Raw genomic sequence first — 245,032 nt, forward strand, 5'->3', positions numbered from 1 at the left:
TAAATGTACAGTGAATACGTCGTGTAATCAATGCTAGAGGTGGTCCAACAACATTGTGTGTGAGGCTTTTTTTTGGCTGAACAGTGTATAATCGGAACATTTCTGATCCATGTTTAATAACAAGAGTTTCACAGCTTTATTGATTTAAAAAAAAAACAAAAAAAAAACAAAGTCCACTGCAAAGGACATGCCGTAAAAATTTTAAAAAATGCATCTGAAAAAACTGTTCCATCGTGCTGTTTCCAATAAAGGCAATTATTTCATGAAAAAAAAAAAAAGAAAAAAGGCAAAACTTGTACTTTCCTGGGTCTCTGGAGGATATTATGTTTTAACTGCCGATGGTGATTTTGGATTGATCTTGAATGTAATTTGTTAATATTTTATCTGCCTCGACTAAAAGAACTGCCTTATTGTTGTTTACATGGTCAGATTTAGGCATTAAAGGCAGTTGGGTTTGTTTGGCAGAGATACTAGTGCTTGGTTTCATACAAAAAACATCCGAAAAGATGTGATAGAATGAATCGCAATGTGTTTATTCACCCTCACAGACCCAAACAGCCACTGCTGACCAAAAGCATCTACTGATCTAAAATGTTCAATAACTGTTGAGCCACTAATCCTATCAATACTTGTAAATAATTCAGGTAAAATGCAGTTTGTCCGTTTTTCAGCAGCATCAGATATGACCCATGTGGACGTTCAGAGGCTCCGTAGTGAACATGGAAACACCGTCATCTTCTACAACAGTGATTCACCAGTAAAACCCATGGAGTTGGATTAATGACAGTGGGTGTAAACATTCATTTTCATGTTCAGTTAATGAAATATTTTGCTGATAAAGTCACATTTTCCTCAGTTTTCTCTGTTCTGATGCAACTACCTTTGAATTTACTCTGAGTTTTTATCAACACCTACATCACACGAGTCAAACACACGGCCACCAAACCACAACCGGCCCACCAAAGGTTCCATTCTGGCCCAGTGGATGAATTTGTGAAAAGCAGAAATGACATTTAATGGTCAAGGGTGTTCAATTCATTTTAGTTCAGGGGTCACATTCAGTCCAATTTGATCTCAAACCAAAATCATTTACGGATATAAAAAGTTAAATAACTGTTGATCCACTAATCCACAGGTGTCAAACATGCGGCCCGGGGGCCAAATCCGGCCCGCCAAAGGGTCCCGTCCGGCCCTTGGGATGAATTTGTGAAATGCAAAAATTACACTAAGATATTAACAGTCCTTTCATTTCAGGTTCCAAATTCAGACCAATTCAATCCCAAGCGGGCAGGACCAGTAAAATACTATCATAATAACATAGAAATAATGACAACTCCAAATTTTTCTTTGTAAACATAAATATTTTCATGTATTTACACTAAAACAAAGTTTAATTTGGCAAAAAATGTGAAAAACCTGAACAAATATGAACAACCTGAAATGTCTTAAGACACAGGTGTCAAACATGCGGCCAAATCCGGCCCGCCAAAGGGTCCAATCCGGCCTGTGAGATGAATTTGTGAAATGCAAAAATTACACTGAAGATATTAACAGTCAGTCATTTTACTTCAGGGCCCATACTTAAAGCCCTACTTTACTTTGTTTTATCGTTCCTCTGTTGAGTCTGTTTTATCTTTTTGCCTGGTGGCGTGGTTCAGTCAGATCTCAGTTGCAGAGAGAAACTCACTAAATCAAATAGTGAGATGGTCCAGTCGCCTGATTGGTGAGTCCCAGTCTTGTCCCGCCTCCCTGTACACTAAACAGGTCCAGAGGATGGCTTCATCAGTGCTTAATAATGACTCCCATTCTTTACCAGGTGAATTCCAGCTCCTTTCCTCTGGACGGAGGTTCTTAGTCCCAAGGTGCAGGACACAGCGTTATAAAAATAGCTTTGTTCCTGTCGCCATCACTGAGCTCAATAAGAAATAGTGACATTGCACTTTACTAACTTATTTAGTTATTTATTCCATTTCTTTGCTCTATTTATTACCTCCGCCAAGGAGGTTATGTTTTTGCCAGGGTTTGTTTGTTTGTCTGTCCGTTAGTGTGCAACATAACTCAAAAAGTTATGGACAGATTTGGATGAAATTTTCAGGGTTTGTAGGAAATGGGATAAGGAAGAAATGGTTAAATTTTGGTGGTGATCGGGGGTGGGGGGGCCCACGGGGGGGCCATTGATCAGCCTTGGCGGTGGTCTGCGCTCTCCAAGTGCTTCTAGTTATTGACTTTCTGCGTCTTCTCAAAAAACGTTCCTCTTCTTCGTGGTATTTGTCCAGTATGGTTAATTAAGAGCAGCGCCCCCTGGTGGATTAGTTGAGAAACGCTCATTCCAACACATTAAATGTCAGTAGCAGCACTTTTTTCCAGTCAGACTAATGACAATGACAATAAAGCACATTTACAAAAGGAACTAAGAACTGTAATGGGATTATTAAGTACTCGTATCGGTACTTGGTATCGATAAGTACTTGTACGATAAGTACTTGTACCATTTGGATGTTCAGAGGCACCATAGTTACCGTGGAAACACTGTCATCTTCTACAGCATTGATTCACCAGTAAAACTCATGGAGTTGGATCAATGACAGTGGATGGACACACTGGGTTTATGTTCAGTAAATGACAGATTTTGTAGATAAAGTCACGTTTTCTTAATTTTTCTGTTTCTGATATCATGACAGTCAACTTTAATCTGAGCTTTTATGAACATCTACATGATCAGGAAATTACATATGAGAAAATACAGGATTTTCATCGAAAAAATGAAAGATACAGAGGATAATGGCGATAAATCACTTAAGAAAAGTTAAATATAGAGCAAAATTCATTTGGGAACTGACACATAAATAGAACTGGGTCTTTATGGGTTAAATATGGGAAAACATCTGCATTTCACTGAGAAAAAAAAACAATCAAAATATAGAAAATAGTGTTATAACAAAATAAATGGTGATAAAACACTAAAGCACAGACATATCTACACTGTAAAAAAAAAAAAAAAATCCTGTTTTTATGGAAAAAAACTGGCAGCTGTTGTTTCCAGAACAATACTGTAAAATACACATCCGACTGTAAACATATTTACAGAGTAACATGTAGATTTAACATTTTAAACACGTAGATTTGACAGTTTAAACATGTAGATTTAAGAGTTTAAACACGTAGATTTAACATTGGATTTAAATGGTAAATGGACTGCACTTATCTAGCACATTTTCTCCACCTTCATGGTGTCCAAAGCACTTTCCAAAACCACCAGGTCCAACTGGGAGCAGTTCAGGGTTCAGTGTCTTCCATGGACACTTCAACATATGGACAGTATGAGCCAGGATTCAAACCACCAACCCTTTGGTTATTGGACGAGCCTCTCTACCAACTCTACCAACCCATTAAATTTACATGTTTAAAATGTTAAATTGTTAAATGTTTACTTTTTTTAATTAGTTTTTTTATAAAAGAAAAAGCAAATAGGCCGTTATTTCAACATTATGGTCTTGCAGTTTAAACGGCACCACATTGTTTTTCAATTTCCAGTTTTACTTTCTAAAAACAATAGAAGTACATCATTTCTACACACAAATCTGGTTTTGTTCACATACTCTTCCTGTAAAAACTACAGCTATATTTGTTTTAATCGATAACACAAAAATCTTTTCAAATAAACAACTTTGCATTGTATTATCACTTACAGTTTTTTTATGTTGCAATTTTACAACTTTTTAGTGTTAATTCTACAGTCATTTTTTACAGTGTAATCCAAACCAGGACCTTTTCTTAAACACTCACCAGTTTTTTTTTTGGCTAAATATGAAATCCTATGAGTGTCACGATGCAAACTTGAGTCTCTGGTGAGAAATTCTTGGATTTTGTTAATCCACCACCCACTACCTCATGCTCATTGAGGAAAAGCAACAAAGATTATACTTATCTACGGGTTGCAAAAACTGTACAATGGCAACATTTTCTTCTGGCATCTGCTTTGGTATTTAGCGAACTCCAAGTATGTTGCTGAAGGTGGGGAAATATTAGAGCGTGGTTGAGATGACATTTGAGGGAAAAAAAAAACCAACAAAATAAAAGATATGATGTTATTTCAGATATTAATCATCTCATTTGGAAGTTTGTACATTAAGTTTCATTCCAGAGAAGTGTAAGAACAGTGTATGAGAGCCGAGAACACCCTTGAAAATCCAGCATAAGTCAAAACTTTATGCATATTCACAAAAGTAGTGGAGCATCACAACTCATCAGCATCATCCAGTTGTTTATGTAACATTGGGGCCACAGTAATTATGCGAGTACACCATTGTAATTTATGGGAAACGTGTCCTATTTTGATGTAGAAGGATTAAGAAGCCTCCGAGGCTTTTTGACACCAATTCACACAGGAATGAATGCAAAACACTCTCTGCATGTCACCGACAGCCAGATCTGCATCAACAACATTGTGTCGGGGAAAAGATTACACCGACGATGAGCGTGTTCGTGCAGCGTAGTCATCCGAGCAGTTTGTTACTTTTTTTTTTTTCTTTTTTTTTTTTTTTTTTTTTCCCTTGATGTAAAGCAATGAGTTGTCTGGCCTCATTTCTCCAAAACCATTCCCATTCCATCTGTCTGATCTGTTGTAGAAAATTGTGAAAAAAAAAAAAATAGAGAAAGAATCGGTAGTTTTAGAAACGAAAGTTAAGTGTTGGAAATGTGAGGACTGCTGGTTCTTTAAATGCGGTGATGCTCCTTCCACCTGTAAAGCACTCCTACGAGGTGTAATTTAGGCTTTTTTTAAAGATGAAAAGATGCTTTAACAACTTTACTCAACAGTCACACCACATTTAAATGAAATCGCTGTGTTTCAAAAGAAAGAGTTCATATCAAATAATTGCATAATAAATTGAAATGTCTAACATAAGAGTGGCATTAAATATTCAGCTCTTTAATTTGAAGATTCTCCGTCTAAAAAAATCCACCACTTCTAAATTAATATAAAACGATGCCAGGGGGTGGGCAACATTTATCTGGAATAAACAGACACTGCTCTTTGGGCAATGAGTCTCTACTGTCATCTTTTCACAAGGACTAAAACATTCTTCTGCTCCCACTTAAAACATCAACAACTCTATCCATGTGGGCAGGGTAAATAAAAAGGTTTTACAGGACGACAGTGCTTTTCTAGCCTGACCCTAACCACACACTGTTTGTTTTCAATTTCCTACCAACTTCTGCGTAGGATTGGCTTGTCAGCTCCCTCTTGTATGCGTGGGGCTTTTCCACAATTATCAAAACAAAGCAAACAAATTTGTTTGTGATATGCCGCTCAGCGCTCACACAGGCTCCCTTTTGGGAGGTTCACAAAAAACCCAATAGCTGGAGTGACACAATAATTACTAGCACCCCTGGTTTCAGTCATATCAGACCAAAAATAGTATACTGTTATTGTAAACATGCTGAGAAAATAAGAATATTTACCACTAGAAAAGGACCCCACTGAGCATGAGGACGACTGACAACCTTTAACTTCAGAGCAGTTTTGTTTTTAAGAATATAGTTATTAAATTTTCATTTTTCAAAACAACACAAAACAAAACTACGGTGGCCCAGAGGTGCAACAGCCCAAAAAATTATCCACTAGCCCAAAAAATTATCCACTATAAGAAATAAACAAGAGAACAGCCCAAAAAATTATCCACTATAAGAAATAAACAAGAGAAAAGCCCCCAAAAAAATTTCCACTACAAGAAAAAACAAGAGAACAGGCCAAAAAATTATCCACTATAAGAAAAAAAAAGAGAACAGCCCAAAAATATTTTCCACTATAAGAAAAAAAGAGAACAGCCCCAAAAATTATCCACTATTAGAAATAAAAGCAAACAGCCCAAGAAATTATCCACTATAAGAAAAAAAAAAGAGAACAGCCCAAAAAATTATCCACTATAAGAAAAAAAAAGCAAACAGCCCAAGAAATTATCCACTATAAGAAAAAAAAGAGAACAGCCCAAAAAATTATCCACTATAAAAAAAAAAGAGAGAGAACAGCCCAAACAATTATCCACTAGCCCAAAAAATTATCCACTATAAGAAATAAACAAGAGAAAAGCCCCCAAAAAAATTTCCACTACAAGAAAAAACAAGAGAACAGGCCAAAAAATTATCCACTATAAGAAAAAAAAAAAGAGAACAGCCCAAAAATATTTTCCACTTTAAGAAAAAAAAGAGAACAGCCCCAAAAATTATCCACTATTAGAAATAAAAGCAAACAGCCCAAGAAATTATCCACTATAAGAAAAAAAAGAGAACAGCCCAAAAAATTATCCACTATAAAAAAAAAAGAGAGAGAACAGCCCAAACAATTATCCACTAGCCCAAAAAATTATCCACAATAAGAAAAAAACCAAACAGCCCAAGAAATTATCCAGTATAAGAAAAAGAAGAGAACAGCCCATAAAATTATCCACTATGAGGGAAAAAAATTTTTGGGGCTGTACTTTTTTTTTTTTTTTTTTCTCATAGTGGATAATTTTTGGGCTGTTCTCTTTTTTTCTTACAGTGGATTTTTTGGGGGCTGTTTTCTTTTTTTCTTATAGTGGATAATTTTTTGGGCTGTTCTCTTGTTTTTCTTATAGTGGATAATTGTTATAGTGTCTAATTTTTGGGGCTACTCTCTTTTTTTCTTACAGTGGATAATTTTTATAGTGGGTAATTTTTGGGGCTGCTCTCTTTTTTTCTTGTAGCGGATAATTTTTTGGGCTGTTCTCTTATTTTTCTTATAGTAGATAATATTTATAGTGGCTAATTTTTGGGGCTGCTCTCATTTTTTTCTTATAGTGGCTAATTTTTGGGGCTGTTCTCTTTTTTTCTTACAGTGGATACTTTTTGGGGCTGCTCTTTTGTTTTCTTACAGTGGATAATTTTTGGGGCTGCTCTCTTTTTTTCTTATAGTGGCTAATTTTTGGGGCTGCTCTCTTTTTTTCTTACAGTGGCTAATTTTTGGGGCTGCTCTCTTTTTTTCTTATAGTGGCTAATTTTTGGGCTGCTCTCATTTTTCTTATAGTGGCTAATTTTTGGGGGCTGCTCTCTTTCTTTCTTACAGTGGCTACTTTTTGGGGCTGCTCTTTTTTTCTTACAGTGGCTAACTTTTGGGGCTGCTCTCTTTCTTTCTTATAGTGGCTACTTTTTGGGGCTGCTCTCTTTTTTTCTTATAGTGGATAATTTTTGGGGCTGCTCTCATTTTTTCTTATAGTGGCTAATTTTGGGGGCTGCTCTCTTTTTTTCTTACAGTGGCCAATTTTTGGGGCTGCTCTCTTTTTTTCTTATAGTGGATAATTTTTGGGGCTGCTCTCTTTTTTTCTTACAGTGGCCAATTTTGGGGCTGCTCTCTTTTTTTCTTACAGTGGCTAATTTTTGGGGCTGCTCTCTTTTTTTCTTATAGTGGCTAATTTTTGGGGCTGCTCTCTTTTTTTCTTATAGTGGATAATTTTTGGGGCTGCTCTCTTTTTTTCTTACAGTGGCTAATTTTTGGGGCTGCTCTCTTTTTTTCTTACAGTGGCCAATTTTGGGGGCTGCTCTCTTTCTTTCTTATAGTGGATCATTTTGGAGCTGCTCTCTTTCTTTCTTACAGTGGATAATTTTTGGGGCTGCTCTCTTTTTTTCTTACAGTGGCTAATTTTTGGGGCTGCTCTCTTTTTTTCTTACAGTGGCTAATTTTTGGGGCTGCTCTCTTTTTTTCTTACAGTGGCTAATTTTTGGGGCTGCTCTCATTTTTTCTTACAGTGGCTAATTTTTGGGGCTGCTCTCTTTTTTTCTTACAGTGGCTAATTTTGGGGGCTGCTCTCTTTTTTTCTTATAGTGGCTAATTTTTGGGGCTGCTCTCTTTTTTCTTATAGTGGATAATTTTTGGGGCTGCTCTCTTTTTTTCTTACAGTGGCTAATTTTTGGGGCTGCTCTCTTTTTTTCTTATAGTGGATAATTTTTGGGGCTGCTCTCTTTTTTTCTTACAGTGGCTAATTTTTGGGGCTGCTCTCTTTTTTTTCTTACAGTGGCCAATTTTGGGGGCTGCTCTCTTTCTTTCTTATAGTGGATCATTTTTGGAGCTGCTCTCTTTCTTTCTTACAGTGGCTAATTTTTGGGGCTGCTCTCTTTTTTTCTTACAGTGGCTAATTTTTGGGGCTGCTCTCTTTTTTTCTTACAGTGGCTAATTTTTGGGGCTGCTCTCTTTTTTTCTTACAGTGGCTAATTTTTGGGGCTGCTCTTTTGTTTTCTTACAGTGGATAATTTTTGGGGCTGCTCTCTTTTTTTCTTACAGTGGCTAATTTTTGGGGCTGCTCTCTTTTTTTCTTACAGTGGCTAATTTTGGGGGCTGCTCTCTTTTTTTCTTATAGTGGCTAATTTTTGGGGCTGCTCTCTTTTTTTCTTATAGTGGATAATTTTTGGGGCTGCTCTCTTTTTTTCTTACAGTGGCTAATTTTTGGGGCTGCTCTCTTTTTTTCTTATAGTGGATAATTTTTGGGGCTGCTCTCTTTTTTTCTTATAGTGGCTAATTTTTGGGGCTGCTCTCTTTTTTTCTTACAGTGGATAATTTTCGGGGCTGCTCTCTTTCTTTCTTATAGTGGATCATTTTTGGGGCTGCTCTCTTTCTTTCTTACAGTGGATAATTTTTGGGGCTGCTCTCTTTTTTTCTTACAGTGGCCAATTTTTGGGGCTGCTCTCTTTTTTTCTTATAGTGGATAATTTTTGGGGCTGCTCTCTTTTTTTCTTACAGTGGCCAATTTTTGGGGCTGCTCTCTTTTTTTCTTACAGTGGCTAATTTTTGGGGCTGCTCTCTTTTTTTCTTATAGTGGCTAATTTTTGGGGCTGCTCTCTTTTTTTCTTACAGTGGATAATTTTTGGGGCTGCTCTCTTTTTTCTTACAGTGGATAATTTTCGGGGCTGCTCTCTTTTTTTCTTACAGTGGCTAATTTTTGGGGCTGCTCTCTTTTTTTCTTACAGTGGCCAATTTTGGGGGCTGCTCTCTTTCTTTCTTATAGTGGATCATTTTTGGGGCTGCTCTCTTTCTTTCTTACAGTGGCTACTTTTTGGGGCTGCTCTTTTTTTCTTACAGTGGCTAATTTTTGGGGCTGCTCTCTTTCTTTCTTATAGTGGATAATTTTTGGGGCTGCTCTCTTTTTTTCTTACAGTGGCCAATTTTTGGGGCTGCTCTCTTTTTTTCTTACAGTGGCTAATTTTTGGGGCTGCTCTCTTTTTTTCTTATAGTGGCTAATTTTTGGGGCTGCTCTCTTTTTTTCTTATAGTGGCTAATTTTTGGGGCTGCTCTCTTTTTTTCTTACAGTGGATAATTTTCGGGGCTGCTCTCTTTTTTTCTTACAGTGGCTAATTTTTGGGGCTGCTCTCTTTTTTTCTTACAGTGGCCAGTTTTTGGGGCTGCTCTCTTTTTTTCTTATAGTGGATAATTTTTGGGGCTGCTCTCTTTTTTTCTTACAGTGGCTAATTTTTGGGGCTGCTCTCTTTTTTTCTTATAGTGGCTAATTTTTGGGACTGCTCTCTTTTTTTCTTACAGTGGATAATTTTCGGGGCTGCTCTCTTTTTTTCTTACAGTGGCTAATTTTCGGGGCTGCTCTCTTTTTTTCTTATAGTGGATAATTTTGGGGGCTGCTCTCTTTTTTTCTTACAGTGGATAATTTTCGGGGCTGCTCTCTTTTTTTCTTATAGTGGATAATTTTCGGGGCTGCTCTCTTTTTTTCTTATAGTGGATAATTTTGGGGGCTGTTGCACCTCTGGGCCACCACACAAAACAGCTCAGCACCACAGTCAAGACAAAGAGAGATTTACAGTCAGCATAGACACAGATCACACTCACATCTATAATATGATAAAAGTCCATTTCAGAGCAGATGAAAGCTCCAGACAGAAGTGAGGACACATTTCCTTCAGTCTTGTCCAAGAAGGGTTTTTCGAATGCGGTTGAATTTGTCGATCTAAGAATGTGCCAAACGTGTCAAACAGTCAAGCAGAATGTGCTCCAGTATTGGCTTCCTCCATCCAGAAATAGTTGGAGGTTTACTAGAAGTCCACTGTGGTAGTATAATCTTTTGGGCACAGAATATTAAAAACAATTTCCCATTATGTTTATTACTAGTACACTTATTTGGTAAGTTCAGAGCATTTTGTCGACTCCTCTGAAGTTTCCAGTCTTTGCGCGAGTTTTCACACGTCACTCTGAATTCCTACACAGATGAAAAAAATGATCACACATCACTGTTATTAACCCTTTAGGCGTCGGAGAAGTGGTCTGAGATAAAGTCATACTGTAAATGAGAAAAAATATTAGGTATCACTCAAAGTTTATGGTGGGAGCAAATATACTCGTTTAACCCTTTCATGCACGAATTATGAGAACCTTAATCAAAAATTTTTCCTGAGTGTTTTTATTCCTCTTTAGGCGTGAAAAAAACAATGCGATTGAAAATTTTCTTCCGAAAAATAATAAAAGAAAAAAAATAAAATAAAATAATTTTAAAAAATTTTAAAAATACATTTAAAAAAAATAATGAAAAAAAAATTCTTATGAACTTATTTTTCATGAATTTGCAAAAATATCCACTCAGCTGGACACCACACGTTAAATTTTTGACACACAGAAACATGTATTTACTGATAAATGGTGTGAAAACTATGGGGAGAGCTTGTGATTCTGGGGGTTTATGCTCAGGAGAGATCTACATAATGTTACCAATTCATTTCATAAAAGATATGTAGTGTCTTAAAACTTTAATAAAGATATGTGTAAAAAAAAAAAAAAAAAAAAAAAAAAAAACCAAAAAGAACAACAAAATCCATGAATATACAAGAGAACAGCTGTAGAATAGCTGTCCACTGTAGTGACCAGTATGCATGAAAGGGTTAATTTGCATATTGTGACATCACAGGGCGGCGGACATATTGGATTGTGTAACTTTTCATCAAACTGAACTTTGAACATATTTACATAAAAGTTTTCTTTGTGTTTTTTTTTTTTTTCATCTAATCCTTAAACTAAATTAACTTAAATATTAGTAGAAAGTAAAATGCAGTAAGTTTTTGTGTCTTTTTATCCAAGCAGCAGAGCAGTCAGATCTGTCCTTATCTATCCAAACTAAAACTAAACCAACTTTATTTACTCACTTATTAAACCATCAAGACCCAAAAAGCCACTGGTGATACAAACCGTCTACTGATCTAAACTGTTTAATAGCTTTTGATCCACTAATTCGATCAATCCATGTAAATAATTGGTGTAAAATATAGTTTGTCATCTTTTCATGGTCCTCAGATATGACCCATTTGGACGTTCAGAGGCTCCGTAGTGAACGTAAAAACACTGTCATCTTCTACAGCATTGATTCAGCAGTAAAACCCATGGAGGTGGATCAATGACAGTGGATGGACACACTGGGTTTATGTTCCATTAATAGGAGATTTTGGTGAAAAAGTCACTTTTTCTTCAGTTTTCTCTGTTTTGATTTAATAACCCTCAACTTCATTTCGAGCTTTTATGAACATCTACTGTATATGATCGGTGAATTAAAAACAGAAAAATACATGATTATCGCAAAAAAAAGCACAAAATACAGAGCATAATATTAGAATGAATGGTGGTAAATTACTTAAGAAAGGTTGAAATAAAGAGAAAAATTCATTTGGGAACTGGTGCAAAAATAGCACTGGGTCTGTATGGGTTAATCCACAGGTGTCAAACATGCGGCCCGGGGGCCAAATCAGGACCGCCAAAGGGTCCAGTCCGGACCTTGGGATGAATTTGTGAAATGCAAAAATTACACTAAGATATGAATAATCCTTTTAGTTCAGGTTCCACATTCAGACCAATTCAATCTCAAGTGGGCAGGACCAGTAAAATACTATTATAATAACATATAGATAATGACAACTCTAAACTTTTCTCTTTGTAAATGTAAATATTTTCATGTATTTACACCAGGGGTCTCAAACTCATCTTCTTTCAGGGGCCACATTCAGCCTGATTTGATCTCCAGTGGGCCAGACCAGTAAAATAATTGCACAATAACCTATAAATAATGACAACTCCATATTTTTGTCTTTGTTTTAGTGCAAAAAAACCTCCCATTAAATTATGAAAATACTTACGTTTATAAACTATCCAAAAAAAACTGTATGAATAACCTGAAAAAAATGAAAATTATTACGAAAAATAAGTGCAGTTTTAAAATATTATGCCTCAACTTATCATTTTTACATGTGCATTACGGATTGAATCTACAAAGACATTAATCGCATAGTAACAGGCAGAAAATTGTTAAAATTGGGCTTAATTTTCTTAAGACATTTCAGGGTGTTCATATTTGTTCAGGTTATTCATATTTTATTGTTGCAGGATAGTTTGTAAATGTAAATATTTTCATAATTTAATGTTTTTTTTTGTATTAAAACAAAGACAACAATTTGAAGTTGTCATTATTTATAGACATAATGTAATTATTTTTTTCACATCAAATGGAGTCATTATTTTTTGTAGGATATTTTACTTGAGATCATATTGGTCTGCATGTGGAACCTGAACTAAAATGAATCTGTGGAATTTTTGCACTTTGCAAATTCATCCCATGGGCCGGATTGGAAACTTTGGCGGGCCGCATTTGGCCCCCGGGCCGCATGTTTGAGACCCCTGATTTACACTAAAACAAAGTATAATTTGGCAAAATATGTGAATAACCTGAACAAATATGAGCAATCTGAAATGTCTCAAGTAGGAATGTCCGATAATGGCTTTTTTTGCCAAAAACTGATATGCCGACATTGTCCAACGCTTAATTTCCGATTTTGATATCTACCGATACCGCTGTCGATATATGTGGGATATGAAACTAATTTTAGGTAACATCACATATCTCCTGTCATGGAATTAACACATCATGCCTAATTTTATTGTGATGCCCCATTGGATGCATTCTCAAATGCAACAAGGCTTTCAAAATGTAAACACTGTCCGTGCAAAGAACACATACTTCATCTTAAATTGTGGAAAAAATGCCATATTTATTTATTTTCTCTCCCTCCCTCCATGAGTCTGTTACAGTGTGGCAACTCTACTGTACAATTTTGAAAACTGCACATTTCTTTCAGCTACAAACAATGCTTCATTTACGCGTTGGTAAATGCCGGCGAAATCAAGGCATTATTTTATCGGTTTTAATGATAGGCAAAAAAAACGATAACGATATTCACCGATATTACATTTTTATGCCAAGACATGCCTAGTCTTAAGAGAAGTAAGTACAATTTTAACAAGATTCTCCCTGTTATTAAATGTTTTGTGTGTTTGTAGATCCACAGCGATCTGTACGTTATAAAGTACATGTGTAAATGATAAACTGAGGCAGAATATTGTTAAAATTACACTTATTTTTTCAGTTTGTTCATGTTATTCACATTATTTGAAAGGATAGTTTGTAGATGTAAACCTTTTCATAATGTAAATTTACTTTTTTTTCACTCTAAAACATAGATAAAAGTTTGGAGTTGACATTATTGATATATTATTATATTATTATTTTACTGGTCCGGCCCAATTCAGATCAAATTTAGCTTAATGTGGAACTGAACTGAAATGAGTTTGACACACCTGGGTTGAACCTTCTCGGGACCACGCCTTTGAAACTGGATTTTCTTCTTCACTTTGAATAGAAACATGCCCTGAAATGGGCCACATGTCCGCCACCTAGTGGTGGGAGGTGGTAATAAGCTGTGGAAACTGTCTGCAGCTGTGGTCTGTTTTATTCAGTTATGTTGTCTGTTGTAATATTGCGAGTTTAGCGCCTAAAGCAGGGGTGTCAAACTCATTTTCTTTCAGGGGTCAAATTCAGCCCAATTTGATCTCCAGTGGGCCGAACCAGTAAAATAATAGCATAATAGCCTGTAAATAATGACAACTCCAAATTTTTTAGCTGCAAAAAATAACATTAAATGATGAAACTATTTCTATCCAAAACAAAAAAGATATGAATAACTAGAAAAAACTGAAGTTTTTGAAGAAAAAAGGCACAATTTTTATCAATATTATGCCTCAACTTATGATTTATACATGTGCAATACAGATTAGATCTACCAAGGCACAAAAAAGGCAGAATATTGTAAAAATTGCATTTATTTTTCTTTAGACACTTCAAGTTGTTCGTATTTGTTCAGGTTATTGACATTTTATTGTTAAAGGATATCAGAATTTAATGTTCTTTGCAATAAATCAAAGAGAAAAAATTGGTGTTGCCATTATTTATAGACATAATATCATATTATTTTTCTCACATTAAACCAAGAAGAAAATTTGGAGTCATTATTTCTAGGTTATTATGCTGTTATTTTTGAGTTTGATGCCCTTGACTGTTAATATCTTCAGGGTAATTTTTGCATTTTGAACTTTGTAAATTCATCTCGCGGGCCAAATTGGAACCTTTGGCGGGCCGGTTTTGGCCCCCGGGACACATGTTTGACACATGTTGTCTAAAGGGTTAATACAGAGCGCATGGATTCAGTGGGAACCATACATCACAACCAAAAGATACTGACGTGTGATGGGAGTCTCAATTTAAATTCATATTTACATGCTTGGGTATCAATCGTTTTATTTGCCTCTTCTTGGATTGCAGATTTTTTAAAAATTTTTTATTTAGTTTCGTTTTTTTCAGACACAAACATAATACAAAACATATGGAAAAAAATAAAACAAAACAAAAGTAAAAAAAAATATGATAATAGAAAAAAGTACAACTGTTGTGCTTGAAAGGGAGTAGGAAGAAGCCAGTGCTTATCCAGTTCTACCCCCGAGTCCAGTCCTCAGTCTGTTAGTGCCGAATCACATATTATACAACATAAGATTATGATCATCCATAAACACACCCCGACAAACCTGTACACCCATACACATACAGTCACATACACACATACATGCACACCAGTTTGTATCTACATCTGTACACCAACCCACGTCCACACCCCCATGTATATACCATGGTTATTATCGTTAACGAAAACTAACAAAATGACAAAAACTAGAATTGTAAAAACATTTTCGTTAACTGAAATAAATTAAAACTATAATTAAAAGAAAAAAAAACATAACTAACTGAAACTGTATTGTGTGATTACAAAACTAACTAAAACGCACAAAAATTCTGGATAAAATTCCCTTTGTTTTCGTCTTTGTCAATGTCGGACTGATATAAAAATCGATGTATTTCCCTCAACCAGTTTTAGCTGCTGGCACCATATGATATTTAACAGTCCGTCACTTCTTGTCACTTGTCGTTTTGTCGTCTTCTGGTCCCCACTCTACCTGGAAATATGTAGACTAAAGTTGGGAGAAAGCAGCAGAAAGAGTCCTGTCTGGGATTTATGTGAATACGACGGAGAAGAAGAGAAAAGATGTAAAGGAACTAAAACTAAACGAAAACTAAGCATTTAGAAAATAACAAAAACTAATAAAAACTAGCAAACCTGCTCTTAAAACTAATTCAAACTGAATTAGAGAACAAAAAAGTCCAAACTAAATAAAACTAAACTATAATGAAAAATCCCAAACTATTATAACCATGGTATATACACATACACACCATACAATACAACAGCCTGACAATCCAAATAGTGTTCACACCCTTCCTTCAGCCAGATATTGTGACAAACCTATTTCTTTGTACTTTTTTTTTTTTTTTTAATGTTTTGACACCGCCTGAGGTCTACCCTCAACCCATTCCAAAGCTTAACCACACACACTGATACACACAAACTTTTCCTGGTTGTCCAGACTGCTGGGACTTTAAAATTCCCACATCCCCTCAGGTTATAGCCCCCCTCTATATGGGCAAATAGTTTTTGTATGTTGGCTGGTTGTTGATTTTTATTGGCTTTATATAGTAGTTGAGTTGTGCAAAAATTTACCAAATCATAGAGTTTGAATAGTTTTGACTGCAGGAATAACAAATGAGTATGATCCAAACAGCCGACTTTATGGAAGACTCTGACTGCACGCTTTTGTAATATGAAGAGAGGGTGCAGTAGGTTAAGTATGGCAGGAGCAGACAGCAGTACAATATACAGAGTGACTTATAATCCACACTGTAAAAAAAAAAAAAAAACATAAAAAAAACCCCAGAAATATTCGGGCAGCAGGGGTGCAGAAAAAATATTGTAAAATAACAGAAAATAACCATCTCAAAAAAATGTGATAATTTTTCATACTGAAAATACAGTTTTTTACCCTAACTTTACATGAGATTGTGCTTTTTTTTTTTTTTTTTTTTTTTTTTTTTTACTTTTTAATGTTTAATAAAGAATATTTACATGTATTAAAACAATCAAATTACCTATAAATATATATATAAATAATTTTCAGTGAGACTAAGTTGTATTAGCCACTGACAAAACCTGTATTTTGACAGTTTATCAGTGCTTATACATGTTACATTCATAAAAATACATTTATTCAACATTTTTGTTGTGACAACACAAGAGATTTGTCAATTAACAAACAAGTCCTGGTAAACTTACAGAATAAATACGTCTTTTACAGTTAATTGTCAGTAATTTTATCTTGTTTTACAATTTTTTTTACAGAATTAAACTTTCAAATAACAGTTTAATCTCATAAATAGAAAAGAAATGTTTGTGACATTACAATTTGCAAATATATTATAACTGTATTTTTCTGTGAAAAAAGAAAAAATTTCCTTAAAAAATGGAAATTTTATTGTTATTCACAGTTACAGTTTTTTTGTGTGTGTTATTTTACATTTGACGTGTAAAAATCACAGTCTATTTTTTTCATTTCATTGATATTTTCCATTATCTTAAAAATACAGGAAAAATCTGTAAAATAAACAGTGAAAATTTTGTTAAATTACAGGTTGTTTTTTTTTTTTTTTACAGTGCAGGACATGTTTAGCTTTGTTAATGATGGAAATGCTTTTGGATACTTTAGCTTGTATGAACCTTATGTGTGATTTCCAGCTTAATTTACTGTCAATAATTATTCCTAAAAATGTGTATTCTCACGCTATTTCTATAGGAACGCCATCTATGTATATGAGTAATTCTGAAGTTTCTTTATAATTACCAAACAACAATGCCTTAGTGTTCTTTACATTTAGTGATAATTTATTCATGTCCATCCATAATTTTATTTTGCTTATTTTAATCTATTGGCTAAAATTTACTTAGGGGGTCGAATGAGTGGCCATTTTTGTCAAAAAAAAAAAAAAAAAAAATTGTAAGAAATGCATAGAACTGTGTTGAAATGATGCTAATACATTTGTGCACAGACTACTGATATTATTTGACAGTGGAAGTTATATATTCAGAAATATTGGATTTTGAATAGCACGTGGTGGACGGACGTGACATTACCCATGATGCTCTGGTCAGTACCAGTACTTTATTAGTAATAAACTTCTATACTTACTATTGCTAATTCTCCTCTTATTCATAAATGTTAGTATTGTGGATCTAAAACAATACCAGCTGACACAAAAACACTAAATGTGTCAGTGGACGGATGTGACATGGTTGTTCCAGATCCCATCATACTGATGCTCTGCAGCCATGTCACCGTTTCCACAAATGATCCCTGTGCAAAAACTAGGATCAGAATTATTTATTGTGTAGTTTATCATCATACTAAAGAGTAAATAACAATATAGAATTGTTATTTCTTTATAAAAAGGCTTTTATTAAACTGTTGTTAATGCTTTTGGCAGCGAGGAAAAAGACTATCACTAGAAAATGGTTAAAGCCTGAAGCACCCACAACAGAAGAATGGATCAACACCGTACAGGACATTTACATTCTGGAGAAGTTGACATTTTGTTTTAAGGGTTGAAAGGAATGTTTTTTCACTATTTGGTGAAAATGGACAAACTATGTTAAATTTGTAATGGATGTGGAATGAATACACTGGTGATGTGAATACTTGTACATGTGAAGCATTTCTGTTTAGACTGATGTAAACATACACACCTTGAAGTGTCTTGTCTTATTGATGAAGTAGTGGAGTTAAGCCCTCTTGTCCATCCCACTTTTCTTTCTTTCTTTCTTTATTTTATACGTTCTTTATATGACAAAAAATCATGGATAAGCATTTTTTCATTTGACGGGTAGAAATTGAACTGTGCCTGCAACAGAAGTTTTGTAACATGCTTTTCCAAATAAACAAAGAACTAAAAAAAAAAAAGAAAAACGCTTATTATTAGAAAACTGTTGATTTAAAAAGTGACGTGTGACATTCTTAATGTATGTATTGGCGTTACATAAGCAGGATGGATCAGCACCATACTCCATACTGCAACCTGTAAAATAATAATAATAATGATAATAATAATAATAATAATAATAATAATTTATTTGTAAAGCCCTTTCAATCAAAGTGCTGTACAGATATAAAATCAATCACAGTAAAACATAAAAACTAAAAACATTAACACAGTAAAAACAAATCAAGACATATGACACAGAGTAAACAAGTGGGTCTTGAGCTTTGCTTTAAAAACATCCACAGAACATGCCTGCCTTCTGTCCACAGGAAGACTGTTCCAAAGTGTTGGCGCACAGAAAGAAAAGGCTGGCTCACCAACAGTCTTTTTCCTGACTTTAGGCACAGTCAGGAGGCCAGATCCTTGTGAGCGAAGAGCACGAGAAGGTGCACACAGTCTAACCAGATCCGTTAAGTAAGAAGGTGCCGCTCCATTTAAAATTTTATAAGTCAATAAAAGCACCTTAAAATCAGCACAAACCTGACATGGACGCCAGCGAAGAGAGGCCAACACCGGGGTAATATGATCATATTTCCCAGCTCCAGTCATAACCCGAGTTGCAGCATTTTGCACCATCTGCAGGACTCGGAAAGTTTTTTTGGGTAATCCTGAGAGAAGAGCATTACAATAGTCCAAACGAGTTGTTACGAAAGCGTGAATGAGGACTTCAGCATCTTTGTCACTCAGGATTGGCCAGATCTTAGCGATCCTTCGAAGATGAAAAAATGATATTCGAGTCACCTCCTTGATATGCTTATCAAAAGCAAGTGTCTGGTCTAATATGACACCAAGGTTTGTCATCTTGTCTCTGCCAAGAACAGCACAGTCATCAAGAGACAAAGAAACATGATTGAATAAATTTTGCAACTTCTGGGGTCCAATGATCATCATTTCAGTCTTTGCAGAGTTAAGGAAAAGGATATTTTAAGAAAGCCAATTCCTGACAGCTGAAAGACAACCCTCGATTTTTGACAGGTTAAACCTTTTTTCACACGTTAAAGGCATGTATAATTGCAAATCATCTGCATAACAGTGAAAATCAATAAAACATGTGATATGTAGTATAGAATCTTGTAAGAAAAACTGGGGAATCTAAAAGAATAGAATATTTGTTTTTCAGGTAAATTCAGTTCAAATATAACTTGGCCATTTCTGACATGAAAATATAGCATTAATTGTGATGAAATTGGACATTTTTGAGCTGAAAACATAGTTCATATGAGCATCAACATGTGGTAACAGAACTGAAATCCTGTAAATTTGCATAACGTGTATTTACCAACATAAAGTTCCTTTGGGGATTCACTTATATTGATTTCTTATGCACAAAGACAGAAATAAGACCTCTGAGCAAATTTTAGCCGCTATACAGGGTGGGGAAGCAAAATTTACAATGAACATTTAGTTGTTTTTTCTCAGCAGGCACTACGTCAATTGTTTTGAAACCAAACATATATTGATGTCATAATCATATATATATATATATATATATATATATATATATATATATATATATATATATATATATATACTGTTTTTACTATAGGGACAGAGTTTATTTTTGTTTTCGATATGGGTATTCATACTGCTACAAAAGGGACAGAGTTTATTTTTGTTTTTGATATGGATATTATTAATACCACAAAAGGGACAGAGTTTATTTTTGTTTTCGAAATGGGTATTATTACTGCTACGAAAGGAACAGAATTTATTTTGTTTTTAAAATGGATATTACTTCTGCTACGAAAGGGACAGAGTTTATTTTCGTTTTTGATATGGGTATTATCAGTGCTACGAAAGGGAAATAGTTTAGTTTTGTTTTAAACAGCCTATTTCAGTTTACTTGTTATTTTCAATAAATTACTTTTTCAAAGTGCTTTTTGTCTCACTCCCCCTTCTTGCTTTTGTATATTGTAGCTCTACTTAAAACCTCATTAAGATCCAAATGTGCAAAAGGTAAATTCTAGCTATTTTTCAACTGGTCTTAAGATTTTGATCAGGTCTGTATAACACCACTGGACCATGCTGTGTGTGTTAGAGCTTCAGCCACAACTGACAGATTTTTTCTTTCAGTTTTATGTGACTTCAGGTGCTGTCATTTGGAAGTTTGTAATTTTTTTTTCATTCTGAAAGACACAATATATGATTTACAGATTTTCAAGCCGTACACATTTTTTACATTTGTACTGCTTTTATGTATTGCTCCGAAGTAAGCGGTACATTGATTAAGCGTCAGGCCCAGACCGCAGAGATTTTTTATATTAGCGACACCATAACACAACCTATAATTTATAGACTTACTTAAAATGGATTGTTGCTGTAATGGAGAAACAAAACATGCTCTTTTAAGGTTCAAAGCGCAGAGATAGACTGACTGAAAGTGTGTCACACAACATAATCCCGGTGATTGTGAGCTCTGCCCAGGATGGTGCCATTGTTTCATGGATCTGTTGATGGCTGTTTCCAGCACAATCTCTTTTGTCACATCTCCAGCTCATCATCTCTCTCTCTTTTTTTTTTTTTTTCCTGGAAGCAGCCCTCTTATCTAGCTTTGCCTCTTCCCTTTCTTCCATTGCTTTAATGCATCTTGTCAGATTGAGTGTCTCCTAGTCACAACTCTCTCATTTTTGGATTATAGAGCACTTGAGGGTTTGTTTTTTCTCCCTTGATCCCATCTATTTTTTTCTCCAAACCTGCTCTTCTTTTCCCCCATTGTGTTTTTTTTTTTTTTTTTCCCCTAGGGCTCCAAAGCTAGAATTGTCGACTGAGATTCTAACCATAAAACCACACCTCTACCTGTGTCTTTGCCGTCGTGATCGGACCTCTTATGTCACTCAACCGGTGGCGACAGTTGCACCGTCCAGACAGAGTCCAGTCAAGTAAACCCCGCTATTGCCACGGACAGTTGCCAGCAGTTAAAATTCATGCGGCGGTAGCAAGTGGAAGCACATCTATATCACAATCTCTCCTTCTGCTAAAAACCATCAGCTTCACCCCCAATGTGTGAGGCCAGAGCATGAAAATAAAGCAACAACACAGCAGGAGTGGCCTACTTAAGCCGCCAGTTTGAAGTGCTTCCGTTTGACTGATTTCACAAGTTCCAGGAAGACTTAGCTTTTAAACCCTGCTGAATGGTCTTAGGGGTCCAGACCTCACAAAAAGATCAAGCTGATGTCTTTCTATCCTTAATGTCTTTGGTTTCACCGTAACAATGCATTTAAAATATTCATAAAGGGACTGAGAGCAGCAGAGAGCGTCCACATCCCTGCGTCAGTAGACCATCGGAATCCCCATTTTTGTTTTTCATTGAGAATAATGAGATTGTGTTAATGCAGGTGTGTCAAACTTATGTTAGTTCAGGGGCCACATAAAGCCCGGATCATTAGAATAATAACATAATACATAAATAATATCAGTTTTTAAAATTTGTATGTCTAATTTTTTTGTTTTAGAGTGAAAAAAGTACGATTATATTATCAAAATTTTTATATCTACGAACTATCCTTTAAAAAAATTTAGAAAACTAGAAAAGCACTCTGAGAGCGCAGACCTCCGCCAAGGCAGATCAGTGCCCCCCCATCACCACCAAAATTTAATCATTTGTTCCTTGTCCCAGTATCAATATTTCCTGAAATTTTCATCCAAATCTGTCCATAACTTTTTGAAAGATCCGGATCAGTCTTTGCCATTTGATAGAACACCCCATTGTAAATCCCTGAGTCAAATTGCATGAGATTTGCACAATTCCCCCATATTGTGATTTCCACCATAAATATTAGTCCCATATTTATTTTAACCTATATTTTAAGATTCCTTGACCATGAAAACATACCATTAGCAACTGGATTCATAATTATATCCTTATTAGTTCAGTAGTTATTCACGAAAATCACATTTCTCGTAATGGCGGTTTTCTTCTGGATCTAGCTCCTTAAGTATTAAAGCTACATGAAATCCGGTGGCATACTCCCGATGCGGAACTGACTGAGCTACACGATGGCGCTTGTCAGACATTTCTACCTTTAATATTAAAGGCACAGTAGGCCAAAAAGTAAGGGCACCCCCATTTTTTATATAAATTGAGATAAAATCCGCCTTCTGGATCAGATCCGGATCAGCCTTTGAAATGTGATAGAGGACCCCATTGTCAATTCCTGAGTTAAATTTCATGAGTTTTGGTTAATAATTAAGCGAGATATTGGGAAACGAAAATTTTGGCCCCATTTACCCCAATGTTAACGAAAATTTCAAAGTGATCCAGAATCCAGGATTTCTTCCGGATCACCCCCAAAAGTTAATCATTTCTTCCTTATCCCATTTCCAACAAACCCTGAAAATTTCATCAAAATCTGTCCATAACTTTTTGAGTTATGTTGCACACTAACGGACAGACAAACAAACAGACAGACAAACAAACCCTGGCAAAAACATAACCTCCTTGGCGGAGGTAAACATGAACAAACCATGACCAAAATTAAATTTATTAAGAAAAATAGTGCAGTTTTAACAGTTTATGCCATTATTTGGCCTCATTATTTGGCCCCTACTTTTTTTTTTTTTTTTTTTTTTACACTTAAACAAAGAGAAAATTTTGTGGTTTCCGTTATTTATAATCTGTCAGTCTGTCCCAGGGCAGCTGTGGCTACAAATGTAGTTTACCACCACCAGAGTGTGAATGTGAGAGCGAATGAATAATGGGTCAATAATGTAAAGCGCTTTGGGTGTCTCGAAAGGCGCTATATAAATCCAGTCCATTATTATTATTATTTATTATAATTTATTATGATAGTATTTTACTGGTCTGACCCACTTTAGATGGAATTGAATTAAAATTATTTTGACATCCTTGATTGTTAATATCTTCAGTGTAATTTCTGTATTTCACTAATTCATCCCACAGGCCAGGATACAAACTATCCAAACAAAAAGGATGTGACTAACCTGAAAAAAATGAAATTTGTTAAGAAATTTTATCAATATTGTGCCTCAACTTAATCATTTATATATATGTGCATTACAGATCAGATCTACAAAGGCACAAAACATTTAGTAACAGGCAGAATATTGTTTAAATTGTGCTTAATTTTTTTTAGACATTTCAGGTTGCTCATATTTGTTCAGGATATTCACATTTTATTGTTAAAGGATAGTTTGTTAATGTAAACATTTTCATAATTTAATGTTTTTTGTGCTAAATCAAAGAGAAAAAATTGGTGTTGTCATTATTTAGAGGTTATTAACCCTTTCATGCATGAATTATGACAACCTTCATCAAGATTTTTTTCTTGAGTGTTTTTATTCCTCCTTAGGCATGAAAAAAACAACGTGATCAAGTTGTTTTTTTTTTCTTTTCATGGAGTTACATAATGTCCATGCATTTAATTTTTGAAGTAAAGAAACGTGTTTAAAACCCAATATCAGAAAGTGAGATGAAAACAATGAAATAAGAACATTTTAATGTCATACCTGCAGCCAGACGTTAGTCTGGTTTTGTCTGTCTTTTATGTTTTGTTTGTCACCTCCCTTTATTATTATGTTAAGTTTTCCCTCATGTGTCTTGTCTGTCGTCTTTACTTCCCTTTCCGTGATCGTGTTCACCTTTCCCCCTGATTACCTGTCTCCGCCCTAATTTGTGCCACCTGTGTCTAGTTGTCTTCCCTCCCTTTTGTGTATTTAAACCCTGTCTCTTCCCTCAGTCAGACGCCAGTTTGTAACTCTTGCAGTTCTAACCAGCGTTTTGACCTCGTCTGTTCGTTTGTCTTCCTGTTGTGACCTGTTTTTGGATTTCCCGGTTTTTTGCCTTCTGCCTGCTCCCTGTCGGTTTGTCTGCCTCGTCTGATACCCTGGTTCTGACCTTCTCGCCCTGACAATCGGTACGTGAGTTTTTGCCTTGTCCATATGTCCTGTCGCCTGATTACTAGCCTACCTGTGTATGACCTGTTTCCGTCCCTGACTTCCCTTTGCTTTTCCCTAGTCGGGAAAAAGACCCCAAAAGCCGCTCGGGGAGACGGGCTGTCGCCCTCGATCCGGAGGATGAATCTGAGGAGGAAGTTTCCAACCATTATCCTCAAGATTCTGTCATTATTATTATTATTATTATTATTATTATTATTATTATTATTATTATTATTATTATTATTATTATTATTATTATTATTATTATTACACCTGAGTGTAACTAATAAATCTTTTGAACTTTATTTTTTGTGTCCGAGTTCTGCATTTGGATTCAGTGCCTGTACTAACGTTATCACATTTAATGCTGCTAATCTGATGTTTTCTCACATTTTAACATATTCTAATGCTAGTTTTTACTCACTTCATGGATATAATATGCAAAAAAAACCTTTTTGCCAAACAAATAACAATTGATTTACACTCATATGTTAGTGCAGATCAGGTTTATCAAAAACAGCAAAGTTACAGTAATGGTATGAATGTCAGTGTATGGGATGATGCATAAGTGTCCACTGTGTCGGCTGATAAGGAACTAAAACAACAAAACCCACAAATACACAAGAGAACAGCTGTAGAATAGCTGTCCACTGTAGTGACCACTATGCATGAAAGGGTTAAATCATTTTTGAGTTTGATGCCCTAACTTGCACTTTGCAAATTCATCCCACGGGCCGGATTTGACCCTTTGGTGGGCCGTTTTTGGCCCCCGGGCTGCATGTTTGACACCTGTGTTAACCCTTTCATGCATACTGGTCACTCCAGTGGACAGCTATTCTACAGCTGTTCTCTTGTATATTCATGGATTTTGTTGTTCTTTCCGTTTTTTTCTTTTTTTACACATATCTTTATTACAGTTTTAAGACACTACATATCTTTTCTGACATGAATTGGTAACATTATGTAGATCTCTCCTGAGGATAAACCCCCAGAATCACAAGCCTTCCCCACAGTTTTCACATAATTTATCAGTAAATACATGTTTCTGTGTGTCAAAAATTAAACGTGTGTCCAGCTGAGTGGATATTTTTGCAACTTTATGAAAAATAGGTTCATAAGAATTTTTTTTGTCATTATTACTTTTTTAAATGTATTTAGACATTTTTTCTGGTACTCAATCTTCCAATCACTTTCAGCGATACCTGGCAAAACACTGCAGCCTGACCCTGTGATAGGCATCTTCGGTGTAGTAAGTGATGATCTAAACTTGTCCCATCTCCATAAAAATGCAATTGCCTTTGCGTCGTTACATGCCCGCCGTCTGACATTACTGAACTGGAAGGGGAAGAACCCTCCTGCCTTTGTTCATTGGATTAGAGAGGTGATGTTGGGATTGGACCTGGAAAAAAATTAGGTATACAGTCTGCGGGTTGGAGGATAAGTATGATAGAAGCTGGTCACAGTTTATAATTCATATCAAGAACTTGCCTTTTTCCTGATTCCTTGTTTTTACTTAATGCATTTTTCTTTCATCTTTACTCTTTTACTGCCATCTTAGTCTTCTCAGTGCCCACAGTCTGACTGCTGGGACTGTTTTTTTTTTTTTTTTCCTTATGCAAGAGGTCCAGAATTTTGGTGATATGACCAAAATGATCAACATAAATTGTTTTTTTTTTTTTGGTTTTTTTTTTTTTGGTGTTCTGTTTGTCTGTGTGTTTATATGGATGTACAGGGTGGGGAAGCAAAATTTACAATGAACATTTAGTTGTTTTTTCTCAGCAGGCACTACACCAATTGTTTTGAAACCAAACATATATTGATGTCATAATCATACCTAACACTATTATCCATACCTTTTCAGAAACTTTTGCCCATATGAGTAATCAGGAAAGCAAACGTCAAAGAGTGTGTGATTTGCTGAATGCACTCGTCACACCAAAGGAGATTTCAAAAATAGCTGGAGTGTCCATAAAGACTGTTTATAATGTAAAGAAGAGAATGACTATGAGCAAAACTATTACCAGAAAGTCTGGAAGATACTATTTAACTCTTTCCCCGCCAGAGCATTTTCCAGTGAGTTGGTAGCCAGCGCCAGCCGTTTTGGTCATTTTCACTAATCTTTGGAGGCTCACTGAAAATGTTGTGTTAGGAGTATGTGAACACTGAATACATCAAAAGAAAGAACAGAACTTCAACTTTTAAACACAAAAAACTATTTTATTCTATCTTTATTCGTTCGTGAGATATAAACATTTGAATATTGGTCATTTTCAGGAAAAAACTGAATTTTGAGCAAAAAGCTGAGAAAATTGCATTTTTTTCAAAGATATTGATTTTCAAGAGAAAACTGATTTCCTATTTACATTTTTGACTCTTTCTTATTCACCAACAGTAACACTGTCTTCAAAATCACAAAATAAAATAATAATAACAGCAATAATAGTAACAAACAGCTCTAAGATATCCCATCATTCCACAAAATGTTAGGGGAATCCACACCAAACTTTAGACCGAACATCTTGTAAAGCACCAGGTTCCTTCTAAACTTTGCACATTTACATACATCAGTTATAAGTCTAACACATAGTAGTTTAGCTTTTGGATATAAACACCTCAATATTCCTCATTTTCAAGAAAAAAAGAAACAAATGCACTAAATACTGTAGATTTCTGGCCTTTGGCTGCACCAGGTCCTCCTGTTGGACCAGCTGCTGTGTTTGATTTGTAAATAATTCTATGGACATCTAGTTATTTATCTCTGTATGAATATATGTATTTATTTATTTCATACAAAAGCCAAATCCAACAGTGTCTTCCCTGTGTGCTGCTGACATTCTACAGCTGAATATGTTCTGTGTCCTCAGTCTGAATCTGAACTCACTCTAACAGATGCAGACTAGCTTTCCTTTGTCTTGTCCCATGTCTGTATGTCTGTCTTCTCCTTGAATGTCCACTAGAAATGTCTCTTTTCTCTTCCTCCTGTCTGTCATTTTCTCCGTGTCGCTCTGTGCCCCCGCCCCCCCCATCCCATCTCCGTGTCGGACCTGAGCCGCTCCTTGTTTCCCGTGTTCCGTCTTCGTCTCCCTCACCTTCTGTTTCTCCGTTCCTGTCTCTAAATGGTTCTTCTGTAGCTCCATCATATATTGAATTGTCAGACTCTGTCTCCATAATCATCTTTAAGGCTTTTGAAACTGCGCGCGGTTCCTGCAGTCTTCATTTCCTCATTAAGTGACTGCCGCTGGATGCGTTGCCATGGGATACGGAGACTCCAGTGCAAAAACGTTAAACCCGGCCCGTCATTTTTCCGAAAAAGCTGCTTAATTGTTTGTTTTTGGACTAAGGAAAGTAATTCACATGATCCACAACACCTCCAACTACAGTATAACAGTGAAAACACGGATTGACGGAATATCTCGTCAATGGCGGGGAAAGAGTTAAGAAGAATGGGAGAAGTTGTCACCTGAATATTTGAGGAACACTTGCGCAAGTTTCAGGAAGCGTGTGAAGGCAGTTATTGAGAAAGAAGGAGGACACATAGAATAAAAACATTTTCTATTATGTACATTTTCTTGTGGCAAATAAATTCTCATGACTTTCAATAAACTAATTGGTCATACACTGTCTTTCAATCCCTGCCTCAAAATATTGTAAATTTTGCTTCCCCACCCTGTATTTGTGGGGATGCCACCTGGATGGGGGGGGGCAAGTTTAAGAATTGCATAAGATATGCCTTAAAGATGTAATTGTAATGGAAAAATTATAAATAAAGTTGTTTAAAAAAAATGTATTTATACATTTTTTTTTTTTAAATTTTATTTTATTTTTTAATTTTTTTTATTTATTTTTCAGAAGAAAATTTTCTATCATATTGTTTTTTTCATGCCTAAAGATGAATAAAAACACTCAGGAAAAAATTTTGATTAAGGTTCTCATAATTCGTGCACGAAAGCGTTAATGTCACCAAATCAGTTCTATTTTACTTGTAACGATGCTTCCTGATGAAGCTGCATTCATAGAGGGTGCCACCTTACAAGGATTCTTTGTGATTTCTTATCTTGGTGGTAGATGTTGCTTTTGGGAGTGAGTTCAATGAAGCGCCTTCATTTGTTAAGATTTTTACTTCAAGCCTTTTTCCTCTCCGCGGGAGGTTGTGTTTGTTAATTTCTCACATCTTTGCACAGGATGGAGAGAGTTGCCAGGATGAAAAAGCAGACCTTCTCTCCTCTCGTCTCGTCCCCGTTCTCCTCCTTTCACTCAGCTCAGCCCCCTACGGTGCTGCAGAGCTAAGCAGACGGCTGTCCAGACTCCCCAGATCATTACACAGGAATCATACTGGGAGAGGTGTGTGGGAAGTGGCTGTGACTCAGTGTGTGCACCAGCATATACTGACATTCATCTCCATATGTCAAGCCCTCAGCCAATCAGAAGCTGTAGAAATGTATTTTTCTTTTGGTTTTGGGGAATAGATGCATGCCTGCGGTAGCTGCGTGTTACACATTCTTTATCACATCAGATAAGATTGTATCTCCAGAGAAACAGTTCAATTACATTCTCTATCTGATAAGTTTACATTTTGCTCAAAAGGATGTTTTTTTGCACTATCCAACCAAACGCAGCATGAGAGGCAAAAAAATACTGTTTGGACGAAGCAACTCACACAGAAAAAAAATCTCAAGCCGCAAATGAACACGCTCAAATCTCAAATGAAAACGACCAGCTCTTGTACCGACTCCAATTACATTTTGGCATATCAGTATGAGAATACATACTCCAGAGCAAATTAAACCCGTTGCTTAACCAACCTCCCCCCAGCAATTCAATTCTATGCAGTGCTGAAATCACTTCCCTGCACTGCCAATCTCTCCATATGAGGGGAGAGATTCACTCCAGCCTATTTCTGAAAGTCTAATAAGATGAACCCTCACACTTGCCATGCTTAGATAAGGAGTCACTTGAGTGTGTTGAAGTGTTTACCATGGCTCAGACTTTCCTTCCATATACACAATATCCCCTATAAATGTCTGAAGCTTCATATTTCTTCACACAAGTGATTGTGTAACAAATTGGTGACAAAAGAACATTACAAATTCATGGCTTCTGTGCATTTCCCTGAATAAACTATTTCATTTAGGAGCTGCACTTAGACTGTACATAATGCATAATCCTTTCATTCCTGTCAAAACCAGTGTTTAGTTTGGTCATTTATAGAGATTCAGTATAGCAGTAACACCTCAGGGATAACCTAGAGGGAGATTGACCTCAGATAAAGAGCTAGAAGATAAAGTGGCTCTTGAATTGCTCGTCTTTGGACTCTTATTGTTAACCTTATTACTGTACCAGCCTTAAGGCATACACTTTCATGCTGTTTGTGTCTTTGTTCTATTGTGGAGTGCCCATAGGCCATGTTGCTATTTCATCACAGTGTGGTAAATTGCAGAGTTGAAAGACAGCCATCCCATTGGCTACAGCTCCGTGAATGTCTTTGTGTACGATGCAAAGCAGTAAAATATCATCCTCAGCGTGATTCTTGTATCCGTCGAGAGGCCAGTCCCACCTCCTATTTCAGACGCATCAACTTCTCCTGCCCTCGACTCCCACATGAGCACATAGCTTTCCTGCATTTAACCTCCTAAGACCCAGCTACAGGCTTTCTGTCCACGGATGTGAACAAGAGATTCACAGTTTTATACAAAAAAAAAACTGTCCACTGCAAAGGACATTCTAAAACTTTTTAAAAATGCATCTAAAAAAAAAAACTGTTGCATCATGATGTTTCCAATATAGGCAATTATTTAATTTAAAAAACCCAAAACTTGTTAAATAGAATAGAATAGAATAGAATAGAATAGAATAGAATAGAATAGAATAGAATAGAATAGAATAGAATAGGCTTTCAATCAATCAATCAATCAATAAAATTTTATTTATACAGCGCCAAATCATAACGAAAGTTATCTCATGACACTTTACATATCGAGTTGGTCAAAACCAGACTCTAACTGTATTGTTATTACATTAGTTGTGCAATGAAATTGCAGGTGGTCTCTGCCAGAGACAGTGTACTTACATCTAAGTAGCAACACAATAAGATACAGACATATCTTTAAATAAATAAATAAATATATTTATGTGTGTGTGTGTGTGTGTGTACAATCAAAAATATGTGAAAAATGGAGATATGCTGTCTGAAAGACTAAGATTTAAAACATTTTAAGTAGTATAAAATGTGCAAATGTAGTAGTAGTAGTGTAAACAATGTAAACATTTGTAACAGTGTTACAGTGTAAAGAGTGCAAATATAACAATGTACACTAGGGCTGCACGATATTGGAAAAACTGACATTGTGATTTTTCTAACCCTACAATATATATTGCGATATGAAATAACACTCAGGAGGATATAATAGCTGTGTGGTACCGACGTAAATGGTAAACAAATTAGTTATTTTACGTCTCATCGTGGGAACATTTTCAGTATCATCCTTCTTGTAGCTGAAATAATTCCAGATAACTGACGTTGCTTTTCTTTTTGGCACCAAGTCTTCATTTTCGGTGATTTTCTCTTGTTCGTTGCTCATTTTTCAATGTTGTTACAGCGACTCACTTTGTGTGTAGGGGCGTGGTCTGCTTCAGCAAACTGACTAAGAACGATTCTGATTGGTGGATCGCTGCGCAGTGTGTGTCAGGTACCCAGGGTGAAATTAGATGAAAACACGTTTAGTTCATTTACCTCCTACATCGCAGGACCTGCGATGTGACTATTGCGCATACGTACATTGTGACGACGATGCTCAAATGATATATTGTGCAGCTCTAAGGTACACAGTGTAGGATGGAAGCAGACATGTACCAGTGTAAGTGGTGCAAACAGTGTAAGCAATGTAACATACATGTACCAGTGTAAACAGTGCAAATGTTAAAGGTAAGCAGGTATATTCCTGGGCCTCAGGAGGTTAAAGGTGCTGGAGACTTTCGTGACCAATTTTTCATCAAATCTGTCAAACCTCAGTCACAGCCTAAGTATCACGAATCTGTAAGTCTTTCTGTGATCACTCACCTGAATCTCTTGCATTACAGTGAACAATTTCGAAGTGCCATCCACCATAAACAGTCCATGTGTTTACACATGAGCCATGAGGTAACTCGGGCATCTTCGGAATTTTGTCGTGACGTGCATTGTGGGAAGCGAAGGCGCGCACAGCCACCTTACAACGGCAGCTGGAACAGACACGATCTGTACGGCAGGAACTCCCTTCCTTCTATGCATATTCTTTCAGCCATTTCCATGTTCCCGCGTGTTTGTTTCATCCATATACAGTCTACTCTCGTTATACCGCCAACTTCCGTTCACGGCCAAATTGGCGGTATAGCGAAAATGGCGTTACAACGGGTTGCGTCCATAATGTGCATGTCTTTACTATATGATGTCTATGCTGCCTCCGTTAACCCGTTCTAATTGCGTTTCTAAATAAATCTTGATTCTGTTATGTTGTATGGGATCATTTAAAGTGGCGAAACATTTTAAGCATTATTATACCGTGTCGGGAAATGACACCCCATCATCTTGAGGCTTTGGCTTAATCCCACGTCCTCTTCCCGTCATCCTGACCTACTGAGTGTTCTGCGATAAATGAACTGTGGCCGTTCCGTAGACCTACTCGTAGCTTGTCGCGATCAGCGTCTGGCGCGTTTGTTTCAGTGCATTGTTAAAATTTATGTGTACTCGATGGCAATCACGCTGGCGGTATAACGGTCGGGAAATCAATGGTATAAGTGTTGTTTGTGCATGGAACTGGGCTGGCGGATGGCGATAGGCGGAAATGGCAGTATAACGGCGGGCGGTTTAACGAGAGTAGACTGTAATACCATTTGGTTGTGCTGCTGCTGTCAAGTGGCTGCGCGAACCTTCATTTTGCGACAAAATTCCGAAGATGCTCGAGTGACCCCCCTGGGTCGGATTGTAAACACACAGTTTGTTTATGGTGGATGGCACTGCAAAATTGTTCACCGTAATGCAAGAGATTCAGTTGAGTAATGACAGAGACTTACAGATTCGTGATACTTAGGGTTAGGGTTAAAACTGTTTGGAGGAGGCCAAGAAAATGCATTAAAAAACAGGACGTGTTAGTAAGTCAAACATTTAATTATTATTACCGTTATGGACAGATTTGGATAAAATTGAATGACATTTTCAGGAAGTTTTGAGGAAGAACTGATCTGCCTTGGCAAAGGTCTGCGCTCTCCAAGTGCTTTTCTAGTTTGTTTGTCTGTCTGTTAGCAACATAACTCAAAAAGTTCTGGACAGATTTGGATGAAATGTTTAGGAAATGTTGATACTGGCACAAGGAACAAATGATTAAATTTTGGTGGTGATGGGGGGGGGGGGGGCTGATCTGCCTTGGTGGAGGTCTGTGCTCTCTGAGTGCTTTTCTAATTTTTTTAAAGTGGGCAGGGAGAGGTTTGCAAACAGGCTTCAGTATGATCATTTTTCACACCCACTCAGATAAGCTCAAAGTCTAAAATCATCCCATTTCACTGCTTCAGAAAACTTCCTCAAAAACACACTTTTATTACAGTAATTTATATTTTATTTCATTTTCATTTGAAACTTAATACAGTTTTATCAACTCCTCTTCAAGTGACTTTTCCTAAAACATATATTTTCCACTGAATAACCCCTCTTTTCCATTTTTAGATGCTATTTCTTCATATTTTTAGAAATACATTCCACCAATGACCAGAGTCTATTTATAACCGCTGATTGCATGATCAGTGGGGCACAATCAGGCCGTGCCGACGCAGCAGCGCAGCACTGGTTGATTGTTCTCTTTGAGCAAATAGATCCCTTTGATTATCGCTCATGATTGCTACGCGGTGAGTACAGTCACACACACACGGCAGCACGCACCCACAACACACACCCACTCCATACAGACCTGAGGTGTGACTTGAACGACTCCAAACTAGACGAAGGAACGAGTTTAAGGAGAATAAAGAAGAGGAGACTGCTGTTTAATCTTCTTGGCTTGGAGTTTGTAATCCTCTTTCTTATTGCCTGACCTCGAAGGTTTAGAACACACGACTAAATACACCAGTCTTATTCAGATGATACAATAATCATCATCATCATCTTTCCTCCTTCTGTCCTTTGCCCCAGACTGCACCACATGCCAACCTGGATCTATGTAATTATCCCAGTGCTGCAGATGGCACAATTTGATTAAAATCTGAACTCAAATCACGCTTTGTGCCCATTTCTTTGGACAACAGAATGTACTAATAATACACCTGAACATTCAAAGTTGCAGAATAGCTGCGAGGGGCTGCTATGAAAATGGTTTATCAAAGTAATTGGTGCTTTTCACTTTGGCCCAGTATGTGAAGTGGAGGTAACAGATGTCTGTCTGAAGGAGATGTAGGTCAGCGAGTTTCCTGCACTCCCACTGATCCCATCAGATAAAGAGGAGTTTTCTTTTTTTTTTTCTTTTTTTTTTTTCTATAAGGCTTCTTCCCACCATGACACCGTATCAGATCTGTAGCCCCATCTTACTTCCTGTGTTTGAGGAAAATCCATGTCTTTTGAGACTGCAGGAGAGGCCATGTCACAGTAATTACCGCAACATGATATCATCTACCCCCACTTATCCTCTAATGGCAAAAGAAGCTAAATCCCAGTATTGTATCCTCCTTTTATCTGCTTTATCCTTAAATGCGATGGGATTTTATTTTTACAACCGGTTCAGTTTCATAAATAAATGTGAAATAACCAAGGTGATGAGGTGTAGTCTGGTACAAATGGGTTGTAAATACGCTTATTAGCCATTTTCCAGACCGTAACAAAATGCATCTCTCTAAGCATCTTTCGTGATGCTTAGGTCCGTTTCGTGCCACAGGGTTAACAAGGAGCTTAATAGTGTAATCCTCATCGGCTGCCAGTCTGGCGGACTGTCCTCTCAGTGACTTATCCTCTGAGCCGTGGGTCGAAGGGCAGGGCCCAGGAAATGCATGAGCTCCGACACAGCTCCATGAAAACCTGAGGCAGAGCCGGGCTGTTTCTTAAAATGCGTAATTGACAAAGGTGTGAAAACAAAAGCTCCTCCGGTTTGCTCATTTCAGCAGACAGATGTTTCCCTGCTAAAGCAACACAACCCTGAATAACCTCAAATGTGAAAATTTGACCCCCCCCACCACCACCACCACCACCACCCTACCCCCTTTCTTGCTAACCTTCCTCTGTTCCTGTCCACACAAACCCTCACCGTCCATGATGGATTATGGGTAGGCCTAGGGGCAGGCTGACTGGCTGGTTTCACTATCTGCTGGGTGTGACCCACATCCCTCTCTCTGGCTAATCCTTTTGTTTCTGTGATCTCTGAGTACCTTGCCACATCTAATCCTTTGTGCTGCTTTATTTCAGCATTAGATTTCATCTCAACCAAGTGTTTTCCTGATGATACCCCTCATTCCCCTGAACAATTGGCATTGGATGTGCACTGAATCTGTATTTTCCACTAGGTCAGAAAAAGGTTACAGATTTCATCCAAAGTACATCAGATTAGTTTACCAGAAATGATTCCACTGCCTCAATATTTACTGTTTATAGCCCATTGTTTATCAGTGATCAGTTTCAGACAGTAAATTGTTATATCTTCTCTATCAAATCCCCACTAGATTTGATACCTCATTAACTTCCCATGACTGACTGAGGATCTGTGCCTACTGGATTTAATAACAACTTGTATTTTTTTTTTTTCAATGTTGATCCCTACAAACTTCAGACATCATGTCCAAACTAATATGCTACGGTACAATAACCAGAGTCAACTGATTGATCAGTCCAATACAGGAGTTAATACAGTGTGATGCATCATTGTTGACATTTTTATTTCTCCTCATGAAAGGGCAACTTGGAGGATGAACTATGGAAATATTTTGGCTTCGTGTTTTGGCTACAGCAACCTGACTGGGTTTCATATCTCTGATGGAGATTCAAATCGTGGTGGCTTTCAGGTTTAATGTTTTTTTAATGTTTTTTTAATGATACTACAAAGAGAATAGGCCGTATTTATTCCCATCTCATGCTCGCACAGACACACACATTCATGCACACAACTTACACACACACACACACACATCTCCCAGATACACAAACAGAATTGAATTGGTTAAAGTCCCTAGAGCCATTTGGAAACCCACAACAACTAACCCAGTATCTGAATTAATAAATAAATAACGCTCTCGGCATGCATTATACATGCATATCTACTATGCGACCATATGGAAACAATAAAACCACATATTAGACAGTGCTGCTAATTTATGGCAATCATTTATATTGGCAAAAAAATCAGAATAGAACATATCAAACTGTAACACATGTGACTGTAAACACTAGAAGTAATGTGAATAATTACAGTACTCTTAGTTTGCTTTAAAAATGCAAAAATATCTTTCATTCCTGTGACCTAGAGATTAAATATTTGACACCACCAATACAGTAACTGATATTTGTCAACTTAAAACCAACCTACAACCTAATCCTCTTTACACCCACCTTCAGGGAATAATCTTCTGAAAATTATCCACCCTCCTACTGTATATCCTCCATCTCTATTTGTTCTGCTATCTGTGAATAAAAATAACCTCTCCTTCCCCACTCACCGGGTCTTTTTTTCTGTTTTTCATGACCTTTCGTTGCCAGTTGAACAGCAGCTGCTTCAACAGATTCTTACTCTCTGTGTATTAAATTCATATTATAATATACAGTACAGTAACCGTAAAGGCCCTTCCCTGTTATCCTGGTGAACTGTAAAGGAATGCGTTAGCGATGACATGTGACGTGTAATAACGTTAGCCATGCAGCAGGGGAGATCAAAACAGGTTTTAAAAATCTAATTTCATTTTTCCATAAGTCTGAATTCATTACGTTTTTTTTCTCTCTGTCCTATTTTTCGGCTCAAATGTTGGACCTTTTGCCGCAGGTGAGCGCAGAGATCATTAAATCTATCAAACTATGTGAAGGCGGATGGGATTTTTTTTTTCCTTTTAAGAGACCTACAGTATGTGTGAAGACTGAAAACCACGGCTATACTTGTAAAAGTGAATTCAAAGCTGCTCTGGGTTTAGTGTGTAGAATAGACCTAACAAAAACCATAATACTGCATGTAATCACACAACGCATTTACTATGGCCTCTGCAGAGTTACTATTCACCTCGTAGAATGTTACAGTTACCCGCATAACCTTTCACTACTCCCTTTTCAGCCAAGGAATCTTCAAATTGTTTGTATAGACCCAGTTTATATAAGATCTCAACATCAGTTTGTTCCTCTTTAATGCTTTTATTTTGTTTGACACGAGCTTTGCAAATATTAGATCAACTGAAATTCACATTCCATCCTTCAGTCTCAGAGATAAATACATGACAACTAACATTCGAGTGCAAAATAAACTCATATTATGGAGTTGAACAGGAGCTGCTATTAGATAAAAAGACTTCTTTAATTTCACAGATTTTTTTTTTAAAAGCCCAAAGGAAAGCGGGAGATGAATGTGTGGGCTGCCGGCAGAGAAAGACGGAGGTCATGTTTTGTCTCAACATGTGGACGCATCCACACACACACACACATACACACACATACACTCCATTCCTTTTTTAAGCACAGACACACACACACACACATATGCAGAAGGCAAAAACTTGGCAGTCAGTCACCATAACTACTCAACAAATTGCTGTCCAGTCTGCTGTAGGCCTGTGTGCATCATGTCTCAGCATTTGAACGACAGCTTTGGATTGCTTATTATGCAGTTTCTCCTGAGTGCGCTGCTTGCACATGCAAGCCACAATCTCTGTTCAGCAGCAGCTGACTAGGGAAACTGTGGAAATAATTGTCTGTCGTTCCTTGTTGGCTGCTTTGACGGCTGGTGAATCCCTTTGTGGTGCACTAACAGAGCTGTTTGAAGTCTCTGTCAGTGTGGTAGGCAGAGGCGCGGCGTGAGCGTGCGCTACATGCTAGTTCACATCTGCGGAGCGTTCCATGATCCGCACAGTGTCAGACCGGCTGGTGGGCAGATGAGAGGTTGGAGGGAAAACAGGCTGAGCATAAAAGCTGCAGGTCTGACCCTAACAGATGGAAAAGACAGCTTCTGAATGGAGAATTCTTTTTCTTCAAATATCATCTTGCACTTTCTTCCCTAGACGAGCCAAACACCCAGACAATGGCGTGCGTTGGTGCCTGGCCAAGCATTTGTTACCATTCACAGTTTGATCGTGACTACCTGAAATTGCTCAGAAGCTTTTGATCTGATATTAACCTGCAAACGGTTCCGATCACCAGTATATAGTAGTGTTTAAGACATTTTAGACATTTTTCTTTTTCTTTGACTCTATCATCCTTCACTTCTTTGTCCATTTGAGATAATGTATTTGGAGTATTGATCAAAAACTGAGGAGAGTTACTTGGTTAAATTGCCTCAGAGCTTATTATTGACCCCAAACATAGCTGCTAGTGGCTGGTGCTTATTCATGCTTTGTTTCTGGGCTGTTTACTCCTGTAGTGTTTCAATTCAAGGATGTAGAGAGCTGAAAATCTTTGAATAGCTGTAATCAACTTTTCATCCGTTTTGCACTTGTCAGAGGGGTACTATTGTTCATAAAACAAATGCACACTGTAGAAAAGCAAGGAAGGATACATGGTTTCCCATTGCTCCTTTTGACTTGGCTCAATTGGAAATACATAAATTCTACTTGACTGATGTTGCCTACAGGGTGGATACATGAGAAACAGATGGAAAGTGTCTGATAAGGAAAATCTGGTATAAATGCAAATCAATAACATGTATTTCTATGGAACTCGTATTTTGCAAGACGGACAAAATCCTGAGTGAAACTTTCCACCTTGTTATCAGTTATAACAGGATGTCAGTCACTGAGGCTGGACAGTCGTCAGGGTAAATGTTCTACTATTTTGTCCAGTGAAGTGTCACTAAGTGATGGATGCCTCCAGAGTGAACTGGGCTGCAGTTCTGCAGCTGCCTCCCGGGCAAATGTGAAAAGCACCGAGGATTTTAGCACTGCTTTTCACAGGCATAGTAGAGATGCCATTTGAGGTCACAGAGGAGTAAATATAGCGCCAAGTGTGTTAAGGACCGCTGTGTGGGTCCAGGTTCGTGTCACTTATTCTGTCCTTTCCATGCTCTGGAGAGCAAGGAAACTAAGCATATCATTAGGGTACACTCACTGTGGAGGACGGGTGAAGGGCAAGCAATGGGCTTAATGCTACTGGGACGGGGGATTTTCCATACGGTCTTTTGGTTAGAGATGTGTAATGTGTGGGTCTGGTAGGTAGGGGTGAGTTACATTTGATAAAAATAATCAGCAGAAAGGAGACAAATTAGCATGTGAAGTTGGAGCAGTCAAACTTTACTGGTCAAATTCATGTTACAGAACAGCTCAAAGGTAAACAACTACATAACCAATCAGAATGCAGGAAACCATACTGAGGCAAATGCATGTGACTCATTTTTCATTTTATTTATTTATTTAGACAGGGACAATGCACAATATACATTAACCTTAAAAAGGAGAGATGTAGTGTGCCAGGTTGTAGCACAGTGCTAATTTCCACCTGTAGTCCCTGAGCAGACTGATGTTATCATTAAAAAAAAAAAAAAAGACTTTTTAATTTTTTTTTATTCTTAGTTATTTATTTATTTATTTATTTTTAATGTTAATGTCACCTGTTCAATTATTTTATTCAGACTATGTCTTAGTGTTCTTTTCATTGTATTGTTTGTCAGGTTTCATTGTTCTTTGTTCCTAAAAAATATGCAAATCTAAACATAATGGTGTTTACAAGCATGGTTAATGTTGACATCAGTGTGCTCTGGTATTTGTATGTACCTTTAATTCTCTTGGAGACACTTCAATAAAAATATGAAACAGAAAAAAACAGACATAAACCCTCCAGCATCCCGTCCAGCAAGGCCCTTACTAAGCACCAAGTGTGCCTTTTTGGCACACCTGTGGAATAATGTCAAAAACAATTTTCATACAGTTTGTTTTTAATTCTTTTACACTTCTTTCTATTTCATCAACTTGAACCATAAATAAAAATACCAAATACTCAATAATTGTCACATTTTTTAACCCTTTAAATGTCGTGTTTGTAATGTAAACAAACCATTTTTTTTGGATGCAAAAAACACAAAAAAATTATTTTTTTTCAATATACTACATAAAAAGTGGATCACATATTATTTGATTTTTGCAGCCTGGCATATGTCAATGATTAACAGCAACATCGGTTAATTTGCATGATTATTTTTGGCGCTAGGTCAAATGTTCAAAAATACTAGCGTCTGTCACCAAGTGTGCCAAAAGGGCACACCTATAAATCTAACTATTAAATATTATATATTGATTTATTTTTCTGCTGTAATTTGATTTTATTTTTGTAAATCAAGGTCAGCCCTAATCGTAAATATCAAATGGAAGAAATAGTGCGTTTTAGGCACACTTGGGAGACAGATGTTAGTCTTGTAATTTTCTTTTGTTTACAATGTGCACATTTTAGTTGGTGGCCAGAATTTTAAAGATCATGCAAAAATGAACAACTTTTGAATTCTAACCTTATTTAAATTGTGAAAAATAATATGAAGTTTTTTAAAATGAAGTGCAAAGTGTGCCTAAAAGGTGCACCTGGATACCGGAGGGTTAATAAAAACTAAAACATTCACAAAACAGTAAAGAATGCATTTCTATAACTCCACCTATATAAGATATTCATTCACATCCAACTATTCACTCTCATTCGTCCCACTGCAGTCCGTCACACACACTCTAAGCATGTTTACATTACATTGTGTCTACAGGTTTGGTGTGAAAGTAGCTGTTTTTTCACCATGCAGGAGAATGTGTGATAGTTTGTAATTGTTAGTAGTTCTGTTGGTAATGTATTCCACTGTCGCTGAATTTGCAAATGCTGAATCCTGCGCTCGCCGCGTGCTGCTGATCAAGTAGCTCGAGATGTTTTTCCAGAACTCAAAGAGATAAACCTTTGTAAGGGAGGAGCAGCAGAATTATGGATAACCTTAAACAAGAGACACACATTTGTATATATGATTACATTTTTAAAGCTTAAGATCTTATATTTTTGACAAAATTGGGCAGTGATGGAATGGCACTTGTAATTAAAGGGATTCTAACGTCAACATTTCACCTGTAAATAAATAAATATAACTGCACATAGTTTAGAATGCTGATATTTTATGAATTAACTACACTAACCAAATATTAAATACATGAAGCGAATGAATGAACTGTTTTTACTATAGGGACAGAGTTTATTTTTGTTTTCGATATGGGTATTCATACTGCTACAAAAGGGACAGAGTTTATTTTTGTTTTTGATATGGATATTATTAATACCGCAAAAGGGACAGAGTTTATTTTTGTTTTCGAAATGGGTATTATTATTGCTATGAAAGGGAAAGAGTTTATTTTTGTTTTTGATATGGGTATTATCAGGGCTACGAAAGGGACAGAGTTTATTTTCGTTTTTGATATGGGTATTATCAGTGCTATGAAAGGGACAGAGTTTATTTTTGTTTTCAATATGGGTATTATCATTGCTACATAAGGGACAGAATTTATTTTTGTTTTCAATATGGGTATTATACTACTACGAAAGGGACAGAGTTTATTTTTGCTTTCGATATGGGTACAGGGTGGGGAAGCAAAATTTACAATGAACATTTAGTTGTTTTTTCTCAGCAGGCACTACGTCAATTGTTTTGAAACCAAACATATATTGATGTCATAATCATACCTAACACTATTATCCATACCTTTTCAGAAACTTTTGCCCATATGAGTAATCAGGAAAGCAAACGTCAAAGAGTGTGTGATTTGCTGAATGCACTCGTCACACCAAAGGAGATTTCAAAAATAGTTGGAGTGTCCATAAAGACTGTTTATAATGGAAAGAAGAGAATGACTATGAGCAAAACTATTACCAGAAAGTCTGGAAGATACTATTAAAGAAGAATGGGAGAAGTTGTCACCTGAATATTTGAGGAACACTTGCACAAGTTTCAGGAAGCGTGTGAAGGCAGTTATTGAGAAAGAAGGAGGACACATAGAATAAAAACATTTTCTATGATGTAACGTTTCTTGTGGCAAATAAATTCTCATGACTTTCAATAAACTAATTGGTCATACACTGTCTTTCAATCCCTGCCTCAAAATATTGTAAATTTTGCTTCCCCACCCTGTGTTATACTTCTACGAAGGGGACAGAGTTTATTTTTGGTTTTGATATGGGTATTATTACTGCTACAAAATAGACAGAGTTTATTTAGATGTGAAATGCTGTTGTAAAATGGACAGAGTCTATCCTTGACATGTATAGTATTTTTCTGTTGTGTGCTTCGTTGGAATCAGTGGCTGACTGCACATTTCACACCTAGGCCTTCAGTAGGACTCCGTCTGAATCAATCCATGCCTCAATAACTATTTTATGGTTATAAAAACCATCGTATTCTTCAGAAATGCAGTATAAAGAGCCGTTGCATTGCACATAGATAACTGTAGCCACAATAAATGCCTTTACTGAATAAACAAACCCAGGGTCCACAAGTCTCCTTCTACTGCAGCTCCAGAAAAAAGCATCAATAATAAACTCATACACTTATTTAGGAAAATAGCAACATTTTACTCACCAAAAATTGTGAGTATTTGTACACAAAATCCATCCCCCTTTCTTCCCTCAAAAAGAGTTCAACTCCTCTGTTGTACAGATTATCCGTGTGGGTACCGGGGGTACTGGTCATAGACAGTGGACTGAAAGTGACAGACAAATCCTTTTCCTGGTTGTGACCGGCTTGCTAGCTTCGGAATTGTCCGACCTTTCTTTACGATGTCCAGCTTTTCTTGAAAAGTCCGTCTTGAAAATGGCGTTGACAATAAATCTGCAACCAGATCCATTTCTTCTCCTCCTTCAGCCGTTGTGTTTTGATAAAACAGCTGTTAAACCAACACAGCTGTATTTCTGTTTGTGCAGCTCACTACAGATGCAGTTTGCTAGCTTTGGCTAGTTCGCTCTCTGACTATCCAAACACAGGGTGTGAATACGCTGATGTTACCGTACGCCTGCTAGAGGGCTTTGGTGTCGCCAACTCAAAATCTGATTGGTTGAAGCAACAGTTTCATCGACACTTATGCTTTGCTAGAGGGCCTGCAGAACTGACTGTGAAGGCCTCCAGGCAGACTTCTGTGACTCTGACCCTGCCCGGCAACAAATGATGGCTGAAATGTGATTGGTTAAGTAAGTAAGTAAAGTAAAGTAAATGGTTAAATGCTATAATATGAAAATACAGGTCTGGAAGCAGCACAACCAGGGAAAAGTTATGAAAGGAAGTGGACAGACCATTTGGAATTATTAAATAAGTATTCATGGACAAAATATAATGACCATCAGTCTGTGATTCAGATATTCTTTTTGGCCAGCAGAGAAGGCCTTGCTGGCCCTGATGGCCCACCAGTGGTCAGAATTTAGTCTGTTATGTGTAGGACTTTTGAGTAGCATATGGGATCTGACATAGGAATTTAGGGTAGGTAGAAGGATGGGGTATAGGGGTGGGAGATTATAAATTAACCCTTTCATGCATAGTGGTCACTACAATGGACAGAGCTGTTCAAAGGTATTCTCTTATATATTTATGGATTTTGTTGTTTTAGTTCCATAACGGCCAATACAGAGGACACTTACGCATCATCCCATACACTGTAGTTCATACCATTACTGTAAGTTTGCTGTTCTAGATAAACCTGATATGCAGTTACACTTTTGACTGTAAAAAAAAAAAAAAAAAAAATGCTAATTGTTATTAGACTGTAATTAACAGTTGTTTTTTGTTTTTTGTTTTTTTTTTACAAAACGGCTGTTAAAATGTGAGAAAACATCAGAAAAGCAGCATTAAACCTGTTTTTATTTCATAATTTCCACTCTGTATATCCGTAAATACGTGTTTCTTTGCTTCTAAAACTGAACGAATGGTGTCCAGCTGAGTGGGCATTTTTGTCATTCCATGAAAAATAGGTTCATGATTTTTTTTTTTCCTTTTTTTCATGTGTAAAAACTAATAAAAATACACATACTCAAAAAATCTTCATTAACCCTTTCATGCACAGTGGTCACTCCAGTGGACAGTTCTTCTACAGCTGTTCTCTTGTGTATTCATGGATTTTGTTGTTTTACTTGCATATCAACCAACACAGTGGACACTTATGCACCATCCCATAATACACTGCAATTCACACCGTTACTGTAACATTCCTGTTCTTGATAAACCTGATCTGCAGCAACATATTTGAGTGTACATCAATTGTTAGTTGTTATTAGACTGTAATTAACAGTTTGTTTGTTTGTTTGTTTTTTAAGTTGTTGTGTTTTGTTGTTTTTTGCATATTATTTGAGTGAGTAATAACTACTATTATAGTATGTTAAAATGTGAGAAAACATCAGATTAGCAACATTAAAAAAACATTTATTTCATAGTTTTCACACAGTCTGACAGTAAATACATGTTTCTTTGCTTCAAAAATTAAACGCATGGTGTCCAGCTGAGTGGATATTTTTGTAACTCCATGAAAAATAGGTTAATAAAAAAAAAAAAAAAATTCAATCACATTGTTTTTTTCATGCCTAAAGAGGAATAAAAACACTCAGGAAAAAAATCTTGATTAAGGTTCTCATAATTCGTGCATGAAAGGGTTAAACTTCATCCCGCTCCTTTTCGAATCTTTTCCTTTATTTTTATATAAATCTTTTTGTTGTTTGGTTTTAATGTTATATTCGAAATTAAAAAAAAAAAAAAAAACTTGACCTTTGAACCTTGTAGATATACAGTACTGTCCAAAGTCCCAGTCCAACATAGATTTGTTGGTTTAGTAAAGTTTTAATGACCACACATTTGCATTTTTCAGTCTCTGTGTTAAGATCCAATGTGATATATCTGATATAAAATTAATGTTTGAGGGAAAAAACAGCTTCTATAAACAGTGGTTGTATTTAGTGGGACCTCCCTTTGCATTTAACTTGTCTTTAACCCTTTTGTTCAAACAATATGACATTTATTGCGTTCATTTTCTGATATTTTATACCAGGTTTCACTCAACACGTGTCAGCTGTTTCTGTTTGTGCTGCTTCTTGTCATGGGGTCAGAGGTCACCTTAAATAGTGACTTTTTGACCTTCAGACCCCATATATGTCTTTCTATATATATTCTCTGTATATTTTTGTGTGTCTTTTACGGCTGCACACATATTCCTTCTATGTTATTATCGTACGTGGAAAAAAGAGAATGAGAAATAAACATGTAGAAGGTAGAGTAAGACTTTTGCATGGAACTGTATACATGTTCATAGTTCCTAATGTTACCACACAGAAGATGGCTGATATTATTAATCTATTAAAATCTCATTTAATGCCACAGTTGGATTTAGCTGTAACAATGAGAGTAAAGGTGACAGGCTATGACATGTATTCAAAGTAAAATAAAAGTAAAAACCAGCCCTTCGAGGAATAATTCTTTCAGTTGAAATTAAACCCACTAATGGTCAGTTCGGAGTTTTTTTTCCCCGATTATGATGATGATGATGATGGTTCACTACAGTCTTTTCATGTTTCAATATTTTATAGTAATGGAGAGTTTTAAACCCAATTTTTAGTATTTTCAGCAATCTCCTCAGGCAATAATTTGATCCTTCTGGCGATTTTTTTGGCCTGTGTACATGTTGAAAATAATGAACATTAAATTTGCTACGATGTGCAAATCTTTATTCAGTTTAAGCAACAGAACATGAAACATTATGACATCTGTTCCATCTATTTCTGTTTGTTTTTTGTTTTGTTTTGTTTTTTTCTTTTCTTGTGTTTGTTGTACAGCTAGTGATATCTGTCTGAAATTATTGTCTAATTATTTTCCGTCTTGATGTTCTGAACATATGCTAAAATGAAGAAAAAAAGCAATTACTATTTTCTCTTGAATATGGTATGACTAATTTAGCTGGTTTTGAACACGTAAGGAGTGGAAATTACATGTATTTGTGTTAAAATGGAGCCTGTCAGAACAATAAATACTCATGTACAGATACTTTTGTTGCTTCCCTCCTTCAAAAACAACACATGATATACAACAGCAGTGCAAATATAAGGACACAAGGGTACAAAATACAGGGGTTGGACAAAATCATGGAAACACCTTCACCTCAAGATGATAATGCCCCAATCCATACAGCTAGAATTGTTAAAGAATGGCATGAGGAACATTCTAATGAAGTTGAGCATCTCGTATGGCCGGCACAGTCCCCAGACCTCAACATTATTGAGCATTTATGGTCAGTTTTAGAGATTCAAGTAAGACGTCGATTTCCACCGCCATCGTCTCTAAAAGAGTTGGAGGGTATTCTAACTGAAGAATGGCTTAAAATTCCTTTGGAAACAATTCACAAGTTGTATGAATCAATACCTCGGAGAATTGAGGCTGTAATTGCCGCAAAAGGTGGACCTACACCATATTAAATTATATTTTGTTGATGTTTTAAGGTGTTTCCATTATTTTGTCCAACCCCTGTAGTTCCATGATGCAGTTGTGACATGCACTTTCCACCTCATGTGCAGGTAATAATCTGCTCATGTCTTTATTACTGTGTTTGTAGAGGTGTTCCTTCCAAACAGTGATAGAATGCTTGTATAATGGCGGTGTCAGTTTGGTACCGGTGGAGTTTTTCGACCGTGCCGTAGAGAGTCTCCGCTGGGCTTTTTGCATCGGTCTGCTGCTGTTATCAGTCCCATTTCAGGTTCTTGCTGAGGGAGGCTATTGTAATTGGCCGTTGATGAGGATAGGTGTTTTATTGATTGTTTTTTTCCTGAAATCAATGATGATTCCACCTGTCTTTTTTCATTCAGGTTCGGGTCATTTTGCCCTGCACCTGCTGACTGACTTCTCAACTTCCATCCTGTCTCCATTGATTGTTTTTACATGTGTATTGGTAGACTGATTCTATCCTAGTTTTGATAATAGAACACAGAGATGTTGCCTTTTCATGTTTCTATATCAGCTGAAATTTGCTTAGAGGTCTTATTTATGTCTTTGTGCATAAGAAATCAATATAAGTGAATCCCCAAAGGAACTTTGTGTTGGTAAATGCAAGTTATGCAAATTTACAGGATTTCAGTTCTGTTGCAACATGTTGATGGTCATATGAACTATGTTTTCAGGTCAAAAATGTCCAGTTTCATCACAGTTAATGCTATAGTTTCATGCCACAAATGGCCAAGTTATATTTTAACTGAATTTACCTGAAAAACAAATATTCTATTCTTTTAGATTCCCCAGGTTTTCATACAAGATTCTATCCTACATATCACGTTTTATTTTTACAGGTTCAATATGGAGTATGGTGCTGATCCATCCTGCTTATGTTACGCCAATACATACATTAAGAATGTCACACGTCACTTTTTAAATCAGCAGTTTTCTAATAATAAGCATTTTTATAAAGAAATAACAATTCTATATTGTTATTTCCTCTTTAGTATGATGATAAACTACACAATAAATAATTCTGATCCTAGTTTTTGCACAGGGATCATTTGTGGAAACAGTGACATGGCTGCCGAGCATCAGTATGATGCACAGGTGTCAAACCTGTGGCCCGGGGGCCAAATGCAGCCCGCCAAAGGGTCCAGTTCGGCCCTTGGGATGTTTTTGCCAAGTGCAAAAATTCCACAGTCTTGAATTGAATTAAGCCAAAAAAAAAAAAAAATCTTCAATTAAGTAAAAAAAAATCTTGAATTAAGCCAAAAAAAATCTTCAATTAAGTAAAAAAAATCTTAAATTAAGCCAAAAAACATCTCAAATTTAGCAAAAAAAAAAATCTTGAATTAAGACAAAAAAAAATCTAGAATTGACAACTTTTTTTTTTTCTTTGTTTTAGTGCAAAAAAAAAAAACATTAAATTATGAAAATATTAACATTTACAAACTATCCTGTAACACTAAAATGTGAATAACCTGAACAAATATGAACAACCTGAAATGTCTAAAGAAAATTAAGCACAATTTTGAAAAATTTTTCTTCCTCTTCCTCAGTGTTTAGTGTCTTTGTAGATCTGATCCATAATGCACATGGACAAATGAGAAGTTAAGGCAGAATATTGTTAAAATTGCACTAAATTTTCTTATGTTTTTTAATTTATATTTCAGTTTTTCGGGGTTTTTTTTTTTTTGTTTTTTTTTTTGATAGTTTATAAAAGTAAGTATTTTCATGATTTAATGTTTTTTTTACACTAAAACCAAGACAAAAATTTGGAGTTGTCATAATTTATAGGTTATTATGTTATTATTTTTCTGGTCTGGCCCACTGCAGATCAAATTTAGCTGAATATGGCCCCTGAACTAAAATGAGTTTGACACCCCTGGTATGATGGGATCTGTAACAACCATGTCACATCCGTCCACTGCCACATTTTGTGTTTTTGTGTCAGCTGTTATTGTTTTAGATTCACGATACTAACATTTATGAATAAGAGGAGAATTAGCAATAGTAAGTCTATAAGTTTATTACTAATAAAGTACTGGCACTGACCAGAGCATCATGGGTAATGTCACGCCCGTCCACCAGCAAAAGTTTTCACATACACGTGCTATTCAAAATCCAATATTTCTGAAAATAGAGCTTCCACTGTCAAATAATATCAGTAGTCTGTGCACAAATGGATTAGCATTATTTCAACACAGTTCTATGCATTTCTTACAACTTTTGTTTTTTTGGACAAAAATGGCCACTCATTTGACCCCCTAAGTAAATTTTAGCTGATATGCATAATAAACCGAGTGATTACCCCGTCCCCCAAAGGGGAGGCAAGGGGTTGTGTTTTTGGTTTGGTTTGTTTGTTTCTTTATTTCTTTGTTTGTTTGTTAAGCAGCAAAACAACTGGTTGAATTCATACTAATTTATTTATTTGGAATGTAATGATAATGATAATAATGATACTGCATAAAAATGAACAGGAGTAGAAGTATGCCACTGAGTTAGGGAATGTAGTGAAGTAAAAGTGAAAGTAAACTGAATAAAAAATACTCAGTAAAGTACAAATATTTCCAAAACATACTTGAGTACAGTAGTGAAGTTTTATCACTTACCGACTTTTCTCTCTTCTGTTTTACTGTGAAAAAAGTTAAATTATTGATGAAAATGTTTACATGTACAAACTCTCCTTTCACAAAAAATTTGAATAATCTTAACAACCCTGAATCTGAAATTTCTCAAGAAAAATAAATGAAATTTTAACACTATTCTGTCTGTTACAAAATGTGTAAGTCCTTGTAGATCCACTGTGATCAGTAAGTTGTCATGCACATACAAATATTAAACTGAGGCATAATATTGTTTACATTTTTGCACAAAAAACAAAGAGAAAAAAATTGGGGTGTTTTATTTATAGGTTATTACGCTATTATTATACAGGTCCGGCCTGGTTGAGATTAACCCTTTCATGCATAAATTATGAGAACCTTAATCAAGATTTTTTTTTTTTTCTGAGTGTTTTTATTCCTCTTTAGGCATGACAAAAACAATGTGATTGATTTTTTTTTTTTTTTTTTTTTTTTTTTATGAACCGATTTTTCATGAAGTTACAAAAATGTCCACTCAGCTGAACACCGTGCGTTTAATTTTTGAAGCAAAGAAACATGCATTTACTGACATACTGTGTGAAAACTATAAAATAAAAACATTTTTATCCTCCTGAGACCCAGCAATGCATTTTTGTCCTCTGTAGGGGACAAAAGTGTTACAGTTTTACTTAAAAAATGCTGTCCATTGCAAAGGACATTCCATTAAAAAATAAATAAATAAATAAAAATATATATTTTTTTAAATGTATCTGAAGAGAAAAAAAAAATCTGTTGCATTATGCAGTTTCCAATCAAGACAACTGTTAAATGGAAAAAGCTAAAATTTTCACTTTCCTGGGTCTCAGGAGGTTAATGCTGCTAATCTGATGTTTTCTCACTCAGATAATATGCAAAAAAAACAACTTTTTGTTTAACCCTTTCATGGACAGTGGTCACTATGGTGCACAGTTCTTCTACAGTTGTTCTCTTGTATATTCATGGGTTTGGTTGTTTTAGTTGCATATCAGCCAACACAGTGGACGATAATGCACCATGCCATACACAGTTCATACTATTACTGTAACTTTGCTGTGCTTGATAAACCTGATCTGCACTAACATGTTTAAGTATTTTTTATATATTTTTTGTATTATCTCCATGAAGTGAGTAATAGCTAGTATTAGAGTATGACCCCTAAGGGTTGAGATGAGAGAAAACATAAGATTAGCTGCAATAAAATTATTTTTATTTCATAGATTTCACACAGTATGTCAGTTTTTGATATTGCGTTTTTTAATACATGTTTCATTGCTTCCAAAATTAAACACATGGTGGACATTTTTGTAACTCTATGAACTCGAAGCACTCGGAGAGCGCAGACCTCCGCCAAGGCTGATCAGTGCCCCCCCCCCCCCCCCCCCCCGTGGGCCCCCCCACCCCTGATCACCACCAAAATTTAATCATTTCTTCCTTATCCCACTTCCAACAAACCCTGAAAATTTCATCCAAATCTGTCCATAACTTTTTGAGTTATGTTGCACACTAACGGGCAGACAAACAAACAAACAAACAAACAAACAAACAAACCCTGGCAAAAACATAACCTCCTTGGCGGAGGTAAAAATAGGTGCGTTAAAAAAAAAATTCAATCGCATTGTTTTTTTGTTCAGGCCTAAAGAGGAATAAAAACACTCAGGAAAAAAAATATGACTAAGGTTCTCATAATTCATGCAAGAAAGGGTTAAGTTAAACCCTGACCATATTTTCAGGGGAAAAACGCCTAAACAGACATACCCAAAGTAAATGAAGAATTCCTTCACAATAATAAGCTTCATATGGATGTTCTTGGTGTCTGTGGACATTTAGAGACCTCACAGAATCTATTCCCATTGTCTAAAATATTGTATCTATTACTCTGCCTGAGTAAATTGTAACAAACTAAAAGAGAAATTAGAATTTTTTATCCTCGCCTGTTTTTTTTCTGGCTGGATTGACGATGATATGCATAAATGAATTGTTCGTGTCGGAGATTTTTAATAGCGTATATTTCACCCCACAAAGATTAAAAATCATGTTTGAACATTAAAGTTTGCACTAAAATACACTTTTGATGTACTTTTATTAACATTAGGGTCTAAACTTTGAGCAAAAGTTGAAAAAAACATCCATTGTCCTGATTTATTATATTTTTATAGTAGATGAATATTTATATAATTTTTTAGGCCTGCTGGCGGGCTGATAGGGCTAAAGGGGTTTAAAAACAAACAAACAAACTGTTAATTACAGTCTAATAAAATTAGCAATTGATTTAGATAAAAGAACTGGAAAATTACAGTAATGTTATGAATGTCAGTGTTTGGGATGATGCATGAGTGTCCACTGTGTTGGTTGATATGGAACTAAAACAACAAAATCCATGAATATACAAGAGAACAGCTGCAGAATAACTGTCCACTGTAGAGACCACTATGCATAAAAGGGTTAAATTGAGCTGAATGTGGCCCCTGAACTAAAATGAATTTGACCCCTCCACCGCTCTGGGAGATGATTTTGCTCTCATATAAAATGTTTACATGAACATGCTGCTTTAAAACCTCTGAATACTCTAGTCTGTGTAAATACACCATTCGCTCTCAGAGATCATCCTCCCACTGTGGTGTCACTCGCATATTTCAGGGTCCTGGAGGAGTTTGAGGTTGATCTGAGGTGGTGTGATGGCGAGGGGGTGGGAAGTGTGATGTTCTTAAATTTTTTAACTTGGTTTTCCTACTCTTCCAAAAAAAAAAAAAAAAAAAAGTCAAGAGACACAGTGAGCTGTTAATGTTTCCTGAACAGCTTGAGAGGGTTGACAGTATTAAAAGCAGAACTGAAATTGATGAACAGAATTCTTGCATATAGGTATCTTTGGACTCCAGGTGTTGGAGATGAAGTGCGGTGCCAGGTTGACTGCATCATCTGGTTTGGATGATATGCAAATTGTAGTGGGTCCATTGGGGGGTTGGGGCTGATTTAATGCGCGCCAGGACTATGCACTGAAAAGCCTTCGTACCCACTGATGTTGGGGTCTGCAGTCACTGAGGCCAGGTTTTTTTTTTTTTTTTTTAAATTTTCAGGAATGGGGATGATGATGGAGTTTTTGCAGGAGCTCAACACAAAGGAGGTCAAGGTGCAGTAGAGACGAAACCATAACGGAGGATCTGAAACCTCAGATTGAGCAAATCAGTTAAAATGTATATAAAATGTATATATTGTATATATATATATATATATATATATATATATATATATATATATATATATATATATGTATATGTATATATACACATATATATATATATATATATATATATATATATATATATATATATATATATATTGTCCATTAATAGAAGTTGGCCACACTGATCGTAATGGGGGCAGTTTGTGCCGAGTCATGTGACTGACATAGTTTACAGTGTCACTGAGTCATGTGACGGTGCGGTACCTTGCAAGTTGTAAATATTCGTTAAAAGCAAGTTGCTGTTGTGTGTTCTGTAGTTCTGTGACTCATGTTCTGTCTGTAGGGGAGAGTATCTGAGTGAACTGGAGGAATATTTCAGTTTGACACAAAGACTGAACGGTCTGTGCTGCTGTCAGACACTCTATGCTGTTGTACACACATTTAGTTTAATGAAAGTAAATACCACTATCTTTTCTTAAGCATGTGGTGTATTGGGATTCAGCAAGTGTGACCACTGTGCACTCTTCCATGACTTTGTTCTACCAAAACATTGTAGTATTTAAAAATTACCTTGAAATGCCATTAGCTTTAGGTGCATTAGCATTTTTCAGTTTGAAGCAGCCAGAGTCGAAGTAAAACTCACAAAGAAGGAGAAAGTAAAATTCAATGACCACATTAATAATCATCAGTACATTACTTAAAGTTTGCTACTGAAATAAACATATATCCTCAAGTAAAGTTCATCCTTGTAGAATTTACTTACAATTCTAAGTGCAAATGCTTTCCTAAGTTTTCCTAAGCAAATTACACCCCCACTTTTTTCAGTGTAATGTTAAAAAGAAAGAAAAGAAATGTGCTTGTTTATGGGGTCTGTATATGTCTTAAAAAACACAGTTCTGTATGATTTAGATAGTTTGTTAGTTTAGTTTTATTTCGAGCACATAGAATCGTCAGATAAAGAATCCCACAACATGGTCAAACAAAATTTTTCAGCTCTCAAAAAGGAGTGGGAAGAAGTATAACTTATAAACTCCCACCCCTTTTGACAAACTAATAATTAAATTACTTCTGCTTCCTTTGCTTTGTTAACACACTTTTTTTCTGTATATTTTTACAATAACACAAACCATTCGCATACACTTTTTTAATAACCTCACATGCGAGCAGATTTACATAATAAACAATAATATTATAAAATATAATAATAATACAGGGTGGGGAAGCAAAATTTACAATATTTTGAGGTAGGGATTGAAAGACAGTGTATGACCAATTAGTTTATTGAAAGTCATGAGAATTTATTTGCCACAAGAAAATTTACATAATAGAAAATGTTTTTATTCTACAGGGGTTGGACAAAATAATGGAAACACCTTAAAACATCAACAAAATATAATTTAATATGGTGTAGGTCCGCCTTTTGCAGCAATTACAGCCTCAATTCTCCGAGGTATTGATTCATACAACTTGTGAATTGTTTCCAAAGGAATTTTAAGCCATTCTTCAGTTAGAATACCCTCCAACTCTTTTAGAGACGATGGCGGTGGAAATCGACGTCTTACTTGAATCTCTAAAACTGACCATAAATGCTCAATAATGTTGAGGTCTGGGGACTGTGCCGACCATACGAGATGCTCAACTTCATTAGAATGTTCCTCATGCCATTCTTTAACAATTCTAGCTGTATGGATTGGGGCATTATCATCTTGAGGTGAAGGTGTTTCCATTATTTTGTCCAACCCCTGTATGTGTCCTCCTTCTTTCTCAATAACTGCCTTCACACTTATTATGGATGGAGGCAGAAAAGCCAGGTGTAGATTACTGCACAAAGGGAGAATTTTATTTTCCTTGGTCAGGATATGTACAGTCAGTCCAGTTAGATTTACAAGGCTGACAATTAATACTGAAAAAAACAAGAACTCAAACTATGAATCATGAAAGAGCTGCAGCATCTGAAACTGACCACAATGAACATTTGACAGATAAACAGAACCACAGTGCTTCAGTTTCAGCTTCAGTTTGTCATATCTGTTATGAATTGTGATTGTCTCTCTCAACTCATCATATATTTTTTATCAGTATGTTTTTTTTTTTTGTTTTTTTTTTATCAATTACTAGAAATTTCCTGACCCCAAAGTTGAAAAACACTGTTGTAAGGTAAGGAATTACTTTTAAATAACTATAACACAGGGGTGTCAAACTCATTTTAGTTCAGGGGCCACATTCAGCCTAATAAGAAATAAAGTGGGCCGGACCAATAAAATAATATAAATAATGGGATAATACGAACTTTTGAGTGAAAAAAGTAAAATTCCATAATGAAAATGTTTACATCTACGAATTGTACTTGAACATAACATGAGCAAATATGAACAACCTGTAAATTCTTAAGAAAAATAAGTGCAATTTTAACAATATTACGCCTCAGTTTATCATTTATACATGTGAATCACAACTTACAGATCACAGTGGATCTACAAATACACAAAACATTTACTAACAGGCAGAATATTATTAAAATTCCACATACTTCTCTTAAGAGATTTCAGGTTATTCACTTTTGTTTTTTTTGTTTTTTTTTAAAGGCAAGTCTGTAAATATTCTTGTGTAATTTTCCTTTTTAGGATTTTAGGATTTAGGGGTAGGATTAAATAAGTTTATACTTCTTCCTACTCCTTTTCGACCATGCAAAATTCAGACTTGTATGTGCTTGAAGATAGATTCTGTCCATTTAAATGTTATTTTTTATGTCCTAATTTGCTTTGTTTTGTCTTATTTTCTTTGCATGTTCGAAATAAAATATATACAGGGTGGGGAAGCAAAATTTACAATATTTTGAGGCAGGGATTGAAAAACAGTGTATGACCAATTAGTTTATTGAAAGTCATGACAATTTATTTGCCACAAGAAAATGTACATAATAGAAAATGTTTTTATTCTATGTGTCCTCCTTCTTTCTCAATAACTGCCTTCACACGCTTCCTGAAACTTGCGCAAGTGTGCCTCAAATATTGGGGTGACAACTTCTCCCATTCTTCTTTAATAGTATCTTCCAGACTTTCTGGTAATAGTTTTGCTCATAGTCATTCTCTTCTTTCCATTATAAACAGTCTTTATGGACACTCCAACTATTTTTGAAATCTCCTTTGGTGTGACGAGTGCATTCAGCAAATCACACACTCTTTGACGTTTGCTTTCCTGATTACTCATATGGGCAAAAGTTTCTGAAAAGGTATGGATAATAGTGTTAGGTATGATTATGACATCAGTATATGTTTGGTTTCAAAACAACTGACGTAGTGCCTGCTGAGAAAAAACAACTAAATGTTCATTGTAAATTTTGCTTCCCCACCCTGTATAATATATGACTTTATTCTCATTAATTAACGACTTTATTCTTGTTAAATAATGACTTTATTCTCATTAATAAAACACTTTATTCTCATTAAATAATGGCTTTATTCTCATTAATTAACAAATTTATTTTTGTTAAATAATGACTTTTATAAAACTACGACTTTATTCTCGTTAAATAATGCCTTTATTCTTGTAGTGGAAAGTGTTTTTTTTCTTATGCGGCCCTAATACACCGTCATATTATACCCACTCTGCAGGAAGGAGTTTTCTTTTCACTGAAGGACTTCCACCTTAAAATACCACATTAACACAAACATTCATTAGTCTGGAATTCTGCTAACACTTCAGCTAATGCATCACCCACTTTGTGACAAACACATTCAGTGCATATACAGTATGTTCCCTTCTTTCTTGAGTCTGTTTACTCATTCAAAATGAAACCCGATTAATATACAGTCAGAGAAAAAATTCTCAGACCACCCTTGTTTTCTTCAGTTTCTTGTTCATTTTAATGCCTGGTACAACTATAGGTACATTTGTTTGGACAAATATAATGATAACAACAAAAATCGATCATAAGAGTAGCCATTTTCTTCTTGATAATAACCATTTCACTTCAGTTCTTACATCAATGGCTATGGCATTGTACTGACAAAAACAGTGCTTTTAGGCATTCCATGTTTTCTGTTCTGTCTGTTTTAGTCACATGATACACACAACAAGGTTCTAATAGTTTTGGATTTTTCATTCTAGTTTTGTTTTATTTAGTTTTGACTTTTTTTTTCTCTAATTCAGTTCGTTTTAATTCAGTTTTAGAGCAGGTTTGCCAGTTTTTATTAGTTTTCATTATTTTCTAAATGCTTAGTTTTAGTTTAGTTTTAGTATTAATTTTAGTTTCGTCATATCTTTTTTTTTCTTCTCCGTCGTATTCAAATAAATCCCAGACAGGACTCTGCTGCTTTCTCCCAACTTTAGTCTCCATGTTTCCAGGTAGAGTGGGGACCAGAAGATGACTGGAAACCATAAGTGACGGACCATCAAGTGTGGTATGGTGACAGCAGAGAAAATTACTCAAGCGAAATAAATCGATTTTGTATCGATCTGACATTGACAAAGACGAAAACGAAGGGAATTTTATCCATAATTTTTATCTGTTTTAGTTAGTTTTATAAACACACAATACAGTTTCAGTTAGTTATCTTTTTTTTTCTTTTAATTATAGTTTTTATTTATTTCAGTTAACGAAAATGTTTTTACAATTCTAGTTTTCGTCATTTCGTTAGTTTTCGTTAACGATGACAACCTTGACACACAGGAGTTGGTACTTGGTTGCATAAACCATTCTTTTTGATGACTTTTGATGGTCTAATAATTTTTTTCCGCAACTGTAGAATAAACATGAATGACATTTAATCATGATTCATTGAAATTAATCCACAGCAACCCTGTGATTAATCTGATGAAAAATTTGACAGGACTAGTTTTTATGCATGTACAAATTATTGAAGAAGGCTATTTTACTTGAACACCTTTTGTTGGTTATGTGAGGAGTGAGTGGCTGAGTATGTCCAGTGTTAGATGGTGTATTGGATTATTTATTGTACGTTTAGCTCAGGGGTGTCAAACTCATTTTAGTTCAGGGGCCACATTAAGCCAGATTTGATCAGCAGTGGGCCGGACCAGGGAAATAATAACATAATAATACATAAATAATGTCAACTCCAAACTGAACAAACAAAAAAGAAAATTATGTGATGAAAATGTTTACATTAACCAACTATCCTTTAAAACACAGGTGTCAAACATGTGGCCCGGGGGCCAAATCCGGCCCGCCGAACGGTCCAGTCCGGCCCTTGGGATGAATTTGTGAAATGCAAAAATTACACTAAAATATTAACAATCCTTTTAGTTCAGGTTCCACATTGAGACCAATTCAAACTCAAGTGGGTCAGACCAGTAAAATACTATCATAATAACAGATAAATAATGACAACTCCAAATTTTTCTCTTTGTAAATGTACATATTTTCATGTATTTACACTAAAACAAAGTATAATTTTGCCAAAAAATGAGAATAACCTGAAATGTCTTTAGAGAAGCAAGTATAACTTTACCAATATTCTGCCTGTTACTAAATGTTTTGTGTTTTGTAGATCCACTGTGATCTGTAAGTTATAATGTACATGTGTAAATGATAAACTGAGGCAGAATATTGTTAAAATCACACTTTTTTTTTTAGTTTGTTCATGTTATTTACATCTTTTGAAAGGATAGTTTGCAGATGTAAACCTTTTCCTAATGTAAATTACCTTTTTTCGCTCTACAGTAGAACATAGAGAAAAGTTTGGAGTTGACATTATTTCTATATTATTATGTTATTATTTTACTGGTTCGGCCCACTGCAGATCAAATTTATCTGAATGTGGCCCCTGAACTAAAATGAGTTTGACACCTCTGCTTTAAAACAATGTGAATAACATGAACAAACTGAAAATTCTTAAGAAAACTAAGTGCAATTTTAACAATATTATGTCTCAGTTTATCATTAACACATGTAAATTACAACGTACAGATCACAGTGGATCTAATTAAAATGTTGATATTTGTTGCGGTTATTTATGTTTTTGTGAAAGATTAGTTTGTTTTTGTGTAAATACAGTAAAATGACACGAAAATGTTTACATATACAAAGGGAAAAATTTAGAGTTGTGAGTATTTATATGTTATTACCTCCGCCAAGGAGGTTATGTTTACCTCCGCCAAGGAGGTTATGTTTTTGCCAGGGTTTGTTTGTTTGTCTGTCTGTTTGTTTGTTTGTCTGTCCGTTAGTGTGCAACATAACTCAAAAAGTTATGGACAGATTTGGATGAAATTTTCAGGGTTTGTTGGAAATGGGATAAGGAAGAAATGATTAAATTTTGGTGGTGATCGGGTGTGGGGGGGCCCACGGGGGGGGCACTGATCAGCCTTGGCGGAGGTCTGCGCTCTCCGAGTGCTTCTAGTTATGATAGTATTTTACTGATCCGACCCACTGGAGATTATATTGGTCTGAATGTGGAACCTGAACTGAAATGATTAATATCTTCAGTGAAATTTTTGCGTTTCACAAATTCATCCCAAGGGCCAGACTGGACCCTTTGGCGGGCCGGATTTGGCCCCCTGGCCGCATGTTTGACACCTGTGGTTTAGCATACGAAACAGCCTTCTCTGTGTGTGTTTCAGTTGTGAGTAGTGGCGGTAGGTAAAAAAGTAGTTCTTTAATTGTGCAAAAAATTAAAAAAAAAAAAAAAAAAAAAAAGATCTGGTAATTTGGTGTCTTGGTGTCTACATAACGATCTAATTATAATCTATAATTTATCCAGTCTAAGGTGCTGTGGGTGTGGAGTGGAGGGCTCCTTCCTTGCCAACATTCTGTTGATTGCCTCTGACACTGAAGTGTGAACAGTTACTGCAATCAGTGCAAATGTCACCTAATGTGATCTCCAACTTGTTAAACACTTATTAGCAACCCATATGGTAAGGGAAAAGGGTTGTTTTATTTGTTTTTTGTTTTTTTTTAATTGCATCACAGCTTCATTGCAAGGATCCTAAAAATACATTGCGATAAAGTGTTGATTTCAAGCAGATGTGCACTTCAGGTTTGGATTCATGGACTGAAGGTGTCGGACTGGCATTCTCTGCTGGCTACTGGAGATTGCCAGTACTTGTACTGATCTGTGTGCAGGGTGGGTAATATTTTGTCTTTAGTGAGGATGAATACAAGCCTGGATAAGTGAGTCTGCTGAATAAATGATGTTTATAATCATAATCAGAAGTCTGGTGAACTTGCCACACAGATGGATTGGACAGAGGGGTTTCGCTGAATACCCTCCATGTTCACCAGACCTCACACCACTAGACTTTGTTTTATGGGGATTTTGTTTTTACTGTTGTTTGCAACATTGTGGTTATTGTCTTTTATTTTTTATTATGTTTTTCCTGAGTTTTGACAGTGTAACTCAGTGGTTCCCAACCTTTTGTGGCACGCGACCCCAATTTAACCCTTTCATGCATAGGTCACTCCAGTGGACAGTTCTTCTCCAACTGTTCTCTTGTATATTAATGGGTTTTGTTGTTTTAGTTCCATATCAGCCAACACAGTGAACACTGATGCATCATCCCATACACTGTGATTCAGACCATTACTGTAACTTTGCTGTTCTTGATAAACCTGATCTGCAGGAACATGTTTGAGTGTAAATCAGTTGTTATTTGTTAGACAAGAAGGTTTTTTTTTTTCATATTATCTCCATGAAGTGAGTAATTACTAGCATTAGAATATATTAAAATGTGAGAAGACATCAGATTAGCAGCATTAAAAATGTTTTTATTTCATTGTTTTCATATCACTTTCTGGGTTTTAAACACGTTTCTTTTACTTCAAAAATTAAATGCATGGATATTTTTGTAACTCCATAGGAAAAAAAAACTCGATTGCATTGTTTTTTTCACGCCTAAGGAGGAATAAAACACTGAAGAAAAAAATCTTGACTAAGGTTCTCACAATTCGTGCATGAAAGGGTTAACATCACAAATTTCTGGCGACCCCAGACATTCAAAACTGAGACTTTTTTCTTTTTTTGCTAAAATTAATTTGACTTTGATCATGTAACAGTTTGCTATACTATGTGGCAAATAAACATTAATTTCAGACGACATTTAGTCTATATAATGTACATTATTATGGACGGAGGCAGAAAAGCCAGGTGTAGATTACTGCACAAAGTGAGAATTTGATTTTCCTTGGTCAGGATATGTACAGTCAGTCCAGCTTGGATTTACAAGGCTAACAATTAATACTGAACAAACAAGAACTGAAACTATGAATTATGAAAGAGCTGCAGCATCTGAAACCGACCACAATGAACATTTGAAAGAGAAACAGAACCACAGTGCTGCAGTTTCAGACTCACAGTTTGTCATGTCTTTTATGTTTTGGGATTGTCTCTTTCCACTCACCATATATTTTTTATTAGTAAGTTTTTATTTTTATCAATTACTAGAAATTCCAGGCGGCCCCATGTGGGGTCCCGACCCCAAGATTGAAAAACACTGGTGTAACTACTTTCTGGAGTCCAACCAGATGTCTACTGGGCATTATTTAGTAAAAACCTGTCAAACTTCAATTCCTCTCTTTGTCTTTTTCTGTTATTTCACCCTGTTTATACCTTAAAACACACAGTAAAGCAAAACCACTGAAGAAAAGGAACACGATCACATACTCACAGCAGCTTTTATGACACTGAAACAGACACAAATTCACAACAGCATGTTTACCTGGAATAATGTCTCAGGGGTTAAAGGGTTAACAAGATGAACGTAAAATACGAATGTAGAAGCCAATAATGTAATAACAGCAGATAACGTAGTAACGGCCGATAATGTAATAAATTTGCCCTTTTTAAAATGTAATAAGCCAATAACAAAATATCTGGCCAACAGCATAATAGAAGTCCTGAACTGATAACGGAATAACTTTTGGCCAATAACATTATAACTTATCAGTTGGTTATTACGTTATTGGCCTGGTATATAAAAAAAAAAAAATATTTGCAAATGTAATAACTGAGCCAATAAAGTAATAAGTTATAACATTATTGGCCAAAAGCTATTTCATTATTGGTTCAGGACTTTTATTACATTATTGGCCAGATATTACGTTTTTGGCCTATTATATTTTAAAAATGGCAAATTTATTACATTATTGGTTGTTATTACATTATTGGCTTCCACATACGTACCAAGATAAAAATGATGCAAAAGATGAAAACAGAACAAAAACAGTGTTAAACACTTATTAACAACCCATATGTTAAGGGAAAAGGTTTTTTTTTTTGTTTTGTTTTTCGTTTTTTTTTTTTTAATTGCGTCACAGCTTCATTGCAAGGATCCTAAAAATACATCGCAATAAAGTGTTGATTTCAAGCAGATGTGCACATCAGGTTTGGATTCATGGACTGAAGGTGTCGGATTGGCATTCTCTGCTAGCTACTGTAGATTGCCAGTACTTATACTGATCTGTGTGCAGGGTGGGTAATATTTTGTCTTTAGTGAGGATGAATACAAGCCTGGATAAGTGAGTCTGCTGAATAAATGATGTTTATAATCATAGCCCTGGGTGTCGGTTAATGTGCCTAGGGAGACGGGGGTGGGGAGTGGCGGGGTTTAGGAGATGAGGAGTTCCAATCATCTGTCCAAGCAAGGCCCTCCAAGGCAGATGATAATGTGGGTCTAAACTGCTGCACGGGTGGGTAATGGGATTGTGAGCATGCTGGTCTCCTGCCGGATAAGCTCTCCTGATAGCGCCGCTGACCTCTTCCCCGATAGCTGGGATGGAGAGGCGCTGCGACGCTTCATATGGCGCATGTGTGTTTGTAAAGCTGGCACCATGTGTGAGGCAAAGGGGCATCGTGGGGGCGCCGACGGGAAGGTGAAAAGGTAGGAGGTGTAAACATTAGCACAGCCAGGAAGCACTGAGGGGATGGAAGATAAAAAAAAATATATAGAAGAGGCTCAGGAGGACGTAAGAGTGAATTCAGCAGAGATGGAAAGTTAAGAACAAGTGGAGACTTCAGGAATCTGTCCTTCAATGTTTATTTTACTGATAACTTCTCACCTTTATTCCCTGTACTCCATCTGGCAGGCATTTGTTTTAGTGCATTTGAAGGTGAGGATTATTATTTATTTGATTCATGCTAACATTAAAAACGACTTAAATGAATAAATTGTTGGCAGCTGTTTTACTTACTTATTTATTTTAGTTTAATACAAATGAGGTTATGTGTGTCGGCTAAAATTTAGATAGGGGGTCAAATGAGTGGCTAATTTTGTCAAAAAAAAAAAAAAAAAAGTTGTAAGAAATGCATAGAACTGTGTTGAAATAATGCTAATCCATTTGTGCACAGACTACTGATATTATTTGACAGTAGAAGCTCTATTTTCAGAAATATTGGGTTTTGAATAGCACGTGTATGTGAAAACTTTTGCTGGTGGACGGACGTGACATTACCCATGATGCTCTGGTCAGTACCAGTACTTTATTAGTAATAAACTTCTATACTTACTATTGCTAATTCTCCTCTTATTCATAAATGTTAGTATTGTGGATCTAAAACAATAACAGCTGACACAAAAACACAAAATGTGGCAGTGGACGGATGTGACATGGTTGTTCCAGATCCCATCATACTGATGCTCTGCAGCCATGTCACCGTTTCCACAAATGATCCCTGTGCAAAAACTAGGATCAGAATTATTTATTGTATAGTTTATCTATTTGTATTGTATTTATTTATTTAGCACAATAAAAACAGTGCAGGGAGGAAACAAAGCCCAAAGGGCTTGTACAGAGTTCCACTCCCATCATCTACTATAAATAAAAAATAGAATGTACAAACATAAGGAAACAATAATTAAACAACAAATAACAATATGGAAAACACTGAAAAAGTCAGGACAGGAGATGTTTTTTCAGTGAGTTTTTGAAAGATGTAAATGACAATATAGACTTTAGAGACATGTCTAGATTGTTCCACAATTTAGGACCTCTAAATAAAATATTAAATTGATGACCAGATGTTCGACAGAAGGGTAAATGAAGATTGTCACTATGTCTGGTTGAGTATAAATGTAAATTGGATGAAAAACTAAAAAAATTATGAAAAGTGTCCGGAAGATCTTGCTTATTATTGATAAACTTGTGCACAAATAAACAGGAGTGATAAACACTGAGTTCATGAATGGGTAGTATTGAATATTTCCTAAAAATTGGTGCAGATGGTTCGTATCTACTAGACAGTGAGATTGTTCTCAGGAATCTCTTCTGGATTATCAAGAGTTTGCGAAGATAAGTTGGATAATTGTATAGTAGGACTATTGTATAGTTTATCATCATACTAAAGAGTAAATAACAATATAGAATTGTTATTTCTTTATAAAAATGCTTATTATTAGAAAACTGTTGATTTAAAAAGTGACGCGTGACATTCTTAATGTATGTATTGGCGTAACATAAGCAGGATGGATCAGCACCATACTCCAGATTGAACCTGTAAAAATAAAACATGTGATATGTAGGATAGAATCTTGTAAGAAAAACTGGGGAATCTAAAAGAATAGAATATTTGTTTTTCAGGTAAATTCAGTTAAAATATAACTTGGCCATTTGTGACATGAAAATATAGCATTAATTGTGATGAAATTGGACATTTTTGACCTGAAAACATAGTTCATATGAGCATCAACATGTTGCAACAGAACTGAAATCCTGTCAATTTGCATAACTTGCATTTACCAACACAAAGTTCCTTTGGGGATTCACTTACATTGATTTCTTATGCACAAAGACAGAAATAACACCTCTAAGTAAATTTTAGCCGGTGTGAATGTTTTCATTTTATTCTGTATTATTTTATTATTCTGTCTATATAAGTGTTTTTCAACCTTGGGGTCGCCTGATATTTCTAGTAATTGATAAAAAAAAAAAGAAAAAGAAAAAAATTACTAATAAAAAATACAGGGTGTTCCAAATAAATGTATACACACTTCAAATAATTGTAAAATAGGTGTTTATTAAAATTAATTTAATTTTCAAAATGTAATAGAATTTACAAACATCATTTTATTGTTTTGTCACCGCCTGTTCTCAAACTGACGTCCGGTCTGGTCCAGACTCTGCTGACAACACCAAGCAATGGAATCACACACATCAGGACTGGTATCTGCGTGCATTCACGTTCAATAGTTGCTCTAAATTCAGCGACTGTTGCTGGTCTCATAGCGTAGACTTTGTCTTTTAGGTATCCACATAAAAAACAGTCTAGTGGTGTGAGGTCTGGTGAACTTGCCAAACAGATGGACTGGACGGAGGGGTTTCATTGAATATCCTCCACGTTCACCAGACCTCACAGCACTAGACTTTTTTTAAATTTTTTTATGGGGATTTTGTTTTTACTGTTGTTTGCAACATTTTGATGATTTTCCTTTATGTTTTTTAACTGTGTTCTTCTTTAGTTTTCACACTGTAACAACTTTTTGGAGTCCAACCAGATGTCTACTGGGCATTATTTAGTAAAAACCTGTCAAACTTCAATTCCTCTCTTTGTCTTTGTCTGTAATTTCACCCTGTTTATACCTTAAAACACACAGTAAAGCAAAACCACTGAAGAAAAGGAACACGATCACATACTCACAGCAGCTTTTATGACACTGAAACCCACACAAATTCACAACAGCATGTTTATCTGGAATAATGTTTTAGGGGTTAAAGGGTTAACAAGATTAACATAAAATACGTACCAAGATAAAAAATGATGTAAAAGATGAAAACAGAACAAAAACAGTGTAAAATATGTAACTAGTTACAATGACATGAAAATCAAAACAAGATAAAAAGATGTAGCATGATGAACAAAATTTAAAGATGCAGAAAAATAAAAATAATGCAAAAGACAAAAACAAAACAATGTAAAAGATCCAACAAGACGCTGTATAACAAGGTGAAACTGATGTAGAAGATGTAGCAAGATGGAAACATAAAAAACATAACAGAATGTGAAAATTCCATAAAATATGAAAGACGAAAACAAAATGTAAAATTGAACACAGTGAAAACAAAATAAAAGATGACAACAAAACAAAGAAATATAAAAATATGCAAATAGAAAAGATTAAAAAAATGATACAAAAGACAAAAACAATATCAAAAAAGTAAAAAAAATACAATATCGAAAAAGTAAAAAAAAAAGATGAAACAAGATGATAGTAAAGTAAAAGAAGTAAAAGACGTAGCAAGATAAAAAAAAAATGTAAAAGATGAAAGCAATAAAACAGCAACATATAAGATGTAACAAAATGAAAATCATGTAAAAGACAAAAACAAAATGAAAACAAAAAAAAATTTTAAAAAGTAAAAAAAAAAGATTAAACAAGATGATAAAGTAAAAGAAGAAGTAAAAGATGAAGCAAGATAAAAAAAAATAATGTAAAAGATGAAAGCAAGAAAACAGCAACATATAAGATGTAACAAGATGAAAATCATGTAAAAGACAAAAACAAAATGAAAACGAAATAAAAAAATATATATATAAGAAAATGAAAATTATGTGAATGAAACCAGACAAAAACAACACAGAAGATGTAACAAAATGAAAACAGAATCAAAGATATAACAACAAAAATGACATAAAACAACAAAATGACTTTGACATCGGATAAAATGAGATGAAAACGACATAAAAGAAATAAAACATCGTTAAAAACATACACCTGTAGGCTCTGATTCTGTGACTCAATTTTGTTCATTTCAATTTAAACGCAAAAACAAACAAAACAGACAAAACCAACACACTTTTACTAAAACCTGTTCCTTCTCACTTTGACTTGAACTGAATCTGCTCTGTTTTATTTTTCTTAACACAAGTACTGAATGTACTTTGAGGGTTTTAAGGAGTCATCAATAATCAAAGCAAGAAAAAAAAAAAAGCAATAAATGGTGAAATTTTCCAACCACACAGTCTCTCTTTGTGTGCTGGTGAAACGGTGAGCTATAAATCAGTCATTTTTGTCAACTTCCTCTGTGTCTGTCATCGCTCTGCTGCTTTAGTTTCAGCTCATGACTGCTGTTTCTCCTCTCCGTAGGCCTGTGTTAATGATTTTCCAGACAGTTTCTCTTGACACATTGAACAGTTTTGCATTTTTTCCCCATTTGGCCACAGAAGACTTTGCCTCTTTGGAGCTCTGTTGGTCGCATTGTGTTCCGTTAAAAACCCACATTGAACTGTCGATTGCCAGACCTGTTCGACGTCTGACATACGTATTAACCCTTTCATGCATGAATAATGAGAACCTTAGTCAAGACTTTTTTTCTTGAGTGTTTTTATTCCTCCTTAGACATGAAAAAAAAAAAAAAAAAACGTGATCGATTTTTTTTTTTTTCATGGAGTTACAAAAATGTCCATGCATTTAATTTTTGAAGAAAAGAAACATGTGTTTAAAACCCAATATCAGAAAGTACAGAAGAGGATTAGGGCCACTGGAAAAAAAAAAACAAGAAAATTAACCCTTTCATGCAAAGTGGTCACTACAGTGGACAGTTACTCTACAGCAGGGGTGTCAAACTCATATTAGTTCAAGGGCCACATACAGCCCATAATGACCTGAAGTGGGGCAGATCATTAAAAATAATAACATAAGAATATATAAATAATATCAATTCCAAAATTTGCATGTCTAACTTGTATGTTTTAAAGTGGAAAAAAGTGAAATTATACTATCAAAATGTTTACATCTCCAATCTATCCTTTAAAAAAATGCAAAAAAACATGAACAACCATAAACAAAATTAAATTTATTACCAAAAAAAAAGGTCAATTTTAACAATTTATGCCATTATTTGGCCTCAGCTTCTCATTTTCACATGTTCATTATAACTTACAGATCACAGTGGATTTACAAATACACAAAATGTTTAATAACAGACAGAATATTAGTGTAATTACACTTAATTCTCTTAAGACATTTCAGATTGTTCGTATTTGTTCAGGTTGTTCGCATTTTTTGTAAAAGGCTAGTCTATAAATATAAAATTTTCTGTGTAATTTTACTTTATTTTTTTACAATAAAAAAGAGAAAAACTTGTGGTTTTCATTATTTATAGTTTGTCATGATAGTATTTTACTGGTCTGACCCACTTTAGATTGAATTGACCTATAATTATTTTTTAACTTCCTTGATTATGAATTTCTTTAGTGTAAGTTTTGTATTTCACTAATTCATCCTAGGGGCCGGATTGGACCCTTGGCCCCCGGGCCTTGTGTTTGACACGTGTGCTCTACAGCTTGACTCTTGTATATTCATGGGATTTGTTGTTTTAGTTCCATATCAGCCAACACAGTGGACACTTATGCATCATCTCATAAACTGCAATTCTTACCATTATTTTAACTTTGCTGTTCTTGGTTGGTTCTTGAGTGGAAATCAGTTGTTAATATTTATTTTTTGCATATTATCTCCATGAAGTGAGTAATAACTAGTATTAGAATATGTTAAAATGTGAGAAAACATCAGATTAGCTGCATTAAACATGGTTTCATTACACTGTTTTCATATCACTTTATGATACTGGGTTTTAAATACATGTTTCTTTGCTTCAAGAATAAAATTCATGGTGTAGCTGAGTGGACATTTTTGTAACTCCATGAAAAACAGGTTTATTTTTTTTAAAAAATTCAATCACAGTGGGGGTTTTTTCATGCCTAAAGAGGGATAAAAACACTCAGGAAAAAAAATCTTGATTAAGGTACTCATAATTCATGCATGAAAGGGTTAAAATAAGGTCCAATATATGTATACATATATTTTTTTATTATTATTATGAAAAAAAGTCAGAATTCTGAGATTAAAGTCAGAATTCTGACTTTTTTCTTCAGAATTCTGACTTTTTTTCTCAGAACTGTCAAATTCTCAAAGGCTATGAAAGTAATATGATTTCAAAGTGACTTAAGAAACCAAATGTAGAATAATTTGTGTTAATGTTTTATCTGCTGCAACTTCAGGTGTGGGGTTGGAGTAAGGATGGAGGAGAAGCAGAAATAAGCCTTTAGTTTCAGCTTCTTCCTTTTTCAGTTACCAATTGTGTTAATTTTATGTTTGTTTGTTCTTTTTTAATATGTATGTGTTTTGTACATAACTAAAATAAAAATATTCATTCATTCATTCATTCATTCAACTCTGACTTTAAATAACATTCAACCAAACCTGATGTACCTTTACAAATGTGATTCATTCAAGTCTTTTACAGCCTCTTTTAGTCACTTCTAAATTTAAAAGCAGAGCTGATCACATGCATGAAGCCCGGTTTGTATCACCATTATCACGTTCTAGCTAAAGCTGTGATATAACACCCAGATAATCCCCTCCCCCAGAATAAAGGGAGGATGTTAAAGAGGTGTAGCCCCGTCCTGAATGCCCTTGGCCTTTAGTGACAAAATTGTTTTCACACTCTGCTGCTTTTCCATAAACTCTTTTTTCTCAGAATCCTAACATTCAGCAGCGGGAGCTAAAAAAAAAAACACCTTCTGATGTCAGCTCGTACAGGACTAGAAGATCAAAAATAAACCTGATTAACTTGCTAAAAAAAATTCAAACAACCTGCTTATTCCCGTGATGTTTTCCTTCGCTACTCGTCAAACTCGCCATAGTTGTATTTCCGAGCGGCGAATAACTTCAGCGGTGGATTTTTGTGTCTGGCTGAAGTGTGTGTGACAGCTTTAAAAAGAGCCTCAGAACCAGTATGCTGATCTAAATGAGGCATAATAGATGTGAGAGTGACATAACCATGTTGAAGGGGTGTAAGCAGCCTGACAGGAACATCGCTTCTAGCAACTCCTGTGTTGCATTAGTGATGATTTTCCAGGAGGCTCTCACAATGTTTCTTCAAAGCGCTCTCCTGAGCCACAGCCAAACCCGGAAAAGCCCCCAAAACAACAGGCCTCGCGCACGACTCCGCACGTTCTTATTCATAACCCACCCTCAACACTGGCCAAATCTATCCCCCTACTACCACCACTATCAAAAAAAAAAGAAAAATATAGGTCATTCTGGTGCTAAAAATGGCTGCCTCTCCCTGGGGCTTGCTAGAGCATGAAATAGACTTTACATCACGTTAGCCGAGCAACAGCAACCGAGAAACTTTCCTTTTTGTCATTGCTCATTTTTCATCCCCTTTTGTTGCTGTAATCTAACATATGGTGGTTCTCTCACTCTACCCTTCTCTCTTTCAGTTTATGACCTGAATAAGATATCAGCAGTTTTCCAGGTTTGGAATATGACAGGCGAGGCTAAAGTCATGTAGAGATTTAGATAATATGGTTGCGGAAACACTTTACAATACCCCCCCTTCTCTCTCCATCCCCATCCCCATCCATCCCTCCCCATTGCTGATAAGCGAGAATTCAAGGGATGGATTTCAAAAACGCTTCGGATTCACAAAGTGCCGACTGATACGGCGAAGGAAGTCACATGACAAGCAGAACAATTCCTTTCCACCTGTTTGTAACGCTGCCGATTGCTTCAACAAACCTCTGGCGTGTGAATTACAACAGTATCTCGTTTTCCTTCGGGTTGTCGCTGAGAAACTGCAAAACACAATATGCAAAAATAAGCTGCTCTCGCCTCCATTGTGGCTTTGACAACTTTAGAGTCCAATTTACGGAGGGAAACTCTCTCGCAGCAAATTGGATAATGCGGCGAGGAAATTTCTAGGGTTCTATTTGCTGTAGTTTACACATTTCCAGATGCTCTCGCTCCACAGTTGTAGAGTCTCATTTAAGTTTTTTTTTTCTTTCTTCTTTTCTCCCACTCACATTTCCACCTCCTTGTCCGATGTATGAAATCCCTGGTGGCTGAGCCTTGAAATGGCCTCATGTTTATTTAAACTTAGAGGGCGGCAGCTAAAGCGCCCGGTGCCCCATTGGTTTTTTTTCTTTTTTTTTTTTTTTTTTTTTTTTTCCTGTGGTGTTTTCTTACAGCCAGCCAAGCCTGGAGCCATTCATCAGCAGGGCTAAGGGTAGCTACAGTGCAGAGGACTAAACAGCACTTCACCACAATGAGTGTGACATCAACCCTCCACACAAACCAGCGGGTGTGTCAAAAGAGAAGCACAATTACAGAGGAGAGGGAGAAGGGAAGAGGTGGGGAAATGACCATAGAGAAGAAGAAAAAAGAAAGGAAATAGAGACACAGAATGCTAGTCATCTTGCTTCTAATTTTGGTTCTGGCACCAGCAGTACCTTTGTTCCATCACAGGCTTTTTTATGCCATGAGCAAGAGCTGGTTTTAGACAGACAGAGGAGACACAGAATTAGCCAAGACCAGTGTTGTGCAAGCTACTTCCAAACTGTAATCCATTACAGATTACTTCTTATAGTACAGGTGTCAAACATGCGGCGCGGGGGGCCAAAACCGGACCGCCAAAGGGTCCAATCCGGCCCCTGGGATGAATTTGTGAAATGCAAAAATTACACTGAAGAAATTAACAATCAAGGATGTTCAAATCCTTTTAGGTCAATTCAATCTAAAGTGGGTCAGACCAGTAAAATACTATCATAATAACCTACAAATAATGAAAACTGTAATTTTTTTCTCTTTGTTTTAGTGTAAAAAAAATATATATATACAGGGTGGGGAAGCAAAATTTACAATGAACATTTAGTTGTTTTTTCTCAGCAGGCACTACGTCAATTGTTTTGAAACCAAACATATATTGATGTCATAATCATACCTAACACTATTATCCATACCTTTTCAGAAACTTTTGCCCATATGAGTAATCAGGAAAGCAAACGTCAAAGAGTGTGTGATTTGCTGAATGCACTCGTCACACCAAAGGAGATTTCAAAAATAGTTGGAGTGTCCATAAAGACTGTTTATAATGTAAAGAAGAGAATGACTATGAGCAAAACTATTACCAGAAAGTCTGGAAGATACTATTAAAGAAGAATGGGAGAAGTTGTCACCCGAATATTTGAGGAACACTTGCGCAAGTTTCAGGAAGCGTGTGAAGGCAGTTATTGAGAAAGAAGGAGGACACATAGAATAAAAACATTTTCTATTATGTACATTTTCTTGTGGCAAATAAATTCTCATGACTTTCAATAAACTAATTGGTCATACACTGTCTTTCAATTCCTGCCTCAAAATATTGTAAATTTTGCTTCCCCACCCTGTATATATTTTATTTCGAACATGCAAAGAAAATAAGACAAAACAAAGCAAATGAAGACATAAAAAAATAACATTTAAATGGACAGAATCTATCTTCAAGCACATACAAGTCTGAATTTTGCATGGTCGAAAAGGAGTAGGAAGAAGTATAAACTTATTTAATCCTACCCCTAAATCCTAAAATCCTAAAAAGGAAAATTACACAAGAATATTTACAGACTTGCCTTTAAAAAAAAACAAAAAAAACAAAAGTGAATAACCTGAAATCTCTTAAGAGAAGTATGTGGAATTTTAATAATATTCTGCCTGTTAGTAAATGTTTTGTGTATTTGTAGATCCACTGTGATCTGTAAGTTGTGATTCACATGTATAAATGATAAACTGAGGCGTAATATTGTTAAAATTGCACTTATTTTTCTTAAGAATTTACAGGTTGTTCATATTTGCTCATGTTATGTTCAAGTACAATTCGTAGATGTAAACATTTTCATTATGGAATTTTACTTTTTTCACTCAAAAGTTCGTATTATCCCATTATTTATATTATTTTATTGGTCCGGCCCACTTTATTTCTTATTAGGCTGAATGTGGCCCCTGAACTAAAATGAGTTTGACACCCCTGTGTTATAGTTATTTAAAAGTAATTCCTTACCTTACAACAGTGTTTTTCAACCTTGGGGTCGGGAAATTTCTAGTAATTGATAAAAAAAAAACAAAAAAAAAACATACTGATAAAAAATATATGATGAGTTGAGAGAGACAATCACAATTCATAACAGATATGACAAACTGAAGCTGAAACTGAAGCACTGTGGTTCTGTTTATCTGTCAAATGTTCATTGTGGTCGGTTTCAGATGCTGCAGCTCTTTCATGATTCATAGTTTGAGTTCTTGTTTGTTCAGTATTAATTGTCAGCCTTGTAAATCCCAGCTGGACTGACTGTACATATCCTGACCAAGGAAAATCAAATTCTACCTTTGTGCAGTAATCTACACCTGGCTTTTCTGCCTCTGTCCATAATAATATACATTATATAGACTAAATGCCGTCTAAAATTTACATTTATTTGCAACATTGTATAGCAAACTATTACATGATCAAAAACAAATTAATTTTAGCAAAAAAAAAAAAAAAAAAAAAAAAAAAGCATCTGTTTTGAATGTCTGGGGTCGCCAGAAATTTGTGATGTTAAAATGGGGTCACGAGCCTGAAAAGTTTGGGAACCACTGCCTTACAGTATTATCAGAATTGTAATGCACTGGGTCCGATTTGTAAAAAAAAAAAAAAAACAGAGTGGTATGTTTTGTTTTTTTTTAAATCATGAAAAACAAGCAATCAACTGGCCTAATTCATTTATAAGTTGACGGTCGGTCCAGTTACATGTCAAACAGCTGAACATTCATCTTTAATGCAAACTAAAAATACATTAAACATTTATTTTCTGCGACAGCCACACCTGCAGTGTGGCAGATGGCCTAGTGAAGTTTCAGGACCATGGATAAGGACCGATCACACCAACATGGCAGAGGATTTATGACAAACAGGAAACTCAGTCAGACTGTAAAACCTAACATAAAACCTAATCAATTAAGATTTCACTTCATGCCACAATAATTCAGCTAATTAGACTAAGTTAACAGTTTGTTGTGATGTCGGACTTCATGTGTTCAACGTGCAGACATATGTCCGTATAACCTGCTGTGAATACCTTACACGTAATGAAGGACATTTGACAGAGACAGAAACACAGACAGAAGTCGCTTTTCCATTAGACATCGGCGCAAAAACTTTACCGACATTTACTAAATGTTTAAAAAACAAGAGTGCGTAATGTCGGTTTTTCCGTTAAATAACAAATGTGATGATTTGTTTATTTATTATCGCGAGATGACACAAGAAGGCTTTCCATAAACATGGCAATGAATGTAAATATCACGTTGATTTACAGATATATTCATTATTGTTATATATTACCCCTCTATCCCGTACTAAATTAAAAAATAATTCAGTTTCCTGGTGTCCACATATAAAGCACCATGTTTCTTTTAAAGGTATGGGAGACTTTCGTGACCAATTTTTCATCAAATCTGTAAAACCTCAGTCATAGCCTAAGTATCACGAGTCTGTAAGTCTGTCTGTGATTACGCACCGCTGCAGGCAGCTGCACGAACCTCCGTTTCCCACAATGCACGTCGCGATAAAAATTTCCGAAGATGCCTGAGTTACCTCCTGCCTCTGAATGTAAACACATGGTTTTGTTTATGGTGGATGGCACTTCGAAATTTTTCACCGTGATGCAAGAGATTCAGGTGAGTGATCACAGAAAAACTTACAGATTCGTGATACTTCGGATATGACTGAGACTTTACAGATTCGATGAAAAATTGGTCACGAAAGTCTCCCGCACCTTTAAACTCTTCTTCTTTGCTTGTTGTAACATCCATCAACATCCTTTTTTTTTTTATTCACGTGACTCTAGTTGCGGAAAAAGGTCTTTCCATTGCAGTTTTGTGTGATATACCATTTGTGCTACGCCCGAAAAACCACCTCTTGCGTAAAAACTTTTAATCGAAAAACAAGAGTTTTGGCAAAAATTGTCATTTTTCCATTAGGTTCATTTTTATGAGCAAGTTATATTTGCGCAATTTGAGGGTCAATGAAAAAACAACTACTGATATGTACGGAGAGAGATTGGTGAATTTGCACCCCGAAGTCCATATGTACGAATAGCTTGGTAGGTAACACTATGGTCAACGATGTTCGAATCTCAGCAGGAACGCTTGCATTTTTTTCAACACTTTCCATGTTCAAACAGAGGGTGTGGCACCGAGGACACAGGTAGATAAATGCACAATCAATAAAGAATTCGAACTAGTCATGGAAACGTTAGCTTACCTTGTCATTGCTGATCACATGGATCATGCTAACTAGCTTCTGTAAGGCAGGGTTAGGGTTAGTAATGAGCATACGTCCATGTGGACAATGGCCGTCGTCACCCATTGGCTGAACACCAACAGGAAATAGAACTTTACAGATGCATTTTGGATTCCTTAAGGCACAGGTGTCAAACATGCGGCCAAAACCATCCACCAAAGGTTCCAATCCGGCCTGTGGGATGAATTTGCAAAGTGCAAGTTAGGGCATCAAACTCAAAAATAATATCATAATAACCTATAAATAATGACAACACCATTTTTTTTTCTCTTTTAGTGCAAAAAACATTAAATTATGAAAATATTTACATTAAGAAACTATCCTTTAACAATAAAAGGTTAATAACCCGAACAAATATGAACAACCAGAAATGTCTAAAGAAAATTAAGTGTAATTTTAACAATATTCTGCCTGTTACTAAAAGTCTTGCGCTTTTGTAGATCTCATATGTAATGCACATGTATAAATGATAAGTCGAGGCATAATATTGATTAAACTATACTTGTATTTTTTAACAAATTTCTTTTTTTTTCAGGTTATTCACATCTTTTTTGTTTGGATAGTTTGTAAATGTAAATATTGGCATAATTGAATGTTATTTTTTGCACTAAAAAAATTTGGAGTTGTCATTATTTATTGGTTATTATGCTATTATTTTCCGGTCCGGCCCACTTCAGATTAAATTGGACTGAATGTGGCCCCTGGAAGAAAATGAGTTTGACACCCCTGCCTTATGGTCTCACGGCCTTGCTTTTTTAGTTTTTCATTTGAGCAGTTAAATTGTGGATGAAATGTGTGTTGTAATGCAAGTGCTACTGAGTAAAATATTACTGAAAATTGATAAGTAATTCCTTACACTACTGCGTTACAGGAAAAAGTAATCCATTACTGTAATGCATTACTTTTGTAACACGTTACTCCCAACCACACATTCCAAGCTCACACCTAAAAATAATGGGTTAAAAAATAAAAACGCAAACAGCCAGAATTTTGTGCGTGAGTGAAGATATAATACTGTTTGTCTAGTGTTATTATAATTAAAGCTCCTCTAAATGTTTGGTTTTTAAAGTTTAATCTAATGTCCTTGTATAATTTACACACAATTCCACAGACAGCAAACTGTTTAAAAATGATCTCCCCAAATGCGGATGAAAGAGAGGGGACTCGTGCATCCAAGCCGAGTGGAGAGCACAACAAAGGGAACTCGGGCTGGGATCCAAATTAGAGCAGAGATGAAGATATGAAAGATCAAAACCGGGAAGGAGGAATGAGAAAAAAGGAAAAGGAATTGGCAAATGCTGACATCCAGCACTGCCACAGTGAATCCAATTTTAAAGGCAATATGTGCTCGAGCCAAAACGGCTGCAACTTACAAGGGAGATGATGAAAAGTGTAAGGCTACGTAGCAAATATCAATGGTTTTATGGCAACGACTGAAGTTCTTAGATACTACTGAATATCGGAAAACACTCGCAATTGTCAAATTCCAATAATGCTGATGTTCCTCATGGACTGTTATTGATGTTAAGTGAACAAAGAGCTTTACGTTGTAGCGAATAGTTTACTTTTTAGTGCTGTAAAACTGATCTGAGTGTAAAAATGAAAATTTTGTGTGAAAAAATATATTTGCAAACAATACCAAGCCCGTTTACACGACCATAAAAATCTGACGTAATCAGATAATTGTAATAATTGGATCTGATGAGTCTACATCCACTTGTGATAATCAAAAAACTTGGGTTCACGTTTCATTCCATTATCTGATTTCTTTTCGGATTCTGTATATAAGACACCTCTTCACTTCAGAAGTGTCTGCCAACTTTCTGCTGCTGGATGCCATGTTTGTTTGTTTTTTTCCGGTGATGGTTGTCTTATCTTCACGCTCTTCATGCTCACATGGAGACAATATCACTTCCTTTACTAGTTTTTTTAAACGTGAAAGTGAAATGAAATAAATCATATTAGGTACACATGGACGAACACATTGGAGTATTAGCGTTGTTTACATGATCACTTGAATTACTCCAGAAATCAGATAATGATCACATTTTTAGTGCGCATGTAAATGGGTTCATTGATGAAACTTACCGCAAAAATGTATTAAAAAAAAAAGGTCAAAAACAATGAAAAGAAAGGTAAGACAGACTCAAGAAGACACCACACACAGTGTAACTGTATATATCTATATATATATCTTCATTTATTTTTAAGATTTAAACCCACTAAAAGTTGTAAATACAACTCTTGAATGAAAGGCACAGGAAAAATCAGACAATGCTGATATAATACTCAAAAGAAAAATTACAGTACAAAAGTGGACAGTTAGTTACGCACATACAAATCCCTCCATGTGGAACATCCTCCAGTTTGTTTGTTTGGGGGAAAACAGATACAGTATATGTGATAAGACAAAAACCAGAAACCGTCAGCCAAACTTGTCTTTATTGCTTTTCCGGACAGACATGGGTCACCACAACCTCCTGGGTCAAGCAGAACATCCCAGGAAAAGCAGAGCTTCTCTCCCCAGTTTCCCCACAGATGGAGTGGCTCATGTTTACTTGATAATTGGCCTGTCTGTTGACTGTGCTACATAACACTTCACTGGGCGTTTAGACTCTGATCCCCGACGTCAAGGCAGCTGACATACACGGCACACAGAGCTGAAGAAGGGACGCGCTATTCAAGCTAACGTCTCTCATGTTCCATTACTAAATGAGCCCGGATTTTTTGTGATCATGCTTTAATTTGTTGGTCCGCTGAGTGTAAAATCAACCCAACCTCTAAGTGGTGCCGAGTGTTAAAATATTCAACGGAAATTTCTAGGCTGCAAAATTTGAAGTGCGGGTCAGAATCCAGTTTGTGGAGCAGTGAAGTCATTTACGATATCTCTGTTCCCTTTTCGAACATTCACTTGATAGAGCTCACTGCACTCTGATCTAAAGGTTTCATTTATCAGAATCTGGCACTGGAGGCCACAATTATGTGGTTTTATACTGTTTTCTTGTCCTGCCATGTATCAATTTATTCCTAACTTGCTTTTAGTCACCATTTTCAGTTTGGTTTCCTCCTAATTTGATGCTTGGCATGCAGACTGGTAGAAGACTGTGCACACATTAAGGATCCTTTGGACAGCTCTACTGGAGGGAAAGGTGCTGTCACTGTACTGCTTACACTTTTTAATATTACTCATAGCCTCTTTGGTATGGACACATCTGCATCAAGGGACTACCACCGTCCAATTATCCCCTTTCTAATCCTATGTGCAGCTGTCTCACTCTCTCTGGTTCCTATTAAAAGGAAAGAAAAAAATATATAAAAAAAAAAAAAAGATGATTGCCACAATCTTGGAACCTGGAAATCGAGTGATTGATTAGAGTAGCAGGAAATTAGACCTATACAGCTGCCAAGGGTTTTCTTTTCCTCCTGCATGAAAGCCCCCTGCCTCTGCTCTCTACCTGCCGGAGCTTGGCCTTCCCTGCTGCCTGACAGCAGGAGATTCATGCTACCTCCGCTTTCCCTGCAGCCATGCTACACAGAGAAAAAAAGCCATGGCAGAGCAAAATGTAAACGCACAGATCTACTTAAATTCAACCCTGAAAGGAAAAAAAAACAACAAAGAAATAAAACAACAGATCCTGGGGGTAAAATCAAACAGGTGTTAAGTTTCGGTGCTACAAAACACAACAGTTCTGATGGATTGAGGAGTGAACAGGAGGATGGATGTGGTCAGGGTTGTGCGATGTTGCTGCTGCTGCTGCTGTAGCTTGGACGCTCTGGTTTGCGTTAGCTCGGATCAGGTGAAGAATGCGTTTACCAGAGCCCTTTCTTCCCCCTCCCCCCAACAGAAGATGGCAGGCCCACCCGTGGAGTGCAGGGGGTTACTTTTATCCCCTTCTCTATCCTGGTTCTAAGCAGAATCTCTTGGCGCCACACTCCAGTTTCACACAGGAGCAAAGTCAAGTAAAAGCTAGAGCTTTTACAAATCTGCTTTCATGTTTGACTCTTACACTTCCTGATGCAAAACCTAGAATACCTTCCTACTCCAGTGCAAAGGGCAGCGAATGACATCATGTACAAGAACCAGGATCTCTGAGAGTTCGGGGATGGGGTCCAGTCTCTCAGTGCATTGGGCTGACGCCGACTCCATTCATTACCTAGCTGTAGAAGATGAGGAAGCCGCAGCTAGCTGTGTGAGGTACTCGCGCAGTTCCTTGGCCGCCTGGAAGCGGCCGTAGCGCTTTTTAGGTTTGGTGCATTCATCCAACAGGGCATCTAGTTGTCCATCTTTGGCTATGTGGGCGGGGGGATCGTGGAGGAGGCCTCCGGTAGTGCCCCGCCACGTAGCGTACCGAGACAACAGGTTCTGGCACACGGCATAGTAGTTGTGGTCCACGGTAACCCTGGAGCACAGGGAGTCCTTGGAGAAAGACAGGCAGGCCTCCCTGTCGCACTCCTCGAAGCGGCTCTCGTACCACACGTCGTAGCTTTCTGGCTTATCTGCGGGGAGACGGAGAGACAGTTAAACGCAACCATAAAAAAACACATTGGTCATAAAAAGATAGTCAGTAATATTAACAGAGTCATAGATGCACAACATTCATTTCAAATATATAAAAGCATTTACGGCGCCATAAGCTTCTTGCTTACAGCCTTTAGCAGGTGAAAATGTAATGGAGCCAGCATATGTGGGTCCTGCGTCAGTCGTCTGATGAAAGCCACATAGCCCGGATTTTATTAGAGCAGCATAAGCATTTATTTATGCTTTGTACATAGTCTGTTATTCAGGAGTGGATAGGATACGCTGCAGTTCCACACCCATAATGACGACTATTCTTGTGTTCATATGTGTATAGACGTCAGATGATATAATAGTCAGAGCAGCGATATGCTGAAAGCTGATGAGTCTGCCAACATCATTCCTTTAAAATTCTGTCGATGAAAAGGCACATCACTCACTATATATGAAGCTGGATGCTCAATACTGCATGAGCAATACTAACAAAAGAGGAGGAACATGGGTGTAATGCTGTCGAAGTGCATCAGAACTGCACTTTTTAACTCCAAGTGGGTAAAGAGAAAATATACAGTACACATACACCACTTGAAGATCCAATTATAACTAAAGCGTATGCTATGCAACAGAACCAGTAACAGAAAAAAACCTAAATAATGAAAGCAGTCATTAAAGTTTAAGGTGAGTTTATTGATTCATAACTCATGTATGGAGTAACATGCAAGAAAAGAATCTGATACCATCTCCCAGTTTATACAAGTGAAATTTATAGCTTAATCTGACATGACGTTTACATGACTACAGGGGATACTGGGGGTGGGAAATGTCCGGTCTATTCTCACATGCGCTCAGTGGGGACATTACATGGACTCTGAACTGTTGAGCTGGTGGGGTAAAGTCCGTTTAACGTCCGGGCTGACTGATTTGGACATTCTCACATACAGCTCCTCTGGGTAATACCTGGAGAATTTCAGCTGACAGTGCAAATGCGAAAGGTGCTTTAGAGATGTAAAATATTGTCCTTTTACCTTAAGGTACACAATCTTCCGTTTAGCTCCATCTCATCTTATAACTATTCTTCCAGCGGTTTGAGCAGGCTATTACCCAAGAAATCAAGCTGGCCAAAAGCTGACGAGGAGGAGGTGCCACTTTTGACATTGCAGGGGGACTAACAGGAAATTCTTTTCAAAGCACACAGCCAAACAACTCATCCAGTGTTTCATTTGACAGAAATGAACCACTTTCAAGATTTATTGAGCAAATAAAATTCTTTCTCCAGCACATTTCATGTTGCTTTTTCTCTTTAGAGGATTGAGCTGGGAATGGAGGGAGGCAAGAAAATAACCTGGAATGATGAGAGACCTATTGGTTTGTGCATTAAAAAGCAGATCAATAACATTGTGGAGGGGGGTGGGGGTGGAGTTTAGTGGAGGTGGTGGTGGTGGTGGGGGGACCCAGAGGATGCAAACACATAATCAGTGTATCAGGGTTGTAATGCACTTCTCCTCCAGCTCATCAGAACAACTCAATCAAACATCCAGCGATGCCCTGTTAGCGAGGGGCCCCCGTGGCCCCCCAAAGAGGAGGGGCACATCAACCTCAATCAGCGCCGGTGATGAAGATGGATCTGCCTGTGTATGCACGCAACGGCCGCACACATACATGGGGAAATGTACGTGCACCAAGGTGAGGTGAAAGCAATTAATGTTTCGCAGCCGGTCATGCATCAAACCTCAGCACTGATTGACAGATGGCATCAGGAGAGTGTCCTACTACCGTTCACTCACACACACACACACACACGCACGCACACACATATATATATATTTCTAGACACATAGTCAAAGGACCTAAAAGGAACAAGAATGGAGAGACAAGTTTTTCCTCAAGGACAAAGATGAGCGCAGCAAAAAAAGTACTTTGAAAGTCTGAGACAACTGAAGGCAAAAAGAGGTCGGTGGTCTGTTTACTTGCACCTCAATCGCCTCAGTTCCACCCCTCCTGCAGGCCGGAGTGCAACAAAGCTACAGCATTTTCACAGCAAATGAAATCATTTCCAATTCAAATGAGGCGGCAGAGGACCGGACGAGCTATTCTGGCTGGCCTCTCTCGTTCCCTGCGTATCCGGTACTTTCCATGTTAAGGAGCTCAGGTCAGACTTGTATACATTCTCCTCACTGCTGACTTCTCAGGGCTACACTGAGAAGGGACACTGGGCCTGAAATGCTTGTTAGCGTGGCCTTACTAGTGGCATTCAAGAGTACGAGCCGGTTTTAACAATGCATGCCTGTGTTGGAGTGCATTATTGAATATGAGAGAAAGAGAGCACAGGGGTGCGGGAGTGTTTCAAGTACTGTTGTATGTGTGTGTGTTTGTGTAAGCTGGCGAGCAATTGTGTCAGTGCGAGAGAGGAGAATGAGACTGAGTGAAGTGTGTGTTACATTATACAGCATGTGTTTCCAAAAACCACTGGGGGTGAAATCCTCCTCAAATGCTATAAACTCAATGATGGGGAATGGCTTCTTTCGCACCACTGGACTGTGCAAACACACAGCACATGGCACAACATGAACGCGGCGTGCGTTTTATCTCACCGAACCCGCATCATCAATATGGATGCTCCTAACAAGAGGGCGGAACAGCACGTGGCGTTCCCCGCGTTTGATTTGCAAATCAAATGGCCCCCACGTTTAGGTTGATGAGATTCTCGGCGCACACTTTAACACGCCTTCAATCTCGGAGCCTAATTGCGCCGATTGGATTCTCTGCTTGCGGAGCCGTGCGAGGTTGCCGTGCCTATTTCCCATTGCTGTCCGACAAAAGCCCGTGACCTCATAATGCTCATTACTGCCGTCATCCCTCGTCTTCCTGCTGTGCCCCGGCGCTTGGCATACGCACACACATACACAAACAGATCCAGGCGCACAAACATTCTTGAGGCTTAAACTCTGAATGGCCAGGGTAATCAGCTTGAGTTGTCAAGCTCTAAATACGCCGGCCAGAAAGAGAGACTCAACCTGGATTGTGCTTCGGGACTAGCACCGGGCTACTCTGACAGGATGGAAAACTGCAGCTCTTGGCAAGGAGAAAACTATATACACACACTTTTTAGCACCCCGAGCGCACACACAAACAAACACGCAGGAAAGAGAGTCAAAGGGGGAAAAGTGGTGGAGTATCTTGGCATGTTGCATTGTACTTGCAGTTTTCTGGTATTAGATCTCGCAGTTTGATATTTTTTCATGTTTATCTCAAGGGGAAAAAAACCTTAATAAAAACAGGCAGGTTTCTAAAATATTGACAACGTACAATTTTTCCGTGCAGTTCAATTTGCTCAAAATGAATCGTGTGTAAAAATGAGAATATTACTGTTGATTGGTTTCTAATTCACTTAAACACAGCTGTATAAAACTGTTAATGCTATAACGAACAGCAGCAGCACATCATAAACTCAAAAGATCAGGGAAAAACAACGCCCATACTACTGTACTATTTAGTATGCCAGAAAAAGATTTAGTATGTTCCAGTACATGGTATGTCAAATGCAATCTTCCAAAAATACTGGGATCCTGCATCTGGTAGCATTTTACAGTATGCAAGCACGCATGCTACCCACAATCCACGATACTTTATATGAATTTAACTACAGAACATGTACTTTTAGATAAGACAACTATTCCTTCTCTCAGAGAGGACTGTGACACGTGTGAGTACAAGAGTCAAAGTTCATTTTGCAATGTGATGACGAAGTGGGACGTCTCAATTGACTGAACACTGTGTGTAATGGTAGCACTTTGTAAGGGCAGTTGCAGCAGTTATTAAAAATAAAAAGTATGTGTTTTGGAATAAAGCCAATTGTTCTTGATGCCAAAAGCCATAAAACATAACAGATGATGAACAAACTTTCACAGTGTGAATTGTCGTTATTAATTTCTTTCCATTTTAGTTAAAATACAGACTGGCAAGAAGAAAAATAAGGCAGCTTGCTTGGAAATTTTGGAATTACCCAATAATAACTTGCCTTTGTGGTGCTGTAGAACACACAGTAGGCAGCAGCAGAATTTCAGCAGTTTTCTTATTTGGATCAGCGATATTCTTAATAGGAATAATGATTAATAAAAGCTAAATCAAGTACTTTATAGAATGTTATGTCTGGTGTTTCTGACAGTGACAAAGTGATACAAAGTGAAACTCATGGCAGAGTTCACACAGTTCACAAAACTTCCCCGTCGAACAAAGAGAAAGGGGAAAAAAACGCGCGCGCGCACACACACACAGACAATAGTTCATATCTGTCACAGGGCACAAACGTGGAACCTCAATACCTAGCGACACAACAGTTTATCACTTTAATAGGATTTCTGCAGACGGGACAAATCTATGAGCCTAACTGGGTGGTCCTGCTCCTCTCTGAAGTAGCCCCAGGAAGGGGGACTGAGGGGCAGTGCACTGCCACGCTGAGTATGTGATGTATGGCTCTCTCTGTCCTTGTTATGAGGTTTATTCTGAGAAAAAAAAAATCTAGGGCAGTGGAGATGGCTTGTTATCTGGATGATCTCTGCTTTGATGGGGACAGGCTTGTTGGAGGCAGAGAAGGGAAGCTGGAGGACTATGTCCTCAGAGAGAAGAAGGCGTCGAGCATAAGCAGCGGCCCTTCAGACCTTCCTCCAGACCTTAGTCCCTGCCTGAAAAGGTGCGTTTGGCAGCTAAAGTCGCCATAAAGCGTAGTGTTCTCTAGAGAAAAAGCCATGGTCTGTGTACAAATCACACTACAGTATTTGAGGAAGTCTCTTCGATAAACAGACACTGCATAAGCAGAAATGTTACGGGCAAAAAAAAGTGACGTTATGGGTTTCCACAAGTAAAATTCAAGACTTTATAAGATTATTATGAAGGCAATTTAAGGCCTGTTTTGTGTCCTGTCACACCTTGGTGATGGTGTGGATGTGAATACAGCACAATACTGAATGACAGCAGCCAATTTTCTGGTAGCTTTTCACACCAGCTTTATATTTTCCTGACTTCTTTTGTTTTAAGTATTACTGCTTTTATATTCCACATTCTTCATTTAAGCTTTTTCTTTCACAAGATCCAATGGCCTTGAAATGTTAGGCATTTATTTTCAACATATTTCAACAAACACAAATTCCAATAAAAGTTTAAGACCTGTAAAAAGTGATTTTTGAGACATTTTAAGGCCTATAATTAGAATATAGTTATTGGATTTTAGACTTTTTAAATAGACCTAAAAGCAAAGATTCTAAGGTATCAAACCTTCCCACAAAACAATCACTGATAGCCCCAAAATGCAACGTCAATTTTATTACTGTGTAAATATAAGCAGACCTCTTCAGTAGCTCCAGAGATGCTTTTATAAAAGGTGCGATATATGCATGTTCATGAATAAGGCAACTGGCTGGAAAGCTCTAATAGGTATTACCTTAGACACATGGACAGACATCCACGCACACAGCATACATGTGTTCAGGTAATAATGGACGTTGCCACTCACTCTGCTTGATCAGCCTCTTGTCTGCCACCAGGACATTCTCTGCATCGACAACGATGACCTTTCCGTCCCGCGGGCCGACTGCAAAGTTATCGAAGCTGACATCGAGCAGGTAGAGGGCAAACTCAAAGTCGTTGTTGGTTAACTGCTCGGCGATGTCCATCAGCTGCCGCGCCAAGTCTACTCTCTTCTCCCAGGGCGCATTGTAGAAGCTCCACAGCTCCTCGCCCACGTAGTTGACAGCTACCACGCGCCCACACGCTCCCAGGTACTTGGCGAATGGCCACCCCTCGTCTGAGGGAAAGCTCTGAAGAGAAACAGAAAACAAAGATTTGAAGACAGATCAAAAGATTTCAGGCTGTGTAGCGAGGAATTGGCCAAGAGGAAAACAAATGTCCCTTTGGCTTTAAAAGAAGGAGGCTAACACCTAAATTGAGAGAATCTTCACATTGACAGAAAACATTTATTTAAGTTGCAAAGAAGTCTGTGTCTTAATACAAAGAAAAAAACAATACTAGGTGGATATGTGCAGCCTTGGGTAATTCGTATACACCATCTGAGGGATAATAGTTGAAAATGTGCCAAAGGGTCACGTGAAACAAAGCCAGCAGTGGTATAACGGATTAAATTTAATAAAAGAAAAAGCCGGTTTGTGTTAAAGCCCTACAGCCATGAGCTGATGTGTGCTGCCCGTATTCAGTGCTTCCAGAGAACTGATAGGACGTGATTTGTGGTAACAGCAGTTAGCAGAAAAGCCTTATGTGTTGTGATGCAGCAACAGGGCGATTTAAACTGCTGCACGATGTCGGCTAACCGAGTTAATGCAGTTTGGGCAGGCTGACAAGAAATTCTTGTGTATTACAGGGTAAAACTGATTAATAATACGGTAATACCACAAGCAGGAAGTAGTATTGCTGTTGCTGCTGCTGCACAATGCCCCCTAAGCTGTCAGATTTACTCGATATCCTCGAGGTCAGACAAAAACAGGCACATATGAACCATCATCTGTGAACACTCAAAGTCAAGTGGTAACATCTGCAGTAGAAAACAAACATACACACAAATAAAATGAGTTGGATGTGAAGATGCTGTGTCTAAGGGTCTGTGTAGATTGCGTAGGTCTTGTTACTGCATCCCATCTCTTTCCATGAGCTTTGTGAATTACACTCTCCCTGCATCTCTGTTTTTTTCTGCTGGTCAATTTCATTGCCAAAGGCTATCTGGACAAGCAAATGGAATATATATATATATATATATATATATATATGTAGTAGAAAAAAAAAACACCTTTTCTACAGCCCACATGAGTTTAAAGCTCCCATCTTTTACAATAAACACCCTGCCGTATGCTAGCTTAATGATAGCCCACAGTTCCTATGTTACAAATCTGGCAGGCAGCCTCGGTGCAGACACAGACAGAGAGTCAGGAGCGCTTATATTTCACGGGAGCCTCGGTCACCCTCCCTCTCTGAAAGCCAATTGCATCGCAGAGATATTGCAGGGAGCACACCATGTCACTGCAGGTAAGGTGTGAACTACTATGACTGTTGCATCTCACTTTACACCAACGGTAATTCAATACTGTGCCCGGCTTTCAATTTGTGGTGAGAGACGGGATTTTAAATATGCATGGCCGCCCTAAGTCCCTTTAAAGTTTAATGAAATACAAATTATTTAAAAACATACATTTTAAACCCCCCCGCTGGCAACACAGCTGCTCTATCGCAAAGAAAACAGCTGGACACCTGCCACATAGACTGTGTGGCACCGAGGATGAGCATATGACAAGAAAACCACAGCTGGGTGACAGGATCTTTACAAAGCGATTAGCAGTTTCACTACTGCACCCACTGACCACATGAAAGATTTTTTTTTTTTTTTTAATCTTAGACACTTCTCAAACTATGTGGCTTTTAAGCATTTTTATGGCATGCTTTTGCTAGGTTATAATTTGCTAAGTGAAGGTCAGCGCATATGGCTCCCACCTGCACCCCCGTACATAATGCAACAAGCTGAATGCATTTCTGAGTGAAAGCTAAGGATGCTGAATGGACAAACAACCTTGGATAGATTTTTAAAAGATAAAAAATAGTGTGCATCTTCATGCAACAATTATGACTCACTGCTTTTTTTATAAATCTACACAGAAGCAGAGCGACCCACTATTATAGTCTATCACACTCTGTTTTAGTGGTGTAAATCTACTCCTTAGGCATATCGCTTGTTCCCATCAGTTTTAAGAAAGATCCACCACCAAGAGGGGAGGACAATGATAAGTTACACGCACTGCAGTATGTTGGAGCAGATTTCCCTGAGGTGACCCAATCAATTGTGGGCCAGACAAAAGTCTGTCCAGGAAGCAGAGCTGGCTTCCAGCAGCCTGTCTGTCTGTCTGTCTGTGCCTGTCATCTTTAGACTTGGCGATGACTCAGAGCAACTTCCCCAAAAAAGTCTAGGCTTAATAGCCTTCCTCTACATTTTCTGATACAGCAAACTTGACAGGAAGTGGAATCTGAGAAAGTAGACATGTCTCAAAAAGTGAAAAAAATCTAGCAGAAACTAAAAAACATAATAATGGTGGGCTGACTGTACTCCCAGATACTGAGCACTGGCGAGAAAGAAGACAATCCCAGACTAGTGAGATGCCGCTTGCCAACAGGCATATACGAGATTTTTGGATTAGAGACTTAAAAGGGTAAATATCTAAAGTGGCTTTCTAATTTCTGAAGTTGGTATAGAAAGATTAATTTGAAGCTGGATCAGTTGGTTGTACATCCCTATTAGGCCCATGTCCCTCTGACTCCGATTCAAACCTCAGATCGCTTTATGTAGCCGTGAATCTAAGCGGCTCTCTGTCTTGTTGACAAAACTTAGCCTGTCCAACATTATGGTTAAACCTGCTTTGTAAAACCCCATCCTCTCTTGCTCTCAGTGCTGCAGGGTGGATAGACGGGCATAGAGGAAAGGGGTGGTAGAGGTGGGGGGGGGGGGGGGGCAGAGAGCAAAAAATAAGAGAGCGCGAGAAAGAGCCTACGACAGAGACGGCAAACAGAAGAGACAAACAGAATGTCTTTCACGTCTCCGCTCCAGTGGACAGGAGGAATAAACCAGCAAAGACCTGCCTGCTAAACACATCTCTCTCTTTGTTGTCAGGTTGCAGCCTGAATGGGAGCAAAAGTAGAGCGACAGCAGATGGGGGGGTGGCTGATGGGAGGGAGGAGAAGGATGAATGCCCTAAGGCTACTTTCAGACACTGTCAACGGCTGTTATAAGAACGCCTTCATGTCTGCCTGGCCCTCGTCCACCGTTCTTAACATAGATGCCGCTCATTCACCGCGCTGACGGCCTCATTGCGCTGCGTCAATTACCCGCTCTTGACAACTCATACCATGGTGCCATTTTTACGAGCGTCCTATATTTAAGTGTTATATGCAGTAAGTCTAAAGGTGAGAACTCCTGAGTAGTGTAGGTAGGCGCATGGAAGTGGGCACCTGAGCTTTAGATTCCAACTTGCCTATTGCAGAGGTTGATAAATACTCCACGTGTCCCACCAATCATTCTCCCTTAGCGCTCTTTAAACGGTTACTCTGCAGAAGTCATTAACGTTCGCAATGAGGCGTTGAGGGGGGTGGGGTGGGACGAAATAAATTGGAAAGCCCAGCCTAATATTACATCCACTGCACTATCTCTGAGCAGACTTGGGAGGTAGTGTATGTATGTGTGGGTACTGCGCAGGTAGTGAATTTTACCAGTCGTCTTCCAATGATGTTATGCTTTTGAAATATGCTGATGGTGCAAAACTGCCAATGACACATCCCAGCGACTTTTACTGCTTTAAAGGTCTTATCACTTCTTGTTCCTGTCATGGGATAAAAAGCATTATATCTCCTTCTTAGCAAAACCTTTAACATGCAGAACTTGGTATCGAACAAGGCTAGAGGAGTTCTGCCGTTTTCCAATAGTATTGACTTTCTTCTTTTTAATTTCATTGTAGGATTAATTAGTAAAGAGTTTGCAAGTTTGGTTTATTTTTTTGGAAGAGCTTCGTTCTCACTTGGTTTCATTATTAGTTTTTGTCTTTTTGGAAAGATGGGGTATTTGTCATGTGCAAGATTCAGAAAGGTCAGAAAAATAATGGGTAATAAGAATAAGTTTAAACTGATGCATGAAATGAAGTAACAAAGACCACAACAAAAAGGCATTCTTTCCCTAAGTTTGGTTTAGTTTAATTAGTTTTGTAAATACACATTTTCAGGTGATAATTTCAGTTAAAGCTTTCAGTCTGCTGTACTTTTTAGTGTCGGGGGGAAAACTCCGTAATTACTTTTCAGCATATTGTAATTTAAGCAGTCTGGGAGGAAACTAGACTTGTACATCTCCTGTGACTCAAGATTATGACCGATTATAGGTGCGGTGAGGGTTAAATGTAAGACTTACGGCTTTAATTACTGATCGCTGCTAAGATTCTGTCAGATGTGACTCGCAGAAACACCATGGCAACTCCCATTAATGTGATAACTTGGCTATCTCGACATCAGGTCATCTATCTTTATATTTAATCCTGATTTGGACAGAGATGAGAGCTTGGAAGTAAAGTAGGTGTTTTCCTGATTTTTTGCTTGTGGATCTTTAATAAAATCCTTTAAGACATTATCTTGGGCATATTTTCTGCTTTATTTAACTAGTATTAGAGATGGACCATAAAGGTAGGGGGGAGAGAGAGGGGAGGACATGCTACAAAGGACCTGGACTGCAGTGGTACATGCTATGTTCTCTACCAGGTGAATCGCCAAGGCTCAAAAATTAGTTTTTATTATTTTGTTAGTTTTCATTAATGACAGTAACCTTGGTGCCGAATGCTCTTTTCATTTGCTGTACCAATTTCTGCTGAAAATCCCTGCAGAGTTGCAGAAATAATGAGCCTGGCTCTGGAGACAATGAAAGTAATGGTGGAAAATAGACCTAGACAGAAAGTTCTCATTAAAGACGACCTCACGGTGACTTCTAGGCTCAAGCCTGCCTAATCTAATCTTATAGGTTGTGTCGGTGCAGTGCGGTACAGCAGCATTGACTGGGGCTGTTTGTGCCTTTCACTCCTTTCCGTTAATACAACAGACACACTGGCATCCTCTTGGGGGGGGGGGGGGGCTGGAGTGGGCTGAAATGAAACAGGGCCACAGACAAATGGGCAGCCTCTGGAGGAGAGGATGAAACGAATGGAGCGAGAGGCACAGGAACACACACCTGCGCCCTGACATCTGCTGACAAAGACATGCCCTTCTACTGGGCCACTCGGGGAGGGTGTGGGCGTGTGTGAGAGTTCGAAAGAAGCTCTTTGTGAGTGTGTTCATGGGTGTGTGTGTCTATGTGAAACTGTATCCGAGTGTATGTGAATGAGAACATGCAACGTGACCAGGGCTGATAACAACCTCTATTCAGAGGCCGAGTAAACACGAGCAGCTCCCAAGATATTGCCTTGGCCAGCCTGCAAAGAAGACTGGTCTGTCAAACACACATATACATACACGCACACACATGGAGGACACAGAGCTAGGTTTTGTTAGAGCAAGATTTAAAAGGAACCACTTGCCTTCATCCTGCGACCACAACTACTTGCAGCAAAAAAAAGGAAATTAGTAGTTTGCCACACAAGTGTTTCATGTGTGCAGCTTGTTAAAGTCCTGCTCAGGGCGTGGGGTAAATTCTCAGCATTTTCTATCCTCAACAAAATCCCACTGCTTCATAGCAAACAAGTTGGGACAGGACTTGTCAAGAGTCCAGGGATCAAACAGTGAAGATGAGGAAGTGTGGCGGACAGACATGTTCACTCAGACACAACAACAGCAAAGAAGTCTTTCAACCCTGATGTTGCAAAATGAACATTACTCTGTTTATCAAAAGGGGTATTGAGTTAAGACGGAGTCACATCTGCAATGCTAGGGCTGAAAAAAAAAAAAAAAAAAAAAGAAGAAGAAGAAGAAAGAAAAAATCCATCCAGTGCAGCTCTCCTGTTGACCTTGTGTGTCTGGAGGATATGTGGCAAGCCCCGTCTGGCATTTTGCTGGCCATTTAAGTTTAAAATCTAGTCGGTTAGTCCACAGCAAGAGCTCAGACCCCACAGGGGAGCCTGCGCTAACTCCTCATCCTGGAACACATGATGCTACCCCTTTCTTCTCTTTTTCTCTTGTCTCCTGCTGCTGCAGCTTCTACTGCTAACCCTGCTTTTTCCTCTCTCTTTGTTCCACCCCCCCCCCCCCCCAAAACCTTCAATACAGGGCAGTGATGATGTCTGTTCCAGACATGGCAGCCAGGAAATGCCTAGTCAGAGCACCAAGCTGTGGAGAATGTGTGTATGTGTCTGAAAAGGAGAACGAAGGGTAGTGAAAAGACGGAGACAGTAAAGTGTATCTGAATTTAGAGTAGGCCCTGCCTCTTTCTTTACTAGACATGTGGTTCAAAGAGTGCAAAGTCACAGTGTGTGGAGCTGGCAGCAGTCTTGGGAACAAGGAAAATCAGTGAATGAAGAACAGTGACACTAAAAAGGACTGCACGCATGTGTGCCTCTGTGTGCAGGGAGGGCAATGAGGAACCAAGCCAATAAGAAGGTAAAAGGTCAAAAAACACTGAACTTGAATGACAAATTAAAACCAAGCGGTCAGGTAGAGGCCAAGTAAGACCACGTCATGTCAACTTGTGCAGCACAGAAGAAAAAGAATCTGTAGGTAACTCGGGGAGCTCTGGTGATCTGTGATAGAAATGGGTTGGCTAGGTCTTTGAGTTCTGCAGGCCTCTGCTCTGTGGAGAGAGAATGAGAGCAGGATGAGGAATGAGAGCACAGGACAGTGCAGCTCGGGTTGCTCGTACACACGCCGCCACTAGCTGATAGCTGAAACCCTTCGCCGACCTGAACCTGGGCCACTGTGCACAGAGCACCTCATAAATCCCCTCCGCTGGAAGACGAGGAATGTATTAAGTCATAGGCAGCGGTGTTGACTCAGTCTAGGTGGTATTGCCGCCCACACAGCTGGGGAGGAACCCAAGTGAAACTTGGCCTCAGACCTGAAGGCTGTGGGTTTGAGGCCTACATCAAGGGTTGTGTATTTCAGAGCAGGCGCCAATTACGTCGGGGGCAGTCCAGTGGTGTGGTGAAGAGTGAGATTGCAGTCACTGACTATGCACTTTAACCTTGTTGCAGAGCAGGGCAAGAATGGGAAAGTTTTACTACAAGGAGCATTTAAGTATTACAACTGATTAAAGGGGCATACATTTTAGGAATTAAGATGTTCATAATGTTTTATTGAAAACTACTGCTATTTTTACTAAGTATGAGAGTGGAAATACTTGAAGATTAGTTTGACTTTTTGAAGTGGGGATGAATGAGGTTCTTATCCACTCAGTCATCATTTTAAAATCACAAAAATACATTCAGAAGTATATTATGTTAACAAGTAGGAGGTAATTGACAAGAAATATTTGTTGCGTGTTAATTTATGTTCTTTCCTTAAATCAACTTGTTATTTTTACTCCCTACATTTGAAATGATCTGTATATTCTACTCCTAACATCAAGTTGTCAACTTAACAGACAACACATAAAAAGATGATCCCTTAGTGTATCCTTCAGTGCACACCCTGCAGGACAAACTTAACATTCATTCATTCATTTTCTGAACCCGCTTTATCCTCACTAGGGTCACGGGGGTCGCTTGGAGCCTATCCCAGCTACATAGGTGCGAAGGCGGGGTACACCCAGGACAAGTCGCCAGTTCATCGCAGGGCTGAACATATAGAGACAAACAATCACTCTCACATTCACACCTATGGGCAATTTAGATTAACCAATTAACCTATTAGTGCATGTGTTTGGATGGTGGGAGGAAGCCGGAGTACCCGGAGAGAACCCACGCAGACACGGGGAGAACATGCAAACTCCACAAAGAAAGGTCCCACCCCCCGTCGCCTAGTGTTGGAATTGAACCCAGGACCTTCTTGCTGTGAGGCACGAGTGCTAACCACTGCACCACCGTGTCGCCCACAAACTTAACATAAAAATGAAAAAGACAAAATAAACACAAACACACAAAAAAAACAACAGACAAGACTTTCACCTCTCACATCACAGGTTCCTGCTCTACTCCATCAGAAAGGGCCGTCTGACAGCGAGGTATAAGTAGCAAAAATGTACTCAATGTAGCATACAGATTCTTTTCAGGGGCTAAAATATGATTTTGCTGCCAGGCACTTCCACACCAGTACGTTGTTTAGCTTGTGTGCCATCACTCCGGTGAACATCTGCAAACTGGAAATGCATTCACACGGTCTACGAATAAATACAATCATCTATGTGATCACTTCACCTTAAAGAATCAAAGCTATGATACATGACCGCTCATGTATTTGGATACAAACTGGGTGCCTAAACCTTTAATACAGAGGCCAACTTTATCACGGCAGTCAAGTCGGTGTGCTAAAATACATTTCTGCCTCACCATAATGTACTGAGCTGGGTATGTGACGACAGCGCAGTTAAGAGGCACTCGTTACCCATCCATAGTGGTTGTGGCCTTTTAAGAGGCCCAGGGAGAGTTATGAATGGAAAGTCTCTCTGTTGCAGAACTGTGTCTTCAAGAGTCAGGCTTACACTGGATTCGGGTGCAGGCTGCAACAGTAGGAAACCAGGGTGGGGTAAGGGTGGTGGGGGGTGGGGATCTAAAAAAGGAGCTAGTGGGTGGGATAAGGACAGGAGGGTAGGGGGTTCAGCCACAGGCATTTACCTAACCAAACACAGCTGTCATGCATGCGTTTGTGTGTGTGTGTGTGTGTGTGTGTCTTTATATACTGTATACATGTGTGTTTGAAGAGAGGGAGAAGGAGCTAAAGGATTATGGCAACACAAGCAGTCTGGCTCATTCAAATGGGGGAAAACACAAGGCGCTGGCTTGTACAACACACACTCACTCGCACAACCCCCCTCCTCATCCCCTTCCTCCTCCTCCTCCCCTTCTCTTCTTCTTCATCCTCCTCCTCTTCTCTCCACTCCACTAGGGCCTCCATCCAGCGAGGGCAGCCAAAAGAGGGGAGTCGGGCCCAGATAACTCCCTGTCTTATCCTAACAGGATTCAGTCTGTACACAAAGGCCTATAAGAATAATGAAAGGGGGTTTGGGAGCACTTGAAGCCGGGTTAAGCGGCGTACACAACCTCCTCTCTTATGTGCTAAGAGCGCCACAATCCCCCAGACTCAAAAACAAAAGGTACTAATCACAGACTAGCAACTTAAATACTATTTACCGGTGGACCACAGCCACCGAGACGGCCTTAGAGACAGAAGGCTCTTACTTAAGCCGGGATAGCGTGCACCGTCTGTGATTAAATGAAAATAAATAAATAAAACTAAAAACAAACCCAGCTTTGATCCTCTTTGTAAAGAGGCATGACCCAGAAAGACAGACCATAAGATTTCAGCTTTTTTCCCTTGCGCATGTAGAATAAAAAAAAGGTCCAAACTCTTAACACTTGTTTCTCAAAATGGGACCAGTGAGTCTTCATATCAGTGGATTTTATTGTCACATTTCTTTCATACATCATTCTGTCATATTAAAACAAAAGAGACAAATTATTACCTTGTCAAAAGCTGAAAACTACAAAATGTGACAAATTCTCTACAGGGACTGAATATTAAATGACTACACTTTAAGAAATATTGGATTGTTTTAGACTGCAAAAGGTGTGAGTGTAAATATGGAACATTTGTTTTTTCTTCTCTTTAAAATATATTTAACACGATTCTGCTGTTTTCATTCCTATAGGCAGAGGAAGCAGACTGTTTATAGCATTGCATATAAATTTTTTACATAAAAAATAAATCTAGGTTCACTGGGTCACAGCTGAGGTACCACCTCTCTGTAATGTGGTGCCAGGAAAAATCGTGAGTTTATACAGTTTACTTTGGCTTAGATTCCCAAAGTGGATGAGCATCGTAATAGATTATGCAGAGCCTCATTAAATCAACAGCATACCAAAGAGCCCCCCCAACCCCCCATTTTAAAAAATTCAAACAAGCTGCTCTTGTATTTGTTCACTGCACTGTGAATGTTTACTTTCGCATATGCGTGAAAATGTTGCCGTCAAAAATCTTGGGAGGGAAAGGAGATAAGGTCATCCATCTAATCTCTCTGTTCCTCTTGTCTCTGATTTCGTATCAGCGTCAGACGTCTGTGTTCTAGGAAAACAGACGGCGTTGCATGAGAGGCTGATGCCTTCTGACGAGTGCGTCTCCATGTCAGGTGCGGCTGGGAGTGTTGAATGAGGTGGGGAATCAGCGGAAGGTGGGCAGAGACAGTAATGGAAAGAGGGGAAAAGGGTGTCTCGCGGAGCACAGATTTGAGTCTGGAGGAGATGAGAGTGCCGCTGACTGAGTTAACCCCACAGGCCTGTCACATCCTATTCTCAGCTTCACTGAGCAAGACGGGGCTGAGGACCAAAAAGGGTGCGAGCGCAGTCACATGCTCCTGGCTAACTCACCGAGTTTAATGATTTGGAAGGGAGGACTAAGCTAAATTGAACTAATTTAAGGTTGGGCCAGATGTACTCCATCAAATCCAACCATCACCTGATGAATCAGTAAGTCATGTAGCCAGAGGACGGCAGCCAACACTGGCAAATAAGGTTCTAGCCAGCAAAATGAGAAGAGTATGTTGCTCACTTTTCATGCAAACCAAATTACTGTCCAACAAGGAGTAAAAATTAAAGAGCATCATGTAAATGCTCTGGATGGCAATGACACCCTTTGCCACAAGTTGATTTATCACAGTACAGAAAAAGAAAAACTGTACGGTGAAGAGGAACAAGGGAAAACAGATGAAGTTGCATAAGGTGCCTCTCATTGCACAAGGATTTTCTTGTTTGTCTGTCGTCATTTTGTCTTCCAAAAATATTTATTCCCCAAAGCCAAATTGTCTTCCACGTGACAGAAGAATGGGGGTGGTGGTAGTGTGTGTGTGTGTGTGTGTGTACATGTGTACTGCAGAGCACACAGAAAACGCATTGTTGGCCAGACCCGAAACAACACAGCAGATTGTTTCCCACTGACAAAGAAGGTCTGGTTTCTCATAGTGAAACAGGGCCGATTTACTGCCTGTGGCTTCAAAAGAGTGGAAACAGAAGCCATTCTAAAGGAGAGTGCAGCTCACTGAGCAGACAGCAGAAATGTTATTCACATTATTCAACTGAATAGAGCCAGAGGAAAAGATATAGCAAAAAAAAACTAAAATCACAGCAGTGGCAAACAACAACTGCAGGAAGCTGTGTACACTAAATATAGAAAATTTGAATAATCATTGAGTGATCCCCGTTCCTGAAGAGGTGTTTAACAACAACCGGAGAAAATGAAGAACAGCTGAAGGGCTGACAAGAAGCAGAGTGATAAATGGTGGAAATAAAGAACAGGTTTCATTAAATTACTGGTCATAAAACACTGCCCACATTCTTTTGTTAAAAGCAGTCCTCACACAGTATCACTAACCTCTGGCCAAAAAAAAGAAAAGAGACCAAGGTGTTGTACAACAGCACATCTCCTGTTCAATCTCTATAGACACCATTAATTCTTTATGGTCTACTGCTGCCCAAGGTTGTGTATAGGGTCTCTCAGAAAATTTTCCTCTCATCTTTTGAGTTCAGTGATGCTGACGAACAGTCAATGCACACAGGATATGGGAATTTCAGTTGCCTGGCACATTTCTTTGTTCATTACATCTCGCTGCATTGTTTAGGCCCACCAGTTGAGACCCCAGCCCTGGCAAGTACACTGACCCCTACAGAGCTCGCATTTGCTGGCAGGTCACTAGTTCAGGGCCAAATTAACATTTCATGAGTCCCTGCAAACATGTGAGGACTATGTGAAGCAGGAATAAGAAGACGGTGTGGACAATGTGTGTGTACAGTGTGTTGGTGTGTGCTGTCTGTGGTTGTACGCAAGATAAGGATGAGGCAGAGGAGGAGGAAGAGGAGGAAGGGGTGAGTCATTGAGCCTTTGAACTGGGGCATAATGGCATTAAAAACACTGATGGAATTATCTGGCCGGAGTTTGTGGAGCGTACACAAGCGGGCGGGGGGGTGGGGTGAAAAAGGATGACACAGTCAGACAGAAGAAAGATGTAAGGAGAAAGAAAAGAGGAGAAAGGGAAGAGGGGGGAGGGCAGGCAGCCACACAAAGCTAATCAGATTTTATAGATCGACCAGGCTAAAAGGCTGATCTCGGCTTTTGTCCTCCGAAATGCCTGAAGGTGTCCGGCCCTATGAGTGCGGGGGGCTGTTGGAGGTCAGTATGAGGTATTGAACGTCTGCACGGGCCATGACCATTGTTGTTCTGTCCCCTCACGAGACATGGTCAATGCCAGATTGAAATTGAAATTGATTGTACGCTTGTAAATCAGTGAGGGAAAAGGATGTGGACAGTGCTATGATCTACAGTAGTGCTGCTCTGACATACCACATGACAGGATAGAGACGGGTGAGGATTTTACCTCTAACTCAAATGAAAAGCGTTGAGTATTACACCAAAACCATTACGTTTAAGTCTGTTTAACATGCCAGAATTCTAAAAAAAACTCTAAACTTTAAGGTTGACAAAGGTAGGACTTTATGAAAACTGTAGTCCAGGGAAAAAAGGTTTATGAACATCAAAAATATTGGCACTAATTCCATTTAGCAGCCCTGTCAAACATCACACCGTGAGCTGTCTTCAACAACTGACACAAATTCAGTGGACAGAGACATATATTAAAATTAAAAACAACTTGGACCATTTACAGATGCGTCATTGAATAATTCAAAAGTGCCCTACATATAGTGTTAAATATGCAGCATTGCCGCAAGCCAAAATCTCTCATCTTTTGGGAGGCCACAGCTTTTAAACCCTTTTCTATTCTAAGATGTGGGATGTTCGTGCTCTAGATAGCGGACATGAAGTCTTGATGTAGCCAAGAGTTTAGGGAGGGTGTAATGGCTCGTCTCAGATCTATGGAAGAGGAAGGAAAGGAGGATTCCCACCCTGTAATTTACCGGGGCTTGGAGGGCCAACACCCTGGCTGGCTTTGTACCGCTGATGCTCTTTGTTGCTCTTTGTAGCAGCGATAATCCGGCGATCTCGCCTTATCAACCGCTCTTAAAATCCCTCGTTCCTTGGATCATCTGCCTCTTTATCGAGATGGGATTTTGTCAGAGCTATTTACATCAAACATTGCCTGAAAAAATTTAAAGCCTAAAATTGTATCACATTTAGGAAGTGTTTACCTAGAAACATAAAAACAGAAGAGTAAAAACAAAACGCTTACATACCTGGAGTACAAGTGGTTCCGGGTTGAATGCCAAGGTCATGAGGAGCTGCATTCTCTCAGTGTCCTTGAGGTTCTTAAGTAGGAAACTGCCTGAGTCTTTGGTCTCAGCGTACCTGCGAACCACGCGGTCCAGCAGTCTCTGAGAAGGGCAGTGCACCAGGTCTGACCAGCCCTCCACTACTTCTGGAGTGAGCAGACGCACATCACCGTTTATCCGAGCAAATTCAGTCTTGTACATCGCTTGGATGAGGTCGCATCTGGGCCTGCCCGTGGCCCTCTTGCAGATTTTCTGGTCTATCTCAGCCAGCTCCTGGTTGGAGCCGAGCCGTTTGAGCACCACACGGCGGGTACCCTCTCTGGGCTCGCCGTACTGAGCGAAGTAAACATTCTTGACATTAAAAACATCTAGGAATCGCAGGCGACCCCAGGTCTCAAAGGAAACCTGGCCGTTCATGAACTTCCGACACCAGCTGGTGCCGAAGCAGGCCGGACACTTATTAAGGTTGATGAAGCGTCTGTCGGTGAGCTCATTCTTCTGGAAGGAGGCAAACAGGTTGTGGGTGTTCATCAACAAGACGACAAATAATCCCAGCACTAACAGAAGCTTGAGACAGCGGTACAGGCGGCCAAGTTTGAGGGGCAGGAAGCGCAGCATGTTTGGGATGGGGCGGGGGCAGGGGGTCTTGAGGGATAGGGAGGAGGAGAGGTATTGAGATGATCGTCGGGGAGCTAACCTCAATGCCTCTCCGTCATGGTGTACAGGGGTTAACTTCTAAAGTGGGAGGAAGGGGGAAGGTTGGCACAGCTGCCCCGTGCCAGTTCCTGGCAGGGGCCGGTGAGTCATGTTCTCCCTTCTTGGTGCTTGTGTCCAACCTGGAGCCAGGAGGCCTGAAATCAAGCAAAGAAACAAGGCCTCATTACATTAGGGTAAATAAAAAGATACATTTCACAACATTGAAACTGGCTCTTTTGGTCATGAACAAGGGAAAAAAAGTTTATAATTAATCTTCTGCCAAGCCTGTAAGTCCAATGCCTACATCCCAACATGCAATTAGAAACAATGAAGCACTTTCTGTGACGTATGAAATCGTCTCACAAATTTGAATTGCTCGGGTCATTTAACAGATTTCATTACTTTTTGAGCAGAAATTAAATGGCCTACAGCCAACCTAATAAACCTGCCTGTGCCTGTTTGAGCTCTTTGGGAAATCATTTCTTGTATACTCCCCTAGTAGGGAAAAAAAAGATGAATAAGAGTATGGAAAAGGGGGAAAATAAAGTGTCAGTGATCAAATTAAGAGGAAACATCCTCTCCATGTATAAATAAAAGATGGTGCACTTTGAGGATGATTCCTCAGAGGACCTCCCTCTGTAGCTACATAAGTATCCATCACTTTTCCTCCAATGCACAACAAAACAAGCCGCTTGCATACCTCAAAAGTCACACAAGTGTAGTTTCGTTTTTACTCTCAAATTGAGTTTTCCAACTTTGCATTGTGAGGAGCGTCATGCAAAGCGTAGTTTAACCTTTGGTCAGAGCTGCCCTGGTTCGTTTTTATCATGCTTTGAAGTAGTTTCTTTGAAAATGGCTGGTGTCACTAAAATAACGTTTGTAGTTGAGGGGGAAAAGATCTGTGAACGTCACCATTAGGCGAACTGATGCGAAGACAGAAGGCAATGGAGCTAAGCATGGAGGATAGGAGAGACAACAATCAGGGCTCACAGTGCAAGAACAGTACTTTCAGAAACCCTGATAAGGCCCCAAAAGTCTATCCACAAAAATCCATGTTAGACCACCCAATCAGCTTTTTAGCTATGAGCCTTATAAGTCCCTTTAAGAAAGACAATGGCTCAGGCCATGCAAATTAGCCATCCTCAATTAGAGCTCATTAGGACATGCCTATTAGGATTGCTGACTTGTGAGGGCATGGCTAACGAGCAGGCACACTGGTGTGATTAGTGTGCGTGTCGATGGGTTCCTTGCATTTTGCTTTCAGATCGAAGTGGCTGAGATCTAGAAAGACACGGGGGCTTGAGGCAGCCAAGAGAGCAGTGGTTGTGAGAGATGTGCAGCTGTGGAGTGTCAGATAAGAAGCTGAATACACTAGTTTTTACCTCACACCCCTGTCTGTAAATACCTCAAGCAGATCCGGCCAGCATTACTAATGTAAAAATAGATCAGATCCAAATAGGGGAACTACTGACAGCTGTGCTATGCTTTTCTGTTAAAAAAAGTAAAAGAAAACAGTATTATCACACTTTTTATTCTTGCAAAAAGTCATGTTATTATAATAAACCACCATTTATCATTAGATTAAAGTACAATGGCAATAATCCATGCTTCACAAACCTAGAACACAATGATTTTTTTTAACAGTTTTTAATATTGCCTCACACCCACACTCACCTGAGATATTTTACAAGTAAAAGTCTAAGCAAAATGCATTTTCATGAGTTTATTCTGAAACCGCATTTCATTGAGTAAGCTAAATAAAAAGAAGCCGGAGGTCCACGTCGGACTGACTTTGACAGAATGCTTGCGGTGTGATAAATGAACAATTACCAAATAACCTCTCAGCCAGAGCCATTCAGTGAGAGCTTAAAAGAAGGCCAATGTAATTTAAATGTGTGTGGAAAAAAAAAAAAGGAAAATCAATTTCTACAATTTATTCATATTCAATGGAAAGGAAGATAAATTGGGAGATGGCGAGAAGGCAATTCAGAGTAGAGAACGCCCCCAAAAAACAAAACTCTCAATTGGAGTCAATAATCTGCGGTTCCGTCCTCTGCAGGGAGAGAGACGGAGCCATTTGCTTGGGGGGGAAAACTGAATATTCAGTTGCTATAAGATCTGGATTTAAGTGCCATTTAGCATTTGACAGGGGCACTTTTCGGTCAGACGGGGCGGCGAAAATCTGACGTGCAGATATGAGGTTTAAGTAGGATCAGTCAGAGGTTTAAAGAGGAAGAACTGTAACCTCAGCAAGGCCGCGAAGATGCTCACCTGCTCATCTCTGAAAAGGAAGCAACAGAGAGCAGTGCATAGGCCAAAACAGAGCCCTGAACAAGACCTGGACACAGCAGAGTAATGAAATGCATGAGCTGGCAGCGAACTTGGGAGGATATAGCTTCCTCTTCTTCTCCAGAGAAAGTGTTAGGCCTCAATTACCTATGGAGTGTTACCTGGATTACATCAATGGCTGCACTAATTGCTGGAGTGAAAGGTGCACACTGCATTTTCTCTCTGTTAATGAGAAACAACTGGGGTGTTAGAATGCTTAAAATGTTGACAATGAAATGCATGGAAAATCTGCCACTGATGGCTTACCCCTGATCCGGTGATTCTGTTTAGTATGAAGCCGTAGAGTATCGAAATTGAAACGCTCCGAGATTATGGTTTTTATAGCTCGCTGTTGCTGCTGCTACACACGCGGTAATAGTGTGAATGAGACCGAAACATTCCGCTTTATTGGAAGGACAGCACGGTAATTTAAGACGGGGATATTTTTCCCTGGTAATTACCACACTAGACTGCCTCTTGTGAATTTTACACCTGCAAAACCATTTATTTAACTCCCTCACTGTCTATTGCTGTACACCGCCGGATTGCATGGAATTATTCAGGATGACATGCAGAGAGAAAAACAACTGTACCGATGACAGCAAGGTTGCCTACTCAGGTTTTTGACGAGGGTAAAGTTCACTTAAGGCTCTAAATGGAAGCCAGATGTTCTGTTTTCTCACACAGATGTTAAGCGCTTGAATAGCGGGGCAGTGAAATTTAAAGCAGTGTTTTCTTTTGGGCAAACCTCATTGTGCCCACAGAAACCTGTGTTTTAAATTAACCCCCCCTTCATCCTTCATCGAAGCCCCTCACCCCCTTCAGCTCTGTCTGCGAGAAGGCGGGATGCGCAATACCAAGAGGAAAACCCTATTTAGAATATGCACCAAACTACCTCTCATCATACTCTGCCGCTGCCAAAGTGGGGTAAGAAAGTTTTTCAGCGTACTCACTCTACAAAGTGTGGCGGTGAACGCTCCGAAAGAGAGGCAAAGAAAAGAGGGCAAATCAAAGGATGCCTGACTCCTCATGCATGGGAGATGAGTCTCGCATTCAAAATGTTCCAAGTTTGGCAGATGTTAAGAGCCGCAAAATGGCTCATTACTGGGACAGAAAAGGCGCAAGATGAAGCAATAGGCCCCGTGTTGGCTTAAAACGGAATGACAAAGGTCGAGACAGAGGAAGATGACATCGTAATATCCCAATATTTCAACTTTTATTAAACTTAAATTTTGACAGAATAACTCTGATAAGGAAGGGAGAGGTTGAAAAGAAATTTTCCTTGTTGAATAATCTGCTTCACAGCTCATTGTGAAAAACTGGCTTCAGATAATAGTGTGTGAGGGAAAGGCTACTTCTCAGGCTAACCCATTTCCTCCACTGCACCTGAGGCTAAACTTCATTATGTTGTAATGAAGTCAAGCCACACATGAACATGCTTGATTAATTTCACTGGTAATAAAAAAGGGAGTGGAAAAGGAAGTAGAAATACAGATGGAGATGCATAACAAAAATGAAAAAAAAATATGGACAGTAAGGTGACACATGCAGTTATTGCTGTGGTGATGGAAACAAATGAATAGAGAGCACCTGCATGTAGAGTGGGCGCACTCACTCTCTGAATGAACACAAATGCAAGGAAGATAGCGGAGATCTGCAACATTACCGCCAAGCACTAATGAAAGCTTGGAAAAAGCTCACTCTGACCCCCCTCCACCCCCCTTCCTATTGCAATGTGCGGCTTTAGCTGAAGAGAGGAACTACTGTTGCCAAGGCTATCGACTGGGGGAGTCAATAATGTTTGATCACAAAAACATTTAGCCACAGCCTGATTGCCTCAGTACAGCAAACACGTATACAGTGATGGATAGATACAAATGACAGTAACATTCCAACGCCTAATGGAAAATTGAGTCTTCAGAATATAAGCACCAATTAGCAGCATCCCTATATGAAGATCAGTTCATTCATCTCTGGCTCAAACCAAATGGTACAAGTTTTAATGAGAATATCAATGCTTTGCTCCAAACTGCCACAGCTGTTGAAGACGACACTGGGAAGACTTGCTCCGGATTCTTCAAAAATGTTAACATGTTTGATTTGTTTGACATAAACAGCTGTAGAATCTCAGAAGACGGCATTTCTCCCTAAAAGTTTAGAAAGAGTTGTCATACATCTGAATCCCATGTAAATGTTATTGCAAAACAAATATGTCGTCCAAATGAAGCTGCACTTGAACTGACTAAAATGAGCTGTCAAAACAAGCTTCAGTTCAAACAAACGGAGCATATGTTAAAAGCATGGGCACATCGACAATGACGCTGGGGGGGAAATAAACTGATTATCTCACAGACTTGTGTAAATATTTGATCTGAGATGATATCTAAGGCAGTACCATGCTGTAGGAGCAGTTTTTCTAACTATGATTTTTCTTAGTTTGGAGGTCAAAACACAAAAATAACCTGCTCCTGTGGGAACTTTTAGGCTACTATTACCAGACATTTCCCTGCTGAGTGCAGAGAAACATAGCCGCAGAATGTCTTAAGTGAATCAGACTATTTTCATAACTCCCTTGTTGGGTAACCTTGTAGAAAGACTCCACAATTAGTCTTTTGTTATGGAAAAACAAATTTTAAGCAGCCTATTATACTCATTAGACTTAAAAGAGTAATTCCTTTGGACTTATTATAAGCTTTGTGTGCACCAAACAGTTGGACTGTTGTGGTAATCTATTTTTTTTTCCTATAAGACATTAAGGGTTGAAGTTACCAAAATGAATGCAATGATCAGTAAACAGCGCAAATCTCATGATGAACCCATTTCAGCAATTACTGCAAAATTACACTTTCATTTTCAGTATCTGAGCTTTTCTGCCTTTTAGGGAAATGTTTCGAAACGCTATCAGCCCAAGCCAACACGGGCTCCAAAAAAAAAAAGCCAATCGACTCTGATCAAAATCAAGTTGGCCAAGTGGAACCTGTTGAGGTGCATTGTTTTCAGTGCCAAGTATGTTTAACCTGCAGCAACATATTTCACTTGAGCAAAACTAAATACACCTGACGATTTTAACAGTGCATCAGGAAAAAACAAAAAAACACCTTTGCAGCAAATGCTCTTAATATGCATTTAGAGGGTCAAAGAACACCACGGTTTCTCTCATACTATCCACATCTGTCCAGACTATAAAGCAGCTAGTGCTGAGTGAGATTAGTGCATTATACTTGCCTTGCAATCTAAATTAAGCTGTTATTACAATAGAGATGACTAATATCTTTTAATGCATGCTGAAAATACAACTATTTACATGGCAGGTAATACACTAAAGAGGGGTTTTGGAGTGGCCAAAGCCTATTCTGTTGTTAAAAAAAATGAAAACAGCCCCAGCACTAGTGGTAATATTACACTCCCTGTCACAGGTAAGAGAATGTGGGCATCAGATAAAGGTTTGTGGTGTAGAAGGTTATTTTATTTGGCTTATCATTTCATCATTCAGTCGCTCCAAGTGTCAAGCACCATGGAGCATTTCAACACAGGCACTGAAAAAAAGGAGAAATTAGATAAAGGTTTTTCATTTATTTGGTCAATCTCAAGCTTTGCAGGGAAAATACCAGGCAGTCGTTAAATATACAGTGATATGGAAAATATATGAGTGCCAACAGAGACTGCAGACAGAAGAAACAACTGTAAAACAAACCTGTACGACTTTTCCTCCTCTTCGGCTCTGTAGTAGTAAAATGCTTAGCGCTCCGTTGAGATCATTCTTTAAAGTTGCAGCTACTTAAGAAGCCGGATTCTGCTTCTCTGGATCACAGTCGAGGATTTCTAGTTTCTTTAAAGCTCGACGAAAATCTCTATCAAGCAAACTCAACACGGGCTTCCAGTGTCTAGCTCCTAGGTATGTAGCCAGCTAGCCTGCTAGCTGCTGAAATAAACAGTTGAGATGTCGAGTCTTAACTCTTCATATACCGGATCTTTCCGACTGGACGACGCGGTCCTCTTCACAATAGACAACAACGTCTATGTTTTGCATTTACGTCCATATCTGTCCGCGTATCATGAGTGCCTTTGTGGCCACGGAATTGCCCCTTTTCTTCTCTCAGGCAGCAGCTCACTCCTCTCCAACAACCACAATGGGTTCTGTTTCGACTCTTTTTCAACACCAGCCTCTCTGGGTTTTACGACACTTATGTCCGTTTGTTGGCCGCGTTGCTAGGAGATTATTCTGATGCTGGCTTGTCTAGAACACCGCCCCCCGTGAAAACTTTGACCAAATTTCTGTTTTATTCCGTGTCTCTTTCAGTTTAATGGCAATGTTTGCAAAAAGTGGGCTTTAATATAGTATTTTAACCTAATATAGTGAAATTAAATGTGATATTTTTTATGTCAATAAAGTGCACGTGACATAAAAGCGAATTTCAATATATTTGCTGTAAGCGGATGTCATGTTGCCAAAATACAATGCAGTAAATATAAATAATAAAAGAATTTTAAAAAAAATAATAATAGTAAAAAATATCTGCGTCTGCACTGTATTTTTTGTAATACACTGAATGTAATAAGCATACATATGTTAAATTCAGGCTCCTGTTTTCATTTCTAAGATATGTAACCCCTGTGACACTTTAGAGGCATTGTGGTAGAAGAAAGGCAGACTAATAAATGAACGAACGACCAAATAAATGCGACTGTGATTGGCTTCATGCATTCCCATGGGGCAGATGGATGGAGAGGAGCGTCGATATCTGCCTGTGACCGTGGACTCGTCAGTGCAGAAAAAAACACTTTGCATTTACTGCCATCTGCTGGAAAGTGGAGGGTTTACAGCCAATCTATGCTATGTTCAAATGCTTTTTGTAAATTTCTGATTTAGCATATGTTTCTGGATTACAACTAACATTTATTGGTTCTGCGGGGCTAGTGTGCTTTATAGTGATGGGACTTTTGGCTCTTTGAAGGGAGCCGTTCACTGAAAAGAGCCGCTCTTGTATGTTTTTTTGCATTATTTTGAAACACCAATGTTCAGTGGCGGCACCAAGATTTTAAAAGTGGGGGGGGGCAACTGGAGGGCAAAGAAAATGTTGGGGGGGTCGGACAAAAAAATTTCGCACATAGTGTGAAATTAACGTTTTGCGCTTTAGCAGCTGCTATACATATATATATATATATATATATATATATATATATATAGTTAAACGGATCGTTTTAAATGGTAATTGAATGTGACTTTAAATTTTACAATGTCAGGTGAATATCATACATCATGTATCATGAACCAAAATGGAGGAGAGGAAAAGTAACATCATTAGTTGGCTGCTTAATCTTTACATTACAAAGTTGTTTTGCTTGAAGAGTCTTTAATTTTGCAAGTCTTAAGTTATATTCTGAGTTATATTTTCCAACTATATCTTGTATTTTTATTTTAAGAGGTACTGAACAGTCAAGTTAGATTTGTGTGTGTGTGTGTGTGTGTGTGTGTGTGTGTGTGTGTGTGTGTGTGGTTTTGATTGAACTAACACCTGCATGCGATGAACTAAGAGCAGAGGTCAGATTCTACCTAAAAGATCTATTTTTTCATCTTTAGAAAGTAGCTGTCGTAAAGAGAGCGTAGAGCGGAAAAAACTGAATACGAACTACGCGATTTTTGTGGTCAAGACATGCTAGCCTAACAGTGCAGGTGTTGAGACTTAGATCGCTTTGCAGCTAGACTATGTAGAAAGAGAGTTATTTTATACGTTTTTGGGCTTAGATACCTAACCAAGGTTGATTGACAGGCGTACACAGCACACGCTGAACTTAGATGAACTTTTGTTATAAGCTTTTCTTAGAAATAATGCTGAACAAATGACGTATAACGGATATGCTTTGCCCATGTGTTATTATTAAACAATTGTGAGTCTTGTATTAATGAGGTCACGAGGAAATGGGAGTCTCCAACAGTCACTAAAGACTATAAAACGTAATGAAGGAGACTCCCAGGTGGAAGGGGTTTTTTGTTTTGACAAGTGTGTGTTTTATAGAGATACTAGTGGTAAACTGCCTTCTCTGATAATTCACAAGTTTTGATTTTTTGTAAACTTTTGCTGTTTTTTAATAAACCAGATTTTGGTAAAAATTTTTAAACTCAACCCTTCTCTTGGTGAATTTTTCTTCATTCTCCTGTTGTGTTCCCCCGACACCAACTTCAAGTGGTAAGTCCTTTTTAAATTGGGGGCTACCCCCCATTCCCAGCAGTTGGGGTCTTTACCCTGGCTCCTTAGATTCTATGGGGCTCCTGGGCAGATAAAGAGACACCGTTTTGTCCTTTGCATCACGTAGACGTATTCCTAAAATAGCGAAGGTTACACTTTCGGTGGAACAAATATGAAAAATATTGGAACAACAGTCTCTTCCTGAGATCCTTGAGTCTACGTGTTTTACAATATGTATATATATATATATATATATATATATATATATATATATATATATATATATATATATATATATATATATATATATATATATACAGGGTGGGGAAGCAAAATTTACAATGAACATTTAGTTGTTTTTTCTCAGCAGGCACTACGTCAATTGTTTTGAAACCAAACATATATTGATGTCATAATCATACCTAACACTATTATCCATACCTTTTCAGAAACTTTTGCCCATATGAGTAATCAGGAAAGCAAACGTCAAAGAGTGTGTGATTTGCTGAATGCACTCGTCACACCAAAGGAGATTTCAAAAATAGTTGGAGTGTCCATAAAGACTGTTTATAATGGAAAGAAGAGAATGACTATGAGCAAAACTATTACGAGAAAGTCTGGAAGATACTATTAAAGAAGAATGGGAGAAGTTGTCACCCCAATATTTGAGGAACACTTGCGCAAGTTTCAGGAAGCGTGTGAAGGCAGTTATTGAGAAAGAAGGAGGACACATAGAATAAAAACGTTTTCTATTATGTACATTTTCTTGTGGCAAATAAATTCTCATGACTTTCAATAAACTAATTGGTCATACACTGTCTTTCAATCCCTGCCTCAAAATACTGTAAATTTTGCTTCCCCACCCTGTATATACATAAAGTGTATAGCCTATCTGTTACACTTTATATAGAGGGCAACCATAGGTAAAATCAGGTAATACTTAATGTATTCAAGGTATTTGTAAAAAACTACAGCATGAACAGCTCAGACTTTCTGTTCTGATTATTTAATAGGAACAATCTACTTTCACATATTTCTCTAAACACATTAGAAAAACATGCAGCAAACAAACAGCAGTGCCAGTGTATGCAAGTTAATAAATGTTGAAAACAAAATAAAACTAATAGCCTAACCAACTAATCAAACAAAACGTATGTATACAATGACTTCCACTGCATGCACATGTATATAATCACTGACAACATCTGTAGGCTTAGGTCCACTTACATACCGACTGTTACAATCTTCTAGCAGAAATTTAAATTGAGTGATAAAACAGACCTGAACAGTTAACGAAACTATTTGTAATTAATAGGAGGGTTCAAAACATAAAAAACTAGTCCTTATGCTACTCATGCTAATTCTTTGCTTTACATTTCTAATATAGAAGAAAGATGAATGCAACACAAGCGGAGGTATTAATCCATTCCAGAACTGAAGGCACACATATCATTATGAACCTAGAACTATATTATTCATAAGAAACAACATCTGCATGTTAGACCTACTCTTCAGTCTCTTCTTGAAGAGAATGTAGTTATAATATGTGGTGTATTTAAAAGGAAATAGGTTTCCAAAATCACAAAAGATACAAGTATAATTTGAAATCTTGTAGAAAAATGGATGTGATACAATTATACATATAAAAGAGAACAAAAAAAACAACTTTGATATCATGGAAGTACCAGTGGTGTTTAAATGAGTTCAAAACTGTATATTTCTTTGTTGCCTGAATTTTCCCAAAGATTTTGCCCAAATCTGGGTGGGGGGCAACTGGGGGGGCAAAGGTTGTGACTGGGGGGGCATTTGCCTCCCCATGCCCCCCCCTTGGTGTCACCACTGCCAATGTTTTAATGACTAAATAGACTACATGTGATGATTGACATTACATTTTAAAGTTGTTTAACTGGTGCAGCAGTAAATATTATCTTACTGTAAAAAAGAATAGTTAGTTCAAATGTTTGGGCTAAATACATGACATGAGAGGTAGTATTAGGCAAATGCTGGAATTTGACAAAAAAAAACAAAAAAACATCACGGTACATTATGTGGACCAGTCTGTAGCCTAAAAATGAAGAAAATAAAACATTTTCTTATGAAATAACATTTTATTCTCCTCAAAACAAGAACAATAAATGTGTGAACATACAGCAAAAAATAGCACAAAACACAACAGTGATTAACCCTTTCATGCACAGTGGTCATTACAGTGGACAGTTGTTCTCCAGCTGTTCTCTTGTATATTCATGGGTTTTGTTGTTTTAGTTCTGTATCAGCCAACACAGTGGACGCTCATGCATCATCCCATACACTGATATTCATATCATTACTGTAACTTTCCTGTTCTTTTATCTAAATCAATTGCTAATTGTTATTAGACTGTAATTACAGAGTTTTGTTTTTTGCATATTATCTGAGTGAGTAATAACTAGTATTATAGTATGTTCAAATGTGAGAAAACATCAGATTAGCAGCATTAACCTCCTGAGACCCAGGAAAGTGAAAATTTTAGCTTTTTTCCATTAAACAATTGTCTTGATTGGAAACCGCATCATGCAACAGTTTTTTTGTTTGTTTTTTTTTTTAACTATTTTTATTTATTTTAATGGAATGTCCCTTACAATGGACAGGATTTTTTAAGTGAAACTGTCAAACTTTTGTCCCCTACAGAGGACAAAAATGCGTTGCTGGGTCTCAGGAGGTTAAAAATGTTTTTATTTCATAGTTTTCACACAGCATGTCAGTAAATGTATGTTTCTTTGCTTCAAAAATTAAACACACAGTGTTCAGCTGAGTGGACATTTTTGTAACTTCATGAAAAATAGGTTAATAAAAAAAAAAAAAAAAAAATCAATCACATTGTTTTTTCATGCCTAAAGAGGAATAAAAACACTCAGAAAAAAAAAAAAAAAATCTTGATTAAGGTTCTGATAATTCACGCATGAAAGGGTTAATCACTGCAATTACTTAAATACTTCAACTATAGTGCAATTCTCAGAACAAGAACAGTATGTTAGTAAAAATACAGAAAAAATGCACAAAACACAAAAGCGATTTATCATTGCTATTAAATACCTTAACAACTGTAGTGCATTTTCTGCTTTTCCGCTAAACTGACAGGCAATCGGACACTCCCTCCTTAAATAAATAAATAAATAAATAAATAAATAATTAACGGCTCTTTACAAAGATTCGGTTCCCATCGTTCATTTCAAAGAGCCGTTCAAAAGATTCGATTCGTTCATGAATGTCACATCACTAGTGCTTCAACTTATCTTTTTTGTTGTTTACCAAACTAATGTCATACTCTTTTATTACATGTGTTTTACTTTTTTTTTTTTTTTCTTTTTTTTTTTTGCTTGCAGTTTAAGGTTTATTACATTGCCAGCCGTAGCCTAAGTTGAGACTATTATGAAGGAAGCTAATATTTCCCAGGAACAGTAAACGCAGCGCCGCTCTCGTGCTGCGGATGTTGCTGCTGCTGCTGAAATGAATCAAATGCGCGAGAGCAACCTCCGAAAACTTTGTCTTGGACGAAGAAGATGAGTGAAAAACACAAACATGAAAGTGCAGTGTTTGTCCTGGCTGCGGTTGGGTTAGCTCTTATAACCATCCTCACCGGGTGGAAGTTAAAACAGCTGAAATACAGACTTATAAATGAACCTGGAGTTGCTCTGTTTTATGGTAAGTACAACTGATGGTTATTAGCAGTTTAGCTGAAGGTTCTAACGGAAGCCATTTGTCAACAACACTTCCTGATGTATGCTAGTGGTCTGAAAAATATGACAAAAAAACAGCTTCTGCTTTGGTGGTCACATAATTTGCTTGTAAAGAAGAATAAAAATCACAGAAATTCACTCTGCTTATGTATTTTAATAGAGAATGAGACTGCATTTCACTTTTACATGTTTAACACTGTCAGTGTGGTTAGGTAAGAGCACATAGTGTAGGCTGTATTCACTGAACTGCATTCAATTACAAATTCAGATCAATAAATAAAGACAGACTATACTGTAAAAAAATACTTTTTTGTACAAAGTAAAGGGAAGTTAGTTAAATTTAAGATCACCTGAACATAAATACCACACTGGGCTCATTGCACTAATTGTAATGTAGTTTAGAATAACCCATACAGACCCAAACATCCAACACCGACCAAAAGCATAGATAGATAGATAGATAGATAGATAGTAGGGATGTAACTATATGAAAATTTCATATCACGGTTATCATTATTATCGTGGTATTACTGAAATTGTGCTCAAAATGTTCAGAAAGTACTAATACACACACTGAAATAATTTAACCAAGTTGTATTTGAAAAAAAAAAAAAAACACCAAACAAATAAAATAAAAAGCACAATGTACCTTCTTTTGCAGAAACATTCAAATATTAACTCTTAGTGGTCTGAGCCTATTTTGTCTGTTTTTCAGTCCTCTTGATTTTGCCTTTATATATTATATAAACAAATGTTTACTATACCCATGTTTGGAATCTTTTTTTAGCACAGCTTCATCTATATCATCTGCCTATTATTTTTTTTCACTTTAACCTACTATAAAAACATAAAAGGCCAGAAACCCCCCCCCCCCCCAAAAAAAACCCCAACCCCCCCCCCCCCCCCCAAAAAAAAAAAAAAAAAAAAAAAAAAAAATATATATATATATATATATATATATATATATATATATGTATGTATAAAGTCTGATTTGAAAAATGTATGTAATGTACTGCATAAATAACACACAGATCCTTAACAAACCTTTTCAAAGACTTTAAAAGTGAATGTTGGTTCCAAATATTAGGTGTAGAAAATCAAATTTGTAATTAATTAAAACTATACTCAAATATTTGACATAAAACCAGATCTTTACATAGGGTTTTTTCCCCTAAATGTGCGGTAATCAAATACGGTTATCATGATAATTAGAATTTAAACGGTAATACTAACCGTCTGCAATTTTACCGCGGTTTATCATTATATTGGTAATTGTTACATCCCTAATAGATAGATAGATAGATAGATAGATAGATAGATAGATATACTCAGTGCCAGTGAAAACGCAACACTTGAAGATTCTTATATTTTTTTAAATCGATGAGGATTTTTATTCCATAAGCTCTTCGGAATTAATCATAGGCCATTTCTATACAGTAAAAATAAAAAGTCACATCCAAATTTGTTGACAAAAAATAAGGATAAAGAAAGAAACTCAAGGACCCCCAAAACCAAAAGTCACAAAGCGGTCCCGGAGGTGCTGCGGCACAGTGTAGCGATCCTGCTGTGGCGTGGTCACACGTTCTCGTCCAGGGCGAGGTCTGTCTGCAGTTGAGCCAGTTTCTTCATGCCTCTGTTGCATCCTGACTATGGTGGACACATTGCATCCAAAACGGCGCGCCACCTGCCGAGCAGAGATTCCGGCCTCCAGGAGCCCCATAGCGTGGCATCTTTGGTCACGTGTCAGTCTAGGCATCGCTGAGTTATTGCAAATGATTTTGGTGCTTTTCAGCTTGCCTTTATATACAGAACATGACCGCTCCTTAACTGACCACAATTCCTTAAGTTGAGCAGTTCATTGCTGAGCAATGAGAAAAACAAGTCTTATGAATACAGACAAGTTCATTTAAGCGTGACAATAGCTCAACCCATCTCAGGTTGTTAAGAAATTGTCTGGGATTATCTTATACAGGTGAAACTGAAACATATTGATGCAGCTCAGGAACAATAAAACACATTCAAGTGTTGCGTTTTCATTGGCACTGAGTATAGATACTTTATTTATCCCTTAGGGAAATTTACAGCATCTACGGATCTAAAATGGTTAATACCTGTAGATCCACTAATCCTATCAATACATGTAAATAACTGGTGTAAAATGCAGTTTGTCATCTTTTAGTGGTCATTGATATGACCCATTTGGACGTTCAGAGGCTCTGTAGTGAACGTGGAAACACCATCGTCTTCTACAGCATTGATTCACCAGTAAAACCCATGGAGTTGGATCAATGACAGTGGATGGAAATGCTTGGTTTATGTTCAGTTAATGATACTTTTTTCTGCAGTTTTCTCTGTTTTTGATAGAATAACCTTCAACTTTAATCTGAGCTTTTATGAACATCTACATAATCAGTAAATGAAATATAGGAAAATACTAGATTCATACTGATAAAATGCAAAATACAGAGGGTAATATTATAATAAATGAAGATAAATCACTTAAGAAAGGTTAAAAATAGAGAAAATTTAGTTTCAGAACTGACACAAAAGTATTGCTGGGCCTTTATTGGGATAACATAAACTATTAAACTACTACTAACGATTAAAAGTTTGTGTTTTCCTACATTTGTATCACAGCAGCAAGTAATGTAGATATTGATATTATGTTACAAACAGGATTTTACTGCAATTTTCCCTGTTATTCTCTAAATAGCTATAATATACTATATTTTATTGGTCTTGCATAATGGTGCCTGGTTGTTTTTCCATGACTGTTTTATTATTGATCTTAAAAGGAAGTTATTCATCCATTCTTGTGGTTATCTGTTTTTATTATTATTGTACAATGCTGCCTGGTTGTTTTATCAGGATTGCTTTATTATCAGTCTTAAAAAAGGTTTTATTTTCCTCTCTTTCTTATCTGTTTCTCTTTGTAGGTATGCTTCTGGGATTAATAGCAACATTTTTGCCACCTGATCAGGCTGAGCATATGGGCAACATGGGGAATATGAGTCTAAACAGCACACCTCACATGGTGACAGTCAACGTCACGACCAATGATCACTGTCCCAGACATATGGAGAAGGTCAGTAAAACATGCACAATAGCCCGAGTCAGAAACTATGGTAATATATTTTTAACTTGTGCTGCAAACACACACAAAAAAGTAAATAGTGTCTTCTGAATAAAGGGGACAGGTTGTATCTGCAAAAGTAGAACAACAAATCTTCATAAAACATTTGCTTTAAACCCTTCCTGATCAATATTGCAATTGGAACATCTGAAAACACACTGCAGCGTACAAAATGTTTTCTTTTCCTTTGCTTCTGTTATTTGCCTGAAATAGATTTTTGTAAATAACTTGCTTTTGATCACATCTACAGTATATTTTGTCCCCTGCGTGTGCTGAATATTTACATTTTTCTCCCCTAATGGTACACAGTGATTGGTTTTCCTCTAAATTACTTGTCTGGACTGTTTGTTATCAGGAAGGCAAGAGAGTAGCGCAGAATGAAAGAGGGCAAGAGAGCAATTTAATCTGTGTTAAGGTTTTATTAAGGAACAGATAGCAGAGATTGCATTTCAGGTGTTCTGTGCAGGCAAGAGGAAATGAGAAAATAACTAAACACAGCAACAAATAAAAAGATATATGTATAGGTTTTAGCCAGGCAGAAACGGCAACACGATGTCCTAACCAAAATTAATGAGCAAATCACTCTGATCAATAAATATATTTTATAGATAGAGGGACTTTTGATTCGATCATACCCCTGCCTATCCCTCTGAATGTGAATTCTGTAAATACAACTTAAAAATCACTTTTTAATGGCTGGGTGTTACTGAATCTGGAGAACTTTTCTCAGTTGTGTGGGGGATTTTTTTGTGCAGAATTCCCATGATGAAATTATTCTTGCAAGTAATATTGATGCTCTCAGATGACCACCTCCCCTGCTTTGATTTAATGCAATATAATCTACAGCGCCTAAAGCATAGAACAAGAAATGTATTGTACCAGCTACAATGTAATTTCCATTTTGCAGTCCCTGGGCAGGTAGACACAGTATGGAGACAACTTGCAAATTACAAAGTCTTGTGTGTAAGATTCAGAGGGCTTTATAAGGGTGTATGTGCAAAAAATAGAACATAATGTTAATTATGCTGCCTTCACGTGCTATGGGACTTATTGTAAATACTAGTTACAAACTTGAAAATTGCGCTTAAATGCCCTCTCGAGTCATATTTCCCACAAGAGATCTTGCCAAAAAATTTGATACATGAGGTGTTGAGATAAAAATAAACTTTGATCAAGGGATTCATTTAAATATGATAAACAATGCTTTTATTAACATTCTGCTGCTGTTAGCTGATGATTTTGCACATTTATATTACAAAAATTTAAAAAAAAAAATGCTGTAGCAGATGAATTAACATGTCCAAAAACTGTTTTAACCAAGTAGCAGGTCAGGATAAATTGTGTGTCAACCAGTTTTCATTTTGCTACAATAACAAAAGCACTTGTAATTTCAAATGCACAAGTGGAAAGGATCATATTCATAATTGTACCTGAAGGCAGCATTATATTCCCCTAAAATAAGATGGGGTTTTGTTTCCATAGAATGAGATTTGTACATCTACAGAGGGAGTGGGTTGAGCCCACAGTGTCTCTATAGTAACTCTGAGTGGACTTTCTCTTCCTCTTTTTTCTGTTTTAGAGCATTTGGCATGCAGTGTTAAGGTGTATCACCATCACATACTATATATGAGGACATAGGGCATCATAAAATAACTTGTACCTTGTAAAAAACACCAGTTTTTTTGGCCACCACAGCCTAGGGTGGGGGGTATGATGGTAGTGGAGGTCTAAGAAGTCTAAGAAAATGGTCCAAAATCATCCATAGCCTTTGAACTGGGTTGATGTTTGGTGACGATGAGGGTCATATTAACATCATCCACCAGTCATTGACAGATCAATGATTGGGCATTGTCATCCTGGAGGCGACCGTCCCAATTAGTTAAGGGATGTTAACTCTGGCACATTCTAGTCTGTCCTTTATTACTATACTTTTTTCTTCCTTTAATTTGTCACTCCTTTGTCCATCCACTCAGATTTTGTAGCAGTACAATAGGGATGTCAAAAAAAGAGAGAGGAAGAAGAGGAAGTATGCTCTGAACTACTATAATAATACATTTATATAATGAATATGAATAATGAATTAATAAAATAATGCATGAAAATAATAATGAGGTTTGCGCAACATGGCAGATTCTGTTAAAAGCAACTCAATCCCATTATAGATTCAGCTCATTCTATGTAAATGAAAACCCAATTATAGATATTCTCATGTGACTGTACACTTATGAAAGCTTTCTAAAAATAGATCCTCCTAAATATCAAATGTCAAATGTGTTTGCTTTATCGGTGTGATGAATATACACACTCATATTTTCAAAGCTCATGTAAAGTTAAAAAAATAGAATAATAACAGGATGATCAGAACAGAGTAGTAACAATATTAAATGTTATTAGCTTTTATGCTTTGAAATTGCCTCATTTATATATATATAACAGATTTCATAATTAATCAACTGAACTTCAAGTATTATATTATTTTCATATGATAATATAAGATTTGTTGTATTATATATATATATATATATATATATATATATATATATCATTGAGGTGCAACAAAATTAGAATTAAAAGATAAAAAATTGAATAATTGTAATTATCTGGGCCAAACGCCAGTATGCTACAAACAACTCACAGTAATTGCTTGAAAAGGAATTAGTCAGCGAGTGTAATTTTACTAGAGTAGAAGAGGCTGAGCCCAGAGCTGAGCCTCGGGTTGTCATTAGTTGTATTACTGTTTCATATTTCAGCGGTTTTATCAGAGCGATTTGTCATATCAAAGAAAGCAGCCGATGAGCCAGGGATTCAGGCGTATGATGCATGAGAGCGTATGGAAGAAGCATACTTAAAAATAAAATGAATTTCTCAATCTCATGGCGATATTTCAACCCAGGAGGAAAGGAGTAGCGATCCATGAAGATCGCAAATCATTCAGGCCAAGTGTAACTCTTCTTTAATGGCCGGTGCTCTTTGGCCCTGTTTGAATGTTGGGGTCTCATTAGCAAACCAGCAGAGGCTACCACAAAGGCCATTACATCGGTCAAGCCATTCTGTGTAGCCTTCGCGCCATTAAGGCTGATACATATGGGGACCTCGCAGGGAGAGATAAGGATTTCATTGCATTAGTAAGTCCATTATGTGTCACTGGGGAGAAGGGCATTAAAGTTTGTGGTCTGATTAAATTTAGTGTTGCCTGGCTGAGGAGGCAATTAGTGTATACAACACACCTCCATTCTGGACTGTGGTTCAGGTGGCCCTTACAATGAAACCGTATGCATAATTTATTGATTACAGTGTCTGCATTAGTCTCTGCTATTCACTTTTGTGTTTATCATGCGCAGGCTGCACAGATAAAAAATATATAGTATGCCATGTGGGTAATTGCAGCCACAAAAAGGCAATTTGTACTGGGCCAAATGATAGTAGCAGCAAGATATGGGGGTTCTGTAGCTCTGGCAGCAATTTTAAGTGTGAATTACTGACAAAGAAAATGGCTGTTCAACCTCTGTCGGGATGTTTCCTACCTTTAGACAGGGTAGTCAAAAAAGGAAATGTAATCATGCACATATGACACGTGTTAATTTTCTTTTGCCTTGTGATATATTCTCTGCTTTTCTTATGCTGTAGCCCATGTTTTTTTTCAATGTTATTACTACCTTTGTCTGTAAAGCACTTTGGGTCAACATTTTTTTGTTTTTAAATGTGCTATATAAATAAACAGACTTGACTTTTTTAAAAATATTTTTTCATTTTATTTATTCATTCCAATCTAAACTAGAAAAGCAGTCGGAGAGCACAGACCTACGCCAAGGCACATCAGTCTCCCCCCCACCCCACCCCCAATCACCACCAAAATTTAATCATTTGTTCCTTGTGCCAGTATCAACATTTCCTGAAAATTTCATCAAAATCCGTCCATAACTTTTTGAGTTATCTTGCTAACAGACAAATACACAGACAAACCCAGATGAAAACATTATCTCTGCCGTTCCCTGGCAGAGGTTATGATTGGAAAGGAGCAGGATGAAGAAAACTTATAATACCTGCCCCTTTCTTGAAACATCTGCTTACATCAGGTAAATTGCTGTTACAGCTATTACAGTAAACAGTTTACATGACAGTCAATGAAAATAAAACAAATCCAAAATTTTTAAGTAAAATTATTTCATTACATGCTTGCAAAGCTTCTCTATTCCCTCCTTATGTAACCTCCTAAACTGAAAAATATTTGCACAGCGCTTCTCTTCCATTGCCAAAGAATTCCCCATTCTGACACCCACAACAGAAATGCACATTTGCTTCACATTGACTCTACATGTGTTCAGTGGGCAGGTCATTTACGCTGTAAGTGGATGATTTTCAGTCACATGTACACAGTATTCAAGCTGCATTAACCCTATATAGGGTGCTCATAGAAATACTAAGAAATTCAAAATTTCAACCTTTGTGTGTTATTGGAGGACATAACAAGACTTTATTACTTTTGTGAAATTTGTCAACATTTTTTATTGTTATGTAGAAAATCAAGGTCAATGAAGTTATCATATTTGGTTCCTTACCTATAAGTGGCAAAAAACATTACAAGAAGTAGTAGATTTAAAAAAAAAAATATAAGAAAACACATGTATGGTGAACGGAACATGTATTTTTGAACATTAGAACATCCCTTTTAGAACACTGCACCATTATAAGTGCTGATCCAGACCCCTGTCCACATCCACATTATCCCTTTGAGTATCAGTCCTTACATTAGTACCATTACTTCATGGTACCTAAAAAAGCAGGTACACTCACTGTTCATGCAGAGGTGGACCTTACAGACCCTGTAGACCACATTGGACCTGAGATTGTTGCCTTGCTGTCCTCACTGGAACTGTTGCTGTCACTGTCGTGTAATGTATAATAGTCACTTGCCTGATAAAGGGTTAACCCATGAAGACCCAGTGCTACTTTAATGGTAGTTCCCAAATGATTTTTTCTCTCTATTTAACCTTTCTTAAGTGATTTATCACCATTTATCATAATATTATCCCCTGTATTTTGCTTTTTTTCAGCAAAAGTCATATATTTTTCTATATTTGATTTACTGATCCTTTAGCTGTTCATAACATCTTAGATTAAAGTTGATGGTTATTGTATCAAAAACAGAGAAAACTGAAGAATAAGTGACTTTTTCAGTAAAATATATCATTAACTGAACATAAACCAAGTGTCTCCATCCACTGTCACTTATCAAACTCCTTGAGTTTCACTGGTGAATCAATGCTGTAGAAGATGAGTGTTTCCATGGTAACTACAGAGCCTCTGAACATCCAAATGGGTTTTATGTGATGACCATGAAAAGATGACAAATTGTATTTTACACCAATTATGTACATGTATTGATAGGATTAATGGATCAACAGGTATTAAACAGTTTAGATCAGTAGATGCTTTTGGATGTTTGGGTCTTTATGGGTTAAAATACTAAAGAATAGCTTCATCTGGCTTTACATATAATTATTGGGAAGTGAATATTAGCTGCATGTTGTTTTGGAAAACTGCAGATCCATTCTCAGTCCTCAGTTTGTAAAATGTCCTCACATGGCCATATATCTGTGGATAACAATAATTCATCTCGTAAAAATTCCCTCACAGCCTGGGTACAGTTCAGGAAAAAATATTGGACTTGTATCAATGCCTCTTTGAGCACAGATAAATCTGGATTATTCTCCCAGTCGCTGCAGGGCTCTGGAAGACACATGATATTAAATCTTTTGGAGATCTATATGTTGCTGAAACAGAAATAAAGTCTTACTAACAGTCAGCTACAAGTTCAAAACTTTGCTCAAACTAAACCGGCCCCTCTGATAAAACCATGTTTGGTCATATATGAGTTAATCTCCCATCTTTATTATTTACTTCTTATTTTATCTGCACAGGATACGAGCTGTCACTAAAAAGAAATTAACCAAGATTTATTTTGATGTGACCCTCATATGTATAAGGTGCAAAAGTCAAACAGGGAACTGGAATTCACACTTTTTAATAAGATCATAGAGTCACATTGTAGATTAAAAGAATATGAGATTTCGAGAATAAAGTCTTAATATTATGAGACAAAAATCTTAATATTATGACAAAAAAGTTGTAGTTTTTGAAGGGAAAAAAATCAAAATAATACAGGTATGAAGTTATGATGTTATAAGAATAAAGTAATAAAATTTTGAGAAAAGAGCCGGAGGATAAATTCATAACTCAGAAAGGACAAAGTTGTATTTTTATGAGAAATACAGCAGTCAAAGTTACCATCTGAACCATGGAGACTTGAATCTCTGAATATCTTTCTAAATTACCTTAACTGAGTCCAAAGGATTTTGTCATGTATGAAACCTATATTAACACTTAAAGACCAAGAGTTCCAGATTAATTGCTCTCTACATTTGACCTTTCCCAAGTGATTTATCACCATTTATTGTAATATTATCTTCTACATTTTGCATTTGGGAGTGAAAATGAGTTATTTTCCTAAATTTAATTTACTTATTGTGCAGATGTTCATCAAAGGTCAGAGGAAATTCAGAGGTTATTATATAAAAACTGAAAAAAAAAGTTTATCAGCCAAATATATATAAATATATGAATAAAACAACCCTCTACATCCAATGTCATTTGTCAGACTCCATTGGTTTTACTGTTGAATCAGTGTTACAGAAGATGACAGTGTTTCCACATTCACTACAGAACATTTTACCTGAATTATTTAATTGTATTAATAGATTAAATGGTTCAAAAGTTCAACATTTTCGATCAGTAGATGCTTCTAGTTGCTGCAGCTGCTTAGGTCTTTGGGGGTTCACACAGCGGCAGACTATTTCTCTGATATTTCCCTTCTTTATGAGTTTATTCTCATGAAATTACGACCTTTGTCATAAAATATTATGAGATTACACTTGAAATATAATGACTTTTTATTCACATTATTATTTTTTTATCTTTAGCGTGACCCTTATCCTCCTATTTAATATTTTAACCTCTGAAAATACAGGGAATAATGCTCTCAAAAATATCTGAGAAGATCCTTTACATACTAATGTGAATGCATCAGTACTTGCTAGAGGAATAACTCAGTTTATCTCACATGCCAACATTTAACATGAGTACGTCTGGACTGAACTGCACTACACAGCAATTCTGATAGCAGTACATCTGTCACCACCACCCATATAAGGAGTGTTGTTTGTCTCCATTATAAGTATTTATTCTGTTTTTCAGAATTCCTTGTTATTTATTATCCACCTTATCTTTTTATTCACTTGTTTTCTTTCATGCTGCTGCAGGGGTGTTTGATATTTTGTTTTGTCAGTTTGCCATATTCAGTGTTGCTACAGAGAAAAAAAACGTTAAAGGATATATCATTCACATTCGAGGCCGTTCTCAGCGAGCTTCAACCATAACGCTGTTTTAACAAAGCTCACCACATCTTACCTTTCACACAGAAATTTACTGAAATTGGAATTATTTTTTTTTCTTTTTCAGTGTAATGAGACCTTGTGAAATGTACCAATCGGTGGGGGAAAAAAAGTAGTATTATTTTGATCTGAATTGAATATCGCTGCTGTTTGATCCGCAGAATGTACCCACAGTAGACATGAAAAGGATTGGAAGATGAAGGACATGAAAGACTACCTTTCTGAGCAGCTTGCGTTGCATCATATCGGCCAGGATGAGAAACGGAGAACGTGTGTTGTATAGTCAAACGCCTCACACTTGCACTACTTTTTGTGCTTGTTTGGAGCTATGTTGTTGTGACACCGGCTGGTTTTTAAAAATATTTTTACACAAATACCTGAAAACGTGTTGATAAACTAATAATATTAGCTTGTTCCTATTTTAATTAATAGGGAGCCGCTACCTTGAACTTGAACTGACGCAACTACTTAGACTTTGACTGTGGAAGTCTGGAATGAATGTCAATGCATTTCACATAAGTTATAATATAGGCTTTGGTATGGACTTCCACAGAATCCTTTTTTCTAAAGATCTTCACAGCATTTCGTTAACCTCACAGCATACAGATGGACAGAATAGAAGACCCACAGAAAAGAAAGATTTAAACACAGTCGCAGAAAAAATTATTAGACCACCCTTTTTTTCTTCAATATCTTGTTCATTTTAATGCCTGGTACAACTAAAGGTACATTTGTTTGGATAAATATAATAACAACAAAAATAGCTCATAAGAGTTTAATTTAAGAGTTGATATTTACCCATTTTCCATGTTCTTTTTTTTTTTTTGATAATAACCAAATCACTTCAGTTCTTACATCAATAGTTATGGCATTGTACTGTCAAAAACAGTGCTTTTAGGCATTCCATGTTTTCTTTTCTGTCTGTTTTAGTCACATGATACACACAGGATTCAGTACTTGATTGCATAAGCATTGTTTTTGTTGATTTTTGATGGTCTAATAATTTTTTTCTGCAACTGTATATGGACAAAAGTATTTGGACACATTGAATTCAGGTGTTTCTTTTCTAACAGGGGTCTGGGCTACAAAACAATAATAACAAATGTCATAATATAGTTTTATATTGGGATAAATATCATTACATTGCATTGTTTACTTTGGTTTACATTGCTACCTGAATGCCTCAGAAATGGTTATTACTTAATTTCAACACTGATTTAGTTTTTTATGCATAACTATGGTTTAAAATGTTCTGTACCTCTACATTTCTAAAATATTTTTCATGCTCTGAATTTAAACTACATTTTTTTTTTACCACAACTAACCATCTACTTTCTTCACATCTCATTTAAGAAGAAAAATCTCCCATTAAACTTTAAACATTATGGACAAAAATAATGGGACACATCATGGGTAAGGCTGTAAGATGTCCTGTTCATGCTGATTTGAGATATAAACAGCAATATTAAAAATCACTATGATATTTATCACAATATAAAACTATACTATGACATTTGTCATTATTGTTTGTATCCAAGACCCCTGTTGGAAAAGAAACACCTGAATTTATTGTGTCCCAATACTTTTGTCTAAGTAGTGTTTGACTTAGGCAACTATGCTATGAGGCTTATGATTTTCAACACTATGATCACTCATCCATATAGTTTATAAACATCAATAATTCATTTTTAAATTTAATGGGAGATTTTTTTTCCTAAATGAGATGTAAAGAGAGTAGATAGTTGTGGTAAAAAAAACAAAACAAAAAAAAAAAATAGAAATTTAAAGGTAGAACATTTAAAATCATAGTCATGGATAAAAAACTAAATCAAGGTTGATAGAAATTAAGTAAAAACCTTTTCTGCGGCATTTTGGAAGCAAAGATAACAATTTAAACCAAGTAACCAATGCAATGTAATGATATTTATCCCAATATAAAACTATATTATGACATTTGTTGTTGTTATTTTGTATCCCAGACCCCTGTTAGACAAGAAACATCTGATTTCAATGTGTCCCAATACTTTTGTCCAAATAGTGTATGACAATTTTCAACACTATGATCACAAGTGTCTCTGTTGGGAAGAAGCATAATTTTATCAGTATTAACTTGAACATTTTTGCAGTTCTGTGGTTTTTTTTCTAACTTCGCTCGGTGTTTCACTATGGGAAGCACTTTAGGCGTGACCATCAACTACGGAAGCTCCAATGACATCACGTCTGTCAATGACAGACAGGTGGAGCCGTGCTTGGGGATCCGCCCCCTTCTATTACCACGGTCGACCCTTCCCTCCTAAATCATTCTCGCTTTCTTCCGTGAGAAACTACATTGCTCCCTCAATGCGTTCCAGGCTTTTGGCTAGCTGCTTAACAGTTCTCAAACGTTCCGTCAAGGAGTACGTTGCCGAACGCAGTTTCCATTTTAGTCCGGATCGTGCTGAGTAAGTACTTCACACGAGATACCAGACTAACGCGTCAAGGCGAGTTGAATTTTACTGGTTTGGGTAACATTAGGTTGTTATCCGAACTTATTACTCTGAGCTTAGCTAACGTGTTACGACGAGCTAACTCATAACATTGCAATTGCTAGGCTATAGCTGCGCTATTAGCTCTAGCTTGGACAGGTGCTACGTGTCGTTACGAGCCAAGTCTTATATTTACCCCCCCCTTTCCAAAGTATGTCTACGGCCGCTACCCCTGCCAAAGGGTCGGAGCCGAAGGCTAAAGAGGCTGTATCCCGCCCGTGTCCCGCGTCATGCGGTGCCACCATCTCGGGCAGGGACCCTCATCCAATGTGCATAGCGTGCATGGGCCCTAAACACGCCCAAGCTTCGCTAGCAGACCCACTATGCTGTTCTCACTGCGCTTCAATGCCGGAGAAAATTTTGGAAAGGAGGCTGAGAGTAGCGGTAGCCAACAGTCAGGACCCCTGTCTGGCGGCCCCGACTTCTCAGGCTGACGTCCATCAGGCGCGAGCTCCGCTGAGCTGGGCGGACATGATGGACGCAGAATCCCCAGTTATGACCCCGCTGTTCGAAGGTTTAGATCAAGGGCTACTGGGTGATGAGGACGCAGAGTGTGATGCTAACTCTGACCTCCTCGACATGGGGGATATGGAGGAAGAAGAGGAGGATGACTCTCCTTTTCCACCCCAGCAGTCCAGACCTTCAAGTGCTACTGAGGTGGTTTCACCCATGGACGGCAACTTGTACAAGGTCTGCAAAAGGGCTGCAGCCAAGCTGGGAATTCCCTGGCCAGCAGCCCAGGGTGCTGAGGGGATGGAGCGGGACCTGTATGATGGTAAGAGGCTCCCGCCAGCCCAGCCTCCACCCAAACAGCTTCTTCCAGCAGTACCTGCTTGTATGAAAGAAATGAGTCGGTACTGGCCCAGCCCCTTCAAGAGCAAACTGCCTACCAAGGGCTGTTCCAAGCTGGAGGTCCAGGGGATGAGTGAGCTGGGGCTGGCCGAACCCCCAGCTGTGGAGCCTTCAGTGGCTCACCACCTCCACCCCAATCGGAAATCACTCTCAGCATCTTCTAGTATTTCTCTGCCCAGTAAATCAGATCGCCTCACCACATCGATTTACCAGAGGATGTACAAATACGCAGCGCAGTCAGTGTGCTCCCTCAACGCTGTCACACTGCTGTCTACATACCAGGCTGAGATACTGGAGGAGATGGGTCGTCAGCTGGATTCTCAGGCTCCGAACCCCATCCTCTGGGATGAGATATGTGTGGTGAATGACCTTCTCCTACGCTCCTCTAGGGGAGCAGTTCAGGGTTGTGGCCGTGTTATGGGGCTAGCAGTCACAGGTGAGAGAGCCCTGTGGCTGAATCTGTCTGGTCTGGGTGATTCTCAGAAAGCTGAGATCATGGATGCAGCATATGACCCCACCAAGGGTCTCTTTGGCCCTGCATTGGAGAAGATGAGGGAAACAAGCACCCGCAGGAAGCAGGAGGAAGAAGCTTTTGACCTCTGCTTGCCACGTAAACCCCAACCACGTCCATCTCAGCCCCCCAGTGCTGGCTTTGCAGCAGCAGCTATGAGGGGAAAACACAGCGGCCCCAGGGTGCATAAGCCGGGGCCAGCACAGCAGACAGGCCACCAGTCTAAGGCTGAGAACCCAAAGCCATGGGGAAAACAGTCCTTTGCAGCCGTGGCAGCGAGGAATAGGCCATCTTCTCACCCCGGCGAGGGGAAGAAGAAGCGTGCAACCTAGCACAGCCTTTCTCTCCACTGTTAAAAAGACGGCGGGAGGGATTCAGCCCCTTAATACTAAGTTTGGAGGCTCCTATGGTTCCCTGTTCTTCAGGAGCCCTCCTTCAGTCTCTCTCCCCACAGATTCAGGGAGTGGAGACGCAGGGGCAGGTTACACAGTGTCACCAAGCACTTACGAAGTGTCACCACATGGTTCCAGGGTCTCTGTTAGTGCCACCAAACACTTTACAGTACCATCAGTGTCTTTGTTCTTTCTCAGGGGAAAAAGAAAAATTAAAGAATGCATCCCTGCATCCAGGCACGTTGCCAAGGGCAGAATGCTGCCCTCAATTAATGAACAAAAAAATGTTCATAAAAGAGAAAAGAGAACATTGCTGTGGCTGGCCGTTCCCGATAGGGGGAGCCAAAACTCCTCCGACGGGCAACAACCCTATTCGTCGCGGGTGGATGACGTCACTCACGTGCGACGTTTTGGGTCCGCTGGCTCCACGAGTGGAACGGTGGCGGGCATGCGCAGCTCCTCCATGGGTGTTGTCAAATGTTGCCAGGGGTTACAGACTGCAGTTTGCTACAAGGCCACCCAAATTCGGCGGCGTGTTAACTTCTTTAGCAAACGGAGCTTCAGCTCGGGTCTTGGAAGAGGAGATTGTGTCGTTATTAAACAAACACACAATCAGACAGGCCCGAGCGAGGAAAGTCATCAAGGTTTTTATTCCCGTTACTTCCTCATTCCAAAGAAGGGCGGCTCATCCCTGAGGCCCATTTTAGACCTCCGTATGTTAAACAAACACTTACGGAAATACAAGTTCAGAATGCTGACACACAAAGTGCTCTGCAGTTCGATCCGTCAAAACGATTGGTTCGTGACGATCGATTTAGCAGACGCGTATTTTCACATCGCCATTTATCCAGCACACAGGAAATATCTCAGGTTTGCCTATTGAGGAGCAGCCTACGAGTTCCAGACAATCCCATTCGGTCTTTCTTTAGCTCCGAGGGTGTTCAGCAAGTGTGTGGAGGCAGCGCTGTTTCCATTAAGGAACAGCGGCATCAGAATATTTTCACACATAGACGATTATCTCATATGCTCTCACTCACGGGAGCAGGCGGTCAAAGATTCTGTTACGGTGTTAAATCACCTCAGGGACCTCGGTTTCAGTATAAACGAGGTAAAGAGTCGCCTGGAGCCGGCACAGAGTACGGAGTACCTGGGGCTCAGTATAAACTCCCTCACTTACCGCGTCAGGCTGTCAGAGGGGAGGGAGACGGCTTTCAGACAGTGTCTCACACTTTTTCAACTAGGGAAAGTGGTGACATTCAGACTGTGCCTCCGACTTCTCGGACTCATGGCGTCGGTTATATCTGTGGTGCAATTAGGGCTGCTTATGATGAGGGATTTTCAGAGATGGACGGCGTCTCTGCGCCTCTGCTCTCAGCGTCATCTGTACCGCAGAGTGAAAATAACGGCGCAGTGTGTCGCGGCTCTCCGGGCGTGGAGAGACCCGGAAGTGCTGACGTCAGGCGTACCTCTGGGAACGGTGTCGTCCAGGGTAACCATGACAACGGACGCTTCCCTGTTGGGATGGGGCGCGACGCTGTTGGGCAGAACGGCCAATGGCGTGTGGTCCCGACGGATGGCTCGGCTCCACATAAATGTGTTTGAAATGCAGGCAGTGTTTTTAGCACTCAGGCATTTTTTGCCTCATCTACAGGGGCGTCATGTGTTGGTGAAAACAGACAACACCACTGTGGTAGCTTATATCAACCGTCAGGGGGGCACTTGCTCTCTGCAGCTGCACAAGCTGGCTCAGAGGATAATTGTGTGGGGCAGTACACGGTTCCTGTCCCTCCGAGCGACCCATGTAGCAGGGATTCTGAACAGGGGAGCGGACATATTGTCCAGGGGGAACCCACTGTACAGGGAGTGGAGGCTTCACCCACAGGTGGTGCAACAGATTTGGCAGAGATACGGCCAGGCAGACGTAGATCTCTTCGCCTCTCAAGAAGACACTCACTGCCCACTGTTCTTCTCCCTGTCAGATGTGAGCGCACCGCTAGGCGTGGACGCTCTGGCCCACCCCTGGCCGAATGTCCTTCTTTATGCTTTTCCGCCACTCAGCCTGATCTCTCCGACTCTGGCCAGAGTGCAGGAGCAGAGGCTGTCACTAATTTTGGTTGCTCCTCGGTGGCCATCCAAACACTGGATAGCAGAGATAATGCAGCTTCTGGTGGACGAGCCATGGCCGCTCCCCATACGCAGGGATCTTCTTTCCCAGGCGCGGGGCGAGATTTTTCATCCTCACCCAGACCGCCTCTCTCTGTGGGCCTGGCCCGTGAGAGGTGGAACTTGAATGCTGCAGGCCTGCCCCCTGAAGTAGTTGACACTATTCAGAATGCCAGAGCCTCCTCCACCCGCTCACTTTACAGTGGTAAGTGGCGGGTTTTTGAGGAGTGGTGCAATAATAGGGGCACTATCCCTTTCTAGTGTTCTGTGGTGGAGGTGCTTTGTTTTCTGCAGGAGTTGTTGGATAAAGGAAGAGCTTTTTCCACAATTAAGGTCTATTTGGCAGCAATTTCAGCTTGTCATGTAGGTTTTGGTGAGAAGTCGGCGGGGCAACATCCGTTGGTATGTCGCTTCATGAAGGGGGCCCGCCGTAAGCTCCCAGTGTCCAGGCCGCTGGTGCCTTTGTGGGACCTGTTGTTGGTTCTGGACGCCCTTTCACACCACCCATTTGAACCCATTGAGGTGGTGGGGTTAAGATTTCTTTCAGTGAAAACTGCTTTGCTTCTGGCTCTGACCACTGCGAAGCGGGTGAGTGACCTACAGGCTTTGTCGGTCCACCCCTCCTGTTTGCAGTTGGCTCCTGGGCGTGCTAAAGCATGCCTTCGGCCTAATCCAGCATTTGTACCAAAAGTAATGGAGCCATCATATAGATGTCCTACTTTAGAGCTGTTAGCTTTTCACCCTCCACCGTTCTCCTCAGAGGAGGATGAACACCTTCACACCCTATGCCCTGTGCGGGCTCTGGGGGTGTATGTTGATAGAACAGCTGGGTTCAGGAGAACCAATCAGTTGTTTGTTTCCTGGGCCACCCCTCATAAGGGCAAGCCACTATCTCGTCAAAGGCTGTCACACTGGATTGTGGAAGCCATTTCTATTGCTTACAGGTGTAAGGGCACTCAGCCACCTCTGGGAGTGAGAGCCCACTCTACCAGAGGCATGGCCTCATCGTGGGCCTTATTTAGAGGAGTGTCAGTTCAGGACATCTGCACAGCGGCAAGTTGGGCTACGCCTCACACGTTTGTGCGCTTTTATAGACTTGATGTCGTTCATCCGTCACTGTCTCATGCAGTGCTGGAGGCAGGTACTGACGGTCTAGCGTAAAGGTCTCTCATGAAGTCGTGTAGGGTCACGGCGTCAGGGAGCGGTTGCAATTTGAGAGTGGGCTATATCTCCCATAGTGAAACACCGAGCGAAGTTAGAAAAAGAACGTAGGGTTACTTGCGTAATCCCTGGTTCTTTGATAACAGAGTGAGGTGTTTCACCAACATTTCCCTCCTTGCTGGCACGGAAGAAACCGGCTTAAATGATTTAGGAGGGAAGGGTCGACCGTGGTAATAGAAGGCACGGATCCCCAAGCACGGCTCGACCTGTCTGTCATTGACAGACGTGATGTCATTGGAGCTTCCGTAGTTGATGGTCACGCCTAAAGCGCTTCCCATAGTGAAACACCTCACTCTGTTATCAAAGAACCAGGGATTACGCAAGTAACCCTACGATAACTAGGGAGTGCAGTGATGTGGAAAATCAAACAGAAAAGGCACCTGTCTGCAAAAACATGGCAGTTAAAGTGACCGATGTGTGAACGGTGTCTGTCGGTTTCAGTGTTCTGGTTCCCCACGGAGCCCTGTCTGTCACCAACGTAACATCTGTGTCTTTTACAGGAGACCTTTGATACCGAGGTCCTTTTCAATCTGTTCCTGCCACCCATCATCTTCCACGGAGCTTACACCCTCCATCAGGTGACGGAGCTTTCCCAACATGCCTCCATCAAAGACATGTTCTCTTTTATGTACCTCAAATATACTGAGCCCTGATAATGGAGTGATTTTGGATATTTTTTGTTTAAATGTTACTGATTACAGTTTGTTTGTTTTTTATTTGTAGAAACGATTTCTTGACAATCTGGGATCCATTGCAACTTTTGCATTTTTGGGCACTATCATCAGCTGTGCGACTATCGGGTATGTATTCATACATGTAAAATACTGTATCTTACTTAGAATAAAACATACAAGGAAACACTGAAGATGGAAGGAAACTAGATAATAAATAAATAATTAAGTAACTAATAGTGACTTTTCACACTGTTTTTATCATCACTATTTTCATGTTCTTTTATATCATATTACAAATGAGGCCTTCACTCCAGTCTATTCCAAGATTAAATTAAGATTAAAAAGAAATTACTAACAAGAAAAGAACATCATACTTCACTGGTGTTTTCAAAGTCCACCAGCACTAAGTTATTTAAATTAACCCATAAAGTACTACTTTTGTGATTTATCACCATTTATTATAATATTATCCTCATAGTTTTCATTTTTTCTGTGAAAATCAGGTATTTTCCCATATATTAATTTATTGATCATATAGATGTTCATAAACGCTCAGATTAAAGTTGGGGGTTATTATACCAAAAAACAGAGAAAACTGAGGAAAAAGTGACTTTTTCAGCAAAGATATTAATAACTGAACATAAAAAGAAGTGTCTCCATCCACTGTTATTGATCCAACTCCATGGGTTTTACTGGTGAGTCAATGTCGTAGAAGATGATGGTGTTTCCACGTTCGCTACAGAGCCTCTGAACGTCCAAAGGGGTCATATCTGATGACCATGAAAAGATGATAAACTGCATTTTCCACCAATTATTTACATGTATTGATAGGATTAGTGGATCGACAGGTATTAAACATTTTAAATCAGTAGATGCGTTTGATTGCCAGTGGCTGTTCGGGTCTTTATAGGTTAATATGATGTATCCTGGTTCCTTATAATATACTATATCTTTCTAATTCTTTCAGTCAGAAATGAATTGAACAGTTGTAGAACATTTCATTTATTTCCACACTAATTCATCTATGCAAATACATCCACAGATGACAAAAAATAAGACATGATAAATTAACCATCTGCATTATACCACAAGTAATGAAATAAATTAATCAAGAAATGATCAACTTACCTAATATAGATTAAAAATAAAGAACATGACAAAATAAAGATGTAACTATATGCGTTGTTGACCATAAGGTTGGGATAATTTTGTTACACTTTATTTAGAATAAATCATATCATCACAATCATTTCATGAGAGGAAGTAGAAATATTTTATCCCATCTTTATGTGCAACAGTATAGCTAAAGAGACTCCTGTTGTGGGTTTCTGAAAGAGAATCAGAAAGGGGCATCACACTGTAAAATTTGCTCAGGTTCTTGAATTTTCTCCAGATTCACAGAGGACACAAGGTCTCTCATCCACTGTGAGTGGGATGGAAATGTAGAATCCTTCCACTTCAGCAAGATTTCCTGTGGAGGCAGTAGAGAAAAGACACTAGTATGTTCAGTTTTGTTCAGGCTGGTTCAGGTCTGGAGGGATGCTGAAATTTTCCGGCAAATGATGATAATCAGTAATGAAGGGTTTCAGAAATAATTGGTAAGACATGATGGTAAGTCTGGAATCAAGCAAAAAAAGGCCAGTTTCATGAATTTTCTCCAGTACATGAGAAGGACAGAGCCTGGGGCCGTTTACAGTATACTATTCAATAATAACTGTCACTTAAAAAGAACGAAAACAATGCCATTTACCACTGGAGAGATAAAGTGCGTGTTTGTTTCCATGAAATTTCTTGGGATATTTCATCATTTGCAGCTGTAAGTAGCTGTGTGTTTCTGTGCTGCGTTGCATTGTGTTGCACTAGGCCTTTAGTCACAGATGTAGCCAATAACATGATGGATTACTCGGTGAATTCTGTGCATTCAGTCCAGTGTACAAGCATGGATATGTTTGTTTATGTAGAAAGTGAACCACGGGGCTGTAGTTGTGTTGCTGTTCTGGCCTCACAAAGCTAGATGGCACCCTTACACTTCAGGGTTGGGATGTTTTTTTTTGTCCAAAGCAGTTGTTAGTGATGGAGTCATGTGTGGCACACAGATGCTGTGTATGAACCTTATGACTCAGTTTTTGTTGTTTACGTGTCACAGGATCAGGATCCACAGTGACTAGTCTTGCATTTAGTGCAAAAACTAATCTCTAATATTTGGAAATACATTATTTTATGTGATATCCATCGTGTCCAACACATTATATAAATGTAATTTATTGTAATATTAGTGATATATAGAGCTGTCATAGCCACTTTACTGGACAGTTATTGATCCTGTTGTTTATTCCCAACATTATCTCTTATTTAATTATAATTTTTGACCTCATTTGTCAGGTTTTGTTGTTGTTAAAAATGAATGTTTCCTAGATGTCAGAGGTTGAACTACAGGACTTCCTCAACCTGCTGAAGTCTAGCATTAAACATGTTATCTTTCCTTTTGTTATTTCATTTCCATTAGTAGTTTCCCTTGAACGCCTCCACTTCCCTTGGGACCCAGGGCAGGGTCAGACATGTTGGATCACATGCACATTCTTTGATGGTAAAGTACAGGACTCGACCAATCCTGTAGCTCACTAATGAGTCGGTTGTATTCTGAAGGGAAAAGGGTGCGTCATGAGCCGAGGGAACCTTACTGACTCATTTGGCACCCACTTCCTGTCTCTCTCGATGCAGCTGCCTGTCTCACTCTCTGGATCATCAGTCTCCGCCTCTGTATCAATAACACACAGACAGACGTGTACACGCTACATCTTATTAGCATAAGTTCAAATCTGCCTTTAAGATATATGAATAAGACGGCTTGTTTGCTCAGCCTAAGGGCAGCTTTACTGTAAACCCTGGCCTTAGGGGCAGGTTGTGCACCCTCTCCATGGTAACAGCTATGCCAGTGGACGGAGAGGTTCCCCAGAGGACATGCTGGCATACTGATTATTATGGGATGCTTCACAGTAACAGGATTAGCTCTAAACACACGTCAGTTACCAGCAGGGAGCCGAACCACTGTGTTGGATGCTGAATGGACATTTTACTTTGGCTCATATAGTACTGTATTTGTATAAGCGAGGAAGAGACAGAAGTAGAAAGAGAGGTGCAATGGTAAGGTTTAAGATTTATTTTAACCCATAAAGACCCAAACAGCATTTGGCAACCAAGTCATCTACTGATGTAAAATGTTTAATAACTTCTGAACCACTAAACCCATCAATATGTTGAAATAACTGGTGTAAAATACAGTTTATCGTCATTTCATGGGCATCAGATATAACCCATTTGGACGTTCAGAGGCTCTGTAGTGAATGTGAAAACACCATCATCTTCTTCAACATTGTAAGACCCATAGAGTTTGATCAATGACAGTGGATGGACACGCTTGGTTTATGTTCAGTTAGTGATATATTTTACTGAAAAAGACTTTTTTTGTTTTCTCTGTTTCTGATATAATTACCTTTGAATTTACTCTGAGCTTTAATGAACGTCTAAATAATCAGTGAATTAAATACAGAAAAATACCTGATTTACACAAAAGAATGCAAAATACAGATGATAATATTACAATAAATGGTGCTAAATCACTTAAGAAAGGTTAGATGTAAGAAAAATTCATTTGGGAACTGACACAAAAGTAACACTGGGTCTTTATGGGTTAAATCCATTTCTATTCATTTCATCATAAACAGATCCCAGAGGTAAAACTGCCTAACACCATTGTATGTGTCATGTTATGATGTTTAGGAAGGCCCTCTATTTCCATAAATGAACGTACACAAATGTGGTTCAATGTGCAGCTACTTGGTGCGGTTCCAGCATTTTCTTTCCACCTGTGCTAAACAGCCGCTGCCTGGAAACGGGTCAACTCACCTGCTGGTAGCGTCTGGCCCCATTAGCTCCACTACTCTGGGGGAAGCCCTGCTGCGGTTAGAGGCATGAATGATAGGCCTGCTCTGGCTGGCGCTCCCTGATGACCTCACTGCGTGTCCTTCTGTCTGTTTGTCCTCAATCCCAGGGCCTGCATCTACGGATTCACCAGGCTGATGGTAATGCTGGGCCGAGCAGCAGATGGAGACTTCTTCCTGACTGACTGCCTCCTGTTTGGTGCCATCATGTCAGCCACTGATCCAGGTAGTTGCCTTAACCTTGTGCCACTATTGTGGCAGTTCCCAATCAGTTATTCTCTCTTTTTAACCTGTCTTAAGTTATTTTTCACAATTTATTCTATATCACAGTATTTCACTAATATTATCCTCTGTATTTTGCCTTTTTTAGTGGAATTTAGGTATTTTTCTATATTTAATTCACTGATCATATTTATGTTCATAAATGAACGTCCAAATGGGTCATATTTGATGACCATAAAAATATGACAAAATGCATTTTACATTAATTATTTACATAAAGTAATTTCACATCATTTTACATCAGCAGATGGTTGTGGTAGATGGTAAATGTTTGGGTCTTTATGGGTTAAAAAAAAAAAAGAAGTGCTGCATTAAATCCCATCTCTTCAAGTGGCAATGCTGATTTTCTTAAACACACCCAGTTTCATACAGACCTGTGATTGCAAAGCAGATTCAGCTCTCCGTTATAAGACGTTTATCACTTTACAGCAGAAGAAAAAAATGTTGAAAGCATTCTCAGAAATGTTTGGCACGCGTTCACAGTGAATATCTTACATTCACATCACAGAAATGTGTCTTAACTAAGCTTATACAAATAAGTTGAAGGAAGAAGTAAAAAAAATAATAATCTAAGATAAGATGCTAAAGTGGTCGTATATTTCTGATTTCTGCAGAGTCCGCATGTTGGTTTCATACTATAGTTTCATAATGTCCTTTGCAGTATCAGATAACATGATCAGTTAACATATCAGATGAAGTGTTTTAAAAAGGTCAAACCTGGACACTTCAGTTTTTTTCACCCTCATTTCTCCTTTCCTTTATTTCTACTAAATACAGTTATTGTTGCACTATGAATTGTATGAACAGTGGAATGCACTTTTTTAGTATTTTCATTAAGGTGCTGTATTGAAATACAAATTTGAGTTCCTTATATTTCTTTATACTACTTTTTACTCTATTACATCATGAAGGCAAATAGTGTACTTTTGATTAACTGCATTTGTCTTAACTTTAGTTACTTCTCAGATTACAATTTTTCATATCCTTTCTGTTCATCAAACACCATGAATGTCATGTTAACTCTAGCCGTTAGTGATAAACTAAAGAAAAAAAAAAGATCTTCCCTCAACTCTTTAAAAATCCTCAGTATTACCCTGTTAATGCATTGTTACAAAGGATTATTTTTCTGAGTTTTTCTTGATTTTTTGAGATATGCTTCTCTTGAAAAACAGAGATGTTCCATACACATGTCAAATAACATAGGTAAAATACAACTTAAACATTAATGCAGCAGTAGTATTAATCTAAAAACATTGCATGATGCAAAGCCAAAACTAAAAAGGTCATCACTGCAATTTATCTGAGCAAATAGTTCAGATCCTTCTATTGGAGAATTACTGCAGTATTAATGTGTTTCAACTGCAACAAGTTCTTTAACTGATGCAGTAGCTTCTCATGTCTTAAACGCCCATCAGTTTAATATAGAGCATAATAATCGGACTGTGTTTCAATGGATAAAGGTCATGTGGTCTGATGAGTCCAGATCGACCCTGTTCCAAAGTGATTACCCATCATTCCTAGTGCCTATAGTTCAAGTCTGTGGGGGCCTGTGTGTTGGTTCAGTTGGTCAGGTCTGGGTTCAACATTATTTGTCCAAAAAATTAGGTTAGTTGAGCCTGAATATACTGAATGACCAGGTCTGAGCATCAGGGCATTTTGTTCTTCTTTGATGACACAGACCTAGTCCAAGATGGCAACGCAAGGACCAGACTGTGAAAGAGTGGTTCAAGGAGCATGAAACATAATTTGTGCGGACCAGAATCCCACTGAGAATTTTTGGAGAAGACTTTATGTAGTGATCCAATTGGTCCATCATCACAGCTAGATCTTGGCTAAAAGACGACTGTTACTTTGGAAATAAATATGACATCGGAGCTTATTGAAACGACGCCATGGCCATGTGTGCTGTCAACAAAGCTTGTAGTCATTGTGAAACACTGACAAGGACCATTTTACTGCACAATTAATAATTTTACTTTTCTTACGTTAAGTATATTATGTTGATAATACTTTTACCAGTTAAGGTTTTGACCTCACAACGTTTGCTTGTAGGGAGTGTGTTTACAGTGAATTTGTGTACTTTAACTTAAGATAAGATAAGATAAGATAAGATATACTTTATTGCTCCCTCAAAGGGGAAATTCAAATTTATAGTGGCACAAGACAATATGCATAAATAGAAACAATAGAAAAAAAAAAAAGATACAAAATAAAAAATATGTTAAAGTGACTAAAAATGACAAAAAAAAATAGTAATAATAATAAATAAAGTAGCAAGTGTGTAGTAGGTGACTTTGGTAAGTGTACAAGGGAATGACATTGACAGAATGATGCAAAAGTCTGTTCAGATTTCTAACACACACATAACACACAGGTTATGTGTTTGGTGTGACTTAAGGGTTATTGAGGATGGCAATTCCTGTTTTATTGTCCTTTATATCATGATGTCGGAACAGTTATGTTTGAGAAAATTCAATGTAGAAAGCCCGATTTGTTTTGGATGCCTGATGGGGATATGTTGAGTTGGTTATTTGAAAATGAACTATCTAGTTTGGCAAGATTTTTGGGGAAAGCATAGAAACTTAGACAAAGAACTCTGTATCCCAAACCCCAAAATGACCTTGTTTGACGTAATTGTTATAGGGATGAGTACATGCTTTATATGTTAGTCATCTTCCTGTTTTGACCGTCAATAGTGTTATGTAAGCCTATATGGGCTGGGCACGTAAGTGTATGACACTTAAATAAAATATTCATTCATTCATTCATTCTACTATTTAGTATGTTTTCCGTCATTGTTTACTTGTATGCCTATCTAAGTGTTTAAGAATGCTTTGTTCCTCCTCTTTGGACACTGAAAATATGACTGATCATTACATGTTTACCAATGAAACTGCTTTGTTTATGGTGATATTGTTCCTTGTCTGTATAGAGCAGGGGTGTCAAACTCATTTTTGTTCAGGGGCCACATTAAGCCAAATTTGATCTGAACTGGGCCGGACCAGTGAAATAATAACATAATAATATATAAATAATGTCAATTCCAAACTTTCCTCTACGTTTTAGAGCGAAAAAAGTAAAATTATGCGATGAAAATGTTTACATCTACCAACTATCCTTTAAACAATGTGAGTAACATGAACAAACTGACATTTCTTAAGAAAAACTAAGTGCAGTTTTAACAATATTATGTCTCAGTTTATCATTTACATATGTAAATTACAACTTACAGATCACAGTGGATCTACAAATACACAAAACATTTACTAACAGGCAGAATATTGGTAAACTTGCACTTCAGACGTTTCAAAATGTTCATATTTGTTCAGGTTATTTGCATTTTTTATGAAATGATACTTTGTTTTAGTGTAAATACAGTAAAATGACATGAAAATGTTTATATTTACAAAGAGAAAAATTTGGAGTTGTGAGTATTTATAGGTTATTATGATAGTATTTTACTGATCCGACCCACTGGAGATTAAATTGGTCTGAATGTGGAACCTGAACTAAAATGATTAATATCTTTAGTGTAATTTTTGCATTTCACAAATTCATCCCACAGGCTGGATTGCACCCTTTGGCGGGCCAGATTTGGCCTCTGGGCTGCATGTTTGAGACCTCTGGTATAGAGCGTTGGATAATCCCAATTACTGGATAAGTGGGAGTGAAAAACAGAAAACAGGCCTATATGCTATGACACAATCACTCTGCTCTCTCTATATTTTCCAGCCTCAACATCATCTGCTTCTAGAGCAGTCAAGTGGGATGTCATAAGGCATCTTGTAATGCTGCGACAGTGGCAATGTTAATGTCCTCGTTTGCTAATGAATTATTTATACCAGTAAGTGGTTGATCTGGTTGAGTGTCAAAGAGGAGCTGTAGATTATGGCCGCTGCTGCCATTCTGACTGACATTATTTTCCCATGCCACTCTGTGCTCATCCCTGCGACCCCAGCGGCTTCGTCACTTTGATTAGAATCACACAGCGATGCATCGATGGCCCAAACGCTCAGACCTCTGGGCCGTTTCTATCTCACAGTGTCCAAATATAGCACTGACTCTCTTATTGTCTAAAGGGAAGCCATTAATATATTCCTGTGTGTGCCTCTGTCCATATATTTGCATTCATCTTGGTAAAATACTCAAGACCCAGCCATGCACTCACATGACACGCACACACACACGCACACACACACGCACACACACACACACACACACACACAGGCATTGTGGCATTGTGACTTCAGTGCGGAACAATAAGGCGTCTTGTCCGTGTTGTAGCGGACAGCTCTCTGGTTGTGTTGCTGAAATAGAAATACTAGTACATACTGATGGAAATTTGAAATGGCTGTCAAAGTCATTTCAGGCGAACATTATGACTTTGAGTGAAACAGAAACCCAATTTGTTTGCCACTTTGCACTGGTCTGTGGACTGAAACAAAGACATTTGATAGGCCTGAATGTCATTGCAGCAGTAACAACAAAATACACGCTTCCACTGAGCATATAGCAAGCAACAGTAGTCTAATGTGTAAAGATTTTGCCGTTAGTATCTAATAGTAAGTGCAGTGGTCCTCAGTGAATGTGTGTTTTTAATGCAAAACAATTAAAACACAAGAAGATAAAGGTATGTAGTGTCCAATTCTTATGAACAGGATTCAGAGTGATTTACAGTAAAATATAGAACACTATTATGTTGTCTTAATACATTTATGTGGGCGGGATAACACTGTATTCTTCACCTCAAATATGGCTCTGTTTTCCTGTTTAGTGTATTTTTTTTAATACGCATATTGATTGTGTTTCCATTTGGTTCTCATATCTTTGTAAGAAAATATAGTCTGCTGTTTTGAGGATGGGTCTGTTTCCTTTGTGGACTATTTATACCAATTTTAGAGAGACTTACTGAACCTCTCTTCTGACTGTTGTGTACGTTTGAGTGCTGGTTGGATTTTTAAGGCTGTTGGAAGTGTCTTAATGTTCCAAACTCTTTCATTAATCTTTCAATGGTTCTATTTGTTGACACAGCCAATGACTAAGAGTCCTATAGTCCTTAATGATTCCTCTGATATTCATTTATAAAGTATTTTTTATGAACATCCCAAGCTTAGTATTTATGAATTCCTTTCAATGTGCTTTCATTGATTTTTAAATTGTTAGTATTGTATGCGACCTCACTGCACTGTATCTGAAACTGCACTTCTCAAACTTAAAATAAGACACATGGATCAGGTCACAAAGTGGATCGCCTGCTGTGCCGAATCCTCTTGCCTCAGGGCTGGTTGCAAAAGGTTGGTGAAACCCTTACTTAACTTCTCTAAGGGAATACTTATTTGACACTGTGGATCTGCTTTTTTCTATGACTTATTTCTTTTCCAGCCATTCACTTAAATTGGTCCTTCCGCATACTGCATGCATCCATTTCTCTTCATATGTCAGATTTGGAAATGACATCCTGGTCGAGATCTCAGGATTAACCCATAAAGACACAGCACTACTTTTATGTCAGTTCCAAAATGATATTTTCTCTATATCTAACCTTTCTTAAGTGATTTATCACCATTTATTTATAACATTATCCTCTGTATTTTATCTGTATAAATCAGGTATTTTCCTATATTTAATTTACTGATCATGTAGATGTTCATAAAAGCTCAGATTAAAGCTGAGGTTTATTTTATCCGCCTGAGACCCAGCAATGCATTTTTGTCCTCTGTAGTGGACAAGAGTTTCACAGCTGTTCTTTAAAAAATAAAAATAAAAAAATGTCCACTGAAAAGAACATTATATTAAAAAAAAAAAAAAAAAAAAGATTTATCTGAAAAAACTGTTGCATCATGCTGTTTTCGTTTAAGGTAATTATTTAATGTAAAATGGTGAAAATGTTTACTTACTGGGTCTCAGGAAGATATCAGAAACAGAAAAAACTAAGAAAAAGTGACTTTTTCAGAAAAATATTATTTATATTATATATCATTAAAAGTACATAAACCAAGTGTCTCCATCCAGTGTCATTGATCCAACTCCATGGGTTTTACTGGTGAATCAATGTTGTAGAAGATGACAGTGCTTCCACGTTCAGTCGACCCTCTGAACGTCCAAATGGGTCATGAAAAGATGACAAACTGCATTTTACACCAATTATTTACATGTATTGATAGGATTAGTGTATCAACAACATTAAACATTTCAGATCAGTATGTGGTTTTGGTCGGTGATGTATATTTGGGTCTTTATGGGGTAAAAACTTAGCTACACAGAGGTGGTTATATGCTCATGATTTGCAACATTATACATTAATTAAAAACTTTAACACAAATAAATTGCACTGTTACAATCACGATTCAATAGGCTTAAACAAGTTAGAAAATGTGCATTTACACAGAACTGGTGAGTTTTCAACAGAGATGGGAGGCCTAATTCAGTACTGAAACATGCTAATCTACAACCTGTCAGATTCTGTCCTGACCTGGTTATGTGTTTCCAACTGCAGAAACACTGGAATCTTTTTCCCGTCTGCAGAGCCTATACTTCTTATATTTATTTGCAACTGGCATTGCTGGAGTTAGTTCACTTATGCCCCCTGGGACTCATTAAAAACACAGATTTCTCTTTTGCTCCTAAAAAAAAAATGCTTTGAAAAGGTAAAGTCTTAATTAAGGGAGATATTGAAGAGACCTAATGACATGCTATGCAACAACTGTGAGAAGCAAAGTAAACAAAAATAAATTGGAAATTGTTACCAAGTGTTGGTTTGCGTCGTCGTACATTAGAACTATAATGAAGCCTTTTACTGCTTCCCAGTCTTGTGACCCCTGTTTGTGTACTTGTCAGTGCTTTAAAAATTGAGTACTTTTTCTTCAGAGCTGGGGAGATTATAGTAATTCCCTGTTGACCGTTCTCCCTATCCTAATGCATCACTTGCAGTATTATGTCTGCCTAATTTGGTCAAATCAGCAAGCAAATCCCATGCTCTCTGGCTGTGATGGCCATGAGCTTTGCCTCTGCTTAACATCTGCAGCAGGGTAATTTGACCTAATAAGGCTTCCATTCAGCCCTTTCAACTGTATTATGTCTGAAATAATTGTCTACTCTCCCCACCTTATGGTGTTGCTGTGGAAACTGATGAACACTTGACAGCTGTAGGACAGGGTTGCCATGACAACACCGCAACCAGCACCCCAGTGTGTGTGTATTGGGTGGGCGCTATGTTCTTTTTTCTTTCTTTTTTTTTGCCTTCAGTGTGAGTAGTGCACGACATACTGTCATCAGCCAGGCATTATGGAAGCAGGGAGATGGAACGATCCTGACTCCAGGGCCTACCTTAGCCTCTCTAGATAAAGGATTTTCCCCTACCTGGAAGAGCTTTAAACCTGTCAAAGACCAAAGAGCCAGATCTGTCAAAACAAGTCCTGAGGCTGGTCTCTTGCTACTGCTCTTATTGTGAGTCCAGTCATATCCTGGCTGTGATGCCCCCACTACCCTGGTATTCACTACTGGGCCAAACAGCACCATCACTATCGACTCATTATTCATATCACAAATTTCGCCTGAAACCAGCTCATGGAATTCTTTTTTTTCCCTGCATCTCTGTGTTAACAGGTGAACTATGAAACTACTGGGAGCTCTTATTGTTTTGAGTATGATGTCACACCATGACAGTTGCTTTTTCCTTTTCTTTTTAATGTAGAAATCCTTTTAGATTTGTATATGTGTAATATGTGTGTGCAGATGTGGTTCTGTTCTAGGGTTGGCACTGTCAGGAAATGATACTAGGCAATCTAATAGTATTTCTGTTCATTTCATAGAAGAAGGACCCAGTAGTGGGATTGAACACTGGAGCACATAAAAGGTTCTTCTTGGAAAGAAAAATAGCTCAAGGCAGATTTGATGTTAATAACTTACTGAAGTATACAAATAAATTAGTGCTAATGACAAGTATCAATAGAGGTTAAGTTGAGATGAATAGGGTGCAACAAGATGATGTCTCAAATAGAGGAGATAGTGATGAAATGAGACATGTTTGTAGTTTCATTGAGCGGTTTCTATACAGGTCAATGGAATCAATTAAGATAAGATAATCCTTTATTAGTCCCACAGTGGAGAAATTTACTGTGCTACAGCAATGACAAACAATTACAGCAGCAAATGCAAGACCAATATTAACAGTAAACAAGACCAACATTGATCATTACAATGACCCCTTGGCCCCTTTTGACAAACAGGGCTGCACCTTTACCCCTGTTGCCCCTCGGTCCCCTACCAGTATCATTATCCCCTCACCTCATTTTTGTCAGCTTCATCTATCTGTCCATGACCGTGCACTGACCCTGAAAGAGCTGAAAAGTGTAGGTCAATATTGATGTCCAAATTTGACATGTCAACTCCAATTTGAGAATGAAGGGCAAGGTTGACACCCAAAGAAATGGTCCAAGAGCTTCCCAAGTTGCACCTGAACACCAAGCATGATGGAGATCGGGCAATTTGGGGAGAAATAATTGCACTGACACTGATAGACAGACACAGGGTATGACAATAAACGAGGGATAAAAGGGATACAGAGGGATAAAAACAATTAGTGGTAAGAGTGCACACAATTATTCAATTCAAGATTGTACATCGCCTCCACTGGTCGAAAGTGAGACTAGCAAGGTTTATACCTACTTTCGATCCCATCTGTGATTGATGTAAACAAACACCAGCCACCCTCTCACATGTGTTCTGGTTCTGTTCAAAGCTAGATAACTTCTGGCATTCAATATTTAAAACCCTCTCAGAGGTTTTATAGATGCATATAGAACCCTCTGCCATTACTGCGATATTCAGAATAAGTTCACAAAACATTCATCACATCCGACACGCAAAGAATATGATAACCTTGGGTCTCTCGTTGCCAGACGATTAATTCACCCTCCAACCTTTAAGATGTGGGTCAGTGACCTTTTACACCACCTGACACTAGAGGAAACCCACTATTCCACAAGAGAGTGTGCTTAGAAATTCTGTGATATGTGGAAACCTTTTCTAATGCACATAGAGAAGTTATATGTCACCCATACTGATGTTGTGTCGGACTTACCCTTTATTATAGAGAACTTAGGATTCATAAGGACCACTTTTGCTCTATTTGCATGTATAATTTAAAAATGTATTCCCATTTTCTTTTTACAATGTATACAATATTTATGGTTGTACGCAGAATCAAAGCCAATCTGCTAAATGGTACAGTGATATATTTTTTTTTAATTTATTTATTTTTTTAGGGTGGGGCTCTGTTAGAGAATGGATGGGAAGCAGGGGGTGGGGATTGTTCTTATTTGTATGGACTCATGTCATATAACATATTGTCATGTACAGTCTCTGCCTAAATTCCAATAAAAAGACTTCAAGCAAAAAAAAAAAAAAAAAAAAAGTGGTAAGAGTTAAGAGTTAGAGGTAGGAGCAGCAAAATAGTAAAAAAAACAAAAACAAAATGAGACCAATATGTGAATGGACATTTAGAACATAGCATTGACACAGGCTTATTGCCATGACAGTATAAATACATAGAAATAGCATAAATAGAAGATATGTACAACTTGTATTATGATTATGACAAATAATTGTGAGTTAAAAAGTTTGGGGAAAGCCATGGCCTAAAAGGTTGGAAAAGAGACTTCAAAATTCAAGATTCAAGAATTTTTTAGTCAATAACAAAATTAGAAAAGACTTTAAAATAACGTGAAGCAAATGTAACTGTATTTATTATACATCTCCTCTGTGTTTATTGGGTTTGTGTTTATGTATGTATGTCAAATAAAAAACGTGTTCTGAAAAAAAAAAGGAATTTTTTTATTATCACCATTGTGTTATGTGTACACATAATGAAATTTAAGCAGGTAGTTCTCGGCTAAGGTGCAAAGTTAAATACTCAAGATAAAAATAAAGATACTATAATATGTACATTGTGTATATATATGTGTGTATACATATACATATATATGTGTGTGTGTTTGTGTGTGCATATATATATATATATATATATATATATATAAAGAAATGTAAAAGGGTATGTACAGTGGTAAAAACAGTATGAACAAAGATAAGCAGCAGCAGAGGAGTATTAGGAGAGTTTGATTCCGTGGCTCTGAATAGAAATTGTTGACTGCTGTGCCCTTGAGCAAGGCACTTAACCCCTTATATACTCCCTGGGCATCTGACATGGCAGTCAGCTGCTCCAAGTCTGCATTCTGTTGTGTTTACTTCATGTTCGGCTAGTGATGGGTTAAAAGCAATGACGCATGTGCAATATATACAAACAAATAATTATGTAATAACTGTGACAGGCCTTTCTGTATCTTATTTGTGTTTGCTGTATGCATTTGGAACATGGTTCTGTGCTTCTTGAATTACAATAAGGATTTGAATTTGTCTATACAGTCATGGAAAAAATTATTAGACCATCAAAAATCATCAAAAGCAATAGTTATGCAATCCAGTACTAACTCCTGTGTGTATCATGTGACTAAAACAGACAGAAAAGAAAACATGGAATGCCTAAAGTAAAATAAAAGTAAAATATGACCCCTTTCAGTTAAAGTAGATTCAGATTCCTTATTTGTCATTTAAACATATCCATTATAGATGTAATGTAAAAACAAAATGACCATGCACTGGTCTCTAAAAACACAGATAAAACACGTGTAGACAGAATAAAATAGTCAGTATAAAAATATATGTACTGACTACTCAATAGATGAATGATGGAATGTCTAAAAGCACTGTTTTTGTCAGTACAATACCACAGATATTGATGTAAGAACTGAAGTGATTTTGGTTATTATCAAGAAAACATGGAAAATGGCAAAATATCAGCTCTTAAATTAAACTATGAGCTATTTTTGTTGTTATCTTTGTATTTATCCGAACAAATGTACCTTTAGTTGTACCAGGCATTAAAATGAACAAGAAATTGAAGAAAACAAGGGTGTTCTAATAATTTTTTCCATGGCTGTATATATGTCTTTTTTTTGTGGGTCTTCTGTTCTGTCCATCAGCCTATAGTATCTACCTGTATATCCACTAGTGAGATCAGTATGGACAGTAAAACCCATATCAACAATTCTACAGCTGATATCCCGCAGAGAGAAATACTTGAGGTGTCATGAAGTGCAGAGCTGACAGGCGCATCACCGTCTCGTCAATGTCAGTTTTCTCTCTGTCACTCAGTGTCAATGTACGTGAGCACGCATTCATTCATATGCTCAGCATCTTCGACTTTGTGTTTACCGTTGGGGAACCCATCGTGGACTTCAGCTCCTATTTCTCAACCGCAGATGCAGTGTTCCGGGACTCAGTAGTGTAAATAAGTAGCTTGAATGAATTTCACTCTGACTGAGCTGTGTTTTCATTAGTGTAAATAAATAAAGTCATGATCTGATTTATATGGCATTCATTTCCTCAAACAAAAGCACAGATTTAATTATTGTTTAAGATGAAGTCACTGCTATTGAAAACAAACACAAAAATCCAACTAAACCTAATATTTCATTCATTCCGTGTTTTTATTTATTTATTTATTTTAAACTTGTTTTTTTATTGTTATATAAGCACATTGAGTCTGCCTTGTGTATGAAATGTGCTCTATAAATAAAATTGAATTGAATTGAATTGAATATTTGAGCAATGGTGATAACAAATTGGTTTGACTTATGGAGTCAAATTTCCAGTTAATTTTGCAGGTTGTGTTTATATTGAAATATCTGCCGTTATATACCACAGATGTCAAACATACGGCCCTTCAAAGCGTCCAATCCGGCCCGTGGGATGATTTTGTGAAATGCAAAAATCACACTGAGGATATTAACAATCAAGGATGTCAAAATCATTTTAGTTCAGGTACCACATACAGAACAATATGATCTAAAGTAGGTAAAACCATTCAAATATTACCATAATAACCTAGAAATAATGACAACTCTAAATGTTTCTCTAAATTACATGAAAATGTTGACATTTACAAACCATCCTTTCACAAAAAATATCAATAACCTGAACAAATATGAACCTCAAATGTGGTAATAGAAGAAAGTAAAATTTTAATAATATTCTACCTATTACTAAATGTTTTGTGTCTTTGTGGATTCATTGCGTAAGTTGTAATCAAATGTGTAAATGATAAACTGAGGCATAATATTTTTAAAATTGCAATTATTTTTTCTTAAGACATTTCAGGTTCTTCGTGTTATTCACATTTTGAAGGAAACTTTGTAGATGTAAACATTTTCATAATGTAATTTTACTTTTCTCACTGTTAATATTTTATATGATTTATGAGTTTATGATTTTTTCAGCAAATAGAAATGTTGAAAATGCAAAACTATATTTAAATGGTGTGGAAATAGAAAGAGTTTATGAAGCTAAATTTTTAGGTTTCATCATAGATAATAAACTGTGTTGGAAACCCCATATTGAGCATATTAAAAGTTAAGTGTCCAAATCTATAGGTGTACTGTATAAAACAAGGAACTTACTAAATAAAAACAGCCTATACATGATATACTGTTCTTTGGTTATACCCTACTTAACATATTATGTAGAAATATGGGGAAATGCAGGAAAAACTAGTATAGATACATTAGAAAAATTACAAAAAAAGAGCTATTAGAATAATTAATGAAGTAGGATATTTGGAAGCAACTAATAATTTATTTATTCAACTTAATACCTTAAAATTGCTGGATATTGTGTGTATTAAAATATTAGAGATGATTTATAAAGTAAAAAATAAAATTTTTCCAACTACCATTCAAGATTTCTTTAAATTAAGAGAGAGTAACAATAATTTAAGAGGTCTTTATCTTTTTGAATGTATGAAAGTGAGGACAAATGGGAAGTTCAGATGAATTTCAGTTGTGGGTGTGAAATTATGGAATGGACTTGATAATGAATTTAAGTTGTTCACTTTTCTGACAAAGTTTTAAAAAATGTCTTAAGTATAAGGTCATTCAGGAACATTAAGTGGAGAATGGTAGATATGTTTTGTTGTTAGTGATTCTTTTGTTATAATGTGAATCCTCGATGATGTACGCATTTAATTTAACGTAAGCAGTGTGTCAGGTGAAAAGGATAGGCAAGGAATAAGCTTTTGCTTCTAGCCTATTCCTTTTTTTTGGTGTTTTTATTTATTGTGGTTGTTGTACTGTGTGCAGTGATCACTGTGCAAACCAAAAATAAACCATTCATTCATTCATTCATTCATCCCCACTGGTCTGGCCTGTTTTAGGTCATATTGGGCTGAATGTGGCCCCTGAACTAATATGAGTTTGACACCCCTGTTATAAACTTTGCTTTGCTCCAAAGCGTGGTTAGCCAAGTGTTTTTCAACCTTGGGGTCGCTTGGAATTCAAATGGGGTTGCTTGAAATTTCTAGTAATTGATAAAAAACAAAAACAAAACTTACTAATAAACAATATATGGTGAGTTGAGAGACAATCCAAATACATAAAAGATATGTTAAACTGTGAAGCTGAAACTGAAGCACTGTGGTACTGTTTATCTTTCAAATGTTCATTGTGGTCGGTTTAAGATGCTGCAGCTCTTTCATAATTCATAGTTTGAGGTATTGTTTGTTCAGTATTAATTAGCGATGCACCGATACCGATATGAGTATCGGGCATCGGCTCCGATACTCAGTGTGTGTACTCGTATTCGTACTTGTAAAAGATATCCGATACAAATGCACCGATACCACTTATGGCTGTGTAACATTCACAGTTCAGTGCAGCAGGTACGTGGTGGTGGAATAATGTGTGGGGAGTGTGAAGAGTGTGGAGATTTAATCAAATAAATGACGGTGATAAAAGTAACGCTGACTGCAAGTAACGTTAAAGACACAGACAGATACAGATGCAGTGTTCTGTCCGTCCTCTGCGTACATTCCATCCGTTTTCCAGGTGCTGGCAGATGTGTACCCAGATAGAGAATACCACTGGGAGTACGGAGCAGTGCGGACCGCCGACAGCAGAAGTGAAAACGAAACTTATCGCTCATTTATCTTTTCTCTACCAGCTGAATCTTCGCTTTTAAACCTTACTAGTGAAAACGCTGCAATATTAGTATCACATTAGTGTTACCTCTGTCGTCTCCATGTTTATTACTGACTTTCTTCTTCTCGAAAAACTTAACTCTTCTTCGTGTTATTTATCCAGTATAGTTAATTCAGAGCGGCGCCCCCTGGTGGATTAATTGACAAACGCTCATTCCAACACATTAAATGTCAGTAGCAGCACTTTTTTCCAGTCAGACTAATGACAATGACAATAAAGCAGATTTACAAAAGGAACTAAGAACTAGAATGGGATTATTAAGTACTCGTATCAGTACTCGGTCTGGAAAAAAGTGGTATCGGTGCATCCATAGTATTAATTGTCAGCCTTGTAAATCCAAGCTGGACTGACTGTACATATCCTGACCAAGGAAAATAAAATTCTCACTTTATGCAGTAATCTCAACCTGGTTTTTCTGCCTCCGTCCATAATAATATACATTATATAGACTAAATGTCATCTAAAATTAATGTTTATTTGCAACATAGAATAGCAAACTATTACATGATCAAAAACAAATTAATTTTAGCAAAAAAAAAAGGTTTCCGTTTATAATGTCTGGTGTCGCCAGAAATTTGTAATGTTAAAATGGGGTCACGAGCCAAAAAAGTTTGGGAACCACTGGGTTAGCCTAATCTGACATTTGATGGTTTCCTGGATTTCTTGTGAGTATCTCCCTGCTGTGTTAGATGTGCTGTAAACCATGAAAAATACCATTCAACTGCTACAGCATTCCACTTTCACTGCATAGCTTCCTGAGAACATGTGTCTAAACGAACACAAATTCACAACCGCTGGCAAAATCTGTACAGCCTTCTATACCCACGGGTCGTTTTACATAAGTAGTGTGTAAGAAAAGCACAAGTAGGTACGGAGGAACTCTCAGTGTTGCTGTGCAGTGAGTGAATCCTGCCTGATTTAAGGCTTGAACTGTCTGCCTGTAGGTTCCCCCTTACTGGACTGTAATTGGCTCCTTTTGGATGTTTTAATCAGCTGCAGCATCTCAGCTCTAATCTGGTTTCCCCCCCTCCACACACACACACACACAGGCTTCCTCTGAAGACTCCCTGGCTCCTGGTTATAATTTCTCTCTGTAGTGAAAACTGTAGCATTGCCCCAAGCTAATAAACACACTCCCACGTACATTCCTGCTCAGCGAACATTAACATGGAATGAAATTAGAACACCTGCAGCTTTGGCAATAATGAAATAATGTAAATGGTAACTGTCAACAACCAGATATACACAAATCATATCAAGCAATTTAGTCAGTTCTTTGTTGAGCATAGGGGAAATGGGTGCTATGTTACAACAGAGTCAGATTTTAGTAAAGAATTTGAGTCTTTGCCTTATTTGGTGTCTTTAAACTGTATAATTATATAATGATGCATAGATAAAAGCTATATGTAAATGTTCTGTTTTCTTGCAAGTATCAAGCAAATCATGATCCGACTATCTGATAAGTCTTATGTTTTGCAGTGATATGCCTTACATATCGTCCCTGTAAGTGTAACATGGGATTTGTTTTTGATGCTTCCATAGTTTTGTTGCTTTGCATGTTCAGTACAAAGTGGAAAATGTTTGCATAGAATGTCTTTTGGTTCTATTTCCTTTGTGGACTTAAATATTTTCCTTTCAATGCAGTGTGTATTTTCTTTAGCTTTAGCTCAACAGATCTTTGTTTGGCTTAGTAGGCTGATCCAAGTGTCAAAATCCTCCTCCCAGTGTGTGCACACCTTTTTTTGTTTAGCAGAAGAATGTATGTTATTTAATAATTTTGTGGTATAATTACCACAGGGGTTTTTTCATTCATTGAAAATAACTGTGTGAGTGTGAGTAACTGTTTTGCCTCTCTTTTCTAAGTATCCGTCCTCGGCCTGTTGTCAGAACTGCATGTGGACCTTGAACTGCACACTCTGCTTTTTGGCGAAAGCGTCCTAAATGATGCCGTGGCCATCGTCTTGACACAGTGAGTATCTTGGTAAAGCAGTTTCTACAGTCAGAATGCGATATATTTTTAGGGTTAATAGCGTGGGAGCTGAGGCTTTTTCATTTGCCTTTATGGAGGTGGATGTGTGGGAGAGGGAAGGCTGGATGCATGCTGCCAGTATTCAGAAAAGGGTGTGATTGGCAAAACAGCCTCAGTGCTTCAGATGCTATGCAGTGGACTGCGTAAGCGAGTTGCCCCTGGCACTGTCAGCATCTCATTAAGATACTCAGTGGAGATACTCGGTGCCAGAGAAGAGGCATACTCGCAGCTAACAAACTCGGCATTGCGCTCATAAATGAATCTTTGTCCCGCTTACACACATCGCACTCACTGTCCGTACTATTTATGGAATGCCAGCGAACAAAGCCACTCGAGTAGATGTGTTAACAGATGGCAAGATGGGAGCAGTGAAGTAAAGATGGAGATGGGAGAAAACTTACACAGGTCCACACTCTGGGCCCGGAAAGACAGACAAACAAATGGAGATTGAAGGGAGCTGACATTGATAAGATACGGTATGTGTCCGTATTAGCATTGTATTTACACAGACTGACACATAACTCGTACAGTACCTCAACGTACTCTGACATCCCTTTGTACAATCCTGCAAATGGGCCGAGACAGGCAGGCAGATGGAGAGGAAAGCAGGCAAGTGTGCAGATTGCTGCGTTCACACTGAGGCTGCTATCTGTGTGTACACTGAAGCGCAGTAGAGGGAGTCTTCCCAGACAAACAGTCAGATAGTGCTTGTGTGTTTGTTCCTGGAGTGGCGTGACCGGCCTTCATGCCATCTCCTGTCACTTGACTGACTCACTAGCCTGCTGGTTGCCCTGGCCCCTCGCACAAAGCCGGCCCTTATTAGTGAGCCATGCGGGGTCCTGGCACTGGAATTTTAACAAGCTCCCAGAGCAGCTCAACCTTACGCTGATGCGCCTTCACACAGGCACTAAACTTCCTGCTCCAGCAGCCCTGACCCGGCCGCCGTTCAACCACGTCCTCTGTGTTGATGTCTTGAGGTTTAATTTTCTGCGTTAAAAAGCCCCGATGCCTGAAGACACAGTTTTGAAGGTCAACCCGACTGAGTGACTAGTGGTCAAATTTAATGTGCTAACACAACTGGAGTCTTTATTTTTGCAGAGGGGATAATAGATTTTCCCCTTTTCAGTTTCCTAAGCTCATTAGCAGCAGCTTGATTGATTCTTCCTCTTTTGCAATGGAGATTAAACTGTGTTGTAATGTGCACTACCTAATTTCAACCTGACAGCTTGAAAAGTGGCGATATATTACAGGCTCATTTGTCAGTACTTTGATGGGAGTCAAGGTTACAATAGTTTACAATTAGTTTTTATTTCATTTTCACTTTTTGACATTTTGGCACTTTCAGTTTAGTCCTAATTCATTTTTTAACCCGGTTTGCCGGTTTTTTATTTCTTTGAAAACACCTTTAGTTTAATTTGAATTCTTATCAGTTTCATTGTTGGTTTATGTCTGTGAGGCATTTGCGGTTGGGATTCAGAAAACTCAGAAAAAAATGTACAGTAATATTCAAAGTAATTCCAACAGGCTTTTATACAGGCTTTTGCTGCCATGTATGGATGGATTCATAGACATATGATGTGCTTACCATCTGCTGGCACAAAAAATGAGACTTTAGATTAAATATTTATCTGATATTTAAACATTATTTTATGAAATAAATATATAATTTCTGTAATTCCTCTATCTTTTCCTAGTTAGGTTTATAAACACTAAAGTTTCAGTAATTGTTTATTATAAGACATATGTTTTCTTTTTGGTCTAAATGCTTTTTCATGCTTGATATTCATTAATAATAATTACTTGGACAGGAATATTTTGGGAGGATCTTGAACAAACTGTGTTAGTTAGAAAATACTTTTCTGGAACTTTTCCCCTTCCTATCAGAAGCTGTGTGCCATTAAATGAGGGAAGCAAAACAGCACGCAGCACTTTCACATTGCTTTTGCTGACTCAAAGGTTTGACAATAATTTAAACCAGTCAAAGTCTAATGGGAGTAAATGGGAGGGTCTGTGGTGGGTAGAGAAATGTCATTCCACAAAGGCAGTTCCCTCCACCAGCCACTCGCATGGATGCCTGTCTCTGCTTGCTTTACCTCAGGCCTCTCTCTCTCTCTCTCTCTCTTTCTCTCTCTCCTTCTTTCTCTCTTCCCCTCCCTATCGTCTCCCTGTGAGGCCTCTTTTGCACTCAATGACTTCCATGTGGAAGTCTCCCTTCCCCCTACAAAGCAAATATTTATAGCGGTGTGAATTGCACAATGCTGCTCTCTTTGTGGACAACAATAGTATTTCCCCCGTTTCCTACAAACTACTATGGGATGTCTCTGAGGCAAATAATTTAGAATGGATTGTTTTTCAGGGCAGGATTTAACTTCTAAAGAAGGCCATGCATTGTTGGAGTGACTCAAAGAAATTGCACTTAAAGGCTTAGCATGTGAATTTATGCTTATTGCTCCAGACTGGTTTATACCAAGAACTGAGGGAGCCATATTTCTGGTGTCTGCCCTTGTTTCAGTGCTATAAACTATGTTGTTGCCTTAATGTTTCACTGTCTGTAAGGCTCATGTTTACTCCTATTTTAATTGTGTTGCTGTCTTCTTTGTGTTGTTCTGTTTTCAGGTGTTAAATCCTGTTTTCTCATGATCTTGTATCATTTTGTCTTCCAGTGCCATCACATCCTACAGCCAGATGGGTGTAGGACACACCTTCGACCCGCCTACATTCTTCCTTTCTCTTGGTTATTTTCTTGGAGTGCTTGCCGGCTCCTTCCTCTTGGGTTTCGTATTTACAGTCATAACAGCCCTCATATCCTTTCATCCCCTCCCATCTCTGCCTCTGCACCCCAAACTCAATTATCACCTCAGCATCCACTGCAATACATCCATTTCCTCAATGTGGTAATTGCTTCTCTAACAAACCCCTACTGTACCACCTTTATCAACAAAAGCAATGCGGCTAAGTCTAAAGTGTTCCTGCGACATTAATGGCTGTGGAGAGGTCGTCAATCACAGCAATAGCCTCTGATGAAGTTTCGACTTGCACAGTTGTCCAGCATTTCTCTCTGATCTTCTAGTAATTAGGCTTTAGGATGAAAAATGAGGATGTGTCATGAGAGGTTTGAGGTAGAGCTCAGCTCTTATTTACAGTGACTAATCTCTGGGTGAGAGCAAAGCACAAAGCGAGCATTTATTAGATTTTGCTGATGCTAACCATAGCAACAGGCTGCTCTTTTGTACTGTCACAAACGGTGCCTTCTGACAGAGATTCAGTTTGACACAGTGTTCTGTAAATCACATACTGTACCTATCGTTGTTAATTACAAAAACAATCAGAATAAGGAATACGCTTTTGCATAACAGCAGGGTGTAGTGGTTAAAGACAAAGAGTGGCTAAACATTAAAGACCACAAAGAAAGAGTGGGAGAAATGCAGAGCAGCAGCCTGTGAAGGATTAACAGATCTTAAATTGGAATAGTTACCAAAAGTCACTCATCTTCACCTTTTGTGTGGTTCTTACAAGTACAGAGCTTCCTGCCTGTGTCAGTCTTTGTGCAGCACTCAGAAAGACTGATGGTTTACAAGAAAGCTTTCTTAGATGGGATGCAGACTTCATTATCCGTGGAGAACCTGCAGAAAGGACCTTATTAAGAGGCAATGAGTTCCTGTACTTAGTAGATCTGTGGCTCAATCAGTCTTCCCCAGCTGCATTTTTAGGGACCGAGCCGAAAGGTAAGGCCCTCTCACGCAGTGAGAGGCCTTGCCTGCAAGCAAGGCCCTATTGTTTTTCGTTCGTTTTTATATTATTATTATTATTATTATTCACACACCACTTTGACCTGGATTTTGACCCCCTGAACATGCACGAAAACTCACCAAATTTGGCACACATGTGAGGCCTGGTGAAAAATTTGATAAAATGAAAAAATTAACCCCATAGGTGCCAAAATGGGCTCTCTAGCGCCACCTATGTGAAAAAAACGGCAACTGCCCTAGTGGCCAGTAGGAATGTCGTACAGACATGAAACCAGTGCCAAAATTTTTGTTGGATCATGCTCTACAAATCATCCACTGACACTCATGACCTATCTGCAACAGGAACTTCGCAATATGCCTTTCAAAATAAAATTTCTAAAACTAACTCCGATGACACCGTTTGTGGTATTGACTTCTAAATAGCGCCAAAAGATAGAGTGAACCCTCCTTAATACAACGATTTCACACCTTTTCCATAACTGTCTTAGTTTCTTTTTTACAAGCCTGCAAAGTTGCGATGTTTGGAACTCATTTTTCACTTTGGAGTTTTTCCCCACATGTGACAAATCTACGCGTTCACGGGACTCAGCACAACTCTCACATCCAAAAATTTTTGAGATAGGATGTACGGTTATTGATTTATAACAATTTGTTTCTTTTCATACTTTTTCCACTTTAGACTGCCATTTGACCCCCTTAACATGCTCCAAAACTCACCAAATTTGCCATGTATGTCATGACTGGTGAACACTTTCATACAATATCAAAATTAACCCCTTGCATGCTAAAATGGACTCTGTAGCGCCACCTATGTACTAAAAAACACACAAAATCGGCCCTAGCGGCCAGTAGGAATGTCACAGAAACATGAAACAAATGCCAAAATGTTGGTCTGATTGAGCCCCACAAATCATACACTGACACTCATGAGCTAACTCCAACAGGAAGTTGGCAATCTGCCTTTGAAAGTTACTCTACGTTTCTGCAATTAGTACTCAGTCATTCCAGACTTTTGAATAAAAAGTTATACCTCACTCAATTCCCACAAGTCTGCAGAATCCAAAAGTGAAAGAATTTTTCAGATACGACCTACGGTTATGGAATTATGGCGATTTTTTGAAGACTATGTTTACTTTCACTTTTAACAATGACAAAGTCCCTATAAAATTCTTCTTGGTGGGCAGCTGTCTATGGCTGTCCTTAGTGCAGTGGTTCATGTAGCTGCCTGTGGAGCAAGAGGACCTGGGTTCAAGTCCCAGACAATCCAAACTTTTTTTTTTTTTTTTTTTTTTCTCCATCTTAAAACAGGTTTTACTGCATTGTATTTTGGATACTGGAAATTTTGCACACATTCAAAAGTACACGGAGTACATTTTTTCAAAATAAAACCCCAAATACCAATAATACAAAATTTCTATTACATAACTTCTTTTCATTTTTATGATCAAACGCTCAACTCTTTGTACAATGTTTCTTCATTCAAAAGTACTCTTTCTCACAGACACACATGCTCACACAATAGGGTTTTTCCAAAATAAAAGCCTTAAATGTGAGACATCATCACTTTTATGCTCAATTATTCATACAATTTCAATTCATTTTTCAAACTGATTCTTTCTCTCACATACAAAACAAATGCACATACACACAGTAGGTTTTCCAAAATAAAAGTGTCATTTTAAAGGTGATGGTGGTTTCAGCAGAGGGTCGCTGGTGTTCTGTACAGATGTAAGGAGGACAGACACTAAAGGGTGGGAACTGGTATGGGGACGGAGAGGTGTGAGTGGAGCTGAGGTGTGGACGGTCACGGGAGGCGGATCGCGGGGGAGGCGGAACGCCCGGTGCGAGGTCCCGCCCAATGCTGCTTGCAGCTTTAATCTTTGCTTGTATTTTTTTGGCCATACTGGAGGATCTGAGTCTGCATATGATACACATTACTTTTATGTCCATGTAGATTTAGACAGTGACACCAAAGTTGTAGGCTAATTTTGCCTCTGTGCACCAACACAGTGGATTATGAAGGAATCAATATGATTGAAGTGTGGACTTTCAGCTTTAATTCAGTGGGTTTAAAGAACAATTAAACATTAACAATTAACAGTTTGGGAATTATACCATTAAAAAACTCACTGGTCTACAGTCATTAAGAAATTATCTGCCACAGTGATTAAATGTGCTAAAGCTTACATAGTGTACTTTAATAAGATGACTTGAAAAAACAAATGACAAAAGTGCTGTTAGCTCTGATGTTTTCAATGTATGATTAAGTGTTATTACATATTTAAATATATATAAATATAAATATATATATATATATATACATATATATATATATATATATATATATATATATATATATATATATATATACACACACATATATATATATATATATATACACATATATATATACATATATATATACACAGTACAGGCCAAAAGTTTGGACACACCTTCTCATTCTTCACATTTTCTTTATTTTCATAACTATTTACATTGTAGATTCTCACTGAAGGCATCAAAACTATGAATGAACACATGTGGAATTATGTACTTAACAAAAAAGTGTGAAATAACTGAAAACATCTCTTATATTCTAGTTTCTTCAAAGTAGCCACCCTTTGCTCTGATGACTGCCTTGCACACCCTTGGCATTCTCTTGATGAGCATCAAGAGGTAGTCACCTGAAATGGTTTTCACTTCATAGCTGTGCCTTGTCAGGGTTACTTAGTGGAATTTCTTGCCTTATTGATGGGGTTGGGACCATCAGTTGTGTTGTGCAGAAGTCAGGTTGATGCACAGCTGACAGCCCTATTGGACAACTGTTAGAATGCATATTATGGCGAGAACCAATCAGCTAAGTAAAGACAAACGAGTGGCCATCATTACTTTAAGAAATGAAGGTCAGTCATTCTAGAAAATTTCAAAAACTTTGAATGTGTCCCCAAGTGCAGTCGCAAAAACCATCAAGCGCTCCAACGAAACTGGCTCACATGAGGACCGCCCCAGGAAAGGAAGACCAAGAGTCACCTCTGATGCTGAAGATAAGTTCATCTGAGTCACCAGCCTCAGAAATCGCAAATTAACAGCAGCTCAGATTAGAGACCAGATGAATACCACACAGAGCTCTAGCAGCAGACACATCTCTACAACAACTGTTAAGAGGAGACTGCGTGAATCAGGCCTTCATGGTCAAATAGCTGCTAGGAAACCACTGCTCAGGAGAGGCAACAAACAGAAGAGATTTATTTGGGCCAAGAAACCCAAGGAATGGACATTAGACCAGTGGAAATCTGTGCTTTGGTCTGATGAGTCCAAATTTGAGATCTTTGGATCCAACCGCCGTGTCTTTGTGCGACGCAGAAAAGGTGAACGGATGGATGCTACATGCCTGGTTCCCACCGTGAAGCATGGAGGGGGAGGTGTGATGGTGTGGGGGGGCTTTGCTGGTGACACTGTTGGGGATTTATTCAAGATTGAAGGCAACCCGAATCAGCATGGCTACCACAGCATCCTGCAGCGACATGCCATTCCATCCGGTTTGCATTTAGTTGGACCATCATTTATGTTTCAACAGGACAATGACCCCAAACACACCTCCAGGCTGTGTGAGGGATATTTGACCAAGAAGGAGAGTGATGGAGTGCTGCGCCAGATGACCTGGCCTCCACAGTCACCGGACCTGAACCCAATCGAGATGGTTTGGGGTGAGCTGGACCGCAGAGTGAAGGCAAAAGGGCCAACAAGTGCTAAGCATCTCTGGGAACTTCTTCAAGACTGTTAGGAAACCATTTCAGGTGACTACCTCTTGAAGCTCATCAAGAGAATGGCAAGAGTGTGCAAAACAGTCATCAGAGCTAAGGGTGGCTACTTTGAAGAAACTAGAATATAAGATATGTTTTCAGTTATTTCACACTTTTTTGTTAAGTACATAATTCCACATGTGTTCATTCATAGTTTTGATGCCTTCAGTGAGAATCTACAATGTAAATAGTCATGAAAATAAAGAAAATGTAAAGAATGAGAAGGTGTGTCCAAACTTTTGGCCTGTACTGTACACACTGTATATTGGTTTATGTACATTTATACAGTAGATTTATTAATCTTCCTCTAAAAAGAACCTGTAAAGTGAATGTATTATAATGTGCAGTCAGTGTTTTGAAGTAGATCTGGTAGCTCTGAGACAAACATTCCTGTTGAGTAAAACCCATTTTCATTAATTGTCAGAATTTCACATTTTGACAAAAGATCGTATCTTGGAAACTACAGACAACCAGCATTTATTCGTTTTTACTTAATTTTTCTTTATTGGTGACTCAAACTTTGCAACGTTTACTACTTTTATTCTGGAGACATTCAACTTGTAGCAGAGGTCGACCGATATGGGTTTTTTTAAGGCCGATGCCGATTTTAAAAATTTGGTCAGCTGATGGCAGATATCTACAGCTGATTTTTGAGGCCGATATTTAAGGCCGATTTTTTTCTTATAGCACATTGCCCATAAAATACAATTGAAACCCTCAGATAATTATGATTTTTATGCAGCAATATAAATTCAATTATAAATACACGTACACATAGTACTCTTTTAACATTTATTGAACTTCAAGTGCTGCCCACACAGGTGCCTGATCAAATATCTTATAATATTTATACTACTGATCAAATATCGGCTTTCAGAAACAAATTAAAGCCCATGGCCAATATTGAAAAAAATCGATATATCGGTCCGATATATTGGCCGGCTGATATATCAGTCTACCTCTAACTTGTAGACCAGTGTTTTTGGAGGCTGAAAAGTAATTGGACAAATTTACACTGTTTCAGGATTGTTTTTAATATTTGGATGAAAATTTTGTAGTCAGTGACTGTCTGACATCTGGAACCGATGGACATCACAAAGTACTGAGTTTATTTAACCAGGATTTAATTACTACTTTACATTTCAGTCTTGATTACTTCATTTCGCTTCCACTTTAATGGAGCACTGAGGCAAAATTCGTGTCACTGTCCAAATACAGTATATAAGGATCTAAGTACGCAACAGTTGCAACATATTTATATCTCAGAACCATAAGCACCGTATCTTTACCCCTTTCATATGTCTTTAACTCCATTCCCACCTAACCAAATTCACTCGGCTGTATGAGAGTCCACTGCTGGAAACCTCAGTCTTCTTCCTCTTGTCCTGGAGCAGCTTCCTATTGGCTGAAGCCTGTGGACTTTCAGGTGAGTGCCGTCTAAATTATTTGACAACTCTGTTTATTTGACCACATCAATGCCTTGGGTGGAGGTCAGACAGAATACAAATCCTGTGAACCGCTGCCCTTTTCCCCTCTGGCGTCGCCTCTCAGCTGCATGCGCCGACTCGCTCACTTTGACATAATATCTGAGACTGGAGCGGCTGTTTGACTGGCGAGCTTCAAGGCGTTTCTGCAGCCAATCGCATTTAACAAACCTTGAAATGATTTGTGCACAGTCTATGTTATAAAAATAAGATGTAAGTATTTCTCAATTCCTTATTTCTTTATATTCAATCCATGCAACCTAAGGATCCAAAAACCTGCAATCACAACCACACATTTCTAACCTCTGAAGGAGCTTTGAAGTCAATAATCAATACATCAATAAGCAAATGAGGACGTTTTAAGTCCTCAGTCTACATGGAACTATAAATACCAAGCTTAACTCATTCCAAAATGTGTTTCTACTTTTTACTGTGAGCGTGTTTGTACGTGTAGCTTCGAGATGACATCACAGATAGCATGAAGTCTTACCCAGAATGCACTTAAAAAACACACATGATCTGTCTTCATATCTGTATTCATCATGGTGTGTGTGTATGTGTGTGTGTGTGCGTGTGTGGGGGTTGTTTCTTATAACGACATATTATACTGTCACATTTTCTGCCCTCACTGTATCTGAAATATTGAGCGAATTGCATTTAGAAAACAACAGTTCACTCGGCTCAGCTGGTCGAAATTGTCCTTATCGCTTTCCTTGTCAACCGGTTTTAATGAAGTTCTGAAATATGAATGCTGTTCACATACATTATTATTGTTGTGTTTATCCCACCCTGATTGTGTCAGAGGGATTCCACTTATTGAGCGGATGATGTGGAGCTATCTCTTACTTGGCAGGACTCTCTGTGGCCTGTGGAGGAGGAGAAGACAGTTTTAATGAAATGGCTTGACCTTTGTCTATTAGACCCAGATGCCCTGTCTGTAAAGTGTACCTCACTGAATGCTGTCCAGTGTGGGAGGCTCGCTGCAGCAATGCCTGGGGCAGCAGTTCCCAATACTACCTGATACAGGGTCCTTGGTATTTTTTTTTTTACACAAATACAACTTTTCTGTACTCCACTGCACACTTTATTTTGACTTAAATCCAGAGATATTGTGGTTCTGAAACTTGTTGGATTTTTATTTGTATTTAGTTTTGCAGTTGACAGATTTTGTTTTTTTGTTTTTTGTTTTTTGGTTTTTTTTCCATTCTTTGTTTATCGGAGAAGCAGATCATACAAAACTTCTCTTTCGGGTACAATTCAATGTCCACACCTCAAATGTGAACAAAGAGTGAGTTGCTAATACAAGTTTTTTAGTGGAGTATTGAATAAATATAACAAGTGAGCGAGAGGAGAGGGCTTGCTCTGCTTCATTCAGGTGTGTATGTTTACACTATCCCTGTGATGAACTGGCGACATGTCCAGGGTGTACCCCGCCTTTGCCCGTGAGTAGCTGGGATAGGCTCCAGCGACCCCTGTGACCCAAGTGAGGATAAAGCGGGTTCAGAAAATGAATGAATGAATCTTTACACTAACCTAGACAGAAATGTATATCATAGAAATTATTTCACTTAACCGATATTCAATTCAATTTTATTTGTAGAACCCTATATCCCAACAAGGTGGCCTCACAGGGCTTTACAGAATTTATTGGATATGAAAACAAACAACAGTCAAATAAACAGTAGAAGAAGGGAATGGATTAATGTCCCGGGTATCCCCCGTCTTTAGACCCTCCTTCTCGGCAAGGAAAAAGTCCAAAAACCCAATGGGAAAAGAGAAACTTCAGGGAGAACCACAGTGAAGGAGAGATCCACTCCCATGGATGGACAGGCTATAGATGCACCAGGACTGATGGATGTTCATTTGCAGATGTAGTTCCAGTCTGTAAAGATGCAGTAGGGTGGGAACATATGAGAGGGTCCATCTAGTCAACTATATTCTATTCACATCAATTACAGGTTTTACATAGTTTGTCCATTTTGACCAAATAGTGAAAAAAGATTTCCTTAAAACAAAATGTCAACTTCTCCAGAATGTAAATGTCCTGTACGATGTTGATCCATTCTTCAGTTGTGGGTGCTTCAGGCTTTAAAGATTTAATTATTTTGGTTGTTTTTATGACTTTATATGAGAAAACCCTTGGTTTATAGAAGCTGAAAAATGCTGGATAAAATGATGGGTGACATCATAATAATTTATGCCTTGTTATTCTCACACACCCTGAACCATTAATATCATCTGACCCACAGCAAATCTCTGTAATTAAAGGTTCAGTGTGTAAGATTTAGAGGGATTTAAAGGGATCAAATTGGAGAAATTTAATATAATATTCACAATTATGTTTTCATTAGTTTATAATCACTTGAAAATAAGAATGGTGTGTTTTTGTTTGAACTGGTTGAATCTAGGGGATCATGCTGCCTTCGTAGCATCAGCATTTTCCTGTGAACAGACTTGCTCTTCTGCTTTTTTTCTGTTTTATGAAAAGTAGCATTTGGCTTTAAGGTGCACTACCATCACCTACTATGTATGAGTGTGGAGCAGAGTTAAAGGCAATCAATGTGTGTAATATTTGTCACTTGTTTTTGGAAACAGAACACCCATACTTTTGTAAATCTCTATTGGAAGGTTCTAAGGGGCAATAGATTTTCCTACTACCACTAATGTATAATACTGTTACTAGGTGATATAAACACAGTGGCTGAAGTCCACACATATGAAAGATCCTAAACACAGCAAAACAAGATGAAGCAGACATTACAGGCATAGTCTCAGCAGGTAAATACATAACAACACACTGACAGAGGGTCAGAATTGATGATTTAGAGGGGTTATTGTTGTAGTCTACCTTGGGTTTTGTATGGAAAACAATAATATAATCTAAAAAATTAAAACAGAGAAACCAAACACTGGCTCAACCAACTGCCTTTCACTTTTTTTTTTAGTGGCCACCTTAGGGGAAGGTGAGCTGAGTGGTATTATGTTCACTGCAGTTTGCAACAACTGCTAGATCAGAGTCAGCCTACTTACTTTATTAATCCCAGAGGGAAATTATTGTGTGTTACAGTTGCTCCATTCAATTATAATAAAAAGTAGCAGGAAAGACATTATCAATAAAAAAAAGAAAAAATAGGTAGGTTTCATTGGCATTTCCTTTTGCAAAGTGAAAGTGAAACTTAAGACACATCACTAAGGCTATGTTCAGACTGCAGCCAAGTGTGGCCCAAATCTGATTTTTTACCTCTATTTGACCTGCATCTAACCTGTTAAAGACAGTTTGAACGGCACAAATCCGATTTTTTTTCAAATCCGACCAAGGCCACTTTCATATGTGGTCCTAAATCCGATATATATCAGATATTTTGCAATACAACGTCAGTCTGAACAGCCAGGTCACATTTATCCGACTTTTACGTCATTGAAATGCCAGTACAGCCCAACTGCAACACACTTGCGAACAGATACAGGTCGCCGGAGATGAGTGTCTTGTCGTGAGAGTGTTACAGAGAGGCGGTCATAGATATATTTATAAACGTTCCTTCTATCATTCGAAAATTATGAATGAAGTCTGTGTCAGTGAAGCCGCTAACATCACTATCCCACCACTCCGGACTCTGACTCCGCATCCATATACTCCATTGTACAAACATAGCAGCCATTGCACCACAAAAGGCCTTAGCAAAAAACCTGGGTCTCCTCTTTTTTAATCTTCTACTTAAAAGTATTTGACTGTAATGGTGCTGACTTCGGTTGTAGAGAAACTTTTTCAGTGCCACACACATGCCGATACGAGATGCCTCCATATTTACTTCCGTAAACACAGTGCATGCTGCGTGGCCACGTATTACATTAGGACCTCTTTTGCGCATGCGGGTCACTTGAGGGTCGCATTCAGTTCATACTGAGAACTGATAGAAGTCGCATTTAATTTGTGATATGAATGAGCACACAGAAAAACGGATTTCACAAAAAATCCGAATTGTGCATTAAGATCTGCTGTCTGAACGTAGCCTCATTCCTCCCTACCAAGTCTCCCGCTGCTGTGAAGGTCATTTACCTTTTCCCTACCTACTGAAATGACACTGACAAAAGTTGAATGTCTGGTGTACAGTTTTGTTCTGCGATAATAACAGAGCTGCAGTATCGTGCATTAATATACAGACATACTCCACCTCCCTGTGTTTGCGTTTACCTGTTACTTCAGTATTGCAGTCCAGTCAGAAGGGGGTCCCGAAGCCATCAATGGTGAGATCGGAGTTGTGGTCCTGTTCGGTGAGCCGTGTCTCAGTGAAAGCCATGATACAACAGCCCTTAAAATCCTTTTGGACATGAACTTTTCCCTGAAGCTTGTTTCCTTTATTCCTTAAAACATAAAAGCTCAAAAGCCGGAATGCCAAACTCCTTACTGCCAGTCGCTGCATGTGCATGTGCCCATCAATTATGTGAGATATCAGTGCTGCAAAGAAGTAACGTTTTGTAGTTGTAGTTTGTGTAGGGGTTCGTACCTGAAACTGGAGGTTGCATAGTGCCAGTGCAGGGGATACAGAGTAATGATCTGGAGCGATGATGAAAGTGTAATTGAACCTATTGTGAGTTGTTGTATCATTAAAATGACCTTATAAATATAGTTTGAAGGCTGAAAAACTCTGAAATGTTGCATTAAAACACTCTATTAAGACACAATTAGAACAGCAATTTGTACAATGTGTACTAGGCAATATATTATTAATACAATAATTAAAGAAATATACATAATGCCTCTAAATATACCACAGTGAACTGTTAATGTCAGCACACACAATCATTTTACCTCTAGTTTCATGTGTTTCAAGTTGTGTTATTCATTTTTCATCTCGGTTAAAGCTGCAGTACTTGATCATTTTTAGTGTCATTGTGCAAAACTTCATTTCTCTTTCAGCATATTGTAATTCAAGTGGTCTGTGAGGACATGAAACTTCCTCATCTACTTTTTAATTGTCTTTGTAGGCTGTGGAAAATGTTCCATGGCACAGGGTGCAGAGGTCACAGGGGTTTTCAGACAGGTAGGGAGGTTAATGCATGATTGACAGCTGTAATTACTGATCAGATTCTATTGCTGTACCCCATGTCTCAAAATGTGTATGGATTCGCTTTTCCATAAACAGAATGAAACAGAATTTATATATATATATATATATATATATATATATATATATATATATATATATATATATATATATATATATATATATATATACATAAAAACAGGATTTATATTTAGTCTTTTAATTTGGACTTAGACAGTGGTGTAATGGTCCCTGGAGAAGTGGGTATACTCTCAATTTTTGCCCGTTTTTTTTTTTTTTTAAGTAGTCCAGAAAAACGTCATTTTAGAAACAGTGACATGTAAGAATACTATATTTAGTTTACCCAGAAATCCATCAGTAGTATTTGCTCACTGTTATAAAATTATAATGACTTCATCAGGAGTAGTTTGTAGGTTTTACTGGTCACACAAGCAGCTGCATGAATGGAAATGTATTCAACATGAGGCAAACATAGGATAATGTTAGCCTTTCATAATGTTAGCCTACTCACATAGTTGAACTATTGGCGACAAAATCTCTTCTAAATGTCCAGTCATATGGACAGTAGTTAAAAACAGTGACTCATTCTGAAACCACCCTAAAATTATCTCAGAATTATGTATTCCATGAAAGTAGGTTCTCTCAATATGTGTCACTCATTTGAAAGACATTTATTCTGCCTTTCTTGTTCGCATTTCCAATAATTGCACATCTTTCAACGAGACGTGCAGTGACCTGTCAATCAGCTGGGGTGGCACTGGTATCTGAGGTGGCCAATCAGGTTCCAGAGGTGGCTAGGGCTGGTTAGCAATATTGTCTTCAGCATGACCTGCCCTGCTCTGCCTCTGATTGGCTCATCAGTCCTCATGCCTAAAGTTAACCAATCTAATCAGTGAAGGTACCAAGTACTAGCCAATTAGAGGTAGAGTAGGGCGGGTCATGGCTTCACCATCCTAAGGGAAAACATGGGCAATTTGGCTCGAAGGTATTACTGAATGGTGCGCATTAGGGGAATGTAGAAGTGGGTGTACGCAATGCTGACTGAAAAATAAGTAGGTATACTCTGTATACTGCCATATACCCTGGACTATACCACTGGACTGAGAGGAGAAAGCTGCAGACGGAAGGTGTGTATTTTCATATTCTAATGTTTTTTTTAAATTATAATGCTGTGTTTAAAGCTGAAATAGAGGCCAATTTTTATACTTATGTTTTGGGTCACTAATCTAGAAATGAGCTGTTTTCCACTATTCAGTATTCTTGGTACAGCATGGCACTGTACTAAACTTACTTGCAGAGTGCTTCACTTTTTAAAGGCCCCTAATGGTCCATTTGGGTGAAGTGGTAAGACATACAGAGGGACCTAATGAGCAGTGGGGGTCCTCCCTGGTGTCCTTGGGTAATTGAGGCTCTTTCTGTCTCTGTTAATTGTTGGAGTTTAGTGAGGGTGTGCCTAATGACCCTCCACCCTTGCTATCATTAATCTCAGGCCCCTCACAACTACTCATTATGCATCTCATCTGTTGCCAAGTGCCCGTCTGGAACTCTTTGTGTGGACGGAGGATGATGTGTTACCTCTGTCAGTGTTATGTAAACCAAGGAGGATGTGGTTGCCATAACCAAATGAAACCAAAATCAAACTGCTGTCCTGGCATGGTCCATTAGACACTGCTGAACAGTGATGTAAAGGACACTGTGAGCGAGGACTGCTGGAGCTAGAACAGAGCAGGTACAGGTCAGCGTCCTGGAGCGAGGGCAGATGGTAAAAAGATAGTAATGGACTGGCTTCACTTAGTGGCCTGAACCACTGGTGCTGTATTTGTATCTGTGTCTGTCTGTCCTGTTAACCCATAAAGACCCAGTTCTACTGTTGTGGCAGTTCCCAAATCCATTTTTTTCCTCTATTTAACCCTTCTTAAGTGATTTATCCCCATTTATTGTAATATTATCCTCTGTATTTGCATTTTTTCTGTCAAAATCAGGTATTTTCCATATTTAACTTGCTGATCATGTAGATGTTCATAAAAGCCCAGATTTAAATTGATGGATTTTGTATAAAAAAACAGAAAACTGATCATCATTAATTGAACATAAACCCAGTGTGTCCATCCACTGTCATTGATCCAACACCATGAGTTTTTCTGGTGAATCAATGCTGTAGAAGATGACGGTGTTTCCATGTTCACTACGGAACCTCTGAACGTCCAAATGGGTCATATCTGATGACCATGAAAAGATGACAAACTGCATTTTACACCAATTATTTACATGTATCAGTAGGTTTAGTGGATCAACAGGTATTAAACACTTTATATCAGTAGATACTTTTGGTCACTGGTGGCTGTTTGGATCTTTATGGGTTAAATATTTCATTGCAATTCTCTCTCAAACTAAGAGAAGCAGAAATTTCCAACTGAATATCTCCAACATAGTAAACATGCCCTGTGAGGCGCCCACCCCCTTTATGTTACACATTATAAATTCCAACTCTCCAGTCCAGCCGGCCTCGTCTTTACCAGTGGGGGCCCTAATCACTCCCTCCACCCTGTTTCCTCTCTCTGTGTCGCTGCCTTTCTTTATCTGTGTTTTTTCCCCTTCTGTACTTTGCTTGTCTGTTGTTCCCCTGTTGTTACTTTCTGCTCCCCTGCATTTGGCAAAAGGCAATGTGGTGATGTCACTTTTCAGCATTTACTATTCCCAGATTTCCTGGTCTCTGGAGTACAAATGGAAGTAAAGTGCACGGCCAGAAACACAAGGATGCTTAAATTGGGTTGGACAGCATATTTTGATGAAGCTGTTTATACAGCTGGACTTCATTGGAAGCAAGACAGTGGGTGGATACGGGGTCTGTTAGGGTACAGGGTTGGGCCCGGCTGATCTGGTGTCATACTTTACACTTGAATGAAAACTGCAAGAAGGATACAGACTCGGGAACATTTGGGCAATGTTTACAGGCATTATTTGCACAGTTTTCTTGTATTCGTCTCTAATTTTAACCTATAAAAACCCAGTTCTACTGTTGCCTCAGGTCCCAAATGAATTGTTCTCTCTATTTAACCTTTCTGAAGTGATTTATCACTTTATAATACCATCCTCTGTATTTTGCATTTTTTCAGTCAAAGTCAGGTATTTTCCAGTATTTAATTTGCTGATCATGTAGATGTTCATAAAGGCTCAGATTAAAGTTGATGGTATTTATATGAAAAACAGAAAACTGAAGAGAAACTGACTTTTTCAGTAAAGTCTATCATTAACCCAAGTGTGTCCATCCACTGTCATTTATTAAACTCCACAGGTTTTACTGGTGAATCAGTTGTAGAAGACGACAGTGTTTCCACGTTCACTACGGAGCCTCTGAACGTACAAACGGGTCATATCTGATGACCATGAAAAGACAACAAACTGTATTTTACACCAGTTATTTACATGTACTAATAGGATTATTGGATCAACAGATATTAAGCTTTTTATATCAGTGGATGGTTTTGGTCATCGGTGGCTTTTTAGGTCTTTATGGGCTCATATGAAAACCTTTCCTGTGAACTGAAATAGAAGTATGTTTATCTCACTCAAGCACAGAGCAGTTTATGACATCATTCACTTTGATTTTTAGATTCTGGGTTGAGCAACAAATGTTTTCTCAGTTTCTTTTCAAATGATGCAAGAACCTCCTACAGCATATTTTCAAAATGACAAGCCCCAGGACTGCACAAATATAGACACACTCACTCATGTTACTCTTTATTCATTCCTGTTTTATGGGTACTTCTATATTTTAATGGACAATAAACAAATTTTTACCTCAGCATACTTAGTTTGTGGGTTTTTTTGGATCTTTCAGGTATTGTAGCTGTGCTGTTTTGCGGCCTGAGCCAAGCAAGATACACCATTCACAATTTATCCTCCGCGGGCAAGACCAGGACTAAGCAGGTAGGTTTCCAGCAGCTGATTGAAGTCTGTTCTACTGTTGTTTTCAAACAGTTTTTGCAGAGCGCTCACTTCCCATTGCCTTTTGATGCCAATGTTTGTGTCTTACGTGCGTGCACAGGCAATCATTAGCTGCTATTAGTGTTCCGGTTGTCCGGTGGGTGTCTGAGTGGGAGGCCAGTCTCCAGCTATCTGCTTAAAAGGCTGAGCACAGACGGAGGCCAGCGCACTGTCATACAGCACGGCAAGCTTCACAGAACAGAAAATAAATCAGAAGTACACACATATAGTCATCTATGCATTTATTATTCATTATCGGTGCCACAGTGCAGCTAACTGTTTATCACAGAAAAGCCTTTTAAATGCCATGCAGTACAGTTAAAGCTTTTCCCTATAAAGTGGATTGGCTATGCAGCAGTCAATGTACGTGCACAGTGCAGTATGTTTACTTGGCTGAATGCCTTTATCTACATTTTTATGATTTATACATGTATATGCAGCTCAAAGGAAAAGACAAAGTGATTTAGCATTTGCAGACACTAGTTGAATAGCTAGCAGGAAGAATATTTTTCTCTGTGGCATCTCTTGTCCTTGTGATATGAATCTTTTAAAGAAAAAGGTGCACTAATTCACTTTGATAGCCTTTTTACTAAGGCTTTAAATCAAAGCTAGTTTAATTGAAAAAAAAAACCAAATTAATAAATCATGACATCTGCTCTAATTTTATCCACATGAAACAGGTTTTTCTAATGTACAAATACTTCATTGAAATTAATGCAGTTTTATGAAGTTAATGACATATTGAACTTTACAGGACTTCATGGGTTTTAATACTCCCCTACTACAAAGTATCCATACTAGAAAGGGCCTTTTAAATCCAGAACGCCATTTTTTATAATCTTGTATGTTTCCAATTATTCAACAAGAAAGTGATTACATGAAAACACATCTACAGATAAATGCAACCTTATTATAGCCTCTAGCTATAGATGTTTGCAGTCGCTTCCTCAAAGGATCAGGGAATAACATCAACACTGGATTTGTCATGTTTGTACAAATCTGAGCCTGTTTACCCGTTTCAGATATGATCCGAGTCCTTCACTTTCACCCCAATACACACACACACACAGACACAGACTTCTTACCATCCACCCTGAAACCCCTCCCCGTCTCGGATGACCTTCTCCCTCATGATCCTCTCAATCCCTTTTATAATTTGCAGCTCTTTGAAGTCTTCAACTTCCTAGGGGAGATTTTCATCTTCAGCTACATGGGATACGTATTGTTGACGTTTCCTCACCATGTCTTCAAAGCTCTCTTCATTTCTGGGACATTTGTATCCTTTTGTAAAACATGATGGGGCATCTTCACTTCCAGCTGTGCAGCCTCTGGATCCCATTCAGACCTCAGAAACTGTAGTGTTTCATCTGCTTGTCCTGTTCATTTCTGTCTTCTCTCTATATTCGGTAAAAATTCTTACATGAACAATTGTCTGACACTTATTTGTTTTTCCTGTTTTCTGTCTTGCCTCTCTGCTGCAGTGCAGTGATTTCCCCAGTCCTTAAAAAAACCTCAGCACTTAAATTGTGCAGGTTTGATCCGGTGAGCTCTGCAAATGCCATTCAGCTAGTCTCCCATGATCACCTTCTCTGCAGATTAAGATGCTGCAGTGCAGCAGCACTCAAAGAAGCATCTATGAAACAGAAATTTAAATAAGTCTTTAATTATTGTTTCTGATGCTTGTTTTCTGTTCTCTAACAAACCTCAGTGGAATCAAGATGTTTGTCTATCTGAAATAAGATCATAGTAGCTTAATTTGATGTGGATTAAACACTCTATCTCTGTTGAAGTTGAAGATTCAATCAGATTTTTTGTCAGTAAGTCAGTGATACAGATTCCTTGTTACTTTGTTTTTTCACTGTTAAATTCAAAGTGCTAATGCATATTGATCTGCCGGCCAGATATAGACTGGAATTTCTAAATGACAAGCCCACAGTTTTCATAATCAGTGACTCTTTTTAAAAGATTTAGTGGGATTTAGGAGGCTCTAATTGCAGAGAGAGGGTATAATAATGATAATTTTCGTTTCAGTGATAATGTATAATCACACTAAAATGAGAATCATGTTTTTCAATAACATGGAATGAGCCATTTCACCTGATGTAGCTCCAAATGGACTCAGTCTTTTTTTTTTTCCATTTTGTAGTGAAAGGCATCCAGTGTCAAAGTAAATTACTTTCACCCTCTACAGTGTTAACCCATAAAGACCCAAACAGCCACCGGTGACCAAAATCATCTACTAATCTTAAACATTTAACACCTGTTGATCCACTAATCCTATCAATACATGTAAATAATTGGTGGAAAGTGCAGATTATTATCTTTTCATTGTCATCAGATATGACCCATTTGGACGTTTAGAGGCTCCATAGTGAATGTGGAAATACTGTCATCTTCTACAACATTGATTCACCAGTAAAACCCATGGAGTTGGATCACTGACAGTGGATGAACACACTTGGTTTATTTTCAGTTAATGATGATATTAGAAGTTATAGAAGATATAGAAATAATATGGAAATAATAGAAGATAATGAAGTTACATTTTCTTTAATTAGTTTGTGTTTCTGATATAATAACCCTCAACTTTGATTTGAGCTTCAATGAACATATACATGATCAGTGAATTAAATATAGGAAAATGCCTGTTTTTTACTGAAAGTACACCAAGTAAAGAAGATAAAATTATAACAAGTCATCCCAGGCACAAAAAACCCAGCCCCTCGCACATATTTCGCCCATTATTAGTATAATGGGAAGGTTTTAAAAATTCATTAAAAATTGTAACTTTGACCTACTTTTCCCAAAATGTAATGACATCTATTCTGGATCACTGGCAATCTATAAACCCCATTTGATATGAATTCAACCAATAGTTTTGCTGCTAGAATGTTTACGATGAAACAAACAAAACAAGCCAAAAACAATACCCCTCGCCTCCCCTTCGAGGGGTGGGGTAATAAATGGTGATAAATCACTACAGAAATGTTAAATGTGGAGAAAAATCCATTTGGGGAGTAACACAAAAGTAGCACCGGGTCTTTATGGGTTAATATCCCCTAAAGCGTCTGGAACAGACAAAACACTAGCTTTAAAAAAAGGACTACTGTGTTTTTGCAGCCACTATAGGAATGGACTGGTGTTGTATTATGTTAGTTTGCAACTTCACCATTCGATATCACTGCATATTATACACAGAATCATAGACTTTATATAATTGTTGGACAAAGGGATTGTGACGTCACATATTGGTTTATAAAGTGCTGTTTTGAAGCTAGTAGTTGATGTTTCATTTATCACAGTGTTTTTTTTGGAGCCAAAAGTGACCACATTTGGACAAAGGTAACAGTTGGCGTCAGAGGTGAGTTAATGCTAAGCAATAACTCCATGACTCTGTCAACTTCATCAAGCACTACATGACAAAGTAATTGCACAGTCTTGTTAGTGGAGCCCACAGTGTAGCTGTCTGTCAGGAAGAAATGTGTTTTAATATATAAACCAAAACTCCCAAGGATCAACTTGGCAGGCGAGCTGGCTGTCATACAGACCTGTCAATCAAAGCCAGACACAGCAGATATCAATGTCATCTATCCGAGATCTCATCAACAGAGGAAAGATTTAAAGACTGACCACTAGATTAATTATTAATGGTAGCAGAAAATAATAATAATAAAACTGGTAACACTGGAATGACTCGAGATCAGGAGGTTTTTGGAGGTATCCTAGTAAGATAATTCTTTATTGGTGTGATTTTGGAGCTGAGGTTCTTGCCCCTTTTATTGAACCTTTATTTAATTTCTAAACTGTTGTTGATATTCAATAAGAAACTGAATATCTTTGGGATTAAAGGAGTGATATTTTGCTTTTTTAAAGGGAATTATGCATTTTAAAACATTTCCCTGTGGTCTACATAAACTATAAATGCTCTGCTTGGGTCTGAATTCTTCATTAATTCCACTCCACAGGTCCATCTTCAACCCTATTTCTGAGTAATGACACCAGAAAGGTAGTTTTGAGCGCTGGCCCTTTAAATGCAAATGCACCACAACACCCCATCCCCTCCAGGTTGTTGACTGTGCTTCATGTTCCGTTCAGCCACTTATGTTCATTAATACAACCAACAACTGAACATTTTAGGTAATCAGCTTGAAGTTTGGACATATTTTCAGTATGGACTACAACAGCTGCTGCTGACTAACAATTATGGCGAACTCAGAGGAATGTTTGTCGGAAGTCTTGACCTTATATGTGCAAATGTCATGATGTAACGACTTATAAAACATAAATTAAGAAGGAATTAAAACAGGTTGTAGAAATCTACTCGATTTTTGCCAGAATGAATGTAAAAATAGCTTTGCAGCACCTGGAGGGTTCAAATTCAAACTTTATGAACCATTATGGTCCCCAAATACACAAATCAATGTACCAAAGACTAATAAAAGTGGGTTTAGCAAAATATAACTTATGTAAGACTCTTGGACACTTGTCTGCTCTTTTGTTTTTTGTTTTTGTTTTTTTTTTTGTGGCCAAAACAAGCAATTTTAGGACATCACTGTAGGATTTTAGAAGCACTGTGTATTTGTAGCATGTAGACAAAATGGATAACAAGGAAAAGATGATTATAGAGATGAAAATACAGCGCCAGTGTTGCTCGATTGTAGTCAGACAGGTGAAAAAGCAAGGCAGCCATTTGAAAAGCAAATGAAATGTATTTTCCTTTATAGACAGAAACCCATTAAAAAACACTCTTTAGTGTCTCCCTAGAGTCTCTGTGCACCAGCAGCACCTCCGATACATGTTCTGTTATCAAAAAGCCATCAGTTCCTTAATGATACTCATTACATGTTAAAGTTTACTGTCATAACAGATGTTTGATATTCACAGCTGTTGTTGTAGCTGTCAGCTCTGTATCTCCAAAAGGGGAACAAAGGGGGGAGTTATGTGCTTCTGGCTAACCATTTTACAATTGTCCTTGCCTGAGAGCTAAGAGCTGGCATGGCCATAGCGTACGCCTGAGGAGAGACTCTAGTGGCTGCACTCCAAGGAGATGTTCTTTCACAGTCCAGTGCCCAGATGGCCAGCAATTATTATTACAATCCATCTTCCACCATAGGGTCAAAAGAGCTCCAAAAAAAAAAGAGTCAACTGAGCAGATTCTTTTTCCAATGCTCTTATACTCAGTGTCAAGGGCTGCCAGTGAGGAAATGTTTGACTTGAGCGCTGAGCTTGTTTAGCTTTGTCCTTATTGTACATCCATAAGAAAAGCCTAGAGTGACAAAATGTTGGCGAAAACCATGCCTCCAGTTCTGAACGATGACCCGGATGTGCAAACAGGAATAAGTAGAGGTGGAACTCCTCTTGTACGGCACTAAAAGTGTCTATAAAAATGAAATAACCCCAGTGATTTCGCCCTGTTAATCGTTCTTTGGTTACGCAGTAGATTTTAATCGCTGTAGCTTGCAGCCTTTGCCAATGACAAAGGAGATGGGCTTTATTGGAGATGAGACTGAGATGAAAGTGTTTAATTACCTCCATTCAAATAGCTCAGAGGCTTTTGATATAGAGAAATGACTGCTTTTGGGAGCAGGATATTGCTTTTGAAAATCCATAGGGTGCATGCGATGTAATATTGACTGCAGGGTGTAAGGACGCTCTGTTTTAGTAATAGCCCTGTCAGAATAAGGTCCCCTGCTTAAGATATTGCTCCCTTTATTTATTCCAGGCATCGTTTTCTAAAATACTAAAGCAGTGATACCTGTCTGCGCACCTGTCGTTTCATATACAGTTTTGGGTTTTTTTTTTTTGTTAACGGAAAGTAGCTATCTCGTCTGATCCCCTCCGGCTCTGTCTTCTGTGGTTTATAGCCTTGACTTAGGTGCTTCTAATATAAACCTACCTAAGGATTTGGGGCTGCAGTTAGGCTCATATGAGGTTTTGAGGTTATATTGGGTTGCAGTGACTTCTAAAAGTATGACAAAAGATGATAAATTGTATCCAGGGTGGCAGATACATCTATGATTTGATATCCTCTCACTAACTGCTGCCCAGGACACTTAGCATTCAGTCCCATCCTATGTGAAACATCAAAGTGTGTGTGGAGGGCAGAGACAGCTGGCAGAGCCTGATTGGCTTCATGCCTCGGCATGGTGCCACACCGCTGTGTTTGCATCCTAAACAGGAAAAATCTCACATCTTTTTTTTAAAATTTTTTTTATTTTTATGTTTGAACGTGCAGTATAGATATACAGTTGCAGAAAAAAATACTAGACCAGCAAAAGTCATCAAAAACAACGGATGCAATCAAGCACTGACTCCTGCGTGTATCATGTGACTAAAGCAGACAGAAAAGAAAACATAGAATGCCTAAAAGCACTTTTTGTCAGCACAATGCCATAGCTATTGATGTAAGAACTGAAGTGATTTTGGGTATTATCAAGAAAATATGGAAAATGGCTAGATATCAGCTCTTAAATTAAACTCTTATGAGCTAGTTTTGTTATCGTATTTGTCCAAACAAATGTACCTTTAGTTGTACCAGGCATTAAAATGAACAAGAAATTGAAGAATACAAGGATGGTCTAATAATTTTTTCTATGACTGTAAATGTATGTCCTTATTCTCTTTAACAGTTTGAATGCATTCTTTTGTGTTTAATATATGATCTACATGTATTATCACTTCAACCAAACAGGAAGTTTCAATCATATTCCAATTTTAAGGCCTGAGGAAATCAAAGTATGTAGTGTTTCAGTCAGAAAAATGAAAAAAAAAAAGCAACAAAAAGCCACGAGTTGAGAATCCTCGCCCTACAGTTCGTTGCACTTCCTGTTAAAACAACAGCACATCCTGATTTACAGGCCTACTTAGCCCTATGAATGTGTCTCAGCCTTACATGTTTTTCTTAATTAACACTTAATGCACACAGCTCTCTGTCTTCATATCAAGGGCGCTGCATATCTACCCATTGTCTTTCCTGCTGAACTTAGGCCGTACAACCAAGATTCCTTGCTCCTTTCAGCACTTTATGATGTTTTCAGGTAAGATATTCAGCGATGACAAAACCTGTTTATACATTATTGTGTTTTATGTTTATTTACAGTAACATTTTCTATTTCAGGGACCTTGTAGAAAAATGTGTCGCCCACATTCCTGACTGTAGTCGTGATGCATGTTGGATTTGTGTTTGAGTAATTGTTAATTCTGCACGAAGCTGAAAACCTTTGCTCTGATTTATCCTATGAAAGCTCTTTAATTATAACATTTCTATTCATTGCCGGCGGCTAATGGCATCAGTGAGAATGCTGCAGGAATCTGGAGGACTTGTCAGCCTGTGTGTGCAGACACCAGTGGATTCGTTCTCAAGCCCTATAATATATTCACTACCCCTGTTACAAAGGAGTCTGTGCATTTATCGGCTTTGTCCAGGGCGTAGATATTTTTAGCCAGTTTTTCTATTTGTGTGTGAGTATTTTGGGAGTTAGAGTAAATAAATCATCGCTTCACTTTAGTTTCCAAGACTAATGGTTGAACCTCTGAATGGTTTGATGATGCAGGAGAAAGGGATGTTTGATGTGAAGTGATGTGGGGTATAGTGCAGCAGCAGCAGCAGCAGCAGCAGCAGCATGTTTCTCTGCTTGCCTGACCCACTTTACCTCTTACATAAGATGGTTTCTTTGTAAAAAGCCCTTGTCTTGCTATTTTTCAAAACTCCCCTACCACCACCATCACCTCCCCCATCTGTTTCTCGTGGCAGTAAAGGATTTGCTCTGGGAATTGTTTTGGCTTTAAGCATTATGTCACCGCTGTACAGTAAGCTAAAAGTTTGTTTTAGGGCTATTTGCTGGTCAGCAACTGGTCTATGATTGTTTCTTGATGAGAGTCAGGGTGGACAGCTTCATAAACTGGGGAGCTCTAAGTTCCTTCTTTAAAATAATTGGTTGTTCTGGTGACTAGTGGTTTGATGGATGGCAGTAATCGCCCGGAGGATGCCAGAAAGTTTGCTCACATGTGTTTTCTCCGCCTTCAGGTTTAAGGGGGGTTGTGGCCTTTAGTCTGGCTGTAAGAGACACGTCCACTGAAGTGAGGCGTACCATCCTCACCACCACGCTGCTGCTGGTCGGCTTCACCATCTGGGCGCTGGGTATGGCCACTGAACCCATGCTGCGCTGTCTGGACATCAGGTTAGCGCTAACAACGTCAGTATGATGCAAGTCAAAGCTCTCATTCTGTCTCCCCATCTGTCTTCTTTCTATCATTTTTGACACACAGACGGACAGCACTTAATTAGACTCTCACAATAAGAATTCAGCTGACTTAATATGCATGCCTTTGTAAAGTATTTCTGTGACTGTTTGGATTCGTCCTCCCTTTGCTACTTCAGCCTTTCACAGCCACTTAACTGCGTGTGTGTCGACTCTGGCTCTGCCCTCCATTAGCGACTTGCACAGCTGGTGTACTGGGCGAAGCAGGTCTACAGGTCCCTGGAAACATGTTACAGAGAAGATAACATTAAAATGCAGCTTGTCATGCAGTGCACAAACACAAAAACAAACAATATAATGAGAACAAATAGTACACCCAAAGAATTTTAAAACACACCACATGTATTCTGCAGGTAAAAACAATCTGAGGCCAAAAGGTCTGGATGAAAATCTTTAAAACAGCAAACTGTTCGGCTCTGTTCCACTCCAGTGTTTTTGTGCTCAATGCAAAATACAGTTTGACGTCTGACCCGGAACCTCAAACTCATCATTTGAGCCGATGGTTCGTTCTGACCGCTCTAGAGCAGCATCTGGTCCTTTTTGTTTAGAAGCATGACTAAACAAGATCACATCACTGTCAGGAAAGATGCCACGGCTGACGCAAGCAGAGATGAAGATGCTGCTCCTGAACGTCTTTATTCCAGCTTGTGCATCTCCAACGATGGTTCAGTGCAACCACACGTCACTGATCGACCAAGACCAGGTCAAGTGTTCGGTCTGACGTATAATAATCCATACCTCAGGTCGACATCAGGCGCTCGTGTCCGTCCATGAGGAGCAGGATTCTGACAGTTATTGATGCTAACATGACCCGTACTTGTAATTGATGCAACGTCATAAACTCTTATTTATTTCTCGTGTGATAATGGAATCAAGTCACTAACACTGAATTACTGCAGAAACAAGATGCACACCCTCTTACGGTTTCCAAGTTTCTGTCCAACAACTATGGAAAAAAAAAGATCTGGTGTGTTTTTAAACTTCGTTAGCATACATGGTATTTTTTTCTTTTTAAGTCTATCTATGATTCAAGGTCAGTGGGCGATAATAACTAAGGAGTGAAGAAGAGGCGTGAAGAGCGCAAGGCAATAATTAGATATTTATGTTATTAAAGGGTAATCTATGGCCCAGATCACAGTGGTGTAATTGACTCCCACAGACTGTCGAAGCAGTACTTTTGAATCATGGCGTCCACTGACTTGTGTGTGCATGGTGTTCATGTCTGCAAGTAAAGCTATTATGCCTCTAAGAAGCCAGAAATAAAAATCAAATGTTCCCCTTTTCTCGAAGCAAGACTACAAAATAACTAATAATTACTAGTAATAGAAAGAAAAGGGATTGAACATTTAAGATGGAATTATGGATAACTTTACACAAAGTAAATATATAAAACATGTTCAATATATCTAAAAGTGACAGGTTTGGACATTAAAATACCCCCCCCCCCCACAACACAATAACAGTGAAGCAATTTGTGTTGTGTGAAGCCAAACCTGGAGCTGCTCTGTTGTTAATGAATTGCAGATTGGCTTTGGTAATTCAATCTGCTGAGTTGTTTGTTTGAGCTTTTACAGCCAAATAAGCTTCATTTAATTTTAATGCTTAAGTTTATGAACCAGACAAAGAACCAATATCTCAGTAAAAACATGTCTCTTCCTCAGTGTTAGTGACCAATGGACATTTGACTGTATTGATATGTGCATTATTTATTTATTTATTTATTTATTTTAGATCTTGTTTTCACTAACTCTAGTATAGTCACCGGGTGTGAGATTGAGTTAAAATTAGAAGAAAAAAACACACAAATGAATCCAGTTGAAACCTTTACTGTCAAATGTGTGAATTATGGAGAGAGCTTTTTGTTTATTTGGATGTGACTGACAGTAGGAACACGTTATCATTAGATAATTCAGCAAAAAACAGCCTTTTGTCTAGCAATAATATGTTCTGTTTTTAGTCATAAAAGCTTACTTTTCCTTCATTTCCTTTTTACAGACATAATGGTACCCACTCTGTTGCAAGGTTTATTTTTAAACAATTCAGCAGAAGCCATAATTAACGTATTTGCAACATTTTTTTCTCAATAAGATGTTTACTTGGCCAAGAAAAAATAATATTCCTCTAGTAGGAATGCGTACCTGCTTACACTGGTACAAGTATGTTTACATTGTCTGCACTATTGCATTTGCACATCTTTATACTACTTCTATATTTTAAAAATTCTACCCTTTCATACAGTGTAACTCTAATTTGCACATATTTTCAATTGTACACTATTTCATATTTTATATTTTTAATACATGTCTGTATCTTTCGTGTTGTTTAGATGTAAGTGCACTATCACTGGCAGAGCCCACCTGCAATTTCATTGTACAACTGGCATCATATTCTATTCTATTCTATTCTATTCTATAGTTCTGCTTACAGGTAGCCATGCATACCCCATTAAAAATAATGTTTTTTTTTTGGTTGCAGATGTTCAACTCAGCTCCCTTGCTTTGTTCCTTGTGGAGAGTTTGGATTTTGTACACTTGCTCATATCTATAAACCTGTTGGTATCGTCTGTCATAATGGTTAATATCAGGTGTGTCTCACATTCTGACCAGAAATGTGGATTTTTCTTTGGAGCATCTATCTCTACCAGAGAGGATCTTGGTCTTTACTTCAGCTGACTGTAAACTCTAGTGATGGGCGGATTGATACTAAAATATCTATATCTCCGATACCAGATCTTTACACTCTAGAATCGATTCACAAATCAAAATATCGCTACTTTTGATACTTGGGTCATTTGAGGTAATGTATATCAGGAACACAGTGGAAAGTAGCTAAACTATTGGGATCTTATCCAAATGATACACAATTGGTGGAAACTACTTCTTCTGCCTGGGTAAGTGTGTGCTGCATCAGGCTTTGTTCCATGTTAATATGTTCATGTAACATGAATTAATATGCAAGTTTTCATTTTTATAGTAGTTCTTAATTAAACAATAATTACTCTCATGAAGTTCATGATCTGAAATACACTTTTTTTTTCTTCCAGACATTAAGTGTATTTGTACAAAGTATCGGTATCGGATCTGTATTGCCGATACCAGCCAGAATTTTACTCAGTATCAGATTGGAAAGGAAATCTGTGGTATCAAACATCACTAGTAAACATCAGTTGTGATACACAGCTTGCAGTAAAATACACAAATTAGATTCATTTTCTGAATGTGCTTTGTACATATCCAAAGAATCCTCATAAAACTGGAACAATATCGACATATCCTGCACTTCTTAATTGGAAAAAGCGTGATTTGATAAAAGGTCTAATTCAGAATATCTGAACAAAATATGTTGTTTACATGACATCAGTCAAATTTAGAATAGTGTCAAATTTGTGCATGTAAACATGTTCACTTCAGTCACTTGGACTTACATTAACCATTGAACAGATCTCTTGTTTCCTTAAAATCTTTGAAACCTAATACTTCACACTGTGGACCAGGTGGAATAATTTCGTTTTCAGATACATTGGTCTTTTTATTCCTATTTATATTGTATAGTAGTATAGTATATTATTTTATAGTATTCAAAAGCCTGACCAGGGATAAAGACTGCAAATTAGCTGAAGCTAGACATCTTATATGCATCACATTTTCCCGTTGGTGGCAATACTGTATGTATCATCCCTGTTAAATAAACATTAGATAAAATAAAAATAAATGTACACATCAATAATCACTTTTGATTAGGTGCATTTATTATACTGAGTCCCATTTTGATTATCTTTCTAGAATAAGTCACAATTGTCACAATCGTTTCATGAGAAGAGGTGAAAATCTTTTATTACAATTTTATGGGCAACAGTATGTTTTCTATCAAAATAGAAATACTCAAACTGAGTCACTGTTTCCTGTCACCGCTGTGCAAATGTACAAACTGACCCTTTTTTGGTGCATCCACACACATGATTACCCTGTGATAGCTGCTATCTTGAGAACAAATTTCCCAAAGTGGAAACAAAAGACACTTGACTGCCTTTTTGCCCATCTTTTTCTTTTCTTTTGATGCAGTTGCAGGTCTTTTGAGATAGCTATAGGGGGAATAAAGAGTAATTTCACATTGAGTACAACTTTCAAAGACTCTACTGAAAAACCATTTCAGCGATGGAATGGAACTTAAATTTGCTTCAGGTGAAGAGATGTAATGTATTATTCACTGAAATGAAGTCTTTCAAAGGTCTTACTTTTCCCTTCTGTTCATACAGTCAGATGAGGAGAGGGAGGTGGAGGGGGGGAGAGATTGGAAGGGAGGAAAACAGAGGTATTCTCTCAAACATGACAACCCTGAAGGCTTGATGCAAAGCACTGTGGTGGGCTCTAGAGATTAAAGAGTGCCCACAGAGGTAGCAAGCAGGAGAAGGAAATGTGTAGAGGAAGGCAGTTGCTTCTTTCCACAGGTACACAAATGCTCAGACAGGATGGCCGTGTGCAATGAAACTAAAATATAACTCCCTGGCTGCAAGAAAAATGAGAAAACATAGTCAGTAATGCCTCCAGTGCAGGGTGAGCTCAGAGCCATAGAGAGAGAGAGAGAGTTGTGACACGCTTTGATGTCGCTGCTCCGGTGATCACGTGGTTCATGTAAGCCTCAATAGTTCAAACTAAACCGTGCGCTGTCATGTTCTTCTATGGGACAGACAGCAGCAAGTGCTTTATTGCATGGTAAATATCAAAATAAACCACACAGGTGTATTTCTAATCGTTGTTGCACTACTGTTTTTATGTTTGTGTCAGTCATGTTTTTGAGTAGTGAGGTTGACCACTGAAAGGACTACATTTAGCAAACGTTGGGCTACTTACTATTTAAAATGATACCTCCCTTGTGTGTGAGTAGCTTGACATACCCTAATCATGAGCTTAAATCCACCACTGAAACCCTTGGCATGCCCTGATCACAAGCTCACTGCTTCTTGACTTAGAGCAGTGTTTTTCAACCTTGGGGTCAGAACCCAACATGGGGTCGCCTGGAATTCAAATGGGGTTGCCTGAAATTTCGAGTAATTGATAAAAAAAAAAACCCAAAAAACAAAAACGCACTTATTAAAAATATATGGTGAGTTGAGAGAGACAATCACCATACATAAAAGACATGGCAAACTGTGAAGCTGAAACTGAAGCACTGTGGTACTGTTTATGTGTCAAATGTTCATTGTGGTCAGTTTCAGATGCTGCAGTTCTTTCATAATTCATAGTTTGAGTTATTTTTTGTTCAGTATTAATTGTCAGCCTTGTAAATCCAAGCTGGACTGACTCTACATATCCTGATCAAGGAAAATAAAATCTCTGACTTTGTGCAGTAATCTACACCTGGCTTTTCTGCCTCCGTCCATAATAATATATATTATATAGACTAAATGTCGTCTAAAATTAACATTTATTTGCAACATAGTATAGCAAACTATTACATGATCAAAAACAAATTAATTTTAGAAAAAAAAAAAGTCTGTTTTGAATGTCTGGGATCACCAGAAATTTGTGATGTTAAAATGGGGTCATGAGCCAAATTACTAGAAATTTCAGGTGACCCCAAGGTTGAAAAACACTGGGTTAAGATGTACCTAATTTAGTGTTAAAGGGGATATTTCCATATTTATCATCACCACCTGGTGGTCAGTTTGGTTTACCATTAAACTTGTCTTCTGTCTTTTTATACTGTGATATTCTATAGTATCTCAGGTTCAAAACACATCATCTTTTTACTAAATAAATTTGAGAATTTTACCTGTTATCATCTGGGGTCATGGCTTATCATTGAAGGGTGATAGTGGGTTCTGAATCCAAACCAGCTGAGAACCACTGCTTCAGAGTACAATTAAAAATCTTTAGGTAGAGAAGTGTGATTGGAATTAAAACCGTATGAGAAGTGAAAAAACCTTGCTCAGCTTCAGTCCAGACATTATCCTTCATTCCATTAGACAAAATGTGCTTTCAAAGCCTAGAATGTTTGCCTCTCATATTCTTGCCAATTTTTCCCATCCCTCTCTATTTCAGTTTCAATTTCAAGGTGCATTATTGCCCACAAAGTTTCATCATGCCACCGCAAAATAAAGTGATTATTGCACAATTGATGGTAATTATTAATATATCAGAAAACAACAAACCATGAAACTGTAGAAATGTCAGCTTTATTTTTTCCCCTGACTCTTATTTTTACCTCTGCGTCATCACAACATTCGCTTTAAACCCGAAGTCCGACCTTCAGCAATATACTGCGCTTTCCATTTTCGCTCACTCCTACACTTGTCACCTCCCAGTAGTGCTACTCTCCACAAGAAGACAAAAAACAAACTTTGAAATAGATGAGAGTTTTTAAACATCCAAAAAACAGACGATATCGGTATAAAAAAATAAGGGAGTTGTGTTTTTTATTGAAGTGCAGAGCGCAAGCACAAGCAGCCAGCCGATAAATTTTATCTTGAACTTTGTGTCCGAACATGAAAGCTCAACCTTTGGTGCAGTGCAGCAACACAGTCTGGGAAGAGAGCAGAAGGAATTGAATTAAAAAGGAGCAATAGTTTATCTTCATGGTCGATCGCATTTTAACATGTTTTTCAAATATTACCCGCATGTGTACACTTATGTCATAATCAGCATACCAGGAATAAATCATCTTTATATATATATATATATATATATATATATATATATATATATATATATATATATACATACACTTGGTTTATTAATAAAAAAAAAAGGAAGAAATAATCTTTATCTTTTTGTCTTACTGTGTATGTGTATGTACTGTGATAAATTGCCAGAGTTATGCTAATATGGGATGTGCTCGTTCTGCAAAATAAGCACCAACTCAAACTGGAATACAATCAGCCTATAATTAATGGATTATACATGAATGTGAGTCTGCATAAGTAAAGCTTTTTTTGCAGGTCATTTTTTTTATATTACGTCTCAAACCCTGTCGTGTGTTTATTCTCTCTGTCTTTGCTTTGGCCTCTCTATTGGGAAACTCGACAAACTTTAGGCAGTTTTATGTCATTTTTTTTAACACACTCTGCTTGTTTGTGTGCACCTCACTGCACAGACCGCCTGTGTTTGTGTTAATACTTAACACACGCTCAGCTGCTCTACTCCACCCATCTTGTTTGACAGCATGAAATAACTAAAGAGGACCAGGAATGGAAAAAAGTTACCTTGTGTGATGTGATGAAAATGGCCGTCTGCCAGTGTTTGTACCTCCACCAACTCCAAGTATGGAGAGTGATCCTGTGTTTGTTTATGTTTCCACGATGCTATTTTAGATTAGTTACAGGTTCAATATGTACGATTTGTACATTAACCCATAAAGACCCAAACATCCATCACCGACCAAAAGCATGTACTGATATAAACTGTTTAATACATGTTGATCCATTAATTCTATCAATACGTGTAAATATTTGTTGTAAAATACAGTTTGTCATCTTTTCATGGTCATCAGATATGACCCATTTGGATGTTCAGAGGCTCCGTAGTGAATGTAGAAACACTGTCATCTTCTACAACATTGATTCATAAGTAAAACCCACAGAGTTTGATCAATGACAGTGGTTTATTTGATATATTATTACCTCTGTATGTTTTCATCAGGGTTTGTTTGTTTGTTTGTTGGTTTGTTAGCAAGATAACTCAAAAAGTTATGGACCGATTTTGATGAAATTTTCTGGAAATGTTTATACTGGCACAAGGAATAACTTATTACATTTTGGTGGTAATCCGGGGGGGGGGGGGGGGGGGAACTGATCTGCCTTGGCGGAGGTCTGTGCTCTCTGAGTGCTTTTCTAGTATTATGTAATATAATGATATCAGTCACTTTTTTCTGCAATTTTCTCTGTTTTCAATATAATAACCCCCAATTTTAATCTGAGCTTTTATGAACATTTTCATGATCAGTGAATTAAATACAGGAAAATACCTGATTTATACTGACAAAATGCAAAATACAGAAGAAAATGTTATTATAAATATTGATAAATCAGTTAAGGAAGATTAGATATAGAGAAATTTCCATTTGGGGCTGCCTGGGGCATCGATAAGGGGGAGGTAATCATAACAAATTCATGGGGCTCAGTGTTTTTGGGGGTTCCATAGAGGAGTGGAGGGGGCCCAGTGGATGCTGGTTTGAAGTTGTGAAAATGTTGTGTACAATCGGCTGCATAAGAGAGGACTAGTAGTTGGGACACGAACAGTGAAAGAATGTTAAGTTTTGTTTTTGGTTTCACACTATTGTATGTGACAATGTGAATGGATCTCACCATCATCCACAGCCCCACCCCCCCACCCCCCGTCCAATACAGGGAGAAGATACGACATTTGTGTACAGTCCAGAATGATTAGGCTTTCATGGAGCCCATAATTGGTAGCAGCGCCCCTGGGAACTGCCATCAAAGTAGCACTGGATCTTTATGGGTTAAGTCTGTGCAAGGCCTGAAACACAAAGTAGGATTCATGGGTTAGTGACGTAACTTCTGGTTTTCAATATCATGAAAGTGGTAACTTATCCTGAAAATCCTAAAAATTTAACCTACATAGAGCAGGTTTTGTCTGAGATATTCAAAGTACACTGTTGCCCAAAAAGTTAGAATAATTTTGTTTTCAGACACATTCCTCTTCTTATTCCTGTTCTTAGACATCAGTAATCACCTTTGACCATGACATGACATACTGACTCCCAGCTACACTTCATCTATCACAAATAAATCACAGTCACAATCATTTCATGAGGAGAGATAAAAAATGTTTCAACTTTATGGGCAACAGTGTACATAAAAGCACTGCTTCGTGACCACTACGACTGACTTAAAATAGACACGGATTAAAGCTCTAAAGCCATGTATTTGTTGAGTGCAAGTACAAGTTATCAGATTAAATTTAGTTTTTTATTATATATTTACTTGCTCCCAAACCATTTTAGAACACTAGGGATAAACTAGACCAATAGTTAAATTGCCTTTCACACCATAAGCCTACATCTAAGCACCGCATTCATTTAACTGAATAAATTGTACTTACAGTCAGATTCACTTGTGCCATAATGATATAACATTGACAGGAATATTGACAGAAACACCCTCACACAGTGGGCAGTTTGTCACCAGCTTTTCCTTCCTGTCTTTGGCTGCAGCAGATGTGTTGCTTTTAACACCTATAATATATATATTTCTTAATTCGTCATATCTGTTTGTTCCTGTTGTGAAAGATATGCGGTCTAGACCTGTCCATGTTTGTCATTTGTCATCTATTACGAGCCCACACATAACTAGTCAGGATTCCTTATTTTACTAAATAAATTTGTTAGCGATGATGCTTCATAGCATTGTATTCAAGAATTATATGAGAGTATATTGCACCCTAAACCAGACCGAGAAACACACAGATTAATTTTCATCATATAACCAAACCAGGTGATTTTCTCAGCGATAAGGTGATTGAACTTCTAATGGTGGTAGCTGTGTGTTTTTCTTCTCACTTTTCAGTGTGTAGGCTGAATGATGAGTTGGCAAAATCTTAACACCTAAAGGAAATGTTTGAAAGGTTTATTTCACATCACCGTGGTGACATTAATGAATAAATCAGACAGTGCACAGGCAAGTTAGTGAAATCCCTGTAAAATACCACATCTTCTTTGTCTAAGACCACAACATGACTTTAAAAAATATGGTCCAGGGCAAGACAACACCAACACCCAGTCTTGAGTGGTGGACACAATGGCCCAATCCCAATTCTCATTTTCACCCCTCCCCCTTGGCCCTTGCACTTTGCACTTTAGGGGTTGACACATTCCTCCTATGAAATGAGACAGACCTTCGAGACCTGTTATGCTATCAGCAGTCATCGCTGGCGCTATAAACATCAAGGTTATTATCGTTGATGAAAACTAACGAAATGACGAAAACTAGAATTGAAAAAACATTATCGTTAACTGAAATAAATAAAAACTATAATTAAAAGGAAAAAACAATAACTAACTGAAACTGTATTGTGTGCTTACATAACTAACTAAACGAATAAAAGTTATGGATAAAATTCCCTTCATTTTTGTCTTTGTCAACGTCGGCCAGGGGCCAGAGGGGGTCCAGTTTGGGGACCACAGGATTTCATCTCTGCTTTTTGCGGATGATGTTGTCCTGTTGGCCTCATCGAGCCTGGACCTTCAGCGTGCCCTGGGGTGGTTTGCAGCCAAGTGTGAAGCGAGTGGGATGAGGATCAGCACCTCCAAATCCGAGGCCATGGTTCTCGACCGGAAGAAAGGTAGTTTGCCTTCTCCGGGTCGGTGGGGAGCCCTTGCCCCAAGTGGAGGAGTTCAAGTATCTTGGGGTCTTGTTCACAAGTGAGGGAGGGATGGAGTGTGAGACTGACAGACGGATCGGTGCAGCGTCTGCAGTGATGAGGTCATTGTATCAGTCTGTCGTGGTAAAGAAGGAGCTGAGCCAAAAGGCAAAGCTCTCAAGTTACCGGTCAGTCTACGTTCCTACCTTCACCTATGGTCATGAGCTTTGGGTCATGACCGAAAGGACAAGATCCCGGATACAAGCGGTCGAAATGAGCTTCCTCCGTAGGGTGGCTGGGCGCACCCTTAGGGATAGGGTGAGGAGCTCAGTCTCCAGGGAGGAGCTCGGAGTAGAGCCACTGCTCCTCCACATCAAGAGGGGCCAGCTGAGGTGGCTCGGGCATCTGTTTCGGATGCCTCCTGGAAGCCTCCCTGGGGAGGTGTTCCGAGCATGTCCCACTGGGAGGAGACCTCGGGGAAGACCCAGGACATGTTGAAGAGACTATGTCTCTCGGCTGGCCTGGGAACACCTCGGGGTCCCCCCGGAAGAGCTGGAGGAGGTGTCTGGGGAGAGGGAAGTCTGGGCATCCCTGCTTAGACTGTTGCCTCCGTGACCCGGCCCTGAATAAGCGAAAGATAATGGATGGATGAATAATTACATACCAACAATGGTAAGAAAAAAACAAAAAACTACAACAGCTCTAATGGTAAAGGGCAGCACATACCAGCAAATACCAGATGGTAATGGACAACACACACCAACTAGATGATGAACAACAAGCACACCTTAAAATATAAGCTAGAATATTGATGTAACATCAGTTTTAAGACCCTCCATCTTTATACTGGGACCAGATCATATTTTTGTACAACAGTTTAAATTGGTGGATATTTTGCCATTGCTTGTGTTGGATGTCTAGACTGTTCCAAAGTTTCACTCCACATACAGACACACAAAAACGTTTATAAGTGGTTCGAAATTTGGGTAATGCGAAATCTCCAAAGCCTCTCAAATTATGAGTACTCTCCCAAATTGTGAAATTTTTGTATATTACTTGGTAGTAATTTGTTGATGCTTTAAATAAGATTATTGCTGTATAATATTTTACAAGATCATGGATTTTTATTAGTTTTGACTGAATAAAGAGATTCTGAGTGTGTTCTAAAAGTCCAACCTTATGTATGATCCATACTGCTCGTTTCTGTAATATGACTAATGGATTAATGGTGCATTGGTAACCGTTTCCCCACACTTCAATACAATATGTGAGGTATGGGAGGACCACAGAGCAGTATAAAGTACGGAGTGCAATTTTCATCAAGGTATGTTTTCACTTTATTTATGATTGAAAGGCTTTTGGAGATTTTTGACTGACTTGCACTCTGCTACCAGTTCAGAAAAGATGACTCGTGGGCCAAACCAACTGAAACATTTGGGAGGGAAAAATTCCCTCAGATGGTAGAACCCATCGAATCTGCTGCGATGGAGGGGCTGTGCTGTCAGATGAATGGAGAAGGAATGCATAGTTGAACAGAGAATGAATGCAAGAAGATTAGAGACGTGACATATAAGTGTCAAAATTATTTTTCCCATCCAACCGGCCCAAAGTCCAGATTGACATGAGCCGGCCCATCGGGAATCCTCCCGATGCTCCCGATTAGCCACTCCGCCATTGCTGCTGTATACTATATCAATACTATACCATCAACACAATACAAAAAAATGACAATGCAATATAACAGTGTTGCATCACAGACAGGTATCCCTGTATTTTTTAATGTAGCTATTACTAAAGCAAGAAACCTCCCCACGACTGCGCCACATACATCATCAATAATTACTGAATAAACTGACAAAAACGTACAAATGTTAATAAAATGCATCATACTCACCAACTAAAAAACTACTGCTTATTTTTATGTATGTTTGCGGCCAAATCCATTTCTTCTCTGTCAGTCATTGTGTGTTGATAAAACAGCTATTAAATCTAAACCAATATATTTTATCTTATGCAGTCGCTACAGTTGTGGTTTACTATCTGAGTTTACTCGTACGCTCTTTGACTGTCTGATTAAATGCTGTGAAAATGCCGAGATTATTGTACGCCTGCGGGATCGCCTGAAATCTGATTGGTTAAAGCAACAGGTTCATTCCATTTATTGGAAATTTCAGAGGCTGCACTGTTGATTCTGAGCCACAAGGCAGATTTTTTTTTTACCCGGCAACACATGATGGATTAAATATGATTAGCAATGCCTGAAAATACATATAAACTGCTGGACGCAAGAGAAAAGTTATGAGATAAAGAGAATAGACTATTGAGAATAACTGAATACATCTTCATGGAACAAATATAAGCATACCAGTTGAAAATGTAGGTCAGTGATTCTGATTTTTTAGGCCGGCAGAGAAGGCCTTGCTGACTCTGACAGCCCACCACTCATGTACCGGCTGTTGCCATGGATGTAGCTTCAAAATGTCAAATATCAACAAACGACTGGCTCCAGTTAACACAAACAGACTCACACACAGCATATGCACACATTGAACATACAGTATGTGTACAAATCAAATACTTATTTTCTATGCTCTATATTTTTTCTCTTGTCATTGTAAATCTTAAGAAGTTACAACTATTGGCTGTGCATTCTTTTTAGCTGCTTTAACCTTTTAACCCCTGAGACATTATTGCTGCTGTGAATTTGCGTCTGTTTCAATGTCATTAAAGCTGCTGTGAGTAGGTGCTTGTGTTCCTTTTCATCAGTGGTTTTCCTTTCTTGGGTTTTTTAGGGTCAAAACAGGGTGGAATAACAGAAAAAGACAAAGACAGGAATTGAAGTTTTTACTAAATAAAGCACTCAGAATGTACATCCATAAGAGATTTAGGATGTTGAACATGAACTGTGAACTGGAACACACTGAACAATAAGTATTTGAATTTTGGCCCAGTAGTTTTTGTTTTGGGGCTCTTTTTTAAATCAGTCCAGCTACTGTTTGGTAGTGGTGTGCGATACTGCATATATTGGTATCGATCCGATACCAAGTAAATACAGGGCCAGTATCGCCAATATCGATGCCAATACCGAATCCGATAGGGATACATTTCAATAATTAAGGTGGATGCATAATCAAATTGCTAAATCTCAATTTTCATGACCTTAAAGTGTTTTGTGATGGTTCCATTTTTATTATTAAGTAGTTAAAACCCAGGACAGAATTAGGGCAAAGGTCATAACTAAATATAAAATACGTTATTATTAAAATAAGTTTTTACAGAAACAATAGAACAGTAACAAAACAGTTTGTACCCATACATTGTCATGTCTGGAATTTTTTCTTAAATTAACGAAGTGCACAAAATGATCACAAACAAACAAAAACAAATTAAAACAAATAATTTTTTTCAGGTAGTGTTCAGAAACAGCAATACAAAATTTTAATCAAAATTATCTGTACCTTATAGCCTTTTTACAAATTATTCAGCTTGCTGTTGTGTCATTTTTGGCCTGCAAATATAACTACATGGTGCTGCTCTTCCATGCCATTCTTCTGCTCTGTGTCGCCGTCTGTGCATGCATTGTGCGTGTGCTGGTGGGCAGGCGCACCTGAGCCGGCGGCTTGCTTGTTTACTTTGCGCTGCTGAGTCACATGACAGCACAACATCAAAACACAAGGGGGGGAGCGAAGTGTGCCTGCTCCGCACTAAGACAGAAGCAGCGAGTCCGGCGACCTGACTGTCACCTCTTTGACTAAACTGCAGCAATGCATACAAGAGAAAACTGAAACTATAGTATTGATCTCACCATGTTAGTATCGATCAGATACCGATACGGACTTGGTATTGCTACTATTGATATTTGGATCGATCCGCCCACAACTAGTTTATGGCACCAGGTTGAACATCAAAAAGCAGTTACACGGTCAACAGTCAAAGCACAGTTAAACTAGAAAAGCACTCAGAGAGTGCAGACCTCTGCCAAGGCAGATCAGTCTCAATCCCCCCCGATCACCACCAAAATTTAATCATTTGTTTGTGCCAGTAGCAACATTTCCTGAAAATTTCATGCAAATCCGCCCATAACTTTTTGAGTTATCTTGTTAACAGACAAACAGACAAACCCCAATGAAAACATAATATGCTAACATAATAAGCTAACGTAATAAGCTAACGTAACAAGCATGTGTGTGAACGCTTAAAATAACATTTGCTATTTTAAAATTAGAAACTAACTCTTAAAACAACAAAAACTAGACCAGTATCAGTGCCAGTATCAACATTTCCTGAAAATTTCAGCAAAATCCTTCCATAACATTTTGAGTTATCTTGCTAACAGACAGACAAACAAATAAAACTCTGCTCCTCCCGTCCCCCCGTGCCCCGATCACCACCAAAATTTAATCATTTGTTCCTTGTGCCAGTATCAACATTTCCTGAAAATTTCATCAAAATCCATTCTTAAATTTTTGAGTTATCTTACTAACAAACTAACAGACAAACCCCGATGAAAACATAACCTCCGCCATTCCTTGGCGGAGGTAAAAATAGAGGAAAACCGCGACAACACTGCAAACAACAGTAAAAACATAAAAGGACAAGGAAAACGGTGTAAAAAAAAAAAAAAGTCCAAACCATCAGTTTTTATAGTGAGTCGGCCTCACTCACTGCTCTGTGTTTTACCCCCCATTCCGCAGGTGGTGGGTTGGTGCACTGAGCATGCTCACATGTCTATGGGAAGTACAAGGTCTATTCTCTCAGTTTTGAAATTTTTGCTACTGAGCAAACGGTTGAATATTTAGGAATATTTAAAATAAATCATACATTCAGAACGATCACCACAGACACGTCTGGGGTTAAAGGGTTAACTGTAGAAAACACCAAGAGTCACTCATACATGTAAATATACAAACTCTCACAAGTCTCACAGTTTTACAAAGTGTCTGCCAACAGGCTAAACATGCTAGCATTGTTAAATTGAAATTACACATCCTTCTGCAGTCTCTCCATTTTTATCTTTCTTTTCTCCTTTGTTCATATCGTTTTATGTTTAAGCAGTGTTAAACACACACATCCACTCACACAATGACACAGTGCTATACTGCTGGTTTTCAGTCTCGGCCTGTCTCCTTGGCTTTGATGGGGGCCTGGGGGTGGCAGGACGCCCCTAGGGAGATCTGAGCCCCGGTCACAGGGAGCTGTCTGGGGCCCCAAGGCTTTGAACGTTGGCCAGTCATGTCCTCTCCAAGCCCTTTCAGTATGAATATCATTACATATCTGCAGCCTGGCTCGGACTAATAGTTTCATTTTGCTTTTAGCATTTGCACTAATCAATTAATAGAGATGGCAGTAGCTGTAGATTAGCAGGGGACTTTTGCAGCCTTGCTATATGTACATACTATACATCTGAACTACATTTCTGCTGATGTACTTTGATGTTATGCCAAATTAAGTCAGCATACTTTAATTTTAAAAAAAAAAAGAGATGAGACAATCAGTCACTTGCTGCCCATTTCCTCTTTTTGTGAAATTGTCTAATTTAAAACGTGTCATGACATCTAGTTAGGAGCGGCAGGAAGCTTTAGTAGAATTTGTCTGTGTATTTTTACATGTGTGTACATATACTGTAAATGAGCAGTATTTTTTTTAACTTGGAGGCCATGACAAAACAGCTGGAGGCTGGCTAATGACTGGCCTGTTTGTTGTGAGTGGACAGATGGACAGATGGAAATCTATGTCTCTGATGGCACTTGCTCTCCTTCATGCCCCACTGACCTCTTATCTCCCCCTCACTCTGGGTCTTCTCTAGCATCAGTCTGCCTGCAGAGCTTTGATAGTGTTTTACCAATTGCATAGGCAGTGGAGTATAGAATAAGGCAGGAAAAGTTACATGCATTGATACATACACTCACACGTCTTCCTTATATATAGGCATAGCAGGCTGAAGGAGAAAGCAAAGTCACCCACATATCCTGAAGCACACAGGCAAATACACACTGTCCATAATAAAAAGATGTCAACTAGATTGGATGGAAGATACTTCAAAGGTCCAGAAAGATGAATGGCTCCTGCATAGGTTTGTCCCATCTGATAAGGAAAAGAGACAAGAATACAGAAGAAGAGGAGCCGGAGAAGCTTAAATCCTGACTTTTATCTATATATATTCTTTAGTCTGTCCAGTAAAAGTGGTTGCTGTGTGACAAAAGGAAATATAAGAGAAATGTGAATTAGAAAATCAATTTACACCAAGGATGACTTTAAAACTTACACAGAGAACAAATGCTTTCTTTCCTTGCTTAAAAAATGTAATATAGGCGATTTGTGAAGTAGTTTTTGGTGTACAATAGCTTTCTAAAGGTGAAACGTGTTTCTTTTGTCCTTTCAGTAATGGAGAAGGGGAGGGGACGATTGTTCTGTGTTGGTCCAATTTGTCAAGCAAAATGCATGTCTCTGATTTGTACCAATTTTTTTATGTCTACAAAAGACATTCATTATTAATGTGGCCTGATGATCCAGTGATGGATTGGAGCTATAATGCTGTTCCCAGAACACTTTGTTGATGTTATTTATCAAAACAAGCTCAAGTTCTTTTCTTCTCCTTCTCCTCCTCTTCCTCCTCCTTCCTTTCCTCATTTGCTTCCTCCCCTGTTCTTCCTTGGATGATTTTCCTTCCCTTGCTGTACTGAAAGTTAAGTCTCATTTCTCATTACATTGAGCTCAGTTCCAGTCAGTGACAGGGTTTAGATGTGCAGCACTAAGTCACAGCGGATCCCCGCAAGTTCAGCCAGCTGCACCGACCATTGATTATGTCTCTCGAGCGTTGGAGAACCAAGCTTCGTTTTAACATTTCAGATGGCTCTTTTCTCAGTCGGGGAAAAGGCTGTGGCATCAGAATGCAGCATGTCGTCAGCTCCAGATCCACATGACCCCCAAGCCGTCATTAACAATTTCTGCCAAGCAGCGCGGTATTGTCGGCGCTTGAATCTAGCAAACTGTGTTTTGCTGAGGCTGAGGTTGCGTGTACTTCACACTCATTCCATATTCATGAAGGGGAAAAGAGTCGGTGTAAGTTGTAGGGTTGTAGGGTGTTGCTGACACTTTATTGCCGCATTCAGTGCCTGAAAAACAGAGCTTGTTCCCATGATAAGTGGTGTCGTAATTGAGGATGTTGCTGTTGGGAACTTAATGAGAGCGATGGAGGCTGGGAGAGGCGGTGAATTATGATTCTGACGCTGATCAGACGTGAAACATTATCTCCTCACATTAGCATGCCAGGGTTACGCTCTGTAGCACCAGATACAGATAGTTCTCTCTCAGCTCAACTATCAACATGCATAGGAGTGTTGATAGTTGAGCTGTGTGTGTGCGTCAGTGTGTGTTGTCTTCGTGTCTAGACAATAAACAGGTGAACGCTCAGTGAGTGTCCATGTGCTACCGTTAACCTAGCGCTTCCACGTCTGACACAGAGTTCAATGGGTTTACTCTCACCGTGGATTGATAATTGTTGCAGTCAGCAGAGAGGTTGGAAGGATTGCCGTGGTAACCGTGTCTGTCAGATTAGCCTATACTGTGAGTTTATCAGGTGGAGATTGACTCTGGATGGGGGTCTCATACATCGAGGTCCTGTGCTTCAGCCTCCGCTAAAAAGACCCAGAGGCACGGCCTAATGGATGTGACGTCAATACAGAGCGGGAGGAGGAGGGCCATTAAAGAGAGCATCAAGGCAATAAAAGTGTCCACTTGTGTGTAGGTGTGTGTCTCCTTGTGTGGGTGTATGAGGGCAGATATAAACTGTATGCAAATCGCATTACACACAGATACAGCCTGTTTTGTTGAGGGCTATTTTTTCAGCGTATTGTTTAAAGAAAGTCTCACTTAAGCGCCACAACGCTGCAGAGTGAGAGAGGTGGGAAGAGAAATTATAGTGGGAACATCAGTATGTGCTGTGTGTATCTGTGGCAGGTGTCTGTGGGCTGAAAGAGGATCCACACATGAGTATGAATAATAAAACAGACACTGGGTGCCTCTGCTGCAAACTCTGTCTCACACATGCACAAATGCAAACACACACAAATGCACATGCACACACATTTTTCCACCCCACTGGTGGATGAACAATGCTTTAAGAATGTGGTCTGGATGGAGCCCTCTGAGAAAAGGGGAAGTGGTAATGAGGGTTGATGGATGGTACCGATGGGGCTAAATTTGCAACACTGCAGAGAGCTGCAGAGGTAGGGCGAGAAAGTGTATTTGAAAACACTCGCTGCATCACCGTTCGGCGTTTATGAGGGAAGAAGCTGTGCTGTGTGTTTGAGCAGGAGGCTTGTGGGGGCTACTCTTTGGAAGCGGGGAGCGCTAATGAATCCAACTTACTCAGCATCCCCGGCTGCCTAGCGACCTCGCCTCTCAATCACTCTCAATGGGCACCTCTTATTTATAGAGCCATTATTTTTAGCTCTCTATAATTTCAGCCCTCTGCCTCTTAAAGAATTAACTAAAAGAACATTGAAGGAAAGAATGGAGACAGAAAATTGGATGGAGACAGACATATTCATTAAATCAAGTTAATTTTAGGGCTGTCGATCGAGCAAAAAAAAAAAAAAAATTAACTAATCAGTCACACAATTTGTAATATTATTTTTTAATAGCTTCTTTTTTTAACTTTCAACGTCAGCTTGAGAGGAATATCTTCTTATATGCACCAATAAAAATAATGAAAAAAGGCTCATATATTAAAGTGCTATTTGAATTCCAAAACAATCAATGCCATTCAATTTTGATATTAGCTTAGAAAACCATCATTTGTATTATGGAGTAAGATAGATGATGACTAACAAAGAAATAGATCAGTGGTTCCCAACCTTTTTTGGCTCGTGACCCCATTTTAACATCACAAATTTCTGGCGATCCCCAAACATTCAAAATGGAGACATTTCTTTGCTAAATTTAATTTGTTTTTGATCATGTAATAGTTTGCTAATAATATGTTGCAAATAAACGTTAATTGCAGATGACATTTAGGCTATATAATGCACCTTTTTGGTGTCTGCTTCTCAGTTTCTCTTGGAGATGTCTTATAAGAACCAGGCGGGTGATGAAATCTTTCTCTGTTCGGTCTGGTTTTGTGACTGCGACTGTGTCCAGGCAGGTTGTAGCGTACTAATGCAAGCGGTCACATGATTGGGTCAATCAATATATGCCCTCTCAGATATTATATCCTGCATTTTATTTGACCTTAATTTTTATTAGGAAAAGTGTGTGGTGTTTTAATTGGAATGAAATATATATTGAATCATTAAAAAATATTTTCTTATTAGTAATTTCTTGTTTTTGTTTTTTTTATCAATTACTACAAATTTCAGGCGACCCCATTTGAATTCCAGGTGACCCCACGTTGGGTCCCGACCCCAAGGTTGAAAAACACTGAAACAGATCCTAGCTGAATCTGAAAAAGTTCCACAATAATCCAACAAGTATGAAAAACAAACAAGGAAAGAATCTGCTGAGACTTTGGGATGATGAATCTTTTTCACTCCATAGAAATAATCCTGCATAGACCTGCTTTACAGTCAGTCTGTTACTGACAAGTTTCTTAACATTATAAAGCCATCAGTGATTGGTGTGTCATAGGGGTATGTTTTCTACCAGCTACACTTCCACATCTGTGTACAGCGGTGTCACAATCAGACAGCAGCAACAAGCCGCTCAGTGAGAGGTAGCTTTTATGGATTCTACTGCACACGATAAAACAGATTCAGTGTTTGGATTCCTAAAACAGTGTTTCACTAGGGATAGAGAGGACACTGATACTGATGTTTTGCAATTTTTCAGTATCAGCAGAAGTGGCCGTTGGCAAACATTAGGCTGTAGGAAACATTAGACTACTGGAAATACTGACTTTGAGGGAAAATAAAGGCTCAAACGATGCCAAATGCTTCTACTTAGATTTTTAATGTTCATTTTAATGTGCAGTTATGCCTTTATTGATTTAATATTTGTGTTTGATGTTCAGTTATGTCACTTATATTTATTGCTTTGACCCAGATGTTCAGTTTAGCAATCATCTACTTCCAAATAAACTCACATAGTTAGTAAATGTCTTTTGTTTGTCAAAGTTGTTTTGTTTTTTTTTTTTGATGAGAGGTGGCAATGATACAGGTTAATTAATCAGCTGTATGTGCTTTTCCTGCTCCAAAACATCATCATATCTGCCATTAAAAATCAATCAACCTCTAATTATCACCACAGTAGTGAGAGATGTAGAGAAATGACTAATAAGCAGAACGTATATGGATGCTTCTGCGCAGTATTGATTGCACATCAGCTACCACAGAAAGTAAACACAACGCAGCTGCATTCAAGTTCTCAGCTCGTCTCACCTTGGGATCCAGGTTTGTGGTTGTGACTGGGAGCTAGGGTTTATAGAATACTGTATAGTTTTCAAAAATAGCTTAGAAGATGTGTATAGAAGCATACAGCATTGAAATTTTCCATCCATCCACTTTCTGAACCTGTATTTACACAATATTCCACGAATAATTAGGAAACTTAACATGTGGTTGCTGCTGATGGTTATGAATATGAGTAGAAATTAACATCTCTTATGTGAGCAGTTCTCCGCATATGACACTGTGGACTTAAAGGGGTCATATTGTGCTACACCCACTTTTTTTAGTCTTTGGTGCCTTTATTTGTGTATTTGGGGGTCCTGACAATTCAAAAAGTTTGAATTTGAACCCTGGATTTTGTGGTGTCAGAAACCAATATTTTAATCAAAAGTATTTAATTTGTATTTAACAGTATTTAACATGTATTCATTTGCATGCCAGAAGTTATTCATAGTGTAATGCGAAGATTGTACTAGGATAGGTGCCTTTTTTCTGGGAGAAAAAGACATATGCGCCCATGGAAAGTTTTCAAAACATGGTGGACAAAAGTACATGTGTGTGGAAATTTTGGACATCCTGGGAAATAATTTATATATCCCAGGAAAAAGTTACATATTTATATATGATATATTAATACTGAGGAGATAGTTCCATATGTATATATGCTGTCCAATCTAAATAGAGACCAGAAAAAATGTACCCTGTCATGGACAAAGCCAAAAAGGTGAGCTTTAATGGGACTAGAATAATGTTCTAAATATAGTTAAAAGGGAAGGTCTGTAGCTAAAACCCAAATTATTTTTGGGCAAATAAAAAGGTCTCCCAGAGCGAAAAAGTCAGTTGTTTCTGCAGATGTCAACTCAGTGTTTATTTTGTGTATGAATAAACACTTTATGCGGTTCGAATTCTGCTTGATCTCTGACTTTGACTTGACTCTGTGTGCATTTACTCGACGAAGCTACATAGATTAGAAAGTACAGAGACATAAATTCAGCATTCCAGACTACAGAGTGGAAGAGCGTCAAAGGGACCGAAGATGTCTCCCACCTGCGGCAGTAAATTTTACATGACAATTTCTACAACCCATTTCAATTCCTTCTTAATTTGTTATGTTTTATAACTAGTTACATCACGACATTTGCACTTACAAGATCAAGTGGCTCATTTATATTTAAAGGGCCAGCGCTCAAAACAACCTTTCTCGTGTCATTAGTCAGAAATAGGGTTAAAGATGGGTCTGTGGAGTTTCATTAGTGAAGAATTCAGACCCAAGCATAGCATTTACAGTTTATGTAGACCACAGGGAAATGTTTTAAAATGCATAATTCCATTTAAAAAAGCTAAATATCACTCCTTTAAGTAAATATACTTCTTGCCTTTAACTTGTTGCCTGTGAGTGTCTCTGAAAGTTTAACATGTCACCTTTCAGTCAAACGCTGCCATAACCAGGACGACATCCAGGTTATGACTGCCTCACACATCGTCACATTAAGGTTGTTGGTAAAGATACGTGTCAGGGTTTAAAGGCGTGTCTAATCTGATTTGACCTAATAGTTATTTCCCCATTGGATTTAGGCTTAACAATTAGAAATAATAGAAAGGTTATGCAAAAACAAACATTAAGGCCAACAGCCTCAGATTAAACCTCCTGTTGAGATATGATCTATCACTTTTGTTTAGACTTCCTCCCTGTCATTGTTAATGTACATGCAAAGTGTGTCTCCCATCAAGGTAACAGTGTCATTCCCACGAACCATTTATGCTTTTCTGCACATCTCATGAATGATGATCCGCTCTGGCCTCAATGCTAATCCCACCACAAGGTTGAATCCCATCCATATTTTCTTTGATCAGTACAGTACAAACCAAGCTCCCTGAGGTTGTTCTTGTTTGGTCCCAACTGCTTGTTCTTCAGGCAGGAAAATCACTGGCCGGGAAGAGAACAACTGCACGGGCCAAACGTATACTCCCAATGCACAGATGAGAAAAGAGAAGGAGATTTAATGGTTCAGGAGAATGGGCACGCATACAGAGAAAAGGAGAACGTAGGGAGGTGGGGTGGAGAAAAGTGGATGTCGACTAACTCACTATGAGACAATCAAGTGAAATGAGAGAGTATGTGCGGGAAGATGGTCATTTATTCAGTCTTGAAAGCCTCCAAGCTTTGGCACAGCACAAATCAAGTCCATGAAATCAAATCTTCATCGAAGGCGACTGTGTGAAACTGTTATGTAACTGGTGCATAGCTACGGGTGAGACAAATGTAGTTTTGTGAACGTGCACTTTTAATCTGTGTGTATGGCCTCGTGTCTGTTTTCTAACCCCTCTGACTCTGACTGTAGACCCTCGCCTCTGGGCACAACCAGAGGAAAAGAATAGACTTGGCAGGCCCAGAGTTTGCCATCTGTTCCTGTAGATGTGGTCAGTCTGAATTAGGCCTTTCTGTCTGTCTCTTGAACAGGCGTAGACGTACACACAGATACACAATCCCATCCTATTTCTGCTTTCGGCTTCCTTGTGTACTGTATTTCATTGAGCCTCTCACAAGCGCAGGCAGAGTGCATCTGGCCGTGCAGTCTGCTGTGTCCTGTGGCCATGTGTCTGGACTTCTGTTCAGAGGGTTTGTGGTTTAAAGGAGAAAAAGGGGGTGGTGGTGGAGGAGGGGCTGCTGCTGCTGGTGGAGGTGGTGGTAGTGGGGAAGGCTCATATTGATTTATACCCTCTAGCAACGCGCCAAGAAGCTGCTTTCATAATCCTCCCTTCTAAATAATTCACCACTCGCCCTCAAAATTTCATCAGCACCTACATATAGAGAACAGTCTCCCCCACAGCAGCAGCAGCAGCAGCAGCATTGTGAAGAAGTGCACACAGGGAAGAGAGGTAGTGATGAGGCAGCAGATGAGTGAGCAGGTGGAGAATAGCAAAGCAATGATACCCTTATCAAAAAAAATAAATAAATAAATCAGCTATTACTGAACACTTATGCAGCTGAATCTGGCTGAATCTATGGACATGACACTATGCCAGGTCTGTGGCTGAAGTGTGTGAGTGGATTCACATATGCCCACTCCCACACCAGTGTTTTGTCCACTCTGCCTCAAACTACACATGTGGGATAAGAGTCCCACCCACAGACTGTACTGAGGAAGCATGACATCACACATTGCTTCCTAAGCTGCTGTTTTGAATTCAACAATAGTCACTTTTCCATTGGACATATGCACAAAACTTTACCGATATTTACTAAATGTCGAAAAAACAGAAGTGCGTAATGTCCGTTTTTCCATTAAATCACAAATTTGTTTATTTATTATCGCGAGAGATATCACGAGAAGTCATGCCATAAACACAGCAACAAATGTAAATATCATATTGATTTACAGATATATGCATTATTATCATATATTACCCCTCTATCTTGTACTAAAATAAAAAATTATTGTTTCCTGTTGTGTCCACACATACTGCGCCATGTTTCTTTTAAAACTCTTCTTCTTCGCTTGTCCATCAACATCGGGTTTTTTTTGGGGTTTTTTTTGTTTTTTTTTTTATTCACGTGACTCTAGTTGTGGAAAAAGGTCTTTCCATTGCAGTTTTGTGTGAGATACCATTTGTGCTACACCCGACAAAACCACCTCTTGCCAGCACAAAAACTTTTAATCGAAAAATAACAGTTTTGGCGACATTGTCATTTTTCCATTAGGTACATTTTTATGCGCAAGTTATATTCGTGCAATTTGTGGGTCAATGGAAAAGCGACTAATGTGTGATTTGGAGGCGTAAGTGACCATTTTTGGATATAAGGTGTAGAGCTACAGGAGCCTGAGGGGGTCAGAGGTGAGCTAAAGCTAAGTCCTAGTTTACTAAAAGGATGAGTTTCATGAAGCATTGTGAATCAAGGCATTAATATCTTTGTTAGTCGAACCTCAACTACAGTGAAGCTGTTATTAAATAATCTGATGTTCCACAAGTCTGACCCAGTCAGTGAGTGTGTTGTCATACAGACCTGTCAATCAAAGCCTGACAGACATCAAACCCTCTATGTGACCTGACATCTGATTAACAGAGGAAGAATTTAAAGATGGAAAACCAGATCATTTATTAGAGGATCAAAATAAAATGGATGATACTAACATAGTATTTTTAGAGAGAAGTTCAGTCTAACTCCATAGGAGTCATGGCTTTTCAGAACCAATCGGAGCCACCCCTAATGGCTGTTAGTGGTATTGCAACTCTAAGACACTAATGCATTAGCTTCATCTTTGAGCCAAGGTCCTTCCCCCTTGATTCCACCCTGAACACAATGATATTGAATCTGAATTTACAGCTGCTACCTATTGGCAAAAGGAAAAAAATGTTTTACTTTTTGATGTGATCCTCCAAGCAAGTTGAAGATGCTTTGTCTAATGCAAATTTGGCTAAAGCTATAACAAGCTAAAGATACAATATGTTTTAATTTGGCGCCTTCGTAGTCAACCTCATGACACAAACATTGTCTGTATATTTGTATGCATGTTCATGGGTGTTCTCTAGAACCACATAGTAGATGCTGGTAGTAACATTTTAGATTAGATTAGATTTTTTTTAAATTTAATTGTGTTTATTCAGACATTTCAAGCATTATACATTTGTGCAAGATACAATGTTTGAAAGATGAAAGAGTCTGAAAGGGAATAGACTGAAGCCTAAGTTATTCTGCCTACCCCCTTGCTCATATCACCAAACGAAATAAAATCGTTACCAATGTTTTTTGCTTAGTAATAATAGCAACAACAACAAAAAAAAAAAACTAAACAATTCAATAGTTTGAGTTGTGGAAAAATTAACATTCACATTTTTCATATATTTTCATGACATTTCTTTTAAACCTAGTTTTAATCCCAAATAACTTTGTACAGTCTTTTAACTCAGGATTTAACTTGTTCCAAACATTTACTCCAACAACAGAAAGACGAAATTGCTTCATATTTGTTCTAACATAAGGTTTTTTGAACACATTACTTCCTCTGAAATTATAAACACTTTCCCGCATTTTAAACAAGCTCTGAATATGAACAGGCAACTGATTATTTTTTATTTTGAACATTAATTTTGCTGTTTTAAAGTGGACTAAGCCACTAAACTTTAAAGCTTTTAACTTGATAAAAAAAACTGATGTGTGTGTTCCTTATAAGACACTTTATTGATCATTCATATTGTTTTTTTCTGAATAATGGTGATTGGATTTGTATTAGTTTTGTAAGTATTCCCCCACACCTCGATGTATGTTATAAGGGGGAGAACTAGAGAGTTATACAGCAGATACAAGGTAGATGGGTTCAAGAATTCTTTGACTTTAGAGATAGAACATTAAACTCACTTGTGCTACATTCTCAATTATGTCAGATCCCTAGACATCTACTGTATGTGCCCATGGTTGTTGGCTGCTGACTAGGACTGGGAGCTGTACAGGGTGGGGAAGCAAAATTTACAATGAACATTTAGTTGTTTTTTCTCAGCAGGCACTACGTCAATTGTTTTGAAACCAAACATATATTGATGTCATAATCATACCTAACACTATTATCCATACCTTTTCAGAAACTTTTGCCCATATGAGTAATCAGGAAAGCAAACGTCAAAGAGTGTGTGATTTGCTGAATGCACTCGTCACACCAAAGGAGATTTCAAAAATAGTTGGAGTGTCCATAAAGACTGTTTATAATGGAAAGAAGAGAATGACTATGAGCAAAACTATTACCAGAAAGTCTGGAAGATACTATTAAAGAAGAATGGGAGAAGTTGTCACCCGAATATTTGAGGAACACTTGCGCAAGTTTCAGGAAGTGTGTGAAGGCAGTTATTGAGAAAGAAGGAGGACACATAGAATAAAAACATTTTCTATTATGTCAGTTTTCTTGTGGCAAATAAATTCTCATGGCTTTCAATAAACTAATTGGTCATACACTGTCTTTCAATCCCTGCCTCAAAATATTGTAAATTTTGCTTCCCCACCCTGTATATTACTTGTAAAGCCAGCTTATCTAGTGATTTTTGATCATTTGGCCTGTAATTTCACATCGGTGTCAAGGACCACTTTGCATGCTATGTTGTTTGCTTACCAGTTAGCCAGTAGTCCGTCTCCTGCATGGACAACTGCTGTCCTTACTGATGGTCAGGTTTTGCTTCTTTTTCTTTAAATTACTGAGTCTAGATGTTCTACAAACTCTGATTTAAAAAAAATAATGTAAAGTCATGAAGTTTTAGGTAGTCTTGTTAGTCATGAAAACCCCTAACCCTTGTCATAAGACCAGAAAATCTACATTCTTCCTGGTTAAGAGTTGGTTGTGTGGCTGTTGAAGCACTAAGACAGTGGTTCCAACCTTTTTTGGCTCGTGACCCCATTTTAACGTCACAAATTTGTGCCGACCCCAGACATTCAAAACGGAGAAATTTTTTTTCTAAAATTAATTTGTTTTTGATCATGTAATGGTTTGCTATAGTATGTTGCAAATCAATGCAAATTTTAGATGACATTTAGGCTATATAATGCACCTTTTTGGTGTCTACTTTTCTGTTTCTCTTGGAGATGTCTTAGCGGGGCCTGGTGGGTGAAGAAATCTTTCCATTCTCCGTTCGGTCCGGTTTTATGACGGCGACTGTCCGGACAGGTTGAAACATAGTAAACGCACGCACTCACATGATCGAGTCAATCAAGATATGCCCTGTCAGATATTATATCCTGCATTTTATTTGAATTTGATTTTTGTTAGGAAAAGTGTGTGCTGTTTTAATTATAATGAAATATATATTGAATCATTAAAATATTTTTATTACTTTTTTTTTTTTTTTTTTTTTTTTTTTTATGAATTACTACAAATTTCAGGCGACTCCATTTGAATTCCAGGCGACCCCATGGTTTTTTCAACCATGCACTGCACTAAGAGGTGGTTTGAGATTAGGTGTCAGCTCTGAACTGACCCTAGAAATGCCCTAGTGGGGAATAAAGTGGGAACAGTGTCCCTTTTGAGCCTCCATACAGTGCAGGTTTAATTGTCTTACCTCTGTTTAAGCCTGAGGTGATGTACTGTAGTGTATGTAAAAGCAGGCCACTTATTTCAGCCAAAAGAAAGGGAAATCCCTCCAGTGACTCTGCAACAGAGAGCAGTACGCTATTAGCCCAGTGCCACAAATAGCACACAAAACAAACTGCTGTTGTTGCTTTGTCATGTTAACCTACGTACCACAATGTCCTTTCTCCGAGATTCTACTAATACATTTTACTTGTTCCAGCCTAAACCGCTCATGATCAACTGCAGTAGATTAAAAAATGTAACTGTCCAAATGCTACAACCCAATATGACATCAATACATCCCTTAAGAGTTCACCTTGTTTCATCAAAAAAAGGCATTTAATCTCTTATCCTTGAGGATGTTCTGGAAAGAGTGAATGAAATGAAGACGGATTAAAGCCATGTAAAAGGTTTAGTTATTTCCCACTGGGTTGAAAACTTTTGCAGGCCAAATAATCTCACAGGCAAAGCCATTAGAAAGTCCATTTATTGAAAGGCTGATCAGTTGGAAAATGGTTGGTTTTTTATTGACTAAAGCCTTTTTCATTGTGATTTCCCAGTCTGCCATACACTAGAGCAAACTCTAATGCAACAGGCAATTACTGTATTTTCGCTCAACACTTCGCTAGTCATTAACCATCATTAAACAGCTTGAGGTTTCAGAGCAATTCAGCAAGGACCTGACTGGGCCTGTGGGAAATTTGGAATAGATGTTCGTATTTGTGCAAAGCTTTCACATCAGAGCTGATGGACCGATGTAAACACAACATGGATTTGCTTATATTTGCAGTGTTTATATTGTAGAAACAATACCCGATTATAGAACGCAAAGAATCTGAATCGCTAATTTACATTTGCATTGGATGACAAAATGTTCATTTAACCCAAAAAGAGCCAAAGATTTACTATCAACCAAAAAGATCTCCTGATCTAAACTGTTTAATACCAGTTGATCCACTAATCCTATCAGCCCGTGTAAATAATTGGGGTAAAATGCCATTTTTCATCTTTTCATGGTCATCAGATATGAACCATTTGGACGTTCAAAGGCTCCATAGTGAACATGGAAACACCGTCATCTTCTACAACATTGATTCACCAGCAAAACCCATGGAGACAAATGATAGTGGATGGAGACACTTGTTTTATGTTCAGAAAAAGTCACTTTTTCTTCAGTTTTCTCTGTTTCTGATATAATAACCCTTAATCTGAGCTTTCATGGAAATCTACATGATCAGTAAATTAAATATAGGAAAATATATTATTTTTGCTGGAAAAAAAAAACACCAAATAGAGAGGATAATATTATGATAAATGGTGATAAATCACTAAAGAAAAGTTAAATATAGAGAAAAATTAATTTGGGAACTGACACAAAAGTAGCACTGAAACTCTATGGGTTAAATATTGGCAGTTTTTAATGAGCACTTGGAGTCAATGATACATTTGACTAGTAATAAATTTGACAAATGTGTTACTATTACTCCTTAAGGGAAATAAAGAGGATGTTTGTTGAAATGTTATTTGTTGTGTTGTTTCCTGTCAGTTATCAGGAAACCAACTTAGAGTTCAGTAGAGAAGAAACCATTTTCATGGTTTTGAGTCCTAAAACAGTTTGGACTATGGATTATACACAGTAAAATTAGCTTAATCAACTGTGAAAAATAAATAGAGTAGTGCTGCCTCAACAGATCGATTAAATCGAGCCAAATCGATTCTTAAAAGAACAAATCTGGCAGTCGACTCATTGGGTCTTGAGCACGTTAGTACTGAGGCATACCTGCATGCTGTGTAGTGTAAGAGTAAGACACAGAGCAGCATGGCTGAGCCTTCCGATGCTCGGACAGATTTTTAAAGCTAAGTTTACATTATGTTCCTGGTGGCCTGGTGGCAGCCACATTTGCCCGAAACATAGTGTGCCATTAATATAAGAAAACTTGAATGTAAAGAAAAAAATGGCCAAAATTCCATGGGCACTACATGTCAGGCAAACAGGGCTGCCGTGGCCACTGGGAACATAACCCTAGCTTAAGATAGCCTACGTGTTGTGATTACTTTAGCCCACTAGCTAGTTAGACACTATCGTCATAATTATAAAGTTTTCATCCATCTCCGTTTATCAGGCCACCAGACTAACGTTACCTACCGGAGCTGGTTGAAGACTATATTTTGCTAGTCTCTAGCCATAACAAGTCTAGGTAGCGGGCTAGTGCTTGCTAACTATACCCGATGCTATTGTGGGGATGTAATCATTAGTGACTTGTCTGCAGCCTATATTGCTTTGGGTTAAATTTGAATCTTTGAAAATTGAGTCTTTTGTGTTTATCCAATGAATTGATTAGTTATTAAAATAATCTACAGATTAATTGATTATTAAAATGATTGTTAGTTGCAGCCCTAAAATAGAGAACTGAGTCATATTGAGTTACAGTTACTGAAAGGAATAAAACCATATTCAGAAAAATTTTGCATAATTTTAGCCAACTAAGACAAAACAAACAAGCTTAAATTTTTATTTATGAAAGTGTAATAATAGTCTGATGTGTTACCTGGATGTTAAATTCGATGTTCTTCGGCCATGAATGTTACCAGTCTCACGGCAGCCAATTCTTACCGTGGCCTGTCTCCTGCTAACTCCACTAAACTAAATTTAGGCTGCTTCCTTATGTCATGCTGAGACATCCAGGTGAATGTTGTGGGAAGGGAAGTGAATTCTGTGTGATAATAATATCTTTGGCTCCCACAGCCCGGCTGTCATTGGGTATCCACAGGGATCCTACTGGCTGAAATGCTAAAAGACTACCTGCTAAACTGACACTGCTTGAAATACAGACGGCTGTCGGACACTCTCATGGGGAGACGTGCTGTGTTTCTCCACAGCTGTTGCCTTAAAGTAGAAAATATAGGAGATGGGCAAACAAGGATACAATCTAGAATAACTGCAGCTTTTATTTTTCTTTTATGGTCTTCATATATCCAGAGGATGTGTAGAAGTAAGCTCTGCAATGGGTGTACCTCGCCCTCACCCAAAATGCAGCTGGGATAGGCTCCAGAACCCCTGCATCCCTTTCAAGGATAAAGCGGTTCACAAGATGAATGAATGAAAGAATTTATTTATTTATTATTTAACCTTTATTTTACCAGGTAGGTCAGTTGAGAACCAGTTCTCATTTACAATGATGACCTGGCCTGGAATTTATACATGTATGCAATCACTTTTAGACAACAGTGTTAGTGTGTTATTGGAGGACATGATAAGATTTTATTAATTGTGAAATTTTTCAAAATATTTTGTTAGGTAGAAAATCAAGGTTAATGATGTTTCCATATTTGGTTCCCTACAAGAAAAAAAACACACATTCAAGAAGTATATATAAAAAATACAAGAATAACACATGTAAGGTGAAAGGAACATGTATTTTAGAACATTAAAACATCTATTTTAGAACGTTAGTACACCATAAGTGCTGATCCAGACACCTGTCCACATCCACATTATCCCTTTGAACATCATTCCTTACATTAGCACCATTACTTCATGGTACCTAACAAAGCAGGTACACCCACTGTTCATGCAGAGCTGGACCTTACAGACCCTGTAGACCACATTGGACCTGAGATTGTTGCCTCACTGTCCTCACTGTAACTGTTGCTGTCACTGTCTTGGAATGTGTGTGGAAATTACCAGAAATAGTCACTTGCCCGATAAAGGATTAAACATATGTTGAGCCCCAATTCCAAAAAAGTAACAATGTAAACTCTAAATAAAAACAGATTTTAATTATTTTCAAATCTCATAAACCCATAGTTTATTCACAGTAAAACATAAAATATATAAAATATTTAAAATGAGACAATGTACTGTACCATTTTAGCAAGAGGATGGTACATGGCCATTATTTACCACAATGTAATATTCATTTTTCTTATAAGATAATTATTACAAGACTGGAAACTGAGGAGACCAGCTGTTAGACTTTTTGGAGAGGAATATTGCTCCATTCTTGTCTAATATGGGATTCTAGTTGCACAACACTCCTCTTTGTCATATTTTTTGTTTCATGACACCCCAAATGTTTTCATCTGGTGAAAGGTCTGAACTACAGACAGGCCAGTTCAGCACCCAGATTTCTCTAGTACAAGGTCTTCCTGTTGTAATAGAGGCAGTATGCAGTTCAGCATTGTCTTACTAAAATATCCAAGACCTGAATAGGAGTAAATGTTGCCATGAAAGTTGTATATACCTTTTAACATTGTTGATGTCTTTCCAAATATGCAAACTGCCAATTCCATCAGCACTATTGCACCCCCATACCATCATCGATGCAGGCTTTTGATCTGAGCGCTGATAATAAACTGGATGGTTCAACTGTAGATGATGAGATCCCCTAAGTCTTTGCAATTTTACACTGAGGAACATTATTCTGAAATTGTTCCTCAGTTGGTGAACCTCTGCCCATCTTTACCTCTGAGAGACTCTGCCTCTCTACAGTCAGATGTTGTTTTTATACCCGGCCTTTTTACTGACCTGTTGCCAAAACAAAACCTAACAAGTGATGCCAAGCACAACAAACGCCACACCACACACACATTTTGCCCATTTTGAGTAAATGGGAAGGTTTTAAAAATTCATTAAAAATTTGAACTTTTACCTACTGTTCCCAAAATGTAATGACATCTGTTCTGGATTACTGGCAATCTATAAACCCATTTTGGTATGAATTTACCCAATATTTTTGCTGTTACAGACATTTGAAATTTCACCCATTGTGTGTAAATAGAAAAAAAATATTTTAAAAATTCTTTAAAAAATTTTAACTTTGACCTACTTTTCCCAAAATGTAACGAGATCTGTTCTAGGTCACTGGCAATCTATAAACCAAACTTGGTATGAATTCAACTAATAGTTTTGCTGCTAACAAACCAAACCAAAAACAATTCCCCTTGCCTCCCCTTTAGCTGGGCAGGGTAAATATGTACTTTTAAGCATCAGTTATTTTGTTGCAACTTTTTGGAGACATCCTGCTACCATGAAACCTAAGTTTTAATGGTACAAAGATTTATTTTTTAAGTTCTATTATGCTAACAAATATGTTCAGAAGATTGGCAAACCATTGGATTCTGTTTTTATTTACATTTTTTTTTTTTTTCGTTTCATATTTTTATTGATGTGTATACAAGAGAATTAAAGGTACATACCAATACTATGGCACACTGATGGCAACATTAACCAGGTTTGTAAACACCATTACTTTTAGATTTGCATATTTTTGAAGGAACAAATGACAATGAAACCCAACAAACAATACAATGAAAAGAATACTAAGACATAGTCTGAATAGAATCATTAAACTGGTGACATAAACATAAGAAAATAAGTAAATAATAATAATAAATAATAATGGAAAAATAAATAAATAAAAAATAAAATAAAAATAATTAAAAAAAAAAAAAAAGGATGGGGATTACGTTGTCTCAAAAAAATCCATAAACGGTTGCCATTTATTGTAGAATTTGTTCAAGTTTCCCCGTTTTGAATATTTAATTTTCTCTACTTTTAAAAAGGACATAACCTCATTAATCCAATGTGTGCTGGAAGGGACTGTTGTAGATTTCCAATTAAGAAGGAGGTGGCGTTTAGCAATCAGGGACATAAAAGCTATTACTTCCAATTCTTTAGCAGGGTATTGGGTATACTCTTCCGGGAGACCAAAAATACCAATGTGTGGTGAAGTGTCAATAGTTTTCGAAAATACCTCGGACATGGTGTTGAAATAAATTAGCCAAAAATTTGTCAGGGTTGGACAAGAAAAAAACATGTGTGAGATTGCAGGGTGAGCCTCCACATCTGTTACAGACATCTACTGTATTTAGGAAAATCTGAGCTAGCCTTGTCTTTGAATAGTGGCATCTGAATACAACTTTAAACTGTATCAAGGTCAAACGGGCACAAATAGAGGTTTTGTCAATGACCTTCAATGTAGATTCCCACCAATGTTCTTCAAAAACCAGTCCGAATTCACGCTCCCAAGTTTCTTTTGTGTTGGAGGTTAAATAACCATCGTATGACTGAATAGTGTTTTTACTTACATTTAACACAACATCCCAACTTTTATGGAATTGTGGTTGTGTATTTGAACATATCGTTAGTCTCATAGCATAGTTGCCTCAGGAATTTTTTTTTTTTTCAGTACACAGCCAGTGATGCAAAATGAAACAGAAGTGTTTGGTGAGTAGAGTTAGGCAAATATCACTATTTAGCCAAAAATATGACTTAGGCAATTATGCTATGAGGCTAACGCAGTATGTAGATGAACTGAAGCTGTAGAAATGTGCTTCAAGGAATATGTGAGTAAAATGATCATAACAGGCTAATTTGATATGGCAGCTCGTGCCTAGCTGCCATATCTAAGTTCTCATAGTATGCAGAGTTATTTTGGCCCGTCATTATCTCGTGGCTCATTTTAAACAACACAAATGATAGCATGATATTTGGACATCTGTTGAGTTGGAGAGTGTTCATCAGTGTACAGCATGTTAGACATTTTTTAAAGTTTTCCCTGGTTAGATAAGATAATAACTAGACACAATGGACTTATGCTCTTATGTAAAAAGCTCTACACAGCCCACATCAACAAGCACACATATCACCATGTACACACATGTGGCCCTCACATTCTCCTCTGCCAATTTTATTTTTACACCAGCTCAAGTGATGGAGTGAAATTTAGGTTAAAGCAGCAGAGAGACTGAGATTCTCACTCTAGGTTTCACTGGATTGACCTAAATACCGCAGTCAGTTCCTTGGCCGTGTATGGGTTGGTCTTTTGTAACACTGCAGTAATAAGAATGGAAGCTTATGTTATATTGTTCTTTGTTTTATCACCTCATTCACTGTACGGTCGTAACACCCAGAGATGAAAAGGCTCGGCTCACCTCATGCATGACGAGCCGTATGCAGTTATGTCCACTGTAGAACCCTGTCTTATGGCCTAAAATTTATGTTACGTATAAATATAGAATAGTAATAATACGTAATAAAGTATGTATTCGGCCTTGATTATCTCAATAGAATGTGATTTCATTACTGCACAAGATAGCGCAATCATAAATATTAGTTAAGTATAAAACTGGAAAATGACATACATAGATCAGTCACAGTTAGGATCACCAAACACACTTCAGTGAGCATATCCCATAAATATACAGCATATTTATATGAATAAATTTGCTTAGAGTTTGCATGGACAAGCAAGACACACTGAGCATGTAAAGCTTCTCTCTCAGCAGTGCAACTTACATTTACAGTTATGTTATTTGTAGTGTTCTTCCACTGCTGGCTTCTTTTTTTTTTTTTTTTTTTTAAATCTCTGCAAACTTATAGTCACTACTCTGAAATCTGAGAGTTTATATCTGAGTCACTGTAGGCACTGACGTTTGCGTTGTTGTCATTATTTTTTACACCGCTCCAAGAGCCAATTGCGGAAAATCCAGGGTGCATTTTCAAATGTTTTTCACACTCAGATGTGTTTCTTTTTGAGATAATAAAAGCATCACATAAATATATTCTGACTGATGTTTGACTCGAATGCCAAAACCACTGTTGATGATGGTGTGTGTTGTTGATGAACTGTTTCCATAGTGTGCAAAGGTCTGTTGTTTTCAGTGTTGTGTGCTTGTTTTACTGGTAAAACCGCAGTGGAGCTCTGTATGGGACATGACAGTCTGTGCCTGAAATAACTGTAATGTCATAACATGGCATCTATTTTATTTACTTATCTGCATCATTGTTTGCAGTTACACCCCTCTCTGTTTTATACATATATAGCCTATATATAGTATATGCATGTGGGATATGACAGTCTTATCTTTAGATGCATGGTCCTGCTCATCATCAAATATAAATCTCTGTGGGGAGGAGTCAAATATGGAATCCATGTGTCCCTGATGTGAGAGCAACCAAGTGGGATTAGCAAACAGGAAACTGGAAGGATGACTTAAAGCTGTCTTGTCCAAACTCACAGTACAGAGCGAACATGGTCCCTGTGAGACTGTCTCTAGTCTCTATCTCTTTCTACTCCCCCCTCCATGTCTCTCTCATCTTCCTCCATCATTCATTCCCTGTCAGAGAACCAAAAGGAGGAAATAACACAGCAGAAGGGAGGGGAGTTGTAACTTAATGTGTCCTGGATGTTGAGTATGAGCCGGAGTATATGAACTTAAGAAGACACTATTGTGAACTGTCCAATGTTTTTGGATGTTCTGATGCTGTTGGGTGTATTACAATCCTTGGCTGATGGTCAGGCCATTGTTACTGATCTCTCTGATGGGAAGAGATGGAACAATGTTCATGTTTTGGCCAGGATATTCTGGAATTCATACAAGGAGTAAAGTGAGGAGAAGATGGCCAACATTATAGTCAGAACTTCCTGAAATAAAGGAAGGGCTGCATTTTGCATTCCATTTTTACAATTCTACAACAAAATTCATCTGGATGTTTATTTACTAATCCTGCTAATCACATCCAGTGGACTTTCCTCCTCCAGTGGAACTGATAGCAGGTAAATGTTTTGCCTACATGTAAAAACTTCTAACTACTAGACAACGTCCAAGGCTAGAATATATGGTTTAACCCATAAAGACCTAGTACTACTTTTGTGGCAGTTCCCAAATATTTTTTTTCCTGTCTAACCTTTCTTAAGTGATTTCTTACCATTTATTCTAATGTTATCCTCTGTATTTTGCATTTTTCATTTTAAACCATGTATTTTCCTACATTTAATTTAGATATTCATGAAAACTCAGTGTAAATTCAAAGATTATTACATCAAAACAGAGAAAACTGAAGTAAAAGTGACTTTTTCAACAAATATATCATTAACTGAATGTAAAACCAAGTGTGTCCATTCACTGTCATTCATCCAACTCCATGGGTTTTACTGGTGAATCAATGTCGTAGAAGATGACGGTGTTTCCATGTTCACTACGGAGCCTCTGAACGTCCAAATGGGTCATATCTGATGACCATGAAAAGGTGACAAACTGTATTTTACACCAATTACTTACAAGTATCAATAGGATTATTGGATCAACAGGTATTTCACAGTTTAGATCAGTAGATGGTTTTGGTCGATAGTGGATGTTTGGGTCTTTATGGGTTAAATGAGCCGCACGCCCAAAGCAGATGACATTTATGTGATGTTGAGATCTCTTTTGAGGCTTCATGTTCTGCCGGCAGCAGCTTTATCAGACCACGACTGTGAACCAGACTGTTACCAGCCCTCCAGAGACACACACACACAAACACACACACACACACACACGTATGTGCACTCTCATAAATAGACACACAAGACACAAGGCCAGGCTACTCTTTTCAGTGAAAAAGAGAAGAAATGTTAGCTAAGGTGTTGACTTGTGCGTGGGTGGGTGCCTTTGTATCCATGTGTGTCATCAGTTTGTACTTTCACTGGAAAAAATATAGGAAGCAGATACGTGGCGGTCTCTTACAGTTTAAAAAGGCTCGAACACAATAGCCTCACCAGTGTCTCATATTAATAGCAATATTTCTCAAAAGCTTGTATGACTCGTCAGTGCATAGTGCTGTGTCATGGTACAGTGTGTCCTGAGATATTATAGTCATGCAGCTCCGCACAAAACTTTTGAGAATGTACCAGCACATAAAAGGCCGTGAAAAGAAAAGAAAGCATAGAGGTGCTACTTAAGTTGGGAGGCTGCAGATGACTGATAGGATAGGAGCCACAACTCAAAGCTAACAGTGTTGGTAGATTGGAGGCGATTGAGTTACTCCATTGTGTATTTCTTTTTAACTGGTTTTCATTGTATGGGGTGTGATTTCCCTGTAGAATAGACAGCTCCACCTCATTCTGGGAGGTAAGTGGGCCACAAGAAGATCATATACTCCTGTTCTTCAGCTGCTGTCAACTCTTGACCCTTACGTCTCTGAAAGTAATGATAATAATAATAATAATAATTATTATTATTATTATTATTATTATTATTATTATTATTATTATTATTATTATCAGAATACTTTATTAATCCCAGGGGGAAATTATTGGCTGTTACAGTCACTCCATCCAAGTATAATAAAAAGTAGCAGGGAAGAATTATCAATACAACAGAAAAAAAAAAAAAAAATTGCATGTGTGTACATACATATATATATATATATATATATATATATATATATATATATATATATATATATATATATATATATATATATGCTAAAATTTACTTAGGGGTCAAATGAGAGGCCATTTTTGTCCAAAAAAAAGTAGTAAGAAATGCATAGAACTGTGTTGAAATAATGCTAATACATTTGTGCACAGACTACTGATATTATTTGACAGTAGAAGCTCTATTTTCAGAAATATTGGGTTTTGAATAGCACGTGTATGTGAAAACTTTTGCTGGTGGACGGACGTGACATTACCCATGATGCTCTGGTCAGTACCAGTACTTTATTAGGAATAAACTTCTATACTTACTATTGCTAATTCTCCTCTTATTCATAAATGTTAGTATTGTGGATCTAAAACAATAACAGCTGACACAAAAACACAAAATGTGGCAGTGGAGGGATGTGACATGGTTGTTACAGATCCCATCATACTGATGCTCGGCAGCCATGTCACCGTTTCCACAAATGATCCCTGTGCAAAAACAAAAAAAAAGTAAATAACAATATAGAATTGTTATTTCTTTATAAAAATGCTTATTATTAGAAAACTGTTGATTTAAAAAGTGACGTGTGACATTCTTAATGTATGTAATTGCGTAACATAAGCAGGATGGATCAGCACCATACTCCATATTGCAACCTGTAAAAATAAAACATGATATGTAGGAGAGAATCCTTTATGAAAAACTGGGGAATGTAAAAGAATAGAATGTTTGTTTTTCAGGTAAATTCAGTTAAAATATAACTTGGCCATTTGTGACATGAAAATATAGCATTAATTGTGATGAAACTGGACATTTTTGAGCTGAAAACATAGTTCATATGACCATCAACATGTTGAACAGAACTGAAATCCTGTAAATTTGCATAACTCTCATTTACCAACACAGAGTTCCTCTGGGGATTCACTGATATTGATTTCTTATGCACAAAGACATAAATAAGACCTCTAAGTAAATTTTAGCCTATTTATTTATTTATTTATTTATACAGACATACAGTATATATAGCTCTGAATATTTTATATATACCAAAAATACATGTTCAAACACTCTATTAAGACACAATAGAGCAGCAATTTGTACAGTGTGTACCTGACAATATATTATCAACATGATAATTAAAGAAAAATATATAATAAGTGCGCAAAAACATTGTTGTGTGTTATTTTGATTATGCAGTTATTATATAGGTTTTTTTGCACTATCCACTTTATGCTGTTGTTGCCAGTGGTGTCTCGTCAATAGAGGGCGCTAGGGCACCGCCCCACCTGTGTCACATGGAGAAGAAGACGATAGGAATCACCTAAAATAATTTTACAAAAACATTAATATTTAAATAAATGAGCTATACATGATACAGGCAGAGAGTAGTGTGTATGATCTACATTGAAGTGTAGTTTAAAACTGTTTTTGATCATTTAATGAGCAGGCAAGTCACATGTTTCCTATTTGAGGCGCCACCCAAGAACTCCACAGACTCTCGTTCTAAATGGCATGTGTACAGTGGACCCCCTCCAATACAAGCTATAGGAGAGCCTCCAGGAGCAAAAACTTGCGCACAAGCGCTGCCCACAGGAGTAAACGTCACATCCTGAAAAGAATCAAGACCTTCCTCAGAAATGGAATCAGTGAATAGGTCCTTAAGTAATACTACTGAGCTACCAGTAAACAGCTGGTTAGTTCAGTGGTTATCAAACTGAACTACAGTGTGGGGAGGCGCAGGATTGATTCGCAGTACAAGTATTATTAGTGATATGTTTTCAACTCTTATGTTGATTTTCTATTTTTCTAATGCCATGCGATATACTCGCACTCCCTTCACCCCTGGTCTAAATACATTGTCCATATTGGACACTTGTCAGGGACATGCCTGACTTTAACAATAGTCACAGAAAAATGTACTTGTTTGAAGGATAGACGGGTGAAATGTACATATAAAAATACATGACTGAAAACCATACTGTGTATTTTTATTTTAATTTAAATTAATATTTTAAAATAGTGGTGCATGTGCTTTGGTATATCGTAGTGTTGATATGTGGTTATAGTGCAGCTGAAAACTGACTGGATACTGCGCCACACCAAAAAATAATTACACTAGCCGCCACTGGTTGCTGCCTTGATCGTTGAATTTCCCCGTTGTTGGAGCAATAAAGTCTAATCTAATCTAATCTAATGTGAATTTATGCAGAGTTTACTCATTTCCTGTCCTTTCCTTGTGTTTTTCTTATTCGCAAACACATTCCTGTAAATTCCCGGTCCCAGAGGAGTTAGATTAGTCAGAACTTGGCTTGTGTTTATTGAGTGTCACTGTATTGAGGATCAGGGCAAAACAGGGGTCACGTCAGCGTAACAATGCACGCCTGTGAGCGCTGACGGGAAAATATTTTCATGAAGACACAAAGCAGACCATTCTCCTCCTCACAAAGAGCCCCCTGCCTTGTTATCTCTTTGTTCCTCTTATGTATTCATATTGAGAGTCCGCCACTCTCTTCTCTTCCTCTTTCATGTTGTTCTTTCTGGCTGTCTCGTTGTGTCTTCTAGTCAATCTTTCTCCCACACACTCACCAACTCGCAATCTCATCCTCTCACACACTTTCACCAGCAACACCAGCTCATTCTGTCACTCTCATGTCACCGCCGACTATCTCACGCACCATCATGTCCAGGAAACTGAGCAGCTCTTTACCATTTTTTTTCCCCCTCTCCTCTCACACGTTTTTTTCTTTCCACTTTACCTTCTGCTCATGTTTCTGCGCTTGCTCTTTCTCGCACCTTATCTGTACTTTCCTCTTTCTCTCAGTTTAGCTCAGTGACAGATCCCGTCGCCGTGGAATGTACCCCAGCAGCTGAGGGTGATGCGTCATGTGCAGCACAGGCCGTTTGTGCCTGTCACGGCCTGCCTCATCCAAGTGCTTTTTCCCACAATACTTGGCGGCACAGCAAAACAATTTGCTCTTTAGTAGACCTTGCATGATCCTGCATGATGAAGACAAATATCAAGCAGTGCTTTTTGCTCCCATTTCAGTGCAATTTCAGCACAATTTCACCCTCAGTTCCTTTTTTCTACACGTGTGGGCTGAAACTAAAGCAACATGGCAGGAAATTGTGGTAGGAGGCAACAAAGAAGCAGAATTAAGAGGTGGTAGGAGGTTATAAAGACAGGAAAAGTGATCTGAGATAGCAGCAAGGATGTTAAGAAGGTGGACAAAGAAAGGATATACAGGCTAATCAATGTTGAAAACAATAAGAAGGTTTTAAGAAGAGATAAAATAGATGACAAATTGAGGAAACTGTTGAAAAAAACAAGAAATACTCTGAAATTCAAAATTTCAACCTTAGTGTGTTATTGGAGGACATAACAGGATTTTATTATTTTTATGAAATTTTTCACAATTTTTTATTGTTATGAAGAAAATCAAGGTCAATGAAGTTACTGTATTTGGTTCCTTACTTGTAAGTGAAAAAAAACCTCCAATGACTAAGTATGAAAAATACAAGAAAAACACATGTAAGGTAAAAGGAACATCTATTTTAGTTAGAGGTGTAATGGTACACTCATTTGTACCGAATCATTTTGGTTCAAGGCCTTCGATACAATATGGAGGTGTGCTGAACGAATACATGTAGCCTATGTGAGCAAGCAGAACCCAGGTGCAGGGTTTCCTCTTTATACATTCAGCAGCGGCAAATTCTCAGCCCCGCTGCAAATAACCCCAAGACATGACAACAGAGAGTATAACAGAGGCACAGAAGCCGGGTCAGATGTTCAAAACATGTTGTTTCACTTTCGGTTTTTCGGTATGTTGCAACTTTGTGACACAAAAGAGTTCACAGGTTCCTATATAGCAGGGCTGTCAAACTCATTTTGGTTCAGGGGCCATATGTAGCCCAATTTGACCTCAAGTGGTCCAGAACAGTAAATAATGACTTAATAACCTATAAATAATGACAAATCCAAGTTTTTCTTTTTTTTTTTTTTTAAGTACAAAAAAACCCAATTGAATTATGAATATATATATATTTTACAAAAAAGATGTGAATAACCTGAAAAAGCAGAAATTTCATTTGAAAAATTAGTGCAATTTTAACAATATTATGCCTCGACTTATTACTTAGAGATGTACATTACACACAGTGTTACATAAACATTTGGTAATAGTCATAATATTGTTAAAATTTTGGAGTTTGGAACTAAAATTTGAACAATTTCCACAATATTAGATCTCTTATTATTAACACAACTCCAGATCACAGTGGATCCATAAATGCACAAAAAATTTAGTAACAGGCAGAATATTGTTAAAATTACACATTTCGGATTGTTCATCTTTGTTTTTATTTATGTATTTATTTGCATTTTATTGTGAAAGAATAGTTTTGTAAATGTAAATATTTTCACAGTGTAATACTATTTTTTTCACCTAGATTTTTTCCACATAATTTTTCACAAAGAAAATTTGTAGTTGTCATTATTTATGGGTTATTGTGCTGTCATTTTTACTTGACATCACATTGGTCTGTATGTGGAACCTGAACCAAAATGATTTGGACAACCTTGACTGTTCAGGTTAATTTTTTAACTTTCATCCCGCGGGCCGGAATGGAACCTTTGGCGGGCCAGATTTGGCCCTCGGGCCACATGTTTGACACCTGTGCACCTGTGCTTTATAGCAAAAAGGTTTTTATTTTTGGCAAAATCAAGTGAACCTGTTCCTCTTCTCTTTCACCGTGCCTCTGTGGTGGTGTTACTGTGAGGTCACGTTCACAGCACCTCAGGGAATACTTTGAAGAACACTCTGTAAATTACAGAGTTTGCCATAAACGAACATTCAACATTCAAAATACAAAAATACATAACATGTATGGTGCCTGTTAAAGCACAAATGACTGTATGTGAAAATAACCCAAAATGGTCATTTGCCTGATAAAGGGTTAAAAGAATTAGATAGTCAATAGAAAGGATGGATTGGCTAAAGATAAAGATGACTTAAGTTGGAAGGAAAAATAAGGGAAAAGACACATGCTGAGCACAGTAAAAAAAAAAAAAAAAGAGGAAATCAGATACATTGATTTGCAGATCTAATTAATTACCAAGTACAATAATGTCCAGCATGTTTTCTTGGCAATAAATACAAGTGCTTCAGAGCCTATGTGTATAGGTTCACTGGAAAAGAGTGTGTGTTTGTAACTGGACAACAACAAAGACTGAAATGTGAGAAGTGATACAAAGAAGAGCAATGATCAGAATGAAGCGAAATTGAATCACAGTAGAGAGAAACACCAGCAGAGAGATGGATCACAGAGAGAAGGTAGCCAAGATGAAAATCTGCCCAAACTTAAGTAGTCGCAGTGCTCTAATGCTCTGATGAGAATCTCCTGCCTGTTGTTTTATTGCAGGGGTTTCTCGGTGAATGGTTTTGACTCGAAATGCACACAAACAAGCAACACACACACACACACACACACACACATAGGAGAGTGATAGCACTGGCTATCTCCAAATGCCCTGAGCCTTGCAGCAGTAATGCTAGGCTATTAGAGTTAACTGCTGACCTATGGGAATTAGCATTGACAGCTATCTCACTCTCAGCATTCCTCTAAGCTCTGTAGGAAATTGTTATACCCACGGTGTACTAGATGGAGTGGGTTTTTTTACAGTGTAAGTACAAATAGTGCCTAAGAAATGATTGATGTGTGACTTCAGAAAAGGTTAAAAAGTTATCATTCCTTCAGTAGATTAAAATGAATAGTAAACAGAGATGCTGCTGCAGAGTTGGATCTTCAGTCCAGGTCCAGATGCGGTGCCTGCATGCAGATAGTCCTCTACAGACGAGGCAGTTCACTCAACTGTCACTGACCACGGCTGAGTCACTTTATTTCACGTCAGAAGAGGAAGCAGTCTCTTCTACCAGCAAAATGGGGTCCACGCCCTGACACGGCAATAACTGCAGCCATGCATAATATCAAGTATAATTGCGACGCTGCTTGTTATTTATCAAAGGTTTACCCAGCTGACATTTTTTGTGGGTGTGATGTGTAATACGAGGCTGATTTTGATGAAACCGTTTGAAAGGTCATGTTCAAACTGAGCCATGTTTAGCACTGACTTTCACTTGCATTCTGAAATAACACTCAGTCCTGGACTCGTCTAAATCCCCTGAGATTTCCACATCTGTCTCATCTTTGTCTTTTATTATATTGAATCTGTGTGTGACTGTATTTTTCTGTTATCTACAGAGTGGGAGTGGATGCAGATGAAAATCCAGAGGAGCTTTCTTTAGAGGTAACAACACCTTGCTGTTCAGTAATCATTAATTTACGTGCTTTGCTTATTCCTACAGTGTTTACCCCTTTTTGCATTGAATGCATTTTAATTTGTTCAACTTCATACCAACAGGTATGGGTCATCAGTCCCATTAACTATATTGAACCTGAGGAACATGAAAAATGCAGAGCTAATTGAAAAATTTGTAATGAAAAATGACAGATAAGCCAGTAGAAAAAAGCACACTGTCTGTAATTGTTAATTAAATCATGACGTTAATGATTTCTCTGTAGAAATAATTTGCTATTTAAAAGAAATATGCAGCTATATTTTCATTCCAAATGATCGATCATCATGTCATAGTACCTGCGCTGACTCATTTATTCACAGTAATCAAAATTATGTACCTTACACACTTGTATAAACATTAAATCAGTACACATGTATCATGTTGGAAGGTATGTCAGGCCCAGTTTACACAACAACACTCTCAGGTGAAAACAACAAAATATTTGATCAGATGTGCCTTTCATTTAGACGGCAATGGGGTTTAAAATGCAAAAAAGTGAAACCACCTTCCAGAGTGGAAATCTTAAAATTGCTCTACTCTCGCGTCATCATCTAAAGGGTTTAAAATACAAAACTGCATTTTCTCATCACATAGAGTTTACATCACAGGCACGTCCCAGTACAGGAAAGCAACAACATGTCAGGTCATTTCCCTGTGACGGACCTTCAAGTTGCCCTAGCCCAGTGTTTTTCAACCTTGGGGTGGGGACCCAACGTGGGGTCACCTGAAATTTCTAGTAATTGATAAAAAGAAAAAGAAAAAAACTTACTAATAAAAAATATATGGTGAGTTGAGAGAGACAATCCCAATACAATAAAGACATGATAAACTGTGAAGCTGAAACTGAAGCACTGTGGTTCTGTTTATCTGTCAAATGTTCACTGTGGTCAGTTTCAGATGCTGCAGCTCTTTCATAATTCATAGTTTGAGTTCTTGTTTGTTCAGTATTAATTGTCAGTCTTGTAAATCCAAGCTGGACTGACTGTTCATATCCTGACCAAGGAAAATAAAATTCTCACTTTGTGCAGTAATGTACACCTGGCTTTTCTGCCTCCGTCCATAATAATATACATTATATAGACTAAATGTCATCTAAAATTAACGTTTATTTGCAACATAGTATAGCAAACTATTACATGATCAAAAACAAATTAATTTTTGCAAGAAAAATATCTCTGTTTGAAAGTCTGGTGTCGCCAGAAATTTGTGATGTTAAAATGGGGTCATGAGCCCAAAAAGGTTGGGAACCACTGCACAAGCCGCTCTAATTTACATCCAAGAGTTGTTTCAGCAATCATCACGATTGTTCTGTTTCCTGTTTTGTAATTGTATTTCGTGTTAGGAGAGAACAGGAAGAGAAGTAGAACGGTTCTACGCAGGCGCTTGGTCTTGGAGGTGGTGATGCCACCTATCCACATGGCATACACACTACATTGATAAATAGGAAATTTCACACACTTTTGCGTGTCCGTCTACATGCAGATTTTTGCTCCAAAAGGCACGTCTGAACACGGAATTAAAAGTGAGAACACAACACCACTTTTGTTTTTTCAGTTCAGATCATTACCATCTAAACGTAGCCTTAGCTGCATGACGTCAGAGGAAATGATTATGTAAGAAAGTAATGAAGACAGTCAAAAACGTATTTACTTAAGAGCTGTTTGTAATTATAACAATAGTGTCCAATACTATATCAATATTGAAGTACAGTATTTTACAGGGATTCAACAGTTTGGAATACATATCTTAACTTACAATTTGGGGTAATTAAATTCCTTCAATACAACATGTACAATTATGTTGTTGTATGCTCCTACTATGCTACATTTCAGAGGTAAATGCACTTTTTACCTTTTATTTTACTTTTATTTTCCAGGAAAAACAGTTACTCATCAAATGCTTTCCCGCATGTGTTAAACTTCATTTCCTTAAGTTAAATAAACTTTAAAATTCTTGAGGGTTTTTCTGAAAAATGCTTTGTCTAAAAGCTGTAAACAGGAAACTGTTTCTCTGACCTCATGAAAAAGTTGAAGTTTTAGAGGTTTATGGTGCTATTACTTAACCCATAACGACCCAAACATCCACCGCTGACTAAAAGCATTTACTGATCTAAACTGTTTGATAACTGATGTCCCACTAATATCAAATAAAAACTCAATATATGTAAATAATTTTTGTAAAAGGCAGTTTGTCAGCTTTTGTTGGTCATCAGATATGACCCATTTGGATGTTTAGAGGCTCCGTAGTGAACATGGAAACACTATCATCACCTGCAACATTAATTTACCAGTAACACTCATGTAGGTAATAACAAATGATGGTGGTTGGAGATGCTTGTTTTCTGTTCATTTAATGATATATTTTGTTGAAAAAGTCAATGTTAACTTAAATTTTTTGTCTGATTTGATATAATAACCACTGAATTTACTTGAACATTTACATGATCCGTAAATTAACTGTAGAAAATACCTGATTTTTACTGAAAAATGCAAAATGCAGATAATAATATTAAAATAAATGGTGATAAATCACTTGGGAAAGACAAAAAAAAGCCATTTGCAAGTTGTGACAAAAATGATTATGGGTCTTTAAGTGTTAAGGTACTGAATGTGTTTTGTTTTATTTTGTAGTGTAATGTTTTCACTGTGTGGTTTTAGTACTTTTATTTAAATAGAGGATGTGAATACTTCTCGCACTACTGGTAAATTACAGGCCTGTGAGTGTTTTTCTGTTTACTGTAGACGTCTAGGATTTACAGTATATCCTGACTCACACTGACACATCATCCTTTAATCTTGATTCTTTTGTTTAATATTGTCTGATTTCAAAGTGAAGAGGGGTTTGAAGAAGAGGAAATGCACTTTTGCTTCCCGCTAAATGACAGCCTGTAGCACATCCTTGTTGACAGAGAGGCCTTCTGAATGTGCCTTTTTGTTTTGTGGGCACGTCCGCCCACTTACATCCCCCCCACCCTCCCCTTGCCGTTTCCCACCAGCTCTCCATCCCCTCCCTTTCATCCTTTTATTTGACCTGGCTCTTATCTGCACGCCGTGAATGGGACAAGGTCTGATCAGCTCCCTGGCATTATGAGGCCAGAAGGGCAGACAGAATAGACGACATTGCCAGTAAGGCTGGAGGAGGATCCCGCTGGAGAGGAAAGGGCCGGGCTCCAGGGCTCTTTCTTATGGAAATACTTCAATGTAACCTTGTCCAAGACGCGACAGCTGGAGGCGTGGTCTTAACGTAACAGGGTAGGACCTCCAGGGACTCTTAATTTTTTTGGAGACCAGGATTTTCCTACATGAACACTAGGCCTGAAGTCCCAGTTGTAAAGGTGGAGGTCATTGGATATGGCCCCGCTGACCGTCAGGGGTGCAGATTTTCAGCATTTCCATCAAGCAGCATATGTATCCACCCCTGAGGGTTTCTGTGTGCCGATGAGTAACAGTGGTTCTCTCATGGTCTACAGGTTGCAACAGGGAGCTCAGATACAACTCCGGACCTTTGGAGCCGTCTGGACTACAAGTATCCTTTCATTGCTCCCTTTTTATACCAAGCACTTTCACATCTGCGTGAACACACAATAGTTAAAGCACTGGTGTGTGGAGCAGTACTATACAAGGTAAAATACCAATGGGTTTCATTTCAGGGAACATAAAGACAGTCAGACACAGGAATAAGCAGGAAGGTTATGACCTGCTTTAGATGCGAAGGCTATAGGTATCTACTGTTTATGGTGTACATGTCTGGGGATATTATACGCTTCAAGACCACCACATACATTATACAGCTCTGGACAGAGTTAAGAAAGCACTCAAAATGCCTGTTAATAACTGGAATGTGATCAAGCCATAAACCAGTGTTTTTCAACCTTGGGGTCGGGACCCAACGTGGGGTCGCCTGAAATGTCTAGTAATTGATAAAAAGAAAAAGAAAAAACTTACTAATAAAAAATATATGGTGATTTGAGAGAGACAATCCCAATACATAAAAGACATGATAAACTCTGAGGCTGTAAAACTGAAGCACTGTGGTTCTGTTTATCTTTCAAATGTTCATTGTGGTCGGTTTCAGATGCTGCAGCTCTTTCATAATTCATAGTTTGAGTTCTTGTTTGTTCAGTATTAATTGTCAGCCTCGTAAATCCAAGCTGGACTGACTGTACATATCCTGACCAAGGAAAATCAAATTCTACCTTTGTGCAGTAATGTACACCTGGCTTTTCTGCCTCCATCCATAATAATATACATTATATAGACTAAATGTCATCTAAAATTAACGTTTATTTGCAACATAGTATAGCAAACTATTACATGATCAAAACCAAATCCATTTTAGCAAAAACATGTCTCTGTTTTGAAAGTCTGGGGTCGCCAGAAATTTGTGATGTTAAAATGGGGTCACAAGCAAAGAAAGGTTGGGAACCACTGCCATAAACCAGGGCTCCATTTTTTCACTACAAATCGCACAAAACAAGAGTAATGTGTAAGACTCACGGAGAGAATTTCATGATGGTTAAAATCAGGGTTATTCTGTCATTAACTTAAAAAAAAATTCTTCTTATGTGAATGTAAACTTGTTTTCTTTGCAATATTCTGAAAACACTGCATTCTCTCAAGCGTTTTTCTCACAAATTTGATTCTCCTCCCCTCTCTTTAACACAAATATCTGTTCTTTGTATTGCATTCAAGAGAGATTGTTGATATACTTTATTTTTCATTATTGTTCACATTGTTCACAATAAAATAAAGAAAATATGACACCTTGGTAAATAAAGGTGTGGATGACAGCTGTATTAATGTAAAAGACATAGCAAGACAGGAATGACAAGAGAGGAAGGTTTAGCCGTTAGCTTAGCATAAAAACAGCTGGTAAAAAATGTAGAAATGCTTTCAACTTTTGAGTCTAGAACTCTTTGAGTACATTTCAGAGTTTGTACCTTTAAGGAAATGGTTTGAACTGGCCCATTATTTTCTTTAAAACACTACTGTCTACTTGTGTAAAGAATGCGTCTTGTGTAGCTGCCTCTGCTAAGCTAACGGTTGCTAGCCTTTCATTTTGTTGCTGCTATACAGGAGCAGAAGGGGGACACTGAACAGCTTAAGAATTCAAGGATTTTTAATGGGAAAAAAAATGACCCTAGTCAATTACAGACATCAGCAAACAGGCTGTTATCCTCGATGTAGGAAACTGAGATTGTTGGTCAACGTCAACAGACAATTGTCTCCTAGCATAACCGGCTTGTTTAGTCTGACATAATCTCATTTCCTGGTTCATACAGTAAATAATGTACATGTAATGCATTTCTTTAGTGGGTATCACTTAGGGTTAAGAAGGGGCTAAATTCATTTATTTAACTTGAATACTGAGACTAATTGTTTATTGTTTATACGGATCCCCATTAGCTTCCACCATTGTCGTTGCTACTCTTCCTGGGGTCCGTTACAATACAGATACAGTTACAAAATACACACGTAAATAAAAACAAGTTTACAGTTCATTGCTATGATCAGCAAACTGAACATTTCATCTCAACACATAAACCTTAAAACATTTAAACTTTTATCTTTACAGCAACCTAGCCCACGAGAGTCAAAACAATCATCCGCATTCCTGTATTTCCTTTAGTAGTTCATGTTTGAGTTTTTTTGGTTTTTTTTAATAAATATAAGCTTTTAGTGTGTTTGATGTATAGAGGTAACTACTGAGACTAATTCTGCGTTCCAGGCCATCCGTAACTTGTGTTTTTCTAACCTTCTGCCGGTGACAATGCACTGGAATGGCAGTCAAACCCGTGACTTCCCACCCGTGAACTCGTACTAGATCGATGTACTACCAGTTCTGAGTTCTGATGTCATATAGCCCGTGAAACAACAACGGCGGCCCCCATTGTTTATGCCAAATTGTTTATTAAAACTAGGTGTTGCTCTGACGTTATTTATCCACAAATGTTATGCATAATCAGCAGCTACTCTAGTGTTAGGACCAGATTAAATGAATACCAAATATGTATCCAAATATACAAATAATGTAACATAAAAGATATAACAGCTTCTCTTGCCTTACACGCTGTTTTTCCTCCTCTGTTTCCCTCCATTAAACAAGGAACAAGTACCTCTGGCGATAGAAATGATTGCAAAGGAACTTAAGCCCCGTACGGTCCGCCATGCTGGTTTGTTTACATCTACCTACCACAATTCCTTGCGTTCAGGCATTTTGGCGTGACTTGCCTGGAACATTACAAAGCCCTGAGTCACAGTTTGAAGTCGTGACTTACGGGCTCAAAAACCGGCCTGGAACACAGCATAATTCAATATTTTACCTGCAGTAGGCTAGATTGAGATTTGGTGTGTTTACAGCAGTGCATCGCTTCATGTCATGCTCAGCATTGTGTACATATAAATCATTACTTTCTTTATCTTCCCCTGTACTGGACAAAGCAGATAAAGGGCAGACAAATGAAACATGAAGTGTGAAAATGTGAAATGCCTCATAAAAGCTGTATTCTGTATCCGATGGTATCCATAAATATCTGACTTGGCAGATACAGTGGGAAGTAACATTAGTGAGCTAATGAGCTACGTTAGCTAGTATCAATTATTGTTTATTAATTTAGTAATATAACTTCACTAAATAACTTCATCCACTTCCTCTGCTCTTTACCATTACATTACCATGGGATGTGTTTTATGGACTCTGTGACTCAGTCGGTAGTTAATGAACTTAAGTGGACCTACATCACGTCATGACTTAACCAGTGGACGCATACTTCATATTAACAAATGAACAAGTGCAGTCTTTTACATAACGAACTTTGATTTTTTTCCACGCAAGTACACATGTTCTTATAGTTTTTCTTTGTATGTATGTGTGCTCATACGTATTTAATATACGTATTGTGTTGACATAAGTAGCTACTGTAGTTTAATCATTTTGTGGTATGAAAACAGTTGTGTGTTTCCTCTGTACTAGCATTTTTTTTTTTTTTGGCAGTGCTCCGTTAGCTAGTATCAATTATTGTTTATTAATTTAGTAATATAACTTCACTAAATAACTTCATCCACTTCCTCTGCTCTTTACCATTACATTACCATGGGATGGGTTTTATGGACTCAGTGACCCAGTCTGTAGTTAATGAACTTAAGTGGACCTACATGACGTCATGACTTAACCAGTGGACGCATACTTCATATTAACAAATGAGCAAGTTTAGTCTTTACATAACGAACTTTGATTTTTTTTTCCATACAAGTGCATATGTTTTAAAACTTTTTCTTTGTACATATGTGTGCTCATACGTATTTAACATATGTATTGTGTTGACATAAGTAGCTACTGTAGTTTAATCATTTTGTGGTATGAAAACACTTGTGTCTTTCCTCTGTACTGGCTTTTTTTTTTTTTTTTTTTTTTTTGGCAGTGCTGCATTAGCTAGTATCAATTATTGTTTATTATATTAGTAATATAACTTCACTAAAAAACTTCATCCACTTCCTCTGCTCTTTACCATTACATTACCATGGGATGTGTTTTATGGACTCTGTGACCCAGTCTGTAGTTAATGAACTTAAGTGGACCTACATGACGTCATGACTTAACCAGTGGACGCATACTTCATATTAACAAATGAGCAAGTTTAGTCTTTACATAACGAACTTTGATTTTTTTCCATGCAAGTACACATGTTCTTACAGTTTTTCTTTGTATGTATGTGTGCTCATACGTATTTAACATATGTATTGTGTTGACATAAGTAGCTACTGTAGTTTAATCATTTTGTGGTATGAGAACAGTTGTGTGTTTCCTCTGTACTGGCATTTTTTTTTTTTTTTTTTTTTTGGCAGTGCTGCATTAAGTTTCAGCTAATCTAATTTTACCACTTAATGGCCTCATGACCTGGCCTGGTGGTTTGAAAGGAGCACATCATTTTACTTTATGGACCCTATCTTCCCTGAAGATAGAGAAAAACAATGAAATGTATGCCCAGTAACACACCCATTTCGAGAATTCATTTAATGCATGAATGTGTTAATGTTTTAATATTAGATTTTTTTTTTTTTTTTTTTTTTACCAGAAGTGCATTTAAAGTGAAATACAGTTATTAGAAATGCATAGTTAAATAGTGCTGGCAAACAATTTACAACTCACTTTGGCTTGAAATGCTCTATACCTGCAATTTTACACCACCTGCTTTAGAGGACCGGACTCTGTTAATGGATTTTTTTGTTAAGAGAGTAAAAACTAGACACTCAAATATTAAAAACTAAAAAATAACATTTCAACAAAACAAAATACTTTCTTGAGAGACATTTGGTAACATCACCCTTCAGTGTTTTTAAGATTTCCAAAGCATTTGTTAGGCTGTTAATTTGTGTAAATATCTTCAACATTCTTAAGCAAATGTTCTTCCACATTTGCCTTTTTACTGTTACTTGAATAATTGCAAGTATCTGTGTTGCTGCTGCTAAAACGCCTTCTCACAACATAGTGCTTCCACCACCATTTTTCACAGATTTCCTGTTACATAAAGCGATAATATCTGCCAAGCTACCACAAAACGCAGTGCCTCATATTACTGATAACTGTCTTGGAAGTTGTATGAGTGTCAGGAATACATTTTCCAATCAAACACAATTTTCAAACCCAATCACACTACCATGAAAAGCAGAAAATGTGACTGAAGATTGTTATATATTTTTATTTGTAGCCCCTACCCTCAATGTTCATTAAGTCATAAGCACAACTTTTGCCAATATAGGCATTTAACATATCATTAAAAAGCTTAGATTCTCTGTATTTTTTGCTATTTGGGTATTTTTTTATGAAAATCTTGAGCACTAAAGGAGAATTTATTGAAAAAGTAAATTATTCATGTTCCTTTAGTCATGTTCAGGTAGTCATATATGTTTTAAGGAGATCTGGATAGAGAACATTTCTTAAGTGTACAGTTCTGCAGCATCATCATGTTTAAGTCACATTAATTTATACAGGTGGCAGTGGATAGCACTTGTTCCCAGTGATGAAAGTGTTAAGGTTTTTGCCAGAAATCCATTTTTTTAACGAAAACTGAGCATATGTTCTGGTAAATTAAACGTGTCCGGATCATTTCCGTCTGGTTTGGCAATATTTTAGCCGGAAAATTACGCATAAATCACTCACAAAAGTGTAAATTATGTTTATTTGGGTCTGTCTCATGGGTGTGGCCATATTGCTTTCTTCTCCATTCGACTCGACCAATGAGATGCTCGTTTACAACACAGAACTTGTATTGACGGCTCTGATTGGTCCGTCGATGGCACGTGGTCCGTTTCGCGTCTCTGGAGACAAGATGGCGGATTCGCTTTGAGAGTTTTACTGCCAATGTATTTCGTCTAAATATACTGTAAAATCACGTCAGAATTCGTCATCCTTCAGCGTGGGGACAAACTGAAATGTGAGGCAGGAATCAAAAATAGGTTCAAGTGGTCCTGGCTCAAGGAAACTGATAGAAATGGCGATTTTCTGTCGCAGTATGTCCAGAAGACAAGCAAACCAGGTTGGTTACTCATTGAAGTCATTCAGAAAAGTTCAGGGTTTTTTTCTTTTCTCACTTTCATCACTGTGTGCCTCACAGCAAGAAGGTCCTGGGTTCGATTCCAGCACTAGTCGATGGGGGTGGGACCTTTCTGTGTGGAATTTGCATGTCTGCTTGGGTTCTTTCCAGGTACTCCGGTTTCCTCCCACCATCCAAAGACATGTACTGGTTAATCTCAATTGCCCATAAGTGTGAATCTGACAGTGATTGTTTGTCTCTATATGTCAGCCCTGCGATGAACTGGCGACAAATCCAGTCCTGTCCAGTGTACCCCATATGTAGCAGGGATAGGCTCCAGCGACCCTAGTGAGGATAAAGCAGGCTCAGATAATGAATCACTTATATGTTGCCTTGTCATTTTATCAATATCTGCACTGTGCGAACAACTCAAATCAAACTAAGAAAGCTATAGCTAATTCAATGCCACTCCAACATAATTCATTTTATGCGCAACTCTGAACTATGGATAGTTTGTCACTTCTAAGACTATCGACCTAAAAGCTACTTCACATCTACCCATCACAGTTACTTCCTAAAGGCAACAGATCATTGCAGAAAACAAATTAAAAGTTTGTACAGTTTTTAACTGATGATGAAGGCGTTTTTAATCAATGTTTAGTTCTAATTTACCATTGGATCTTCTGAGAAGCAGAAGGTAATGTTGCATAGAATTACATCCATTGTCTGGCCTAAAAAGAGGCTTAATGAGCATATTTTTCCACTGGAACATTTCTCATTACAGACAAAGAGGAAGTAACACACATAGTAATGCATTCTGCTGAAATTTTACTTGCAACACTTTTTTTGAGTCGACTGAAGCGTTGCATGCTCATGATCAATGCAATCTCTGTAACCATAGTAACTACATGAAGTATGCCCACCCTGTGGCTATAGTTGAAAGTCTACATAGTGGGTTAATTTGCACATTTGACACAACATGTGTGCACTAGGTTTCTGGACTTGTATGTAAATGAGTGAGAGAGTGGAGATGACAGGAGCCCTGAGCGGGATGAAAGGCACAGCTCTGACTGTGTTTCCCATTGGTGGTGGAAAAAAAAAGTCTTATTATGGCTGCTTTGATGTGGACCAGGTGAGAGGAGCCTCAGCCTGGATCCCGCTGCCAGGTAATTGAGCCTCAACTCGTCTTGCGGGTGTCTCATCCTGAGGGTGCACTGTCGCTTCCTTAGCCGTTTCCCTGTCAGCCCGGCTTTAAGCCTCATTAGGACGAGCGTTTTACTCTAAGTGCTGATTTTGACGGACATCAAAGTCTGTTTGATCTTTCCCGTTGAAGTGGTTTGTGCGCTGTGTTTTCAGGGCTGACAGCTGATGTTTTTGTTTTTGAGGCTGCTATCCCAGAGGCCACCCGCGTTTAGGAAATGTGTGGTGGCTAAATTGAATGGTTGGCTTGGTTTTGGGATGAAACATGGTCTGACATGGTAGTTACATTTCTGGCTGTTACTTTTTTTTATATATATATCACATAAAAAGTAGAATAACAGAACAATGATATACAACAGTAACAGCTAGAAGGAGGAGACACAAATTGTGTATATACATGTTGATGTGAGGCCCATCATTTCAGATGCCTTTTTTCATTGTACATTATTATATAGTTGATATAAATATGTGTGCATATGTGCAGCTATGACTTTTATAAATGGGTGCTTCTATGAAACTGATCCCTAAAAACAGGACATGGGGGCTAAAAATTCAATCCATATGTAGACTAATATTATGAAGTAAGTGTGGAAGCACTTTGGGTCTGTTTTAAAAATAAATACTGAGGTAAAAGAGAAACTATTTTTCAGATAAAACACATTTTTATATTATTTTACATTATATTTAATACAAAAATCTGCATGTAACTCGGTGAAAAGGACATGAAAATTACATGCCACTATTTATTTATTTATTTATTTATTTTTATTCTCTCACAGGTACATTTTGGGAACTGAACTAATTATGCAAGGCAGAGTGTTTCACAAAAATGACTGCTGGTGCAAAATCATTCACGACTTATATGCATTTAAATGGGCAGGTTCTGCATGTAACACAAGTGGACACGATGGGTTACATACAAAACCTGGAATGAGACTGAGATTCATGAAAAACCCACATGTCTGGATTAGAAAAAAACACTAGGATTCTCAAATTTAACACAGTGTCTTTATTTATAACAGTATATAAGACCGTTTACAGCCATGTTTTCATGATAAAATGCACTGACACCTAGGTAGCTTTTCATGTCCTAGCCTAATTTTGGTCCTTTTTTTGGCTCAAATATTTTATTAAAAATTCATTAATTTTGGGATGGCTCAGAGCAAGAGTATAATTTTTTTTGACATTTATCTGAGGTCATCATTAGGTACATCCTGGGGGGAAATATGTCTAAATTTCTCTTTTATTATTGGGTCTAAAAAGCTGGCAAAGTGGTAGGTATCAAAATGTACCCAGTTTCCTAGAAGCACTCATATTTAAAGTGAAAATTCAGCTTTTATTAACTTGGAACTTAAAACTATGTCACTGGGGACTGAATTTTTTTTCGTCTGTCTGTTAGCAAGATAACTCAAAATGTTATGGAAGGATTCTGATGAAATTTTCAGGAAATGTTGATTCTGGCACAAGGAACAAATTGTTACATTTGTTCCAACACAACTGATCTGCCTTGGCAGAAGTCTCACCACTCTCAGAATGCTTTTCTAGTTAGTCAGGTTATTCACATTTTTTTGTGAAAGGATAGTTTGTAAATATAAACCTTTTCATGTAATTTTACTTTTTTGCACTACAACAAAGTCAAAAGTGGGAGTTGTTAGTGTTTATAGGTTATTATGTTAGAATTTTACTGGTCCAACCCACTTGAGATTACAATATTATGTAGCCTATGAACTAAAATGATCTTAAAATTCTTGTTTATTAATATGTTCGGTGTAATTTTGGCATTTCACTAATTCATCCCAAAGGTTGGATTGCAATACTGTAATACATGTAGAAATATTTAGGATGGCACATTTTGGACTTTATGTACTGTAGGTTAGGTTTGTCTATAAAAAGACTTTATACAGTTGCGGAAAAAATTATTTCCTCAAAATTCATCAAAAACAATGGTTATGCAATCAAGTACTAACTCCTGTGTGTATCATGTGACTAAAACAGAGAGAAAAGAAAACATGGAATGCCTAAAAGCACTGTTTTTGTCAGTACAATGCCATAGATATTGATGTAAGAAGTTAAATGATTTTGGTTATTATCAAGAAAACATTGAAAGTGGTTTGATATCAGCTCTTAAATCAGTGTTTTTCAACCTTGGGGTCGGGACCCCATGTGGGGTCGCCTGGAATTCAAATGGGGTCACCTGAAATTTCTAGTAATTAAGGAAAAATAAAAACTTACAAATAAAAAATGTGTGGTGAGTTGATAGACAATCACACTTAAAAGATATGACAAACTCTGAAGCTGAAACTGAAGCACTGTGGTTCTGTTTGTCTTTCAAATGTTCATTGTGGTCGGTTTCAGATGCTGCAGCTCTTTCATAATTCATAGTTTGAGTTCTTGTTTGTTCAGTATTAATTGTCAGCCTTGTAAATCCAAGCTGGACTGACTGTACATATCCTGAACAAGGAAAATAAAATTCTCACTTTGTGCAGTAATCTACACCTGGCTTTTCTGCCTCCGTCCATAATAATATACATTATATAGACTAAATGTGGACCAAAATTAACTTTTATTTGCAACATAGTATAACAAACTATTACATTAGCAAAAACAAATTAATTTTAGCCAAAAAAAAATAAAAGTCTCCGTTTTGAATGTTTGGGGTCGCCAGAAATTTGTGATATTAAAATGGGGTCACTAGCCTAAAAGGTTGTGAACCACTGTCTTAAATTAAACTCTTATGAGCTATTTTTGTTGTTATCATTATATTTGTCCAAACGAATGTACCTTTAGTTGTACCAGGCATTAAAATGAACAAGAAATTGAAGAAAACAAGGGGTGGTCTAATAATTTTTTCCATTTACAAGATGATACCAGCTCATAAAAGCATTTCTATATATGTAAGTGCTAGAGTATGTAAGCTGAATGAACATACAGCACTTAAAGCATGTACTGTGCTACTGGTGAGAGGTCAGTTAAAGGTGACGTGTAGGACATGAAGGACGGGAACGATACCCGAGCGGCAGTTGGCCTTCGCCCCACAATACTGCTCAGCATGTTCTCCCACTCATACAGTACAGTCCACTCAGCCCCACAGAGACACACACACAACTGTAACACCATTGTGTATGAGAACGCAGCTCTCACAGCCATAATTACCACTGGTATCTAGTATTATGCCGACGTAGAACAGGAGGTAAGAGGACAACTCACTCTGGCAGGTCTCGAGGAAGTTGTTATTGTCCCCTCATCCCAGCGCTGTAATAACCACACTCCTCTCTCTGTGTCCCTCATTGAAAACATTTATAAATAAATCCTGTTAGCTGGCAGAATAATGCCTGTAATTCCCACTACTTGCATTTTGCTGATAACAGCACCAGCGTATACAAATTGGTGCCAAATAACATTTTAGATCATTTTCCTCCACTCTTTTGTTTTTGTGCTTATGCCAGGGTATTGTGTACTTGCAAGCTACTTCTAAGCCCATTCATTGCAGGCTCTCAGGTACAAAGGTTGCTTATTTTAACTAGAAACAGTTAAGTATTGTGTTTTTCAGGAGCACAAGCAAAGCGTCATATCCCGCCGAAGTCTAATTATTAATCGAAAACTATTATTTAAAAGATTATGTAACGGAGAGGACGCTGTATTCATTTTATTACAGTATCAGATGTCACCACCGCGCCTCTGTATCTGAAAAGAACAGCACGGTATGTGATTGTGAGAATCAAACGATAGCCTCCTATCACAGGTGTTGGGTTTAAATGTGCTTCGCTGAACTGTAAAACCCAATCAGTCTTTATTTCTTCTGTCAGCGCTGATCACCGTATCGTCTTTTATCACCACTTACACTCATTAAAAAGCCGCAAACTGCATTAGCATTCATAACACCCCTCTTATTTCCATCCTGTTGACAATAACAGTAGGACTTTTTATTTATCAGATACAAGCTAATACTACAAATCTTTATTTATCTATCTGTTCTGCTTGTTTACAGCATGTAATTTTCCTTAGTGACCTATTTGGTTTTATTACTTTAGACGGCTCTCCAGCAGACATGAGCTAGTAGATTAAATATGATAACATTTTAGTAATCGGTAACAGAAATAGCACCAGCACCTCAAGCTTGAATGACTAATATCCAGCTCTCTGCAGTAAATGAAGTGCCATTGGCATTTACTGACACTAAGCTGATAATGGTCTTACGAAGGGAGCAGTATTCTTAATGGAACTGCAAAATTTCTTGCATCTCAGTGCTTGGATTCGGTGCAGTGATGTGAGTGAAATGTGAAAAGGGCTGTGTCATTGTTCAGGCCTGGTGGAAGAGACTCACTTTCTGTTGGGTGTTTTTTTTTTTTTTTCTTTTGCTCGCATTGTTAAAAAAGCAGCAGAGGTTAATTTCAGGTAATATGACAGAAAAGTGCTTGAGGGAAATGATAACTGACGTGACGCGTGCTTTATTTGTGTACAGAGCATGACACATCCCATTTATTGTATAAGGAATGTGACACCGACTGCAAAATGTTAGTTGTTTTAACCAGAGAAACACGTTAACAGAACACTCAAGGCAAAAAGTGTATATTTCCCATTTCTTGAAGATAATTTCTGTTTAAGATAATGCTCAGATAAACACTCTGTGTTTCTATGTATGACGTATTATTCTGCCAAAAACAATGACTCACATCAACAAATTTTTTTGCAACATAATCACTCGACTCTGACCGCCTAATTTGTCCACCCACATTTGTTCCTTAATAAAAAACATTCACAAAAATCTGTCTTCCACCTGTGATGAACTTAACTGAGTAACAGTTAAATATGTTATACCTTGATCTTCTAACCTAGGCTCTGTCAAACTCATTTTAGTTCAGGGGCCAAGTTCAGCTCAATATGATCTCAAATGGACCAGACCAGTAAAATAATAACAGTGAAAAAAGTCAAATTACATGATGAAAATGTTTACATCTACAAACTATCCTTTAACCCTTTATTTGTCAATTATTAGTTACCTTAGTCAAGATTTTTTTTTCCTGAGTGTTTTTATTCCTCTTTAGGCATGGCAAAAAAACAATGAGATTGAGGTTTTTTTTTTGTTTTTTTTTTGTTTTTTTTAAATGAACCTATTTCTCATGGAGTTACAAAAATGTCCACTCATTTGGACACCATGTGTTTAATTTTTGAAGCAAAGAAACATGTATTTAACCCTTTCATGCATTGTGGTCACTCCAGTGGACAGTTCTTCTATAGCTGTTTTCTTGTATATTTATGGGTTTTGTTGTTTTAGTTCCATATGAGCCAACACAGTGGACACTTATGCAACGTCCCATAATACACTGCAATTCATACCATTACTATAACTTTGCTGTTCTTGATAAACCTGATCTGCAGTAACATGTTTAAGTGTAAATCAGTTGTTATTTGTTAGACAAAAAGAGTTCTTTTTTTGCATATTATATGAGGTAATAACTAGCATTGGAGTATGGTAAAATGTGAGAAAACAAATTAGCAGCCTTAAAAATGTTTTTATTTCATTGTTTTCATTTTACTTTCTGATACTGGGTTTTAAATACATATTTCTTTACTTAAAAAATTAAATGCATGGACATTTTTGTAACTCCATGAAAAAAAAAAACTCGATCACAATTTTTTTTTTATGCCAAAGGAGGTATAAAAACCCTCCAAAAAAAAAATCTGACCAAGGTTCTCATAATTCATGCATGAAAGGGTTAAAATGCAATATCAGAAAGTGATATACTGTGTGAAAGCTAAGAAAGAAAAGCACTTTTGATGCAGCTTATCTGTTTTCTCACCTTTTATCATACTCTAATACTAGTTCTTACTCACTTCATGGAGATAATATTAAAAAAAAAAACTTTTTCTTTAAGAAAACTGTTAATTACAGTCTAATAACAAGTAGCAACTGATTTACACCCAATCATGTTACTGCAGATCAAGTTTATCAAGAGGTTACATTAATGGTATGAATTTCACTGTATGGGATGGTGCGTAAGTGTCCAGTTTTGGCTGATATGCAACTAAAACAACAAAACCCATGAATATATAAGGGAACAGCTGGAGAATAACTGACCACTATGCATGAAAGGGTTAAAAATGTGAATAACATGAACAACCTGAAATCTCTTAAGAAAAATAAGTGCAATTTAACAAATATGATGCCTCAGTTTATAATTTATACATGTACATTACAATTAACAGATCACAATACATAAAACATTTAGTAACAGGCAGGATATTATTAAAATTACATCTATTTTTCTGAAGACATGTCAGGTTGTTTGTGTTTTTTCAGGTTATTCACATTTTTTGTGAAAGGATATTTTTAAATGTAAACATTTTCATGTATTTTCCCTTTTTTTTTTTTTAACACTAAAACAAAGAGAAAACTGGAGTTGTCATTATTAATACAGGGTTTCTGCGGGTCATTAAAAGCATTAAATCATTAATAGATTTTGTGGAAACTTAAATTAAAAAGCATTAAATTCAATGTCCAGAGGCTTTAAAAAATGAAATACACTCGATGGGGAAAATATACTTTGTTATTCACGATTTATTTTGATTATATAAACATTTAATAATTTGATCGAAAATATAGTGTGATTGACAGGCAGAACCCTTTAATTGGCTATGTTTATGGCTGATAGATGAAGTCACAACACTGGATGCTTGGAATGCAACGTGCTGTGAGCGTACTCATACTGTGTGAGTGGAGGGAATATTAGCAAATGTCAGAAAAATGGGAAAATGAAAGTTTCAGCAGAAGTGGTAAGAGGAGGAACTCTTCAGAACCTGGTAAACCATCATAAAACTATGTATAAAACTGTATCTGCAGTTGGACATGGACATTAAATTTATTTCAAGTGGCATTAAAAAGGGCATTAAAAACCATTAAATTAGGTTTGCTGATACCTGTAGAAACCCTGTTATAGGTGATTGTGAGCATTTTACTGGTCCTGACCCACTTTAGATCCTATTGGTCTGTATGTGGAACCTGAACTAAAACGATTTTAACATCCTTTATCATTAATATCTTCAGTGTAGTTGTTTTCATTTCACAAATTCATCTGGTATGTTTGACACCCGTGTTCTAACCCTATGTGTAAAACTGTAAAGTACATTTATGAAGCGGTACAACTGCATGTTTTAACAGAAGCTCCAAATGTGCCTCTCGTAGGATGTGTTTTGGCTCCGCTGCAAATGTTAGTCATGACCCAAAGCCAGATTTGGAACAGGCTAAAAATGCACTATTTTCCTCTGTGCTGTTCACTGCCGTGGACTCTTACACACTCACACAGTTTTGGCACAATGCTTTAACAAGGTCACAGATATATAAAACCTGCGTTGACCCATTGTGGTCCGCCGCTGACCGACTCTCTGCCACAATGGTGTGGGATATTTGCCAGACTCTTCAGCAGCCCCTATGTCCACAAGGTGCAGTAAGACTTCCTGTGTTACTAAATATATACCGTTACATACTGCGATAATCTGAACATAAAAGGAAAGGCTGTTTGGAGAAGTGACAACTGAAAAGTGCATCTTTGTCGTTTAGGATGAGGAGCAGCTGTGTGAGACTGCCCTGCACAAGACGACATTATCTGCGATTTGGAAAAAACAGAGGACCCCCTGTATGCGAGGCCGGTGATTCTGGATCGGACCACCAGGAGGATCTGCTGGAGGGAGACCTGGGGCTTGGCAATGCCCCAGCCCTCAGGGAGGCCTGAGTCTCCAGGAGGAGGACCTTTAACCCCAGTTTAATCAGCCCATGCTACCCCGAGGCTAAGGTCCTACTCCCACAGTGAATGGGGTCAGTGAGTGGTGCATCTGAGAGGAGCCGGCCCGGAGTAGCACTTACAAACAGCCCCTAAAAGGTCATGCACTCCCCTCTTGTGCTGACATGCATGCAGAAACTCATGCACAGGGCGAGAAAAACAATTGCAAAGGCCACTGCTCTTTCTGTTGTTCTGCTGCTGGTATTCATTGCTTGTGTTATTTTTTTGCGAGGGAGATTTAAAGAATTCAAAACACTGCCATTTTTAATCTATACACCTACACACAACAAACATGAAGCAGGGTTCACGTACCCTTTGTGCGCAGTGTTTTTTCTTGCGTAAGCAGGTTTTGTCATTTCCCGGTGAAAATGCAACATGTAAAGTCACACATTAATACCAGGTGAACTGTTGGTTACATAACATCTAACCTTTAGGGGAAAATTGCTCCGGAACATCTACTGTGATTGAATACAATTTCCACTAATCAACTAAAATGCTATTTTTGCTCCAACTTTACTTTGCTCTTCTCCACTCATTATTAAACTTTTATTACACTGTTTTTCTTACAATCCTTTACAGATTTAAATGTATTCTGGTGATATATTACCCCCCACCCCCCCCCCCCCTCCATGACCTCGCTTATCATTCTGTGGTGTCCTCAAATACTTCCAAATGCTTAAGCTATTAACAGCATTTGGAAAAAAGACTATTAGCATGAAGGTTTCCACCGAGTTCTTTAATTATAGATTGCAACTTGGCTGCTTTTGAGTGCATCATTATAAATCTGAGAGGCCCTCTCCCCATGAGTGAGGCAGCCTGTTGTGTAGTACACAAATCCATTCTATGAAGGTTAAGTTTTGTGAGATATGCACTGTTTCCTCTCATATTAATAAAGCATTGTCCTTGAAGTGAAGGCTTTTCCGTTGTATATTATGTATGCATGGTTGCATCTATGGAATGCTGCTCTGTTTCAATTCTGAATTGCTGCAAAAATGACAGTGAATTGTCTTGTTTACAAAAGAGAGTGAGTGATAGCAGCAGCATTTCATCATGTCCTCAGTGGAAATGTTCAACCTTTAGCGCCGCAGTTTACAAAAAAAAAGTAACAAAAAGCAAACGTACCTTATTTTTTATCTTAACCCGGAAGGGAAAGGAATTTGTGATCGTTTCAGGTTTTGAAAATCGTCAAGGTGAGTAAATCCTTAACAGCCTTATCTCTTACACATTCTGATCATGGTCAAAACATGATAAATGTTCCCATCCGAGAACAACCCGTAGATCTACACCTGCAAGCAACAGCATCCATCTCTGAGCGGAAAACAGTAAAAACCTGCTCACACTAAGGTCTTACACCGTTTCCATGTAATTTTACTATTACAAAAAAAAAACTGCTGAATGTATTCATTTTGCTCAGAACTACAATTTCAACTCTTACTTCAGTAAATGCTCTTTAAAGTATGTTCCTGTCATGTAGCATTTGCATATAATGGTGTCATTTTTTTGAACCATTCTCTGAGACTTTTAGTAAGGTGTTTTCATAGAATTGCCATGGAATTGAAGCTCTTAAGTGACTGTAATGATATACCGCTAGCAGCTCTGTTTCATTCTGTGACGATGACAAATAATATTCTTATGACATTATGTTATTGTTCCAAATAGCAGGAATGTTAGTCCTCATTTCAGCTCGGTTGTTCTCAAGTGGTGAGAGAGGCACAATGGGAGCTAGGGATTGCACACATTTCTTAACAAGAAAAAATATTACATCGTCTGCACACAATTGAAAGTACATATTCATTCAGTGAGTCATGATGGATGTTATGTTCTTAATTTAAGAGATTTTTGTCTTATGCACCAAGCTTTAAGAACCACTATATATTTTTTTATCATGTTTTTCCAAAGTACAGCAGTGTGAGGTGTTCAAACACAGATGCATAAACTCTCTTGTCAGCTCTGAACTTTACTCAATGCAATAATCCCAGATCATGTATTTTATAAGAGCAAGCAATTGTAAACATTTGAAATGGTAAAACGGACCGCTTACACTGACACTGAGAAAGACTTTCCAGCTGCAGAGCCTTGACATTATCCACAGTGCATGATATGAGATCATCTGGTGACAAAAATTCAAAAGATCCCTCAACATTTTTTTTTTTTTTTTTCTGGGAAAAGCACTACTGCTGCTCTGATGTAGCCTACTCATCACACTTCTACCTATGGCACATCAACAAACCAATTTATTGATTGTCTCTGACTTGGACCGGATATTACAAATAGACATTAGCAATGAGCTTTTTTTTTTTAACCACTTGTTCTTTGTTTGTTTTCATTCATCCACTATTTTCACTTTTACAGACGGTATGGAGACTGAAAAAAAAACATATTTTGTAAGGTTTTGAACATTCAAAAATAACTCCAAAACATCCACTTTGAAGTGTCATCATAACAAGATATATGATTATACAGTTGTTTTTTCCTTTCTTTTTTTCAGCGTCACTATTTGAAGTGCTTGTTCATAGGCCTTGCATTGTCAAACACATCCAATATTCCAGTATAAAGAAGTGGTCCCTTCAAATACCACTGCAATCAACTGAGGGAAACGAGATACATTCCAGATGTGGCCAGTGGATCTCCTCAAACACTGAATAAAGTAAAGCTTTAATTCCACAATAAGAGGAAACGGCACTCGATGCAAAATGAACATTAAATTAAACGGTCTTTGGTGGTGAGGACATTTTCACAGTCTGGAGTGTGTCAGTAGTGATTTGCTTAAGTCCTTGGCCTCCCCGGCTGTTCTGACTCTTTCATACCCTAGTACAGACATGGCGTGGTGGCAGTAGTCCTCCACTTGTTTGATCTGTTGAATGCTGAGCACTGTTCTCCATGCACTAGCAGCCTGTGTGGCATTCCTGGATGAGACTATGGAATGGCTTAGAGGATGAACTGGAGCCACTGGTCATGTTTAATGCAAATGACTCGATGTCGTGGTTGGCGGTGAGGTTGGCAAAGCGGTAGATGCTCCGCAAGATCTTAACCGGGTTCTCGACCAGGTCCTCGTACCGTACGGCCATGTATTTCCCCTTTAGCCAGCTGGGTGGGTTTAAGGCAGTCCTCAAAGTCCTGGATGTCGGTCGCAGATCACCTCCATCGCTCCTATAGAGTGATAGTCTGAGCCGTCCTTCTTGTTGGCTTTGTGACCCGGTCCACGAAAGGTATCGGCCGAAGTTTAGGGTCCCTACTGCGGACCACCTGCAAATTCTCCCTAATCAGGCCATGTCTGGATTTGATCCTGGAGTTGGCACCGCCGTGGGTCTCTGACAAGGTGTATCACCTTAATCCAAAGAGGTGGTCCTCCATGAGCGGGGCAACACGTTAACGTCCAAAATGCTACCCCTTTAATGACTATGGTGTATATTTGAGGCACTCCTCCTCCAACAGTCTAAGGCTCTGAGGGGGGCACTTTTACACACCTTATCGTCCACCATCCCCACCCCTCCTTCCTGTAGGCTGAGCACAGGGGATAGGAGCACACGACTTATTGAGGGTGGCTCCAAAGAGTCCTAGGGAGGTGAAATTCTTGCCCCCTGGGCTGTTGTAAAGTTGGAAAACAGACAGATCACAGCGGTATAAAGAGCTAAGCATGTCCCTGGCTGCCCCTTGTAAAGACACGGCGTCACCCGGGTACAGTTTCTGCCAGATGTGCCACATCGGCTCGTACAAGAAGAACACTTCGGGATTTTGGTTAAAAAGCTCTCCGAAAAAGGGACGATCCTGACCTCCAGGTGGTCAGAACGTAGATGAGCTGTCTCTTTTTAGCCAGCGAAGGCCTGTACAGGAAGCGGATGTCAGATCTGCTCTGATAGGTGGTGCTCCTCATCTGATGGTACACTGCTGGGGCTCTTTAGTCCATTTATAATTAGCCAAGTTGAGCATTGGTGAGGACCAGCATAAGAAATAGGCCATGATAAGACGATCCTCTTCCTGCGGAGGACTTTCATGACGATTCCAGGCTGTGCTATTATCTTGGTATGATTCCTGTAGGTTTTGAGCTTCCTCCCAAAGCCGGCATCCTTCTCCCAAGGCGCTGTCAACTTCAGTGGTTGATGATACTGTTTGCCTCTCATCTGTACCCTCAGAGTGGCTCCCACCACTGGAAGAAAGCTCCTCACATTTGACAAGAGAGAACAAGCCGGTCAGAAGGATGGATGGAACCTGTACTGGTAATGGATACCCAGATGGTTATGTAATACAGTCACCACAACACGATGTCCTGTTTTCCCTGCACTGCGCAACGCTCTTCACAGGAATAAAGGCTTAGATGACGCTTTCAGTCCATGTCGGTGGTTGCGGTGTGTCAAAACAAAAAGCAAGGAGCCTTCATCGCAGAACCAGACGCCCTGTTTGTCCGTGTTCAGCTCACACATCCCTGCGCGCTTCTCATCTCACGCATCCTTCTAAACGCCCGTGCGAAAATCCACGCATCGCTCACAAAGAAACAAACAAACAAAAAAACCCGTCACTGACTTTTTCACGACTCGTATCATTCCGCATCTGCCATGAAACGAGCAGTCGGAGGATCAGTCCTCTACACTTACTGCGTCTTCTTCCTGTCGCTCTGCTCGTCCAACTAAAAACAACCGGACCGATTCAATCAGAATACAGGACTAAGACCCGCCACACCGACCACCGATTGGTTGTCTTCGCTGCGTGTCGTGCGTCATCGCGCTGCGTCATTGGATCCGCGCTGCGTCCGTCTACTTTTCAGGCACATCTTCAGCTCCCACAGATCACAGATAGATGGTAGACTGTGGGAAATGATGCTGTTGTTATGGTTCACAGAGCTCTACCTCACTCTCTCTGCATCCGTACTTGGCTCCACCCCCGTGCAGACACAATCAGACCTGTACTTCTGCTGTGGAGGCTTTGTTTACTAAAGACACAAACACATCCATCCCCTTTGTCTTCATCACTGCTCTTTTTTTTTTTTTTTTGTCCTTATACTTTATTTACATATTATCGTATACACATAGACCAGAACATGGCATGGAGAAAAAAAAACACAATGCTTGAGGTGAGGCAGGAAGAAATTAACCGTTTCCATGCATGATTGTGAGAACCTGAGTCAAGATTTATTTTTGAGTGTTTTTATTCCTCCTTAGCCATGACAAAAAAACAATGTATCGAGTTTTTTTTTTCTATGGAGTTACAAAAATATCCATGCATTTAATTTTTGAAGTAAAAACACATGTGTTTAACCCTTTCATGCACAATTATGAGAACCTTAATCAAGATTTTTTTTCCCTGAGTGGTTTTTATTCCTCTTTAGGCATGAAAAAAAACAATGCGACTGAAAAATTTTCTTATGAAAAAAAAAAAAGTAAAAAAAAAAAAAAAAAAAAAAATAGTAATATAATAATAATAAAATTCTTATGAAGCTATTTTTCAAGAAGTTGCAAAAATGTCCACTCAGCTAGAGACCATGCGTTTAATTTTTGAAGCAAAGAAACATGTATTTACTGATAAATTGCGTGAAAACTATAACTATTACGCTCAGCGGAGATCTATACAATGTTACCAATTCATGTCAGAAAGCATATGTAATGTGTTAAGACCTTAATAAAGATATGTGTAAAAAAAAAACAAAAAAAAAAAAAATGAATATACAAGAGAAGAGCTGTAGAATAACTGTCCACTGTAGTGAGCAGTATGCATGAAAGGGTTAAAACCCAATTTCAGAAAGTAATATGAAAACAATGAATAAAAACTTTTTTTGTTTTTTTTTTTTTTGTTTTCATTGTGCATCTCAGAAGTACAATACAAAAAGAAAAAGAAATTCACATTTTATAATACAAGATTCTGTGACCCCCCCCCCCCCCACAGAAACCAGTGGCGACCCCCATACCAACCCAATCTGGATCTCAGAATACAAAAAACAATTAATAAAGACAAATACATGTATATAGATGAAAGAGAATATAATTTACAGATATAAACAGAATAGTGATCAGGAGAGTCATAGACAATTATGTTGCACTCTTTCTTTAACCATAAAATAAATACCATCCCACATACTAAGCGTTTTTCGACTGGCTGCATGCATCCGGCCCACTGACCTCTACATCATAACTATATCTAGAAAATAATTTATCCATTGTGCCGTGATAAAGTATTGAGGTGGTTGCCATCTCAATGCCAGCATTTTCTTGGCTGCAGTGAGAGCAGCCATAATATACGCCTTTGCTGAAGAGAAAGTTCTAAGGTAGAGTCATCATTAAGCAGAAGAAAAGATGGTGATGAAGGGATATTAATCTTCAGCATGTCACTCAAAATAACAGAAATTTGCTTCCAGAAATCATACACTTCAGGAACTCCCAGTACATATGTATAAATGATCCTACAGTATCTAGTGTGCATAAGTCACACATAGGAGATGGAATAATGTTCATAGCGTGACGTTTCCTGGGAGTTAAATACATCCTGTGTATAAACTTGAAATGTATTAACTGATGAAATAAAAACATTTTAATGCTGCTAATCTGATGTCTTCTCACATGTTACATATTCTAATGCTTGTCATTACTCACTTCATGGAGATAATATGCAAAAAAAAAAAAAAGTCTAACAAATAACA

The 245,032-nt window shown here is 38.0% G+C and overlaps 2 protein-coding genes and 1 pseudogene across 2 annotated transcripts; 1 reads left to right on the forward strand and 2 right to left on the reverse strand.

The window, feature by feature from the left end:
* Positions 1 to 75,828: 75,828 nt before the first annotated feature.
* dipk2ab (divergent protein kinase domain 2Ab) lies at positions 75,829 to 104,254 on the reverse strand. Its single transcript, XM_030123091.1, has 4 exons — positions 103,768 to 104,254; positions 97,014 to 97,900; positions 83,681 to 83,984; positions 75,829 to 78,152 (listed from the first exon to the last, which is right to left on the reverse strand). Exons 2-4 carry the CDS (start codon positions 97,665 to 97,667, stop codon positions 77,806 to 77,808), a joined length of 1,305 nt encoding a protein of 434 aa, XP_029978951.1. The 5' UTR covers positions 97,668 to 97,900; positions 103,768 to 104,254; the 3' UTR covers positions 75,829 to 77,805.
* Positions 104,255 to 109,773: 5,519 nt separating this feature from the next.
* Positions 109,774 to 238,277, forward strand: LOC115411705 (sodium/hydrogen exchanger 9-like). Its single transcript, XM_030123922.1, has 16 exons — positions 109,774 to 109,945; positions 112,917 to 113,065; positions 128,729 to 128,806; positions 128,952 to 129,028; positions 132,954 to 133,069; positions 149,079 to 149,184; positions 151,908 to 152,046; positions 158,117 to 158,222; positions 167,188 to 167,276; positions 168,496 to 168,609; positions 174,259 to 174,370; positions 175,360 to 175,513; positions 219,797 to 219,842; positions 223,364 to 223,419; positions 237,961 to 238,066; positions 238,185 to 238,277. The coding sequence occupies exons 1-16, from the start codon at positions 109,804 to 109,806 to the stop codon at positions 238,275 to 238,277; spliced, it is 1,683 nt and encodes a 560-aa protein (XP_029979782.1). The 5' UTR covers positions 109,774 to 109,803.
* Positions 238,278 to 240,348: 2,071 nt separating this feature from the next.
* Positions 240,349 to 242,671, reverse strand: LOC115411265 (carbohydrate sulfotransferase 2-like; annotated as a pseudogene).
* Positions 242,672 to 245,032: the final 2,361 nt, after the last annotated feature.

The sequence above is a fragment of the Sphaeramia orbicularis genome, chromosome 20 (genome assembly GCF_902148855.1).
Source record: "Sphaeramia orbicularis chromosome 20, fSphaOr1.1, whole genome shotgun sequence".
In the NCBI taxonomy this organism is placed as follows: domain Eukaryota; kingdom Metazoa; phylum Chordata; class Actinopteri; order Kurtiformes; family Apogonidae; genus Sphaeramia; species Sphaeramia orbicularis.

Excerpts from the sequence above, each read along its gene's own strand:
- dipk2ab (XM_030123091.1), bottom strand. The coding sequence starts at position 97,667 with ATGCTGCGCTTCCTGCCCCTCAAACTTGGCCGCCTGTACCGCTGTCTC. Across the intron at positions 83,985-97,013 it reads CGGAACCACTTGTACTCCAG|AGCTTTCCCTCAGACGAGGG; the intron begins GTATGTAAGCGT and ends GTTTCTCTTCAG. Across the intron at positions 78,153-83,680 it reads CAAGAGGCTGATCAAGCAGA|ATAAGCCAGAAAGCTACGAC; the intron begins GTGAGTGGCAAC and ends GTCTCCCCGCAG.
- LOC115411705 (XM_030123922.1), top strand. The coding sequence starts at position 109,804 with ATGAGTGAAAAACACAAACATGAAAGTGCAGTGTTTGTCCTGGCTGCG. Across the intron at positions 174,371-175,359 it reads GCACTTTATGATGTTTTCAG|GTTTAAGGGGGGTTGTGGCC; the intron begins GTAAGATATTCA and ends CTCCGCCTTCAG. Across the intron at positions 175,514-219,796 it reads CTGCGCTGTCTGGACATCAG|AGTGGGAGTGGATGCAGATG; the intron begins GTTAGCGCTAAC and ends TGTTATCTACAG.